Raw genomic sequence first — 221,443 nt, forward strand, 5'->3', positions numbered from 1 at the left:
ATTTGTAAAAGAATAAAATAATAAGCCACTAAATACAGGCAGCCCCTGGGTTGTGAATGTCTGACTTACATACAACTCGTAGTTACGAATCAACCCCCGTAAAGCGTATTATATTAAAAATTTGAGGTATATACAATGGTTTGTAATAACAAATGGGCTCTACTTTGTGACAAACATCAAAACATTATTATTACTGTATTATTATGTTAAAGATGTTTGTGATGGTTAATGTTATGTGTCAACTTGGCTAAGCTACGAGTCCCAGTATTATGTAACTATCCTTTATTTTGCGATCTGATGTAATTATCCTCCATTTTGTGATATGACATAATTAACCTCATTTTGTGTGTTGTAAACTCTAAACCTCTGTATGTTAATGAGGCAGGATTAGTGTCGGGTGTATCTTGTGACCGAAGTCACAACCCTACTCAAGTCACACCCTTACTCTAAATCACATCCTTACTCAAGTCACAGCCTTACTCAAGTAAGGATTTAAGGGCATTTTCTTGAGGCTGTGGGCAACAACCAATATATACTGCTGCTCTGGCAAATCTCCCTCTCACTCTGGATCCTACGTTTGGCTCGTCATCATCTGACCTCTGATTCTTGGGACTTAAGCCAGCAGCCCATTGTCTGACCTGTCAGTTCCGGGATTCTCCAGCTTCCACAGCCCCGTGAGCTAGTAGCCTGCTGTCTGACCTGCTGAGTCTGGGATCACCAACTTCTGCAGCCCTGTGGGCCAGCAGCCTGTCGTCTGACCTGCGGATTTTGGGTTCGTCAGCCCCTACAACCACGTCAGTCAGGAGAAGCCCCAACCTGACACCTGACCCACGAATTTGGGACTTGCCAGCCTTTACAACTGCGTGAGCCATTTCCTTGAGATAAATCTCTCTATCTATACTTAGATATATATATACTTTATTGCTTTTGCTTCTCTAGAGAACCCAGCCTAAGGCAATGTTTTAGTATATCTGAAAGTGTTTCTTTAATGTTTTTTTTATGCTTAGAAAGGTACACTATATACTATATACTGAGACAAACATTTGGCTAACTGATGTTAGGTACAAGCCATAACTAACTGTTCGACTTAAAGACAGACTTAGAAACAGAACTCGTTTGTAATCTGGGGACTGCCTATATTTAAAAATGTTCAACCTCATTAGTAATTTTAAAAAAGGTTAATTAAAACAAGGTTCTATTTTTTCATACAGCAAATTGGAAAACACTTTTTAAAAGGTAACACTGTTGATAGAATTGTAAATTAGCACATCTCCAAAAAGGGATTTGGCAATATCAGTCAAAGAAGAAATTTGTGTATGGCCAATGAAAAGATTCTCAACATAGCTAGTCCTCAGGGAAATAGAAAATAAATACTATTGAGATACCACTTCACTAGTCCACTAGAATAGCTAAAATTTAAAAGACTGCCAATACCATTTGTTGGCAAGAGTTGGACTAATTAGAACTATTATACTTTGATGAGGGGAGAGTGAAATGGTACCACTTCTTTAGAAAACACTTTGGTTGTTTCTTATAAAGTGAAATATACATCTACTCTATGACCTGGTAATTCTACTATCAGGCATTTTGTCCAAGAGCAATAAAAACATATGTCTGCAAAAAGATTTGTAAACAAATGTTCAGAGTAGCTTTATTGATAACAGCCCCAAACTGGAAAACAAACTCAATGGCCATCAATAGGTGGAACTAACTAATTACTGATATATGCAGCAACATGAATGCTCTTAAAAACATTATATTGAGCAAAAGAAGCAAGACACAAAATAGTACCTACGATATGATTTAATTTGTAAGGGAAAATGGTTAAAGTATGCTACTGAAGACAACAGAGCACACAAGGGCCACAGTCAGGTCAACTTCTTAGACATAACCAAACACCTTGTGGGACAAAATTCCTAGGCTCAAAGGCAAAGGACCATAGACTCCAGGAACATCTACATTGATTGGCACAACATAGTTCATAAAGACAATGTCCTGCATCCTACTTTGGTGAGTAGTGCCTGGGCTCTTAAAAGCTTGCAAATGGTCATCGAAGATACAACCATTGGTCTGTTCTGATCTGGAGCAAAGGAGAGTGAAGAAAACCAAAGACTAAGGGAGTAATTAGTCTAAAGGATTAATGGACCACATGAACCACAGCCAACAAGACCCTAAGACTAGAAGAACTAGATGGTATCCAGCTTCCACTACAGACCACTCTGATGGGATTACAACAGAGGGCCCCAGACTAGGCGGGAGGAAAATCGTAAAATAAAAAATCAAATTCCAAAAAAAGACCAGACTCACTGTTCTGACAGATACAAGGAACCCCTCAGACTATGGCCTTCTGAACTGGAACTAAAGCCATTCCTGGAGACCGCCTTTCAGCCAAACCATAGACAGGCCTATAAAATAAACAATAACGCCCAAAAGGAATGTGCTCCTTAGAACAATCAATTACATGAGATCAAAAGGGTGACACTTGGCCAAAAACAAAAATGAGAAGGCAGAAAGGGGTAGAAACTCAGGACAAAAGGAAAGCAGGAAGCTAGAATGGAAATGGGGAGAGTGCTGATGCATTGTGGAGAATAAAACCAATGTCATGGAACACTTTATGTAAAAACTATTGAGCAGAAAACTAATTTGCCCTGTAAACTTTCACCTAATGCACACACACAAAAAAATTTTAAGTATGCTAATGAATGGAACGTTATGCAGTTATGAAAAACCAAGTCATAGTTTACATTGGAAAAATATTTGCTGACATGAGAAGAGCCTCAGGAGATAATGAAAAGTGAAAAGCTAGAGTATAACCAGATACAGCATGGTTTCCATTTTGTTACCAAACAAGCAATCATATACATAAAACAAAAGACTAGAAGGAACTGTTGTTATAGTCATTCATTCGACAAATGTCAATTAGGTGTTTACTGTGTGCCAGGCACTGTGTTAGATGCTAGGTGTACAGTGATGATCCACAGCTAACACAGTTCATACTGAGCATAACCTATTAAGGGAAAAAAAAAAGTTAACAATAGCCATCTCTTGGCAGTGCAATTAAGAGTAAGTTTAAAAAATAATTTTCTATATTTTTCAGATTTTCTATGGTGAGAAAGTATTACTTTATAATTGGGTAAAAAAAAAAAATGTGTTCTTGTCTTTTAAAGGCCCATCATCCAGGCCTATTTCCAGTAGTGCTAAACATTCGTTTTGGGGGACTTCCTGATTAAAGTAAAAACAAAACATCTAGAGCCATTCAATGAAAATATAAATGAGAGAAAATTCTAAGCTCCGTTCCCAAACAAATTTTTCAATTAATAAGACCTAACTTCATCGGCGGCGGTGGTGTTTTAGTCATCACCCTGACAGATGCCAGCAACAGTTGGACAGCTCTGTTTCTTTTGGCTTCTATATTTGTCCACCTGGCCAGAGTCGGTCATGTTTTTTATCTAATTGGTAAATTTGAAATCTCCTTCCTTTTACTTTTTGCATTGGTTAGAATGCACATGAATATTTGAAATTACTAAGATTAATTTAAACTGGCATTTATACTAATTTTTTACTATTTTAATTTCTTCACATCTAGGTTTCCATCTTACAGGGCTCAGGAGACTTGGTAGATTTCCTTGTGAAACTCCCTAAACACTTCGTAAACCTTAATTAACTACTCTGAGAAATAATTATGAATGTTTTTAATCTAACAAAAGCACAGGGAATCCTTGTTTCCACTGTTGTATAAAAGTAACCTGGTTTCCAAAAGCAAAGAAGTTTCCTGAATAAAGTGAATGCTTCGAAGGCCAGCGTAGCAGGGTCAGGGATCTGGGGACCATGGTTTCAGGGGACATCTAAGTCAATTGGCATAATAAAATCTATTAAGAAAATATTCTGCATCCCACTTTGAAGAGTGGCGTCTGGGGTCTTAAACGCTAGCAAGCAGCCATCTGAGATGCATCAATTGGTCCCAACCCACCTGGATCAAAGGAGAATGAAGAATGCCAAGGACACAAGGTAATTACGAGCCCAAGAGACAGAAAGTGCCACATGAACCAGAGGCTACATCATCCTGAGATCAGAAAAACTAGATGGTGCCCGGCTACAACCGATGACAGCCCTGACAGGGAACACAACAGAGAACCCCTGAGGGAGCAGGAGAGCAGTGGGATGCACACCCCAAATTCTCATAAGACCACACTTAATGATCTGAGACTAGAAGGACCCCAGTGGTCATGGCCCCCAGACCTTCTGTTGGCCGAGGATAGGAACCATTCCCGAAGCCAACTCTTCAGACATGGATTGGACTGGACAATGGGTTGGAGAGGGATGCTGGTGAGGAGTGAGCTTCTTGGATCAGGTGGACACTTGAGACTGTGTTGTCATCTGCCTGGAAGGGAGATGAGAGGGTGGAGGGCGTTAGAAGCTGGCGAAATGGACACGAAAAGAGAGCGTGGGGGGAGAGAGCAAGGTGTCTCATTAGGGGGAGAGTAATTGGGAGTGTGTAGCAAGTTAGCAAGGTGTATATGGGTTTTTGTGTGAGAAACTGACTTGATTTGTAAACTTTCACTTAAAGCACAATAAAATTATTTTTAAAAAAAGTAACCTGGTTTCAATTCTTAGTTGTGTAAAGCCTTTCAACATTAAACTTCTCTGTTAAGTGAAGGCAAGAGAATGGTAGAATGCTTTAAAAACTAAATGTAGACTAAAATGATAATTTCTAAATTAGCTATACAAAAGATTTTATAGTGTATAATCTTCAATTTTATATAAAAACACCACATAAATGTTTTATTAATTACACATATTGTATAGACATCATATACTGTATCATATTTTGTACGTGTCCCCTGGTGCTTACAGTTTTGATTAAATTCTCTTGGCATCAACCCTCAGTCTTGAGGTCTAAAAAAATCAGTGAGTACAAGTAAGAATATTTTTTGTAATTAGGAGAACATAGGCCAAAGCAACAGCCAACCAATAATAGGCTGATATTGAATGAAACCCCGCCACATGTCTATCAGTTTGTCGTACTGTGGGGGCTTGCCTGTTGCTGTGATGCTGGAAGCTATGCCACCAATATTCAGATACTAGCAGGGTCACCCATGAAGGACAGGTTTCAGGGGAGCTTCCAGACTAAGACTGGGAAGAAGGACCCAGCAGTCTACTTCTGAAAAGCATTAGCCAGTGAAAACCTTATGAATAGCAGCGGAACATTGTCTGATATAGTGTTGGAAGATGAGCCCCCCAGGTTGGAAGGCACTCTAAAGATGACTGGGGAAGAGCTGCCTCCTCAAAGTAGAGTCAACCTTAATGACGTGGATGGAGTAAAGCTTTCGGGACCTTCATTTGCTGATGTGGCACAACTCAAAATGAGAAGAAACAGCTGCAAATATCCGCTAATAATCGGAACCTGGAATGTACGAAGTATCTAGGAAAATTGGAAATCGTCAAAAATGAAATGGAATGCATAAACATCGATATCCTGGCATTAGTGAGCTGCGATGGACTGGTATTGGCCATTTTGAATAGGACAATCATATAGTCTACTATGCTGGGAATGACAACTTGAAGAGGAATGGTGTTGCATTCATCATCAAAAAGAACGTTTCAAAATCTATCCTGAAGTACAATGCTATCAGTGATAGGATAATATCCACACACGTACAGGGGAGACCAGTTAATATGACTATTATTCAGATTTACGCAACAACCACTAGGGCCAGAGATGAAGAAATAGAAGATTTTTATCAGCTGCTACAGTCTGAAATTGATCGAACATGCAATCAAGATGCATTGATAATTGCTGGCGATTGGAATTTGAAAGTTGAAAACAAAGAAGAAGGATCAGTAGTTGGAAAATATGGCCTTGGTGATAGAAACAATGCCGGAGATCGAATGATAGAATTTTGCAAGACCAACGACTTCTTCATTGCAAATACCTTTTTTCACCAGCATAAACGGCGACTATACACATGGACCTCGCCAGATGGAACACAGAAATCAAATTGACTACATCTGTGGAAAGAGACGATGGAAAAACTCAATATCATCAGTCAGAACAAGGCCAGGGGCCGACTGTGGAACAGACCATCAATTGCTCATATGTAAGTTCAAGCTGAAACTGAAGAAAATCAGAGCAAGTCCACGAGAGCCAAACTATGACTTCGAGTACATCCCACCTGAATTTAGAGACCATCTGAAGAACAGGTCTGACGCATTGAACACTAGTGACTGAAGACCATACAAGTTGTGGAACGACATCAAGGACATCATACGTGAAGAAAGCAAGAGGTCATTGAAAAGACAGGAAAGAAAGAAAAGACCAAGACGGATGTCAGAGGAGAGCTAAAGTAAAAGGAAGAATTGATGAAGTAAAAGAACTGAACAGAAGATTTCAAAGGGCGTCTCGAGAAGACAAAGTAAAGCATTATAATAACATGTGCAAAGAGCTGGAGATGGAAAACCAAAAGAGAAGAAAACACTCGTTGTTTCACAAGCTGAAAGAACTGAAGAAAAAATTCAAGCCTCAAGTTGCAATAGTGAAGGATTCTATGGGGAAAATATTAAACAACACAGGAAGCATCAAAAGAAGATGGAAGGAATACACAGAGTCATTATACCAAAAAGAATTAGTCGATGTTCAACCATTTCAAGAGGTAGCATAGGATCAGGAACCGATGGTACTGAAGGAAGAAGTCCAAGCTGCTGTGAAGGCAGTGGTGAAAAACAAGGCTCCAGGAATTGATGGAATATCAACTGAGATGTTTCAACAAACAGATGCAGCACTGGAGGTGCTCACTCGTCTACGCCAAGAAATATGGGAGACAGCTTCCTGGCCAACTGACTGGAAGCGATCCATATTTATGCCTATTCCCAAGAAAGGTGGTCCAACCGAATGTGGAAATTAGAGAACAATATCATTAATATCACATGCAAGCAAAATTTTGCTGATGATCATTCAAAAACAGCTGCCGCAGTATATTGACAGGGAACTGCCAGAAATTCAGGCTGGTTTCAGAAGAGGACGTGGAACCAGGGATATCATTGCTGATGTCAGATAGATCCTGGCTGAAACAGAGAATACCAGAAGGATGTTTACCTGTGTTCTATTGACTATGAAAAGGCATTCAACTATATGGAACATAACAAATTATGGATAACATTGCAAAGAAAGGGAATTCCAGAACACTTAATTGTGCTCATGAGGACCCTTTACATAGATCAAGAGGCAGTTGTTTGGACAGAACAAGGGGATACTGATTGGTTTAAAGTCAGGAAAGGTGTGTGTCAGGGTTGTATTCTTTCACCGTACCTATTCAGTCTGTATGCTGAACAAATAATACTAGAAGCTGGACTATATGAAGAACGGGGCATCAGGATTGGAGGAAGACTCATTAACAACCTGCATTATGCAGATGACACAACCTTGCTTGCTGAAAGTGAAGAGGACTTGAAACACTTACTAATGAAGACCAAAGACCACACCCTTCAGTATGGATTGCACCTCAACATAAAGAAAACAAAAATCCTCACAACTGGACCAATGAGCAACATCATGATAAGTGGAGAAAAGATTGAAGCTGTCAAGGATTTCATTTTACTTGGACCCACAATCAACAGCCAGGGAAGCAGCAGTCAGGAAATCAAAAGACGCATTGCATTGGGTAAATCTGCTGCAAAGGACCTCTTTAAGGTGTCAAAGAGCAAAGATGTCACTTTGAAGACTAAAGTGCGCCTGACCCAAGCCATGGTATTTTCAATTGCATCATATGCATGTGAAAGCTGGACAATGCATAAGGAAGACCAAAGAAGAGTTGACACCTTTGAATTGTGGTGTTGGCGAAGAATATTGAATATACCATGGACTGCCAAAAGAACGAACAAATCTGTCTTAGAAGAAGTACAGCCATGATGCTCCTTAGAAGCAAGGATGGCGAGACTGCGTCTTACATACTTTGGACATGTTGTCAGGTGGGATCAGTCCCTGGAGAAGGACATCATGCTTGGCAGAGTATAGGGTCAGCGGAAAAGAGGAAGACCCTCAACGAGGTGGATTGACACAGTGGCTTCAACAATAAGCTCAAGCATAACAACGATTGTAAGGATGGCTCAGGACCGGGCAGTGTTTCGTTCTGTTGTGTGTAGGGCCGCTACGAGTCGGAACCGACTCGACAGCACCTAACAACAACATCAAATGAATAATCTCTGTAGACACTGTTATGGGTTGAATTGTGTCCCCCCCAAAAATATATTGAAGTCCTAACCCCTGGTACCTGTGAACCTAACCTTGTTTGTAGGGATTTTGAAGATATCAGTTAGCATGAAGTCATACTGGAGTAAGGATGGGTCCTAATCCAACGTGAGTGGTATCCTTATAAAAAGAGAAGGCACACAGAAGGAAGACAGAGGCAGCGATTGAAGTGATGCCTCTATAAGCCAAGGAATGTCAATAATTCCCAGGAACCATCAGAAACAAGGAAGAGGCTTCCCCTAGAGCCTTCAGAGAGAGCTTGGCACTCCGACACCTTAATTAAAGACTCTAGCCTCCAGAACTATAAGTAAATAAATTTCTATTGTTTTAAGCCACTCAGTTTGTGATACTTCATTACCGCAGGCCTAGGAAACTAATACAGACACCTGTAAGCAAAAAAATGCTAATGAGAGTTCTGCTGAATGGTGAATAAATTTATAGGCAGATATTCAGGCCATCTTTTGGACAATGTACAAACCTCTTAATGATGTGTTTCACTCCCAAGAAAGTCTTCTCAGGAGAACCCAATACTATGAGAACTGTGACAATACATTGCCCACCCAAGTACTGGGGAGTGAGGGTTGGCCCCAAAGCTGCCATCGCTCAATATTACTATTGTTTGCATCATTACAAAGCAAGAGGAAATGGTGGCAGTCCTTATTGGCCTACATAATACCGTACAGTCTAGGAGAATACTTAATACCTCTCTCATACGTGGGCTCCAACAGTCCACAGGTAAGGTGCTATAGGTAAATGGTACTGCCATTCATCTAGTCGCTTGGGGCAAAAATGTCCAGTTGGGCCCCTCTTTCCCTCACAGACTGTATCATGTCAGCTCAATTCCCCCTACAGTCCATTTTTCCATATAGCAGATATTTCTAAACCTAAAGCATAGATCCAATTTATGTCATTCCTCTGGTTAAAACCCTCAAATGGCACCTCCTTTCCCTGATGTGATCTGACTCCAGTCTACTTCTCGGAGTTCATGTCATACCTCTTTCCCACACCAACTGCGGTTCAGACATACCAGCCTGGTTTACAACCCTCAAAACAAGCTTATTTCTCACCCAGATCTCTTGCATTTGCTGTCCTTTTACTTGGAACACTCTTCTCCTAGATGTTCCCCAAAATGCCTCTTTGTTATTAATGGCTCAACTCAAATGTCATCTCCTCAGAGAGGCCTTCCCAGACCACTATAGCTAAAGCCACAACACCCGTCCCCCATTCTCTACCACATTACCTGATGTTCATTTATCTGTGGCACTTGTCAGTACCTGAGATTACCACTTTTACTTAAGTGTTTGTCTCCCTCACTCCTTAGGGGGAAGACCTTTGTCTGCCTGTGTGCAGTGTCACACTTCACCTGGCCCAAAGTTGGAGCTCAGTAATTTGTTCAGTGAATGAATATCAGCTTGTCTAGAGCAGAAGTTCTTAACCCTGAGCCCAGGGGTTTCAAGAGATCATTCCCTTTCCTCCCACTTCCCCTCTACATCCTGTTCCTAACTGGAAATGAAATTGAAGTTTTGAGTGTACGTATATATTTTTTTCTTCTCTCTCTCTTTTTTTTTTTATTGTGCTTTAAGTGAAAGTTTACAATTCAACTCAGTTTCTCATACAAAAACTTATACACACATTGTTATGTGACCCTAGTGGCTCTCCCTACAATGTGACAGCACACTCCTTCTCTCCACCATGTATTAGTGCTTTGGGGTGTTAGTGAGACATGTATGTGTGGAGAAGCATGTATTTTTTCAGAATTGCAGAGGGATCCAAACAACAAATGTAAATTGCTCTTTGTATAGCATTTTAATTTATAAAGCCCTTACTCCTGCATTTAGTTCTCATTAAGCCTATGGAGAGAGGTAATATAGAAGTGGTAATTTCTACTTCATAGATAAGGACATTAAGATTCAGAGAGGTTAAATATATTATCCAAGTTCACACAGCCAGTCAGTAAGGCAATTGACTCAAATCCATTCTTTTGTATTCAAGATCCTGTGCTCTTCTTGTCCCACTGCTAAAGATGAAGATAGAATCCAGAACCCTGGGGAGGGGGCAGGTTACATTGGTTCTTGCTTCTCTTCATTAAGTTCAAAAAGTACCAAACTTAAATACCTTTCCAAGAATGGCCTCACTTAAGCTAGCTTATCAGGGCTGCATTAAGTTTTTCAATGAAAAAAGATTGCGATCAGCTAGATCAAGGCAGTTCTTCCAGGTGGTTAACTGCAATTTTCAGATAAAATTTAAAAGTAAGGTATGAACCAAGCAGTGCAAAACAATTTTCCATTAGGCTGTTGATGTTAGGTGCTGCTGGTTCATTTCCGACTCCTTGGAGCCCTAAGTACAACAGAACGAAACACTGCCTGGTGCTGAGTGATCCTCACAATCGTTGCTATGTTTGAGCCCATTGTTGTAGCCACTGGGTCAATCCATCTCCTTGGGGGTCTTCCTCTTTTTCACTGACCCTCTGCTTTGAGCATGATGTGCTTTTTCCAGGGACTGGTCCCTCCTAATAACATGTCCAAAGTATGTGAGACGAAGCCTCACCATCCTTGCTTCTAAGGAGCATTCTGGCTGTGCTTCTTCCAAGACAGTTTGTTCTGGAAATCCATGGTATATTCAATAATCTTCGTCAACCCCATAATCCAAAGGCATCAATCCTTATTATTTTTATTTATTTTTTATTGTGTTCAAGTGAAAATTTACAGTTCAAGTTAATTTCTCATACAAAAATTTATACATATATTGTTATGTGACCTAGTTGCTCTCCATATAATGTGACAAGCACACTCCTCCTTTCCACTCCTGATTTCCCGTGTCCATTCAACCAGCTTCTGTCCCTTTTTGCCTCCGGACAGGAGTTACCCATTTAGTATCATGTATCTACTTGATCTAAGAAGCATTCTCTTCACAAGTATCATTTTATGTCTTAGAGTCCAGTATAATCTTTGTCTGAAGAGTTGGCCTTGGGAAATGGTTTAAGTTCTGGACTAACAGAGAGCCCAGGGGCCATGTCTTGCGGGGTTGCTCCAGTCTCAGTCAGACCATTAAGTCCGGTCTTTTTACTAGAATTTGAGTTCTGCACCCCACTTTTCTCTTGCTCCGTCAGGGACTCTCTGTTGTGTTCCCTGTCAGGGCTGTCATTTGTGGTAGCCAGGCACCATCTAGTTCTTCTGGTCTCAGGCTGATGGAGTCTCTGGTTTATGTGGCCCTTTCTGTCTCTTGGGCTCATATTTTCCTCGTGTCTTTGGTGTTCTTCATTCTCCTTTGCTCCAGGTGGGTTGGGACCCATTGATATAGCATAGATGGCTGCTCGCTAGCTTTTAAGACCCCAGACGCCACTCACCAAAATGGGATGCAAAACATTTTCTTAATAAACTTTGCTATGGCGGTTGACCTAGATGTCTCCAGATCCCTGCCCATGCTACTTGAAGTGTTTGGTTGTATCCATGAAATTTCTTAGCTTTTGGTTTAGTTCAATTGTGCTGACTTCCCCTGTGTTCTGCGTTGTCCTTCCCTTCACCTAAGATAATTCTTATCTACTTTATCTTTTTTTTTTTTTTTATCTAGTTTGGGTATCTAGCTAGTAAATGCAACAGATACATAGACCAATGGAACAGAATTGAGAATCTAGACATAAATTCATCCATCTATGAGGAGCTGATATTTGACAAAGGCCCAAAGTCCATTAATTGGGGAAAAGACAGTCTCTTTAACAAATGGTGCTGGCATAACTATATATCCATCTGCAAAAAAAAGAAACAAGACCCATACCTCTCTCTCTTTATACACCCTCGTAACCATCAAAGCATATTTTCCTCTGTGTTTAAAACTTTTCTTGAGTTCTTATAGTAGTGGTCTCATACAATATTTGTCCTTTTGCGACTAATTTCACTCAGCATAATGCCTTCCAGATTCATCCATGTTATGACATGTTTCACAGATTCATGGTTCTTTATCATTGCATAGTGCTCCATTGTGTGAACACTCCACAATTTGTTTATCCATTCATCTCTTGATGGGTACCTAGGTTGTTTCCATCTTTCTGCTATTGTGAACATGCACATGGGTGTGCACATATCTATTCGTGTGAGGGCTCTTATTTCTCTAGGATATATTCCAAGGAATGGGATTGCTGGATCATATGGTACTTCTATTTCTAGTTTTTAAAGGAAGTGCCAAATCTATTTCCAAAATAGTTGTACCATTTTATATTCCCACCAGCAGTGCATAAGTGTTGCAGCCTCTCCACAACCTCCCCAACATTTATTATTTTGTTTTTGGATTAGTGCTAGCCTTCTTGTGGTGAAATGGTATCTCATTGTAGTTTCGATTTGTATTTCTCTAATGGCTAATGATAGTGAGCATTTTCTCATGTATCTGGTAGCCACCTGAATGTATTCTTTGGTAAAATGTCCATTCCTTTGTCCGTTTTTAAATTGGGTTGTCTTTTTATTGTCATGGTTTTGCAGTATCTTGTAGATTTTAGAGACTAGAAGCTGATTGGATTTGTCATAGCCAAAAATTTTTTGCCAGTCTGTAGGTTGTCTTCTTACTCTTTTGATGAGCGTAAGTCTTTGATTTTTAGGAGCTCCCAGTTATCTAGTTTTTCTTCTGGTGTTTGTACATTGTTTGTAATGTTTTGTATTCTGTTTATGCCATGTATTAGGGCTCCTAGCGTTGTCCCTATTTTTTCTTCCATGATCTTTATCGTTTTAGATTTTATATTTAGGCCTTTGATCCATTTTGAGATAGTTTTTGTGCATGGTGTGAGGTACCGGTCTTGTTTCACTTTTTTGCAGATGGATGTCCAGTTATGCCAGCACCATTTGTCTTTTCCCCAATTAATGGACTTCGGGCCTTTGTCAAATATCAGCTGTTCATAGATGGATGAAATTTATGTCTGGATTCTCAATTCTGTTCCATTAGTCTATGTATCTGTTGTTGTACCAGTACCAAGCTGTTTTGACTACCGTGGCAGTATAATAGGTTCTAAAATCAGGTAGTGTGAGGCCTTCCACTTTGTTCTTCTTTTTCAGTAATGCTTTACGTATCCAGGGCCTCTTCCTTTTCCATATTAAGTTGGCGATTTTTTTCTCCATCTCACTAAAAAATCCCACTGGAATTTGGACTGGGATTGCATTGTGTCTGTAGATCGCTTTGGGTAAAATAGACATTTTCACAATGTTGAGTCTTCCTATTTATGAGCAAAGTATGTTTTTCCACTTATGTAGATCTCTTTTGGCTTCTTGCAGTAGCATCTTGTAGTTTTCCTTGTATAGGTCTTTTACATCTCTGGTTAGATATATTCCTAAGTATTTTATCTTCTTTGGGGCTATTGTAAATAGTATTGATTTGGTGATTTCCTCTTCGAAGTTCTCTTTTTTGGTATAGAGGAATCCAACTGATTTTTGTATGTTTATCTTGTATCCTGATACTTTGCTGAAATCTTCTATTCATTCCAGTAGTTTTCTTGTGGGTTCTTTGGGGTTTTCTGTGTATAAGATCATATCATCTGCAAATAGAGATACTTTTACTTCTTCCTTACCAATTTGGATCCCCTTTATTTCTTTTTCTAGCCTAATTGCTCTGGCTAGGACCTCCAGCACAATGTTGAATAAGAGTGGTGATAAAGGGCATCCTTGTCTAGTTCCTGTTCTCAAGGGGAATGCTTTCAGACTCTCTCCATTCAGGATGATGTTGGCCGTTGGCTTTGTATAAATTTATTATGTTGAGGAATTTCCCCTCTATTCCTATTTTGCTCAGAGTTTTTATCATGAATGGGTGTTAGACTTTGTCAAATGTCTTTTCTGCATCAGTTGATAAGATGTGGTTTTTGCCTTTCACTTTATTTATATGGTGAATTACATTGTTTTTCTAATGTTGAACCATCTTTGCATACCTGGTATGAATCCTACTTGGTCATGGTGAGTTGTTTTTTTGATATGTTGTTGAATTCTATTGGCTAGAAGTTTGTTGAGGATTTTTGCGTCTATGTTCATGAGGGATATTGGTCTGTAATTTTCTTTTTTTGTGGTGTCTTTATCTAGTTTTGGTATTGGCGTTATGTTGACTTCATAGAATAAGTCTGGGAGTATTCCGTCTTTTTCTATGCTCTGAAATACCTTTGTTAGTAGTAGTGTTAACTCTTCTCTGAAAATCTGGTAGAATTCTCCAGTGAAACCGTCAGGGCTAGGGCTTTTTTTGTTGTTGTTGGGAGTTTTTTAATTACCTCTTCAATCTTTTCAGAAACCCTGGTAGTGTAGTGGTTAAGTGCTACAGCTGCTAACCAAAGGGTCGGCAGTTAGAATCCGCCAGGCGCTCTGGAAACTCTATGGGGCAGTTCTACTCTGTCCTATAGGGTGGCTATGAGTTGGAATTGACTTGACGGCACTGGGTTTGGTTTTTGGGTTCAATCGCTTCTTTTGTTGTAGGTTTATTTAGTTGTTCTACCTCTGTTCATGTTAGTTAAGGTAGGTAGTGTGTTTCAGAAATTTGTCCATTTCCTCAAAGTTTTCAAATTTGTTAGAGTACAGTTTTTCCATAGTATTCTGTTATGATTCTTTTAATTTCAGTTGGGTATGTTGTGATATCGCCCATCTCATTTCTTATTTGGGTTATTTGCTTCCTCTCCCATTTTTCTTTTATCAGTTTGGCCAATAGCTTATGGCTTGTGTTGATCTTCTCAAAGTACCATCTTTTGGTCTTGTTAACTCTTTCAATTTTTTTTCTGTTTCATTAAAAAAAATTTTTTTTTTCTATTTCATTAAAAAAAATTTCATTTAATTCTGCTCTAATTTTTATTATTTGCTTTCTTCTGGTGCCCCAAGGGCTTCTTTTGCTGCTCTGTTTCTGTTTATTTGAGTTGTAGGGTTGATGTTTTGATTTTGGCCCTTTCTTCTTTTTGGATGTGAGCATTTATTCAAAGGCATCAATTCTTCTTTAGTCTTCCTTATTCATTATCCAGCTTTTGCATGCATATGGGGTGATCGAAAATACCTGGCTTGAGTCAGGAGTACTTTAGTCCCCAAAGTGACATCTTTGCTTTTTAACACTTTAAAGAGGTCTTTTGCAGCAGATTTGTCCAGTGCCACACATCATTTGATTTCTTCACTACTGCTTTCATGAGCATTGATTGTGGATTCAAGTGAGATGAAATCCTTGACAACTTTAATCTTTTCTCCATTTATCATGATATTGCTTATTGGTCCAGTTGTGAGGATTTTTGTTTTCTGTATGTTGACATGTAATCCATGCAGAGCGCTGCAGTCTTTGATCTTCATCAGTAAGTGCTTCAAGTCCTCTTCACTTTCAGCAAGCAAGGTTGTGTCATCTGCATACCACAGGTGGTTAATAAGTCTTTCTCCAATCCTGATGCTGCATTCTTCTTCATATAGTCCAGCCTCTCTCATTATTTGCTCAGCATACAGATTGAATAAGTATGGTGAAAGGATACAACCCTGACTTAAACCTTTCTTGACTTTAAGCCACGCAGTATCCCCTTGTTCTGATCGAATGACTGCCTCATGATCTGTGCACAGGTTCCACATAGCACACTTAAGTGTTCTGTAATTCCCATTCCTTGCAATATTATCCATAATTTGTTATGAGCCACACAGTCAAATGCCTTTGCATAGTCAATAAAACACAGGTCAACCTCTTTCTGGTATTCTCTGCTTTCACCCAAGATCCACCTGACATAAGGAATGATACTCCTTGTTCCAAGCCCTCTTCTAAATCTGGCTTAACTTTCTGGCAGTTCTTTGTTGATGTACTGCTGCAACCATTTTTTAATTATCTTCTGCAAAATTTTACTTGCATGTGATATTGATGATATTGTTCGATATTTTCCACATTCTGTTGGATCACCTTTCTTTGGAATGGGCACAGATATGGATTTCCTCCAGCTGGTTGGCCAGGTAGCTGTCTTCCAAATTTCATGTTATAGATGAGTGAGCATTTCCAGCATTGCATCACTTTGTTTATACTTGTCAATCGATATTCCACCAATTCCTGGAGCCTGGTTTTTTGCCAGTCCCTTCAGTGTAGCTGGGACTTCTTCCTTCAGTAAATGCCATTGGTTCTTGATCATATACTACCTCTGAAATGGTCAAACATCGACCAGTTCTTTTTGGTACAGTGACTGTGTATTTCTGCCATCTTCTTTTGATGGAAACTGTGCCGTTGAATATTGCAACTTGAGGCTTGAATTTTTTCTTTAGTTCTTTCAGCTTGAGAAATGCCAGTCGTGTTCTTCCCTTTTGGTTGTCTAACTCCAGGTCTTTGCACATTATAATACTTTACTTTGTCTTCTCCAGCTGCCCTGTAAAATCTTCTGTTCAGCTTTTTTACTTCATCATTTCTTCTGTCTGCTTTAGCTACTCTACATTCAAGAGCAAGTTTCAAGATCTCTTCTGACATCCATTTTGGTCTTTTCTTTCTTTCCAGTCTTTTTAATGACCTTTAGCTGTCTTCACGTATGATGTCCTTGATGTCATCCCCCAGCTCACCTGGTCTTCGATCAATAGTGTTCAATGCGTCAAATTTATTCTTGAGATGGTCTCTAAATTCAGGTGGTATATACTCAAGGTTGTACTTTGGCTCTTGTGGACTTCTTTAAATTTTCTTCAACTTCAACTTGAACTTGCATATGAGCAATTGATGGTCTGTTTATGTAGTTGGCTCCTGGCCTTGTTCTGACTGATGATATTGAGCTTTACTATCATCTTTTTCCACAGATGTAGTCAATTTGATTCTTGTGTATTCCATCTGGTGAGGTCCATGTGTATAGTCACCATTTATGTTGTTGAAAAAGGTATTGCCAATGAATAGGTCATTGGCCTTGCAAAATTCCATCACACAATCTTTGACGTCATTTCTATCACCAAGGCCATATTCCTAACTACTGATCCTTCTTTGTTTCCAACTCTTTAATTCCAATCACTAGTAATTATCAATGCATCTTGCTTATATGTTTGATCAGTTTCAGACTGCAGAAGTTGGTAAAAATCTTCAGTTTCTTCATCTTTCACATTAGTGGTTGGTGCATAAATTTTAATAATAGTTGTATTAACTGGTCTTCCTTGTAGACGTGTGGATATTATCCTATCCCTGACAGCGTTGTACTTCTGGGTAGATCTTGAAATGTTCTTTTTGACAGCAAATGCAACACCGCTCTTCTTCAATTTGTCATTCCCGGCATAGTAGACCATATGATTGCCTGATTCAAAATTGCCAATACCAGTCCATTTCAGCTCATTAATGCCTAGGATATTGATCTTCAAGTGTTCCATTTCATTTTTAATAACTTCCAGTTTTCCTTGATTCATGCTTTGTGCATTCCACATTCCAATTATTAACAGACATTTGTTTCTTCTCATTTTGAGTCGTTCCACATCAGCAAATGAAGGTCCCTAAAGCTTTACTCCATCCATGTTATTAAGGTCGACGCTACTTTAAGTAGGTAGCACTTCCCAGTCACATTTTGAGTGCCTTCATACCTGAGGGGCTCATCTTCTGGCAGTATAGAAGACAATGTTCCACTGCTGTTCATAAGGCTTTCAATGACCAATTTTTTCAGAAGTAGACCGCCAGGTCCTTTGTCCCAGTGAGTCTTAGCCTGGAAGCTGCGCCGAAACCTGTTCACCATGGGTAACCCTGCTGGTATTTGAAATACCGGTGGCATAGCTTCCAGTATCGCAGCAACACACAAGCCACACAAGCTACCACAGTACCACAAACTGACAGGTGAGTGGTGGTCTATTAGGCTAAGTAGAACATAATTAGAAAAATAGATTTGTAGGTAATACATGTAACACACCTTAAAACTACATGAAAATTATGTTGAGATAACTAATGTTTAGATTTTAGCTGTCCTTTTAGTTACGGTGTATAATTATGCTATCTATACTGAAAATGAACTTAATTAAAAAAAAAAAAAAAAAACAGCTTTCCCAGGAAAGGAAAATCTAAATTCCACATCTCTTTTTCCTGCTTACCTCCATTTTAAAAAAAAATCAGTGCCTGTTGCCATCGAGTTAATTCTGACTCATGGCAACACCGTATGTGTCAAAGTAGAACTGTCCTCCGTAGGATTTTCAATGGCTGATATTTTGGCAGTAGATCACCAGGCCTTTCTTCCAAGTTTCCTCTGGTTGAATTTGAACCTCCAGCCTTTTGGTTAACAGATGAATGCATTAGCCATTTGTACCACCCAGGGACTCAATTTTCAAGAAAGAAAGGAGAACAACAACAACAACAAACCCTTTATTATTTGGAGGATTACTACAAAATATTTAAACTGTATAAATGTGGCAACATAAGACATTTCTTCTGAAGGGCCACGTCTATAGAATATAGCCAGAGAACAGCTTCAGAAGATCTTGTTTTATTAACTTCGAGAAGTTATACGGAACATACCACTTGAAAGAATCTTCTATTCTGGGAGGATACACTACATGAAAGAGATTTTTTTTCTTTCTTGCTAGCATCTATAATTGAAGACTTAATCCTTTATTTGAATTAAAAAAAAAAAAGTGTACCATTTATTTAGTTCTTTTCCTTCTCCTTCAAACCCACAAGGTTGATATCATGTTTTTGGAAGGAACTTCCATTTCACTGGCTTGGGTGTCATCTTTTAGATTTAGATGCATTTAAAATGTCAGCCGCATGCAGAAGGATATATATTTGGGTAAGAGACCATTTCACATTTAGAATTAATTTATCAAAAGATTTCTAGTCAGAGACCTCCACTACTACTTTCCTGATGGCTTTGTTATGTATTTGTGAATTATGTGGATTATGCAGTTTATTCTTTTTTTTTTTTTCTTACCAAAACCAAACCAAATCCATTGCCATCAAGTCGATTCCAACTCACAATGACCCCATGCATTAGAGCAGAATTGTTCCACAGGATTTACTTAGCTGTAGTCTTTATAGGAAGCCCTGGTGGTGCAGTGGTTAAAAGCTTGGCTGCTAACTAAAAGGTTGGCAGTTCGACTCCACCAGCTGCTCCTTGGAAACCTATGGGGCAGTTCTATTCTGTTCTTTAGGGTCGCTATGAGTTAGAATCGACTCATCGGCCACGGGGAGTCTTTACAGAAGCAAATCACCAGATCTTTCTTCCATAGCGCCGCTGGGGGGTTAGGACCACCAACCGTTTGGTAAGTAGTCACAAGCAAGCTGTGCCACCCAGAGATCTTTTAGTTTATTCTTAGACAATCTGAATGTTCCAAAGATCTATAAGCAAACCACGTATACAGAAACGCAGAGCCACTTCTTGGCTTATGATTGCCACAGTTAGAACTGGGTTATTCCTTAACTATAACTGATACTACCATCTCAGAATCCTACCCACTTCCAGGGTCAAAGATTGCTCTTATACAGGAAGGACAGTCTCTGTTAACTCCCTTCCTTTGTTATTTTATAAGCTGTGAATAGACAACTGACAAGAAGGGTTGTGATGGTGAAAAGAAAAATTATTTTTGGCTGGCTGCTTTTAACATATTTAGCTTGAAGTATGATAAGAACATTTGGATCTTTTCCAACCACCATTTTTTCTACTTCAAAAAGAAGAAAAAAAAAAACATTATATGAGAGAGCCATCTATCATGAGTGGAATATAATTCAGCTTATTCCAGAAGGATGAAAAGTGATTCACTTCTGCTGGGTTTGAACCTACCATTCTCAAAAGTCTAGGTATTTCGTACTATCTTTAAAATAGACTGACTTTTTTCACAAAACAAAAATCCCACATCTACTTTTGGTGTCTTTATTATGTCTTGGAATGGATTTTGCTTACTTCAGATCTCAGCATCAATAGATGGTAAAAAAAGAGTGTGCAGAAGCAAGAAGATAGGCGAGAGGCACTAACCTAGAACACCTTTGACAATGTGTTTCACCTTCTACCCAAAAAGACTTAAGTGGCTTAGTTGGTTAAGAGTATTACCAAGAGATGACAAATACCAGTTTTAATCTTAGTGACCTGTTTACTTTGCTTCACTCTATTCTAGAGCTCAACTGACCTCTTTCAAACTTACATTTCTAAATACAAGTAGGACCAGGTGACAAGGCATAAACAAAACCATTACCAGGGACAGGAAAAAAACAATAGGAACTGCTACCAATGAAAAAGGAACATTTTCACAAACAGAACTAACAGGCATTTCATCTGGTCTTTTTATTCACTTTCTATTAGTGTGGCAAGTGTTGGAATCACACAAAGGAATGAGATACAGCCTTCACTCAAAGGGAACTCAGTATAAAAAAACAACAAATGCAATGCAAGCTCTGAAACTGAGGTTGGCACAGATAGGCATGAAACTCAGCTTGGGATGGCAGTTGGGAGGGTGAGCAGGGAAGGCTTTTCAGAAGAGGTGGCACAAGCTGAAGGATGGAATGGATGTCGTTTTTAACAATTCCTGAAAATAGTGAACTGATACAGTAGATATGTAATGTAAATTAAAGGACCAATATGAGTAATAATGAATAATAATATGTTATTATTGAGTTAAGCAAGAAATGGAAGGATTGAGCAATACACATTTGGCAACCTTTAACGTACATACTTGACGGCCCCTAACAACGCTGTATGCAGTAATTAGAGCATATCAACCCATATGGTTCATTTCTATCGTCAAAGAAAAACACCAGATCCCTGACCCCGTATCATGACTAAGTTAGATTAAGAACAGGTTTAGAATCTTCCCTTGCAAGGCATTAATAGGAGATGTGGTTTAAATGAATAATGCCAATTCTACAAGCTTGAAATCATAGATTTATAAAGGGAAAACAGGGTGATAGAAAGCTTCTTAGCAAACACCACAATTCTTTTATCATGCAACATCAGTGAAGTCACATATTCTACAAAAGGTAATCATTTTTAAGGTGAGCATGTTGATACTGAAGGTTCCTTCTAAGTCTTTCTTGAGAATGTAGGTTAGATGGTAAAAAAGAACTTTGTACAACAGTGGGACACCATCGCCATCTTGTGCTTAACTGTCTTCACTACATCCACAAGTCAAAGAAACCAAACAAACCCATTACCCTCCAGCAGATTCCAATTCATAGCGACCCGAGAGGACAGAGTAAGAACTGTCCTCTAGGGTTTCCAAGGCTGTAATCTTTACAGAAGCAGACTGCCATGTCTTTCCTTCATGAGCAGCTGGTGGGTTCGAACCGCTGACCTTTTGGTTAGCAGCTGAGCACTTTACTACTATGTCACCAGAGCTCGTTAAGAAGCCAGTGAGGGCTGATTAACTACTGCAAAAGATCACACTTAGGACTCTCAAAAATTACAGAATATAGCTTTATTTATAGAATCTTACAAATAAAACATTTACAGTCCACATAAGTTATTTTCTTTCTAATTTCTTCTCATAACACCTGAGTTACTTAAAAAAATACTGTGATGGAATTGCAGAACTGTAAAGGGATGAACAATAAAGACCTAACAGCTATTTTTGCAAAAATCAAAGAAAACTTTTAAAGCAGATTCCCAGCATACTGCCATCTCTCTGAAAGTGGACTTACTAAAAAATAGACTTCAGGATACCCAAAGAAGCCTTCTTTTTTAACCCAGGGTGAAGGACAAATGAGGGGCAGCATAAGTTGACACTAGACACAAAATACCTCTGGGGGCAAGGACAGAGGGCAACCTGCCTCCCAGAATGAGGGTGGCAAGCAGCAGAGCCCCTCTCCCTGGGTTAGCACTCCTACATATGACTTTTCTTGCAAAAGTTAATAGGAGCTGATCCATCCCGAGAAAAGTGAGGTTGAAGATGTTAACGTCAGGGGTGAAGAATTCCTCAAAATAAAGTTGCTATTCCTTAGACTTCTAATATGGACAAATGCTTAAAACAGCAAATTTAACACTTAAAAGCCAAAAAGAAACTGCCACATCTTCAAATCATGAGGCCAGTCTGTTGCCAATGGCAACACACAGTCAGTCGGGCTATTTGAGTGTCTCCACCCCTCCTAAGCCCCAACTATGACTGGCTTCTGCACCAATGACAGTTGAAAGGATTTCCCTTCGAGGCAGCTGTCTACGAAAAGCTCTGAAGTTGATACAGGTATGCAAGAAAAGGGAAAGCATCCTACTATTTTATATTTTATTTTTTAATTTGTTAAAGATTATTATTTTTGACCTCCTCTCTTAAACTAGAAAGCCACTAACTCGAACTTAGTACCCTACTCCAAGACAAATGTTATTTTTAAGGAATGACAGGATCTATAGGGAATGCTAACATTTTCAATTTAATACATCAATGTGAGTTAAGTAAAGCAACATTTTCCAAAGTCAGAGCTTTGAGCGTTATTTTCTGCTAGCTCCTGAAAGCATTTTGAGAAAAATAAAACAGAAAAGACAATCGTTTTGAAACAGTAACAATAACAATAATATAAAAAATTAGATTCCATCGTTCAAGGAATTGGTTCTTTGGTAAAACTGGATCCTAATCCTATCAGGAGTCAATCCTGACATTTAATCTAGAATCTTGATAAATTTTCCTCCTTCAACTCATTCTCAAATCCATCAGTCAACAAGGAGAAAAAATTTCTAAAATATTGTCAGCAGTTTTCCCTCTCATGTTCTTTTCAAGAAAATTCCTGACTTGAAGGAAGTTCCCCAAGAAGAAAACCAAAATAGATGCTTTTAATTATCATATAGTGGAAAGTTTCTCTGTGTAAGGACAGAAAAACTCGCGGGTGTTGACAATGAACCAGTACCAATGAATCAGTCATGCACGCAGTTTGCTAACACAGCCCCTGGGCTGCAACTGTGGGCACCACTAAGAAAGGCTTCTGGAGAGACTGGTTCCCCAAAGTGGCTAAAGAATCTCACATTATCAATATGATAATAATAAATCAATTCACCTAGTGAACCTAGAGATTAGCTCCCCCTGAAGCCAGAGTTCTGAGGAGAAAGCTCCACAGTGCCTGAGGCTGGCCAACAATTCCACAGACAAGTATTTCCGTCCATTTTCTGAAGAGGGTTATAGCAATTGATATTCAATTTGAAACAGGACTCAACCTATTCTGGTTTGGGGGTGAGGGAGGAAGCAGTAACCTAGACAATGCCATTGAAAACCCATTTGCCACGCAAATTAGTAAGTCTCTGCAGACATCTGCAGTGCCCCAACCCAAGTTTCTGACCTTATAGCTCAGAGTTCCCTCCTACTCATCCTTGTATTTATGTCATTAGAAAATTCTAAATCTTGCCTGCACTGATTCCATTTCTGATTACCCTTGTCTAAAATAGAGCATAAAAGCACTCCAATTCTCAAAGTCAACTTGGCATTCTGCAGCAGTCCTGACCAGGGGAAGTAGGTTTGTGCAGTCTCCACTCTAAAACAAGCATCTTAAATGTGCTCAGAATGTGCTTCTAGGGAGGCGGATAAAAAGTTTCTCAGAGGATGAGAGTGGAGAAGGGAAGTGGAAGTCACAGCAAAGCCAATGGATTTCTTGCAGACCTTTCTCCCTCCACTCTGTCCATGTTAATATGAGAAGAGGAGGTCCAGGCAACTGAATCGACATGCCAGCTCCCCTGAACGGTCAAGAATCACCAGAGGTGCTGCCACAAAACCAATATCCAGCATCCCAGAGGGATAAATGACCGTCACTACAGGACACACCCATCCAGTTCTACTTCCCTTCTCATTCAGGATTATCATTGCCTCTTCTCTTGCTCTACTCATAGGTTCTCAGTTTCCATTCTCTTTGAGGGAAGTGATAGGCAACTGAACAGATTTTGAAAAACGAAAGGGATCTCTGTCTCCTGTACCTTCTCTGTAAAAATAGGTATGCCCATTTCATAATGGGCCATCTCGAGGTCCAGAATGGGATATTTAGATTCATGGGCCCCAAACTATGATTCAGCTCCTGATATTTCTAACCAAGTTATGACCACTAACTATATGTTTGCATGTATGGTAAAGAATTCAAAAGCTCTCAGTGCTGGTTCAAAGAGAAAGAGGCCAGGGTAACCAGAGGAAAAAGTGAGGCTTGTCTTCTAAGCTGCATTCAGGTTCCAGAGTTACTCTGGGAAAAGAGGGAGAGGAAAGGGTGAGAAGCGCTACCTAGAGACTGGTTACCAGGGCAGCTTATTCCTAGGACTGAGCATTTTAAAAAGGGCCGACATCTGAATGCAGGAATACAGTCTGTGTCACAGTTTTTAATAAAACTGCCTCTTCTGTGGTCCTTCATGGATGCTGAGTCCTCAGTCCAGGGATCAGGCAGCCAAGGATCCCACTTCCAAGCCCACTGGCTCTGGGCAGGGCTCTACCCAATCTGGATCTGCCCTGAATACATGGTGAGGAGCAGCATGATGGTGAATCCAGTCAAGAGGCCCAGGTTCTGGATGACAAAGGAGGTCAAGACACTGCCCTTCCTCTCATCCTCTTGGCTGACCTCATTCATCTCAGGGAACTGAGAAAGAACAAAAAAATAAACAGAGCTATAATTCTTTTCGGAACCTTGTAAGTCCAGGGCAAATTCAGTGATTGATGTATTTATAAGTAAAACTAACAGCAATAGCAGTTAAACCTTTCCTCAAGGTGATTATCACCACTTGACCACGATCTAGGCAATGTTGCACATCTGTGTGGCCCTGGATGGGTTTAGATGCTGGCTAAAAATTAACATGCTGTGATAAAAATAAACCTTTTATTGCGGACGTTAAAAACACTTGCAAAAATCTTTTGCTACCAAAACGTTGTCATCTCTTTGGGAAATCAAGCAAGTATGTAAGGGAAGAAAGAATGGAGCTATAACATGGCTGGGATTCAAGGTCTCCTGTTTCTGGGAACAGGGAGCCAGGCCTGTGAGGCAGGTGACAACTATGAGACATTCCTATTCAAGTAATGCAAAATACCCCCTAACCATGGAGAGGGCTCCTCACAGAAGGAGAAAATCTAGAATGTCTCCACGGCGTAAGGCTGCATCGTGATGGGCAACAGTCTCATCAAAGGTATTATTTTCAAAGGACATAAAAAAATAATTCATGCGAACATGCTGCAAAACATGTCAGGCCAACAAAGAAAGAAAAGAAATCAACTGATGAGTTATATAAGAAATGCAACAGATCAGGCTTTACACCAGCATTTTCAAAATGACTGCACTGGATGCACCCCATGTTAGCAGGTACAGTAGAATGTATACTTCCATATACTGCTCATAACGTAAAAAGCAGGATCATCTTTGAAAAAGGTTAAAATGTAAAGAGGTTAAGCTCTTTTAGAAAGCAATTTGGCAACGTGTATTAAAAGCCTAAATCCATGCACCCCTTTTGAGTTGGCAATTCTATTTCTGGGATTAAGGTATATATATCCTCTCACCAAATGATACCGCTGCTGCAAAGCATGTTTTCAAAGACTATGTAACATGGGAAAATGTCTACGATATATTAGGTAAAAAAAGAAACGAGACATAAAATCAAATTTCCAATGTGATTATAGTTATTTCAAAACAGACACGATACACTGAAACAAAAAAAGAAACAAACCAAAGTATTAATCGTTATTGTTGTTTTACAGCAGAATGATTCTGGGTAATTTTCTTTTCTTCCTTCCCTCCACCCTCCATCCTTCTTTTTATTTATCTATCTATCTATCTACACCTATTCAATAATATTTAAGTAAGGATCCTGGAGTTTCATTTAATCATCTTTTTTAATGATATATGCTAATCGGAGTAGAGATATTCTTCCATTGAAACCTAACGTTCTCACACACGCAAAACTATCTCTGCCCAAAAGCCACTGAATTGGACAGTTTAAACAGATGAATTGTACAGTATGTGAATGACATCTCAATAAAGCTGTTATTAAATACAAACAAATAAAAAAGCCTAATGTTCCCATAGCAGTCTCCCATCCAGCAAGTTTCATAGTTCTGCCCACGTGGCACAAGGAAAGACTTACCATATCGGCCAGAGAAATATACAAGAACATTCCTCCAGCCAGCGCAAAGATCCAATTGGCAGAGAAGTGGCTGCCAGCCAGGATCCCAAAGGCCAGGCCCACATAACAGCAGCAGGCAGAGAGGAAGTTGAAGAAGAGAGCTTGCTGGATACTCATCCCAGCATTGAGCAGAATTACGAAGTCTCCTACAGTGGGAGAACAAGAAGGGGAGGGATGCTGAAGGAAGAGTCATGCAAAGTCTTGGGAGACAGAGAATATTGATGGGGGCTGACTGCACAAACTATGAATAAAGTCTGGGTTAAAAATCAAGACAGCCACAGATTTGAGATTGAAGTAACAAGACTAAGTCCCCTTCATCTTAAATTCAGGAGCTGTACTCCATAGGGGATACTGGCCATGTACGTCCAGCCTAGAGGCTGAAAATAATTCATAGGATTTTTAAAATAGATAACCACCTAGCAATGGCCTCAATTCTCTTTTGATGGTGAAATAGAAGGTGCTCTTCTTCTCACAACTACAATGAACAGTTCTTTTTAGTAACAAAATCAAGACTGAAAGAAGTTCAGTAATTTGCCCAAAGTCAAAAGCCAATAAATAGCAAAGCCAGGATTTGACCTTGACTGAAAAGTCTGTACTTTTTACACGCTACTGCTGATAAAATAAGTACCAGACTTCCTACTCCTGGCTCATCCACTTTGTCCACCCTCAAACTTCTAACATACATTTCAACCTTGGGAAGATCAACATGACACAGGAGATAGCCTTTACTGAGCACGTGGAATAGTGTGCGGCATACAGTAAGTCCTTTTCACTATTCATTTCCATTAAATTCTATGAGGTAGGTACTATTATTAACCCCATTTTATAGGTGAGGAAACTGAGCCACAGGATATGGGGCTAGAGGAAAACAAACACTTCTGTAAAAAAAAACTATCATTTAAAAAATCATTTATTTGACTGTTAAGAAATAATGGTTTGATTTCACACAGCTTTTACCAGTTGCCATCAAGTTAATTCTGACTCATGGCGACCCCCATGTGTGTCAGAGTGGAACTGTGCTCCACAGGGCTTTCAATGGCTGATTTTTTGGAAGTAGATCACCAGGCCTTGCTTCCAAGGCATCTCTGGGTGGACTCGAACCTCTAATCCTTCAGTTAGTAGCTGAGTGTGTTAACTGTTTGTTCCACTCAGGGACTCCATCACACAGCTTAGGGACCGTGTTAATTAATTACAACAGGCATTTTGAAGGAGATTAGCAAGGAATAATCTATATGAAGGATGCCCGCACCAAAACCAAGGTGACAAAAGTGGACCAGGGGGATGCATGCTTACCTAGCTCATGTGGAAACTCCTCACAGAGAATGGCCACTGAGGTACTGATGCCTTGGAAAACAGATACAGTGAAGGAGGCGCCAATGGCCAGGCCATCAATGAAATTGTGGAGGCCATCGCTCAGAGTGATCATCCAGGCCAGAGTGCCGATATCAGAGTAGCGGACACCTTTTAGCCAGTAACATGTGCTTTGGGAAGCCTGCAGGTCCTACAAGAAAGCCCATCCCATGTCAAAGGGTAGACTATGTACCTTCAAGGTAGGCCCGAGTCATCAAGGCCATTACTGCTTCAAGGCTCCCACCAAGCAGCTGATGGCCCACTGACCTGGACAGACAGCGAGCCCACAATGACCTTCTCGTCCATCATGGAGGCCTTGCAATCCAACTCGCTGTTCTGGTGCTGAGGAATCATGTGGTCCAGATCCCCATTCTGCAGCTTCTCCATCATACCCTCCTCCTGGTCCTTCTTGGAAGGATGTGTCTCAGAGGCATAATGGCTATGTCCGTGATGATGCTGGAGGGACAAGGGGGTGGGAGGGTTGTCAGCATGCACTCACAAAACCATAAACCTTACTGAGTACCTACTCTTACTCATTCCTACCAAAGAAAATATAATCAGTAACACACAAAAGCATAGTTGTATTATAAAGCTGTACCAAGTGTGAATGTAAGGACTTGGTGTTAAATATATATCAAAGCAGTCATCTTAAAAGGGTAAATAAACACTTAGAAGGGTAAATTCCAGAGAGGCTGCCACTACTCAAAATATTTAGAGTTTCTCCTTTGTAATGACGAATTTCAATCCCTTCAGCAAATGTTTAGAGTATAACTACATACTAGGCACTAAAGATATATTTTGGGGACTACTATAATAATCGGGAGCAGTGGTGGTTCAGTGGTAGAATTCTCACCTTCCATGTGGGAGGCCTGGGTTCAATTCCCAGCCAATGTACCTCATGGACAGCCACCACCCATCTATCGGTGAAGGCCTGCATGCTGCTATGATGCTGAGTAGTTTCAACGGAGCTTCCAGACTAAGACAGACTAGGAAGAAAGGGCTGGTGATCTACTTAGGAAAATCAGCCAACAAAAACACTATGGATCCCAACAGTTGGATCCACAACTGATCATAGGGATGATGCAAAACTGGGCAGCATTTCATTGCCATGAGTCAGGTGCCAACTCACCAGCAAATAACAACACACCTAAAACAATCAGTCTCATTTCTCTGAGGTCATACTTCATCACATAGATGATGGATATACTTATCAAGCCCCTCCCTCATCTTCTAAAGGTATAACAAACCCCAGTGCCGTCGAGTCGATTCCAACTCATAGCAACCCTATAGGACAGAGTAGAACTGAACTGCCCCATAGAGTTTCCAAGGAGCACCATTCTAAAGGTATAAGTGTGTATTAAGGAAATAATCTAGAAAAAAACAAAGGGGATATATTGCTGTTTAGTAAAAAGCATACTGGCCAGATCTCATCTCTGGTCTGGCCTCACTCCCTGCTAATATATTGTGAAGTGAAATGGGATTATATGCTCATGAAATTTGTGGTTTTTAATCCATGGTGGGAGGATACCAGGTAAGCTCACGCTAACAGTGTTGAGGTAACACCACCACCACACCCAACCTACAAATACATAAACATTTTTGGAGATGGTGTCTTCCCCAGACCAATGTCTCACCTCATTTTTCTGTTTAAGAAGAATCTTCAAGACCTTCTCTGTGAAAAAGAAAAGATAAAAGCCTCCAAACACCACTGCAGACTTTGAGACATAATAGTCTTCCAGAGGGTTGAAACCAAAAGCCTGTGGACCCAGGAAAACAGAATGAGTTTAAGACAGTAAACATCTTCACTGGTTCCCTCATCTCTTAGCCACTTCCTTGACTCTAGTAAAGAGACATTCTGCACAAACTCTTCCATGCACCCATGCTCTTTTCAGCAAAATCTAATCCTTGTTTCCCTAATGTGACATCATCAGACCTGTTAAGATTCTCTCTAGCTTATTCTCTGAATCAAAAGACAGGTGGTCTTTAGCGTTTTAATCTTAGGAAGAACAGCCACAGATACTGTTTTCCACTCCTCATAAGGACTCTGTCTTTGCTACGAAGGCATACTTTGTGAGTAAATCCCATTATTTAAGGAGAAGGTCTGTTTGCGTTCAGTGTATCTAGTGTCCCTGGCTGATCTGCCTGCAGACACAAGGAAGATGGTATAATTATACTTTCTAAAATGGGAAATCCACCCCTCAGTTAAAAAGTAAGAGTTGCAGCATCTTCCTGACCACAGACCTTCCAGTGACCACAAAGCCAAGAAAGCAGACTATATTGCTGCATGTTTCTTTTTTTTTTTGGTTTTTGTTCTGGGTTTTTTTCACTTATGAAGGGGGCAAAAATGCATGGAAAGAGAACAAGAGTAGAAATCAGGGGAATCCCATCCTGCATTAAGCTCCTGAGTTATGGTAGGAGCTCAGGAAAGCGTCAGATGACCTGCACCTCAGTCTCCTGACAGAAGAGGGGACTTGAAAAAACTCCAGCCTTCTCATGAACAGGTCAAAGATAAAAGCGATCATAAGTACTAGGCTGCTTAAAAAGTGTTTTTCCTTTCTGTTTTAAAGGGACAAAATATAATTACTACCCCCTACCATAGTTTTCTGGAATCCCTGGGTGGTACAAATGGTTAATGGAAGTTTGAGTCCTTCCAGAGGTGCTTTGGAAGAAAGGCCTGGTGATCTATTTCCAAAAACTCAGCCGTTGAAAACCGTATGGATTTCAGCTCTACTCTGACACGTGTGGGGTCGCCAGGAGCTGGAGTCGATACGACATCCGCTGGTGGTCACTGTAGTTTTCAAAGAGCCGAGTTCTAGAGTAGAAACGCAACACACAGGCCAACTTCGGGAAAAATGACGTGAAAACAGGCAACTAACACCTCTTTACAAAAAGCCGTGCAGGATGGCAGAGTACAAAAGCATGGCTTTAAGTTATAAAACCGGGATTCTAGGCTTCGTGAATCTTGTGCAGGTCAGATTCCTTATCTGTTAAACGGGTAAAAAATTACTTGTTCTATAGATTTCAGAATTGATCAACTAAGGAAACTCGCAATAGCATTCTGGAAAACATAAAGTGCTATGTAAGAAGCACGTGGTATCACCTTTTTGCTTCAGTTACTGCTATGTCCAGGCCTGTCAGACCACCACAATGCCTGAATCTGTTGCTGTTGAGTTGATTCCAATGCACAGCAACCCTAGACAACATCATCTTGAGGCCGGTCCTATTATTTTCCCCATTTTACATAGGAGGAAACAAATGCAGAGAGGTTAAGTGACTTGCCCAAGGTCACAGAATTTGCACATGGTGGAGCTGGGATTTGAACCCAGACTGCCTGATGTATAGAGTTCATGTTCTTCAACCTACATTATGCTGCCTCTCCTAGCTCATACCTACAAGTCCTTACTCTACTTTCCAAAACGGAAGGACCCTGACGTCTCCTCTCTATGCCTTCCATCTAAATGGAGGGTCCTCCCACTGTTCCCCCAGAAGGCAGGCTGTGCTCCTGTGTGACAAAGCCCTGGCTTGTCATACCTCGGGGATGAGCTGGAAGAGGGCGTTGGAGTAGAGGGTTCCAATCGCCAGAGCTATGAAGTAGAGCAGCAGCCTCTTGTAAAAAGTCTTCTTCATGAAGGGCACCACGCTGGCCCCCATGAGGGAGCAGAGGGAGATGATGGTCACACAGAGGAGACCGTATCCCCACACTGCCGCAGGGGAGGGCCAGCCCCACCCAGGACAGGGAGAAGGGTGGACGCCACATTGCACGGTAACCACAGTAACCGCCATTTAGGGAGGGGAAGGTGGAGAGGATGGGAAAGTAACAAGGGAAATGTTGGTGGATATTAACAAAAGGAAACAAAAAAGAAAAATCAGAGAGAAACAAGTAGGGAGGGAGAGAGAAATAGAAAATTTGTTAGTGATTCGAGTCTGATGAAATTTTCTTCAATCAGTTCAGAAGAAGTGAGGAGGAATTCAAGGTGATCTTGGAACCCTGTGACTCCCGCCCCTGTGGCCTTTGGTGGCCCAAGTCACACCTGCCAGCAGGGAAGTGAATGCTGCCAGGGTGGTTGCTGCTTCTGGCACACGCCTGAGGTATGCTCAGGACTATTACAGAGGCTGCCCATGACAGACTTTGGACTCGAGGGCTCTCCTCAATAGCAAACAAGAGCAGCGGAAAGAGATCAATCGTTGGGCTGTGTTTGTTTTGTACATTCGATCTGTATTGCATATGCACATGTGACACGACCTGGATTTGGTTTGGTTTGTGCAAAATACAACAAAGTCAGATGTGCAGGGCAGAGTGTGGAAAACAAGTAAGGGTCAATTCCCACAAAATTTCAGTTTCTTAACTTCTCAGTGTTTTTTGTCTCCATTTGCATTGAGAGCAACTCAAGCATAGAAAACAGAGTTCCATGATCACCAAGTCACAAAAATATTTCCTCTGGCATTTCCCAGTATCACACACTCCAGGCTTTGAGTCCAGGCCCAGATGGGGCAGGACAGAACTGGGCTGAGATGAGAACGTCCTCTGCAAGCCACAGGGGTGGAGTATGTACAATGATTTGATTTCCATTCAAACTGGCAACGAGCCATCACATTTCAAGTCTTCAAACAATTAATAAATTACATTCCTGGAGCTGAAAATATAGCCCAAGATGAGGCCTCCCCTGAGAAGTGCTGAGTTGACTCATGGGGGATTTTGAGAAAGCATCAAGGTGGCGAACCTTAAATCAGATTCCTTTTTTCATTATGAAGGAAGAACAGGGAAGGCACAGGAATCCCCCTGGCACTTTTCTGGGTTTGAATCTTCTGATTGGGACAGGCTGGGAAGCCGCTGGCAGACTCTTTATGAAATGCGGCGCCCACAGTTCTCAGAGGGGTTGAAGATGTGTCTGCGTCCCTATCTGAGCTGAAAAGGCAGGCTGTCAGCTTGGGTCTTATTTTTATAGCTCCTCAGTGACAAAAATTAGAAAACAAAGTTAACAAACATTTCCAAACAGTCAAGTAAGGGTACCAGGAATTCAGTCCTATCAGGACAAAGTCAAGATGCAAGGTATGAAGGATTGGGTGCCCCTTTCATTTATTTCGTATTTTTAAACTTATTTGATTGCATTTTTACATAGTCTTTGTTCTATGTGTGGCCCTCTCTGCTACAAATTAAGGACTGCTTGAAAAAGGGATAGCTTAACTTCAGGATTACTTCATTTCTACTCATCAGGTGGTAACCTGATTCCAGATGAACAATCTCTTGGTGGCCATGCTTAACCACTACTGGGGTTTCTAGTTAGAAGGGAGGGGCTGTGTAATACCAAGGGTATGGAGAACATCCATGAGCTACAGCTTTCCTTCCGAGCCCTACAAATGGGGCTTACGAAAGGTACTGAGGTACGGAGGTCCCCAACGGGGAGGGCAAATGCTAAGAGCCTTGCATCTGACACTACCTGAAGAGGCCAGAGGCAAGCCTGAGTACCCCAAGGAGTGAGAGAAGGCCCCTGAGATCCAAAGGTAGAAGTCAATTGCATCTCTTGATGTGAGGGATCAATTAATTTCTCAGGTGTCAGTTGGGTGCCTTATAACACAGGATGTAGGGAAACATCAGCCAAAGGAAGGCTCAGCTGTGACGCCCAAGGGAAAAAGAACACGTAAGAGGGGTTTTCGTGTTTCTGTTCTACTGCACCTCTGGGATCAGCTGGAAGAGCGCGTTAGAGAACAGCGTTCCAATGGACAGGGCGATGAAGTAAGTGAGCACACGGCTGAAAAACGCTTTCTCGGTGCAGGGCAGGACGAGAACTCCCAGGAGAGAGGCCAGGTTAATCAGTGACACACTGAGGAAACCAAAGCCCCACACTGTGGAGGAACAAGAACAGACGAGGGCCTCTATTATTGAGGGTGGGTAGGAGCATCCCTGCTGCCTGGGTGTGCCCGTCCCAGATCAGGTGTGGAGAGGGCAGCCGGAGGAGATCAACCAACCCATCAGCAAATACTTAATGGTGTCCATCTTCTGCTAGGTGCTGTGGACAAGCCTAAGAAAAATATATCAAAGCTGCTATCCAAAAGATGCTTACCTTTTGGATGGAGAGACAGATGAGAACATGAAAGGTTAAATACCATATGTGTTAAATAACAACAGCAGAAAACAATGCCACATAACCCAAGGCCTCATATGCTAGTGGCGCACACCAGTTACAGGATTTTAGAAGGGTAATCTCATACATTCACAGACCAGGGTTAGTCCAGTGTGGCTGGAGCAGAGCTATGGGAGAAAGAAGTGGGCCAAGGGCAGACTCTGCAGGGTTTTAAATGTTAAACTAAAAAAACAAAACAAAACCCAGCATTTGTCCCTCTGTGGTTTAACGAAAACCAAAAAGAAAAATGGACCAAAGACAGCATCCACAAGGCTGATCAAAAAGTCCCACACTTGGAACATGCACCAGCCACACAGCCCAAGAGTCTGACCATGTGCCAGACCAGGTCTGTGAACGCAGAAAATAAAAGTACAGTCATGAATTCTTCCCTCCTGATGTGGACAACCTGGTCCTGGGGCAAACATTCAGGGAGGCTCACAATCAGGAGACAGGCCCCAGCAATCAGTGTGAGGCCAAGCAGGAAGATCAGGCCCCTCCTTCCTCTCCCAGCTTACCTTCAATGTTGCTTGGCTTCCCCTCTTCTGTCTGCTCACTCTCCTCCTTTTCCTGGTTCTTGGAAGTGCAGGCCTGGATATCCAGCTGCTGGAGAATGGTGGGGCAAAACTCCTGGAACTTAGTCCTCCCAATCCGCGACTCCTCACTGAGATTGTGGGCAGCAAAGAGGTCTCCAGAACTGAAGCACTGAAACAAAGTGGGGGGAGGGTGCAAAAAGGGTGCTAAAAGTCATACCTTGCCCCTTGGCAGCCATCTATTCAGCCTTCTAACAGAAAAAGGAGAAGACAGGCAGATTTCAGGGACTCCGTGGGCTAATTTCCAGAGATGATAGCAAAGTAGTCCCTAAACTTAGAAAAACTGATAAGCAATGTTAGAGAGCAGCACACCCATCTGTAAATGGTTGCTTGGGAAGTTTTGGGAACAATTAAATTCCAATCATTGTGACCATCGTGTGGTTTCTAGAAAGCTTCATTCAGATACCGAATCTAGTTGCCTATCACAATAGCCCAGGGAGCTATTATATTAAAATGCACATTCCAGAAACTTCTCCAGAGTTGAGTACTGGTATCTATAGGGGTGGGGCTCCCTGGAAACTGTGGTACCTCCGAATCAAACCAACATGTGGGGACTATGTTGACAGAGGTTAACTTAGCACATCGAGTTGATTCTGACGCATGGCGACCCCATGTATTACAGAGTAGATCTGTGCTCCACAGGGTTTTCTTGGTTGTAACCTTTGTGGAAGCCAGGCCTTTCTTCCATGGTGCTACTAGGTGGGTATGAACCACCAACCTTTAGGAGTCGAGTGCAAACTGCACCACCCAGGGACCTTAACAGAGGATGGGGAAGGAAAATCTAAAAGATTCAAACTCTGCCAAGGGGCAAGTGCGGGTAGGCCAGTGCACATGAGCACTCCAGTCCCCTTGGAAGGTAGCAGGTAATGGTTCTCATTCCTATGAAATGCTGCAGTGTTACTATCTCTCAGATTCACCCCTCTGGGTGTGCTGACAAAATAAGAGTTTCTGGGCCTATAAGGAAACCTGGTGGCATAATGGTTACGAGCTACGGCTGCTAACCAAAAGGTCGGCAGTTTGACTCTATCAGGTGCTCCTTGGAAACCCTATGGGGCAGTTGTACTCTGTCCTATTAGAGTTGCTATGAGTTGAAAATCGACTTGACGGCAATGGTTTTTTTTTTCTTTTTTTGGTGGGGGAGCCCTATAAAGCTGAGGGCTGGGCTCTGGTGACCTGAAGACACTGCTGCTGTCCTGGGAGGCTCTGAAACCCACCCTGGAAAGCATCTGGAGTCAGGCTGCTGTGCCCTCTGGGGGCACACTCTCAGTATTATTCCAGCTCACACTCATCTCCCTTTCTCATTCCTGAATCCTAGTTACTGTCCAACCCACAAAATTTAACACTTCATTTTAATACCAGCTATCTTTGTTCTCTGTTGATCTCTCCATCTTAACCGTAAACTCATAAGATATGACTCATTTCTCTCTCTTTCTCACAACACTCAGCACTGAGAACAAAGTAGATATATAAAGACATGGCCAGTTGACTTATATTTGGCTGCCACAAATACTTCACACTGAATAGCTAAGAAGATATGAAAGAAAGAACACAGAACGAGGAGCCAAAAGACCTGAGCTCTTAGTCCTGGTTCCGCCAGTAACTCACTGTGTATGGGACCCTCAGTATTCTCCCCTATGAAATTAGGATCATCCCACCCTCATCTGGAGGTACTATGAGGCGCACATGGCATAGTGTTCAAAGTGCTTTGTAAACTGTAAAATCTATTAGAAATGCTAACTGTCCTGGGAGCTGGAGCTTTCCAGAGGTTCCAGGTGATCCAAGCACAGTTCTAAGAAAGAGTCTGGAGGGCTTCGAACCCCTACTTCACTACTGTCCTTTGCTAAGGGCTTCAAAACACTGTTCAAGTGGTCAGGGGGAGGCTTTGTTGATTGAGACGAAGGGTGAAAAAGAATGGGCCTATCTGCTGTGTTATCAAGATTTGTCTGCCTTAAGCTTACCCATAGGAGCCCTGGTGGTGCAATGGTTAAGTGCTCAGCTGCTAACCAAAAAGTTGGTTTTTCCTAACTACCCAGCAGCTCCACGGGAGAAAGACCTGCTCCTGTAAAGATTACAGCCAAGAAAACCCTATGGGGCAGTTCTATTCTGACACATGGGGTTGCTGTGAGTCAAAAAATCAACAAGAACCGTATCCCAAGCGGCTCAGCTACCCTGTGCCCAAGTTGACTGAACTGTGAGACAGCAGGGGCAGTGCTGGGCAGAGCAGCTGGCCGAGATGGGGCCCTTACCCTGGAGAGGTTCCTCTGCTCCTGCTTGGGCTGGGTGACATTATCCTGGCCCACTCCCACAACCAGGTGGTTGAGTAGGGCCTTCAGCTGCTGCAGAGTGAGGCTGTCCCCCTCACCGTAGCGATGCATGAGATTCTGCAAGAAGGAGGCAGCACTGATGGGTGGCGTCCCCGCAGACAAAGCCTGAGCTTCGGGGGCAATTCTCCATAAGCTGAGCAGGGTAAGCAGGAAGCAGCCATGGAAGGGTGGATGGAGCAGCTTCATGGTGTCTAAACAGGCCTGCAAGAGAAACAAGCCAGGTGGAGGTGAGCTTTAAGGAAATCTACCTCTTCTCCCACTCTCTCCGTCAGCCAGTAACAGACTAGACCCGTGGGCCATAGCCCAGGAGGGGGCTTTGATTCATTCCTCTTCTTCAGACTTGGAATTCAGTCAGTATCAAAGTCTGACTCAAAATAAATTCAGTGCTCACTCCTTCTCTAGTTCCTCTGCCTAGCTTTTGAGAAAAATCCTCCTTTTGAAAGGATGGAATAAAAAATAATAAAATAACAAATTCCACAGGCTTGCCTAGATACAATTTAAAAATTAAAACACAATAAAACCATGTGGTTGCCATGAAGTCAACTCTAGCTCATGGTGACCCCATGTGTGTCAGAGTAGAAGTGTGCTCTATAATTCTTCATAAAAAAACACAAAACCAACACCCATTGCTGTCGAGTCGATTCCAACTCATAGCGATGCTATAGGACAGGGTAGAACTGCCCCATAGGGTTTCCAAAGAGCATCTGGTAAATTTGAACTGCTGAACTTTTGGTTAGCAGCTGTAGCTCTTAACCACTACACCACCAGGGTTTCCATAGTTCTTCATATGGGAGTATAAAACCCGAAACTCATTGCTGTCGAGTTGATTCCAACTCACAGTGATCCTATAGGATAGGGCAGAACTGCCCCATAGGGTTTCCAAGGAGTGGCTGGTGGATTCCAACTGCTGACATTTTGGTTAGCAGCCAAATGCTTAACCACTGCACCACCAGAGCCCCATGTGGGAGTGTAGATGAGGCAAAATTGGCCATTTGCTGATAATTGTTGAAACTGAGTGCTGGGTAGATGGGAATTCATTATATAATTCTACCTACTTTTGTACATGTTTGAAATTCTCTGTAACAAAAAGTTATTAAATAATAAATACTATAACTAAAAGAAAAAAAAAACCAGACTGGGTAAAATATACAAACGTTTATGTCTACACTGCACCAAATTAGTGAACAAACAAAAAATACTCAGCCTTTATACTACATTAATACAAATGTAAAAAAAAATGGATGGTGCCATTTTGCTACTTATTAAAGTAGTAAAACAGATTTTCCTAGATACAACACCTAATGTTAGTGAGATTAAACAATGGAATAAAACACTGCTGAGGGTTGTATAAATAATATGATTCTTTTGAAAAGTTATATAATAATAAAAATATTTAAATCCTTGAAATTAGTAATACTAATTATACTTCTAGAATTTATCCTAGTAGATGTAATTCAAAAATAAAAAGGCTATAGACAGAAAGATGTGTTATGGTCAAGTGAATCATAATATACCATATCGATTTCATGGAATATTATGCAACTCTAAAAAATGAGAATCATAATATTAAGTAAATAAAGAAGAACAATTATATAAGAGTTAGGAACCAAGAAGGAGGGGAGGGGTGGTAGATAAGTGGTAACTTTGGTGAAGGGTAACACAGTACACAATACTGGGGAAGTCAACACAACTTGACCACAGCAAGGTCAATGACACATCCAAACTCCCTGAGGGACCAAATTACTGGGGTGAGGGCTGGGGACTATGGTCTCAGGGAATATCTAGCTCAATTGGCATAACAGAGTTTATAAAGAAAATGTTTTACACCCTACTTTGGTGAGTAGTGTCTGCGTCTTAAAAGCTTGTGAGAAGCCATCTCAGGTACCCCACTGGTCCCACCCTGTCTGAAGCAAGGAAGAATGAAGATTAGTCTACAGCACTAATGGGCCACAACTACCATACCCTCTACCAGGCTCAGCCAGCACAACCCAGCTACCACCACCGAATGCTCTGACAGGGATCACAACAGAGGGTCCTGAACAGAGCTAGAGACAAATGTAGAACAAAATTCTAACTCACAAAAAAAAAAAAAAAGACCAGACTTACTGGTCTGATGGAGCCTGGAAGAATCCCAAGAGTATGGCCCCTGGACACCCTTTTCAATAAGTATTGAAGTCCCTCATGAGGTTCACCCTTCAGCCGAAGATTAGACAGGCCCATAAATCAAATAATAATAAACGTAGTTCAACCACATGTATGAGATCACCAGCGCAGGGGCAAGGATGAGAAGGCAGGAGGGGACAGGGAAGCTGGACGAATGGAAATGGGAAACCTAAGGTCGAGAAGGGGAGAGTGTTGACGTGTCACGGGGTTGGCAACCAATGTCACAGAACAATATGTGTATTAATTGTTCAATGAGAAACTGACTTGTTCTGTAAACCTTCATCTAAAGAACAATTAAAAAAAAAAAAGTAATCTTTTCCACAATCAAAAAAGAGAGAGATTAAACAAGTGAGCAGGGGAGACACGGGGTACGATAGATGCCAAGACACTTGGAGTCGCAAAGAGAAAAAAAAAAAAGCCTTCCCCTAAAGCCGGCACTCTGAATTTCGACCTGTAGCCTCCTAAACTGTGAGAAAATAAATTTGTTAAAACCAAAAAAAAAAAAAAAAAGAACCAAGGAGGAACACAGAAAAACGAAAGCTTAACTGTGAACTCCCAGAAGAACAAACAAATCAGTCTTTTAAGAAATGCAACTAGAAAGTTCCTTAGAAGCTAGGATGGTGAGACTTTGACTCACTTACTTTGGACACATCAGGAAAGGCCAAGCACTAGAAAAGAACATCATGGTTGGTAAAGTGGAGGATTGGCAAAGGCAAGGGAGGCCCTAAGTGAGATGGATTGACATAGTGGTCAAAACAAGGGACTCAAACATAGCAACCATGAAGATGGCACAGGACGAGGCAATGTTTCATTCTGTTATACGTAAGGTTGCTATGAGTCTGAGCTAACTCGATGGCAACCAACAACAACACAGCTAATAGGACTGATGATGATTTTTCTTCTGTTAATAATTTCCCTTAAAACCCAGTTAGTATAGTTACAATTTGATTAGTGAAATAAACAAATACCAAGGGGGGAAAATGATCCTCCTTAATCCAGACCCCCGAGTCCAAATCTCCGCAGTCCTTTCCACTCCTCCCCAGGCACCTAGGGCCCTAACACTGGATGTCTGACAGTGAATGTCGGGGTGTCTCCCCCTCTGACCTTTGCTTGTGAGAAGGGCACTAGAGCAGAGCGGTTAAGAGCAGCTTATTTGAATCCTGGCTCTGCTTTTTTTTTTTTCTGCCAATTATCAGCTGTGTGAACTCTGGTTAATTATTTAACCACAGCCAACAGTCTAGAACCACCCAGAGTGGTGATACAGTTTACCATGGCCTTTGGTGTCAGACAAGCCTAGCTTGAAGTCCTCAGTGCTGCTTACCAGATCAATGAACTTAGGCAAGTCACCTAGCCTCTCTCTACCTCAGTTTTCTCATCTATAAAATTGGTACCTACCTCAGTGGATTATTGTGAGGATTTAATGTCATTGGCTTTTGTAGGGCTCTGTGGTAAGGCCCTCACAGACTGCCTGAACTATAGAAAGTCCTCAATAAAATTTAGCTGTAAGACTCAAAATTTGCAGAGTTCCTCCACATTGACTCTCAGCCCAAACATTAAACTGCTAACGGAACTATCAGGAATACACTGGTGGTTAGCTTTACTTTCAGCTAATAATGATCATAATTCTAGGCCTGTAGCACACACATCACACAAGTCCCCAGCCACAAGTATAACCAGGAATATCCCAGGCTTTAAATTCCAAACATGGGGCATGCAAAGAACCTGGGGTTATAAAATGGCACCCTCCAAAATTTTTAATGGAATATACTTTGAGTCACATAAATGGATGGATTAGGCATCAGCAAAAATGGTCATTTAGAAAAGTGTTGCTTTGAGACTAACAATTCTCAAATCTGCAACAAGAAGAACCAAAAGTTAAATTATGGTGAACAAGGTGGATTTTAGACAAAATGACTAGAACCCATTGTACAAAGAAAGCTGCCACTCACCTGATGCTACTGTAATCTGTCTAAGGCTCCTACTGTGTTGTCAAAATAAATGGGAGGAGGTCTGCCTGGATTTGGAAAAAGAGAGACAAAGAGATGATGATGACAGCAGCTACCAGAAACCAAGTATTTAGCAAAACCTTGCTAAGCCCCTGACATTCACTAATTCCTTTAAAAGAAGTTGTTAAACTTACCCTGATCTAATGAATGAGGAAGCTGGGGTTCAGAGATTAGGAAATTTGATCCACAGCCGGCAGGTAGTGAAACCAGGAACTGAGTTTTTTTCATGAGTTAAAATCAAGTCTGAATGACACTAATGTCAGTGCGCTCTTAGCCACTGTCCTCGCTGTGTAGAGACAGAAAAATACAGGTCCTAGATGCCATGGAGAGCCACAAAATCCTGCTTGTCCCCAGCAGGATCTCTACGCCCCAATAAGCACCCCAAATCCAGTTTTAAGATGCCCTGAAGGCCTGTGTGAGTGACACCCCATGTATGCTAAGTGCCTCAGAGGCCAGACTTTATTACATGGTTCCTTCTGTAGAATCACTTGTGGAAAAAAACAACTGTTTTTACTTCAGAAATATTTCTCAAAATATCTGCAAAAACACTCAGAAAACACAAATACATTTCAAGTGTGAGAAACATGAGGCAGGTGCTAGAAGCTTTGCCACATACAGGTAACCACTCTCTCTCTCCCCCAGCACTGCTGCCTTTTCATCTGGGAAACCAGCTGCTTTGGGTTTCACTGATGCCCAGAAGACAGCACCAGGCTCAGGAGTCTACACCAGTTTCCACAGAGCTGAGAGACATGACTCGGCCTGCCTGACCCAATACCTGAAACATGCACCTGCTCCCCAAAGAGTCAAGGGATGGTCTAAAACAACTTGAGGGCAATAAGAAGTCCTGTTCTGGAGACCTTAGAGTTGCTAAAGTCACTTCAGAGCTAAGGGAACCTGGCCTTTTGGCAGACTTGGAAGGGGAGCTTTCCGTTCCAGTGGAGATTTTATTTTTTTCTTAACTACAAGTTATTCTTAGGAAAAAAAAAAAAAGTTTACAAAAGATTCTTTGAAGGAAAAATGAAGAGACGAGAAGAAGGAATCATCTACAGCTCTAGGTGCAGCCGGGATGGTGGGGAAGGGCAGTAGGCCTTCAGCAGGGGTCCCCACCACATGGCCCTGGCCGTAGGAAAAAGCCCTGTTCCATTCAGGCCATGGAAACTGGTGGGCCTCCGGGGGAGCTACTCCAGTCCTCCTAGGCGGCTGAGCCAGCTGCCCTCAAATAAAGAAAGGATACTTCCAGGGGTATTAAGGACAGCGGACAGTACAGGGCATGAAAACAGGCTGGGAAGAGACAAAGGCTCATGTATGCTGTTGACTCTGAGGTCCCAGCTCTTCCTCCTGAAGAGAACCTTGAGTCTCTCTACCCTTTTGTTCACTTGGCTCAAGTTCAAAGAAGTAAATTATTTTAGTGCCTTAGGTCTGTCTCCCAGGTACCACACCCAACCCTCCCCGGGGAGAAAAAGAAAGATATATGAGAAAGTTAGCAAGAGAAGCTTGATCTGGCACTCCATGAAGGCCTTTAGAAGTTTTCTTACCATCCTAAACCAAAACCAAAACTCATTGCCATCAAGTCAATTCTGGCTCATGGCGGCCCTATAGGACAGAGCAGAACTGCCCCCTAGAGTTTCCAAGGAGCACCTGGTGGATTCAAACTGCCAACCTTTTGGTTAACAGTCATAGCACTTCACTATGCCACCAGGGTTTCCACACCACCAGGGTTTCCAACCTGGAGGCTCCTAAGTGGGAATTCCACCTGTCTGCTATCTCTTAGAGGAGCCCTGATGGTACGGTGGTTAAAGCGCTCGGCTGCTAACCAAAGCGTCAGCGGTTTAAATGCACCAGCTGCTCTGTGGCAGAAAGATGTGGTAGTCTGCTTCTGCAAAGATTTACAGCCTCATAAACCCTATGGGGCCGTTCTACTGTGTCCCGTAGGGTCGCTATGAGTTGGAATCAACGGCAATGGGTTTCGTTTGGATTTGGTCATCTCTTAGCTTGATCCGGAAGTATCACCTCCTAGAAGTGGCACTTCTGTTCTGTGGACATACCTTTACTATTGTATTTAAAACAAAACAAAAAAATCAAACCAGTTGCCTTCGAGTCGACTGACTCATGGTGAACCCATGTGTATCAGAGTAGAACCATGCTCCGTAGGGTTTTATTTACAGTGCTGTATTTTTCTATGTCCCCATCCCCTCTCAGAATGCTGGACCTTTATGTGACTAGAACAAGTAACATTTCCTTTCTTGCCCCATCAGCTTGCCAGTTAGCCCACCACTGTCAAATTCCTCTGGGCTGAGGAATGAAACATGGAAGATAAGACCAAATGCTCAAGGGATAAACTTGATGTCTTAGTTATCTAGTGGTGCTCTAACAGAAATACTTTAAGTGGGTGGCTTTAACAAACAGGAGACCCTGGTGGTGTAGTTGTTAAGAGTTTGGCTGCTAACCAAAAGGTCAGCAGTTCAAATCCACCAGGCGTTCCTTGGAAATCCTATGGGGCAGTTCTACTCTGCCCTATAGATTATGAGTCGGAATTGACTCGATGGCAATGGGTATGGGTTTTTTTGTTTGTTTTAACAAACAGAAATTAATTTTCTCACAGTTTAGGAGGCCAGAAGTCTAAATCCAGGGCACTGGCTCTAGGGGCTCTCTCTGTTCCCTCTGGGGGAAAATCCTCGTCTCAGTGTTCTCGGTTCCTTGGAGATCTCCACGTGGCATCTACCTTTCCCCTATTGTACTTTTTTGTCTATGTCTATGCTGCTCAGAAGCTATTAGATTGAGGTCATACCCTACACTAATACGGCCTCATTAACAAAGAAAACCCTATTCCCAAACAGGATTACATCCACAGGTATAAACCAAAAACCCCTGCCATCCATTCTGATCCATAGCAACCCTATGGGACAGAGTAGAACTGCCCCCACAGGGTTTCCAAGGCTGTAATCTTTAAGGAAGCAGACTGCCACATCTTCCCTCCAGAGCGGCTGGTAGATTTGAACTGCTGACCTTTCAGTTGACAGCTGAGTGCTTAATTAACCATTGTGCCACGAGGGCTCCTTCCACAGGTATAGGTGTTTGGGTTCCAACACATATTTTTGGGAAACACAATTCAATCCCTAACACTTGGCCAGAGCACAACTGTTTCCAACGCCAGCTGGTATGTCACAGGAAGTGGGTAAAAGATGTATATTTGTAACCCCACCCACCTATGCCTACCTCTGTGCCCCCTCAAAGTAGGGGCTATATGGGGGATAAGGAACTATGAGGGCAGAACTCTTAAATCGAGTTTTAGTTAGCCGGAGGCTTAAAGACAGCAATCAGTTTGTGGGCCTCCTGAACTGGGTTTACAAAACACTTTATATAAATTGAGAAAAGGTTGATTATGCATACCAAAGAATGATCTCCCCTGGGGAGGTGAACAAGGTGAGGAGGGCAGCTATATTGATAGAAATTATAGTTCCCCAGATATCTTGGTTCTACCACTGACCAGTCTTAGCGATCACCTTAAACTTTCCCTTCAACAGTCTTCTCACCACCTGGAATTCAAAGGAAGTAAAAAATGGTGCCTAGTTCTCTTATATCCTTCACAGGGACAGAGAGGCAGGCAGTTTCTGAGGTACCTGTGGCCACGGTACATCATCCAGGGTTGTGAACTTCAACAACCCTACAAGGCATCTCCTATCCCTCTCTTGGGGACCCTCTCTCAGTAAACAGCTGTTTTCTAAATAAGACCTTAATGCAGACTGGTCTTTCTCCAGTCTCCCATCTCCCTCCCCATTCTAAGGTTGTGACCTCTCAGACTGATAGAAATTTATCTCAAACTTGTTGTTGTTGTTAGGTGCTGTCAGTCAGTTCTGACCCATAGAGACCTTAGTACAGCAGAGCAAAACACTGCCCGGTCCTGCGCAACCCTCAAAATCATTGCTATGTTTGAGCCCATAGTTGTAGCCACTGTGTCAGTCCATCTTGTTGAGGGTCTTCCTCTTCTTCACTGACTCTCTACCAAGCACGGTGTCCTTCTACAGGGACTGGTCCCTCCTGATAACATGTCCAAAGTATGTAAGAGGAAGTCTTCCCATTCTTCCTTCTAAGGAGCATTCTCACTGTACTTCTTCCAAGATAGATTTGTTTGTTCTTCTGGCAGTCCATGGTATATTCAATATTCTTCACCAACACCACAATTCAAAGGCGTCAATTCTTCTTCGGTCTTCCTTATTCATTGTTCAACTTTCACATGCATTTGAGGCAACTGAAAATACCATGGCTTGGGTCAGGTGCACTTTAGACCTCAAGACAACATCTTTGCTTTTTAACACTTTAAAGAGGTCTTTTGCAGCAGATTTGCCCAACACAATACATCATTTGATTTCTTCACTGCTGCTTTCATGGGGATTGATTGTGAATCCAAGTAAAATGAAATCCTTGACAATTCAATCTTTTCTCCATTTATCATGATGTTCCTTATTAGTCCAGTTGCAAGGATTTCTGGTTATTTTAGGTTGAGGTGTAATCCATGGGGAAGGCTGTCGTCTTTGATCTTCATCGATAAGTGCTTCAAGTCCTCTTTACTTTCAGCAAGCAAGGTTGTGTCATCTGCATATCGCAGGTTGTTAATGAGTCTTCCTCCAATCCTGATACCTGTTTTTCTTCATAAAGTCCAGTCTTTCTGATTACTTGCTCAGCAGATTGAAGAAGTATGGTGAAAGGATATAACCCTGACACACACCTTTCCTGATATTAAACCACGCAGTATCCCCTTGTTCTGTTCCAATGACCACCTCTTGGTCTATGTACAGGTTCTGCATGAGCACAACTAAGTGTTCTGGAATTCCCATTCTTCACAATGTTATTCATAATTTGTTATGATCCACACAGTCGAATGCCTTTGCATAGTCAATAAAACACAGGTAAACATCTTTCTGGTTTTCTCTGCTTTCAACCAAGATCCATCTGACATCAGCAATGATATCCCTCATTCCACATCATCTTCTGAATCTAGCTTGAATTTCTGGCAGTTTCCTTGTCAATGTACTGCTTGCTACTTTCATCTCCACCTTATTCACTGCTAAAGTTTAACTGTTACTGAGTAAACAAAGCCAATGGCTCTGGGTGAGTCAAAGGCTCAAGAACATTTCTCCACTACTAAAAAAAAAAAAAAAAAATTTTTTTTTTTTCTAATAAGGAGAAAGAAAAAAACAAATGTATTGCTGTGGAGTCAAGTCCAACTGAGGGCAATGCCATGTGTCACAGAGTAGAACTGCTCCATAGGGTTTTCTTGCTTGTAATCTTTACAGGTTGTCAGGCCCATCTTCTCCCATACCACTGGTTGGGTTTGAACTGCCAAACTTTAGATTAGCAGTCAAGGGCAAACCCTTTGCACTACCCAGGGGCCTTTCCATTAGAAAAGGAGTATAAAAAAGGAAACTTGCAGATAAGCCTACACCTCAGGGTGGAAGGTAAAGGTCTAGAGGAATCCAAAGACCTGGTATTTATCTTTCGTAATCAGGGAAGCACTGACTGGATCTCCATGGTTGAGGCAGTGGAATGATCACTGACCTTGGTGTTAGAAGACCAATTTGCAGTGCAACTCAAGCAGGTCATTGATCCCACTAAGCCAGTTTCTTTAGTTTGAAAAGGGGAATATAAACTCACAGGGTTTTATGACTATTAAAGAAGATGAATTATATTGAAACACATAAAAATAAAATACCAAAGTTAAGATTGTACTTATTCCGATAATTAACAAAATGAGCAAAGAATAGTAAGAAGCAGGCACACACACACACACACACACACACAAATTCCACCAACAGCAACCAAACAAGGAAAGGGCATAATCTAATATAGTAACTTTAAAACCGGAGGCAAGGAAAGAAAGGAATGAGGCACCACACATGGTTCCGCTCCTAACCCTGGCCCAGCCCTGACAAGCCACAGTGACAAGAGAGTAGAACTGGGGGAATTCTCACTAACATCTCCAAATCTGGAGAGAGGCAAGCTGCCAGCACTTCTTTCTTCTCTTCAATGGAGGAGTAACGGGAAATACTGATTGAAAAAAAAAAAAACCCCAAGAAAAACTGAGAGAACAATGGGCTGATTCTCTCTGAGGGAAGTAAGGGCTGAAGGCCACATACTGAATTGAGGAAACTACCCAATTTCAAGGAATATTCCGTCTCTTCCAACAGAAATGGAATACACCTCCCAAGTAACTGGTTGAGCCATGATACAGGACCTCAAACAAAATTCCAGAAGAGAGGACAGATCCATCTCCCCACCTCACCGCCACCTTCACCTTCACCATTCCTTTAGGCTACAGAAAACAAGTCATAAATACCCAGCCCTCAGCACTATTGTAGTTGGTGTGGGGGGACGAATCAGCCGCAATGTGGTGGAAAGAAAGCTACTTTCTCTTTTTAGAGCCAACAGAACATATGAACACAACAGCACAAGCAGGAACAAGATGAAGAGAAATGGCAGGTAAACCATGCAAAAGTCAAAGATGTTAACCTAAAGTAAAACACAACTCCAGGAGGAAGCAATTCCTCACAACTGCTTCACACTGTAGAATAACTTAACCAGGACATTAATACAATAAAAAAAAAAAAAAAAATTTTTTTTTTTTAAGAGCTCAAAATGAGATCACAAAACAAAATGAGTTAAAAGAGGATGCAGACTTACAAAAGAGGACCACAACAGAATCACTGAAGAACTAATAAATAAGTTATAATCAACAAAGAGCAAAATTCTGCCAGTAGATTAAAACAGAAAGACTGACAAAGGAAGGTATCTTAGCTTCCTAGTACTGCAGTAACACAAATACCACCAGCGAGTGGCTTTAAAGAATAGAAACTTATTTTCTCACAGGTTAGGAGGCTAGAAGTCCAAGTTCAGGGCACCGGCTCTAGGGCAAGGCTCTCTCTGTGGCTCTGGGGAAGATCTTGGTTCCTTGGTGATCTTCACCTGGTATCTATTTTCCCCCTCTTGTGCTTGCTTGTCTCTGCATCTATGTTGCTTATAACTCAGCAGTGATTAGGTTTAGTACACACCCTACACTGATATGGCCTCATTAACATAGCAAAGACAACACTACTCTAAACAGGATTACACCCACAGGTATAAGGGTGAGGATTCCAACACATATTTTCAGGGAACACAATTCAATCTCTAAAAGGTTTATAATATCACAGTGAATGTGCCTGGAAAAGACAAATTAAAGCAAACAGTGAGAAGACAAAGATACTCACATTAAGGATAACTGGTGTTCCTGAAGCATAAAGAACCTAAGAATGGAATAGGAGATATGTTGAAAGATAAATAATATAAGATCATCCTGAAAGGAAAGGAAAAACAGAATCTTAAGATTGAAAATTTGAAGCAGAATGCTCAATACTGAGACACTGTCTAGTTAAGCTACCCAATAGAAGACTTTTTCAGTCATCCAGAAGAAAAACTCTTTTTCCCCAAAACATTTTATTCCAAAAATTGTGAAACATACTAAAACTTCTTTTAAGTGGGAGATAATGCAGAACTCATCATCCCCATAGCAACATTCAGCATCAAAAGAAAATGCAAAATGTCTAGATAATTCTGTGACAAAGAACATTATCCCTGAACCAAGAACATTATCCCTCACCAAGGTGTCACATATACTTGATAAAGGCAACAGACAAAAATTCTCAAGCATGAAAGAAGTCAGAGAGTACAGCCCAACCTCTTCCTGGAGAGAGAGGAAAAAAAAAAAAAAATGACAATAAAATACAGTTAATTAATAGAGAAATAAAAATAAAGAGCTCAAGCGGCCATCTAAGATACTCTACTTGTCTCATCCCGTCTGCAGCAAGGGAGAAAGAAGAAAATCAAAGACACAAGGGAAAGATCAGTCCAAAGCACGAATGGACTGCACTATCACAGCTTCCACCAGACTGAGTCCAGTACAACTAGATGGTGCCCGGCTACCACCACTGGCTGCTCTGACAGGGATTGTAATAGAGGGTCCTGGCCAGAGCTGGAGAAAAATGTAGAATGAAATTCTAACTCACACACACATAAAAAAGACCAGACTTACTGGTCTGACAGAGACTGGAGAAACCCTGAGAGTATGGCCCCCGGACACCCTTACAGCTCAGTAATGAAGTCACTCCTGAGGTTCACCCTTCAGCCAAAGATCACAAAAGTCCATAAAACATGAGAGTAAATGGGCACACCAGCCCAGGGGCAAGGACTAGAAGGTAGAAGGAGACAGGAAGGCTGGTAACAGGTAACCCAAGGACGACAAAGGACAGTGTTGACATGTTGTGAGATTCGTAACCATTGTCACAAAACAATATGTGTATTAATTGTTTAATGAGAAGCTTGTTTGCTCTGTAAACCTTCATCTAAAGTACAAAAACAAAAAAAACCCTGCAAGTTAACAGAATGCCACAACAACAAAATAATAAAGAGCTCAACCCAAAAAACAAACCCGTTGCTTTTGAGTTGATTCTGACTCATAGTGACCCTATAGGACACAGTAGAACTGCCCCATAGGGTTTCCAAGGAGTGCCTGGTGGATTTGAACTGCTGATCCTTTAGTCAGCAGCTGTAGCACTTAACCAGTATACCACCAGGGTTTCCAATAAAGAGCTCAGGAATGCAGAAATCATGGTAAGAAAACTAATGGTAAGCATTGTTATTGTTGTGTCATGGAATAGATTCCAACTTGTAGCAACCCTATAGGACAAAGTAGAACTGCCCGATAGTCTTTCCAAGGCTGTAATCTTTACGGAAGCAGACTGCCACATCTTTCTCCCATGGAGTGGCTGGCAGATTTGACCTGCCAACCTTTTGATCAACAGCTGGGCATTTAACCACTGAACCACCAGGGCTCCTTGATGGTGAGCATTAATAACACCCTGTAACTAAGAAACAATAAAAAACAACTATGGGGATGGGATTAGACAATTCAATATTATAATTACTGAAAATCAGGAGATGGTTGGAAAGATGAGAAAAAAATGTGAGAATGCTAACCCATTGCCGTCGAGTTGATTCCAACCGATAGCACCCCACAGGAGGGGTAGAACTGCCCCATAGGGTTTTCAAGGCTGTAATCTTTATAGAAACAGACTGCTACATTTTTCTCTGTGGAGTAGCTGGTGGGTTTGAACAACTGACCTTTCGGTTAGCAGCTGAGCACTTAACTACTGCACCATCAGGGCTCTTATAAGAATGCTAACGTCCTCATTTTCATAGCAAAGAGTCAATAGATACTGTCTAAGATGGAAACAAGTAATTGAAGATATGACTCACAATATATTATCTTTACCTTATTGGGGTCTTTTAGGAAATAATCTCTCTTGTGAAAAACACGTTTATTTAAAGCTCAATAATTCCTTTAATTTTACTGCAGTTTCTTCTTCTGTCACATCCAAGGAAACTTTAACACTTTATTATAAGAGCATTTATATCTACTTCTCTATATTCATTTATCTGTGCGTATGCCGGGAAAAATGTATGCAAAAAGCTCACCTAATATTAATGATGGCTATTTCTGAATAATGGGATTTGGAATTTGTTTTTGTTTTAGTTCATTTCACTGATGTGTCAACAATCTACTGGTAAGGGTTGTGGTTAGCTGCAACACCATGCACAGTGGAAATGCTGCCTGGTCCTTCGCCATCCCTATGATCGGGTGTGAATTGGACTGATATGATCCATAGGATCACCAGGCCTTTCTTCCTAGTCTGTCTTAGTCTGGAAGCTCCGCTAAAGCCTGATCAGCATCCCAGCAACACACAAGCCTCCAATGGCAGACAGGTGGTGGCTGCATGCGACGTGCGTTGGCCAGGAATCGAACCTGGATCTCCCCCACGGAAGGCAAGAAATTCTACCACTGAACCACCAATTCCCTCATATTAATAACAGTATGTCAAGTAAATAGTGAAACACTAGAATAAAATGTAGGTGATTATATTTAAAATCAAGGAGTTAGGAAGGCCTTTCTAAGTATGGCACAAAAACCCACAAAAGAAATTAATACATTTGACCACAAAAACTGCCAAGTGTTCTACAAATACTTAATTAGTATAATCGCAGTATTCATGGTCAAGCTAATAATGACACAGCCGTCTATGTAAGTCCTAGTATACACAATTAAAAAGCAAGTGGTCTCACAGCTTGGTACTCAAGCGAATGCTGCCTTAGAAGCTCTCTGGAGTTCAAAGAGCTTTGGGGGAAACTCCCCAGCCTCCCCCTCCCTGCAGCAGCTCTTACCACCCACCAAATGAACATTGTCTACAAGGTCACTGTCCCCTCACACAAGCTGAAACCCCCACCCAAGTGAAGTGCAAATATTGCAGCATGGATCCCTGACTGATAGCCAACCCTCTGGCCTTGCCCTAAGCTCCCAGGAACTCAAGGGGCCTTTCTTCTCCTGCGTCCTCCTGCCTCCCACCTAAAAGCTCAAAGATATACCCTAAAAGGATGTGTTCTCTTCTTCCAGCTCCCACTCCCAGGACCTTAGCCTCAAGCTTTGGCTCAGCTAAAGGCCACCCAGGGTACAAGATTTCCACAGACAGTGCAGGAGGCCTTTCTAAACCCTCACCACTGCCAGGGGAGGGAGTGGGGGTACCTAGGGGGCCGCCTACTTCATCTCCCCATGAAACCTCGCATTACTGGGAGTGGTAGGATGGGAAGACTTAAAAAAAAAAAAGTGGTGACCCAGAAGCAGGGAACAAAATTAAAATCAGCCAGCCTGCTGCACATTGACCAATATTTACTGAGCCCCCACTGTGTGTCAGTCCGTGCGTAGGAGGTTATAAAGGGCAGAGGCTGGTGGTCAGGGCCCCGGGGCAGACAGCTCTGAGGATCAGGAGACTGAGACAGTTATTTAGCCACATGCTGAGCCCTGAGTATAAAGACAGCCAGGCCCAGAGGGCTGAAACCAGCAGTGGGAGGGAGAGGGTGAACGCCTCTGCCCAGCTGGCTCCCGGCTCCAGCCTGGGCCTGACAAAGCAGAGGACTTCCAAAACTGAGTCAGGCAGTGAGCAGGAAAGGAACCACATGAGCCAGCCAGTGCTGCCCCACCCAGAGCCCCTCTCCCACTAAAGGCAGGCCAAGAGTCACCTCTATTCCCATCATTTGTCCATCAACATTTCCCAGACTTCCCAACACTTCTTGCAACATCGTGACCTGTTGTCCCTATAAGTTCATTCTTGTTTGTCATGCCATGTGGCCAAGCACGAGGCTTAGGAAACCCAGTATTCATATTCACTGTTTACATCACCCACTTCAGTCAAAACTACCCGACTTGTGATTCAGGGTAAAATAAATAAAAAGTATGATCTAGTGGCTACAACATGGGCTCTGGAGTCAGGCAGACTGGGTTCAAATTGAGGGTCTGCAATTAACTCACTAGGCGTCTCCAGCAACCTCACAGGGTCATTCTGATAAGAGCATGGAGTCAGTTTCTTTCTAGTTCCCTATGCTTGGAATTCTCAGGATAATCCCCTCACCTAGACATGAACCCTGCTAATGCTCAAAGGTCAGGTCAACTCCTTCTTCTTCCATGAGTCTTGGACTACTCCTTTAGCACTTTTCTCAAACTACTTTGGACCCTTAATTATGTCTCCTAGGGAGTCTCCCTGAAGTCCCTGGGTGGTGCAAAGGGTGAATGTGCTGTGAAAACCCTGTGGCACACAGCTCTACTCCAACATACTTGGCGTCACCATGAGTCGGCACTGACTCGATGGTAACTGGCTTTAGGGAGTCTCCCCAGTTAGATTTTTGTTTCTTGAAGGCAGAACCCCTGCCTATTTCCCTTCTATATCTTCCCTCCCTCATCCCCACAACAAAGGGCCTGGCACAGTGCTGGGCACACAAGGGGGTAGATGCAGAGAATTTCTGCTGGAAGATGGGAAGCCCAACCTCTCTTCTAACTGACATCTGTCTGCATCGCCTCTATAGCTTGAAGAGCAGGGAGCTCAGCACCTCCTTCTCTAGGTGTTCTATTCCCTCAGGGCCCAGAGACCAGGCTTCACCCAGGTTATCTGAAGTCAGTGTCATGACCATTTATCTTTTCTCCTCTAGACTAACCAACAAACCCACTGCCATCGAGTTGATTCCAACTTACAGGACAGAGCAGAACTGCCCCATAGCCTGTAATCTTTACCGATGCAGATTGTTACATCTTTCTCCCTCTGAGCGACTGGTGGCAATCAATGACCTTTCGTTTAGCAGCCACGCCCTTTAACCACTGGGCCACCAGGGCTCCTTTCTCTAGATGGAACAACTCCCTATTCTTGAATTTCATTTATATTCGCTGAACTAAGAGCTAGCTAAACCCATCCGACTTTTAAAACTCAGTCCAAGAGTTCATTCACTCAACAAATATTTATTGCCTGCCAGTTATACACTGGGAATTATGCTAGGTGTTGGGGAAGCAGAGAATACACCTAGTACCTGCCCTCTTGGAGCAGCGAAAGCAAACAAACAGGTAACTTACAAGAACTATGATACGGATTATGTACTGATCAGGGTTCAGGTGGGCAATTTAACTGAGAGGGATTTTGTACAGGCTGTTAAGTGGCTTAGAGAGTCATCTGAAGAGCTGAAGAAACAGACTCTCAACTGAGCTTCCAAGAACTACTCCTAAAATAACAGGACTGGGGCTGCCAAGGAGTTGCTGCCCTGCCACCACTGGGAAGCAATGACATAAAGAAGCTGCCTGCTCCAGAATTATGCCATCCTGCATCAGCCCACAGGAGTTCTTAGGTGGTGCAAATGGTAACGCTAACTGAAAGGTTGGAGGTTCAAATCCACCCAGATGTGCCTTGGAAGAAAGGCCTCACAATATACTTCTGAAAAATCAGCCACTGAAAACCCTGTGGAGCACACTTCTACTCTGACACGATGTGGAACTGCCATGAGTTGGAGTGAACTCAATGGCAACTGTTTTTCTGCCATGGTCCACACCAGCAAAATAGATGTCTCTTGTCTGAAAAGCTTGTGAGTGGCCATCTAAGGCACTCCACTGATCTCACCCCATCTGGAGCAAGGGAGAATGAAGAAAACTAAAGACACAAGGGAAAGATTAGTCCAAAGGACTAATGGACCACAATTACAACAGCCTCCACCGGAATGAGTCCACACAACGAGATGATGCCTGGCTACCACCACTGACTGCCCTGACAGGATCACAATGGAGGGTCCCAGACAGAGCTGGAGAAAAATATAGAACAAAATCCTAATGCACAAAAATAAAAATAAAAAAAGACCAGACTTCCTGGTCTGACAGAGACTGCAGAAACCCTGAGAATATGGCCCCCAGACACCTTTATAGCTCAGTAATAAGTCACTCCTGAGGTTCACCCTTCAGCCAAAGGTTAGATTGGCCCATAAAACAAAATGAGACTAAATGGGCACAACCAGCCCAGGGGCAAGGACTGGAAGGCAGGAGGAGACAGGAAAGCTGGTAATGGGGAACCCAAAGTCGAGCAGGGGAGAGTGTTGACATGCTGTGTGGTTGGCAACCAACGTCACAAAACAATATGTGCATTAATTGTTTAATGAGAAGCTTGTTTGCCCTGTAAACTTTCATCTAAAGTACCAAAAAAAAAAAACAGATGCCCCTCCTCCAGCTTCTTCCTATGGGGCTGTTACTTGTGTAAGACTTGACTACATCCATCTACTTTGTAGAATCCAAATCTCATGGGAAATTTTAGTGCAAGGATTTCTGGAAAGTTAATTTTTTATTTTCTACTCTCAGGAGGTTGGACCATCATGTATTAGCTAAAGGAGGCGCGATAATAAACATGCTGAAACAACAGGAGCAAATCACATGGTTATCTTTGCGTAAATCCCGGTGAGCAGACCAGTCTACAAGGCCCATCATAGATCATGATGAGGCCAAGTACAGGAAGCTACGGAGAACACAGAATGTCAACCTAATCTAGTTTAAGAGGTCAGGGGAGGCCTTCAAAAAGAAATGTAAAAGTAAGCCAGGTGAAGAGAAAGGGGGTGGAGAGGGAATGTTGCAGGCAGAAAAAGCTGTATTTGGAAAGACTCAGATAAGATAGCACATCTAAGAACTTAAGAGTCCAGTATGGCTAGGGTGGAGCCCTGGTGGCTCAGCGGTTAAAGAGTTCAGCTGCTAACCAAAAGGTCAGCAGTTTGAATCCATCAGCCACTCCTTGGAAACCCTATGGGGCAGTTCTATTCTGTCCTATAAGGTCGCTATGAGTTGGAACTGACTCGATGGCAATGGATATGGCTAGGGCATACCTGAAAGGATGTGGTATGAGAGAAAAAGGAACTACAAAGGTGGGCAGAGGCCAGGTCAGGGACAGCCCTGTAGGCCACATTAAGGTGACTGGACTTTATCCACAGAGTAACGGAGGCCATTTTAAACAGACATGATCAGATCTGTGTTTTTAATGTAACACAAATATAACACTGGCTGCAGGGTGAAGAATGGACTCGGGGTGGGTAATGGGGAAACCAGGAGACCAGGCAGAAGGAGGCTATCACAGCTGTCTAGGTGAGAGAATACAGTGGCTACTATGCTTAAAAAACAAGGCTTATTTCTCCTAGCTTCAGGCTTAATGGCAACCCAGCTTGGGTTGCTTCCCCTCCCCAAGGGTTGCCAACCTTATAGAAAACCTGTTGCTGTCGAGTCAATTCCGACTCAGAGCGACCCTATAGGACAGAGTGGAACTGCCCTACAGAGTTTCCAAGGAGTGGCTGGTGCATGGATTCGACCTCGTGACCTTTTGGTTAGCAGCTGAGCTCTTAACCACTGCACTACCAGGGCTCTACCAGCCTTATAGTTTCCCGTTAAAGAACCAACAGACACCTCTTTAGAGGCTAGGAGCTGTGAAGTAAGCCCTGCCACTGTCCTGACAACCAAAATGTAAGTATCAGTGTGAGTTCAGAAAGACCAGCCCTTACCACACAGTGTTCTAAATCATCCTGTGACTTACCTGCTCAACTTTCTTGCTGTGGCAGGAAAGCTATTTGTAAAGGCAAACTCCAACTTCTGGGCAGCAACACTCTGGGCAAAATTTGCCACCAAGGGCTTGCTCCCTTCCTCCCAAAATGGGTAAGAAGGGTCTGCTGGGCCCTAGGCTCCTTTCGAAGGCAGGTGAGGTAAGCCCTTCCCAGACAGTGAATCTTTGGGTCTACCTAGGGTACTCTACTATCATGGTAAGCAACTGAGCTACAGGGGGCATACGGTTCCCCATGCAGTTAATTTCTACTAGAAGCCAGGCCCAGGGGCGGCCTCCACTGCTCTGCCTGTAGCAAAGACTCACTACCAAATTCTCCAGTCAGGGACTTACCCACTCTCCCTCCTCGCCCTCCTGCAGCACTGCCTTCCCCCTTTATAGCCCTCCCATCCTTTCAGCCAGCTGAAGCCTTCCACTCCTCAAAAGACTCTGACCGCATTAGTCTCCAGAGTGGGGATGCTGAGTTCTGTATAATTTCTCTAGGAAAGTGGTTCTCAATGTGTAGTCCCTAGACCAGCAGCATCACCACCACCCGGGAACCTACTGGAAATGCAAATCCTCAGCCCCACCCAGACCCTAACAAATCAGAAGTTCCGGGGGTGAGGCCCAGTGATCTGTGTTTTAATAAACCCATCAGGGACTGTGAGGTACACTAAAATTTGAGACCCACTGTGCTATGGATCACAATGGTCCGATCTGCAACCGATCAAAGAGATGTCACAGCGCTCTGTTGTGCAGGAGTCATCATGAGTCAGAGGCCAACAACAGCTCTCTGGAGACTTAGATTCCCAGATTCCTTGATCACAGGGGGTTAAGAACCCCTGGAGTCCAGTGACTGCCCCGTCCATAGGCCTTCTGCAGCCCTTTCCCGTCCGGCATTCAACCTTCCTGCATACCTACTAAGGAACCTGGATGGCGCAAGCTGTTTGCAATCAGTTGCTAACCTAAAGGTTAGAGGTTTGAACCTCCCCCCACCCCTCGCCCAGCGGCTCTGTGGAAGAAAGGCCTGGTGAACTGCTTCCGTAAAGGTTACAGCCTAGAAAACCCTATGGAGCAGTTCTACTCTGTCACATGGGGTTGCTATGAGTTGGAATCAACTCGACAGCATGGGATTTGGCTTTGGTTTGGATAGTTACTGATCACGAATGCATGACCAGGGCCCCCAGCAGGAAGGCACGGGCTGCAGCTTGGGCCCTGTCTTTCTCAGTGATATGGATATTTATCAACAGATTAATACAGGAGCCCTGTTTTGACAAGAAAGAAGGTGAATGAAAAGAAAAGCCCAGTATTTTTAAATTCGGGTGAGAAAGAGGTGGCAGCAGGAGATTTAGTAGTCACACAAATCAGAATTCCTCCATTCTTCCTTCCCTCTGTCCAAACCGCCCATGTGGAACATTCTCTGGCTAAGGTCATAGGCAGTCATCATCGGATTATTTCGGTGAAAGGCCTTCCCACATCCTGCTTCCTCACTGTGGGTTCCGCCATGTGACCAACGCATCGCTCGTCCTCAGATTCCACGCTCCTGAAGAGAAACCACTGCAGCACCGGCCATGTGCCCTGGGGTGCTGAGAGCCAGGAGGGCAGAGGCCTGCACACCACCGCCCCAGCCAGGGGCCACTGCCTTATAACCTTCCACCCATCTCAGTGAGAAAGCCAGCAGCACCAGGGTAAGTGGACAAGAGAATGCAGGCTGGAAGAAAAGGGGAAGAAGCAATGTCCCTTGTTAGTTGAAACCATATACAACATATAAAATAAGCCACTATATGACAGTCTGTACTCATGGCTCTATTTCTTCTTAAGGATTAAGGTTCTGCGGAATACTCTGCAGCCCCCAATTAATCCATCCTTTCCAATTCACTTCACCCACTTACGCCTTTCCAATTCACTTATGCCCACTTTGGTCCCTCTCCCTCCGATCCATTCTGCATCTCTTTTATCGTATCACCTCACTGCTCAAATAAACACTTTTCCACCATTTGCCTGTTACGGATTGAATTGTGTCCCCTAAAATTATGTGTTGACATCCTAACCCCTATACCTGTGGATGTATTTCCATTCGGAATAGGTTTTCTTTGCTATGTTAGTGAGGCCATGTCAGTGAAGGGTGTGTCTTAAACCTAATCACTTCTGAGATATAAAAAGAGCAGATTAGAGACAAACAAGCAGACACAGGGTAAAGACAGACACTATCTGAAGACAAAGGGGTCAGGCGAGTCTACAAGCCCAGGAACCCCAAGGGCTGCTGGCTACTAGAAGCTGAAACAGATAAGGAAAGACCTCTCCTGACAGTCAGTGCCCTGAATTCTCTTAGCCTCCTGGACTGTGAGGAAATGAATTTCTGTTCTTTAAAACCACCTGCTTGTGGTTTTTCAGTTACAGCAGCACTAGCTAAGATGTCCCCTTCTATCAAATAACGAAGTTTAATTCTTCTGCTTAGTGGCCAAAAAGGTGCCCTGGTGGCGCAGTGGTTAAGCACTACGTCTGCTAACCAAAAGGTCAACAGTTCAAATCCACCAGCCACTCCTTGGAAAACCTATGGGGCAGTTCTACTCTGTCCCATAGGGTCACTATGAGTCAGAACTGACTCAGAGGTAATGGGGTAGTGGCCAAGGGTCTCTCCCACTAGGCTCCTCCCTACCTTTCCACCCTCACGTGCCATTGTTCTCTTGCCTGGGCTCCATCCAGACTGCCCCTGTCCCCTTGCTCCTGCACCTGCCTGTCCCCACACCTCCCTACAGGACTAGGAGCTCTGATTAACATCTGTAAGAGATGAAGGTAGTCTGGATATGGCCCCAGACCACTCTCCATGCAGTGAAGGCCTTGGGTATAAAAAAAGGATTAAAGTGCCATCACTATTACCCCCCAAACTGTCCCTAGCACAAGTCCCATCCCATTGTACCTTGAATTGTGTCCTCCGAAAAGATAAGCTGAAGTCCTAACCCCCAGTACCTGTACTGTTCCTTGTTTGGAAATAGAATCTTTGAAGATGTTATCAGTTAGGAGGTCATATGGAATAGGGTGGGTCCTGATCCAATATGAATGGGATTCTTATAAAAAGAGGAAAGACAGAAGGGAGAAGGCCATGAAGATGGAGGCAGAGGCAAGAAAGGGGTTATGCTGCCAGGAGCCAAGGATCATCTGGGGCTACCAGAAGCTGGGAGACAAGAAATGATCTTCCCCTAGAACTTTTGGAGAGAGTCTGGCCCTGATGACATCCTGAATTCTGACTTCTAGCCTCCAGAACTGTGAGGCAATAAGTTTCTGTTCTTAGGAGCTACCCAGTTTGTGGTCTTTGTTACTGCAGCCCTGGGAGACTAATAAACACCCCATGCAGGACGTATTCTCACCTTCTGAGTCCTACCATTCTGTTTCAATATTGTACATATCTGAATAACAGTTCTTATATTTTAAATTAACTTTGTAGGTTGTTTTATAACAATCCTATGAGGTTGCTGCATGAATAAACACAAAAACTCATATATGTAAACAGATACAATCTCCTTTTCTAGAGATTACAAAATGGCTGAGATTGATTCCTTCACTGAAAATGCATTATTCAGGCCCAAGGGGTCAAGGGCAGGAGAGTATGACTATCTTCTCGAAGCTCCCTCTCAAAGGTACAAAGGACAGAGAGGCTGTCACGGGCACACATACAGATGAATTCCAGAGCAAAGACAAGCAGGTTTCTGGCTCATACCACATTCAGATATAGAGCAGGGCCAGCAAAAGACTAACACGGGAAAAGTTCCCATCCTTGATTTAAAAAAATGAAGGTCAGAGGAATGGTGGCAATCTCCAGACAATACGATATAAAGGAAGTGGCTGCTTTAACAACATATCAACCTATTCATGCATTTCCACTTGAACTTCCCACTCCCCTACCTCCTACAAACTGTGTGCCTATTAAAAAGGGATCAACATTCTAACCAGACTTAGAAAGGCTTATCCTTTCCTGCCAATACTAACCCCAAGGGGACAATTGTACTTGCCACATGGAAAGGGTTCCTGATTTTAGCTTGCAACTCCAACATGCTCCAGTTTGGGTGACTTTCAACCCCAGAGAGGTAACTAATAAATAAATAAATAAATGATGGCTATAAGAATTCTCCTGGCAGCACTATTCCCATTAACTAACATCTAGAGACAACCCAAAAGCCCATCAGCAAGAGAGTAGATGAATAAACTGGAGCTGATGCTCACAATGGAAAAGCACACAACCAAGTAAATGCACTATAACAACAGTAACACTAAGTGTATGTTGACTAAAAACTGAGTTTTGAATGGACTTATCCTTTAAGACCTCTCCTCTAGGAAGATTTGAAAGGATTTTCTGAATCTGAAGACACCACACTGTACACTCCCTGAGGACTCTTAAGCCCATCCCAGATTTCTTTATAAAGCCCATGGAACACAGGGAATTTGAGTTGAGGAATTGTTAAAATGTTAGTTGGAATAAAATAAAATTTCTTACCTGCCCTAGCTTCCACTCAGCACCTCACCCCATATTGTCCAAGTCCTCTACTATTTTTTTTTAAGTATAACATATACATAAGTACCCAAATCTTAAGTGTACAGTTCAATGAAAGAGTCATGCTTTTAAAGTACAAATCTGATTACAGTGCCTTCTTTGCTTAAAACTCTCCAATGGCTTCCCAGCATAAATAGAACAAAATCTGAACAATTTATCCACATCACTGGCCTCATTCTTGACTTCTCTTCTCCTCACTCACTAGGCTCCAGCCACCCTGGCCTCCCTTCTGTTCCTTAAATACTTCGAGCCCATTCCCACCTCAGGGCCTTTGCATGTGCTGTTACCTCTGCCTAGAATGCTCCTCCGCTAGATCTTCACTATCAGGTCTCAGTTCAAATGTCACCTCCTCAAAGTGGAGGGCCACCTGGCAGAAAAAGCCTATTCCCAGTCCGCTCAGTACTCCAACACTCAGTCTTATTTTTTTACTAAGGATTTTTCACTATCTAAAATAGTCCTGTTTTTATTTACATATTTATTATCCATCTCCCCCTAGTAGACTACAAAGCCCGTGAGGGCAGAGACTCAGGGCCTATCTTATTCATGACTCCCAAAGTCTGGAAGAGTGAGTGCTTGGCACCAAGTCAGCACCCAGCAAACATCTGCTCAACGGATGTGTTCACTTCTCATTGCCCATTCACAGCGCCACACAGTTCAGAATTCTACCGTTCTTTGATCTCTACACCCAGGTGAACTGTATGCAACCTTAGGGCGCAGCATTTCTTGTCTTACACACCCTACAACCTCCCATCCCACTCCCTTACCCCCGTCAATGCAGAGTTCCTGAAGGGTCACCTCAATACAGCTGAAAACCCTAGAGAGCTAGGGAAGTCGACCTAGGGCTAGAATACAAAACATAGGTGGGGGATCCAAAAGAAAGGTGGGGAGCAAGAGGCAGGTAGGGCAGGCAGCTTCCCTTCCGCACATCCCTGGAAACAAACGTGCCAAGGATGAGCAATTATTATGATAATCCGGAAGATATGTGTTAACATTTCCCCCTGGCAGGAGAAGAAAAAGGAAACTCCACAAAGTACAGGCTGTTTCCAGAATTTCTCAGCTGTTCATGGAAACTCTGAATTTCAATCCCATTGCATACAACTTCTCTCAACGTGCCAACTCCACACATCCTGAAATGCTTCAGGGGGAGAAGGGGGGTGCTTGTGAGTGGTTGCCAAGAAGTGGGAGTGGTGTGAGAATAATCAAGGTCACGGTCATAATCTGGCCATCAGAGCTGTGTACACGCCACGGTTTACCCTCGGTCAAGGCCTCTGCCATGGAAGGCCCCTCTACATAGTGCCTGCTGGGTGTCAGAGGGGTGGCAGAGGAAGCAGGGGTGGGGGCAGGAACCCTAGAGTCTCTGTTCCTAAAACTGGCAGGCACTGAGAAACAGCTGATCAGGCTGTTCCAGAGGGCAGTGAGTCTGTGGGAGCGGGTGACTGTACTTTCTGCACCTTTCTGGGAAAGGAGATGGTAACAGCAGTGGCTTGCTGCCCTTGGAAACTGCCCAGGGACTCGGTATCCTGAGAACTTGCCCAGCCCCTCAGACGGGAAGCATCCAACCTTAGGGAAATGACCAGAATTCAAATAAACCAGTCAATGACCGAGGTGTGGGGAACACCCTAGGAGGTATACTGGTCAACATGCACCTGGGACAGCAGAGCTCAGGAATACACCACGAGGTGAGGAGGGAGAGAAGGGTGGAGGCAGGAAAGAATTCCAGGGCTTAAGCCCTGATGGGCTGCTAACCACCTCATCTCCTGTGGGAAAAGTGGACCAGCCTCCTCTTGGGCCAGCATGAATCCACCTCCCCCCAGCCTCACATACCCTGGGGGCTGGACTGGAGCCCTCTGGTTTCCAGGAAAGAACAGGGTGTTCCTACAAGGGCTCAGCCTGTTCTCCATGACTTACAGGGCTCTTCTGACTAGTGGGACCCACACATGCAGCCTTCTTTCTCCCACACACACACCACCTTTCAGACTTCTAGTAAAAGAAGTGAAAAATAACAGCTGGTTCAGGTCTGCCCTTCTTTCCCTCCCTTTGGCAGCCCCGCAATTGCTGGTGAGGGTGAAAGACCTTCCGGGGAGCCACTGTTTCCTCTCAAGCCACCACCAACAAATTGGCAGCAGCAGGGTACTGGGAAAGGCCCTAAGGCGGAAATAGATCTTCCTAGAGGGAACCCGTGATATGGAGAAGCAAATTGGCTGGGGCCAGTCCCTGCCCCCAGAGGGGTCAATCAGTCTACAAATACTAAGAACTTGCTACACAATTTGCTAAACTACCCTCCTGAAGATCTGACCAATTTAATACTCCTACTACTTGCGAGAAGCCCTGGTGGCACAGCAGTTAAGAGCTTGGCTGCTAACCAAAATGTTGGTAGTTCAAAAACACCAGCTGCTCCTTGGAAACTCTATGGGGCAGTTCTACCCTGTCCTATAGGGTCGCTATGATCTGTCCTATATGGTCGCTATGCTCTACCCTGTCCTACAGGGTCTCTAGGAGTCAGAAACGACTCGGTAACAATGGGTTTGTTTTGTCTTGTTTTTGGTTTATTTCCCGTGTGTAAGAGTGCCTGCTTCATAGAATTCATACCAACATTGAGGATATTCCATCTTTGCCAATTTGATCAGTGAAAAATTATTCTTTTAATTATTTTAATTTGCATTTCCTTGATTACTAGTGTGGCTAAACACATTTTTAAGCTTACTAACATTTATGCTTCTTCTTTTATAAACTGCCTGCTAATCTCCTTTTTCCATTTTAGCCGAGATACAATTCACCTATTTTCCTATCAATTTATGTAAGAGTTCATTGCATGGTAAAAAAAATGGTAAGTTTTTGTTACATGTTACAGATATTCTTTCCAATTTGTCATTTGTCTTTTTACTTTTTTAACTGGTATTATTAAGAAACAACATTTTTTAAACAAGTAAAGTCAAATATATCACTTTTCCTTCAAGGCTTCTTCTTTTAGTAGCATGCTCGTAAGGTCCTTTCCCGCCCCGAGATTATATAAATATACATCTATATTTTCTTGCACTGTAAGAATCTAAATCTCTAATCCATCTAGAATTTGGCAAAGAGTGAGAAATAGAATCTAACTGTATTTTTTATAAACAGTTAACCAATTACCCCAATATTGTTTAGTAAATAATCTACCTTCCTTCTAAACCTTCATCATAGGGTCTATAAAGATAAAAAATAAAGGTAAACTCAAATACACCCTGTGCACTAAAGGTGGCCATATGTGACTGTTCTAGCCAATGAGATGTAAGCTCAAGTCTGTGGTAGCCATCTTGTTCCCTTCCTCCTTCCTGCCTGGAGGTATAGGCTTGAAAGTGACAACCTAAGACAAAACCCTACTTGTGAAGGAGGGCAGAGCAGAAAGATACATTTAAAAGAGCCTGGGTTCCTAAAGGCATCATTGGGCAGGTACCCGTCTCAGACTCTAATCCTTGGGCGCTTCCCATCCGCCCTGCCTAAACGAGCACTGGCTGGACACTCTATTATTTGCAAATAAGCACCCATTTAACTCGTACACCATCCCTTCTCTTTACTTTTTTAATGCTAATAAAAATTTATAATGTTTACTGTTGTCTGCCGGCACTGGGCTAAACAATTTGTTTACATTATCTCATTTAATCTTCTCAACAACCGTATTAAAATACATTTGACAACACTTCTCTAAATTATAAAAATCATCAACAACACCTTTTCAGAGTAGGAAAAAAACACTATACTAAATGTACGTCAATTAGATACCGCCCTATTTCAGAAATATTAAAACAAAAAATATGTCTCTTAAAATTGAGGAAATATGGTGTTATCCCTATTTTACAGATGAAGATCCAAAAAACCAAACCCATTACCGCTGAGTCGATTCTGACTGACAGTGACCCTAAAAGACAGAGTAGAACTGCCCCCACAGGGTTTCCAAGGCTGTAATCTTTACGAAAGCAAACTGCCACATCTTTCTCCTGTGGAGCAGCTAGGGGGTTCAAACTGTCCTCCTCTCAATTAGCAGTCAAATGCTTTAACCACTGAGCCACTAGGGCTCCTTATAGATTAGGATACTGAGACTAAAAGCGTATAGAAGTAACTCGCTCAAAAATCAAACTAGATCTGGTAAAAAATACCTTTCTCATTTGCTGAATTCCTATACACACTTTGGTCTGTTTTTGTACACTTCTATTCTGTTCCATTCATTACTTGCTTCTAAATGCAAACACATTGATGTATCAATGTCACACCTTTTTTTTTTTTTAATTGTTCTTGGCTACTCTTGTACATTTTATTCTTTCAGCTATACATTTAAAATCATCTTATCAAGCTCCAGTACTTTATTTTAGGAATTCATTCCATGGAAATTATCTTGAATGCAGGTAAATATTTAGCTTTAAGGGTTTATAGACGCATACGTTCAACAACAAATACTTATCAAGTGCCGACTGTACTATGCATGGGGAACACAGCAACGGAGAAAACAAATATTCCTACCTTCGTGGGATATCCTTGCATGGTTTATACCTGTGAAAAATTGTAACCCATCTAAATGTACAATAAAAGGGAATTGCTAGAAATAAAAAGGTAATCTGTATAGTAAAATATATATTGCAAAACACTGAGATTAAGAGCTTGGCTCTGAGTCAGATATCAGTTTGAATCCTGAATCTGCAATTTACTACTGGCTTTCAAGGTTTTGGGCCAAGTCACAACTTCAATGAGACTCATTTTCCTTATATAGAAAAATGAAGATACCAACAGTCCCTCCCTCATAGTAACTGAGAAAATTAAATGAGATAATGAATGATGAATATACCTACAGTATTTGATACACAGTAACTGCTCCCCAGAAACCCAGAGCTGTCGAGTCGATTCCGACTCATAGCAACCCCATAGGACAGAGTAGAATTGCCTTATAGAGTTTCCAAGGAGCGCCCGGTGGAGTCAAACTGCTGACCCTTTGGTTAGCAGCCGTAGCACTTAACCGCTACGCCACCAGGGTTTCTAGTAAATGCTCAATAAGTGTTATTTGGGAGAAGAATGATCTGGAAAGATGTTCATGATATGTCAAGTGAGGGGAAAAAAAAAAAAATCTGCTTACAAAGCTGTATGTACAGCAACCACTTTTTCTTAAAATGTATATATTCAAAGAAAATGACTAAAAACAACATATGTAAAATCTTATCTCTTCGTGGTAGGTTTCATGGTCATTTGTTATCTTCTTTTTATTTATCCATATTTTTTACAATGAACATGTATTACTTCAAGCAGAAAGTTACTTTAACAGTTTTGTTTTGTTTTTGAACAGAGTCCAATTAGGAAATGGAAAAGGCGACCAAGTGGGGAGACCTTCCCCTTCCTTTTTGAAGACCTTCACTTGGAATTTGGAGGTCTGGATTCCATCCTAATCTGCCCCACACGCACTACTGCCAGCATCTGTACATGTAGTTCTGATGGATCAACATGGCTCCAGTCTGGTGCACCAGTCTGACATTTCAGGACTGCTGGACTAGACACTAAAGTCCCCTCTAGCTACAACATTCTGTGGTTTACTGAAACTCCTTAAACTCAGTTTTTCCTCTCTGCCAAATGGGTACCACCTTCTGCCCTGCCCATCCTGCAGGGATGCTGTAACACCAATGAGATTCCATGAGAACTCTTCGTACAGAGGCAACTTGTTAGTGCTGCATAGAGTCTAGGACATTAATCCATTCTGGATTCCGAAAATGGAGGGCCTCTGAAGCCAGCTTCACACCCACTTAGCTTTTGGATCTCTGTCAAGATGAGGAGAGCAGGCAGCCTGGGACTGGGCTGTGGCCTCGACAGCAGCCAGACCTGCTTTCTGTCTTAGGTCTAAAAAGAAATCTCCCTTTTCTTTTGCAGCTCTATGAAACAGAGTTTACAAAGGACATTTTTCCTCCATCCTGGACAAGCTCTCTGATGCCTAGAATTAGTACCCAAGGCTCTCTATATAATTCTACTTCTCTTAGAATTACGCTATAGCTGCCATAGTTCTAAGAAGAATTATGACCCTCACCCTTGTGTGGTCTCCTGCCCTTGAGTGTGGGTGGAACCTGTGAGTATGAAATAGCACTCCTACAATTATGCTACATTATATGGCAAAAAGATTTTGCAGATATAATTAGACAGATAGACAGCTACCATCAAGTCAACTTTGACTCATGGTGATCTTATGTACAACAGAACAAAATGTTGTCCAGTCCTACATCATCCTGAGGATCACCAGGATTTTTTAGTCCATCATTGTAGCTACTGTGCCAGTTCACCTCACCAAGGCTCTCCCTCACCCTCTCTTGCCCTCTACTTCACTACAGATCTACTAATTAGTTGACCAAATTAGTTAATCTTAAAATAGGAAGATTATCCTGGGTGGGCCAGCTCTAATCAGGTGAGCCCTTAAAAGGTCTCTTCCTGGCAAGAGATTCAAAGCATGAGTAGGAGTCAATGTGAGAGAAATTTCCTGCTGCTGGCTTTGGAGAGGGAGAGGGCCACACAGCATGGAATGTGGGTAGCCTCTAGGAGCTAACAGCCAGGAAGAAAACTGGGATCTCAGCGCTACAGCCGCAGGAACTAAATTCTGCCACAACCACCTGAGCCTGGAAGAAAATCCTAAACTCCATGAGAACACCAGCTGACACCTTGATTTTAGCCTTGTGGGATGCTGAGCAGAGAACCCAGTCATGTTGTACCCAGACTTCCAACCTACAGAACTGTGAGACAATAAATGGTGGCGTTTTAAGCCATTAAGTTTGTGGTACTTTGTTACAACAGCAATGGAAAACTCATTTGCCCTCTCTGATAGATAGACAAACCAACTTGCATCGCATGGAACATTGAACTGACCAATTCTGGTCATGGATGGCAGAGCCAGGCTATTCTAGGTCTCTGTTCCCCTTCCTATTCCAGTTCACTTCCCGTTAACTCCTTGATGACAAACACATTCCTACTAGCAGCAGGTGATAAAGTAGGAATAAGTGGCAGTCGTTTCTGATTTAGGACCAGGCAGCTCTTTTAGCTTTTGGCAACAGGGTCCAGTATGTTCTCACTCCACAAGGAATTCAGAAGCGAGGAACTAGATGAGAACATTAAAACAGATGCACTTGGCAGGAAAGTGGCAGAGAGGACAGTGTAGTCATGTGAGCATAGATCTGAGAGGGGTATTCAGAAGGCACTGTGTTTACTGAACATTCAATATATCCTAGTGCAGCTCTGGGTACAGAATCGCACATTAGTCAGGGACATGCATCTGCCTCAGGATGTTATAAAAGGGGAGTGGAATCAAATAAATCTACAGTCCAGTGTAAATGTGTGCAGATCAATGCCATGATGACAGCAGCAAAACAGCTGAAAAAGAACCAAAAACTCAACATTAATAAAATGGTTGGAAGGGTTTCTCAAAATTAAGGAAAAAATTACAGGTCATCCCCAATTTACAACAGAGTTTCATTTTGATGACTCCATCCTAAGTCAGCTCTGACATAAGTCAAATACTCCCTTTTTTTTTTTTTTTTTTTAGTTTTTATTATTATTGCTTTTTATTACCAGTGTATAAATCCAGTCTTTATTTGTCTCTGGTAGTTGGAAACATCACAACATCTAAAGAATGATGACATCAGCAAATTACATGCTGCAACACTGTATGCAGTACATATTACTAACAATTAGAGGTACAAAACAAAAAACGGATGGTCATAAGTACAGTTCATCGTAACTCAATTATGTTGTAAGTTGAGGAGTACCTGTATAATGGCTAAAATAAAATGAACCTTGTGGTGTCAGACTGAAATCAGAGCTATTGGAATTAAACTCATGGTTTTTAATATAAGGACCCCTGGTGGCACAGTAGTTACATGCTTGGCTGCTAACCACAAGGTCAGTGGATTGAACCCACCAGCTGCTTGGCAGGAGGAAGATGTGGCAGTTTGCTTCTGTAAAAATTTGCAGCCTTGCGTCTGGGGTCTTAAACACTGGCAAGCAGCCATCTAAGATGCATCAATTGGCCTCAACCCACCTGGATCAAAGGAGAATGAAGAACACCAAGGACACAAGGTAATTATGAGCCCAAGAGACAGAAAGGACCACATAAACCAGAGACTACATTAGCCTGAGACCAGAGGAGAGAGATGGTGCCTGGCTACAACCCATGACTGCCCTGACAGGGAACACAACAGAGAACCCCTGAGGGAACAGGAGAGCAGTGGGATGCAGACCCCAAATTCTCGTAAATAGACCAGACTTAATGGTCTGACTGAGACTAGAAGGACCCCGGTGGTCATGGACCCCAGACTTTCTGTTAGCCCAAGACAGGAACCATTCCCAAAACCAACTCTTCAGACAGGGATTGGACTGGACAATGGGTTGGAGAGGGATGCTGGTGAGGAGTGAGCTTCTTGGATCAGGTGGACGCTTGAGACTATGTTGGTACCTCCTGTCTAGAGGGGAAATGAGAGGGTAGAGGGGGTTAGAAGCTGGTGAAATGGACACAAAAAGCGAGAGTGGAGGGAGAGAGTGGGCTGTTTCATTAGGGGGAGAGCAATTGGGAGTACGTAGCAAGGTGTATATAAGTTTTTGTGTGAGAGACTGACTTGATTTGTAAACTTTCACTTAAAGCACAATAAAAATTTAAAAATACACACACACAAAATTTACAGCCTTGGAAACCTTATGGGGCAGTTCTACTCTGTCTTATAGGGTTCACAATGAATTGGAATTGACTCAATGCCAATGGGTTGCAGATACTGAAATATAGCTATATGTGTATGCATGGGTTAGTATACATACATATTTTTTAACTGTGTCCACTGAGAGGGCCTGAAAGCAATGACACTCCAGTAGCAATGAGCATATTTAGCACCCAGATCTTGGCTTCTAAGCACCATTCTCCAATAAAGGGAACTAGGGCTCCTTGGAGAAGTGGTTGAATCTAGAGTTGGGGCAGGGAAAATACAAGATGATCTTAAAACATCTTGTGGTACCAGAAATTAAAGAAATGTTCAAAAAACAGGTAGTGCTTATCAAAAGAACACAAATAAAAACAACTAGAGTTTGATTTAAAAAAAAAAACAAAACAGACAACCTGGAGGAGTTCCTAATGCCTAAAACTGGAAAAATTTGAGCTACAAATAATGATAGTATTGAATTTTAATCAATAGAATAAAATAAATACTTATGTGTCCATAATACATAAATAAAAGAGGAAGAAGGGACAGCTCTTCCTTACAATAGAATTCCAATTAATAAAAGTAGAAGAGAGAAATAAAGAATCACAACTAGGCAAAGACCTAGTTTTCAAGGTACCTCTACCAAACTACAAAAGGAAAGATAGTAATTTTTCCAGTATAGAAATCCAGCAGACAGCAACTTAACCAAGTGATGAAGGCAAACACTCCCAGGAATAAGACACAATGACATCATGAATGCCTTGATATGATGCTTTGAAAAGGATACAACAGAATGAAGAACACCAAGGACACAAGGTAATTATGACTCCAAGAGACAGAAAGGGCCACATAAACCAGAGACTACATCAGCCTGAGACCAGAAGAAATAGATGGTGCCGGGCTACAACCAATGACTGTCCTGGCAGGGAACACAACAGAGAACCCCTGAGGGAGCAGGAGAGCAGTGGGATGCATAACCTAAATTCTCATAAAAAGACCAGACTTAATGGTCTGACTGAGACTAGAAGGATCCCGGTGCTCATGGCCCCCAGACCTTCTGTTAGCCAAAGACAGGAACCATTCCCAAAGCCAACTCTTTAGACAGGGATTGGACTGGACAATGGGATAGAAAATGATACTGGTGAAGAATGAGCTTCTTGGATCAAATAGACATTTGAGACCATGTTGGCATCTCCTAGCTGGAGGGGAGGTGAGAGGGCAGAGGGGGTCAGAAGCTGGTGGAATGGACATGAAAGGAGAGAGTGCAAGGAAAGAGCTGGCTGTCTCATTAGGGGGAGAGCAAAAATTTTTGTATGAGGGATTCACTTGATTTCTAAATTTTCACTTAACGCACAATAAAAATTTTAAAAAAGAAAAGGATACAACATCATTTTTGTGGTATTTTTCCAAAAAATGCATGACCTCACTGCAATAAGGCAAGATCAAGGAACTGTTACAGATTGGAGAAGATAAAGGAGAAATAACAATTAAATGCAATGTGGGATCATGGACAGGATCCTAAAACAGAAAAAGAACATTAGTGAAACCAGTGGTGAAGTTTAAATAAGGCCTGTAGCTAATAATACTGTGCGAATGTTAATATCCTGTTCTTAAAAATAGTTACTATGTATGATGTTAATGTTAGGGATGAGGGACATAAAGGAACTCTTTCTATTTGTAATTTTTCCTGTATATCAAAAATTAGTTCAAAATACCGCCACCCGACTGAGTCTAGTACAACTAGATGGTGCCCGGCTACCACCACTGACTGCTCTGACAGGGATCACAATAGAGGGTCCTGGCCAGAGCTGGAGAAAAATGTAGAACAAAATTCTAACTCAAAAGGAAAGACCAGACTTGCTGGCCTGACAGAGACTGGAGAAACCCTGAGAGTATGGCCTCCAGACACCCTATCAGCACAGTAATGAGGTCACTCCCAAGGTTCACCCTTCAGCCAAAGACTGGACAGGCCCATAAAACAAAACGTGACTAGAGGGGCACACCAGCCCTGGGGCAAGGACTAGAAGGCAGGAGGGGACAGAAAAGCTGGTAACAGGGAACCCAAAGTAGAGAACGGAGAGTGTTGACATGTTGTGGGGTTGTTAACCAATGTCATAAAACAATATGTGCACTAACTGTTTAATGAGAAACTAGTCTGTTCTGTAAACCTTCATCTATAGTAAAAACCCCAGTGTCTATAGTACAAAAAAAAAAAAAGATTAGTTTAAAGTAAAGAGAAATACAATAAATTAAGATATAGCTGTAAACAGACTAAATGCACAGGGAGAAATTTTGATGCCAAGGTCAGCGGGGGAAGGGGGCATGCTGGAGAGGAAGGCAGATACCCAATTGTACATATGCAAAAAACATAAGAATATGCCCATATGTTGATGTGTTAACAGAGGTCATTGTGTTAAAATATATACAACAAAAATATCTGCCATTTTAACCATTTTTAAGTGTACAATTCAGTGACATTAATCACACTCATTATGTTGTGCAACCATCATCACTATCTATTTCCAAAACGTTTTCATCACCCCCAACAGAAACTCAGTACCTCTTAAGCAATAACTCCCCATTCTCCCCTCCCCTCAGCCCCTCGTAGCCACTAATAAACTTCTGTCTCTATGCATCTGCCTATTCTAGGTATTTCATGTAAGTGGGATCATATATTTGTCCTTTTGTATCTGGCTTATTTCACTCAGCATAATGTCTTCAAGGTTCATCCATGTCATAGCATATATTAGAACTGCATTTCTTTTTATGGCTAAATAGAACTCCACTGTACATATACACCACATTTTGTTTATCCATTCATCTTTTGATGGATACTTGAGTTTTTTTTTTTCCACCTTTTGGTCATTGTGAATAATGCTGGAATGAACATGGGTGTACAAGTATCTGTTCTACGCCTAGCTTTCAACTCTTTTGAGTACATACCTATAAGTGGAACTGTTGGGTCCCATGATAATTCTATGTTTAACCGTTTGAGGAATCACCAAACTGTTTTTCATAATGGCTGCACCATTGTACATTCCCACCAACAAAGCAAAAGGGTTCCAATTTCTCTACAGCCTCATTAACCTTTATTATTTTCCATTTTTCTGATAATAGCCATCCCAGTGGGCATGAAGTGGTATCTCATTGTGGTTTTGATTTGCATTTCCCTAAAACAGTAATGATATTAAGCACCTTTTCATGTGCTTATTGGCCATCTTCTTCAGAGAAATACCTATTCAAGTCCTTTGCTCATGTTTTAATTGGGTTGTTTGTCTTTTGTTGTTGAGCTGTAGGAGCTCTTTACAATGAGCATGCATTATTTTCAATAATCAGAAGGAAAAAGCTTACAAAAATATCAAACAATTGTTTGGGGATACTGTAAAATATGATTAATCAACACAGAGTTTCCTGGAAGAGGCTTTTAAGATAGAGAGGACTGTGGTGTGTTAAGTGGACTAGAAGGGAGGGTATTCCATGCTTCTGAGGGTTAAAAGGGAAGACAGGCAGGAGGTTGAAGTAAACAGATTGGCAAAGGGAATATGGACTTTGGGCCATGGAATTGCTCTAGATAAGAGCGGGCTGATTGGCTGGACCTCAAGACTGATGGCTGCTAAAATAGAGCACTACGTCTTTGATACCAAACAGGTAAAAGTCCTTAGAAAATGCTGGTGCCTTAGACTCTAAAAAAAAAAAAAAAAAAAATTTTTTTTTTTTTTTTTTTTTTTTTTTTCTAAAGCCCGTCCAAAATCCTGACTCAACCTAAATTTCTAGCCATGTCGCTTGCTCTTCCCTGTATCAGCTACCATGGTCTTTGTTGATCGCTTTGGCCCCAGGAATACACATCTGTAACATTGTGCTTGCCAGGGTCCTGCTTTGTCTCTCCTTAGATTTCAAAACTAGGAAGTTCCTTCCTTTGGCCTCTTTAAGCCCTTCTTGTCTGTTCCACTCATTTGGTCCTTAACTAATACCACAAGATAGCATATAACGTTCCACAAGTACTTAGTTCATTGTCACAAGTATTTACAAGCGTCTTTGCAATACAGCGCTTTGCCTGTCTTCATGGCGTAAAGCTCTCTTAGCTGGCCTCCACAGGATCAGCCAATTCTCTTCATTCCTTCTGTGCATCTCCTGCAGCAAATAGGCCCCCCACTTGTCCGTGAGGAATCCCTAGGTAGTACAAATGGTTAACATGCTCGGCTACTAACTAAAAGGTTGGAGGTTTGAGTCCACCCAGAATCACCTCAGAAGAAGGGCTTGGCGATCTGCTTCCAAGAAGTAAGTGACGGAAACCCTATGGAGCACAGTTCTATTCTGACACACGTGGGGTCTCCAAAGGTTGGAATCGACTCAACAGGAACTGTTTTTTTTTTTTAAGTTTGCAATGAACCTCTTTTATCACCAGTTGAGTTACCTGCCAAGAGTCAGTTGTGTCTACTCTCAAACCTCTTTATACCAGTTCTATTTGTTTTTTATAATTGGAATTTATTTAACTAACTACTGAAGTATAAATGCAGAAATAAAAAGTTCTGGTTTCTACGAAAATGAAGTGATCTAGAACAGTAATTCAGAAATTGTGGTTTTAAATGACACCTGGGCTCCATGAGATCCTCTCAGGTGGGGTCCATGGGGTAAAAATTGTTTTTATTATAATATTAGGACATTACTTGATTTTTCATTTTCATTTTTCAGAAGCTGCACGAAGTGTGGTGAATGTGTGCCTGCATAGTCTGAGTTCTCTAGAACTTCCTAAGCTAGAAACTTTGGGTACAAATATGTACATTTTCAGGGATTAACAGTTTGTTCCCAAGACTATACCTGAGCTCATACCAGTGACCTTGGATTACACCTGCTATAATCTGTTATCTCATTATCATCCAACAAATTACTTTGAAATCCCAAAGACCTGCAAAAATATAAAAATGATGCCATTCTTTTCATTTTTAATTTTGGAAAATATAATTTTTTTTCATAAAAATATGTTCTTTATATTAACATGTAATGGTCTTACTTTTCTGTTAAATGAGTTAATAACTATTTTAAAATTTCTCAGTTCTAATTTTTAATACAGTAAACACTGCTACAGTCACATAACGAAAATCTCTTTGGGGTCTTTAATAATTTGTAACAATATGAAGAGGTCCTAGGATCAAAAAGTCTGAGAAGTGCTAATCTTGAAACACTTAATACAAATGAAAAGTAAAAAATTGCAATTAAATTGTTGTTGTTGTTAGGTACCATCAAGTCTGTTTGTGCCACCAGGGCTCCTTGCAATTAAAGTAAGTGTGTATAGAAAAAATTTAGAATTCTAAATGCAGATTGGTTTGCAAACATCTTTAAGTTCTTGCTTTATTTAAAAACAAAACCAAAAAATAGACATATTTATCTTTTTACCCAGCAATCCCACTTCTGACAATTTATTCTATAGTTATACTTGCACATGCAGGAAACTCCGTTACTACAACGTTACTCATCGCCGCATCGCATGTGATAAATAGCAAAATACTGGAAACAACCCAACAGTGTCGGGGGGGCGGGGAGCAGTGCATGTTGGTTAAAAAAAATCATGGTACATCCTTATTATTGAATACTATGCAGCTATAATAAAAGAATGATAAAGCATTCTTTGTGCTGATGTGTGACAATCTCTAATATAGTTGCTAGGTGAAAAAAGCACAGTGCTGAGCAATGTGTCTAAAATGCTACCTTGTGTAAAAAGTGGTAGGGGGAGGGATAGGAACATACTGGAGGGATACCCAAGAAATGAACACATGTGGCTGCGTGATATGAATAGGGTGGTTGGGGACAGGAATAAGATATTTTGCTGAATACCTATTTTATTATTTTGATTTTTGAACTCTGTGAATATGTAGCCTGGTGGAAAAAATTAATAAACTAAAAGAACTTGGAAATCACAGGTGAGATATTTAGGTGTAACTTTTATATACAACGATTTGTAAATCCAATTAGAGGGGCCTAGACTCAAAGAAGCAGCCCTGGTGATGCAATGGGTAGGCATTCGGCTGCTAATCAAAAGGTTGGTGGTTCAAACCTACCCAGCGCTCCGCAGGAGAAAGATCAGCGATCTGCTCCTGTAAAGGTTACAGCCTAGGAAACTCTATGGGGCATCTCTGCTGTCACATGGGATTGCTATGAACTGAAATTGACTCAATGGCACACAACAGACTCAAAGAAAGGATCCCTGGTGGCACAATGGTTAAGCGTTCAGCTGCTAACAGAAAAGAGAAAACACCAGGCACTCTGCTCCCATAAAGATTTCAGCCTAAGAAACCCTGTGGGGCAGTTCTACTCTGTTCTGTAGGGTCACTATGAGTCAGAACTGACTCCACGGCACACAACCACAGCTCAAAGAAAAGGTCTTGGGCCTAAACCAAAGTTTTGGTGAATAACAATACATGCACGTTTTTAAGAGAAGATAGTTTAAAAGACGTATTTTTTTATTTCCAACTTTTAATTGACTTTGTTTTTATTAACCAGCTGACTACTCGTACTGAGTACACTGACTAAGAGGACATAGAGGTATTAACGGTAATAAATTCAGGGCCATCACCATCTCATTTCAACAAATCCTGGATTCCCTGGGGCCTAACTCAGAAGGACGAAGGTTAGGAGGCCTGAGAACACGGTCAGACTTTGAGTTACCAAGGCAGCAAATTTGGTTTCCCATTACTAGGCATGCCAGGCTTCCTTGCCAGGCTGATTCTGTGGCTGCCCGGCCTCCTGCCCTTGTACAGGCCCCAGAGGCCACAGCACAGGGCTCTACCTTCTAATCTTAGCTAGGCCCAACAAGATGCTTCCTTGGGAGGCTCGCTGCCCACAGTAGGGGCAAGATGAGACAGTTGGGTTTCGGTGACCTTGTGGTGAGGCTGTTCTGCTGCCCATTTGGGGGGCGGGGGCATGAGGCTCCTGGCTGGCAGCAGTCCTGAGTTAGCAGGCTCTGAACTCTTTATCTCCTGGCATTCTTACATCCCACCAACCTCGAGGTCAGAGAAGTCTCACAGTAGACATCTAGTGAGCCCCAGACTGAGGCCCTAGACTACCCCTCCCCTTCCAATGTCTCCAGGGTGTCTGGAAAGAGAAAGAAGTAGAAGGCTTCTCCAGAAGTACAGACCCCCAAATAAGCGCAGAGACAATGAGCTCCTTCCTCAAGTTTTCAAGAAAAAACTAAGATTATCAACAATTTCATCATCACATTACGAAAACAGAACCCTTCTATTATCTTTTCCATTCAGTCTCTTGGCCACTAACAAGAAATGTGACCTTGGGAACATCAATTAACTTTTCTGGATCCAGTTTCTTTAACTGTAAAATAAAGGGGCTAGACTAGAAGACTGCCAAAGTCACTCCAATTCACCTTTCTATGGTTCCGCAGTAGTGCAAAATGGGTAAGGTTACATTCTTCAGGCATCAAGTGTGAAAAGGACTTTCACCACGGTCATAAGTTGAATTTTCTGGCATAGTGGGGAGACCGAAGTCCTCGTTCCCAGACATACACAATCTATTCACAGCACTACGACTTAGATCCCATGATTTTGAAAACACTGGACATGGATTGAGGTTACTCCTGCGATAGATTATGAACAGAAGACTGGTGAGAAGGGTTAGAAAAGAGAACCAGTCCTGTGATTGATATTGTATCCACAACAACAATAGTCTACTATCAGTTTGGAGATGGGATATTTCCCTTATCTGAAGGAATCAGAGTTGCTCCCAAAACTAAAGGTAGAAAAAAATCACTTTTCCCTACGATTGTCCAGTGAATCAATGGGAGGTTCTTTCTCCCCAATAAGAGTCTGCACTCTAGGGGCAGCAACCAGGCCTTACACATCTTTTTGTACCTTCCACAGTGGCCAGTGCAGTGCTGAGCACAGACCAGACACTATATGTACTGAAGGAATGAATGGCTACTCTGCAAGTTATGATGCTCTGGTACCTCAAGGAGCCCCCAACACTTACGCTCTTTTTCTTGCCTCAATGACAATCCTCCAATCCATTCCTCTAGACTCTCCTCCTCCTCCAATCCATTCCTCTAGACTCTGCACTAACTGGTTATCTGACATGGTTTCTTCCATATCGTGAGATAGGTCCAGTACCTGGCTTTTATCACCCCCTCAGCCCTGCCTTCTGTCTTTCCATATTTGCTCTGTCTAATCAGTGCCATTCATGGTCCCAGAGGCCAGATGGGTAACAAAAGATTGATTAAGCAGGGAAAGGCCTTTTGGTCTGTTTTTTGGGAGGAAAAGACAGTATTCAGGGTCTTTCTTCTTCACTGTTGCATTAATTCTGTCTGGTGCCCTCTAATCAGACCTGCAAACCAATGACAGGAAGAAGACCACTAGTCTATCTCCTGACTACTCTACAATTTATAAAAAAACTCACCTCTCTGGGTTTAAATAACTGAGTTTCCCACAGGAAATGGAACATGTGGTTTTTAATTTCAGCTGCTAAAAGTTATGATTTTGGACATTCCTTCTCTTGCTTCACCAAAGAGGCAAGTTCCTCTAAGGCTTTAGGAATTGTGTTTTAAGAGGTAAGGACTGCAGAATTGTAGATACTGTGGATATAGGGTCGCTATGAGTCAGAATCGACTCAACTGCAGTAGGTTTGGTTTTTTGGTTTGGTGGATAAGAGATAGAGTCCAACCTTAGTACTGAGACCTCCCTAAGGTTACAACAGAAGTTAGAAGCAGAGCGGGGACAGAGACCAACCAAGGTTGTCACTCCCAGGCCAGTTCCTACAACTTCACTACATCACCACTTCCTAGCTGAAGCACACCTCTCAAAATGGCCTGGGGCTCCTAGGGAAGAGTAGGTAAAGTCACAACGTCAGATGCAGGGTTACTCCAGGAAGACGTCAGGTCAAAGTGCTCCTGCCCCCTTCCATTCAGGCCCCAGAAGAGCCCTCAGTGCCTCACCACATCATGCTCAGGGTCCTGTTGGGCACCCAGGCAGTTTAACTACTCTGGAAGCAGCTCTTCTTGGAACCCAGGCCGACACTAGAGATCCTCAAAATTGAACCTACAACCCAGAGCTGAGGAAATTTTCTTGGCTTAATCTGACTTCAGAAGCACATGGTGAAACGGCTTGATGTCTATTTTGTCCCATTTCTCTATCCCACCAAAAGGGGGCAGCCTGACCCAGACCACCTAACTTGGTAGGTATCGACCAAAAATAGCCAAGAAGCCATCCTCAATTAGTCTCTCCTTTGCCATTCTCTAGCTTCTACTACTGATCAGCTGGGAGGTGGTCTGGTCATGGGGGCTGCAAACGCCGACAGTTCCTGGAAAGCAAAGTTAGGACAAGCGCCCTATGGGAGCCACTCCAAGAACTGCCTATCACATTTACCCATCTATTCTGTTTTTCCTCTCCTCCGCGTCCGTGGGTTCCAGGAAACCCCTCAACCTTTTAGTGCGTATCCACATTCTGGACACCCTTCTCTGAGTCACACATCCCGCGTTTTCCAGTCGAAGAGACTGCAGCCCGAGACCTCCCTTCCGTCGCCACCAAGTAACCCCATCATTGCACCGCGGCCAGGTGCCCCCTCCATCCAGCTCTTCGGGCCCTTTTGCGCGTCTTCCGGAGAAGCTCCCAGGTCTAGCCCGAGGCTTCGGAAACCACAGCTCCGCTCCTGGTCCTCGGCACGGCTAGTGCCCCCCACCCCCACTCAGTGACCCCAAGCCCTGGAGGCGCGCCGTTCCTCCGCATAGATGCCCCATCCTTCTGGCACTTCGCGGCCCCCGCCAGCAGCTCTCCGGCCCTCACCTGAAGCTCCAATGGACGCCACCTGTGCCCCGCGCAACGGCAGCAAGGCCCTTCGGTGGACAGCAGCCTTCAGGAGTTCAGTCCGTGCGTCCGGGCAGGCAGCACCGAGCACCCGGCCCCCCTCCCTCCGTCCGTCCACCGCCACCGCGCGCATGCCCGGCTATATACCCTGCACGTCAGCACCAGGGCCCACCCACACTGGCCCCCACGGCCCCGCCCCGCCCCTCGCCCCACCCAGCTCTCCCCAGAGCCTGCCACGTTGTGCCCAGCCGGCGGCAGAGGTACATGGGTGAGGAGCGGGACTGGGGCCAGCGGGGAGGACAGAGGGCAGCGGTTAGCTTGCCGAGGGTTTGGAGGGCGAGCCGAGCGCCTTTCTCCGCCTCGCAGCCGCAGGATCTGGCGCTGAGATCCTAGTTCGATCTTCGGCAAATTGCATTCTTGATTCACTGAGACCTCACAGGCTCCTCCTTCTGGAAACATCCCCTTCAGACATTTTACCCCTTAAATATGAGGCTTTTTTTTTTTTTACAACCTGGCCTTGGCCTCCACCGCACACTCCTAGGAGTAAGACTGCTACTCACCTGATATGTATATATCTTAACACGTTTCATCTAAAAAGCTTCTCTTCCTTACCTCAATTCGGAAATGCACCCTAGAAGGGGACCGACGTCCCCAGTGTATCCTCTGAATATTGCCATCAGCCAAAAGAACGTAATTTCTTATTCAGGTTTCAAATACCATATTATATTCACTTTTAAAACTGGATGTCACATCAATCCCCCAAAATGATCAGGCTCTCTAAGGAGCCATACTAATCCCAAAGCTGGAAGAAATGTTAAAATAACCAAGGATTTTTGTGTAAGTGGTGTTCTAGCAGTCTCTACTGAGGTGGGATAGGGTTATTGAGATTGGTAGCAGGCCGCAGAAATGCAAATTTATTGAAAAAAATAAACCACCTGTCCAATTCCTGTTGCTCTGTTTTACTGGATATCAGGATTACTTCCTCTGCAGCTGGCCAGCTGCCACGTGGATCTAGGTGCCCCGAACGGTCTTCTAGCAGAAGGGAAGCCGGTTAACACCCATGCCCCTTCCCAGTACAACCACTGGTGCACAGCAGGCACTGTCTGCAAGCTGGCTTAGGGAGAGACAACCACATCTCACTCCACGCGAGTCTCGAGGCAAGCAGCCCCAAGGACTGCAGTGCCGAGGGAAGGAAGGCGGGCCAGCCCCGGGGCAGGGGACAAGGATCTGGCGCTCAGCGGCAGCCTGTTCCTAAAGGCTGGACAGAGATGGAAAAGAATACACTGAAGCGAAGCCAGAGCGGGCCAGATGCTCCATGTCGCTCGTGAAGAGACTAGCTGGGCTGTGAGCTTTTCTAACATTCAATTATCCTCACCCTGTAATTACAGTGCTCCACCTGGGTAAGGGGTGGGAGTGGGGCTCCTCTCATTTATTTTCCAAATGATTTCAAAGTAATGGTATCTCTTGTAGAATTTCCCTCAGAGTCCCTTCATCTTTATAATAACCTGTTATATTTGTCTTTCTCGAAGTATTTTTCAGACATTATGTCATCTGTTTGGGACTCCTAATCCCACCCCCAAGAGGCTGTTAGAAACTGTTCATTCCCTACCACTCCTTTCCTTGAAGTATTGGGAAAGTAATGAGAAACTCACACAGAGATTAAGTAAAATAAGCATGCTTTGTAGAGCTCTGAAAATTATAAAACCCATAAATACATATTACAAAGGTTTGTTAATCTCTGCTAAAATGGAGGTCCAAGAGCAACTCCATGTCTTTTCCAGGCAGGTTGTCAATATTACACACAGGGCAATACGGCACCTATCAAAGAGATTGCTCAAAGTGCAGGGGGACAGAGGAGGCAGGACAAGACACCCCACCACGGGGCCTATCACAGCATTCACTTGTTTGCAATCAGACTAAGGTTAGAGTTGCCAAAGTCCACGCGGGCAACCAACGCTGATAAGCTATCAGTCATCCATTAGGGGAATGTTACTAATTATTAACATAGCTCAAAATCAAAAGGTCCTATCTCTTAATAGTACACTGAAAATTCTTCACGTTTACCATAACTAAATCCTATCTTAACACTGGGTACTACTCCGTCTCTCAGGCGCCTAGTTTGGGGCCCTAATTATCTCTCTTTCTCCATTTAAAATGCCCTTTTTTCCACTTATTATCCTTTTTCCACTTGTCAAAATTCTAACTCTTCAAAGCCACCTGCCTTCAGGAGGCTTCCTAATTCTGTAGCATGTTTTATCTACCCTCTCAAATTTTTTTGAATGTAACCCACCTTAAAAATATTTTACACTGCAACCCCAGGATAAATAACAGTAAAATACTTCACAAAATTTCTTTACCATATACAATGTACTGATATTTTGCACTGTTTCTATTATTTTAAAAAGAAGTGGTAGCAAACCCACTAAATTGATTACATGACTGATTATTGTTGGGTTGTGATCCAAAGACTTAAAACATTTTATATGGTTTATTGTACTTAACTATATTTCTCCCTTAAAATTATTTCTTCTCTAACCTTCTTGGACTTTAATCCGTCTTAATTATAAGACACTTTTTTATATACCCTGCATCCCCTAACATAGTATCTTGCATGTAACAGCTCCTCAATAAATATTTGTTCAATGAAAGAATAAGCTAGCTCACTAACACCCTGATGTTGGGCAATATTTAAAGGAGCTAAGCACAAAAATCTGGTTATTTTTGTTGCTTAACTATTTCCCTTCTGACAAGATACCACAAAACCAAACCTGTTGCCATCGAGTCAATTCCAACTCATAGCAACCCTACAGGACACAGCAGAACTGCCCCATAGGGTTTCTAAGGAATGGCTGGTGGAATCCAACTGCTAACCTTTTGGTTAGCAGCCGAACTCTTAACCAGTATACTACCAGGGTTTCCAAGATGATATAGCTACCTGCCAAAACACATGTAGAAAGATCTTCCATAGTTGAGGTGAGTCGAACCTAGATCCAGGTGGCAGCTGGCTAGCTGTAGAGGAAATAATCCTGATGTCCAGTAGAACAGAACAAAGAGTGTTTAATGGCTGGTTTATTTTTTCAAGAAATTTGCATTTCTAAGGCCTGATATCCATCTCAAAAGCCCTAGTCACCTTGGAAAGAAGCCAGAGAAATGAAAAAGCTGCCAGGATTCTGGATCTGGGGACTCATATGGGTCGGGACTTGGAACTCAGAAAATTGAAGCCCCCTCCATGGTTTGTGTTGACAAGGTAAGCAACCTGGTGCAAAGATCCCTTTTCCACTCCTCAAATATTAAGCCAGCTCAAAGCAATGCTGGGTTTGCTGAAGAGAGACTATAGCTTTTCTTATAGCCTATCAAGAGATCAAAGGAGCCCTGGTAGCACAATGGTTAAGCACTTGGCTGCTAACCAAAAGGTCAACAGTTCAAAGCCACCAGCCGCTCAGTGGGAGAAAAGACCTGGTGACCTGCTTCCATAAAGATTTCAGCCTAGGGAGCCCTATAGGGCAGTTCTGCTCTGTCCAATAGGGTTGCTATGAGTCAGAATCGACTTGATGACAACGGGGTTGGTTGAATTTGGATCAGGAAAATCAATAACAAAGTTTCTATCATACTTTCAAGGGGAACAGTAAGTTTTCTAAGTTTTGACAAGACTTAACTAGTTTAAGAGGATCAGAGGGAATGTGGATTTCTCTTCTACCCAAAATCATGTCAGAGAGCTCGTGGACTAGCACCCAACACTATCAGCCAAGGATTAAAGAACCTCTGTTGCTGTTGTTCGCTGCCCTCAAGTTAGCCCGATTCATGGCAACCCCATGTACAAGGCAACAAAATACTTCCCAGGCCTGAGCCTGACAATCAGTTGCAGTGCAGTTTGTCGTAATCCATAGTGTTTTCATTGGCTGATTTTCAGAAGTAGATCACTAGGCTTTTCTTCCTAGTCTGTCTTACTCTGGAAGCTCCACTGAAACCTGTTCAACATCATAGCAACACCCAAGACTTCTCTGACAGATGGGCAGTGGATGCGCACGAGGCATCTTGGTCAGGAATCAAACCCAGGTCTCCTGCATGGAAAGAGAGAATTCTACCACTGAACCACCAGTGCCCTAGAAAACCTCTTTAAAAAAACCCATTATCATCGAGTCAATTCTGACTCCTAGTGACCCAATAGGACAGGGGAGAACTGCCCCATAGGGTTCCAAGGTTGTAAATCTTTACAGAAGCAGACTGCCACATCTTTCTCCCGTGGAGCAGGTGGTAGGTGCGAATCGCTAACCTTTTGGTTAGCTGAGTGCTTAACCACTGTGCCACCAGGGCTCCTCTCAGAAAATATTTAGAAGCCTCAAATTGTGAATCACTGTGTTATCATCTGATGCTTTTTCAGCAGACAAAAAGAACAACGAGGAAAAATAAAGAATGCAACAGCAAGTGATCTACAGCAGGGGCAGGAATCCAAGCCTTAGTTATTCCACTTTGAGATCTTTGCTTTGCCTTTTTTTAAACCACCATCTTTTTTCACCACTCCTCAACCCCCGCCCCCATACCACAAATCTTTTGACTTCTACCCTGCTTGCCTCTAGACATGCCTTCCTTCAACACTGCTGATGGCATTTCTGGTTGAAAAAAACTGCCAGCCCTGGCTGTATTCAGCTGTAGGCCCAGAAAGGCCATTATTTCTCTTTGTCCTCTTTCCAGAGGGATCCAACAGACCAAATTCATCCCTTTAAAAATGGCTCCCCCCCCCAAAAAAAAATCTATACAAAAAGAAAACAAAGTACTTCCTCTCATTTATATTTACCGACAGGTTTACCACTTTCCTTCTTCCTGAAAAGTACATCCTTTGTTTTTCTTTAAGCAGTTCGTCTTTAAATCTTCGTGTATCAAAAAAAATCACTATTTTTGTCCATTGTTCTATTGATATGGTCCATCACATTGATCTGATTTTTACCTGGGAAACTAACCTTGCATTCCTGGGATAAGTCCCACTTAGTCACGGTGTACAATACTTTCGTTATGCTGCTGGATTCAGTTTGCTGATATTTTGTTGAGGATTTCTGCATCTATATTCCTGAGAGATATTGGTCTGTATTTTTCTTTTCTTGTGATATCATTGTCTGATTTTGGTATCTGGGCAATAGTGGCCTCACAGAATGAGTTGGAAGTGTTCCTCTTCTATTTTTTAGAGAGTTTGTGAAGAATTGGTATTAGTTCTTCTTTAAATGTTTGGTAGAATTCACCAGTGAAGCCCTCTGGGCTTGGCCTTTTCTTTGTGGATAGTTTTTTGATTACTAAGTCAATCTCTTTACTTGCATAGGTCTATTTAATTTTTCTCTTCTTGAGTCAGTTTCAGTAGTTTGTGGCCTTCTAGGAATTTGTCCATCCCATCTAAATTATCCAATTTGTAGGCATATCATTGTTCATAGTTCATAGTATTCCTTTATAATTCCTTTTTATTTCTGTAATGTGATGTCTCCTTTCATTCCTGATTTTACCAATTTGTCTTTTTTCTCTTGATCAGTCTAGCTCAAGTTTTGCCCATTTTATTAAGCTTTTCAAAGGAACCAACTTTTGTTTTTGTTGATTTTCTCTAGTTTTTTATTTCTGCTCTAATCTTATTAGAAAATATCATTTTTATCTTCACGTCTGAACAAAAATTTAGCTTGGAACAGAATTCCAAGTTGACAGTTATATTCCACTGGCATTTTGAAGTTATTTCTTTGTCCATTTCATCCATTATGGCAAATGTTTTATGGGTATTTACTTTTAATATCCTCTTGTTGTCATCAGTTGCTGTCGATTGACTGAGACTCATGGTGACCCGTGTGTCAGAGTAGAACTGTTCTATAGGGTTTTCAAAGCTGTGATCTTTCAGAATCAGATCTCCAGGCCTGTGTTCCAAGGTGCCTCTGGATGAGTGTGAACTGTCAAACTTTTGGCTAGTGGCCAAGTACTTAACTGTTTATGCCACCCAGGGACTCCTACTCCTTTGTCCTATGGCATCTATTGTGGTTGATGACAAGTCTGCAGCTAGTTTGATGGTCTTTCTTTGTAAGCAATCTTTTTTTTTTTTCTTTAAGATTTTCTGTCTTTGGTACTCTATACCTTTAAAACAGTATATCTAGAAGTAGATTCTCTTTTCTTAATGAGTTTCTTCATTTAGAGGATTCATATCTGTATTTAATTCTGGAAAATTCTCAGTCTTTGTATCTTCCATTATTGTCTTTCATCCATTCTTTCTAGTTTAACCTACTGGAACTTCTACTGGGCAAATGCTGGACCTCACCCAAGGTCAAAAAGGGGAGAGTGTTGACACATCGTGGGGTTGACAACCAATATCGCAACACAGTATGTATATTAACTATTTAATGAGAAACTAATTTGCTCTGTAAACCTTCATCTAAAGCGCGTTAAAAAAAATGTTGGACCTTCTCATTCTCCCTTATCTCTATTCATCCATAGTTTCCATTTTGACCTCTCTGTGCTGCAATCCAATTGACTTTGTATTTGTTTCTTCAGGGGTCTGGGACTTTCAGCAGCAGTCTTGGCCAATCTTTGTTAATTTTTCTACTTGTGGCCCTTTAGTATACTGGTAATATAAAATTCAGACTCCTGGATATCTCATGGGTATCTTTTTACCTCTTATCAGTACTCCTGGTCAAGCAATAAGCTTCATTGCTGCTGCCTTAGGATGGCTTGCATGGATTTTCTAGTCACCTTCCGGGTTCCAGCTCCCTTTATCCAGGAGATTTAACTCCAGCAACGCTGAACTTCAGAGGTTGGAGACCACATCTCCTATCCTTACTTGGAATGAAAAACCTCAGTGCCGCTACCCCTGTATTGTGTCCATAACCTTGGGAGCTGGCTTTGAGTTCCCTTTCTTTCTTGTGCCTGGATATTTCCCTCCTTTCTTCCCTCCCTCCCTTCCATCTTTTTCTCCCAGTACAGCTGCATAATAAAAAAATTTTTTTTTCTGTTTTGGCCAACTCTTTCAGTGTGGTTAACTCAGTCTGCCATATTACCAGAAGTCTCCCTATTTTCTTCATTTTTTAAAAAAAAGAAAATAAGTTCAGATAGGAAAAGTTACTCAGAAGCTTAAATAACGCAAGTTATAGAGCCAGAACTAGAAAATAAGGTCTTCTCCAATAATCCTAAATCACTGAGAAATTAATTTCAGGCCCAAATTTTAAGGTTTTCAACATAAAGAGCCAGTCATTTATAAATCTCCTTCCTTTTTCACACTATAGGTAGTCCCCAACTTACAACGGGGTTGCATTCTGACAACTCCATTGTAATCTGGTTCTGTCATAAGTCAAATACCTCATTTTAAAAAAATTTTCATTATTACTGCCTTTTATTATCAGTATCTTTATAAATCCAATCTTTATTTGTCTTTGGGGTTGGAGATATTACATTTAAACATCTGCAAGTGAACATCTGAGAATAGTAACATCAGCAAATTACACACTGCAACAATGTATGTAGTACACATTACTAATGATAAGATGTACAAAAAAGCAAATGGACGGTCGTAAGTGTGGTTCGTTCTAACTCAAATACATCATAAGTCAAAGACTACCTGTATTTCAACAGAACACTGCCCAAGTAAAAACGGTCCTGTAGCACTGTACAGAAAATAGGTTCTTTCCTAGAATGAGTTCTAGAGGCACTGTATCATCTAAGGATGAGGCTTCTAAATACACAGAAAAAGCTGTAGTGGTTCTAAAGGAATATACTGGTGAAACCAACAGCCAGGGTGCTTTGGGAAGGCATTTTAAGGGTTACAGACACATTATAAAGTATATGTAGAGACAGTCAACCATTTTTTTTAAAAAAGAAAAGTATATAAGGCTACTCTTGGGGGCTGGCTCTCACTTTAGCTAACAGATGTGGTTGTCTGATGGAAAAAGAGACTTTAAAAAAAAAAAAAAAATGCAAACACACAAAATGAGTGCCTCATCTGTCCCAGAAGAGAGACGGCTAGTCTCTTTTCCAAGAAGTTTCATTACCTGGTTACTGACAATGCAGCTGCACCTTGCATGCAGAAGAAGAAAAATAATTCCAACGAGTGTTGTGGCTCTCAGAAGGAAAAGAACTATAATCAATATAATGAATAATGATACTATTTCAAACACAACTAAACATTTATACAAATTTGTTTTTATTTTCCACCCCATTACTCAATCATTTGGGATTAAAACTGCAAAACAAGGCTAAAAAAAAAAAAACCCACCCAAGAATAAAAAGTGAAAAAAAAATTTTTTTATATTCAAATATTTGCCTTTCTGATTATATAAGAGAAAAAGAGTACTAGGAAATCCAACTTTAAAAGAGAAATTAAAAATGCTTCCAAAAAATCAGAAAACTGATCTGTTAAATTAGAGACCAGTGATTCAATTTGTTTGATTCAGTGCTTTTCAAATTCAGGGTCTTAGCCTTACCTTATGTCCTGCATTCCAAATAAAAACAAGTACACTTGAACAATAATGCTCATACTGCCTCAGCCTCTGCTAGGCTCTGGAACAAATCCAAAACTCAAAAACTTTCCTGGTTTTCTTTTTCTAAGGAATTTTAAGTTACTCTTCTCACACACTGTCGTTTAAAATGGGAAGTTCGGCTTCAGAGCCTCCCTGTGGTCACACCAAAAATATAAATAATTGAAAAGGTTAAATAAAACTGACTTTTAAAACCCAACAAAGCAAGATGAGATGCAATCAAACCTGAAGGAAATGGAAGGACATTTAAAGGAGGGCCAAAAAACAAAGCAAAACAAACACACACACACAAAACAAGGCTTCCCCAAACCTAGAGGCATGGTGATAACTTTCTGAACTGTGATGTCTGGACTTTGGTAGGAGTGTCACATTTTCCAAAGCCAATTTCTGGGATTCTTGACCTGGATTCAGAAAAGTTCCTAGCAAAGGGAGCCAACATCCAGGAAGAGGTTATTGTGCAAGGAAAATGAGAATTTCAACTTACAAACATACATCAATAGGAATGAAGGCCACATACCTGGGAGAAACGTTCAATAAAAACTCACAGTCTTGAACCTTCCTAGCTGTTGAATTGTTTCTACGTGTTATGGTTCTTACTAAAAAAAACCTGAAACTTACTTAGTAAAGATCAGTAACAAAGAGCAAAGGTATATGTATGTGTCTATATACTTGGGGGAGGGGGAGGAATTCAATATAGTATACTATAAAGCGACTGAAATATATAGAAAAAACTTCATCTGGGATCTTTCAAGAGGCCTTGGAACAGCTAAAACCCTTTTTTCAAATCTAGATCAAGTCACAGGTGTCATAAACGTAATCCTTAGGGAAGATTAAGTTAGCAAGGCCTGACTATGCCATAAGCTAATATACAACATGCCTTTCAAACCTGCCAGCAATACCAGTATCTGGTTGAAAGACTGCTTCACAGACCTTTTTATTACCATTCCCAATAGCCCAAATAAAGTAACTCTACTTTAAGAAACTTGCAATGACTTCATTTGTTATCACCTCTGGCGCCAGAAATGGGAATGGCTTAGTAAGCACAGCTTACAGGTGTAATTACTGCTCCTGCAGGTTTCTACAGCTCACGTTGGCTGTTCAGACTCTTAAGTCTCCTGTATTCACCCACTCCATCTACACAGTAGCAACCCTACCTCCATTTGCTCTACAAAGGCAACAAAGCAATTTCCAGCTGATAATTTAGAATGGGACTTGCTTCTTGGTTATACAAGGTTTAAAAGAGCAAAAAAACCCAAAACAAAACAAATTATTCAACCGAGTTGGGGAAAGGGAAAACACCAACACAAAACCCCCACTTCCATCTCTGCTGACCCTGCAAGAATCCCAGCTGAGTCTGGCAATCCCACTTCTCCTAAGGAGCCTACATCCAAATCTGTCCAGTCACAGGAAGAACAGGTTCTCGCACAGCTGGATGGCTGGTTCATGATGCAAGATTTGTCCGGACAGAAAAGCTAGCTTGTGGGCATACTTGCAAGGAGCTGGAACTCTTATGGTACCAGGCCAATTCCAGTACATGTGGCACAGTTTGAAAGTCAACCTGTGGGCCAAGAAGAAAATACGATCCTTATCACCCTCCACCTTCAATATAGGGTATGATTATAAAAAAAAAATTTTTTTTTTTTTAAATTTTGTGTATTTAACAGGTATATGACACACAGTATACTTCCCAGCAAACTGGGGAACTGTGGAAAACATGATGTAGCTTTTGAAATCGTAACTTATAAGTAGAATTGTTTCTATACCAACTATCTGTAAGTCAGAGGGCATGGGGAAATCCTTTCACTTTAGGTGCCCCCCATTTTTACATCAAAACAAGGTAAACAACACAAGGAGGAAATTTTTTTGCCTCAAGAAAAGGCTGCAGAGTACTCACGTGATCTAAATTCAAGGGCACTGGGTCTCAAATCTGGCTGTATGTCATATTCATCTGGAGCAGTTTTTTAAAAACACTAATGCCCTGGTGGCACCGTGGTTAAGAGCTCGGCTGCTAAGCAGCAGTTCGAATCCACCAGCTGCTCCTTGGAAACCCTATGGGGCAAGCTCTACTGTGTCCTACAGGGTCACTGTAAGTTGGAATTGACTTGACGGCAATGGGTTTAATGCCTGGGCTCCACTCAAGCCGGAATATAAAGCAGAATTCTCAGGTGTTGAAGCCTGTGCTTTTAAAAGCTCTTCAAGTAATTTTAATGTATGATCACTGCTCAAAAGGATACCATGAAGAAACGCAAGGGGTAACTATTCCTGGGGTAGACAGTGACTCTACCTTAACTAGTGGACCAGAATTACTTAGGAGTGAGAAAGAGCAAGTTACTGATTGGCTCACCTCTGCATATGATCAGGGCTCAGGTTTGCAGTGTTGAGAACACATACATAATGTGTAGGAATGCCACAGCCCTGACGTACATGATGGGCAAGAAGGTAGAAATCCACCCTAGTACGGAAAAAGTACAAATCAGTGATACAGGCTGACTTGGCCAGGTTAAGCTGGGAAGGATCTTAGAGATCATTCTAGTTCCTTTACCTAAGACTCAGAGAGTTAAGTAACTGGATCAAGGACACACAGTGGCCAAACCAAGATTAGAATCCAGGTATCCAAACTCAATGGGTTATTTAAGAATGGGCTAGACACTACACTATCTGTGTGTAGAGGGTTAAGCACACACTATCTTGGGAAAAGAATGTATGTTCAATATTTTATACTTTAAAGTTTTACTGTTTTTTTAAACAGTTTTTTTAAAGCTTTGTTTTTTTAACAGAATCTCTAAGGATTCCATACTACACCTCTCCAGGCAACCTCCCCATTCCAATACCCAGGGAAGAGATAACTTCTCCAACCCATTCTTCCTCATGTTTTTTGCCCACTTACCATTCACAACTTGTTATTGTATGGTCCACCACAGTCCCAGGGGAGGGAGTCACAAAGTGCTCAGTAGCAGCCAGGTACAGATTGGTGCTGATTTTCTTCTGAACTACAAATACCACCATCTTGGGCTGATAATTGTCAAAAGCTTCAAAACACTTCTGTAGCTGAGGAATCTCATAGTTGGCAACTGTCTTTAGTTGGCCATCAGACACTCCATCACGGTACACCACTATCTTCTCTGGTAGACAGTGGTTCACCTGAAACAACACCCTGGATGAGGTAAATCATGTGGTTCCTGGGCTACACGCCACAGTAAGAGGCTCACTCAAATTGCACATGGCAGTAGATCCTGCTGCAGTTCAGCCCACAGCTACTGTAAAAACGGTGAGGGGGGTGTCTGACCTCTTCTAACTTCACGAAGGGGAAGGAGAATCAGTATCAACAGCCCAAGGTGGTTCATATGAGGTGGAGGTCACACAGACCTCCTCTCTCTGACCTTTTTACCAATTCTGACACCAGCCATCCCTCCCACAGTACTCTCCTGCAATGGCCACACAGAAGTCGCGGACCACACTCACAGTTATGGGGTTTATTAAGGAAGTAACATACTACAGTTCAGGATCAGACACGACCCAGGAAATAATCCTTCAATCAGGACAGCTTGTTCTTAGGCATGCCTGCAGGCCAGGCCTCTCTCTGGCCCTTGCCTCTTGGCACCTCAGGCCTCTTGGGCCAGCCTGGCCTCTGCCCTGCTCAGGCCAAGTGTTAGAAAGCTCTTAGGTCCACCAATAAGTGCCTAGAGACAGCTCACTCCACCAGTAAGCCTCCTGCCTAAAGGTGCTCAGCTCTCTTGCTCTGTGGGTCAGTAAGCCTAACGCCGCCAAGTATCCAGAGGCACCTTACTATGCCAGCAAGCCTCCTACCAGAAAGTGCTCAGCTTTCTTGCTCTGTAGGCCAGGAAGCCCACAACGCCATATCCTGCCAGTCTCCTGGTTTTGCTGCTGCCAGTTCTCTGCCACCATACTGAGCCATCTCCGGCATACAGCTCTCTGTCTCCTGGGTCTAGGAGGCTCTCAGCACAGGGGTCCCTGGTCCAAACGACTTGCTCCACTTCTAGCTGTTGTTTCTTTGTGGTAGTGAGGTCCCCCCTTTCCTTGTCTGGGATGGTTCATTTTAAGCCTAGCATGATGGCAAAACTGGCTAGTCCCCTTATTAGGGTTCCATACACTTTATTTGCATGGTCCCACTCCCACAAGAGTGCCATGCACCTTATCTGCATTAGCAGCAAGCTGTCTAATCTCTATGGTGGGCCACAAGCACCTCATTTGCATAGTCCCACCCAGTTGTTTGGCAGGAGTTACAAGACCATGGCAAAAAAGGCCATATAAAAGCAAGCCACCACCTGGCTATTCCAGCCATGGTTTTTTCATACTTAGGGGATAATTCCCCCCTCCCAATCAGTTTACCAGTCCAAAACAATCATTAACAATTATTCCTTCAGTAGTGCAGAGGTTCCTTAGGGTGAGCTTACTCAGGTACCAGCCATTCTGGTCAGGTTCTCCAAAAGTCATCCCAGGTTCACCCTTTCTGTTGTCTGATGAAATCTGAGAGAAGATTATTCCTTTGCTCTGAGCCTCACAAGGTATCAGCATAGCAAAACCTTTAAGGGACTTTCAGCTTGGCCACCGTACTCCATTCCAGCAGTGCCTACCCCTTAGTTCACTTTTTCAGTTACTGCTTCTACAATTATAGTTTTTATAATCACAATTAACCCTGTTAACAATCAACACAACTGAATCATATAATCCTATCAACATCTCACCCCACCCTCTCTTCCCTAGAGCCATTAGGAAAAAGGGAAACTATTCAGTGGGGATCCTCCCTTGTCCCCCCATATTTTGAGTGTAAGCACATCCATGAAAGTGTTTAAGCCAGCCACTTCATGCCTTTATCTCTCCCTGTTTTAGACAGCCAATGCTTAAATTGTCCATCCCTACCAAACCAGTGCTCTGAGGAGACAAGCTTGTTCCTTGGTCTAAAGAACCTTCTCTTCAGGTTGTAAAATACAGTCCACAGAAAGCCATCAAATTGCAGCAATCTATACCAGCTCACAGTGCCAAACATCTCTCTCTCTGTTCATTCAGTTGGTTCTGGTCAGCTCATCCCTAGCCCCTGTAGGCTAGGTGAATGGGTATCAGCTGCAGACTCAGGAGTCCACAAACCTACATGCACTTCAGACCAGCCAGCCCCTTCTCTTTCTCTCTCATCACTAGCCCCCCTGGGCTAGGTCAAAGAGTGCCATTGTAACATACCCAAATTCAGCCCACCCCTTTATTGCTTCACCTCCCCTACTTCCACTCATTGAGCATACCACGCTATTTGTCGACTCCCTTTAACTTCCACGGGGTTCTGGAGGGCACCGGCTTTTCCTGCCTTGATGCAACCAAAGGCAAACCTCTTGCTCGAAATTCAAAAGTAAAAAAGTCATTTTTTTCCTATGCTGTGTGTCCCTTCAAACGCAAATTTTCTGACTGGAAAGATTCTGGGTGGGGCTCAACTTTTCCAACTAAACCCCCAATACACTATACACAGGACTACTGGACTGAAATGAGCAGCCTGTGTGTCTTTCTGGCAACTCCTAGTTCCCTTTTTAACATATCCAATCAAATACTGGCTGAAGGTGGAGTCACGTAATCTCTGTAATCTATAATACCCAATATTGATTTCCACCACTCAGGTTTTACAACATGAGGTAGGAGAAACATTCCATATCCATAAAGTATATTCAAATAAAAATATAACCTTTATAAACATTCCCGTTTCATCTTCTCCACCCCTTCACCATCTCCCATTTATATGGCCTGGGGCCTCCGGCTGGGTGGAACCAGAAAACCCTAGTCCCCTATAAATCATCTTGCTTAAATGGCCTGACTTCTGCCCTAAGCCGCTCCGTATGCAGCTTTTCTCTACTCAACTGCAGCATAACATCTCTTAGTTTCCTTTCAGCCACTACAGACAACAACCAAAGTAACCATTGAAGAATCAAGTTTCACCTCTAATGCCCCTTCATTCTTTCTCTCACAAAGCCTGGAGCCATTCCAATAAGTCCTGCTCCTGAAACTAACTGTAAAAATGGCACAGTGGGGGCATCTGACCTCCTCTAACGTCACAAACCCCGTGCATCTGTCAGTTTGTCGTACTGTGGTGGCCTGCGTGTTGCTGTGATGCTGGAAGCTATGTCACCAGTATTTCAAATACCAGCAGGGTCACCCTTGGTAGACAGATTTCAGCTGAGTTTTCACACAAAGACAGACTAGGAAGAAGGATCTGGTAGTCTACTTCTGAAAAAATCAGCCAGTGAATACTTTATGAATAGCAGGAGAACACTGCCAGATATAGTGCCAGAAGATGAGCCCCTCAGGTTGCAAGGCAATCAAAATACGACTAGGGAAGAACTGCCTCCTCAAAGTAGAGTCGACCTTAATTTATGACGAGGTTGGAGTCAAGCTTTCAGGACCTTCGTCTGCTGATATGACACAACTCAAAATGAAAAGAAACAGCTAAAAATGTCCATTAATAATTAGAACATGGAATGTACAAACTATGAATCAAGGAAAACTGGGTATCATCAAAAATGAAATGGAACACATAAATGTCAATATCCTAGACGTTACTGAGCTGAAATGGCCATTGTGAATCAGACAATCATATGGTCTACTATGCCAGGAATGACAAATTGAAGAGGAATGGCATTGCATTCACTGTCAAAAAGAACATTTCACGATCTACCGTGAAGTATAACACTGCCAGTAACAGGATACTATGCATACGCATACAAGGATAACAAGTTAATACGACTATTATTCAAATTAATGTACCAACCACTAAGGTCAAAGATGAAGAAAGTAAAGATTTTTATCAACTTCTGAGTCTGAAATTGATTGAACATGCAATCAGGATACACTGATAATTGCTGGTAACTGGAATGCAAAAGTTGCAAAAAAAGAAGAAGGATCAGTAGGTGGAAAATATGGCCTTGGTGACAGAAACTACCTGAAATCTCAGGATAGAATTTTTCAAGAGCAACGACTTCTTCATTGCAAATACCTTTTTTCAACAACAAAAATGGCAACCGTACACATGGACCTTGCCAGATGGAATACACAGGAATCAAATCTACTACGTATATGGGAAGAGATGAAGGAGAAGCTCAACATCCATCAGTCAGAACACGGCCAGGGGTCTACTGCCAAATGGACCATCAATTGCTCATATGCAAGTACAAGCAGAAGCTGAAGAACATCAGAACAAATCCACGAGATCCAAAGTACGACACTGAGTATATTCCACACAAATTCAGAGACCATCTCAAGGACAGATTTGACTCACTGACCACTAGTAACCAAAGACGAGATAGGTTGTGGGATGACATCAAGGACATCATACGTGAAAAAAAGCAAAGGTCATTAAAAAGAAAGAAAACACCAAAATGGATGTTAGAAGAGGCTCTGAAACTTGCTCTTGAATGAAGGGTAGCTAAAGCAAATGGAAGAAATGATGAAACAAAAGAGCTGAACAGAAGATTTCAAAGGGAGGCTCAAGGAGACAAAGTATTATAATGACATGTGCAAAGACCTGAAGTTAGAAAACCAAAAGGGAAGAACATGCTTGACATTTCTCAAGCTGGAAGAACTGAACCTGGCATTGCAATATTGAAGGATTCTTCCAGAAAATATTAAACGATGCAGGAAGCATCGATGGAAGGAATACACAGAGTCACTGTACCAAAAAAAACTAGTCAACGTTCAACTATTTCAGGAGGCAGTAAATGATCAAAAACTGGTGATACTGAAGGAAGAAGTCCAAGCTGCACTGAAAGCACTGAAAAAATACAAGGCTCAGGAATTGACAGAAGACCAATTGAGATGTTTCAACACACAGATACAGTGCTGGAGGTCTTCAATTATCTATGCCAAGAAATTTGGAAGACAGCTACCTGGTTGACCGACTGGAAGAGATCCATTATCTGTGCCCATTCCAAAGAAAGGTGATCCAACAGAATGCAGAAACTACCAAACAATATCACTAATATCACACGCAAGTAAAATTCTGCTGAAGATCATTCAAAAGCTGTTGCAGCAGCACACTGACAGGGACCTGCCAGAAATTCAAGCCAGATTCAGAAGAGGACATGGAACAAGGGATATCACTGCTGATGTTAGACGATCTTGGCCGAAAGCAGAGAATAGCAGAAAGATGTTTACACCTATGTTTTACGCAAAGCCATTCAACTGTGTGGATCATAACAAATTATGGATAATATTGTGAAGAATGGGAATTTCAGAACACTTAAGTGCGCTCATGTGAAATCTGCACACAGACCAAGAGGCAGTTGTTCGAACAGAAAAAAGGGACACTGTGTGGTTTAAATTCAAGAAAGGTATACATCAGGGTTGTATCCTTTCACCATACACTTATTCAATCAGTATGCTGAGCAAGTAATTAGAGAGGCTGGACTATATGAGGAAACCCTGGTGGTGTAATGGTTAAGAGTTATAGCTGCTAACCAAAAGGTCAGCAGCTCCTTGGGACTCTATGGGGCTCTTCTATTCTGTCTTATAGGATCACTGTAAGTCAGAACAAACTTGACGGCAACAGGTTTGTTTGTTTTCAGATTATATGAAGAAGAATGGGGCATTATGTTTGGAGCAAGACTCATTAACAATCTGCAACATACAGATGACACAACCCTGCTTGCTTAATGTGAAAAGAACTTGAAGCACTTAGTGATGAAGATCGAAGGCTACAGTCTTCAGTATGGATGAGATTGCAACACAAAAAAAACTTAAATCCTCATCACTAGACTAATATTTAACGAAGGATTTCATTTTTCTTGGATCCACAATCAACGCCCATGGAAGTAGCAGTCAAGAAATCAAACGACGCATTGCACTGGGCAAATTGGCTGCAAAAGACCTCTTTAAAGTGTTGAAGAGCAAAGATGTCACTTTAAGGTCTAAAGTGTGCCTGACCCAAGCCATGGTTTTTTAGTCACCTCATATGCATGAGAAAGCTGGACAACGAGCAAGGAAGACTGAAGTAGAACTGATACCTTTGAATTACGATGCTGGTGAAGAATACTGAATATACTGTGGATTGCCAAAAGAACGAACAAAATCTGTCTAGGAAGAAGTACAACCAGAATGCCCCTTAGAAGCAAGGATGGCAAGACTACATCTCACATACTTTGGACGTGTTATCAGGGGCAATCAGTACCTGAAGAAGGACATCACGCTTGGTAAAATCGAGGGTCAGCAAAAGAGAAGAAGACCCTCAAAATGAGACAGACTGACACAGCAGCTGCAAGAATGGGCTCGAACATTCTAACAATTGTGCGGATGGCGCAGGACAAGGCAGTGTTTTGTTCTGTTGTGCGTAGGATCACTATGAGTTGGAACCAACTCGATGGCACCTAACAGCAACAACAAGGAAGTAACAGGTTACAATACAGGATCAGGCACGACTCAGGACACAGTTCTTAGATCAGGACAGACTCTTCTCAGCCATGCCTGTAGGCAGATCTCTTTCTGGCTCTTGGATCCTTGGGCTGGCCCAGCCTCTGCCCTGCTTGGGCAAGTGTTACAAAGCTCTTCAGCTCCACCAATAAGTGCCCAGAGGTACCCCACTCCACCAGTAACCCTGCTACCTGAAGGCATTCAGCTCCACTGCTCCACTGGCTGGGAAACCCACTGCACCATCTCCTGCTAGTCTCTTGATTCTGCTGCTGCTGGTTCTCTGCCATGCTTGCCACTGCTTCTCACCCTCTTTGCTGTCTCTGGCATTACAGCTCGTCTTTCTTGGTGGTAGTGAGGTCCCCCTTTTCGCCTCTGGGATGGCTTGTTTTGAGCGTAGCGGATAGCAAACCCGACCAATCCCCTCATTAGGGTTTCATATACCTTACTACTTGCATGGTCCCATCTCCACAAGTGTTCCACGCACCTTATTTGCATTAGCAGCTAGTTGTCTAATTCCACTGGTGGGACACAAGCACCTCATTTGCGTAGTCCTACCCAGTCATTTGATGGATGTTACAAGGCCATGGTGAGAAAGGCCACACAAAAGCAATCCATCACACTACAGCTACTATGTGTAAAGGACAGGGTGTTATGAATTGAATTGTATCCCCCCAAAATGTGTGTCAATTTGGCTAGGCCATGATTCCCAGTGCTGTTTGACTGTCTACCATTTTGTCATCTGATGTGATTTTCCTATGTGTTGTAAATTCTGCCTCTATGATGTTAATGAGGCAGGATTAGAGGCAGTTATGTTAACGAAGCAGGACTCAATCTACAAGATCAGGTTGTATCTTGAGTCAATCTCTTTCGAAATATAAAAGACAGCAGTGAACAGAAAGACAGGAGGACCTCATACCACCAAGACAGAGCACGTCCTTTGGACCTGGGGTTCCTGCGTGGAGAAGCTCCTATACCAGGGGAAGACTGCTGATAAGGATGTTCCCCCAGAGTCAACAGAACAAGAAAGCCTTTTCCTGGAGCTGGTGCCCTGAATTTGGACTGCTAGCCTCCTAGACTGTGAGAGAATAAACTTCTGTTTGTTAAAGCCATCCACTTGTGGTATTTCTGTTATAGCAGCACTAGAGAACCGAGACGGGGGAGAAGCTAATCATTTCTAGGCTTCCTCGGAGTAGTAAGAGGCCTGGTACAACAAAGGCGTTGTATCGAAGAAAAATAAGCAAGCTATGAGTCATGTGCACGTGGCTTATCCTCAGTGTTCAAGTTAAACGGAATGTAGGTGAGATTGGGTAATTAGCAGAACACAAGTGCTGAAAGTACACTACATTGTGCAACAGGTCATTTCAAAGTGATTTTCTCTAGGAATTGTCCTCAGAGGAAGAAAATGTCAGAGTTTCTTGAGTCTGGAATTACGTAACAAAACTTTAATCAGAGAAAAAAAAAGGGAATGTAGGAACATTATGGACTTGAATCAATCTTCCTTTTACTTGAATTTAACACTAATTACTGTCTAGGGAAAGAACAAGGTTAACTAGAATATACAGAAATCTAAAAAAACAAAATAAAAAACCAAACCCACTGCTATCAAGTCAATTTTGACTCACAGCAACCCTACAGTGTTTCCAACGCTATAAGTCTTTACGGAAGCAGACTGCCACATCTTTCTCCCTCAGAGCAGCTAGTGGGTTCTAACCGATGGCCTTCTGGTTAGCAGCCAGCTGCTTTAACAACTGCGTCAAATTATAACACGACTGCACAGGCTGCAGATAAAAATCTCCAGGTTTTTACATACAATATCAAAAGGTGCTGTCGAGTAAAAGAAGCCTTTACTAATATCATCCTACAACCTAATATTATCCTACAGCTGGGTAATTCTTTGCTGCCGACGGCTATCCCGGGCACTGCAGGATATTTAGCAGCATCCCTGGCCTCTGCCCACTGTATGCCAGCAGCAATCTGCCCAGTTACCATAGAACAAAAACGTCTCTAGACTTTGCCTACTGGGAGGACAAAACTGCCCCGTTTTGTGTGTAACATTTTTACTGTAACGAAAAAATTAGCAAACAGCCATGATAAATTGTCCAAGAATCCAAATAAAATTAAATGTTGGCTTGAATCAGTTTGAAGAATACTTTTTCTCTACTTAGAGAAGATAATTACATTCTGTTCCACAGTTCAAGAAAATAAGCTCAGTTCCATTTTAAACTAGAGCTTCCTTTAAAAGTGTACTGGTTCAGTTCATAGTTATTAAAAAGTGGGAGCTTTGGCTATAGTTGAGCGCCGTCCATTCTAGTGCAGCTCATCAAAAAAAAAAAACCCAAACCCGTTGCCGTCGAGTCAATTCGACTCAGAGAGACCCCACGGGACAGAGCAGAACTGCCCCACAGGGTTTTCGAGGAGCGGCTGGTGGTTTTCAAATTGCCAACCTTTTGGTTAGCAGCTGAGCTCTTAACCATAATTTCCCTTAAAAAGCCAAAATTATCACTGAGTTAAGTAGGTACACATTATACATCCTTTACAGGCTACTCTACATAAAAATTTAAGTTCCAAAGAACTCTTTTTTAAAGTAAATAATCACCTACAACCTCTTTGGAGTGAGATTCAGAATTTCAGATATTTTATAAATGCCCCTTTTTTTCCTGAGACACTTCAAGTGCATTTACAAGCACTGAATTCATCTTCACATCCAATTATTGTCCCAGTTTTATACACATACATATACACACACACATAAACATATGGTCTAGCATCCATTCCGTCTTTTTGGTAATGGCACTCTAGTTTCCTCCCTCCCCCAACGGGATACAGTCTGACGCGACTATTCCCAATCTTCCCCTAACCCAGTATTTCTGAATCTCAGCAGTTCTGATATTCAGGGCTGGATAATTCTTTGTCGTTGGAGACTATCCTGTGCACTGTAGAATGTTTAGCAGCATCCCTGGCCTTTACCCACTAGATGCCGGTAGCAATCTGCCCAGTTGTCATAAACAAAATTGTCTCTAGACACTGCCCACCGGGAGGACAAAACTGCCCCCAGTTGAGAACCAGTGCTGTGAACAAATGACATATAGATGACTGAAGCCAATCCAAAAGAATGCCTGTCCTTTGCTCTGAATCTTGAGCAGAGACTGAAGAAAAGTTGGAGTCTGGTCCCTCAGTGGTGATGCCTCTTGAAGTCCCTCCTTCTGAAACTCCAGAAGCTACCCTGCCTCCTGTCCATTTCCCAGCTTGGATCTCCAACCTCATCTATAGTCTGAGGCTCTCCATGATCTTGCCAATTAAGTCCCGTGTTGTTTAAGTCAGGCTGCACATTTCTATAACTTCCCAAAGACTCCCAACTGATAGTGTGTTAAAAGATAAGTAAATACAGAAGCTTAAATCTGGAAACTCACAGTTCATTACCAAGGAGCTTAAAAAAAAAAAAAATCTAATGTTAAATCAGGAATGTTAAATTTTCGAGGTTGTCTTGACCATCCTCATTTCATAAATGATAAAACTATGGTCTGGGTAGGAGTCAGGATAAGAGTGGTTTTACGTTTAGCCAGTATGTTGTTTTTTTTTTTTTAATGTTTAAATATTGTGATTTGTCTCCTGTCCTAAAACCTACCTGACCCTTTCCGTTGTAGTCGATGCTAGGGATATCAAGATGAATAAGCACACTCCTTGCTTTCACGGAACTGTACTTATTCGTCTTGATATCCCTAGCACTGAGAACAATGGCAAGGGTCAAGTAGGCAATAAATATTTGTTGAATGCTTGAGATGTCCTTTTATGAATGGCTGCATTCATTCTTAAGACAAACAGTGCCCACTAGACATGAGTCACTGTGCTAGTCTCAGAAAGGTAAAAAATTGTTATGGTACCATTCAAATTCTCATAAATCTCTAACTAGAACTGGAGAGGCAGACACATAAAGCAAATACTTGCAACATGTTATAAACAACACAATAAAAGTAAAACGCTAAAAGAACAGGTAGTTAAGTTATAAGGGATTTGTTCTTTAGAGGGAGAAGTGATTTCAGAAAAAGGCTCGATGCAAGAACTAGCAGAGGATCCAGCCGCGAAGATGGGTAAGAGAACTGCAGGCAGAGCGTGAGCACAAGGCCCAGGTGGTGGCTAAACACGAGGTAAGTAAAGGAACGGGCTGGGAATCAGATGGAGAAACAGGCAGGTGGCAACCTGGGAAGTGTGAAAGGCCCACTGAGAGTTTGGACTTTATTTACAGAAGCAGTCAGATCACTTCACAGTCACTTCTTATTTATATAAGAAATATTGAGGAGTTTGAAAGAAGAAAAAAAGAATTTACTAGAGAACTAAGACAGTTACTAGAGGTAGGTAACATACTAGAATACAAAACAGACCATTACTTGGGTAAAATGCAGGATAAGACATATCCACATAATTGAACACTTTCTCTGGTGAAGATAAAAATGAATAAAGCTCATTTTCGCAGGCTCCTAGGAAGGGGCAGCCACTGACAACAGTAATATTACATGGTAAGGACTATGAAAACATTCTTCCAAAAACAACTACTCTGTCTAGTTGAGGAGTAACAGTGTTGGAATGAGAAAGACATGAAATGTTCCAGGGAAGAAATACTATTTGAACTACAAGTTAACATCTAATTAAGATTGAATCAGGCAGTCAAGGGAGAAAAAGAATCCCAGACAGCAGGTTTTGGTCAAGGGTCAAGCTGAAAAAAAAAAAAAAACTAAAACCAAATTAAAGAGTATATTTATTTGGTAGGTCATCATTTCCTTAAAAACATTCTGTAGAATCCAAATCTCATGAGATGCTCAGAAAAAAGTGGTCAATCAGTTTGGGAAATGCTTGCATTCTCTGTCTATATATCTCTCTCAGAGATTCACAATGAATACTAGCATTTAAGGGATCTAATGAATTCTGCAGTTAGGAAAAAAAAGTACTTCATTTATTCTAGTGTTTCTCAAACTTACTGGACTCAGGGAAATTCTTTTAACTTAGTATCGATTAGCAATGATGGAACACAACTGAGGAAAGAGTGCTGAAATTAACTGGGAGCCATTAGGAGCCTTTAAGCACGGAGGTAACATGATCACATTAGTGTTTTAAAAAAGAAAAACTGGCAAGAGTGTGGAGGATGGACTGGAAAACAATTAAAAGCAAAGGGATGCTACAGAGGCTGAAGATTCAGAATACAATTGGATATGTGGTATAAGAGAAAAACAAACAAAAAACATTGCTATCCAGCAGATTCTGACTCATGGCAACCCCACGTGTTACCAAGGAAGGCTGGCAGTTCAAACCCACGCAGCAGCTCCAAGGGACAGAGCCCTGGCAATCTTCTTCTGTAAAGATTCCAGGTAAGAAAACCCTGTGGAGCAGTTCTACCCTGTTGCAGGAGGTCACTGTGGGTCAATATCAACTACAAGGCGCCTAACAACAACAATAACAGTATGAGACCAGGCTAGTGAGACAGGCAGGGGCCAAATCTTTCATGCAACATAAAAATTTTCCAGATTTTAGGCTAGGACCCATATTATCAGCCCCTTTTAAAAGATTATCCTGATAACAATAGACAGAACAGACTGAAGAACAAGAATAGATATCAGAAGATCACTCGCAGTTTACGACGCGAGAAGACAGAGAAAACGTTTGCTGCCATGGTAACACCAGAAAAATAAAAATAATATAAAAATTGCATGCGTTTATGAAACTATCGAAGACCAGATGCAAGAAAGGTTTTTTTTTTTTTTAATAATTTATTTTCGTTGCTGTTATCGAGTATAAACAGCAGAATATACACCAATTCAACAGTTTCTACATGTACAAATCTGTGATATTGACTGCATTCTTTAAGTTGTGCAATCATTCTCACCCCCCTTTTCGGAGTCGTTCCTCTCCTAACATAAATTCACTGCCCCCCAAGGTTCTTATCTAAACTCTCAAGTTGCTGCTGTCAATTTGATCCCATATAATTCTTAAACAAGCATACTGCACAAGGCAGACCTTTTTTCCTACATAAGCTAAGTAACCTATTGTTCAGTTTTAAGATGACATCAGGGGATATTTTTGGTTTCAGGCTGAAAGATTATCTCAGGGCAATAGTTTCAGGGGCTCATCTACCATCCATGGCTCCAGAAAATCTAGAGTCCATGAGAATCTGAAATTCTGTTCTATATTTCCCCACTTTTGATCAGGATTCTTCTTGTAGAATCTTTGATCAGAATGTTCACTAATGGTACCTGGGCACCATCCAGTTCTTCTGGTCTCATGGCAAAGGATGCAGCTGTTTATGCAGGCGATTAGCGACACATTCCTTCTCCTCCCCTATTCCTGACTCTCCTTCTTCCTCTGTGATGCAAGGAATTTTTGATGTAGTGGTTTCCGGTGAGCAGTAAGCCTCAGAAGCTTTCAAAGGGCAATGGGCAATGCCAGGAGTGTATGTGGGTAGGAGGAAGAGGAAGCCTGAGCCCTGAGAATTTTATCAGGTCAAGGAAGACACCAGAGAAGCTACTGACAATTGGTGGGTGCAGGAAAGGCAGACTGGAGTCCGGAAGATCCCCCTCAAGACAATAATCATTGCTTAAGATAGCAACTCTCCACCCCAACCTTCCCCCAATTTTTCTGAGAAAAGTGAAGGTAGAACTGAAAAACAGAAAGAACATACTCAGTCTCACACATTCTAGAGGTGCCTGAAACTTCTGATTTCAAAGGTGATACCTTGGCCTCCTCCCCCTTGCTCTAGGTCAAACACTACTCAAAACTAGTCTAGACTTTAGCCAGCCACAGGCCTCAACAGCAGCAAAAGGGGCTGACCTAATTAGAAGTGAGCTCAATCTGTTTAAAGATCAGCCCAGATAACGGACCACCTGAAATTTGGTGATTAATCTTTCATGAGAAGTAACGCAGAGACAGGTGTCAAGAATGTATCTGATTTTTAACCTTCACATCTGAGTGGAAGGAAACACAGGAGCTCAGATTTACATATTAGCTTTTAGTGGCTTGTAAGACATTCAGAAGTATTTGGGTGATACAAACTGGTAACAAGCTCAGCCGCTAAACAAAGGTTGGAGGTTCAAGTCCACCCAGAGGTGCCCCGGAAGAAAAGCTTGGTGATCTACTTCTGAAAAAATCAGTCACTGAAAAGCCTATGGAACATAGTTCTACTCTGACACACATGAAGTCACCATGAGTCAACACTGACGCAACAGCAACTGATGTGGCGTATAAGACATCCAACTGGACGGGTCAAGCAGGCAGCTGGATATGTGGTCTAGGCACTCAGATGAAAGGTAAGGGCTAAAGCAGTCACTCTCAGTGTGTGTTCTGGGACACACACACACCCCTCCAGGAGTTCCTGGGACACTTTCAGGGAGTACACAAAGGAAAATCTATTTTTATAACACTACCACATTATTTCCCTTTTTCTCATTCTCTCATAAATTAATCACAGAATTTTCTAGGCAGCAAATGACGTGCAATATTTTAATAGACTGAATGCACAAGCAGAATTTATTTACCTTTTATTAACCCAAACATTAAAGTTCAATTACAAAAGTGTAAAACAATGACACTTTCTCACTGCGATTTTTGGAAGTACTTACCTTTAATTAAAATAATTTATGTCAGTAAGTACTGAGTTTATAGTCACTTATTAAGCAAATCAACATTTTAAGAATTCTCACTTTTAACTTCCAATACAGCAATTACTGACAGATGCCCACATAAACCCACATAAACAAAAGCTCTTTGGGGCCCTAAATAATGTTTAAGAACATAAAAGGACCCTTAGATCAAACATTTTGAGAAGTGCTGGACTAGAAATATAAACCTAAATTAAGACATTAAGTAAAACCATGGATATCCTTAAGATTGCCTGGTGAGGATTCAGAGAAGCCCTACAACTAAGGAAAATTGGAAAGCTGGAAAAAACATCCTATGTGAAGACCTTAGAGAACTAAAAAGATAGGAAGTTCACAGCAAGGATCAGAGAAAGCATGGAGGCTGTTAAGAATTGTGTCCCCCCCAAATTTGTATTAACTTGGCTAGGCTATAATTCCTAGTACTGTGTGGCTATCCTCCATTTTGTGATTTGATGTAATTTTCCTATGTGTAGTAAATCCTAACCTCTATGATGTTAATGAGATAGGATTAGAGGCAGTTACGTTAACGTTAATGAGGTGGGACATAATCTACAAGATTAGGTTGTATCTTACTTAGTCAATCTCTTTTGAGATATAAAAGACAGAAGTGAGCAGAGAAGAGAGGGGCCTCATTATCACCAAGCAAAAAGAGCCAGGAGCAAAGTATGTCCTTTGGACCCAGGATCCCTGCACTAAGAAACTTCTAGACCAGGAGAAGATTGATGACAAGGACCTTCCCTCAGAGCAGACAGGCAGAAAAAGCCTCCCCCTAGAGCTAGAGCCCTGAATTCAGACTTCTAGCCTCCTAAACTGTGAGAGAATAAATTTCTGTTTGTTAAAACCATGCACTTGTGGTATTTCTGTTACAGTAGCACTAGATAACTAAGACAGAGGCCCCCTGGAATAAGTCAGGCATTTGAAGCTATTCTTCTCTTAGTAGTGTTTGATGATTACACCGGGGGTAACTAAAAGGCTGTGAGGTTGAGCAATGTTTTTTTAAACAAATCAACCCCAGCTTTATTGAGATGTAATTCACCATACTATAAAATTCACCCTTTTGAAGTGTACGATGGTTTTTACATTTACGGAGTTGTGCAATCACATCTAATTTTAGAAAGTTTTTATCACCCCAAAAGGAAACTCCATACACATTAGCAGTCACTCACCATGCCCAGCCCCCCAACAACCACTAACGTACTTTCTGTCTCTATGGATTTGTCCATTCTGGACAAAGAGAATCACCCTATACATGACTAAATAATTTCACCTTGCACAGTATTTTCACAATTCATTCATGTTAAAGCATCTATCAGTACTTCTTTCCTTTTTATAACCAAATAATTTTGCATTATATGGATACATTACATTTTGTTTATCATCAATTCATGGACACTTGCGGGTTGTTTCCACTTTTTGGTGTTTATGAAGAATGCTGTTATGAACATTGTGTCTAAGTTTTATGTGGACATATGTTTTCCCTTCTCTAGGGTATAGATTAGGAGAAGAATTTCTGGGTCCTTCAGAGAACTGTTACATTTTGAGGAACCGCCAAACTGTTTTCCAAAGTAGCCACACCATTTTACGTTCCCTTCAGCAGCAATATAGGACAGTTCTAATTTCTCTACATCCTCACCAACACTTATCTTTTTTATTTTAGCCATCCTAGTGGGTGTGAAGTGGAATCTCATTTTTTTTTAATAGACTTTTTTTAGAGTGGTTTTAGGAAACCCTGGTGGCAGAGTGGTTAAGTGCTACACCTGCTAACCAAAGGGTTGGCAGTTCGAATCCATCAGGCGCTCCTTGAAAACTCATATGCGTCAGTTCTACTCTGTTCTATAGGGTCGCTATGAGTCAGAATTGACTTGATGGCACTAGGTTTGGTTTTGGTTTCCCCTCCTCCCCTCCCAGCCCACAGTTTTTCCAACTATTACTATCTTGCATTAGAGTGGTACATTTCTCACAATTATTGAACCAGTGCTAACTAAAGTTCATAGTTAATCTTAGGGTTCACTGTGTTGTCCAGTTCACTCATTCTGTGGTATAGAACAGTGATGCCCTAAAAATTCCCTGTGCTCCACCTATTCATCCCTCCATCCCTCTCCCCAAACCCATGGCAACCGCTGCTCTTTTCAGTGTCTCCATAGTTGTATCTTTTCTAGAAAAGTCATATCGTTGGAATCATAGTCATCTTTTCAGACTGGCTTCTTTCACTTAGCAATATATATTCAAGGTTCCTCCATGTGTTTTCAAAGCTTGATAGCTCATTTCTTTTTATTGCTAAGTAACACTCCATTGTATGTTTATCCATTCACCTACTGAAAGGTTATCTTGGTTACTGCTAGTTACTGGCAATTGAGAATAAAGCTAAAAAAATTTACGTGCTAGTTTTTGTGTGGACAGAAGTTTTCAACTTATTCGTGTAAACACCTACGAGTACAGTTGCTGGATCTTAGGTAAGACTATGTTTGGCTTTGTAAGAAACTGCTGAGCTGCCTTCCAAAAGCGGCTATACCATTATACATCCCCACCAGCAACAAAGGAGAGCTCCTGCTGCTCCACCTGCTCACCAGCCTTTGGTATTGTCAGTTGTTCAGGATTTTAGCAATTCTAATAAGTGTGTAGCAGTGTCTTGTTTTAATTTTCAACCCCTAGTACCATGATGTTGAGCATCTTTTCATAGGTTTATTTTCTGTCTACGTATCTTCTTTGTGAAGCGTCTGTTCAGACGTTTTGCCCAATTTTAAGTGGGCTATTTTGTTATTGTTGACTTTCAAGAGTTTTTTGTATCTTTTGGATAAAGTCCCTTATCAGATATGTGTTTTGCAAATGTTTTCTCTCAGTTTGTGGCATGTCCTTCATTCTCAAGTGTTTTTCACAGAACAAGAAGTTTTAAATTTCAATAAAGTCCATCTTATCAATTCTTTCTTTAGTGGATCGTGCTTTTGGTACCGTATCTAAAAAGTCACCGACCAACCCAGCGTCACCTGGGTTTTCTCCTATGGTATCTTCTAGAAGTTTTACACATTTGCATTTTAGATTTCGGTCTATAATCCATTTTGAGTTAATTTTTGTGAAAAGTTTTAAGGTCTGTGTCTAGATTCATTTTGTTTGCACGTCAATGCCCAGTTGTTCCAACATCATTTGTTGAAAAGATTATCCTTTCTCCATTGAACTACCTTTGCTCCTTTGTCAAACATCAGTTGACTAGATTTGTGTGGGTCTGTTTCTGGATTCTCTATTCTGTTCCAGTAATCTACTCGTATATTCTTTTGTGAATACCACACTGCCTCGATTACCCTAGCTCAACTTAAGTCTTGAGGTAGGGTAGTGTCGGGTCGTCTGAGTTTCTACATGATCAGACCATCTGCAAAGACAGTTTTATTTCTTCCTTTCTAATCTGTATAATTTTACTTGTTTCTGGTCTTACTACATTAGCTAAGACTTCTAGTAGGATGCGAAGTAGGAGTAGTAAGAAAGGATGGCCTTTGTTTCTGATCTTAGATGGAACGCATCTAGTTTTTCACCATTAAGCCCGAGTCAGCTGTAGGTTTTCTGCAGATGTTCTTTATCAACTCGAGGACGCTCTGCCCTTTCCATAGTTTGCTAGGAGTTTTTCTTCTCATGGGTGGGTGTTAGATTTCGTCAAATGCTTTTCACCCATCTATTGATATGCATACATGCTCCTGCTTTAGCTGCTGCTGTGATTAATTGGTTATCAAGTGCTGAAAGAGCCTTATGTTACTTCAAGAAATTCCACTTGGCTGTGGTGTACAATTCTTTTTATACATAGATTTCCTTCGCTAATATTTTGTTGAGAATTTTTTACAACTATGTTCATGATAAGTGCTGGTTTGTAGTTTTCCTTTCTTGTAATGTCTTCATCTGGTTTTGGTGTAAAGGGATAGCTCATTGTTGTTTTTGATTTGCGCTTCCCTAACAACTAATGGAAACCCTGGTGGTGTACTGGTTAAGTGCTACAGCGCTAACCAAAAGGTCGGCTGTTCGAAACCACCAGGTGCTCCCTGGAAACTCTATGGTGCAGTTCTGCTCTGTCCTATAGGGTCCCTATGAGTGGGAATTGACTCGATGACAATGGATCTGGTTTGGTTAATGACTAATGATATTGAGTTGCTTTTCATGCGCTTACTGGCTATTTATATGCTATCTTACTTCGCTAGTGCTGCCATAATGAAAAATATACCACAAGAGGGTGGCTTTAAAGAACAGAAATTTCTTTTCTAACAGTTCAGGAGGCTAGAAGTTTGAATTTAGAGTTTTCAGCTCCAGTGAAAGATCCTTGTCTCTTTCAGCTCCCAGTTGTTGCCAGCAATCCTTGATGTTTCTGGCTTGTAGATCCATCTGTTTCCATTATCACATGGTGTCTGTCTTCACCTTGTATGACATGGGTCTATTCTGCTCTTTTTAAGACACCATTCAGAAGGATTTAAGAGCCAACCTACTGTGATATGTCCACGTTAACATTACGAAAGAACACACCTATTTTTCCAGAGTCATGGTTACTGGTACACATAGCTTTCTTAGGGACACAATTCAATCTGTAACTTGTACCTTCTTTGGAGAAATGTTTATTTAAATCTGTGCCCATTTTTAAATAGGAATGTCTTTCATTATTGACTTGTAAAGAGTTCTTCATATATTCTGGATACTAGACTCTTAACAGATACAGGCAGTCCTGGGATTATGAGCAAGTTCCATTCCTAAATCTGTCTTTAAGTTGAATTTGTATGATAAGTCTGAACAGGTACAGTTTGTATGTAACATCCGTCAGTCAAATGTTTGTCTTAGTATACAGTACATAGTGCACCCCTCTATGCATGAAAAACATTAAATAGCTCCAGATACACTGTAACATCTTTAACACAATAATGCAGTAATAGTAACAATAATGTTTTGATGGCATGTTGCAAAGTAGAACTCATTATTACAAACCACTGTATGTACCTTCTCCACAGTTGAAGAGATAGCTACAGGGCAAACGTTACCCAAAATACTCAGAAGATTCTATTCTGTAAAGTCTTTGAGACTCATCACTTTATTGCAGACTCTGAACTAACTAAATCTACATTGTATCACTGGGCTGCATTTCTGCTGGGTTCTGCGGCAGGGAAGGTTTGGGGTGTGGGTAAGGTGGTGCTGGGGCCAGATGGATTATTCCATCACCTCCTCACCAGACCTGCCAACCCCACGCACCAAATATGATTGCCCTGCCTTGGGGCACAAGGGAGAAACTGCAGCTCAGGATATGCTAAGAGAGAGTTGGGGCCCAAGGGTTGGGAAGAGGACGCTTAAGGAAACCCAAGTTCGATACTTCTCCATGGACCACCCCCTCCTCCTGAAACCATATGGACATACAGAGGTCAGGAATCTTAAGACTGCCCCCAGATTCTAGCCACCAAAAAGCCAAGAACCACTGTAATAGTGAGATCTCCCATGTGTAGGGTAGGGAAAACAGAAGCCCAGATAAGTGACGGCCCCATGCTGCACAGCACGAACGGCCTGGCGGGATGAGGCGGGGCACAGCTGGGTAAGCAGACACCATAGAGGCCCAGCTGTGTATCCTGCAAGATGTACTGACCAGTTGTACTTGGAGAACACACAGAACACAGTGCCTGCACCCTGGCTGCCAGCCACCACCACCTGCAGGCCTGTCAAGCAGAGCGGAGCTGTGGTGCTTCCAAGCCCCTAGGGAGGCAGGTGCATGTGGGCTCTCTGCTTGCTGCTGTGGGCTGAGGCTGTGTGCACCATGTTGCAGGGCCCTGCCTTCCACCAGCAGCCATCCAAGGACCCGCTGCAGCATCTGCATACACGGGAGAAATGTGGTCCATCATGGGAGACCAGTGCCTGAACAATGAGTCAGTTTTTTCCTGACAGGCTTTACGGGGGTTGGTTCATACGTTAGTCGGACGTTCGTAACCTGGGGACTGCCTATATATGATTTGCAAATAATTTTATTCCATTCTATGGGTTGCCTTTTCACTCTCCTGATAGCGTTCTTTCGAGCACAAGTTTTTATTTTGATGAAGTCTAATTTATCTAATTTTTTTTTGGTTACTTATGCTTTTGGTATCATATCTAAACTGTTGCTTCATACACAGTCACAAAGATTTACACCTAAGTTATTTTCTAGATTTTTATAGTTTCAGCACCTACATTTAGGTCTTTGATCCACTGGGAGTTAATTTTTACATACAGTGTGAGTTAGGGATCAAATTACATTCTCTTTCATGTCAATATCCAGTTGTCTCAGCTCCATTTGTTGAAAAGATTATTCTTTCTGGACTCTCTATTCCACTGATCTATGTATCTATTTTGATATTCCACAGACTGTCTTAATTACTGTAGGTTAAGTTTTGAAGCTGAGCAATGTGAATCCTCCTACTTTGTTCTTCTTTTTCAAGATTCTTTTAGGTATTCTGGGTCCCTTGCATGTCCATATGAATTTTAAATCAGTTTGTACATTTCTATTAAAAAAAAATTATACACTTCTGACAGAAATTTCACTGACTCTGTAGATCAGTATGAAGAGTACTGCCATCTTAATATTAAGTCTTCCAACGCATGGACTCAGGTTTGTCTTTCACTTACGTCTTCAATTTCTTCAACGATGTCTTGCAGTTTTCAGTGTACACGTCTTTCATTTCTATTAAATTTTTTCCTGAATATTTTATTTTTTGACGTATTATAAATGGAATTGTTTTATTTCATTTTCAGATTGATCATGGCCAGTGTACAGATATACAGCTGATTTTTTTTATATTGATCTTGTACCCTAAACTTTCCTGAACTTGATTATTTGCATTAATAGTTTTTTGGTAATCTATAGAGTTTTCTATATACATAAAAGCATGTCATCTGCAAACAAAGATAGTTTTACTTCTTACTATACAGACTGGATGCCTTTTCTAGTTTTCTTCTGATGTCCTTGTCTGCCTTTGGTATCAGGGTAATGTAGGCCACATAATATGAGTTAGGAAGTATACCTGTCACTCTTATTTTTTTGGAAGAGTTTGTAGAGAATTGGTGTTCATTCTTCTTGAAATGTTGGTAGAATTCAACAATGAAGTCATCAGATCTACAAAACATCTCACAACATGGATGAATCTGGAGGGCATTATGCTGAGGGAAACAAGTCAATCACAAAAGGATAAATACTGTATGAGACCAGTATTATAAAAACTCATGAAAAAATTTACACATAGAAAGGAACAATCTTTGATGGCTATGAGGGAGGAGAGGGGCAGGGAGGGAAAAACCAGTAACTATAGACAAGTAGTAACTCTGGTGAAGGGTAAGACAGAACACAATACTGGGCCAGTCACCACAACCTGACCAAGGTCTATCCAAACTCAGTGAGGGACCAAGTTACTAGGCTGAGGGCTGAGAACCATGGTCTCGGGGGACATCTAGGTCAGCTGGCATAACAGACTTCATAAACAAAATGTTCTACATTCTACTTTGGTGAATAGCATCTGGGGTCTTAAAAGCTTGTGAGCAGCCATCTAAGATACATCCAGTAGTCCCACCCCACTGAAGCAAAGGAGAATGAAGAAAACCAAAGATACGCAGGAAAGATTAATCCAAAGGATTAATGGACCACAACTACCACAGCCTCTACCAGACTGAATCTAGAACAAGTAGATGATGCCTGGCTACCATCACCTACCACTCTGACAGGAATCACAGTAGAGGGTTTGGGACAGAGCTGGAGAAACATGTAGAACAAAATTCTAACTCACAAAAAAAAGACCAGACTTACAGGTATGACAGAGAATGGAGAAACCCCGAAAGTAGGGCCCAGAAACATCTTTTTAAAACTTTTTATTTTTATTGTGCTTTAAGTGAAAGTTCACAAATCAAGTCAGTCTCGCAAACAAAAATTTATATATACCTTGCTATATACTCCTAGTTGCTCTCCCCTTAATGAGACAGCACACTCCTTCTCTCCACCCTGTATTCCCATGTCTATTCAGCCAGCTTCTGTTTCCCTCTGCCTTCTCATCTCCCCTCCAGACAGGAGCTGCCCACACAGTCTCATGTGTCTACTTAAGCCGAGAAGCTCACTCCTCACCAGTATCATCTTCTATCTTATAGCCAGGTACACTTTTGACTCAGTACTGAAGTCACTCCTAAGCTCACCCCTCAGCCAAAGATTAGACAGGCCTATAAAACAATAAAACAATAACACACATAGTTCAACCATGTATAAGAGACTAAATGGGCACACCAGCCCAAAAGCAAAGACAAGAAGGCAGGAAGGGACAGGAAGACTGAATGCACGAGAGTGTTGCCATATTGTGGGGTTGGCAACCAGTGTCACAAAAACAATTTGTGCATTGTTTAATGAGAAACTAATTTGCTCTGTAAGCTTTCACCTAAAGTTCAATAAAAATAAGTAAATAAGCCAGACAAGAAGGAGGAGGAAGTAATTAAAAAAAAAAAAAAAAATCATCAGGCCTGGTTTTTTTTATGGGATATTTTTTGGTTACTAACTCAATTCCTTTACTTGTTATGGAGCCCTGGTGGCGCTGTAGTTAAGAGCTGCGGCTGCAAACCAAAAGGTCGGCAGTTTGAATCCACCAGCCACTCCTTGGAAACCCTATGTGGCAGTTCTCTCTCATAGGGTCACTATGTGTCAGAATCTACACGAAGGCAATGGGTTTGGTCTGGGTTTTTACTTGTTACAGGTCCATCTATTCAGATTTTCTATGTCTTCTTGAGTCAGTTTCAGTAGTTTATGCCTTTCTAGAAATTTGTCCATTTCAAGTAGGTCATCTAATTTGCTGGCATAGAGTGTTCACAGTACTCTCTTATAATCTTTTTTTTTTTTCCTGTAAGGCCAGTAATGATGTCCCCTCTTTCATTTCTAATTTTAGTAATCTGAATTTCCTATTTTTTGTGGGTAGTTCTAGCTAACAGTTTGTCGGTTTTGTTTATCTTTCAAAAAAACCAACTTTTAGTTTCACTGATTTTGCCTCTCGGCCTTCTACACCCTTACTTTATCTCTGACCTTCATTACTTCCTTCTTTCTCCTTTGAGTTTAGCTTGCTCTTCTTTTTCTGGTTTCTTAAGGTGGAGTAATTTAGGTTACTGATTTGAGACCTTTTTTAATGCAGGCCTTTACAGTTAGAAATTTTCTTCTAAGCATTGCTTTAGCTGAATCCGTAGGTTTTGGTATGTTGTGTCATCATTTTCATTCCTTTCAAAGTATTTTCTGATTTCCATTTTTGTTTCTCCTTTGACCTATTGGTTACTTAGGACTCTATTGTCTCATTTCCACGTACTTGTGAATTCCCAAGTTTTCCTTCCGTTATCAACTTCATTTTATCATGGTTTGAGAACACTGTATTACATTTATCTTTCTAAATTTATTGAGGCTTATTTTATGGCCCAACATATGGTCTCTCTTGGAGAATGTTCCATGTGCATTGAGAAGGTTTGTAATATTATTCCTATCTTCTATTTCTTTGTGGACCTTGTGCCTAGTTTTTCTTTCAATTATTTAAAATGGAGTTCGGAAGTCTCCAGCTATTATTGTTGAATTGTCTACTTCTCCCTTCAATCCTGTAAATTTGTGTTTTGGGACTCTGTTGTTAGGGGAATAAATGTTTGTTAACTGTTACATCCTCTTGATAGATTGACTGTTTTCTCATTATAAAAAGTATCATTCTTGGTCTTTAGTAGCAATTGTTGTCTTAAAGTCTATTCTGTTTGATACTAATATAGCCACTCTAGCTCCCTTTGTATTACTGTTTGTGTGGTATGTCTTTTTCTAGCCTTATACTTTCATGCACTTGTAAATTTGAATCTAAGGTGCATCTCTTGTAAATAGCACACCTACGTGCTTTTAAAAAATTAAATTCTGCCAATCTCTACTTTTTCATTGGAGTTTTTATAGTCCATTTACATTTAGTGTTATCAATAATGCTGTATTTCTGTCTGCCAGTTTGCTATTGGTTTTCTATACGTCTTACGTATTTTTTATTCCTCTATTTCTCCATTACTGCCTTATTTTGTGTTAAATTTTTCTAGTTACCATGTTAATACTATTGTTGTTTCTTTTATTATATTGTTTGGAGTTTTTTTCTTAGAGGTTGCCTTGGAGATTACAATTAACATCAACGTAAAATTAAATTCTATACTATACAAAAACGTTACTCTTATATAACTCTACTCCCCTACCCCCTTTATGGTTAATGTCACACAGATTACACCTTTATACATTATATGCACGTTTATATAGATTTATAATTATTATTTATAATTATCTTTTAAGTCAGGAAAAGAAAGTTATAAAAAATATATATTTTAATATCTTTTACATTTGTCTATGTAGTTACCTTTCCTTGTGCTACAAATTATTTCATGTGGATTCACGTTACTGTCTAGTGTCATTTCATTTCAGCCTGAAAGACTTTTAGAACAGGTCTGCTAGTAATGAACTCTGTTTTTGTCTATCTGGCACTATCTTATTTCTCTTTCATTTTTTAAAAATTGTGATACAATTCACATAAAATTTGCTATTTTAAAGTGCACAATTCAGTGCACCTATCAACACTATCTAATTCCAGAATATCTACATACTCCCAAAAGAATCCTGTACACAATAGCAGTTATTCTCCATTCCTACCTGTCTCCCCAGTCCCTGGAAAACAGTCATCTCCCTTCTGTCTCTATGGATTTGCCAGTTCTGAACACTTCATAGAAATGGACTCATATAATGTGAGACTTCTGGCATGTCTCCTTTTTACACAGCAAAACATTGTCAAGGTTTCTCCTTTGGTTCTGAATGGTACTGTTGCTATGCATAAATTCTTCCTTAACAATCCCTTCTTTCAGCACTTCACATATGTCATTTGAATATGGCCTCCGTGGTATCTCATGAACTCATCTGTTAATCTTGTTGAAGATTGCTTTGAGTGTGATGATTTTTATCTAGCTGCTTTCAAGATGCCCTGTCTTTGGCTTTTGACAGTTTTACTATGATGTGTATAGGTGCAGATGTCTCTGAGTTTGTCCTACTTGGTGTTTGTTGGGCTTCTTGGATGGGCTGGTTAATCTTTTCATCAACTATGGGAATTCTCTGACCATTATTCCTTCAAATATTTTTTCTGTTCCTTTCCTACCCTCCTGGGAATTCCATTATGCCACTGTTAATAGGCTTAAGGATGTCTCACAGGTCTCCGGCTCTGTTCATTCCTCTTTGTTCTTTTTTCTTTCTCTTTCTCATAATAATCTCAATTGCCCTACCCTTCTAGTTTACTGCTTTAGGTAACCACAGTGTCAAGTATTAAAACTAGCTGTACTCGGCAAATAGCCATGATGTATGTCTTTTCTCTCTGAGCAAGCTCTGAGTCAAGCCAAATAAAGACCAACCTGTGAATGAGGCTTTTTCAGGGAGCTAACAAGCAGCTTCGAGAATGACAAATCTCTGGAAATGGGGCCTTGTTGGGAGACCCAAATCTGTTCTGCTCCTTTCAGTGACTCATAGGCTGTTTTCACAGTTACCATGGTTGTGGGGCTGTTGGTGTCATGGCTACTGAATAGATGGGGTTCACAAGGCTGGCTGTCCTTACCAAGATTCAATCATTTTTCTTGAATAAAAGCACTTTTGACTGCTGGCATTAGAGAACCCCATCATTTAGTTACAGGCCTTAAAGGGCTGTATCCTAGGAATAAGGGTAAATCAGAGGTATACAGGCCTTTAGGAGTGACTGCATCTCAGCTTTGAATTATTTCACCTAAAATTAGATATGATGATCCAAAGTGTGAATGTTCCCAAGTTTCTCAGAGAGCTGATACACCTGGAAGAAATAAACCTAAGTATTCTCTCTGGGAAAAACATCATTCCTGGCCGCACACTACTTCTGTGAATGGTACTGCAAATACCATGTTTATCACCTAATTTTTAAAAAAAGGTATATATTACGGTTCAATTGATTACTTTTGTGCAGCCTTTCTAGCCATGGTCTTGTAACTCCCACCCAGGTGACTAGACAGGACTGTGTGATAGGTAATTGTGGCCCACCAAGGGGACTGGTCAGTTTTGCCATCCCGCTGGGCTTGAAATGAGTGGCCCCAGAGGAGGGAAAGAAAAAAGCCCAACACTACCAAGGAAGAAGGGATCAGTAACAGAGACCCAGCAGCAGGAGACGGCAGTGGGCGTCCCAGCCCAACAGAAAGAGAACACTGAGTGCCTCTGGGCAGAGACTGTGGGCCAGGGAGAGGTGTTCCTGTAAGCACGGCTGGGAAGAGGCTGTCCTGATGGAAGAACTGTGTCCTGAGTGTTCCCGAGCCTGAATTTTAACCTGTTACTTCCCTAATAAGCCCTACAATTTTGAGTATGGTCTGTGAGTTCTGTGTGGCCATTGCAACGAATTACCAAACCCAGGAAAGAGTGCTGTAGGAGGGACGGTTGGCATCAGACTTAGTAAAGATCATGGCAAGAGAAGGCATGTCTGACCTCTGCCTCATAGGAATCAGCCTCGGGCTGTTGATCTTGGCTCTCCTTCCCCCTTGTGAACTTAGAGATCAAAAACTGCCCCCAATTCCTTAGAATGGCTCCAGATTCATGAAAGCATGGGCCTTTGTAAGAGAAAAAACAAAGGGGCTTGGGAAGTGAAACTTTTGATTCTTACATGGTTACTTTTGTTGTTGTTACCTATAATGGCTGAAAAGCTGCAGCTGAAGTGGCCTGAGGCCAAAGCCAGGCCAGATAAGCTGGACGACTGACAGGGTTCTGGTTCCATCCAGCCAGAGGCCCAAGGCCATATGCATATGAATGGAAAGACAGTTCAAGTGTGGAGAAGAGAAGATTCAACTGGAATATTTTGATAGGGGTTATGAGTTTAAGATTACCTGTTTCATTGAGTGTACTATGGATATTGAATGCTTCTCCTACTTAGTGTTCTAAAGCAGACCTGAATATATGATAAAAATGAATACTTGGTACTACAGATTATAGAGTGCATGTAACTCCCCCTTCAGCCAATACTTGATTGGATATGCTAAAAGCGGAACTAAGATTTGCCTGAGGAAAACATAGGCTGTTTCAATGCAGTAGCCCCATGTATAGAATGGGGGCTTATGTGGAAAATCTGAGCCCCACCCAGATTTTACATTTGAAAGGACATGCAGGCCTACCCAGAACCGCTGAGAGAACAGGAGATTTACATTTGAAGGAAAAAAAAGTAACTGTTTTCCTTTTTGAATTTCAAGCAAACTGTCTGCTACTGGATGCACAGAGAGGCAGGAAAGTTAATGTCCATCAGAAGGAACTCCCTTCCAGGACTGGATGTTAAAGGGAGCCAGTGAGACGACAGCTTGGTATCCTTGCTTGTGGTGACCACTAGGGTCCACTCAATGAGTGGAAGTGGGGCAAGTGCAGCAATGAAGAGATGGGCTGAATCTGGACACATTCTACTGGCACCCACTGACCTAGCCCATGGGATGAGAGAGAAAGAAAAGACTGGTTCATCAGGAGTAAAGGGCTAGGGGTGAGAGAATGTAAAGGGGCTGTCTGAAGTGCTGGGTGTGTTGTGTGTGAGCTCCCGAGCCTGAGGCTGCTACCCACTGTGACCTAGTTCGGGTGGCTAGGGGTGAGCCTACCAGAACTCAACCAAATGAAGGGAAAGATGTCTGACACCGTGAGCTGGTGTAGACTGCTACAATTGGTGGCCTGCTCTGGGCTGGACTTTGCTTATTGGATGCATATGCTTCAAGTTCCAACTACAACAGAAGATTCTTCAAGACCAAGGAATATGCTTGTCTCCTCAGTATACTGGTTTGATACAGACAGGCAATTTAAACATTGGCTACCTAAAACCGAGGGAAATAAAGGCATGAAGCAATTGGCTTACACGCTTTCATGAGTGTGCTTACATTAAATAAGGGCAACAAGGGAGAATCCCCACTGAAGAGATTCCTCTTTTCCTGATGTGAAGAGAGGGAGGGGGAAGATGCTGATAGGATTATATGATTCAGCTGTGAGTGTTGATTGTTAACAGTTGTGATGGTAAAAACTGTAACTGTAGAAGCTTTAAGTGTGAAAAAGTGGACTAACGGGGAGGCGCTGCTAGACTGGAGTACAGTGGCCAAAGCGAAAGTCTCTTAAAGGTTTTGCTATGCTGATACCTTGTGAGCCTCAAAGCAAGAGGATAATCTTCTCTCAGTTAAATTTTATCAGACACCAGAGAGGATGAAGACCAGATAAACTGCTGGAGAGCCCAACCACATCAGATGAATACCTGCAGCAGACCTGAATGGCTGGTACCTCAGTAACCTCACCCTTGGTACCTTTTGTCCCTACTGAAGGATTGTTGATAACTGCTTTGGACTGGTAAAATGATTGGGAGGGGGAAGTTAACCTCCAGATATGAAAGAACCATGGCCAGAAAAGCCACGAGGTGGCCTTTGGTGTGATTACTTTTGTGTGGCCTTTCTAGCCATAGTCTTGTAACTCCTACCCAAGTGATTGAGCAGGACTGTGTGATAGGGTAATTGTGGCCTGCCAAAGGGACTGGTCAGTTTTCCCATTCTGCTAGGCTTAAAATGAGCTACTCCAGAGGGAGGAAAGAGAAGAGCCCACCACTACCAAGGAAGGAGAGATCAGCAGCAGAAACCTGGCAGCAGGAGACAGTGCAATGGGCTTCCCAGCCCACTGAGAGAGAACACTGAGTGCCTCTGGGCAGAGACTGAGGGCCAGGAAGAGGCATGCCTGTGAACACAACCGGGAAGAGGCTGTCCTGATGGAAGAATTGTACCCTGAATGTTCCTAAACCTGAATTGTAACTTGTTACTTCCCTAATAAACCTCATAATTGTGAGTGCGGTTTCTGAGTCCTGTGTGGCCACTGCAATGAATTATCAGACCCAGTAGAGAGTGCTGCGGGAGGGACAGTTGGTGTCAGCGTTGGTAAAGATGGCGGAGAGATAAAGCAGTCTGACCTCCACCTCATAGGCATCAGCCTGGTTGTTAATCTTGATTCTCCTCCCCCTTGGGAAGTTAGAGGAGGTCAGACACTGTCCCCACATTGTTTTTACATATACATGCGTGTGTGTATATATATACACACACGTTTTTTAAAAGGAACACATACATACGTATAAAGTTGAGATCTAGTCGATTCCACTCATAGCAACCCTACAGAACAGGGTAGAACTGCCCCATAAGGTTTCCAAGGCTGTAATCTTTACGGTCCCCATGCGTCTGTCAGTTTGTTACACTGTCGGGGCTTGTGTGTTGCTGTGATGCTGGAAGTTATGCCAATGGTATGCAAATACCAGCAAGGTTACCCAAAGTGGACAAGCAAAGATGTTACCTTGAAAACTAAGGTGCACCTGACCCAACCCATGGTGTTTTCAATCACCTCATATGCATGAAAAAGCTGGACAATGAATAAGGAAAACCAAAGAAGAATTGACACCTTTGAATTGTGGTGTTGGGGAAGAATACTGAATATACCATGTACTGCCAGAAGCACAAACAAATCTGTCTTGGAAGAAGTGCAACCAGAATGCTCCTTAGAAGCAAGGATGGGAAGTCCACGTCTCACGTATCTTGAACGTGTTATCAGGAGGGATCAGTCCCTGGAGACAGACATAATGCTTGGTAAAGCAGAGGGTCAGTGAAAAAGAAGACGACCCTCAACCAGATAAACTGATGCAGTGGCTACAACAATGGGCTTAAGCATAACAACGGCTGTAAGGATGCAGTAGGATGGGGCAGTGTTCATTCTGTTATACACAGGCTCCCTATGAGTCACAATCACCTTGAGGGCACCTAACAACAACAACAACCCTTACGGTAGCAGACCACAGGTCTTTTCTCCTGAGCAGCCACTGGTGGGTTCAAACCACCGTTTTGGTTAGAAGCCAAGCACGCAACCCAGTGATTGATTTTAATGGAAGAGCTAATGAAGCAAAGAAGAATATGTAAGCCAAGACAACAAATGACAGAAACCCAGACAGCTGAGCTCTGATTTGGGTTACTTTTCCCCTAGAGACATATGCTAATTCAGGAACAGGCAGCTGAGAGACTGAAAAGTTACGCAGCACTTTTCAAAGTCCCTAGAGGTAAAAAACCAGTAGTACCAGGCATACATCCTAGTCTAAGGACTGTGAATCCAAAAGGGTTACGTAGCAAGAAAAAAGATGAACAGGAACCAACTCTCAATTATTTCAATTTCTGAATGTGGTCTAAAGTGAGCCCTGACAGCTATTTTCACTGCTACTTGTCAGAAGCAATGGAAAATCCTATAGAGAAAAGTAACATATTCTAGATATCAAATTATTTCTATAATCTCTGACAGTAAATAAAAAGTAACCAGGAACACAAGGGGAGAAAATAAAGAGGCTCAACACCAGGAAAAACAACAGATAACAGCTCCAGACCCATAGAAGACTCAGATAACCCATTAATCAGACACATTTTAAAACAACTATGCTTAATATGTTCAAGGAAAATCAATCAACATAATACACTACATTAATTGAACAAATGCAGGTGGCGAAGTGGTAAAGTGCTACAGCTGCTAACCAAAGGGTCGGCAGTTTGAATCCGCCAGGTGCTCCTTGGAAACTCTATGGGGCAGTTCTACTCTGTCCTCTAGGGTCGCTATGAGTCGGAATCAACTCAGCGGCACTGGGTTTGGGTTTAACTGAACAAAGGAAAAGAACCACATGATCATCTCAATTGAAACAAAAAGACACGTGACAAAATACAACAGTCTTTCATAATCGAAACACTCAATAAACTAGGAATTGAAGGCAAATTCCTCAATGTGATAAAGGGCATTTCTGAAGAACCCACAGCTAACACCTTAAAAAAAAAAAAAAAAACTTTTTTTTTTTTTTTTTACTGGTAAAAGAATAAGTCTTTTCTTTAAAATCAGGAACAAGACAAGGGTGCTTGCTCTCACGACTAGAATTCCTAGCCAGAACAATTAGCCAAGAAAAAGATATAAAAGGAATCTAAATCAGGAGTAAAGACATAAAACTTTCCCTATTCACAGATGACATGATCCTCTACATATTTAAAAAAAAAAAAAAATCACAAAGAATTCATAAAAAAGCAACTATATCTAATAAATGAATTCACCACAAGGGTAGGGTACAAGGTCAACACACAAAAGTCAACTGGGTTTTTGTACAGCAGCAATGAGCAATCTGAAAAAGAAATCAAGAAAACAATTCCATTTACAGCAGAATCTAGAAGAATAAAATGCTTAGGAATAAATTCAACCAAAGAGATAAACGACTTATACACTAAAAACTATAAAACATTGCTGAAAGAAACTGAAGGAAAAAAAAAACCTAAATAAATGGAAATACATCCCACGTTTGTGGAACAGAAGACTTAAGATTGTTAAAATGTTAATACCACCTAAAGTGATCTATAAATTCAATGAAATCCCTATCAAAATTTCAACAGCCTTTTTTACAGAAATGGAAAAGCCAATCCTCAAATTTATATGGAACTGCAAGGGGCCCCGAATAATCAAAGCAATCTTGAAAAAGAACAAAGTTAGAGGACTCATACTTCTAAATTTTATAACGTACTACACAAAGGTATAATAACCAAAACAGCCTGTACTGGTACAATGATAGACATAAAGACTAATGGAACAGAAAGTCCAGAAATAAACCCATATATCTACGGCCAAATGATTTTCAACAAGGGTGCTAAGTCCATCCAATGGGAAAAGAAGACTCTATTCAGTCACTGGTGCTGGGACAACTGGATCGCCACATGCCAAAGAATGAAACTGAACCCATATCTTATACCATATACAAAAATTAACCCAAGAATGGATCAGGGTCCTAAATATAAGAACTAAAACCATAAAACTCTTACAACAAACCATAGGAGTAATATTTTGGGACCTAGTTTTCAACAATGGATTCTTATATATGACACCAAAAGCACTAACAACAAAAGATAAAACAGATAAAGTAGTCCTCATCAAAATTAAAATCTTCTGTGTATCAAAGGACTTTATGAATAAAGAGACGACCTAGAATGGGAGAAAATATTTAGGAATAACATAGCTGTAAGATTTAACACTCATATTATATAAAGAACTCCTGTAACTCAACAACAGATAGCCCAATTCTAAAAAAAAAAAAAAGGCGGCACAGGACTTGAATAAACATTTCACCAAAGATATACAAACAGCCAATAAGCACATGAAAAGATGCTCCAAGTCATTAGTCATTAGGGAAATGCAAATCAAAATCAGACAATGACATATCACTTCACACCCACTAGGATGGCTATTATCAAACAATACCAAGTGCTGGAGTAACTGAAACTCTCATCCATTGCTGGTGGGACTGTAATATGGTACAGCTACTGTAGAAAACAGGTTGGTGATTCCTCAAAAAGCTAAAGCATAGGATTACAATTCTATTCCTAGGTATATTTCCCCCAAAACACCAGAGACTTAAACAGATATTTGTACACCAATGTTCAGTGCAGCATTATTCACAATAGCCAAAAGGTGGAAACAACCCAAATGCCCATTAACAGATGACTGGATAAGTAAAATGTGGTATATACATACAACAGAGTATTAGTCAACCATAAAGAGAAATGAAGTTCTGATACATGCTACGACATGGATAAACCTTGAACACACTATGCTGAGTGAAAAAAGTCAATCACAAAAGGACTAATATCATATGATCCCACTTATATGAAATATCTAGAACAGGCAGATGTACAGAAACCAAAGTTGTTTAGTAGTTACCAGGGCAGGGCTGGAAGGGGACATGGAGGTATTATTTAAGTGGTAGTGAGTTTCAGTTGAGGGTAATGAAAAAATGTGGAAACACTGCTGATGCCTGCACAACACAGTGAATATAATTAATGTCACTGAATTGCATACATAAAAATGGTTGAAATGGCAAATGTTTTGTTATATACATTTCTCCACGATAAAATTTTTTAAAAAGAGGAAGAAGCCAACTATCCAAGGAAAACAGTAAGCAAAAATTTTATCATTGGAAATGAGTCTGGAAGACAAATGAAAAATTTAGAATGGAGAAGATGGGCCCCAGAATAACAAACATTGATTTGAATGGGAATGAAAATGTACAAGAAGATAATCTTTTGCAGGTCCTGGAACTTTTGGTAGCTACTGTCGTTCTTAAGGGCAGATAAAATTTGGGAGTCTGGAGAGAGTCAGAAACTTAAGATTAAATTTGCTTTGGGGCCACTAAGGAATTAGGATAAGGGGAAAGGCATGATCAAATAGTTTAAACAGAAGAGATTCCTTCTGCTATGTGCAGAACAGCTAGAGAAACAGAAAAAGCTGGCACAGGACTAAAATAATAGTAAGCCCTTGAGTTAAATGAAACCTCTTGATTCAGACAGTATGTGAAAATTTTTGTTTTATTCTAGATTTAGAAATGCGTAGATCAATTTTGTCTATGACCTGGTTCAATAGGACTTAACAAACAGTACTTAAGTCCATAGTTCAGGTAAAGAAACAAAAACCAAAACAGTGTTATTTGACTTAGAACAGAGCCAAGCACTAGAAATTCAATGTAACTCAAGAAGAAGAGAGCCAACTAGTACAAGGCACTATAAGGAATACAAAAGTAGTCAAGACAGTGCTTGAAGACTACAGCCTTGCAAACCCTATGGGGCAGTTCTACTTTGTTCCATAGGGTCACTATGAGTTGGGATGGAGTCAATGGTAATCAGTTTTTTGCATTTTGTGAATCTGGGCAAGACTTTGTGGTTCTGTCAACAACAAAAAATGCAGTGAAAGTGATACTCTGTGACTTCCAAGGGTATGGCATGAAACGCAATGTAACTTCCATCTGGCTTTCTCATTCTCTTGAAATGTTTACCCTTCGAACATAGCCACCATGTTGTGAAGAAAACTCAAACTAGTCATATGAAAAGACCATATGAAGAAGGCTACATGGAAAAGAACTGAAGCTCTACTATCCCCTGTCCAAATTCCTGTCTATGAACATTATAAATGGTTGTTTTACTCATTAAGTTTTAAGAAAATTTGTTACAAAGCCGTCAATAACCAAACACTACTCAACTAATTTACAACCCAATGGAAGACGTAAAGATACAAATAACTAGTCTAATGCAGAATATGGTAACTACTACATAGAACTATAAACAAAAGGCCATGGGAATGGAGGATAAAGAAACCATTCTGGAGTGGAAAGGGAATAATGGGAAAGGCTTCATGGAAGTTATTTTTGAGCTAAGGCCCAAATGATAGCTGCAACTCTGAAGGAAAAGAACAGCAAGAAAAAAGAAGGTCTAGTAGAACTTGGTGACAAAGCAGCATACTATACGGACCTCTTAGGGACAAAAAATTAACTTTTTTAAACATACTCTCTAATACCTGAGCAATATCAAACCATCTTCAGGAAACATTATTATGAAAAGAAACACGATGGATTTCTAGAGGCTGACTTTAATCATAGAAAATTATTAAATTTCTTGCTGTTTAACCTCTAAGTAAAGGGCTAGCCCAGCCTAAGAGACACAAGCCACTTATTAAGGTTTCCTTTGATGTACTGGCCAAGGCAAAAATCAGTACCTTGCTTAGTCATTGTTCCAGACCTGATATCAGCTTAATGACAGCAATGTGCTAATTCTCCATGGCTAGCATTCTTTGGGGTCCTAGGGTTAATAAACAAGGAGGTATTTGTCTTGAACCAAAATTAAAAGAGTCAGCTCCTAGTAACAGACATAAAAAGCTGAGTAAATTCATAAGCTACTTTAATTGTTGAAATTTACCCTCAACTACCTTGATAAGGGCATGAAGATTATGTCCACAGGCATCACGCGGACAACCTGGGAAGTAATACCATTTGCCAAACCAAATCAAGTTGAGTTGATCTACACAAGGAGGAGCCTGAAAGGAGTAACTCTGAGCTGCTTGTTCAACAATGATTAACTATTAAGTCTATTTAAGAGACTCACCTTTGATTTGGGATCCGTCTTGTTAAATCGGACTTCCTGTTAAAGCCAAGGTGGTCAGGTAAGTAAACTCTGAAACTACAGAATTTCTGCTCTCCTCACCTCATAAAACTTTTTTAAGGAGCCCACTAGGCACAGCTTCAGGCTATCCACAATCTCCTGATGAGGCATCTGGAATACCACTCGGGAATACCATTTCGTGAGGGTGCTGGGGCAGGGAGAGGGTAAAGAGAGAGAGATGAACAAGCACACACAGAAGACCTATCTGAATATCACCTCACACAGGCTTCTTTATGTACCCAATTTGTTGTTGGCAACAAGTATCTACTAATGCATTTATGATACATTTAACAAATTGTGATAACATGGGCAAAAAACACATTTAAGCCATACAACAGAACCAAAAATGTATGTATAATTATGAATATTTGTCACAAAAATGCTTCTAATACAAAAAAATTTAACTACCTACCTACAAAGAACTAGTTAAATAGTGATATACAACAAATTCTGTGCAGCAATTAACAAGAATTAGTTGAGATTTATTTATACTGATACAGGAAAAGGTTGAAAATAGATTTTTTAAGTGCATAAAACAAGATGAGAAAAAGTATAATAGTACTAACCCACTTGTGTAAATGCAAGTATATGTCATATATATACACATATACGTATGTGTATATATATACACACATACACACCACCTTTAAAGGTCAGTAAGGGGCCCTGGTGGTGCAATGGTTAGGCACTCATCTGCTAACTGACAGGTCAGCAGTTCAAACTCACCAGCGGCCCTATGGGGGAAAGAACCTGCTGATCTGTTCCCAGAAAGATTACAGCCTAGGAAACCCTATAGGGCAGTTCTACTCTGTCCTATAGGGTCACTATGAGTCAAAATCGACTCTACAGCACAAAACGACAACAACGTATGTGTTAATATATGTATAAAAGAAAATCTGAGTTTGATAGCAGTTGCTGATAAAAGATGAACCTTGAGTAAGTTTCATTTTCTAAATTTCTACAGATAGTTGCAGTAAGCATGCCTTACTTTTACAATCAGAAAAAACAAAGAAAATCCCATTTCGGGGGAAATGTCAACAAGACAGCCCCTATCCCGCAGCAGCTTATATTCTAGTAAGGGACCAAACTTACACACGTGACAAGTATGCTAAACAGGGTACATAAACACGTACCACAGGAAGACAGAAGAGGAATGAGTTCAGCACTCTTTATACTATAATACGTAATACTCAAAAAGATATTTGCTGGATCTATAGTAGGATTAGGCATCAAAATTCGGTAACAAAAGAAAATGAAACTATCAGTAGTACTTACAGATTGATGCTCGCAACAAAGCCAACCACGGAGCGCATGCCTCTGCTAGGGTCGTGGTAAACATCCATCCCAATCACCATTAATTGTTTCTAGGTTAGAAAAACACAACAACAAAAAACAAGCAATACAGCCCTCCATTTTTAATTATTACCTGAACCCCAAAACAACCTTCGATTTACTTTTTATATAAAAAAACAGGTTCTGGGAAAGAAAAATACTACAATCATCTTGACATTTTTTAAATATTATGAACAAAGTCAGAGATTTAGAACAGTAAACGACCAAAGTGTAAATACGTTAGGTTTTATGGGCCTACTCTTTGTCAGGACTGCTCAGTTCTACCATTACAGTGAGAAAGCAGCCAGACAGTACGTAAATGAACACACGTAACTGTGTTCCAACATATTTAAGGACACCGCAAACTGAATCTCACGTAATCTTCACGCTCGTTGAAAAAAATTGTTTTCAACCATTTAAAAATGTAAAAAACATCCTTAGATCATAGACTGTACAAAAACAGGCAGCGAGTCATTTAGATTAATGAGTGAACACTGAAAATAAGAAGGATAACTAGCTTAGGAAACCAGCTCTAGGCAGGATTTTCCAGATAGCTGAATTCAATAAAGACATATCTCAACATCACTCACCAGGGGAATATCCACTCCCCAGAGCTCACCACCCAATTTACAGTTAATTTGAAGTAAAATTTTCTGGGCCACACTCCGAAGCCTGGTGGGCTGCCCAATGGTTCGGACATTGATGACCTATAATCAAAGTACCAACAGCAGGACATTATCAACCTCTTAGAAAATGTAAACATTAATTCTAAAGCAAGTATTATACCAAGTATGTAAGAAACCTGAGTTAGCAGATAATACCCTTTGCATTAATAGTTCTAATTCTAGGGTTTCTAGGTGCACACACATGCGTGCACATGCACACACATGCGTGCACATACACACAGAAAAACACAAAAAGCAACCAACAGAAAGTTTCAAAAGGATCCTATGCAGAGTGAGTTTTTTTTTTTTTTAAAACCTCGACAGCAAAAACAGCTTTCCCCTTTCAAAGCGAAGCCTATAGTCTGAGAACCCAGTCAAGTGAAAGCAACAGGAGGCTCAACCTCTGAACAAGCGAAACTACTCATTTGGGAAAATAAAGGGACCATTTATGAAGAGCTACCTGCCATTCACCAGTTTAATAAGAGAAACTTTAAACTAGAAGAGTCCACACATATTGGCTTCTAATAATTAGTGTTATTTAAAAATGTGATCTTGCTTTTCCAAGACTCAAGGAAGGCTACAATTTTGACCTATGCCTCATGCCCCAACTCTACTCACCTGCGAGGGCACTGGAGACTGCACACAACACAGCTTTTTGATGGCCCCATAGAGATCATCACGTGTGCCCATGATGATGCAAACAACCATCTGTATCTTCCCCTTCAAGAGATAAGGTACATAGGTCAGGCTTTGGAACTCTCTGGGGACTTTTATGAAACTCTGTTATTGTTGTTATTCGGTCCCATGAATCGATTTTGATGCACAGTAAACCCCATGGATCAGAGCAGAACTGCCCCACAGGGTTTCCTTAGCTGGAATCTTTACTGAAGCAGATTATCAGGTCATTCTTCCATGGAGCCACTGGGTGGTTCTGAACCGCCAACTTTCAGTTAGCAGTCAAGTGGGACGCTATTTGGGGACAATTTGCAAAGCCACAAGAGCTTTATGGTAGACAGAGAACTGAAAGTAACAGGGTGGACATTCCAACCCTGAAAAAGTTTCTCAAATCTAAATGAGGATTTGCTCAGCTCACGACTTCTCAGCACACACCAGGCTGTGTCCAGCACAACGAGATGGTGCCCAGCTACCACCACTGACTGCTCTGACAGGGATCACAACAGACGGTCCCAGACAGAGATGGAGAAAAACATAGAAGAAAATTCTAACTCACAAAAAAATAAAAATAAAAAAAGACCAGGCTTCCTGGTCTGACAGGAGAAACCCTGAGAATATGGCCCCCTTCATAGCTCAGTAATAAGTCACTCCTGAGGTTCACCCTTCAGCCAAAGATTAGACTGGCCCATAAAACAAATGAGACTAAAGGGCACACCAGCCCAGGGGCAAGAATGAGAAGGCAGGCGGAGACAGGAAAGCTGGTAATAGGAAACCCAAGGTCAAGTAGGGAGAGTGCTGACACGTCGTGGGGTTGGCAACCAATGTCACAAAACAATATGTGTATTAATTGCTTAACGAGAAACTAGTCTGCTCTGTGAAGTAAAATAAAAAATTAAAAAAAAAAACAAAACTTTGTTGCTTTCACCTAAGTCTTGGAGCCCTGGTGGCACAGTGGTTAGGAGTATGGCTGCTAACCAAAAAGCCAGCAGTTCGAATCCACCAGCCGCCCCTTGGAAACCCTACGGGGGAAGTTCTACTCTGTTCTATTGGGTCGCTATGCGTAGGAATTGACTCGACCTCAACGGGCTCAATGGGGTCTTGGCCCAGGTCATAAGAGTGTTTATTATGAGCAGAGCTTAATGTAGGTGTTGAGAGGGAATGAACTCTCTTCCAGTGGGCCTCGGCAATCCAGACCAAAACGAACATCTAGTGGGTTACATGTTCTTCAGGCATATTCTTAGATATCTTTAGAGTATGTCTCAGAAACAGGAAAATCCCAGAAGGGATATGTTCTCTGATATTCTAGGGGTCATAAATTACCTAGAGCTGATCCTGATTACCTGTTTTACTTGTAAGAAGACTTGAGAAGATAAGTGGGAAAGGACCAGGCTTGGAAATATGCAAGGGTTAATTACTGCTGCTGCTTTCAATTCCTATTTGCTTGCTTTTTTGTTTGTTTACCATTCTCTTAAGTTAACTAAGTAACTTAATCCACTCATACCACAGAGCTTTAACTGAGGAGATGTGGAATGAAATACTGTTTTTATGCAAATAACTAGGACCTTCTATATGTTTCCCAATCATTCTCTATTTCCCCATGTCCCCCCCACCTCCACACCCTACCCCTTCGAGGTATTTTCGTAAACATTATGCTAATTTTTTTTACAACAACATGCTAGAAACTGCAATCAATGGTAAACCAATAGTATGTTGTTGTCTTTAGGTGCCGTTCAAAACGACCCTAATGTACAACAGAATGAAACACTGCCCAGTTCTGCACCTTCCTCACAATCATTGCTATGTTTGAACCCACTGTTGCAGCCACTGTGTAGTTGTCCTCTTTTTCACTGACTCTCTTATCTTACCAAGTATGATGTCCTTCTGTAGGAACTGGTCCCCTTGATAACATGTCCAAGGTATGTGAAATGATGTCCCACCATTCTTGCTTCTAATGAGCATTCTGGCTTTACTTCTTCCAAGACAGACTTGAAAGTCCATGGTATAGTCAATATTCTTCACCAACACCATAATAAAAGGCATCAATTCTTTGGTCTTCCTTATTCATTGTCTAGCTTTCGCATGCATATGAGGTGGTTGACAACATCATGTTTTGGGTCAGGTGCACCTCAGTCCTCAAAGTGGTATCTTTGCTTTTCAACACTTTAAAGAGATCTTTTGCAGCAGATATGTCCAGTGCAGTATGTTGTTTGATTTCCTTATTGATGCTCACCTGGGTGTTGATTGTGGATCCAAGTAAAATGAAATCCTTAAAAAATTCAAGATTTTCTCCGTTTATAATGATGTTGCTTATTGGTCCAGCTGTTGGGGTGTAATCCATACAGAAGACTGCAGTCTTTGATCTTCATCAGTAAGTGCTTCAAGTCCTCTTCACTTTCAGCAAGCAAGGTTGTGTCACGTGCATATCACAGGTTGTTAATGAGTCTTCCTCCAATCCTGATGTCACCTTCTTCATATAGTCCAGGTTCTCGAATTATCTGCTCAGCATACCGACTGAATAAGTATGGTGAAAGGATACAACCCTGATGCACACCTTTCCTAACTTTAAACCAATCAGTATCCCCTTGCTCTGTCCGAACAACTGCCTCTTGATCTATGCACAGGTTCCTCATGAGCACGATTAAGTGTTCCGGAATTCCCATTCTTCGAGATGTTATCCACAATTTGTTATGACCCACAGTCGAATGTCTTCTCATAGTCAATAAAACACAGATAAACATCTTTCTGGCATTTTCTGCTTTCAGCCAAGACCCGTCTGACATCAGCAATGATATCTCTCATTCCACATCCTATCCTGAATCCGGCTTGAATTTCTGGCAGTTCTCTCTGCTGACGTACTGCTTCAATTGTTTTTGAATGATCTTCAGCAAAATTTTACTTGCGTGTGATATTAATGCTATTGTTTGATAACTTTCGCATTCTGTTGTGTCACCTTTCTTTGGAATGAGCACAAATATCAATCTCTTCCAGTCAGCTGGCCAGGTAGCTGTCTTCCAAATTTCTCAGCATAGATGAGTAAGCACCTCCAGAGCCGCATTTGTCCGCTGAAAAGTCTCAACTGGTATTCCATCAATTCCTGGAGCCTTGTTTTTTGCCAGGAAACCCAGGTGGTGTAGTAGTTAAGAGCTACAGCCCCTAACCAAAAGGTTGGCAGTTCAAATCCACCAGGAGCTTCCTGGAAATCCTATGGGGAAGTTCTACTCTGTCCTATAGGGTTGCTGTGAGTCGGAACTGACTTGACAGCAAATGGGTTTGTTTTTTTGTTGTTTTTGCCAATGCCTTCAGTGCAGTTTGGATTTTTTCCTTCAGTACCACCAGTTCTTGATCGTATGCTACCTCCTGAAATGTTTGAACATCCACCAACTCTTTTTGGTACAGTGACTCTATGTGTTCCTTCCATCTTCTTTTGGTCCTTCCTGTGTCGTTTCGTATTTTGTCCAAAGAATCCTTCAGTATTGCAACTAGAGCCTTGCATCTTTTTTTTCCAGTTTTTTTCAGCTTTAGAAATATCAGTAAGTGTTCTTCCCTTTTGGTTTTCTAACTGGAGGTCCTTGCACATTTCATTATAGTACTTCACTCTGTCTTCCTGAACTACCGTTTGAAATCTTCTGCTCAGCTCTTTTACTTCATCTTTTCTTCCATTCACTTTAGCTACTAAGTTGAAAAGCAAGCTGGAGTCTCTTCTGACATCCATTTTGGTGTTTTCTTTCTTTCCTGTCTTTTTAAAGACTCTTTGCTTCCTTCCCTGATGTCATCCCACCAACAATTCATCTGGTCTTACTTCAGTCATTAGTGTTCAATGTGTCAAATCTATTCTTGAGATGGTCTTCAAATATAAATGGGATATACTCAAGGTTACATTTTGGTTCTCACGGGCTTGTTTTAATTTTCTCCAGCTTCAACTTGAACTTGCATATGACCAATTGATGGCCTGTTCTCCGGTTGGCCCCTGGCCTTGTTCTGACTGATACTGAGCTTCTCCATCATCTCTTTCCACAGATGTAGTCGATTTGATTCCTGTGTTTTCCATCTGGTGAGGTCCACCTGTCTAGTCACCATTTACATTGCTGAAAAAAGATAGCTGCAATGACGAAGTGTTGGTCTTACAAAATTCTACCATGTGATCTCCAGCATTGTTTCTATCACCCAAACCATTTTTCCAACTACCAATCTTCCTTCTTCTTTTCCAATTTTCACATTCCAATCACCAGTAAATACTGATGCATCTTGATGTCAAGTTTGATCAATTTCAGACTGCAGAAGTTGGTAAAAATTTTCTGTTTCTTCCTCTTTGGCCTTAGTGGTTGGTGCATAAATTTGAAAAACAGTCATATTAAAAGGTCTTCCTTGTAAGCATATGAATATTAACCTATCACTGACAGTATTGTACTTCGGGATAGATCTTGAAATGAATGCAACGCCATTCCTCTTTGTCATTCCCGGCATAGTAGACCACATGCTTGTCTGATTCAAAATGGCCAATACCAGTCCCTTTCAGCTCACTAATGCCAAGGATATCGATCTTTACATGTTCCATTTCAATTTGACAACTTCCAATTTTCCTAATTTCACACTTTGTACTTTCCACATTCCAATTATTAATTCATGTTTTCAGCTGTTTCTTCTCATTTTCAGTCATGCCACATCAGCAAATGAAGGAAGGTCCTGCAAGCTTGACTGCATCCACATCATTAAGGTCAACTCTACTTTGAGGAGACAGCTCTTCCCCAGCCATATTCTGAGTGCCTTCCAACCTAAAGGGCTCATCTCCTGGCACTGTATCAGACAATGTTTCGCTGCTATTCATAAGGTTTTCACTGGCCCATTTTTTTTCAGAAGTAGACTGCCAGGTCGTTCTTTCTAATTTGTCTGAGTCTAGAAGCTCCGCTGAAATCTGTCCATCATGGGTGATCCTGCTGGTATTTGAAATATCAGTGGTATAGTTTCTAGCATCACAGCAACATGCAAGCCACCACAGTATGACAAACTGACAAGACATGTGACATAATCAATTGTATACTATTCCACATCATGGTTAGTGTTATGTTAAGACTTCTCAGAGGATACATGCTCCAATGACCACAACAAAGAATTTCCAAAGTTATGTAAAACATAGGTTGCATACCGGGAGTCCATGGGCTGGATATAGCAAACACATGTGCTTTATTTAGGGTCCTGGGTAGTATAAATGGTTTCTGCACAGCAGCTAATCGGAAGTTTGATGATTCAAACCCACCCAGTAGCATCATGGAAAAACGGCCTGGCAATTTGCTTCAAGTAAAGATTTCACACAAGAAAACCTTATCAAACAGTTCTACTGTGTAACACACAGGGTCACCATGAGTTAGAATTGACTTGATGGTACCTGGTTTGTTTTTCTTGGTGTTTTGTTTAGGCCTCACAATAATTTGTAAGTTTTTTTTTTTTTCCAACATTTAAAAATAGGAAAGCACACATACCTAATCCATATTTTTTGCTTTTATTGAAAAACAAATTAAAAATCAATTTAGCAATACTGGTCTTGTATTCCCACATAGTAAAAGTCATAGGGATTACCCCTTTGCTTCATTATAGTCCCTTCATAGCCCACTTCATTCATTACTTCTCTGGCCCATGTAAACATCCGAGTTTGTGGCCCTTGACAAAAGCAATAATAAAATGTCCTAAGGATGACAAAGATAACAAGACCAATATGAGATAAGCATGGTAAAAATCACGAATGAAACTCATGTCTATGGCACACAAAAACTGTTGGCTGTTTGTTCTGAGAGAGAGAAGATGAGAAGTTGTAAAATGGGAGAGTTGACATACTAAACTGGGTTATTCTTTTGAAAGCAGAGCAGAGTTTATCAGTGATGAGGCCCAGGGGGAAGTCCTGGTAGAGTATGACAGGCACAGGCAGTCAGGAGATAAATTAAAAAGAATGTGAGAAAGAGAGAACATGACTGTGCTGCTACTACAAATGACTTATCAAGAGCAGCAATTCAAAAACAGAAAGCAATGATGCCAAGATAATCTAATTCTATTACTGATCTCGCTAGAACCAACTCTTCAATTCAAGGACTAATTTAATTACTTCCAAAATCTTTACCTCTTCTTTCATTCCCTCCATAATCTTCTTCCTTTATCTAACTTACAAAAGGAACTGAAAGGCCTGAACTACTGGGTTTTGAGTGCTACGAACCGCTCAGCTCCAGTGTTCCTGATCGATGATCATGACCAAGTTGATGGGCCATCTGCCAAGTTTATCACCACAGCAATTTGAACCTTGAGACAAACCAGACTGTGATAGCTCAGTACTGAACCATACAAGATGACACCTGGGCCAAGTAGCTGCCTTCCTGAGCACAACATGTCCTACAGATAATGAGCTAAATTTAAGGCAGCTATTCTCTCAGCCAGTACTTGAGGAAAAGACGACTAGGGTGAGTGAGAATGCCAACATAAAATGACAGAAAACTAACCAAAGTGCATAAGAGACTACGTTTTTAGTTCAATATTTCATACATGCAATAGACATCAGCAGCAGCAGACTGACAGACTAAACATCCAAGTGTTCAAGTATTATAGAGCAGACTGTCTATAAATTTAATCAATTTATTACCTCAACTCCCAGCATGGATTGAATGGTCCTGATATAGGTCTCTATCCGGTCATCCTTTAGTTCAACCCAGGCTGGTGGGCTCATTCGCATGCCAATGGGGCCAGCTATCTTCTCTAACATGTTAACCAGCTCTCGGGCCTGATCCATTGCTCTCTTTGGGTAAAACAGTGCCCAGAAATGCATGGGGACCTAGAAACAACCACAAGCTATTTTAGTACTTCCTACAACTTGAACATTCCAAATTTACACTCAGGAGTTTTCATTCTTGAGAATAAATCACTGTTCACGCCCTCTGCTTGAGACCTGACTTATCCAATTCCTATTACTAACACAAATGTGTGTGATAAATAAATTATGGCACTTTCTCACAATGGAATACTATACAAAAACAAGAATGGAAGATCTACAACCACACCTAACAATATACATGAAACTCACCAACATACGGTTGAAAGAATCCAGACAAAAAAAGGATATATACTCTAAGATTCTATTCATATATAAAGTACAAAAGCAGCTGAAACTAATCTGTGCTGTCATATGAAGTCAGAACAGTGGTTATCCTTGGTATGTGTGGGGGTGAGGGCTAGGTAGTGACTAAGAGTATGGAGGGGGGTTTCTGGGGTACTGGTAAAGTTCTATTTTTTAATCCTCAATGTTGATTACACAGGTCTGTTTAATTTGTGAAAATTCATTAAGCTATACATATAAAATACACTTTTCTTCATACATATTGATTGTATTTCAATAAAAACTTTTAAAAACAGGGATGTGTATTTTATGTATGGCCATAAAGACCAGACTGACCAAAAATATTTAGAAAGAATTACATACCATTTTGTTCTTTCATGAAAATAGCTAATACATTAGTTGACCTGGTGAGATACTGTTTTAATCTAACATCGCTGGTGGATAAAAACACCCTCCAGGAACCCGCAGGGGGGAAAAAAAATGGGAAAAAAGAGGGCGGGAAGAAGGAAGGGAGAAAGAAGAGGGGCTGATAAGTCACCAGAGGACTTACTACCTTTTCGTAAGTCTGTCATCAGGCAAAGGGCTTAACTCTAGCAACTCATCACCTTGCTCTATCTGCAGAACCCCTGTCCTGTTTTGTAGATAATCGAAGACGGAAATTCAGTTGTTACTTTCTCTCAAAAAGAGGACACTATACATTCCTGCTTCCCTAATTTCCACACTTTTGAGAATACTGGTCCTATATTTACCCTTAAAAAATCACTTACAGTCAAAATGGAAAGGTCTCTGGTTACTTCCTTAATCCAGTTGAGTTCCTGAGATGTGGTAAATGAAGTATTTCTTAAATTAATTCTTTCCACTGGCAGAACTCGTCCTTCAATCTAAACAGAAAAAAAAGTATCTATGACATGAGTCACCTATAAACAGTATTTAGAAAAACACTGACGGTGTCTTCTCTGAGGCCTGGTCAGCTCCACCATATAGGTTTTCCCTGTTATAATTTTTAAGAATGGCAGAAAAATGAAACTGCTGACAGTGAGAGTTCACATCAATGAGAACCTGACATATACAGGTAAGATTTCAAAAGCACTACTCTTTTCATTACTGAAGCTTCCAACGTGGTATCCCAGGGTAAGGATCAGAAAGCATCGCTTCTTTACAGACAGTGAATGGGTGTAAAATGACTATAATTTCAAAGTCAACAGAAAAATAATCTTTGAAAAATATTTTAAGGAAAAAATTGAAATAAGAAAAGGCAAATTTTTTTAGTAAGACTGAACATAGACTACTATTATATTTTCTACGAAGAAAAATGCTGAAGGGAAAAAGGCATAAATATAATGAAAGAATAAATTAACAATAAATAGATTTCATCTAAATATCCGGTGAGGTAACTAAGTTGATGATGTATTGATAAGATGGACTATTTTGCTATTGTTAAAATCATTTTCTACTAAAGCACAATAAAAATTTTTAAAAACCATTTTCTAACTACATTCAACATGATCCTATCTTTGCAAAATCAAATAGTAAAGTATAAATCATAGAAACTCGATGAGCCCAAGTTTAGTAGTGATTATCTCTGAAGGAGGTGTAATTATGATTTTATTTTTATGATCTCTACTGTTTGCTTTTTTTTCTAAGTAACACTTAGCTATAAATGAAGAAAATTAAATGGTTTTCATACAATCATAAGGAATAACAATATCCATATTAGTGAAGATGTAAGGAATCAGGCTATCTCATCTTCTCCTCATGAAAGCAAAAATGTTGAATCTCTCTAGAGGGAAATGTGGCAATATATAATAAAAGCATTAAAAATCATGAATACCCCGATTTAATAATTTCACTTCCATAAGTCTAAGTAAATAAATAACATGGGCTAAGATTTAGTTATAGAGATGTTCACTGCATCATTAATTATAACAGAAAAATGCTAAATTGAATTTAAAGATGTCAGAATAGCACATTGTTAATAAAATATCTTGCAGCCATTAAAATATTTTTTTAATTTTTCAATGATACAGGAAAACATTCAAAACACAATGAGAAAAAAAAATAAAAAGGAAACCAAATGAATGCGTACACTGGCGGTGTGTGCGTGTGCACGTACAGAAAAAAAGACTGGAAGGATAAATACCAAAATGCTAACCGTGGCTATTCTGATATAGCAAGATTATAGGTAGGCATTCTTCTTCTTTGGCTTATGTTTTCTACACATTCAAATAATATTTAATAACATGAAAACATGTTTTTGATATAAATTAAGTAGAAAAAAAGATGCAAACCCATAACACAGCATAATTGAAATTTTGTAAGAAAAAGGTTTATTCTCGCAGAAAAACATTTTAAGGAAAAAAAATACTGAAAATATTATCTTTTATGTGTGTCTGAAATAAATCACTGAGATATTATCTTTGGATAATGCAACTATTATTTTTATTTCCTCCTTTATATTTTCTAAAGTTTTCTAAATTCTCCTTATTGACAAAATATTAATAATCAAAATAAAATTAACAGTTTGAACAAGGAGTCAATTCAGAATGCAAGAGAACTAGAGAAAGATTAGAATTCATTGTTTTGGTATAATCTCAAAAGAAAGGCACAAAGTAATAATAGTTAATACTTATTAAGCACTTGCTATATGCCAAATATTATATGCTAAAGACTTTCTCATTTAATTCTTTTAACTCAATCATTATCCTCATTTTAAAGATAAGGAAACTGAGGCTCAGAGAGGCTAAACAAGCTGCTCAAAGTAACCAAGATGACAAATGGTAAAGCTAGGATGCAAAACCAGGTAAGCTGACACCAAAGCTCAAGGATTTAACAACTTCCCTATACTGTCTCTCCTCTATGAATCATGGCTGCACAAAATAAAACACAGTTGACTCAGGCAAACTCCAGGCTGAAAGGGCCACCAGAAAATTGGATTGTAGAAGTCTGAGACTCTCTTATGCCAATGGGAAGAATGACAACAGTATATTCAAGGAAACACTAATTATTGGGAAAGAAAAAGAAATAAAATTCTGAAATAAAAGGAAGGAAAAAGACGTAGAAAATTAAGAATAATTCAGGTTGGAAAACTAAAAATAAGGTGAAAATAAATAAATCGATACTTGTTTTGCTATCTGACTGGAAAGTAATAGCTTATATTCCTAGAAAATAAAGGGAAAAATCCTATAAGAAATACTAATAAATTAAGTCAAGGAAATTCAAATACCATATCTGGGGCCAAAAAAAAAAAAAGAGTATTAAGAATAAAGCAAAACCTCCAAAATAAAGATAAGATAGAAAGTTATCACTTAGCCTCAAAATGCTTTAGAATCCTTCATCGTTTCCTCTCCCCATCAACACCTTCAGGTTTACCTTATGTACATCATTTTGAAGACAGAGACCCCAACGTGTCATTTCATTACTGGCTGCCTCATTCTTTGAAATTCTCTGTAGCAAACATTCCAAAGCATTATGGTGCTGTTTAGGGCTCAGATTGATCTGTTGAGTCAAATCCTAAATAAAATTAAAATGGAAATAAGTTATAAGTATTACTTTAACAAATATGAGGTTAAATCAGCTGCAGCGTTTAAAAAATGTCTCTGTAAGAGACCTCCTTCTCATTGAAACCAACAGAAATTTTCAAATATCTCCAAAGACTTTAATAAAGCAATGTGAATGAGGTATAAAGTTAACAATTTAGTAACAAAAGTAAGAATTTTAAAATGTTACTGGCTCTTTCTCTCTTATGACATCCGACTCTTATATAACTCTTTCTCAAAATATGGTCTGAATTTAAAATTCCTAGAAGATAAATGTGGAAATTATAGGACAATATCATTAATATCACACACAAGCAAAATTCTGCTGAACATCATTCAAAAACGGCTGCAGCAGTGTATCGACAGGGAACTGCCAGAAATTCAGGCCGGTTTCAGAAGAGGGCGTGGAACCAGGGATATCATTGCTGATGTCAGATGGATCCTGGCTGAAAGCAGAGAATACCAGAAGGATGTTTACCTGTGTTTTATTGATTATGCAAAGGCATTTGACTGTGTGGATCATAACAAACTATGGATAACACTGTGAAGAATGGGAATTCCAAAACACTTAATTGTACCCATGAGGAACCTTTACATAGATCAAGAGGCAGTTGTTCGGACAGAATAAGGGGATACTGATTGGTTTAAAGTCAGGAAAGGTGTGCGGCAGGGTCGTATTCTTTCACCATACCTATTTAATCTGTATGCTGAACAAATAATCCGAGAAGCTGGACTATACGAAGAAGAATGGGGCATTAACAGCCTGTGTTATGCAGATGACACAACCATGCTTGCTGAACGTGAAGAGGACTTGAAGCACTTACTAATGAAGACCAAAGACCACACCCTTCAGTATGGATTACACCTCAACGTAAAGAAAACAAAAATCCTCACAACTGGACCAATGAGCAACATCATGATAAACGGAGAAAAGACTGAAGTTGTCAAGGATTTCATTTTACTTGGATCCACAATCAACAGCCATGGATGCAGCAGTCAAGAAATCAAAAGACACATTCCATTGGGCAAATCTGCTGCAGAGGACCTCTTCAAAGTGTTGAAGAGCAAAGACGTCACCCTGCAGACTAAGGTGCGCCTGACCCAAGCCATGGTATTTTCAATTGCATCATATGTATGTGAAAGCTGGACAATGAATAAGGAAGACCGAAGAAGAGTTGACGCCTTTGAATTGTGGTGTTGGCGAAGAATATTGAATATACCACAGACTTCCAAAAGAACGAACAAATCTGTCTTAGAAGAAGTACAACCAGAATGCTCCTCAGAAGCAAGGATGGCGAGACTGCATCTTACATACTTTGGACGTGTTGTCAGGAGAGATCAGTCCCTGAAAAAGGGCATCATGCTTGGCAGAGTACAGGGTCAGCGGAAAAGAGGAAGACCCTCAGTGAGGTGGATTGACACAGTGGCTGCAACAACAAGCTCAAGCATAACAACGATTGTAAGGATGGCGCAGGACCGGGCAGTGTTTCACTCTGTTGTGCACAGGGTCGCTATGAGTCAGAACCGACCTGACGGCACCTAACAACAACACAAGATGAACCAGACAGGAGCAAAGGAAGCTTGACTACACCTACTTAATATCTGGGGAAAAAGCAGAAAAAAAGAAAGCAATGTCATGGCTCAGGCATCCAGTCGAACATCAATGAGAGGAAAACCACCTCCAGTTTTATGCTTTATGTCATACTATATTAGCCATTTAATGCCATCTTATGACCATCGTATGACACTTTTTGGTCCAGAGCTTGCCACAGTATTAGGCCCATAATAGGTGACTGCTGAATCTTTATTGTGAAACAATGTCTAACAAAAGTATGTACGAAGATTCTGTATCACATAAGTGAATTCTTTACTTATTCTTCTGGGACTAATGAATTGTACAGCTGTTGTTCCCTGTAAGGCAGTCATTAGGGTAAACCTATTAATAATAATAAAAAAAAAACCCATTGCTGTTGAGTCAATTTCGACTCATAGTGACCCCATAGGACAGAGCAGAACTGCCCCATAGGGTTTCCAAGGAGCGGCTCGTGGATTTGAACTGCCGACCTTTTAGTCAGCAGCCAAGCTCTTAAACACTGTGTCACCAGGGCTCCAGTAAGCCTATGGGGGCTATATAAATAGCTCTGTGGTCATAAAGTCATTAGGCAACTGGGAGTTGTAAGGAAGGTGCCTTGGACCTACATATTAAAAGCAGAAGTACCAGAAGGTAAGCATGAAAGAAGTCTCTTACAGGAATTTCACCTCAGGCTCTTTATGCTACTAAAAATAACATGGCACCTGAGACAAGCATGAATCCAAGGATAAGACAGACAAGGATGGAGAACGTGAGGCAGGAGAAAGTAGCTCACAGTTGTGGAAAGCCTCAGGAATCAGGGTGCGGAGCTTAAGCACTCACGTTCCGGACTCCACTGGGTGGAGGCTGCTGTACACATTTCAGCTTCTCAACTATTTCCTATGGGACTGAGCCCAACACACTCAGTAAACTCAGAGCCCCACAGAATAAACTTCCACCCTTTTGTCTCATGCTCTGACTTGTTGACTTTTGCTACATTATCTCCCTCCACACCTTCAAATGAACAGAAGGCTTATGGAAATGCCAGAATAATTTAGTGCTCTCAAAGAACCTCATTTCTGGTCACATGACAGTTTACAGTCATGGGATTGCAGAGGGTGGACAGTTATTTCTTCTACCTTATAATCATTCCCTCTACTGTTCTAGCAACCTTCAAAAGGAAGGTCAAACAGGCTTTTTCACGTTGTGTGTGGGAAGGGGCATGGAACATATTTTACAGAAGGGAACGTGGAGCCCGGCTGCCCATGTTACAATGCAAGCCACTATCAGAGCCAGAATCTGGGCCTGGTTCTAGATCAAACTGCTGTCCAAAAGACCTCCTGCTAAAACCAGGTATTTCCTACTAAAAATGGCAAGACTCCAACCTTCATGGCTCTGAAGTCCTTCTTCATTTTCTCTGGGATTCCAGTCATGAAGGAAAGCTCAGGCAGCAGCAGTATTTCGCCTTTTAGCAACTTTAAAGAAAGAACAGAGGGGGAAAACAAGGCAATCAAAGAGGATACTGTTCCCCTGACCTGTACAAGACATACCACGGCCCTGGGCTGATCCTGTAGTGATACAGCTTACACAATAAGGAATATAAAATCCCGGGTAAGAAGGCAGTAAAACAGTAGAAGTATTTCACTCCTTTTTCACCTCAGTTACAACATACATAGCGTATTACAATAGATAAAGTGGAAAATATTAAACTGTCAACAAAGAGATGAAAAACTAAAAAATAGAAAAAAATTATTTCCCTCTTGGGTCCCAAGACAGTTCAAAGACCAAATTCAAAAACCAAACTCATTGCCATCAAGTCATACTGATCCTATAACAACAGAGTAGAACTATCCCATAGGATTTCCAAGGCTGTAGTCTTTATGGAAGCAGATTACCGCATCTTTCTCCCATGGAGCTGCTGGCTGGTTAGGACCTCTTGGTTAGCAGCTGAATGATTAACCACTGTACCACAAGGTTCCTAATTCTAAGACAATACATCCTATTATGCGGTGTGCTTCAATCTTTTTTTTTTTTTTTGATCTTCAGTCTTCACATTTAAGACAGAGAAGTCAGGTGTCAAGGCACTTTCCCCTGACCCTTACCCCAGTTAAAATGAGTGTCTGTAACTTCCCTAATAGACCCAACTTTTAAATCTTCATTAGCAGAAAATTCTTTCTATTCCTTTAACCTAAATCACTCGTGTAGATATTTAGCTCCTCCTTGTGGAGACTTCAAAAGCATATCCTGCCAGTGTGAAGTAGCACACCTTTTCCCAGTCCCACTGTAATCACTGATTCATGGCTGCCGGAGAGCCTCGAAGAAGACTAAAAACAGACGACAGAATGTGGAGTTTAAGCTGACAGTGTAAGCCTGACACCCCCCACTCACCATCCCTTGGTTATTCTGTCTCTCACTGGGCCTGTGGATCAGCAGTGGCTGGTCCTCTTCCTTAACTGTGATCCCGTAGTTTTTGCTAGAGCAGGGTAGAGGCAGGAAAAAATTTCAGAAGCATCATCACTGCTCTTATAGCAACACAGTCTGAGTCTCTTAACCAGGACTGGGTATATAATTTGCATAATGTCCTTGTCAGAGATCCACCAGAAATGGATCATAATCTACTTATAACGGGAAAAAGTAGGCTCAAGTTATGCTGCAAATTAAATAAGGCAAACAGTATAGGAGACTTTGTTAAACACTGCATCAGGCTAAAAGGCTTAGGCAACCAGAAGATAAAATGATAGTGAAATGACTAATGACTCGAATTTAATCTCTGCAACCAGTTTTCTATAATCAAACCAGGAAAAGAAATACAATTCAAAGCCCTGAGATTGATTTACAAAGTAACCTCTGCAAGTACTAAAAGAGACTAAGCTGTAAAGGTAGCATACTCAAGTCAAATCCCACAAACAAGTTCATTCAATCTTAGGCACATTACCAATCCAATTATTCTAAAACTATCAAGTTGTATGCTATCATGGAGCTCAATATCCTGTTAGAGAATGGCAGAACACATCCTACCCTTATACCTAGGCCCAAACCCAGTCTCTTCTACCTGTAGTATTCCAAGAATGTGATCTCCTTCCCATCAGACATTGTGAAGCGATCTTTTGGAGTCTTATTCCAGTCCACATCATCAATACGATAAGTGCGGTTGTTGTATCTGGTTATAACAATATTGCCAACCAGAAGCTTAGTGCATTCATCCTGGAAGTTTTCTTTGTTCTGCTGATACACAGCATGCCTTTGCAAAGAGAGACAAGACTTTTGATCACATTTGTATACACAGAGCACTATAAAAGGGACGGAGGGAGCAAACAATTTCCGGGTATAATCCCAGCTGAGAAAACGAGAAGGCTTCAGTTGTCTCTTTTAGGAGATGTTGCTCTCACCTCTTTCACAAAAAAAAAAAAAAAAAAGATTAAAACACCAACTATAAATAAATAAAATTCATGGTACTCCTTAAAATAAAGGTACTTTTGTCACCAAAATATTTTATATCCACATTATTAACGTATAATCTACAGAGGCAGACTAAAAAATTCTTTAAACTATATTTGCCCTTTCCTAGCTAAAGGAAGAAATGACAAATACCTATCAGAAAACAGGCACTGGTTGAAATGCTTAAGATGTAGAGAAAGACCTGCGATGAACAAATATGCTCTTGCGGTAACCTCTATAATGCTATAATCCAGGCAACACAGGAAACTTGCAGACAGCATGTGTAAATATGCCCAGAGATGTCAAGGAAAGCTTACAGAGGAGATACGCTTGAGTTGGTAGTTGAAGGAGAAATCTGTTAGGCAGAAATGGATGGCTCAGAGGAATGAGCAACACTCCTGGCAAAGGAACTGGTACTTAGAGGACAATCAAGTATCTGGTATTGGGGATAGGGAGGAGGTGAAAGAGGCAGAAATTAGTAAGCAATAAGGCTGAAGACAGGTGGGGACCAGAGATAAACTCCTGTGTAAGTCAAGGATCAGAGTTTGGACATTTTTTCTAGAGACCAGTGTCACCCAAGGTGTTACTTCTTAGGAACGCTAGTCCCTTGAGAGGCAGTGAGGGGGCGGAAAGGTTTCATGATCAAATTTCAGCCATTCTGCAGATCATAACCCCTTCCTGCAGAGCCACAACATACATTACACATCAGGCTCTGGGAAGTACTAAAGTAGAGAAATCTGTTTAGCTTTGTTTACCTCCAATTTAATTAACCACGGACTTTTCTCCCTGTCTTCTTTTAATTTTTAGTACCCATTTGGCTCCTATGACCATTCTGGGTAATTGGTATTCTGCAAAACTTGCTCACCAAAAAATCAAGACAGGCCAGGGGTACTGAAGCTAAAAAAGAGAAGAATTCCACTCCCACCCCAACAGCTGACACAGAAATACCTTTTCCCTAGAGTTGACTGCCATTTGTGGTATTTCTGTTATAGCAGCACTAGACAACTAAGACACTACTCTTTCATATTCATATGCCTCCCACCTTCCCCACTAATTTGTTCCCTAACAAAATGATATATGATGAAACCATAAAGTATGTAACCTTTTGAGGTTGACATTCTTCACTCTGCATAATCCCGCTGAGATCCAACAAGGTTACTGCAACTATCAATAGTTCCTTCCTTTTTATTGCAAGTAGTATTCCACATGGGATTACCAGGATTCGGAAATGACTCAGTGGCAATTAACTAACAACATTCTGCTGCAGAGCCTCAGGCTGCAGAGGAGCTGGGAACCTCAACAGGTGCCTGCAGGTTCCGTACTGCCTGTGAGTCTGCCTGGAGGCCGGCCATGGAGAAGTGCAACTTCCCTGCCTGCAAGAGGCTTCATGGGACACCCTCCCAGAGGAAGGGATGCTCTACAGCCCTTTCTGCCATGCCTGCCCCCTCATTAATGCACAAAATAGTGGGATATTAGATTTTTTTACTATTGTCATAAATGCAAAATGTCAGATAAAGACACAGTCGATAGATAAGTGAGGAATAAGTATATCGTAAACCCTAACTTCTATGCCTGCGATTATAACACCCTTTGGGAATGGGCTGTCTTTGTTAATGATACGGGATTAGCGTATGGTATGTCTTGAGTCAATCTCTTTTGAGATATAAAACAGATTAGAACAAGCAGGTGAGAGAAACAGAGATGGGAAAGACACATGCCAAATCACACGGAGATCACCCAGGAGCAGAAGCTCAGAGAGACAAGGATCTTCCAGAGCCAAGAGAGAGAGAAAGCACTCCCCTAGAGCCGGCACCCTGCGTTCGGACTTCTGTCCTCCTAAACGGTGAGAAAAGAAATGTCTGTTCAAGCCCCCCTCGTGGTCTTTCTGGTAGAGCAGCATAACTAAGGCACTGGTAACTGAGAAATTGGTGCCGGAAGAGCAGGGTGCTGCTCTAGCAGATACCGAAATGTGGAAGCGGTTCTGGCATTGGGTGATGGGTAGTGGCTGGAAGAGTTTTAAGGTGCCTAATAGTTAAAAATATATAAATATAGGGTCGCTATGAGTCGGAATCGACTCGACAGCACTGGGTCTGGGTAATAGTTAAAGCCTGGATTGCCTTGAAGAGACTGCTGGTAGAATAACGGACAGCAAAGGCAACTCTGATGAGGGCTCAGAACAAAGTGAGGAGAGTTATAAAGCCTCCATCGTCTTAGATACGTACGGTGCCAGCAACAGAATGCGGCTAGAAACGTGGACGGTAGATGTGCTTCTGGTGAGGCTTTAAAAAAAAAAAAATGAACATGTGACTGGACAATGAAGGAAGGGCGATGCTTTTCATGCAGTGGCAAAGACCTTGTCTGAATTATGTTCAAATGTTTCGTGGAAGGTAGAACTTGTGATGAATTTGGTTATTTGGCTGATAAAATTTCTAAGCAAGATCTTAAAAAGGCCATATGATTTCTCTTTGCCGCTTATGTAAGTAAAATCCAAGAGGAACAAGGTGGACTTAAAAATGAACTGCGTGAAGTGAAAACAGAACTTAAAAGATCTGGGAAATTCTGTTGTACAAACTAAGGACACGTGTCCTAGAATGTTCACCAAGGACATGGCTACACATGTTTTGTTAAAGAGGGTAAGCCTGTGCCTGATGGATCCAACCAACTACCACAACAGAAAACTCAACAGCTTAGATCGAAGGGGACTGAGAAAAAAATGGAAGGAAAGAACACTTTCTGCCTCTTTAAATTCTACCAGCGGGGAACAGACCAAAGGAGCTAGACCTGTTGCCCTCCAATAAAATAAAAGGGCCATGCCTGGAATAGCTCAGAGATCAGCAGAGCTACTGACAGGAGCACAGGAAGCAGGGCCTTCTCGGTTTCAAAGGGTGTGTCCATGGTCTCCTGGATCTGAATGGGTGGGGCCACAGCCCCCTAGGTTTCAAAGACTAGGACTTTGCCAACTTGGTTCCGGAGTGTGGGGCTGCCATTAAGTGTGCCGGGGGGCTGGACTGCTGCCCAAAGCTGAGCGGGCAGGGCTTCCATGCCCAAGGAGCAGAAGAATGGGCCCTGCTGGGACCAAGGAGGTGGGGTCACCACTCGGATGGACTAACAGTATGGGCCACCTAAAGCTGAGGGGGCAGAGTTGCTGTCACAGAGGCACAGAGGGCCTTGAAGAGGGTGTTAAAGCCCAGAGCCTATACGCCTCCACCCAGGTTCCAGAGGGCATGGCCAACACCCAGAGTCTGGAGGGCAGGGCTAGTGCCCAGATGAGGTCTCAGAGAAAAAAGGATCATTTTCAAAACTTTAGAGCTACTATAAATTGTTCTGCTGGGTTTTGAACTTGCTTGGTGCCCATTATCCCTTCTTTCCCTCCAATTTCTCCCATTTGTGATAGAAATGTCGACTTTGTGCCTGTTCACCATTGTATTTTAGAAATAAATAACACGTACTGTAGATTTCACAGCTCACAGATGAAGAGGAATTTTGCCCCAGGATGGAATACACCTCAAGTCTCACCCATATTTGATTTAGATGATTCAGAAGATAAGATTTTGGGCTTGGGGTTAAAACCTTTGGGAATGTGTTGTCTTTGTTATGTTAATGAGACAGGGTTAGCATACGGTGTGTTTTGAGTTAATCTCTTTTGAGATATAAAGCGAGATAGGGAAGACACACGCCAAGCCACATGAAGACTGCCTGGGAGCAGAGGCTCAAGGAAACAGCTGACGAGAGAGAAAGCCTTCCTCTAGAGCTGGCACCCTGAATTTGCACTTCTAGTCTTCTAAGCTGTGAGAAAATAAATTTGTTTGTTAAAGTCATCCACTTGTGATATTTCTGTTACGCAAGCACGAGATAACTAAAACACCACCTGAAGCTGTTGCGTCTGCCAAGCATTCCCTTCTCCCATATTCATGCAGCTAACTCCCTCACTTCTTTCAAGTGTTTGCTAAAATGAGCTTGGCCGCTCTATTTAAAATGCAGCTCTTCCCTTCTCCACCCCTACTACTGAGCCCCCATGCTCAGTTTTCTACTTGATTCCTTCCATAGCTCTTATCATTCTGAATGCACTATACAATTTACTTACTACATTACTTATTGGTTATCTCACCTGACTACATTTAAGCTCCATGAGGGGAGGGAGTTTCGTTTTGTTAATTGATATTTCTCAAGACTCCAGTATATAACTGGAGTTCAGTAAGTGTATGTTGAACAAATGAATGCATTTATGAGATAAGCAAAGATTTATAAGCTTGATAATACTCAAGGGTTAGACACAGGAAATAAACTGAATAAAACTTTTAGAGGGTAATTTGTCAATATATATTTAAATACCAGTTATATTAAATACATATTAAAAGCCTTAAAAAATGTTCATACCTTTTATTAAGCAATTTCACTTTTAAGTATAAAAAACCAAAGCCAGTGCCGTCGAGTCAATTCCGACTCATAGTGACCCTATAGGACAGAGTAGAACTGCCCATACAGTTTCCAAGGAGCGCCTGGCAGATTCAAACTGCCGACCCTTGGGTTAGCAGCCGAAGCACTTAACCACTATGCCACCAGGGTTTCCGTTCTAAGTATATATCCTAAAAAATAATCAGAAATGCACACAGATTTATGTATAAGATAGGATTTCATGCAGCCACTACAAGATTATACACATCCATATTTACTGTATTAATAATATATATGTTACATAGTATTAAACAAAAACTCAGACGTGTGCACACTAAATCTTCTTAATCAGACTTAAATATACTGAAGATCTCCATTCAGATGTCCACTCAGTATTCTTGCTCTAGTTACAATTAGAAGCCCAGACCTAACCATTTCCAATCTTGCCAGCTATTACTGAACTTTCCAGAAGACTGTCAGCAGGTTAAAGGTAGCCCCCCATTCACTCACATGACATCCAGCACAGAATCATTCCGAATGACCTTATGGGAGACATCAGCCAGCAGGAAAAGGCCTCCATCTGTCCTCCGGATGCTAGCTGCATAGCCTGGCCAGATCTGCAATCTTAAGGGATAAGCGGTCTTTACCCCAGGGTGCTAGAAGAGACCGTATTTCCATCCCTAATTTGAAACAATACTTTGCACAGATATGGCTCTTTCCTAACAATGAGAAAGCACCAGGAACAAATTAAATCAAATCAACATCATTGCAAACTTACTAAAGAAGCTAAGTAAGAGACTTAACTGACAAATTGTATTTACTATTACATACTACTACTGAGATTTTTGCCCTAAACACAATGGTCATGATGAAAATTTTCCTCCCTGAAAATTCAAAAGTGAGAAAGGGAAAAAAAAACACCAACCTGTGTTGTTGTAGTACCATAGCACTTGTAGGGTCATAGAAGTTTCTCCCCACAAGCTTCATATCTAAAAGTTTCATTACCCTGAAATAAAAATTAAGAGTGGATTTTCTAATAGAAGAATAAAAAAATTAACCTCTACTACTCTGTTTTGGAGCCCTGGTGGCACAGTGGTTAACAGCTATGGCTGCTAACCAAAAGGTTGGCAGTTAGGATCCACCAGCTGCTCCCTGGAAACCCAATGGGTCATTTCTACTGTCCTACAGGGTCGCTATGAGTAAGAATCTACTCGATGACAATGGGTCGGTTAGTTGACTGTTTTATTCTGGAAGTCTAAAGGGTCAGAAATGTTGCTCTCTGAACAATATAGCTTTTATGTTGAGAAAAATCTTGCTAAATGAAAATGACCAAAGCATCTTGGGGTATACTCACTGATTGCAGCCTCTTATTAGCCAACCAAACATCTGTAATTTATTTCCCAGGCTCGATTCACATTATTTTTCACCATTAAAAAAGAACCAAGAGAGCCATTTCCTATAAAATTGTGACCATCAGTCTGGCAAAGGGAGCTATGTGCATTCCTGGTAGAAATTAGGTTCTGTTTTAAAGTCCCTGAATGAATCCAAAGGAATCCCATTCCCGTAACCAGCTATCTCCGATCCTGCTTTAACGTATCTAAATCTGGCCTATCACTTGTGAGATAACTTTTGAGAAAGTCAGTTTCAATAAACCAAAAAAACCAAACCCGTTGCCATGGAGTCCACTCCAACTCACAGCGACCCTATAGGACAGAGGAGAACTGCCCCATACAGTTTCCAAGGAGCACCTGGTGGATTCGAACTGCTGACCCTTTGGTTAGCAGCCGTAGTACTTAGCCACTACACCCGCAGGGTTTCCAACAGTTCCAATAGCAACTATTTATTTATTAAATGCTTCCACATCTATCTAGACACTGTAGTGTCATGCCATTCAAGATTCTTGAAGAGCATTATTACAGATATAAGGCTGCAGTTAAAGGGAAAGGATCCTGGGAAAATAAAACCAGCTCCTTCTCACCTACGGAAAACAACATTGTAGAAGGGGATGCATAAGTCAGAACAGGGCTCCAGGATCTTCGTCAACTGAATTTTAATGCAGATATCAGCACCATCAGTTTTCCTCTGACTTTTTAACTCAAGAGTCTAACAAATAAACACATACAAGTAAAAAGAAATGACAAAATTACCAGGTCTTAATCTAGTCCCACTGTGTTCCAGAGGAACATTAAACTATCTTAAACAATTTTTCTGCTTTTTTCCTCACTTTGCCGCCCGCATTGGACAAAATCACAACAGCAACTAGGATTTAAGAAATTTTTTGGTAATAGAAACCCAATAAAGAACTACAATAGAATTCCTTTGAATTTGGGATTTTAAAATATCTTTATTACTGAGGTCAAAGGTTTCCAACCACTCCTCCCAGGAGAGAAGGTACTCCTTGAGAACTCAAATGAAAAAGTTTCCCAGTTATGATACACAGAAATCGGTCTGCCCTCTCAGAATAGGAAAGTACAAGTCAAATGTTCAGGGAGCCTATGATTTCCCATTACTCAGAGTACAAGTGTATTTCCTATTTGGTCTCACTTGTTGCAGTTTAACAGGCAGATAGAGAATGGATCCATCAAAAGCAGTAACATTTCCGGTGACAGCTTGATGGTCCTTCAACATCCCAAACCTCATGCTTTTGCACTCCACGTTGGGGCTAGAAAATAACAGAGAGGATTTTACTTCAATTTGAACGGAACAGCAATCTTTACTATAGCTGTGCCTTACATATATTACAGAAGTACGAGTTTGTAACTCCTGCCCCATCTAGTTGGGCAGCCCCATCTAGTGGTCATGTTAAAAAATTCAAATAAATCTGAAAACAAAGAGAAGCCTGAACCATGGATACCTGCTCACTGAAGGAACATCAGAAAACACAAGTAACTGGGGGGGGGGGGGGGGTGGAGAAAAAAACCATAATTCTATCACCTGAGGATAAGTACCTTAACATTTCAATGTATATTCATCCAAACCTTGACCAGGGGTCAGCAAACTTTTTCTGCAAAAATCCAGACAGTGAATACTGTAGGCTTTGCAGACAGTACGATCTCAGTCACAACTTGGCCTTGCCTGTCATAGCAAGAAAGCAGTCACAGACAACACGTAAACAAATGAGCATACTCACATCCCGATAAAACAGGCAGTAGGCCAGATCTGGCCTGTGAGTTGGCCATAGTTTGCCAACCCCTACTTTAAAATCTGCATAAACACATTTTAAAAACATTTAAAAAAAATAGGATTTTAATTTAACCCTTTTTCACTCATGGAAATTTCAACTTTTTATTGACCCATTGTCACAAAGCTCACAGCCTGGAAAAACTCAACTACTTTATACAACGATTGTCCTATTATATCACAACAACACACAACCTTGCTCTACAATTGTGAAGTTTAACCACATACGAGGCTAGAAAGGGTCAAGTATGTTCAAGTATAAGAAAAACTTAAAAAAAAAAAAAAGTCAAGTGCTAATCCAACATAATTGTCCCTAAAAGTAGGCACTCACATGCCAACACCACATTTCAAAACACTTCTTCAACAAAATTCTTATAGAGGATGCCCTAAACACAGAACTTAAATTTGCCCTCATGTACTACGAGAAAGCTACAGGGTGACCACTTCATTTTAATACATCTTCTCAGTATTCTCTCAATGACCCAGCATTACCTTCACATTGGGGCTTCAAAGGTTCACAAACACACTCTCGAAACCTGTAAATCCATCTCTTCTCCACCTCCCGTTCATGCAAAGAGATCTGAGAGAACTCTCGTACAGCCTTTCTACTTCATAAACATCTGTCGACCAGTTTTCAGAAAAAGGACTCTTCCCTCTCTTTAGTGCTCATCTCATGTTCCTACTACCTCCCCCTCTCGGGGTTCAATTTACCCCCTTCTCTGGATCCTTCCCTTTACCTGTCATAGGTGCTCAACTTTGCTTTCTTACCTTGTTGAAATCTCCAGCACAATCCTGCTACCCCCTTTAATTATCACTCCGTTTCTCATTCCTCTTACAAGCTTTTCTCCTGAATGGTAAATTCCCTACCTGTTTCTCATAACCTATGCCCTCCTTTGTTTTTTTACTCTAGGTTATGTACTAGGAAATCACCAAGAATGCCCTGGAAAGCAAATCCAGTAACATTTTTCCTGTGGCCAAAGTCAACCAACTACTACTCCATATTCCAATGGACCCTTCTTTTGATTTTTATAGCCTGTGCTCAAGGGTTTCCCCCCAACTGTTCCTTTCCTCGCTCCTTCACTCCACTTCTTCCTCTCGTACCACCAATTAATAAATGTCCTTCAAAATAGCTTCCATCTTCTCATTTTCTCCACAGGTATTTTAAAATATTCATTTTTATAATTTCGGCTAATAGCCTCTAGCTAGTGACTACCCTAAGATCTTAAAAGAGAACACAAACAATATAAATCCTTAATCTAAAAAAAGTAAGATAAATCTTGTATTTATTGATACAAAATTATTTTCCCTGATTTTCTCACCCTTGAATTTAACCCTAGATTCCCTCTGTGGAGACATCAAATGTTGGTTTGATGACTCACGCAGGTGAGGGTCCTGGTTTTGTGGGGTGTGGATCTTATACAACTTGGGGGGCTCGCCTTAAGAAAAGTAATACAAAGTTACTTATACAAATTTAGTTAAAGTGGTGTATGTAAGTAAAGGGCCCTGAACTTAAGCTTCACTGCTATTGATACCTGCCTCTGAGTTGCCCCCAAATCACGGTGACCCCATGCACAACTGAATGAAATGCTGCGTGGCCCTACGTCATTCCCATGACTGGCTGCAGAATGGACCATTGTGTGCCATAGGGTTTTTATTGGCTGATTTTCAGAAGTAGATCACCAGGCCTTTCTTCCTAGTCTGTCTTAAGTCTATAAGCTCCATGGATAACCTGTTCAGCATCACAGCAGCATGCAGATGTCCACCGACAAATGGGGGGTGGCTGCACATGAGGCACAACAGGAGGCGAGAATTCTACCACTGAACCCCCACCACTGCCTCCCTAAGCTTCATTAACCTCACAGAAAACACAGTTCTGGCCTCAGGAATAAACTTCTGAACTGGTAATATAAGTAAGTATGTTTTTAAAGTTAAACTTATTTCAAAGATATGAGTACATGCATTATTAGGGGGAGGGGATAATCAGGAATTATCCAGAACAATATTCAGTTATTCCAGGAAAATTACGTCATTACTGTTCTCTAAGCAGTAAGCAATATAGAGAGAAGATGCTATGAATACCTGAAAGCCACATGATATTGATAAACTGCTTCATTATAACACTGTATTTTGATGAGGTTCAGTCCCAAAGATTGAGGTTTTCCTTTTGATCCTTGCTTCACAAAAAGCTCTCTGGAAAACAAAAATTAAAAACAAAAGCACCCACACATGACAAGAACAAAAAAACAAAACGAAAACAAAAAAACACGCACATACAAAATAAAGCCTGGGGAAAACAATAACACTTCACACTTGGCTTAAAGCTACACAAACGAAAAATTAAGACAAGCAAAAGCAAGCTCTGGAGGCTAGAAGAGAAATTCTTAGCAATGTCTAATTGGAGAAGCAAAGTCACCTTACTTGTCCTAGTACTATCCCTGCAATAAGCTAGGTCAGCTAACTCACAAGACACAATTCTATAAAGAAAGATGAGCTGCACAATATTTTTTCTAAACAATTTCCTTATCTTGTACATGACAAAGAACTGCCTATGTCTGCACTGGAAAGGAAATGAAAAGCAATGACCCTACTCTCTGGTATACATTATATATACTGTTAACCCCATTTCACTTAGTCAGCAATTGTCCCTCCTGCTTGACAATCTCCCCACTGAGGGAAAAAACCCTGCAGTACCTAGCACCTAAGGAGGACTTAAGAGACAAGAGAAACACTGTTTACAGCACTACACACGAGCCAAAACACAGAGGCTACCCAGGACAGCAATGATTAACCAGAGATAGCAGTGCTCCTGACTTACTTCTCCTTGTGTTCGACAGCCACAGCTGGAGGGCGATCTGGAGAGTGTAGTGAGGACTGGGGCAGAGGTGGCGATGAAGACAACTCTGGTGGGTCCCGGGAAGTCAGGCTGAGTGCACTGGGAGGTCTGTATACTCCCCGGCCTAGCCCCCCAGCTGCTCTTCCCAATGGTAATAAAGAAATATCTGAACTTCCTCTTCCAAGCATTCTGAAATGTTGCAAATAGAGGCAAAGATCAGTCTTCCTTTTTTTAAATTGTGCTTTAGGTGAAGTTTACAAATCAAGTCAGTCTTTCATACAAAAACTTATATACACGTTGCTATATGCTCCCAGTTTCTCTCCCCTTAACGAGACAGCACATTCTTTCCCTCCACCCTGTATTCCCCACATCCATTCAGCCAGCTTTTGTCCCCCTCTGCCTTCTCATCTCCCCTCCAGACAGCAGCTGCCCATATAGTCTGTGTCTACTTGAGCCATGAAGCTCACTCCCCACCAGTATCTTTTTCTACCTTATAAACCCATAGTCCAGTCCAATTCCTGTCTGATGAGTTGGCTTTGGGAATGGTCCCACTCTTGGGCCAACAGAAGGTCCAGACACTATGACTTCTAGGATCCCTCTAGTCTCAGTCAGACCATTAAGTCTAGTCTTTTTATAAGAATTTGAGGACTGCATCCCATTGCTCTCCTGTTCCCTCAGGGATTCTCTCTTGTGTTCCCTGTCGGGGCAGTCATCAGTTGTAGCCAGGCACCATCTAGTTCTTCTGGTCTCAGGCTGATGTAGTCTCTGATTCTGTGAACCTTTCTATCTCTTGGGCTCATAATTACCTTGCGTCTTGGAAAATGTCCATTCTTTAACATAAAAACATGCAACCCTTCTCAGAGTTTCTCCTTTGACTTACACAGATATACCATCTGAATATGGTGGTTACCTGAGAAGGTAACTTTACCCACCTATTCCAACCAATGGTGGCCTCTGCCAACGTGCTATCCCCACCTGCCAACACTGATGGATCTGGAGAAGTGGGATGAGGTTCTTCTTTGTCCTTGCGCACCATATTAGCAGACAAGCCTCGGCCAAAAATGCCTCTACCTGGATGGAAGAGCCAAACGTCAGCTATAATTATAAGATGAACATGTTCCAAAGTAATTTTCTGAAGATACACATTATGAATTTAAGAATAAAGCAATCATACATACCACCATATTTCTCAGGTTAGTTTTTCACTTACCTAAAGGAGGCATTTCTCGTAACAGAGGGGTATGGGACACAGTTTCCAGGCCTAGTCCCCGGAACATGGAGACTAAACCCACAGATTCCTGTGGAAAGTCAAAGAACAAAATTATTCTAAGATATAATTTAAAACCCCAGGAACACTGGTGGCTTTCTTAAAGTCCTGGTAAACAATAAAAATCATCTTCGAACCCTATAAATGTTATGAGGGTTAAAAATAGCTTATAAAATACTTATAGCCATGTCATTACGTGTTTAAACATAGATACCAAACCATACCTGTTGACATCAAGTCAATTCTGACTCATAGTGACCCTACAGGACAGAGTAGAACTGCCCCACAGGGATTCCAAGGCTGTAATCTTTACAGAAGCAGACTGCCACATCTTTCTACCACAGAGCAGCTGCTGGGTTTGAACTGCTGACCCTTCAATCAGCAGCCAAGCGCTTAGCCACTGTGCCACCAGGGCTGCTAAGCATAAATAGCTATGGTTAAAAGTCCGTGATTTGATGTACATTATAAAAGAATGTAACAGAACAAAATTAACTTTTCTATTTTTCTAGTTTATTTCTTGTACCCCCAAAGTAAGAGGGAGCAAGTGTACTGGTCAATAAATTTTCAAAAACACTGGTCATTTAAGGATACCAGAGGATTTAGGTTTTTTTTTTTTTTTTAAACGACCTCCAACAAGACCTGCTACTGCTTCCTGGTAGCAGTCTTGAAAGCACACTGCTACCATACCACTTAGAGCTGTCACATGAATAAGACAAAAGCCACAAATACTAAGCAATTCATCTGAGTAAAAATACAAGATCACTGTCATAGATTTTTCTTTTTACAAAACGTTACATTTCGAGGAGCCAAGATGGCGGCATAGACAGATACGTCTGGCGAGCCCTCTTTACAACAAAGACCCAAAAAAAACAAGGGAAACGAGTATATTTGTAACAATCTGGGAGCCCTTAGTATGAAAGGCAAGCTTAGACAAGGAACTGAGGGGCGTAGGGAGGAAGAGGCCGTTCAGAAGTGGAGAGGAGTTACCGGACCTGAATTGCGGGGAGCCCTCAGGCACCCTTCCCAGATCGGCGGTAGCAGTGGTGGCGGCAGCGGGCTGGTACTAGGGCTCGGCTATAGTTTCCTCAGGGAGAAGCAGCCAGCCACGCAGCCCACTCACACCTCCAGAACCTGAGGAGAACGTGCTCTTGGCAAAAGCTAAGTACTTGTGTATACTTTACCGCGCCCCCCCACCCCCAAGCCGGCTTCAGCGGCTGAATCCTTGGGCCTGAGACAGGCCCTGTTGAGCACCTGGAGCCGTCCTCCCAGCTTTGGGGAAGGAAAAAATTTGCAACTGGGGGGAAAAGATAATTTGCTGGCTCCATTAACCGGGGGAGCTCAGGACAGAAGCGGCTCCTGTCCAGACATAAACCGTCTGTGGACCTTGAGCACCTTTCCCTTCTGCATGGACCTGTGTGGGCCTCTTTTGGGGAGAACAGGCACTTGTTGGCAAACTCCAACCATTTCAGCTGTGCAGTGGAGAGGTGGGTGTTTGACGTTCAACATTGCTTTGCCTATTAAACAAGGTCCTCGCCTACCCACATCAGGGACCTAAGGACTGGCAGCTCCACTCAGGTCACCCAGCTCGTGAAAGGGATCCAAAGACAACTGGTACCTCCCAGTCCTTACAACCAAAAACTCTGGGTGCCCATGGTTCATCTGCAGAACCCACCCACCAGCACGCTCTAGGGAAGAGGAACACGTTTTCCTCAGAGACACTCGGGGGTCGGTTCTCAGCCCCCCGCCTTGTTCAGAGTGTGACCCCCTGCTGCAATCAGATACCAGTATATACGCCAATCACCCCTGCCCCTCTAAGACTGTAGGACAGACCTGTACCACACACTTGATATCAGCTACCTGGAAACCTGAGCTGAATTCATACAAGAAAACTGAATGGACTCCTAAACTGATATACCTGATAACAGCTCTAGCCAGCTGGGGACAGGACACCAGAGCTCCAAAGGCAAAAATAATCAAGCTAGCTCACTCAAGCAACCCATAGGGGTATACCAAAACAAAACAAAGCAAGCAGCTACAACACAGTAAGCAAGCATAAACTAATACAATAACTTATAGATGGCCCAGAGACAACACTCAATACCAAGTCACATAAAGAAACAGACCATGATCACTTCAACAGGCTCTCAAAACAAGAATCCAGGGATCTTCTAGGTGAAAGTGCATTCCTGGAATTACCGGAGCCAGAATACAAAAGTTTAACATACAGAACCCCTCAAGACATCGGCAAGGAAATGAGGCAATACACAGAACAAGCCAAAAACACACAGATAAAGCAACTGAAGAAATTAGAAAGATTATTCAGGAACATAATGAAAAGTTTAATAACCTGGAAAAATCCACAGACAGACAGCAATAAGAAATTCAGAAGATTAACAATAAAATTACAGAATTAGACAACTCAACAGAAAGTCAGAGAAGCAGAATTGAGGAAGTAGAAGCTAGGATTTCTGAACTCAAAGACAATCACTTGTTGTTGTTGTTGTCAGGTGCCGTCGAGTCAGTTCCGACTCATAGCGACCCCATGCACAACAGGACGAAACACTGCCTGGTCCTGCACCATCCTTAAAATCGTTGCTATGCTTGAGCCCATTGTTGCAGCCACTGTGTCAGTCCACTTAGTTGAGGGTCTTCCTCTTTTCCACTGACCCTGTACTCTGCCAAGCATGATGTCCTTCTCCAGGGACTGATCCCTCCTGACAACATGTCCAAAGTATGTAAGACGCAGTCTCACCATCCTTGCCTCTAAGGAGCATTCTGGACACACTTCTTCCAAGACAGATTTGTTCGTTCTTTTGGCAGTCCATGATATATTTAATATTCTTCGCCAACACCACAATTTAAAGGCGACAACTCTTCTTTGGTCTTCCTTATTCACTGTCCAGCTTTTATATGCATATGATGAGCCTGAAAATACCATAGCTTGGGTCAAGCGCATCTTAGTCTTCAGGGTAACATCTTCGCTCTTCAATGCTTTGAAGAGGTCCTTTGCAGCAGATTTGCCCAATGCAATGCATCTTTTCACTTCTTGACTGCTGCTTCCATGGCTGTTGATTGTGGATCCAAGTAAAATGAAATCCTTGACAACTTCAATCTTTTCTCCATTTATCATGATGTTGCTCATTGGTCCACTTGTGAGGATTTCTGTTTTCTTTATGTTGAAGTATAATCCATACTGAAGGCTGTGATCTTCACTTTCAGCAAGCAAGGTTGTGTCATCTGCATAATGCAGGTTGTTAACGAGTCTTCCTTCAATCCTGATGCCTCGTTCTTCTTCATATGGTCCAGCTTCTCGGATTATTTGTTCAACATACAGATTAAATAGATACGGTGAACGGATACAACCCTGACGCACGCCTTTCCTAACTTTAAACCAATCAGTATCCCCTTGTTCTGTCCAAACAACTGCCTCTTGATCTATGTAAAGGTTCCTCAGGAGCACAGTTAAGTGTTCTGGAATTCCCTTTCTTCACAATGTTATCCATAATTTGTTATGATCCATACAGTTGAATGCCTTTGCATAGTCAATAAAACACAGGTTAACATCCTTCTGGTATTCTCTGCTTTCAGCCAGGATCCATCTGACATCAGCGATGATATCCCTGGTTCCACATCCTCTTCTGAAACTGGCCTGAATTTCTGACAGTTCCCTGTCAATATACTGCTGCAGCCGTTTTTGAATGATCTTCAGCAAAATTTTGCTTGCATGTGATATTAATGATGTTGTTCTATAATTTCCACATTCAGTTGGATCACCTTTCTTAGGAATAAGAATAAATATGGATCTCTTCCAGTCAGTTGGATAGGAAGCTATCTTCCATATTCCTTGGCATAGACAAGTGAGCACCTCCAGCACTACATCTGTTTGTTGAAACACCTCAATTGATATTCCATTAATTCCTGGAGCCTTGTTTTTTACCAATGCCTTCAGAGCAGCTTGGACTTCTTCCTTCAGTACCATCGGTTCCTGATCATATGCCACCTGTTGAAATGGTTGAATATCAACTAATTCTTTTTGGTATAATGACTCTGGGTACTCCTTCCATCTTCTTTTGATGCTTCCTGCGTCATTTAATATTTTCCACATGGAATCCTTCACTATTGCAACTCGAGGCTTGAATTTTCTCTTCAGTTCTTTCAGCTTGAGAAACACCGAGCCTGTTCTTCCCTTTTGGTTTTCCACCTCCAGCTCTTTGCACATGTCATAATACTTTGTCTTCTCGAAAAGCCCTTTGAAATCTTCTGTTCAGTTCTTTTACTTCATCAATTCTTCCTTTTGCTTTAGCTGCTTGACGCTCAAGAGCAAGGTTCAGAGTCTACTCTGACATCCACCTTGGTCTTTTCTTTCCTGTCTTTTCGGTGACCTCTTGCTGTCTTCATGGATGATGTTCTTGATGTCATTCCACAACTCGTCTGGTCTTCGGTCACTAGTGTTCAATGCGTTAAATCTATTCTTGAGATGGTCTCTAAATTCAGGTGGGATGTACTCAAGGTCATATTTTGGCTCTCGTGGACTTGCTCTGATTTTCTTCCTTTTCAGCTTGAACTTGCATATGAGCAATTGATGGTCTGTTCCACAGTCGGCCCCTGGCCTTGTTCTGACTGATGATATTGAGTTTTTCCATCATCTCTTTCCACAGATGTAGTCAATTTGATTTCTGTGTGTTCCATCTGGCGAGGTCCATGTGCACAGTCGCCGTTTATGTTGGTGAAAGAAGGTATTTGCAATGAAGAAGTCGTTGGTCTTGCAAAATTCTATCATTCGATCTCCGGCATTGTTTCTATCACCAAGACCATATTTTCCAACTGCTGATCCTTCTTCTTTGTTTCCAACTTTTGCATTCCAATCGCCAGTAAGTATCAATGCATCTTGATTGCATGTTCGATCAATTTCAGATTGTGGCAGCTGATAAAAAACTTCTATTTCTTCATCTTTGGCCCTAGTGGTTGGTGCATAAATTTGAATTATAGTCGTATTAACTGGTCTTCCTTGTAGGCATATGGATATTATCCTATCACTGATAGCGTTGTACTTCAGGATAGATCTTGAAACGTTCTTTTTGGCGACAAATGCAACACCATTCCTCTTTGAGTTGTCATTCCCAGCATAGTAGACTATATCATTGTCTGATTCAAAATGGCCAATACCAGTCCATTTCAGCTCACTGATGCCTAGGATATTGAGGTTTATGTGTTCCATTTCATTTTTGACAATTTCCAATTTTCCTAGATTCATACTTCATACATTCCAGGTTCCGATTATTAATGGATGTTTGCAGCTGTTTCTTCTCATTTTGAGTCGCGCCACATCAGCGAATGAAGGTCCCGAAAGCTTTACTCCATCCACGTCATTAAGGTCGACTCTACTTTGAGGAGGCAGCTCTTCCCCAGTCATCTTTTGAGTGCCTTCCAAACTGGGGGGCTCATCTTCCAGCACTATATCAGACAATGTTCCGCTGCTATTCATAAGGTTTTCACTGGCTAATGCTTTTCAGAAGTAGACTGCCGGGTCCTTCTTCCTAGTCAGTCTTAGTCTGTAAGCTCAGCTGAAACCTGTCCTCCATGGGTGACCCCCCTGCTGGTATCTGAATACTGGCGGCATAGCTTCCAGCATCACAGCAACACACAAGCCCCCACAGTATGACAAACTGACAGACACGTGAGGGATAAATCACTTGGCACTAATATATCTGAAGAAAAATCAGATAAAAGAATTTTTTAAAAATTAGGAAACCTTAAGAATCATGTGGGACTCTATCAAGAGAAATAACCTACAAGTGCCTGGAGTACCAGAACAGGGAGGGATAACAGAAAAAACAGAGAAAATTGTTCAAGATTTGTTGGCAGAAAACTTCCCTGATATTGTGAAAGGTGAGAAGGTATCTATCCAAGATGCTCATTGAACTCCACACAAGGTGATCTGAAAACAGTCACCAAAACATATTATAATCAAACTTGCCAAAACCAAAGATAAAGAATTGTAAGAGCACTGAGGGATAAACGAAAAGTCATCTACAAAGCAAAGCCAATAAGGACAAGCTCGGACTACTCGGCAGAAACCATGCAGGCAAGAAGGCAATGGGATGACATATTTAAAAAACTGAAGGAAAAAAATTGCCTGCCAAGAATCATATATCCAGCAAAACTGTCTCTTAAATAGGAAAGTGAAATTAAGACATTTCCAGATAAACACAAGTTAAGGGAATTCGTAAAAACCAAACCAAAACTACAATACTAAAGGGAGTTCTTTGGTTAGAAAATCAATAACATCGGATATCAACCCAAGACTAGAAAATTGGGCAGAGCAACCAAAAGTCAACCCAGACAAGAAAATCCAAAAAAACAAAGATTATAAAAATTTAAGAAAAAGCCTAAAACAGGGTAACAGCAATGTTATTATATAAAAGAAGACAACATTAAAATAATAAAGAGGGACTAAGAAATGTAATCATACATCTTCCGTATGGAGAGAAAGATACGGCAAAATAAAGAAATAGAAGTTAGATTTAAATTTAGAAAAATAGGGGTAAATAATAAGGTAACCACAAAGAAGACAAACTGTCCTACTCATCAAAATAAAATACAAGGGAAAAACAGAGACTCAGCAGAAACAAAATCAACAACAAATATGAGGAAACCACCATGTATAAGAAAAAATCTACTCAGCACATAAAATTAAGTGGGAAAAAGAAACTATCAACAACACACATCAAAATGATAGCACTAAATTCATACCTATCCATAACTACCCTGAATGTAAATGGACTAAATGCACCAATAAAGAGACAGAGAGTGGCAGAATGGATTAAAAAACAAGATCCGTCTATATGCCGCCTATAAGAGACACACCTTAGACTTAGAGGCACAAACTAAAACTCAATGGATGGAAAAAAATGTATCAAGCAAACAACAATCAAAAACGAGCAGGAGTGGCAATATTAATTTCTGACAAAATAGACTTTAAAGTTAAATCCATCAGAAAGGATAAGGAAGGACACTATGTAATGATTAAAGGGACAATACACCAAGAAGATATAACCATATTAAATATTCATGCACCCAATGACAGGAAAGCAAGATACATAAAACAAACTCTTTCAGCATTGAAAAGTGAGATAGACAGCTCCACAATAATAGTAGGAGACTTCAACACACCACTTTCGGTGAAGGACAGAACATCCAGAAAGAAGCTCGATAAAGACACAGAAGATCTAAATGCCACAATCAACCAACTTGACCTCGTAGACATATACAGAACACTCCACCCAACAGCAACCAACTATACTTTCTTTTCTAGTGCATATGGAACATTCTCTAGAATAGACCACGTATTAGGACATAAAGCAAGCCTTAGCAGGATCCAAAACATTGAAATATTACAAAGCATCTTCTCTGACCATAACGCCATAGAAGTGGAAATTAATAACGGGAGAAGAAGTCAGACACTTGGAAAATGAACAATACCCTGCTCAAAAAAGACTGGATTATAGAAGACATTAAGGATGGAATAAAGAAATTCAGAGAATCCAGTGAGAATGAAAACACTTCCTATCAGAACCTTTGGGACACAGCAAAAGCGGTGCTCAGCGGCCAATTTATATCAATAAATGCACACATCCAAGAAGAAGAAAGGGCCAAAATCAAAGAATTATCCCAACAACTTGAACAAATAGAAAGAAAGCAACAAAAGAAACCCACAGGCACCAGAAGAAAATAATAAAAATTAGAGCTGAACTAAATGAAATAGAAAACAGAAAAACAATTCGAAGAATTAACAAGACCAAAAGCTGGTTTTTTGAAAAAAATCAACAAAATTGCTAAACCACTGGCCAAACTGACAAAAAAAAAAAAAACCAGGAGAGGAAGCAAACAACCCAAATAAGAAATGAGATGGGCGCTATTACAACAGACCCAAAAGAAATTAAAAGAATCATACCAGATTACTATGAAAAACTGTACTCAAACAAATTTGAAAACCTAGAAGAAATAGATGAATTCCTAGAAACACACTACCTACCCAAACTAACACAAACAGAGGTAGAACAACTAACTAGACCCATAACAAAAGAAGAGATTGAAAACATAATCAAAAAACTCCCAACAAAAAAAGCACTGGTCCGGACGGCTTCACTGCAGAGATCTACCAAACTTTCAGAGAAGAGTTAACACCACTACTACTAAAGGTATTTCAAAGCATAGAAAAGGATGGAATACTACCTAACTCATTCTATGAAGCCACCATATCCCTGATACCAAAACCAGTTAAAGACGCCACAAGAAAATTATAGACCTATATCCCTCATGAACGTAGATGCAAAAATCCTCAACAAAATTCTAGCCAATAGAATTCAACAACATATCAAAAAAATAATTCACCATGACCAAGTGGGATTCATACCAGGTATGCAGGGATGGTTCAACATTAGAAAAACAATAATGTAATCCATCACATAAATAAAACAAAAGACAAGAATCACATGATTTTATCAATTGATGCAAAAAAGGCATTTGACAAAGTTCAACACCCATTCATCATAAAGACTCTCAGCAAAATAGGAATAGAAGGAAAATTCCTCAACATAATATAGGGCATTTATAAAAAGCGAACAGCCAACATCACCCTAAATGGAGAGAGCCTGTAAGCATTCCCACTGAAATCGAGAACCAGACAAGGATGACCTTTATCACCGTTCTTATTCAACATTGTGTTGGAGGTCCTAGCCAGAGCAATTAGGCTAGACAAAGAAATAAAGGGCATCCAGATTGGCAAAGAAGAAGTAAAAGTATCTCTATTTGCAGATGACATGATCTTATACACAGAAAACCCTAAGGGATCCTCCAGAAAGCTACTGAAACTTAACAGAAGAGTTCAGCACAGCTCTGGGATACAAGATAAACATACAAAAATCAGTTGGATTCCTCTACACCAACAAAAAGAACATCGGTGAGGAAATCACCAAATCAATGCCATTTACAGTAGCCCCCAAGAAGATAAAATACTTCGAATAAATCTTACCAGAGATGTAAAAGACTTATACAAAGAAAACTACAGTACACTTCTGCAAGAAACCAAAAGAGACTTACGTAAGTGGAAAAACATACCTTGCTCATGGATAGGAAGACTTAACATTATAAAAATGTCTATTCTACCAAAAGCGATCTATACATTTAATGCAATTCCAATCCAAATCCCAACGACATTCTTTAATGAGATAGAGAAACAAATCACCAACTTCATATGGAAGGGAAAGAAACCCCGAATAAATAAGGCATTACTGAAAAAGAAGAACAAAGTGGGAGGACTTACTTTACCTGATTTTAGAACCTATTATACTGCCACAGTAATCAAAACAGCCTGGTACTGGTACAAAAACAGATACATGGACCAATGGAACAGAATTGAGAATCCAGACACAAATCCATCCACATATGAGCAGTTGATATTTGACAAAGGCCCCAAAACAGTTAAATGGGGAAAAGACAGTCCTTTAACAAATGGTGCTGGCATAACTGGATATCCATCTGCAAAAAAAAGGAAACAAGACCCATACCTCACTCCACGCACAAAAACTAACTCAAAATGGGTCAAAGACCTAAATATAAAATCTAAAACAATAAACTTCATGGAAGAAAAAATAGGGACAACGTTAGGAGCCCTAATACATGGCATAAACAGTATACAAAACATTATTAAGAATGCAGAAGGAAAACTAGATAACTGGGAGCTCCTAAAAATCAAACACTTATGCTCATCCAAAGACTTCACCAAAAGACTAAAAAGACTACCTACAGACTGGGAAAAACTTTTTAGCTATGACGTTTCTGTTCAGCACCTGATCTCTAAAATCTACATGATACTGTAAAAACTCAACTACAAAATACAAATAACCCAATTTAAAAATGGGCAAAAGATATGAATAGACACTTCACTAAAGAAGGCATTCGGGTAGCTAACAGATATATGAGGAAATGTTCACGATCATTAGCCATTAGAGAAATGCAGATCAAAACTTCAATGATATTTCATCTCATTCCAAGGCTGGCATTAATCCAAAAAACACAAAATAATAAATGTTGGAGAGCCTGTGGAGAGATTGCAACACTTATACACTGGCGGTGGGAATGTCAAATGGTACAACCACTTTGGAAATTGATTTGGAGCTTCCTTAAAACGCTAGAAATAGAATTACCATCCAATCCAGCAATCCCACTCCTTGGAATATATCCTAGAGAAGTAAGAGCCTTTACACAAACAGATATATGCACACCCACGTTTACTGAAGCACTGTTTACAATAGCAAAAACATGGAAGCAACCAAGGTGCCCATCAACGGATGAATGGATAAATAAATTATGGTATATTCATACAATGGAATACTACGCATTGATGAAGAACAGTGAGGAATCTGTGAAACATTTCATAACATGCAGGAACCTGGAAGACATTATGCTGAGTGAAATTTGTCAGCTGCAAAAGGACAAATATTGTATAAGGCCACTATTATAAGAACTTGAGAAACAGTTTAAACTGAGAAGAAAACATTCCTTTGTGGTTACAAGAGTGGGGAGAGAGGGAGGGTAGGAGAGGCACATCCACTAATTAGATAGTTGATAAGAACTACTTTAGGTGAAGGGAAAGACAGCACACAATACAGGGGAGGTCAGCACAACTGGACTAAAACCAAAAGCAAATAAGTTTCATGAATAAGCTGAATGCTTCGAAGGCCAGCATAGCAGGTGCAGGGGTTGGGGACCATGGTTTCAGGGGACATCTAAGTCAATTGGCATAATAATATCTATTAACAAAACATTCTGCATCCCACTTTGAAGAGTGGCATCTGGGGTCTTAAACGCTAGCAAGCAGCCATCTAAGATGCATCAACTGGTCTCAACCCACCTGGATCAAAGAACGAAGAACACCAAGGACACAAGGCGATTACAAGCCCAAGAGACAGAAAGGGCCACATGAACCAGAGACTACATCATCCTGAGACCAGAAGAGCTAGATGGTGCCTGGCTACAACTGATGGCTGCCCTAACAGGGAACACAACAGAGAACCCCTGAGGGAGCAGGAGAGCAGTGGGATGCACATCCCAAATTCTCATAAGACCACACTTAATGGTCTGACTGAGACTAGAAGGCCCCGGTGGTCATGGCCCCCTGACCTTCTGTTGGCCCAGGACAGGAACCACTCCCGAAGCCAACTCTTCAGACATGGATTGGACTGGACAATGGGTTGGAGAGGGATGCTGGTGAGGAATGAGCTTCTTGATCAGGTGGACACTTGAGACTATGCTGGCATTTCCTGCCTGGAGGAGAGATGAGAGGGTGGAGGGGGTTAGAAGCTGAAGAAATGGACATGAAATTAGGCAGTGGAGGGAGAGAGTGGGCTGTCTCATTAGGGGGAGAGTAATTAGGAGTGTGTAGCAAGGTGTATATGGGTTTTTGTGTGAGAGACTGACTTGATTTGTAAACTTTCACTTAAAGCACAAATAAAATTATATTAAAAAATACATATTACATTCTCAGCTCTACTTAAAATGTCCATAACTGCATTATTAAGTAGTTTCTGTATTTTCCGAATCTTTTTTAAGGTTTATTCATAATAGACAAACACTGTTCTTAAAATTCCTACATAATTAGGAGATTAAGATCGTGGACACATGCAAGTGTGCACACAGCAGCAGCAACAGCTGAAGATTCTCTTTTTCTTTAAAATTTGGGCCTTTCCAAAGGAACCAGTCTAACAATTATTGCATCAGAGGCAGGAACCGCTTCTAACCAAATCTAAAATCTAAACACTCAGAAGAGAGCGAGAGACTGTATCTTTAAATCCATCTAGCATATACGTATGTATTAAAGCTAGAAAAGGATTCAGTCCAACTAACATTCTTTTTTAAGGCACTTTTTCCAGACTGTCAGCCTTAGGGTTTGAAATACTTCATGTCCAGAAGATGCCGCTACTTGTTAGAAGGGGGAAAAAACCCTCAACCCTTGTTTTTGTATAGGGCTTCACAGTTTTCTAAGCACATTCAAATCCACCACTGCATTATCGAGCAGGTAAGATGTATGCTGCTACTACACATCCAGAAGTGTTTTTACCTTTTGTGCTGAACCATTCTGTGGGCTTGGTTCCTCTGGTTTTCCAAATACACTGCCTCTGCCTGCAGGTCCTGCCCTGCCCAGAGCTGAGTCCAAGTGTTTAGGAGCTTGTGCCCAGGAGCCTGGCATCCGTACATACTGAGATGGGTGGATAGGAGAAAGGCCCCTGAATGGCGGTCGAACAGGATCCATTGAAAGGCTGCAGAGGACGCTGGCGTCGATCCTGTTCTGGTTAATTACCTGCCAGCATTTTATGAAAGATTAAAGATTCCCAGTTGTTCTTCTTTAACGTCAAGGCAGACTCACAAAGCACAAACAAAAAAGTTACTTTGGGAGAGGCCTATCTAGGGTGGGTCTCCCCGCCAAGGTCGGACTCATGCCCTGGGCACCACTTGAGGTGGGGAGCCAACGAGCAGTTTCTGTTGCCCAGGACAGTTTCCATGCCAGTTGTGAGAGATCATTCAACAATTTAACACTAATCGCCCTAGGCACTATTATCCATAGATAGGCCCCCATTTGGAGTCAGACCAGTGATCTGACCCACTATTTCTGTCCAAATAACACTCACAGCCACTAAGACCCCCTCCTGAGTCCTGCCCTCAACTGACCACAGCCTTCCCACCTTTTAGAAGTCCTGTGTTCCTCCCACACACCCAGCCTGAAATAACTGACTTCCTGCCAGCCCTGCCCCACCCAATCAGCCTCCTCTAACACATTCACTTCTATTTGCCCCTTAAGTATCCTAAGCACCCTTCTTTAGCAATCCATTAGAGGGCCAAACCCTTCTTAAATTTAGTTCGTTTATCTTCCACCCTAACAGCTTCTCACAGAGAACCAAGTCCTGTAAGGTAAGTATTTATTGCAGGAGGCCCTCTTTATGTGTGTAAATAATCCTTTGGTTTGTAAACAAGTTTACAGTTAACATATGTATATGATAAATACACGCTCACGATAAATATTTAGTTATCATCCACTAGGTGGGTGTTTTGTTTTTTGCCTCTCTCTTCTATACCACTCGACGGTACTGGGTACTGGGTTGGGTTCTTCTGTACCAGGGAGCCCTGGTGGCGCAGTGGTTAAGTGCTATAGCTGCTAACCAAAAGGTTGGCATTTCCAATCTACCAGGCTCTCCCTGGAAACCCTATGACACAGTTCTACTCTGTCCTATGAGGTCGCTGTGAGTTGCAATCGACTCAATGGCAGTGAGTTTTATACCAGAGTTCTAATTCTTTTTTCCAGCCCATGTGCTCCTTGGAAACTCTATGGGGCAGTTCTACTCTGTCCTATAGGGTCGCCATGAGTCAGAATTGACTCGATGGCAGTGGGTATTACATTAAAGTATTCCATCCCCTTGATCTCTTCAGTTGGTTCTCTAAGTCTATTCAATTTCTTTCCAGAAAACCTTCTTTCAAACTCCACGAGAACTACAGTCTCCAGGTACAGACCTTTTCTGCTCTGAGTCTACAAGGCCTGCTGTGTCTCCCAGGTTACACTTCACATCGTGCTCTTCCCAGGTAACCAGGGATGATGCTCTCCCTGCCCTGCCTCCCCATCCCAGGCCCACCAAGCTTCTTCAGTATCAACTGATAACCTACAGATTTCAGAACTCCCTCTTTAAGGGGCTCCCCTAACTGAAAAATCTCTTGTTATCGTTTGAAAACGTAAGTATTAACTACAGAAAAGTCAGGCTATGTATACTAAAAATTTAAAAAAAAGATTTACATACATTTCATAAGTCAACAATATAGGCGGTGATAGTTCAGGAAAATTGGCAAAATTTTTTGAACTAAATTATCCTCTTTTACACTATAATGGCAGGATATGCCCCCCTTTCTCAAAGGCTACAACGGTTTTCTCCCTTAATCGCTAAAGTTCCTTTTCAGTTAGCCTGGACTCTGCTCACACCTCCCCAACCTCATCCGATGAATCCATACACCCAGCTACCTAACTAGTGCACCTAGAGGTGCTGCATCGACTAACGATTACAGGGTTTTGAATTCTCTTTCTCCGCCCCTTTCTCACCCCCATCACCACTTTTACAGCTCCATGCCCCTCCTCCAGAAACTCCTCCTTTTCTATGGACTTTCTCTGCGGCTTTTGAGCAGACACGTGGCTGACTGCAAGATCCTACAAGAAAGGTTCCCCGACCCGGACAGGCCTTCCTTCTCCCCCTCTCGAGGTGAACCCGGGCTGGGGCAATACAACAGAGGCCCTAACCAGAAAGGAGGCCCGGTGGGCAAATCCCACCCCTCCGTCACTGGAGAGAAAAGTACCTCTCTCAAAACCCACAGCTCTGCGGAGGGCCCTGCCCACTCCTTCCGTCCACTGAAACCTCTCCAGGGTGCCTCCCTCAACCGACCACAGCCTTCCCACCTTTCCGGGGCCCGCGGCCCTGCACACAGCCGGCCTCAAATAACGACTTCCCCGCCTCCCCTCGCCCCTGCCTCCCCAGGGCCCACGTGACCTCCCTCAGCGGGAGGGGCTAGTCGCCACGTGCCGAGCTGAAGCCCACCCCAGGCCACGCTCAAGTGACTGCGGCCTGCCAGGCCTGCCATGCCAGAGTCCCATCCACTCACCCCCACTCGGTCCTCGCTGACCCCGCCAGGCCAGAGGCGAAAACTGCGTACTGCCCACCCGCCACGCAGAATAACCCACCTGCTCCGGACCCCAATTTCCGGTCCCCTCGTGGGCGGGCCACGGGCTGAACCCATTGGTCGAAGGTGCGCTGCTCACAATATCCAGCCATCTCATTGGGTTATCCGCAAAAAGCGAACTAGTTTTAGCAGCCTTATTCTACGGAGGAGTCCACGCTAAAGGAGTATTCAAAATGGACTCTACAAGTTGTAAGTGAGCATTGGGGATTAAAATGTGTTAAGTTTTCGAGCTCCTGACTCCCTGTGGATAACTCCCTATGGACAGCTCCTGTAAATGGATTTAGCGTACATGCTCATGCTGAAATTGATTTGCCCCATCCCCCCCCCCACTCCCTTAGGGGATATAGGAATATGGGTGGTCAATAGTACAAAGTAAGCTTGAGTTGATGTTCAAACTATGTAACCTCAGTTTTCTTACATATAACATAGGGATAAAAGTACCCATTCAGAAAGACAACACACAATATATGGGAAGGCAGCACAACTGGACCAAGGAAAGTCACAGAAGCTTGCTAGACACACCCAAACACATTGAGGGACCCAGTTACTGGGGCTGAGGGCTGGAACCATGGTCTTGGGGAACATCTAGATTGGCTGCCATAACATAGTTCATAAAGAATATATTCTACATCCTACTTTGGTGACTAGTGTCTGGGGTCCTAAAAACTTGGGAGTGGCTATCTAAAATACATCTTCAGAGCAAAGGAGAATGAAGAAAACCAAAGATGCAAGGAAAACCTTAGTCCAAAGGACTAAGGGACCACATAACCAGAGCCTCCACAAACCTGTGCCCAGAAGAATTAGACGGTGCCCAGCTACCACCACCATATAGGTCTGGCAGGGATCACAATAGAGGGTCCCAGAGAGAGCAGGACAAAAATCTAGAACAAAATTCAAATTCATAAAAAGCACCAGACTTACTGGTCTGACAGAGACTGGAGAAATTCCTGAGACTATGGCCCCCTGGACACCCTGCTAACTCAGAACTGAAGCCTTTCTTATACCTTTCAGCCAAAGATTAGCCTATAAAACAAACAATAACACAAGTGAGGGACATGCTTCTCAGTTCAATCAAGTATATGAGACCAAATGGGCAACACCTGCCCAAAAGCAAAGACATGAAGGCAGGAAAGGACAGGAAAGCTGGACGAATGGACACAGAGAACTCAGGGTGGAAAGGGGAAGGGGAGGAGTACTGACAGTTGCAGGGATTGCAACCAATGTCATAAAAAAAAATTGTGTATAAATTTGTAAGAGAAAAACTAATTTACTCTGTAAACTTTCACCTAAAATACTATAAAAAATTTTTTTACGAAAGTACCTATTCATAGAGTTTTATGGAAATTAAATGAGATATTTCGCACAAGGAGAGTAAGATGAACCACAGTAAATGTTGCCTGTTGTTACTGTCCTGGTGACCTAGTGGTTAAGAACTACAGCTGCTGACCAAAAGGTCGGCAGTTCAAACCCACCAGGCACTCCTTGGAAACCCTATGGGGGCAGTTCTACTCTGTCCTATAGGGTGACTATGAATCAGAATTGACTCAATGGCAATGGGTTTTTTGTTGTTGTTTGTTTTTGTTGTTACTGTTATTATTTATTAATGCCTAAATCTGTGAGCCAAAAAAGAGCAGTTAATACTGCAATTACAGAATACTTTCCCCCAAGAAATAAAGATTCTCCCCCCCCCAACCTTTTTGGCAGATAACGGCTCCCCCTTGCCTCCTCTCACCAAGGTTTTAGGAGGTGGTTGAGGTCTAGTTTTGGGGGGCCTTCACTCTCAGATGAAAGAGGAGTGGATCTGAGATCAGTGCTATAGAGACATCCAAATGCTCTGCATGGAACTAGGGCTGAAGAAGGGTTGACCTTACCTTTCCCAAGCCTCAACTATCCCATGCCTTGCTTTAATCCATACACTCAAGGACCCTCCTTCTCTCCTTCCCAAATCAGAACACAGTCTGAAAATTATTGGAGCAGCAGGATGACCTTCAAGGCAGGAATCTAATTGGCAGCATGCCCCTGCCCTGTTTGTAAAGGTTGTTTAACATAACACTGTAGCATTGTGAAGTCTTCTACCCCACAGTCTTTCTACTGTGCAATATTACAATGCTAAGTTATAATAAAAAACAATTGTTAGAATTCTGCCACACAGGAAAACATTTAGTAGTAGCAAGTACATTTAATAACAGTCATTTAAACTGTTCCGTAACTTTGATGACATCCCAACTACCTGTTCTTTTAGATGCTCTGCCCAAACCTTTTATGAAAGATTCATTCAGTAGAGATTAAAAAATATTTTAGGGGCAAGATTCCACAAACCTTCTAGTCAGAGTAAAGCAAAACATTCTCAGATAATGTTCTGAACACGGGTCTCTTTTGGAATCTAAACTAAGAGCACCACTCCAAAGAGTATACTATATCCATATACTATTCTTTATCCAAAGAGTTTCCTATAACCTGTTCATGCAAGAATAGGTGACCTCTCGTAGTTCTAGCCAATGCATACATCACGAATACCACTTATTTAACCAAAGGATAACCCATATATTCTTGGTGTTGACTGAAGATAACAATGGTTGGAGCTTTTGAATTATGGGCATCTGCTTAGAATCTTTCAAAAGCTAATCAACCTCTCCTGGAGTTTATATTCCCTAGTAGGATACTTCTACCACCTGTCTGTCAATTTATCTTGCTAAGGTGGCTTGTGTGTTGTTGTGATGTTGGAAGCTATGCCACAGGTATTTCAAATACCAGCTGGGTCACCCATGGTCTACAGGTTTCAGCAGAGCTTCCAGACTAAGAGAGACTAGGAAGAAAGGCCTGGCAATCTACCTCTAAAAATTAGCCAAAAAAACTGTGTGGATCACACCAGAATACAGTCTGATACAGTATCCTGGAAGTATGCTGGAAGATGAACACAGCAGGTTGGAAGGCACTCAAAATACACAGTGACTGCAACAATGGGCTCAAGCATACTAGCGATCATAGGAATGATGCAGAACGAGGCATTCTGTTGTATATGGGGTTGCCATGTGTCGGGGCTGACTCCATGGCAACTAACAAGAACAACAGTAAGCCGAAAAAACCAAACCCAGTGCCGTTGAGTCAGTTCCGTCTCATAGTGACCCTATAGGACAGAGTAGAACTGTCCCATAGTTTCCAAGGAGCACCTGATGGATTCAAACTGCCAACCCTTTGGTTGGCAGCCGTAGCACTTAACCACTACCCCACCAGGGTTTCCAAGAACAACATTAGGCTACTTCAATTGTTAGTTAGCCCTAGAGAACCGATTAAAATTAGCGCACACGTATCATGCTGTCTAAACTGAAGTATGTTAAAGTAAACTACAGATTTTTTTAATTCGAAAAAGTCACACCACCAAATTCTGTCCACTTGGCCATGAAGATAGACCCATCATGATACAATCTGAATTTTTCCCAGGCAGTCATGACTTCAAATACTCTGGCTATTTGTCCCCATAAGTACTTCCATTCTGACCTTACATCCTGATTTATTTGTTCAGAAGATAAGGTCACCAGAGTCACAGCAAGATAAAACCAAAAAACCCGTTACTGTCGAATCAATTCTGACTCATAGCAACCCCATATAAAAGGCAGAAAATCACACTACTGGCTTAGCCTAGAAATGACAGGGAGGATTTCATTTAAAGTGGACCTATGTTTAGAAAGTCAGCAGTTCAAATCCACCAACCACTCCTGGGAAACCCTATGGGGCAGTTCTACTCTGTCCCATACGGTCACTATGAGTCGGAATAGCCTTGCTGGCAATGGGTTTAGGGTTTTTTTGTTTGTTTTGGTTTTGGTTTATGTCTCTAGTACCTCTGGATTCCCAGCAGTTGTTGTTAGGTGCTGTCAAGTCTGTTCCAACTCATAGCTAGCATGTACAACAGAAAGAAACACTGTCTGGCCTCAGAATAGGTCAATACAAATCCTCCCAGGAGAAATGCCCTCAACCAGGCCCCAAAAACTCACACATAAAAGTGCCAGTAAATATGAGCTCACAAAAACAAACAAACAATCACAAAACATATTAGGTTGAACAATAAGAGGACAAACAACCCAGTCAAAAATCAGCAAAAAATATGAACAGATATTTCACCAAAGAAGAGGTATGAATAGCTAGCAAGCACATGAAAAGATACTCTACACCATCAGTCATTAAACCCACCGCCATCGAGTCGATTCCGACTCATAGTGACCCTGTAGGACAGAGTAGAACTGCCCCCGTAGAGTTCCCCAGGAGCTCCTGGTGGATTCAAACTGCCGACCTCTTGGTTAGCAGCCATAGCACTTAACCACTACACCACCAGGTTTTCCCAATCAGTCATTAGGAAAATCCAAATTAAATCTACAGTGAGATATCATTTCGCACCCACTAGAATGACTATAATAAATAAGAGACAATAACATATGTTGGTGAGAATGTGGAAAAACAGGGACTCTCATACATTGCTGATGGGAATGTAAAATGGTACAGCCTCTTAGGAACACAATTGGGTAGTTAACCTAAAAGTTAAACATAAAATTATTGTTGTTCTTGTTGGGTGCTGACAAGTCAGTTCCGACTCACAATGACCCTATTAACAACAGAACGAAACACTGCCTGGTCCTGCACCATCCTCGCAATTGCATTGTTGCAGTCACTGTGTCTATCCATCTCGTTGAGGGTCTTCCTCTTTTTCTCTGACCCTCTACTTTACCAAGCATGATGTCCTTCTCCAGGGACTGGTCTCTCCTGACAACATGTCCAAAGTACGTGAGATGAAGTCTTGCCATCCTTGCTTCCAAGAAGCACTCTAGCTGTATTTTTTCCAAGACAGACCTGTTCGTTCATCTAGCAGCCAGTGGTATATTCAATATTCTTCATCAACATCATAGTTCAAAGGCATCAATTCTTCTTTGGCCTTCCTTATTCACTGTCCAGCTTTTGCATGCATATAAGGCGACTGAAAACACCATGGCTTTGGTCAGGCACACTTTAGTCCATTAAGGGACATCTTTGCTTTTCAACACTCTAAAGAGGTCTTTTGCAGCAGATTTACCCAATGCAATACGTTGTTTGATTTCCTGACTGTTGTTTTCATGGGTGTTTGTTCTGCATCCAAGTAAAATGAAACTCTTGACAATTTCATAATTTTCTCCATTTATCACAATGTTGCTTATTGGTCCAATTGTAAGAATTTTTGTTTTCTTTATGTTGAGCTGCAATCCATACTGAAGCCTATAGTCTTTGATCTTCATCAGTAAGTGTTTCAAGTCCTCTTCACTTTTCAGCAAGCAAGGTTGTGTCACCTGCATATCACAGGTTGTTAATGAGTCTTCCACCAATCCTGATGCCATATTCTTATTCATATAGTCCACCTTTTTTTATTTTTAGAACATGCAGTATGCCCTTGCTCTGTTCAAACAACTACCTCTTGATCTATGTACAGGTTCCACATGAACACAAGTGTTCTGGAATTCCCATTCTTCCCAATGTTATTCATAATTTGTTATGATCCACACAGTCGAATGCCTATGCATAGTCAATAAAACACAGGTAAACATCTTTCTGGTATTCTCTGCTTTCAGCCAGGATCCATCTGACATCAGCAATGATGTCTGAATCCAGCTTGAATTTCTGGCAGTTCTCTGTTGATATACTTCTGCAACTGCTTTTGAATTATCTTAAGCAAAATTTTACTTGTGTGATGTTAATGATATCGTTTGATAACCTCCACATTCTGTTGGATCACCTTTCTTTGGAATGAGCACAAATATGGATCTCTTCCAGTTGGTTGGCCAGGTCGCTATCTTCCAAGTTTCTTGGCACAGACCAGTAAGCACCTCCAGCACTGTATTCATTTGTTGAAATATCTCAGATGGTATTTTGTTAATTCCTGGAGCCTCATGTTTTGCCAATCTCTTCAATGAAGCTTGGACATCTTTCAGTACCATTGGTTCTTGATTATATGCTGTCTCCTGAAATGGCTGAACATCAACCAATTCTTTTTGGCACAGTGGCTTTATACATTCCTTTCATCTGCTTTTGATACTTCCTGCATCATTCAATATTTTGCCCATAGAATCCTTCAAAATTGCAACTCCAGGCTTAAATTTTTTCAGTGTTTTCAGCTTCAGAAATGCCAAGTGTGTTCTTCCCTTTTGGTTTTCTAACTCCAGGTCTTTGCGCGTTTCATTATGTTTTACTTTGTCTTCTTGAGCCGCCCTTTGAAATCTTCTGTTCAGCTATTTATTTCATCATTTCTTCCATTCACTGTAGCTACTCTACGTTCAAGAGCAAGTTTCAGAGTCTCTTCCGACATCCATTTTCGTCTTTTCTTTCTTTCCTGTCTTTTTAATGACCTTTTGCTTTCTTTAGGTATGATGTCCTTAATGTCTTCCCACAGGGTCTTTGGTTGTTAGTGTTCAATGCATCAAATCTATTCTTGAGATGGTCTCCAAATCCAGGTGGGATATATTCAAGGTTGTATTTTGGCTCTTGTGGACTTGTTTTACTCTTCTTAAGCTTCAACTTGAACTTGCATAGGAGCAAATGATGGTGTTTTCGGCCTTGTTCTGACTGATGACACCGAGCTTCTCCATCATCTGTTTCCACAGATGTAGTCAATTTGATTCCTGTGTTTTCCATCTGGTGAGGTTCACATGTATAGTAGCTGTCAATGTTGTTGAAAAGAGTATTTGCAATGAAGAAGTCGTTGGTGCTGCAAAATTCTATCATGCAATCTCTGACATCATTTCTATCACCAAAGCTATATTTTCCAACTACCTGTTCTTCTTCTTAATTTCCAACTTTTCCATTCCAATCACCAGTAATTATCACTGCATCATGATTGCATGTTTGATCAATTTCAGACCGCAGAAGTTGGTAAAAATCTTCAGTTTCCTCATCTTTGGCATTAGTGGTTAGTGCGTAAATTTGAATTATAGTCGTATTAACTAGTCTTCCTTGTAGGTGTATGGGTATTATCCCATCACCAAAAGCGTTTTACTTCAGTAGAGATCTTAAATTTATTCTTTTTGATGATAGATGTGACACCATTCCTTTTTAATTTGGCATTTCCAGCATAGCAGACCATATGATTGTCTAATTCAAAATGGCCAGTACTAGTCCACTTCAGCTCAGGAATGCCCAGAATATCAATGTTTATCCATTCCACCTCATTTTTTACAACCTCCAATTTTCCTAGATTCATACTTCATACATTCCATTTTCCAATTATTATTGGATCTTTTCAGCTGTTTCTTCTCATTTTGAGTCATGCCATATCAGCAAATGAAAGTCCTGAAAATTTGACTCCAACCACATCATTAAGGTCGACTCCACTTTGAGGAGGCAGCTTTTCCCCATTTGTATTTTCAGTGCCTTCCAACCTCAAGGGCTCATCTTCTGGCACTGTATCAATGTTCCACTGCTGCTCATGAGGTTTTCTCTGGTCAATTTTTTTCAGAAGGAGACCGCCAGGTTCTTCTTCCTAGTCTATCTTAGCCTGGTAGCTCTGCTGAAACCTGTCCACCAAGGGTGACCCTGCTGGTATTTGAAATACCGGTGGCAAAGCTTCCAATGTCACAGCAACAGGCAAGTCACCACAGTATGACAAACTGACAGATACGTAAGATTGCTGTAGGACCTGGAAATTACATTCCCAGGTAACTACTAAAGAGAAATAAAAACATATATCTACACAAAATTTGGACCTGAATGTTCATAGCATTATTGATAATAGCCCAAAACTGGAAACAACTTAAATGTCCATCAGCTGGTGAATGGAGAGACAGAATGTGGTATATCCATACAATGGATGCATTCAGCAGTAAAAAGGAATGAACTACTGACACATGACGTGACATAGATGAACTTCAAAAAAACGTTATGATAAGTGAAAGGAATTCAGACGCAAGGGACTACCTATTGCATGATTCCATTTATACAAAATAGCCGGGACAGGAAAATCTATAGAGATAGAAAGTAGACTAGTAGTTGAGTACACGACTGAGGATTTTTCAGAATTGATGAAAGATAAAAATCTTTGCGTTCAAGAAGTTCAGCGAACCTCAAGCAGCAAAAAGTAAAAAGAAATTGCACTTAGCACATCGTAGTTATACTATAAAATGCCAAAGCCAAAGAAATCTAAAAAATCAGCCACAGAGAAAAAAACCAAATTACCTACAAATTAATGAAAATTGGACTCAACAGCAGGAACATAATTAGCCTGGAAGACAGTGATATGATATATCCACAGCTGTGAGAGGTTAAGAGAAAATAGGTAATAACTAACCTGTCAACTTAGAAATTGTATATCCAGTGAGGTTATCTTTCAGAGACAAGGGTTAAAGAAAACATTTTCAGATAAACGGAAACTGAGAGATTTGCCTCCAACAAACCCTCTCTAAAGGAATTTCTAAACAATATATTGAAGAAAAATAACCCCAGAAGGACAGTCTGAGATAAAAAAAAAAAGGAACAATAGATAAAGTGGTTGACTGAATAAAACAATGATAATGTCTAACACGTTGGTGACTTAGTCTAGTTCCCCAGAAGGCAGATCCTGAGACAAAGGTTTTTATGCGAGAATTTTATTGGAGAATGAAATCCCAGTGAACAGGAGTGAGAGGCAGAGGAATGATGCAGGGAAGGAGAGAGGTCCCATTCCAGGATACCTTGAGTTGACCACTGCTACTGGGACCTGGTTGTCCCATCCTTCAGGACCATGTGAGAAGCCATGTGAAGTGCATGTCATGACACCTTATCCTGGAGGAGCAGGGGAGAAGCATGTATCCATGGACTCTCTCCTCTCCCTTAGTCAAGGCTCACCTCAAGGAGTGTTAACCCCCTATACTTACTAGCTGCACCACGGTGTTCTGTCCCCATGACCCTATGCTCAGCTGATCTAAATGTCTTAGTTCCAATAGGGAAGAATTCTCCTGCCAGGAAACACAACACTGATTCCATTGAACTGGGAGTTAAGGATGCCACCTGGCCGCTTTGAGTTCCTCATGCTTCTGAATCAACACAAAGAAGGGAGTTACCATACTGGCTGGTGTGATTAATCCTGACTACCAAAGAAATACCAGATTGGTGTTGCATAATGGAGATAAAGAAGAGTGTGTCTGGAATATGGGAGATTCCTTAGGGCATCTCTTAGTACTACCATGCCCTGTGATTAAAGACAACAAAAACTACAACAACCCAATTCAGACAGGACTACTAATGGCCCAGACCCTTCAGGAATGAAGGTTTGGGTTACTTCACCAGGCAAAGAACCATGACCAGCTGAAATGCTTGCTGAGGGCTTAGGGAATATGGAATAGGTATTGAAAGAAGATTGTTTTAAATACCAGCTACAACCACATGACCAGCTGCAGAAATGAGGACTGTAATTGTTATGAGTATTTCTTCCTTGTTTTGTTATGTTTGTGTGTGTGTATATCTATATATAAATATAGATATAAAACCAAACCCACTGCCGTTGAGTTGATGTATAAAGAGACAGATGAGGCTGAGACGATCTGTAATGGAGCATAAGAGGTGTTCACTAAAGTAAAAGAAAAGAATGATAGAGCTAAAAGTTTAAGAAAAATAATGTGTAAGTCAGGAGAGAGGTTGTTAAGGATTGAGTTGTGTCCCCCCAAAAGTGTGTGTCAACTTTGCTAGGCCATGATTCCCAGTATTGTTTGATTGTCCAAAATTTGTCATCCATTATGATTTTCATATGTGTTGTAAATCCTGCCTCTATGATGTTAACGAGGCAGGATTAGAGGCAGTTATGTTAACGAGGCATGACTCAAGCTACAAGATTAGGTTGTATCTTGAGTCAATCTCTTTTGAGATATAAAAAACAGCAGTGAACAGAAAGACAGGAGGACCTCATAGCACCAGGAAAGTAGTGCCAGGAGCACAGCATATCCTTTGGACCCGGGGTCCCTGCACTGAGAAGCTCCTAAACCAGGGGAAGATTGATGACAAGGACCTTCCTCTAGAAGTGACAGAAAGAGAAGGCCTTCCCCTGGAGCTGGTGCCCTGAATTCAGACTTTTAGCCCACTAGATTACAAGAGAACAAATTTCTGTTCGTTAAAGCCATCCACTTGTTGTGTTTCTATTATAGCAGCACTGGATAACTAAGGCAAAATTTGGTACCAGGAGTCGGGGTGCTGCTCTAACAGATACCTAAAACATGACAGCAGTTTTGAAATTGTGAATGGCTAGAGGCTGGAAGAGTTTTAAAGTGCCTAATAGTAAAAGCCAAGATTACTTTGAAAATACTGTTGGTGGAATTATGGACGTCAAAGACAATTCTTGTGAGGACTCAGAAGGAAATGAGGAGAGCTGTTACACTGGATACTGAGCAGATGGCGAGAAGCAGCATCAGAGAAAGCAGAAGAACCAGGAGACCAGCATGAGACAGTGCTGGAGCCAACCCGCAGAGCAAAAGAGTTGAGTGCCTTTGTGCAGGAGGGTTCCTGGTGGAGTGGGATGCCGCTAGGCACTTACTGGCAGAGCTACAGAGCTTTGGAACACTTGCCCCAGTGGAGCAGTCATAGGCGGTGAGGTCCAAGGGGCCAAGAGACCAGAGAACCAGGAAGCAGGAGCTGAAGAGACAAGGCGCACAGGAAGCATAGCTTCCTCAGTCTCAAAGGGTAGGGCCACGACCTCTGGGGTCTCAAGGATGGAATACAAGTTATCTTATTGTAACCCCTGCCCATGGTCTCTGGGGTTTCAAAGAGTCAGATCTCCACCAAATCAGTTCCAGAGTGTAGGGCTACCATTCACAAGTGCCAGCAGAATGGGGCCAGATCCACTGCCCAAAGCCGAGGGGGTGGGACTGCCATGGGGAAGAAGAACGGTGCCTTCCAGGGCCGAGGGAGTAGAGCAGCCACTCAGATGGACTAGGAGAATGGAGCTGCTTAAATCCAAGGAAGCAGACTTGCCATTCCAGTGAGCCTGCAAGGCAGAGCTGAAGCCCAGGGCCAAAGGGCCTCCGCCCAGCATCTGGAGAGTGTGGCCAACACTCAGAGTCTAGAGGGCAGGGCCGTGGTCTCAGAGAAGAGAAGATTATTTTCAAGGCTTGAGAGCTAATATAATGTGTTCTGTTGACTTGTTTGGTGCCTCTTATCCCTTCTTTCCCTCTAATTTCTCCCATCTGTAATGGAAAGGTCTGGCTTGTGCCTGTTCCACCATTGTACTTTGGAAGAAGATAACTTGTATTCTAGATTTCACAGATGAAATTTTTGGATTTTGAACTTGGAGTTGATTTAAGACTTTTGCTATGATAAGATAGGGTGATTGTATTTTCATGTGGCAAGAACATGAATTTTGGGAGACCAAAGGCTGGAATGTCATGGATTGAATCATGTCCTCCAAAAATGTGTATCAACTTGGCTAGGCCATGATTCCAAGTATTGTGTTGTGGTCCACCACTTTGTGATTTGAACTGATTTTTCTGTGTGTTGTAAATCCTACTTCCATGATGTTAATAAGGCAGTTATGTTAATGAGGCAGGACTCAGTCTAGGTTGTGTCTTCAGTCAATCTCTTTTGAGATATAAAGGAGAGAAGCGAGTAGAGAGATGGGTGGGCCTCATACCACCAAGAAACAGGAGCCAGGAGAAGAGTGTGTCCTTTGGATCCAGGGTACCTGCATTGAGAAGCTCCTAGACCAGGGAAGACTGAATAAAATGACCTTTCCCCAGAGCCAACAGTGAGAGAGGGAAAGCCATCTCATGGAGCTGGCATCCTGAATCTGAATTTCTAGCCTCCTAGACCGTGAAAGAATAAATTTCTCATTGTTAAAGCCACTCACTTGTGGTATTTCTGTTATAGCAGCGCTACATGACTAAGACCAAACAGTCTTAGTCATGTAGTCAGGGTCTCAAAAAGCTTGCACAGGGGTATCCAAGGTACAATTGGTCTCTATTTGTCAACAGAGGAAGAAGGAGAGTCGGGAATAGGAGGGGAATATAGAATGTTTGGCTAATTGCCTCCTTTGCCATGAGGCCAGAACTGGATGGTGCTCAGCTACCATTACTGAACATTTTGATCCAAGATTCCACAGAAGAATCCTGATCAAAATGGGGGAAATGTAGAACAGAATTTCAAATTCTTATGGACTCCAGACTTCCCAGAGCCACAGGGGCTGGATGAACCCCTGAAACTATTGCCCTGAAATAATCTTTAAACCTTAAACAAAAAATATCCCCTGAAGTCTTCTTAAAGCCAAATAATAGCTTAGCTTAACTAGTAAAAAATGTCTGCCTTGAGCATTATGCTCTTTTAAGATCTATATGGGATCAAATTGGTAGCAGCAACTCAAATGATTGGATAGGAACCTTAGGGAGGGAGTGAATTTATGTTGGAGAGGTTATGGAGAGACTGGAACACTTATACACTGCTGGTGGGAATGTAAAATGGTACAACCGCTTTGGAAACTGATTTAGCACTTAAAAAGGTAGAAGTAGAACTACCATAGACCCAGCAATTCCAATCCTTGGAATATTCCTAGAGAAGGGGAGAGTTTTCACAGGTTATGGGGATCCCAACCAATGTCACAAAACAATGTGTATTGATTATCTAATAAGAAACTAATTTTCTCTGTAAACATCTAAAGTACAACAAAAAGAAAAAAATAGCAAAAAGACAGTATTGAAGTGGTGTATGTTTTGCTAGGAATTGATGGAATATCGAGATGTTTCAATGAACAGATGCAGCACTGGAGGTGCTCACTCGTCTATGCCAAAAAATACAGAAGACAGCTTCCTGGACAACTAACTGGAAGAGATCCATATTTATGCCTATTCCCAAGAAAGGCGATCCAACCGAATGTGGAAATTAGAGAACTATATCATTAATATCACACGCAAGCAAAATTTTGCTGATGATCATTCAAAAACGGCTGCAGCAGTATATCAACAGGGAACTGCCAGAAATTCAGGCCAGTTTCAGAAGAGGGCGTGGAACCAGGGATATCATCGCTGATGTCAGATGGATCCTGGCTGAAAGCAGAGAATACCAGAAGGATGTTTACCTGTGTTTTATTGACTATGCAAAAGCATTCGACTGTATGGACCATAACAAATTATGGATAACATTGTGAAGAATGGGAATTCCAGAACACTTAATTGTGCTCCTGAGGAACCTTGACATAGATCAAGAGGCAGTTGTTTGGACAGAACAAGGGGATACTGATTGGTTTAAAGTCAGGAAAGGTGTGCATTAGGGTTATATTCTTTCACCATACCTATTCAGTCCATATGCTGAGCAAATAATACTAGAAGCTGGACTATATGAAGAAGAATGGGGCCTCAGGATTGGAGGAAGACTCGTTAACAACCTGCATTATGCAGATGACACAACCTTGCTTGCTGAAAGTGAAGAGGACTTGAAGTACTTACTAACGAAGATCAAAGACCACACCCTTCAGTATGGATTGCACCTCAACGTAAAGAAAACAAAAATCCTCACAACTGGACCAAGGAGCAACATCATGATAAATGGAGAAAAGATTGAAGTTGTCAAGGATTGCATTTTACTTGGATCCACAATCAACAGCCGTGGAAGCAGCAGTCAAGAAATGAAAAGACGCGTTGCATTGGGTAAATCTGCTGCAAAAGACCTCTTTGAGGTGTTGAAGAGCAAAGATGTCACCTTGAAGACTAAAGTGCGCCTGACCTAAGCCATGGTATTTTCAAATGCATCATATGCATGGGAAAGCTGGACGATGAATAAGGAAGGCTGAAGAAGAATTGATGCCTTCGAATTGTGGTGTTGGCAAAGAATATTGAATATACCATGGACTGCCAAAAGAACGAACAAATCTGTCTTGGAAGAAGTATAGCCGGAGTGCTCCTTAGAAGCAAGGATGGTGAGACTGTGTCTTACATACTTTGGACATGTTGTCAGGAGGGATCAGTCCCTGGAGAAGGACATCAAGCTTGGCAGAGTACAGGGTCAGCGGAAAAGAGGAAGCCCCTCAACGAGGTGGATTGACACAGTGGCTGCAGCAATGAGCTCAAGGATAACAACGATTATAAGGATGGCTCAGGACCGGGCAGTGTTTCATTCCATTGTGCATGGGGTCGCTATGAGTCAGAACCGACTTGACGGCACCTAACAACAACAACATTCTCAACAATAACGAAATAAATAAAATTGAAAAAAAAATAAGACCCTATTTTCCCCAAAGAAGGTCACTTTCATAGGTAAAGGGGCTAAGACTTCAACATATCTTTTGGGGGAGGACACAATTCAATCTGTAACAGCCATGAAGGAGAAGTCTAGGTAAAATTTACCTCCATATCAAACCAGGCAGTGTTTTGACACCTACCTGAATGCCTTCTAGAGCCAAGGTGGTGTCATTGATCACTTCAGCTAAATTCATGGACAAATTTCATACCATTTTTTCTAATTGGATGACTCTCATCATAAGGATAACTTCCGAAGGTGTGCCCATAAATATCAAGTCAATTATCCCTGTGTATTTAAGGGTAGCCTCATTTCAAAGGGATCACTGTGGTTTTCTAAGGCCTACATGATCCTTAAGGGGATATTTCCTTAAAGTCTCTTAGTATTCACTCTAGGATGGAAGTCACCATGTTTTTGAGAGGGAGGCAAGTTAATGCCTGGCATCCACACCAGAAGTACAACCCCAAGGGTGGATATGGTGCTCCTGGGAAAAAAAACAAACAAAAAAAGATGTTATTTACAATGGTTGGTCATCTCCCAAGTGGGACCTAAATCAGTAGGGGGCTCTGGTTGACAATGTCTCTCATGAGGCCTCTCGACAGGATTATAAATCTTAGAGTTTCTAGTTCAGTTCAAATAATTGAGTCCAGTCCCTAGTTTTTTGGGCAGGCAGCTCAACCTGCTCTATCTACCTGCAGCAAAGGGGCATTCATCCAGCCAATGGAATGACAGAGTAATGGTAGGGGAGGGGACTGAGGGAGACATCTGGAGGTGCTGATGGGTGTTCTGTGTGGAAGGCGCAGGAGCTAGCGTCCACCTTCTGCTGTTTCTAGTGGACTTCTAGCTAAGATTAAGGAGAGTAGTGAGCAAATCAAGGTCAGAGCTGTTAGGCAGCGGATGGTATACTCGGTAGTCAGTTAAATTTAACGGGTTTGAGACAGCTTGAGAGAGAACCAGGGTGTTATCCTTTGTGAGAGGGCTTCAGAGGCAGTTCTAATGGACACAGATCATTTATGTTCCTCCCTCTCCTATATCTCCCAGGGACTGAAGTGTTCCTTCCCTGATGCCAGAGGTGATACTCTCCCTCCACTGCCACAAAATTGATGGGTCCCATTTCAGTAGCTATAAATTCATCTTTTGTCACATCCAGAACTTTTGTCCAGAAGGGTCAGGTACAAGAGGGACAAGGGCACTTTAATAAAACTTCATCACCTGTTTTCTTAGTGTCTTAGTAATTTTTCATAGCAACTCAGTCCAAAAGAAATACCTACAATTCCATTTATGAAGTTGTTAGGTACAAATATCTTAATATTTATTTCTGTATTCACAAATGAGTAGCCTTTAAAAAAAAATCCCTATAAACTGAAAGAAAAAAATATTTTCACTTCAGTTTTAAATAATCACAATTATTAATGGGATTTATGCACCTGTTGGGTGCTGCACAACTTCCCGAACCTTTGAATCAGATTGGACATTGCCATGCTCACTTCCAGTCCCACACAAATATTCACGTAGTATTTGCTTTTCATCGCAGCAACTGCAGAAAACCCAGCTTCGCAAAGCTATGATGTTATCAAAAGGATAATAATCTACTGTTGAAACCAATATCTACCTTATACTAGTCGTTTGCATGGTTTCTAATAGATGTCTTGTATCACCATGTTTCCCTTGAAATTTTAAAATATTTTATGTTGTCTCATAGGCTTGCTGCTAGGGTGCCTCAGGGAACAGTGTGGGAACCACCGATCTAACGCAGAAATGCTATTCAGTTTTGGGGATAAAATTTTGGGGGGAAAAAGTAAAAACAAAATTGTTATACTTGATATTACTTAATAATTATTGGGAATGTTAACAAATTATATTGTTGTTGTTAGGTGCCACTTAGTCGATTTCGACTCGTGGTGACCCCATGTGACAGAGTAGAATCGCCCAATAGGCTGTAATCTTTATGGGAGAAAATTGTTGAGTCTTTTCCTCTCAGAGCCCCTGGGTGAGTTGAAACAGCCAGTCTTTTAGTTAGCAACCAAGCACTTAACTGTTGAGCCATCAGGGCTCCTAAGAAATTATGCCCAGTCTTGCACCAGCCTCACAATCATTATATGTGAGCCCATTGTTGTAGCCACTGTGTCAATCCATCTTGTTGAAGTCTTCCTCTTTTTCCGGGACCCTCTACCTTACCAAGCATGATGTCCTTCTCCAGGGACTGCCTCCTGGTAACATATCCAAAGCATGTAAGATGAACTCTCACCATCCTTGATTCTAATGAGCATCCTGGCTGTACTTCTTCCAAGACAGAGATATATGTTCTTTTGGCAGTCCATGGTATATTCAATGTTCTTTGCCAACACCATAATTCAAAGGAATCAATTCTTCTTCGATCCTCCTTATTCACTGTGCAGCTTCCTCATGCATATGAGGCAATTGAAAACACCATAGCTTGGGCCAGGTGCACATAAGTCCTAAAAGTGGCATCTTTGCTTTTTAACAGTTTAGGGAGGTCTTCTGCAGCAGATTTTCCCAATGCAACGCGTCTTTTCATTTCTTGACTGCTGCTTCCATAGCTGTTGATTGTGGATCCAAGTAAAATGCAATCCTTGACAACTTCAATCTTTTCTCCATTTATCATGATGTTGCTCCTTGGTCCAGTTGTGAGGATTTTTGTTTTCTGTATGTTGAGGTGTAATCCACACTGAAGGGTGTGGTCTTTGATCTTCATCAGTAAGCGTTTCAAGTCCTCTTCACTTTCAGCAAAGTTGTGTCATCTGCATATCGCAGGTTGTTAAAGAGTCTTCCTCCAAACTTCCTCAGTTTATTTGCTCAGCATACAGATTGAATAGGTATGGTGGAAGGACATAACCCTGATGCACACCTTTCCTGACTTTAAACAAGGCAGTACTCCCTTGTTCTGTTCCAAAAACTGCCTCTTGGTCTAAGTACAGGCTCCTTATGAGCACAGTTAGGTGTTCTGGAATTCTCATTCTTCACAAGGTTATGGATAATATGTTATGATCCACACAGTCGAATGCCTTTGCACAGTTAATAAAACACAGGTAAACATCTTTCTGGTAGTCTCTGTTTTCAGCCAAGATCCATCTGACATCAGCAATGATATCCCTCGTTCCATGTCCTCTTCTGAATCCAGCTTGAGTTTCTCAGAATTCCCCGTCAATGTACTGCTGCAACCGCTTTTGAATGGTCTTCAACAAAATTTTACTTGTGTGTGATATTAATGATACTGTTTGATAATTTCTGCATCCTGGTGGATCACCTTTCTTTGGAATGGATACAAATATGGATCTCTTGCAGTCAGCTGGCCGGGTAGCTGTTTTCCAAATTTCTTGGCATAGACAAGTGAGAATTTCCAGCATTGCATCCGTTTGTTGAAACACCTCAATTGATATTTTGTCAACTCCTGGACTTTCACTTTTCATCAATGCCCTCAGCGCAGCTTGGGCCTCTTCCTTCAGTAACATAGATTCTTGGTCATATGTTACCTCCTGAAATGTCTGAATGTTGGCCAATTCTTTTTGGTACAGTAACTCAGTATATTTCTTTCATCTTCTTTTGATGCTTCCTATGTGGTTCAATATTTTCCTTGTGGAATCTGTCAGTATTGCAACTGGAGGCTTGAATTTTTTCTTCAGTTCTTTCAGCTTGAGAGATGCTAAGCATGTTCTTCCCTTTTGGTTTTCCATCTCCAGATCTTTGCATATGTCATTATAACACTTTGTCTTCTTGAGCTGCCCTTTGAATCTTCTGTTCAGCTCTTATACTTTGTCATTTCTTCCATTCAATTTAGCTACTCTACATTAAAAAGCAAATTTCAAAGTCTCTTCTGACATCCACTTTGGTCTTTTCTTTCTTCCCTGTCTTTTTAATGGCCTCTTGCTTTCTTCATGGATAATGTCCTTGATATCATTCTGTTATTCATCTGTTCTTCAGTCATTAGTGTTCAATGTGTGAAATCTATTCTTCAGAGGGTCTCTAAGCTGAGGTGGGATATTCTCAAGGTCATACTTTGGCTTTCGTGGACTTGTTCTAATTTTCTTCAACTTCAACTTGCATATGAGCAGTTGGTGGTCTGTTCCACAGTCAGCCCCTGGCCTTATTCTGACTGATAATATTGAGCTTTTCCATCATCTTTTCCCACAGATATAGTTGATTTGATTCCTGTGTATTCCATCTGGTGATGTCCATGTGTATAGTTGCTGTTTATGTTGCTGAGAAAAGGTATTTGCAATGAAGAAGTCGTTGGTCTTGCAAAATTCTGTCATGTGACCCCTGCTGTTATTTCTGTCACCAAGGCCATATTTTTCAACTACCAATCCTTCTTTGTTTCCAACTTTTGCATTCTGATTGCCAGTAATTATCAATGCATCTTGATTGCATGTTTGATCAATTTCAGACTGCAGAAGTTGGTAAAATTCTTCAATTTCTTCATTTTGGCATTAGTGGTTGGTGGGTAAATTTGAATAATAGTCATATTAACTGCGCCCCATCTTCCTTGTAGGGGTATGGATATTATCCTATCACTGACAGCGTTGTACTTCAGGATAAATCTTGAAATGTTCTTTTAACAATGAATGTGATGCCATTCCTTTTCATTTTGTCATTCCTGGCATAGTAGACCATATGATTTTCTGATTCAAAATGGCCAATACCAGTCCATTTCAGCTCAGTAATGCCCAGGATATCAATCTTTATGTGTTCTATTTCATTTTTGAGGACTTGTATTTTCCTAGATTCATACTGTGTACATTCCATGTTCCAAGCAGCTGTTTCTTCTTATTTTGAGTCATACCACATCAGCAGATGAAGGTCCTGAAAGCTTGACTCCATCCACGTCATTAATGGTGACTCTACTTTGAGGAGGCAGCTCTTCCCCAGTCGCATTTTGAGTGCCTTCCAACTTGAGGGGCTCATCTGCCGGCACTATATCAGACAATGTTCTGCTGCTATTTAATAAGGTTTTCATTGGCCAATTTTTTCAGAAGTAAACCACTAGGTCCTTCTTTCTAGTTTGTCTTAGTCTGGAAGCTCCGCTGAAATCTGTCCACTAAGTTGTGACTCTGCTAGTATTTGAAATACCGGTGGCAAAGCTTCCAGTATCACAGCAACACGTAAGCCACCACAGTAAGACAAACTGACAGACATATGGTGGAAGAAATTATGTAAGGAGTTGTTTTTAAAAAACTTAATCAGAATTAAGTTTAAGTCTCCTAGGCCCCCTTTTGTTTGAGCAGCCACTAGTTGGGGAAACCAACCAGGCTGGTGGGGCTGTCATTAGGAAAAAGAAAGAAGCAACATGCCTAGGAATGGTCAGAAAGGAACCTAGAATTTTCAAAACACAACAACATCCCACCTTTTCATCTTGCTTATTACCCAGGGAGGGGCCAAGAGGGTTGGTCCTTTCCTGAGAACAGTCACATTCAGTGACCAAACTGCCTTACTAATGCATATGGACCAGGAGGAAGTGAAGGAGGTAGAGTCAGAAATCATTTTGAGCTGATTTTTGAGGAGTGTCTTAGTTATCTAGTGCTGCTATAACAGAAATACCACAAGTGGGTGGCTTTAACAAACAACGTATTTTCTCACAATTTAGGAGGCTAGAAGTCCAAATTTAGAAAAATGGCTAGAAGGGAAGCCTTTCTCTTTCTGTGGGCTCTGGAGGAAGGTCCTTGTCTCTTCAGCTTCTGCTGCCTGGTTCCTTGGAGCTCTTCATGTGTCTTGGTATCTATCTTACCCCACCTCTTTCTGCTTACTTGTTTAACCTCTTTTATATCCCAAAAGAGATTGAAGCAGGGTACACCCTACACTAATCCTGCCTTATTAACTTAACAAAGATAACCCATTCCCAAATGGGCATACCAAAAAAAAAAAAAAGCCATTGCTGTCGAGTCGATTCCAACTCATAGCAATTCTATGGGTCAGATTAAAACTGTTCTATAGGGTTTCTAAGGAGCAGCTGGTAGGTTTGAACTGCCTACCTTTTTGTTAGTAGCCTGAGCTCTTAACCACTGTACCACCAGGGCCCCAGCACAGCCGTAGAGGTTAGGACTTACAACACATAATTTTGGGAACATAATTCAATCCATACAAGAAGGTCATTCCAATGCTGTACAATACCAGATGATGGTTCATCGATTAGTAGTTAAGGAAGGTTCATCAAATACCTTGAATGACTTGAGAGCCCATCAACGAATGGCTTTTATAATAAAAGGCGCACCATTGTCAGACTGCAAATGTCTGGAAAGCTGAAAATATGACCCATATTAGTTTCCAGGGCCACAGTGATGTGGCCAGTCAGCTGATTGGATTTGAACAGCAACACTGTAACCTGAAAAAAGCGTCAACAATGGTAAGGCACTACCAAGAGTCCCAAGAGGTCCAGTGTTTGATGGAGTCACCTGCCATGCCCTGTTCAACATGGCCTCGATCACTGAGAGACAAACAGATCAACTTTTATTGGGAGTCACAAGTCTAGCATGCAATGATAGCTTCTGCCTCTGAAACATTCAGTTCTTTACTTTGTGCCCAGTCTATGGTAATGGATGTTGCCATGTTTGGTACAATCTGGCCAGTGCAAGCTCAATCCACAGCTTGATTCCAGCTGAGCTCATCAGAGAATGGGCATCTACATGAGTGACTCAGGTGGTTCAATCAGCAATCACGATTTTTTCCCATAGTTCACAGCCCCAAGAGGGATGACTTTAATCCGCCAGTCGGTAGTTTTCCAAGTAGCAGACCAAACAGTTGGGCCATTATCAACAGCCAAAAGTTAGTAAAAATACAAGGTTCATCAAGCAGTATTGGCCAGAAGTGTGAGATTGGCTTTGAGTTCTGCTTACAAAGCAGAACAACCACATCAGTTTTCCATTCCACCTTGCTGGCCCGGATGCTGAACAGCCACAGCAGCGTGGTAGACACCATCGGGTTTCACCTTAGCTGAACCATCAGTGAAACAGGCCCAGGCATTTAGGGGAACCTCTGGGAAGTGAGAACTCTCTTGAGTTAGTGGCTTTGCTTCCGGCTGTAGAATGGAGAATAAATGTTCCCCAAAGGAATAGTTGCCATTTTTTTTTTTTTTTAATGTAAAATCAAAACACCACTGGGGCCAGGCCAGTTGAATATTTGAATTTATCATTTCCATCTGACAAGTAAGACTTGTTGGGTCTTTCTCACATTGTTAGTTGTCGAATCTGAGTTAACTCACCTCAAAGTGGGATCATCAGTCATAAGGACTGTATGGGTCAGTTGCTCAGTTTTGACAAGAACCCAACACCAAGATAAGACCTTCTTTTCAGAAGGGGTGTTCTTCTTAGCCATGTCAGGGAGGCAACAAGTTCAAAACCCTAAATGGCACCTCCAGGTGGAGGCTGCCTCCCTTTACCAAAGGCTCCAATCAGCAAAATGATCAGTCAGAGAGACTTTTAGCTTAAAGGGGTCATTTAGGTTGTGGAGCCCCAAGATACTAACACTTTTGTATATACAGCAATATCCCAATTGGTATAAACCCTTCTGGTATTTATGAGCATTCACAGTATACACTCAGCAGCGGAAGTCACAACGGTACATTGAATTGGTCCAAAATCTTACCCACAAGGTCTGCCAGATTCCTTCTTCTTCCTGGAAAAGTGAGGGATAGTTTTCCTCTGTGAGAAAAGTTAGACTTTTCAGCCACATCAGTTTTCTTTTTGTATTTGCTCAGAAATGGGGTTATTAGTTCTTTTGCACATACTTATCTTTATACAATAACCGTCCCTTCATTCTTTCAACAAACACTTATTTAGTGTCTATTGTTGGTGGTGGTTGCCATCGAATCAATTCCAACTCATGACGGCCCTATATGTGCAGAGTAGAAGTGGTCCATAGAATTTTCAAGGCTGTGACCTTTCAGAAGCTGATCGCTAGGCCTGTCTTCAAAGGTGCCTCTGGTAGGTTCAAGTCACCAACCTTCTGGTTGGTAGTCAAGTGCTTAAGTTTGCGTCACCCAGGCAACCATAGTGTCTACTACCCCAACCCAGTGCCGTCGAGTCGATTCTGACTCATAGCGACCCTATAGGACAGAGTAGAACTGCCCCATAGAGTTTCCGAGGAGCGCCTGGCAGATTCGAACTGCTGACCCTTTGGTTAGCAGCCATAGCACTTAAACACTACGCCACCAGGGTTTATAGTGTCTACTACATTCAAGGAATTATTTTAAGTCTTAGGAATACAGTAATGAACACATCAGTCTCTACTCTCACATAGCTTATGTTCTAGTGGGAATATCGGATTAAAAAAAAAGGAAACATGTCAGGTGGTGATAAATGCTATGGGGAAAAGTAAAGGAGGGTAAGGGGCACGAGTGTCAGGGATAGAAATTTATTAATTTATTTACAGTTGTCAGGGACAATCTCATAGACCTAAAGGAATTTGAGCAAATAAGACATGTAACTATGTGGGGAAAGTGGGAAAAAGTGCAAAAGCCCTAAAGCTGGAGCATGCTTATGGTGTTACAAAAGTAGCAAGGAGGCCAGTGTGGCTGGAGTGGAACGATCCAGGAGGAGTGTAGGACATAAGGTCAGAGAGGTAATGGAAGGATCCCATGGGGTCTTGTGTGGGGTTCAAAGAGCTTCTTGGATAGATATCTTCTCATCTTTCACAATACCAGGGAAGTTTTCTGCCAACAAATCTTCACAATTCTCTCTGTATTTTCTGTTCTCTCTCCCTGTTCTGGTACTCTAGTCACTCGTAGTCTGTTCCTCTTGATAGAGTCCCACATAATTCTTAGGGTTTCTTCTTTTTTTTTTAATTCTTTTATCTGATTTTTCCTCAAATAATTTGGTGTCAAGTGCTTTATCTTCAATCTCACTAATTCTGACTTCCGTTGCCTCAATTCTGCTCCTATGACTTTCTGTTAAGTTGTCTAATTCTGAAATTCTATTGTTAATCTTTTGGATTTCTGTTCGCTGTCTCTCTATGGATTCTTGCAGCCTGTTAAATTTGTCATTATGCTCTTGTATAACCTTCTTAAGTTCCTCTATTGCTTTGCCTGCGTGTTCCTTGACTTGTTTTGCGTTTTGCCTGGTCTCCTTCCTGATCTCTTGAAGAGCTCTGTATATTAATCTTTTGAATTCTACCTCCAGTAATTCCAAGACCTTATCTTCCTCCAGACAGTTTCTTGATTCTTTTTTTAGGGTGCTTGCTGAAGCCATCATGGTCTGCCTCTTTATGTGATTTGATATTAGCTGTTGTCTCAAAGCCATCAATAAGTTATTATATTTATTTTATGTTTGCTGTGTTTTAGCTTCTTGATTTGTTTTGTTTTGATATGCTCAGATAGGCTGGTTGTGTGATTATTTGTGCCTTCAAAGCTCTTACATCCTGTCACCAGGAAGTTAGAGCTGTTATTAGGTATGTGAGCCCATGAATCCGTTTACTTTTCTTGTATAGATGCAGCTCAGGTGTCCAGGTAGTCGATCACCAAGTGTGTGGCGCAGGCTCTCACCTACAGTCCTAGCTATGCAGGGGTGATTGGAGTAGGCACAGGTATCTGGCTGCAATAGGGGGTCATGTGCTGAGCAGGGCAGGGGGCTGACGGCTGCCCTTTAGTGTCTGGGAGGGAAAGCATTTCACTGTTCCCTGGAGTGCGTAGGTGGGTGGATTTTGCAGCTGGACTATGGGCATCCAGTGCTCTTGGCTGTAAGTATTGGGAGGCACTGCTTATTCTTGGACCCTTGTCAAGGGTGGCTAGGTGGTGTGGGTGGAGCCACCGGTCCTCAGGTCCCTGATGTGGACAGATGAGGACCCTGCTTAATGGGCTGGGCAGTGTCGAGTGTTACGAATCTGCCACTCCCCCTTATAAGCTGATACAGTTGAAAATAGGCTTCAGGTATATACCCTGTTGCACTGTGCTAATGATGGCCTACGCCATTGAAATGGGCCCACACAGGTCTATACATGGGCGAAAGGCATTCAAGTTCATGGACCGTGCCTAGGCAAAGTGGCTGTGCCTGCCCTGAATTCTTGGTTTAGAGGAGCTGGCAGATTATTTTTTCCTGTTCTTTAATTTGTTCCCTCTCCAAAGCCAGGAGAATGGCTCAGGACATGAGACAGGTCCTACTTCCAGCCCAGGGGGCACAGCAATTGCTGAAGCCGGCCTGGAACCTGGTACAGAGTGGGGGGGGGGGGTGGTATATGGGAGAGAGGTTCTTCCCAAAGGGGGTGTTTTTTTGATCCACATGGTAGGTTAGATGCATGTACTTATCTTTTGTGGATTAACCGTCACTTCTCGATGGTTCTGGAAGCTTGAGCAGACTCTGCAGTTCAATCTCTCCCGACATATAAAATGCATCCCGAATGCCACTGCTTACCTCACCATGCGTGCCAGCCGATCCAGCCTGCTGGGTGCCGGTACCTGCCAGTTCAGGTCTGGCAACCCCACACTGCTTCTGAGCTCTCTCTCCCTTCCCCTGCTGCTCAGTCCAATTCCTCAACTTTGCCTTTGATGTTCAGGCCTCCTAGATTGTCATATATAATCAATTCACTTTTTTGGGGGGTCTTTTTGTTGTAAGAGGGACCACAGGAAGTGTCTGACTACTCTGCCATCTTGGCTCTGCCTCCCCATGGCATCTTAATAGATTGAACAAATTGGCTTTTACTCTGCATGAGATGGGAAACAGCAAGATATGGCACATTTTAACAGGATCTTTCTGATTGTGGTGTTGAAAACAGGCTGCAGCTGGTGGCGGTGGTGGTGGTGGAGCCACCAGCGCAGAGATCTGTGTTTTGCTGTATCCTAAGTTCCTGGTGGAGCTTACCACCAAAGGTAACTAACCAAAAAGTTGGCAGTTCTAGTCCACCAAATGCTCCTTGGGAATCCTATGGGGCAGTTCTACTCTGTTGCTGAGTCGGAATCAACTAGACTGCAAGAGTGTTATATTATTATACTATAAGCTCCTGGTGGTGCAGTGGTTAAGAGCTTGGTTGCTAACCAAAAGGTTGGCAGTTGAATCCACCAGCCACTCTTGAAAACCCTGTGGGGCAGTTCTACTCTGTTCTATAGTGATGAGTAAAAATTCACTGGATGGCAGTGGGTTTGGTTTTTTTGTTTTGTTTTGTTTTGTTTTGTTTTAAGCTCCTAGAACTGTGCCTAGCACACAGTAGATGTTCAGTATATGGATTTTCTCTTCAGTTGTTCCAGGGCCCAATCTTCAGCTCTGTGGTCTTCCAAAAGCAGTTGAGACTGTAGGGATTTCCTGATTCTTGGTTTGCAGCTACAACAATGTATTCTTGAACTTAATAGCTCCCAATTCTCCACTTTCCTGATTATGGTAGAGGATATGGGTCCCCTGGTGGATCAATTCTCTGGTGTTCTGATAATCATTCCTGGAGGCTCAATCTATAGTTCACTCCTCCAGCCTTCCAATGAGTCTATAAACTCTTATTTCCTTGTATTAAATCTTTTTTTTTTAATCGTGCTTTAGATGAATTACAGAGCAAATTAGTTTCCCATTCTATAGTTTGTACATAAAGTGTTTCATGACTTTGGTTTCATTCCCTACAATGTGTCAGCACTCTCCCCATTTCTGCCCTGGTTTCCCCACTTTCTTTCATCCGGATTTTCTACCCCTTCCTACCTTCTCATCTTTGCTTTTGGGCAGATAATACCCTTTTGAGATCGAGTAATTGATTGTTCTAAGGAGTAAGTTTCTCTTGGATGTTATTGTTTATCTTATGTGCTTGTCTATTGTTTGGCTGGGAGGTGATCTCCAGGAAGTTAATTTTCAGATCAGAAGGGTGTCTTAGAGCCATCGTCTCATTGGTTCCTCCAGTCTCTGTCAAACCAGCAAACCTGGTCTTTTTTGTGAATTTGATTTTTTGTTTGACAATTTTCTCCTGCTCTGTCTGGGACCCTCTGTTGTGATCCCAGTCACAGCAGTAGGTAGTGGTGGCCACGTACCATCTAGTTCTTCTGTTCTCTGGGTTGTGTAGGCTGTGGTTCCTATGGTCCATTAGTTCTTTGGACTAATTGCTCCCTTGAGTCTTTGGTCTCCTTCATTCTCCCTCCCTCTGGATGGAAAGAGAGCAATAGTTATATCTTAGATGGCTGCTTGCAAGTTTTTAAGACCTTAGACACTACTCACCAAAGTAGGATGCAGAACACTGTCTTTTTTATGTGTTATGTTGTGGCAATTGACATATATGTCCCCTAAGTCTATGGCCCTTTGTTTTCTAGCCTAGGAACTTCATCCCATTAGGTGTGGTTATGTCTAAGAGGCTACCCAGGTGTGCTCTATATGAGCTGCACCTACAGTCATGTATGTAGAAATATCCACCACAAACCTATATTTACCAGTAGGCGTGTTCCCTTACATCCTCCCACATCTTTTGGAGGATCTACCTACTCATCCATTTGTAAATTATTGTTTTTTTTTAATACAATTACTGCAGGATCGTCTAAGCTATAGTAGTTACCGTAGTTGCTCTTTATTCTTGCGTTCCTCTCAGTGTCCGTTCTTGCTTGGTCATGTTGTACCAAATACCCCCCTATTATGTATTGCATTTCCCTATGTCACTGGTAATTTTCCCTCTCTCCCTGTCCTGTCCCTGGTAACCATCAAGGAATATTTTTTCTTTTTTTCCTGTGTGTAAACTTTTTTTTTTTTTAAACTTTATAGTAGTGGTTTCATACAATATTTGTCCTTTTGTGATTGACTTATTTCACTCAGCATAATGTCCTCCAAATTCATCTATGTTGTGAGATGTTTTGCAGATTTGTCATTATTCTTTATCATTGCATAGTACCCCATTGTGTATATGTACCAGAGTTTGTTAATCCATTCATCTGTTGATGGCCTTGTATTAAATCTTTCTGCTTAGAATACTAGAATGGTTTCTGTTTTTCACTGAACCCTGAAAAATACGCAAGATAAAGTTGTTGGGCCAATGATGATCAAGAATGCATTTTTTCTAACTAGGTATCTTAAGCGCAAATGAGTCAAATAAAAGAATGTCCAACTTCTAAGTCAGCTTTTGGGAGATGAACCAGTGATTTCTCCAATAAAATGAAGTGAAAAAAAAATTATTTAGAAAGTTAGAAGTTGGCCACAGAGGGATTACCAAAGCTGGCCTTCTATCTCCATTTTTTTTAGAAACCCCTGAGACCCAAGCTATTCCGGCTCCCATGTCCACAAAATAGAACCTTGGTAGGGACCTCTGCAGCTGAACTACAGCCCAGGAGGAGCTATTCGTACCACATCATTAGCCACAGCCCCAATTCTGGAAATATCCTGCCCTAGATCAGTGATTGGAGCACAGGATGAACAAACGGTGCATGCCACTTTCTACAGTGTGCACTGAGTCTAAGAAATAAGCCTCTTTTCTTCTAAAGAACCTAGTGTTAATCTCATTTGGTCCACGTAGGTAGGTCTGAAAGAATTAAAACCTATCTTTAATTCCTTTATCTAGCTCTTAGGTACCTGCAACACAAGACACTTATTAACATGGAAGAATTGTATATATTTTTGAGATAAAGCATATAATAAAACAGCACAGTTTTTGTTTTTCATTTATTTATTGTGCTTTAAGTGAAAGTTTACAGATCAGGTCTCTCATACAAACATTTATACACACCTTGCTATGTAACCCTAGCTGCTCTCCCCCTAATATGACAGCACACTCCTCCTCTCCACCCTGTATTCCCCGTGTCCATTCAGCCAGCTCCTGTCCCACTCTGCCTTCTCATTTCGCCTCCATACGGGAGCTGCCCACATAGTCTCATGTGTCTACTTGAGCCAACAACCCCACTCCTCATCAGTATCATTTTGTCTTACAATCCCTGTGTGAAGAGTTGGCTTCAGGAATGATGCCAGTCTTGGGCTAACAGAGGGTCTGGGGGCATGACTTCTGGGGTCTCAGTCTCAGACCATTAACTCTGGTCTTTTTATGAGAATTTGAGGTCTGAATCCCACTTTTCTCCAGCTCCATCAGGGATTCTCTGCTGGGTTCCCTGTCAGGGCAGTCATCGGTGGTAGCTAGGCACCATCTAGTTCTTCCGGTCTCAGGCTGATGGAGTCTCCAGTTTACGCGGCCCTTCCTGTCTCTTGGGCTCATATTTACCCTGTGTCTTTAGTATTCTTCACTCTCCTTTGCTCCAGTTGGGTTAAGACCAATTGAAGCATCTTAGATGGCCGCTTGCTAGCATTTAAGACCCCAGACGCCACTCACCAAAATGGACTGCAAAACATTTTAATTCATTTTATTATGCCAATTGACCTAGAGGTCCCCTGAAACCATGGTCCCCAGACTCCCGTCCCTGCTACTCTGGCCTTCGAAGCATTTAGTTGTATTCACGAAACTTCTTTGCTTTTAGTTTAGTACAGTTGTGCTGACCCCCCTATATTGTGTGTGGTCTTTCCCTTCACCTAAAGTAGTTCTTGTCTACTACCCAACTAGTGAATACCCCTCTCCCTCCAACCCTCTCCACTCTCATAACCATCAAAGAATATTTTCTTCTGTGTTTAAACTTTGAGTTCCTGTAATAGTGGTCTCATACAATATTTGTCTTTTTGCAACTAATTTCACTCAGCATAATGCCTTCCAGGTTCCTCCATGTTATGAGATGTTTCACAGATTCATCATTGTTCTTAATCATTGAGTAGTATTCCATTACGTGAATATACCATAATTTATCTATCCATTCATCCAGTGATGGGCACTTCGGTTGCTTCCACCTTTTTGCTATTGTAAACCATGCTGCAATGAATATGTGTGTGCTTATCTGTGCAAGGGCTCTTCTTTCCCTAGGGTATATTTCAAGGGGTGGGATTGCTGGATCATATGGTAGTTCTATTTCTAGCTTTTTAAGGATGCGCCAAATCGATTTTCAAAGTGGTTGTACCATTTTACATCCCCACCAGCAGTATGTAAGTATTCCAGTCCCTCCACAAACTCTCCAACGTTTATTATTCTGTTTTTTAGATTAATGCCAGTCTTGTTGGGGTGAGATGGAATCACACTGTAGTTTTGATTTGCATTTCCCTAATGGCTAATGATCGTTGAGCATTTCCTCATGCATGTTAGCCACCAGAATGTCTTCTTCAGTGAAGTGCCTGTTCATATCCTTTGCCCATTTTTTTAACTGGGTTGTCTTTTTGTTCTTCAGTTTTTGCAGTATCATGTAGATTTTAGAGATCAGATGCTGATTGGATTTGTCATAGCCAAAAACTCTTCCCCAGTCTGTAGGCTCTCTTTTAACTCTTTTGGTGAAGTCTTTGTGTGGGCATAAATGTTTGATTTTTAGGAGCTCCCAGTTATCTAGTTTCTCTTCTGGTGTTTGTGCATTGTTAGTAATGTTTTGTATATTGTTTATGCCATGTATTAGGGCTCCTAGCATTGCACAGTTTATATAATTACAAATAACATACAAAATTTTGCAAAAAGAATATGTACTAAGATGTTAAAACTGGCTTACTTAAGAGCATGAAAGGTGATAGAACATTTTAAAAATACTACTTAAATGTACTTTATGATTTTACTACAATAGATATTTTTTGAACATGGTGGCAGCTATTATGGATTGTCTACCTAGCTGTCATTCGTTTCCTCCCTACTAATAGAACCCCATCTTACCAGCAACAATATTCCCAGTGCCAAGTGATGAACTGGTCTACCTATTTCCCTTTGCCAGTGACTGGTCGAAAGATGGGTATGTGGCCTAGCTCTGTCAGAGACTCAGGGGCAAGTCTAAAGATGCAATACTGAGGATGGCAGAACAGGTGGATCCATAATTTTGATAGCATTTTTAGCTGCCACCCAACTCTGGAACTGTCTACGTCCAGGGTTCTGGTTACATGAGATAATTAAACATCTTTATTGCTTAAGCCAAGATCATTCTGGTTTTCTGTTATTTGTGATGATCACATCCTAGTATGAGCATTTATCTGACAATGAAAAAATGCTTTATGTTCACTCTAATTTAAAAGCAACCCAATTAAAAAGTTACTATTATCTCATTTTTTATAGAAAATAAAAAAGTAAAACCAATCTTAGAAAGGATGAGTGTTTTTCCCAAAGTTACTGGTGGAGTTCAATTCCACCCTGACTCTAAAGCCCACAAACTGTTACTCGTGTACGTATAAACAACATCATCAAGATGAACAAGCCTATAGTTCTCTTCTTGTATTTTAACAAAATACATATACACAGATGCAGGTAGTGATAAATTTGCAGCCGTTGGCACTCACACAGAAATTCAGCTTTGAGCTTTTTTCTGTTATTTTCATGTATCTGTTGGTAGGAATGTATGCTTCAGAGGCTCAGCCAAGAAAGCAGACGTGCCTTGTCTTTTCTTCCACTATTTTACTGATGATGTCTACAAACCTGAACATCAGGGATACAGAGACAGGTCATGAGAACTTTGATATAGTTAGAAGGTTCAATCCCCAAGATACTTTGAGGTAAAAAGGTCAATATGAAAGTGGTACATGCTCTTCCTCAAGCATTCTAGGACGAGTCAAAGAACTAAAGTCCAAACGCCTAATGAGGCCAAGCCTTTGACTTAGTCCAAGAAAGCAGAATATCTTTGAACCATAGAAACAGAAAAGAAATATAACAGAAATCCACTGGCAGTGCATTAGTTATTTAAAGGAGAAAGCACTGGGGTCCAGAGAACAAAAAGCAGTTGGATAATCAAAAGCTTAGTCTTACACCAAACAGGACTTCTGTGAGTATATGCTTCCAAAGAACACTTTCCTCTTCAGTCCTCTATAGTCAGAAAACAGACCAGACAATACTGTCTAGCAAAGCAAATGTGAGCTTTTAGCTATAGGCAAAGAAGAGGCCATGTAATGACCAAAGAGTTGATCCCCCTTGTTATGGGTTAACTTGTGTCCCCCAAAAAGATAGGCACAAGTCCTAACTCCTGGTACCTGTGAGTGTGACCTTACTTGAAAATGGCATTTTTGCAGATGTAATTAGTTAACAGGAGGTTATTCTATATTAGGGTGGGCCTTATAGAAATGACTGCTATCCTTGTAAGAGGAGACACAGCGACTAAGACACAAAGAGAGTAACACCATGTGACGACAGGGCCAGAGATTGGAATGATCCATCTACAAGCCCAGGAACTCCAAGGACTGCTGACAACCACCAGCAGCTAGAACAGAGGTGTGGAACACAGCCTTCCAGAGGAATCAAATCTGCCAACAACTCGATTTGGGACTCCTAGCCTCCGGAACTGTGAGAATAAATTACCGTTATTTTAAGCCACTCAGTTTGTGGTACTTTATTATGGCAGCCCTAGGAAACTGATATACCCCTCAGAACTGCTGGCTGGGCGGTTTGAAGGGCTCAGCATAGGGAAAGCCTCAATCATTAGCAGGGCCGAGGAACAGAAAGAAGGAAAGTGAGACTAAAGGAAGACATAGCCAAAACCTCTGGGGCCACCCAAAAGTCGGGAGGAGGCAGCTCTTATTGGGCCTCTGTGACTTCATCCCTGTTCAAGAGGCAGAGTGGTAAGATCACAGTAAAGGGTGGCTAAGACATCAGCTTCTAACAGCCAAAGAATGCTGTTGCATGAGGCTTTTCCTTAACCCCCAAAATGTCTCCCCCAGCTGAACCAGGGAAAAATCCACGCTGACAAGGAAAGGGGCAAGAGAAGCTGTTCTCCATGGACTACACATCAGAAGGGCAAAGAGTGTGAAGACGTGGTGAAGGCAACAAGATCATGGACCCAGAAACTAAAAGGTGAGTGTTACCAGCTGGGACTGGGATCCACGCTGAGTTGGTGGACCTAGTAATGCCTCTCAAATTCAAAGTTTTTGAAGTGGTGGGTCATTGTCGAGTGTCAAAGAGGCTATTAATAAATCCCTAATTTTTTTTTAAGAGTTGTTTTTAGCAGTATTTGACTTAGTGTGGTGACAATTCTTTGTGAGTGGTCAGGGTTTTCTCTTTGAGAAATATTTAAACAGAAGCTAGAAGAGTACTGGGTACTTACTGTGGGGGTAATGAATCCTGGGAACTACCACGTCACTCAAAGGCATTTGGAGGGTGCTAGGCACCATTTTTTTTTTTAGGCATCATCTGTACCCTTCACTTCTAATCAAATCTACGGCTAGTGCCTCACACTTGGCTGAGAGTGGCAGGATAAAGCCTCAACTTGTATCTTCAGAGCATCAGGCCCAGGGTGGGAACAGGGCACATGGTAAGAACGGAGGGACACAAGTGGGTAACTGAGCAGCTCTATTCAATTCCAAGAAATTCTTGGAATCTCTATTTTGTTTGAAAATAGACTCAGGCAAAGAAAAGGCAACGTAATATTTATTGAGTGCCTACTGTGTATATGTCTGGCCTTGTGCAAGGAGTTTTCATCTATACTATTCCATTTAATCCTCACACCAACCCTGTGAGGTAGGTATTATCCCCATTTTTGTCAGATGAGGAATACGAGGCTCAAAAAGGTTAGGTGGTTTGTACAAGGTCACACAAGTAGTAACTGATGGAGCTGGGACTGAGTACTAAGTCTCAGACTCAAAACTTCCCTGCTCTCTCTACTGCACTGCCCCTCAGGAGGAAACAGGGAGCAAAAGCAGAAGGAACGGTTCTTACACTTCCTACCCTGATAACCAAGAGGGTCACCAAGAGAAAGAGCCCGTACTTTCCCACAGACCCTCCTCTCTCTACCTTGGGAGGATGTCGTCAGTTTAGGAGGTAAGACATAAATATAAAAATAAATAACATGGACAAGTCCCCCATAAGTGTGGGTAGATTACTGTGCCATCCACAGCTGCTGTGGGAGGAAGCTGCTTGACATTTGGGACCCATGGGGATAACTGGGACAATGACTGCCAAAGGCTGGAGTGGGTGGGCTAAACAGGCCTCTTCTGGGTCTCAGAGATTCGAGAACAAAACGTCCGGAGCAGGCAGCAGCCGTGGGCAGTCGCCATCATCCTCCATCTGCTTATTTTATCGGTGTTTGTGATCCAAGAGGGATTCAAAATCGGGGGAACACACAAGTTTGTGTTTCACATGTCCCAGGACTGTCATATCACCTGTCCTACTCTCTCCAAGGCCCACGGACACCAGCTCCTGCCAATGGACAGAGACAGCAATGAGAACCAAGCCATATTCTCCCCCTTCCTCAGTTCTATGAATTGTCATGTATTTTAATTTTAATAATCCCAAGAATCCTACTCCCTTATTTAGAACTGACTCCTCAACTTCTTGAAGAGCCTCTACCCTTACCCTAAGGGCACCCACCTGCAGGAAAGAGCAGGAAGTTCCCATCGTTACATCCAGAGTCACCTTGCCCAGGAGGAGCTGCACCTTTCCTGACTTGCGGATGAGCAGTTTGCCAACCTGGCCCTCTGTCAGGTCACCCAGGGTACAAGTATTCTCTGCCAGCCTGGCTTCCTATAAAGAAAATAAGAGGGAAGAAGCTCAGTGAACCTTATTTTATCTCCCAAAGGAAGGCTTCAGCCAGCAAAGATCAGGCTGAGCTCCCCAAAGTGGGCCTTTTTCTAGGGCTGACTGCCATTCATTTAAAAAATAAAACCTAAAGTAAACAACAACAACAAAAAAAACAGCAAATGCATAAAACATCAATAGCTGCTGAAGCTGGGTGATGGTACCTAGGGGTTTATGTTCTCTCATCTGTATTCAAAAATTTTTCATTATAAAAAAATGCACACAAAACTAGGGTTGGATATACAAAGCCCAAGCCCCTTTCAGGTACAAGGAACACATGCCTGTAATTCTTTCATTTCAGCTTAGGTGACATACCTTTGCTTCCCCCTACAGGTCAGTTTCCCTCCCTGGTCCCGCACATTTTCACAGAACTCATTCCTGATCATACCCGATCTTTCTCCTGCTTTATAACCACCATCTGTCCATCCTCGCCCTGTACTTCTGTCTTGATAGGCTTGATGTCCTGAGTAGGTGGCTGGCCAGGGAGGGTGTCCGGCAGCTGGAGGAACAGCAGTTCTTCCTCCTTGGTGAGGCTCAACTCCCTGAGCAGCTCTGCCACAGATACGTCCTTCGGGAGGCCCGGGGTCTTCCGGGCTGCTCTGGGGGGAGCCTTCACCTTGGCCTCCTCCTCCTCATCTTGTGGCTCCTCTTTCACTGCTCGGGATAATACGAACGGAAGGGCTATCATGTCTCCACCCTCTATATCATCTCACTGCACCCATCCCTTCGCCCTGTCTGCTCTATTGTCACTCGGCCAGGAAGTGGAGGGAGATACTGGTTATAGGGCGGGACAACAGACAGCACATTACACAGCATGTGATTTATCTAAAAAGGAATATCTGATGCTAGGCCCACTGACCCACGTCAGCACATGAACTTTCTGAGAGTAAGAATCTAGCACTTTTTTTCAGGTCACATGTTTTACAGCTGTAAGGGGAGAGGACCTGTTTGTTAGTGGTAGTTTGGGAAGTTCTGTATGAGGGATTCAGGGGGTGGGGGACAGCCACAGAAATGGAGAGAAAATGCTAACTGACACAGAATACCTTTCACTACAGGCACATCCACCTCCATGTCCTCTTCCTTGGGGCCAGCCAGCCGAGGTTTAACATCTGGTTCTTCATTCTCTTCCTTGAACAGCCAACCAGAGTGAGCCAGCGGCAGCTGCACAGGCATGTTTCGTGTGTCATTCCTCAGCCCAGGGTCATCGATGAACTGCCAAAGAGTTGGAAGGGTCACATGGTCTGGCCAGCACAAGGACCTGTATTGGAGTCTACCTGAGTCCCTTTCTAACCAAAGATTCCTGCTTCTCACCAAGATTCTGGGAGACTAGAGAACTCTTCCTCCCCTAATGTTAGCTCCCCAAAAGCCCTTTCCCACAGCCACACCATAGCCCCTCCTCCCCAGACCTTGGTACCCACATCATCCTTCTCCAGCATGCGCAGGATCTGTTTTGTTTCTTCATCCGTCTCCCTCTTCTCTTTTTTGATGTTGATGATATGAGAGGGCCCCATGTCTGATATATCCACTGTCTTATCCCAGTTCCCTATGGAAAATCACCCAAGTCACTACGGATAAGGAAGAGACCGACACCAAAAGTAAACCGAGAGCAGGGAAATTTCTCTCAGGTAGTCTAAACCAAAATCCACTGCTATTCCTCTCAGAGCCCCAGCAGCCTTGTACCTTTTTTCTTCATCATTTCAGCTGGGCCCTGCTCAAAGATGGAGTGGGACTGGATAACTTCTGGGCGACCCCGGCCACGTCCATGTCCTTCTCGCTGTCGATCTCTATCCCTTTCACGCTTCTCCTTCTTGACAGTTACTTCTTCCTTAGGCCTGGAAAAGAGAATGGACTAAGGGAAATCACTCATTCACCTTGCCTCAGAGAACTTATCTTACTCTCCCACGCCACTCTATTCCAACTAAGCAGAGTTTATAAGCCAGCAGTTACATCATGAGGAGAAGCAGAAGTTATCCCTAGGTCTAGCATCTTTTTCACTTCCTTAATGGGGCAGGGTAATTTCAATTTGCTTTACTTTACCTTTTTAAGAGTATATGTCAGAACTATAACTCAAATGCTGAACTACAGAAACTCCCCAAATATGTATTTTTTTTTTTTTTTTTTTTTTTTTGAGCTGACTGAAAACAAGGTGGCTGTAATACATATGAACGTTAAGGGAAAACACTACGTCTCTGTGTAAACTAGCAGCTCTCAACTCTGGCCGTGTAAGAGAAACATTCCATTTCACTGAGAAAGCTAAATTACAATTCTAGGGATTGGGTACCAGGCATCAATATTTTTTTAAAGCTTGCATACCTGAATCACCTGGAAGCTAAGCTTGAAAGTCACTAATGAAAATAACTAAATACACAAGTTTAATTTTCTGAGCCACCTACTTTTGTGTGTCCCAAACATACAAAGTAAAGCTCCAAATTCAGAGCATGTAAATGAGGGGCAGGTATTCAGAGGCCCAGCTACTTACTCTTCCTTGATCTTCCGACTGATGATGTTTGGGGTAAAGGTTTTCTGAAAGTAAAATACAGGAGTCACTGATTGGTTAAGTTCTAACCCCAAAATACAGAGGAAAATGAAAACTCGCAAAGGGCATCTTCTAAGGACCAAGCTCATCCTAGCTCTCTTCCACACATCTGACACTGTTGTCAGAGATTAGAGGTAGACATGGACCCAAAGAGCAACATCATACCGCGGTAGCAGTGAGTTATACAAAGCAGATCGGGACAGCAAAAACCATTTTAACTAGCAGCCTCAGCTTCTGCCCTCTGAAAAGTTCTAAAAGCTAAAGAATGTATCTCATCTCATCTCTTGTCTTCGAACTACTCTAGAAACCAGTCAACATCAGAGGAAAGCTGCTCTAACAGCAAGGCTCAATAGGAGATCTGCTCACACTCAGAGGATACAGTTAAGACTGTCACCCGAATTTCCCAAGACAAAAAGTTCTAAAAAACTGGCTGCTTTATGTTTCTTTTTTTTTCCCCTCCTCTTCAGGGCTACCCTTTACATCTATAGGCATAAATATAACATGAGGGAACTCAGAGCCTCTAATGCTATGCCTTGATTCATTACAGGACAGATCAGAAGTTGCATACCCAGATACATGGAGAATTCCTAACCCCCTAAAATTGCAGACACACATTTATGCCTGCCTGGCTTTCTTGGGTTTCTCAAAGGTGTTTCAAACACAAAGTAAAGAAACACTGCTCAAATTGCTTTTGAGTCTTGGACTCATTAGGATTCTCTGTGAGGTGCCCTGGTGGTGCAGTGGTTAAGTACTCGGCTGCTAACCAAAAGTAGAAAGGTGGGTGGTTTGAACCTACTAGCTGCTCCATGGGAGAAAGATGTGGCAGTCTGCTTCCATAAAGATTTACAGTCTTGGAGACCCTATGGGGCAGTACTCTGTCCTACAGAGTGGGCTATGAGTCGGAATGGATTCCATAGCAATGCGATTGGTTTTGTTTTGGTCCTTCAGTCACCTCTGGGAACCATCCCAACATCTCGTACCCAACACTAGACGTGAAAGTTCAACAAGATCCCCAGAATTTAGAGAGGCGTAGGCAGAAGTCTCAGCACAAGATTCATGGGGGGCTAGACACCACGCCTGGCACAGTGTAGGCCCCACATCAGTATTAGCTGCATCCCAACCCACTGCCGTCGGGTGAATTCCGACTCATGGACACTCTATAAGACAGTTTAGAACTGCCCCACACCAGGGTTTCCAGCTGAATCCCAGGAACCTGGAATTCAAGGTACTTGGGTCTCTTTAGCAAGGCTACCTTCTTCACTCCCCCGAGGGTGAGGTCCCTGGAGCGGACAGAGGGAAGGCGGCCCGCGGTGACAGAGGGCGCTGGCCGCCTCCCGATAAGCCCCCGGGGTCCAGAGAGAAGGGGTCGGGGCCCTCCGGGGATACTGGGCTCGCCCGCAGCATTTCCTTCCGACATACTGCCTGGGAGAGAATGAGAAAAAGGGCAACAAAGTCACCCGAGGGTGCGGACACGCGAACTCTAGGCGTAACCCAACCACGTGGCCTGCCGCCCCCCAGACAGTGTGTCCTTCCTCGTGAGTCTCAGCTCCTCCCCCTCTCACGTGGCAAGACTCCCTGGACCACCCGGTTTGAGGTTTTACTCGCGACCCCGGTCCGCTGCCCTTCGCCCTCTCCCCAAGCTCTCCAGCCAAGCACGAGGCAGGGACGCACTCCAGAGCACCCGGAGCACCCGGGCTGCGGCTCTACACCACGCGCGTCACGACTTCACCTCCGACACGAGCCGCGGCTGGCACTCAGTCTCCGCGCTAGGCGGAAGTCTGCGTGGCAGGGCCCGGGCGCCGCCATTTTGCCGCGGGGCGGAAGTGAGGTCCGGTGGGCGGGGCCGGGGCACAGTATTTATCAAGCGGCACCTCGCTCCCCTCCGCCTTCTCTTCCCGGTTCTTCCCGGAGTCGGGAAAAGCTGGGTTGAGAGGGCGAAAAAGGATGAGAGGACGGGTCTGGGTTACAGTAAGATGTTGTGCTCAGGGGTCTGGCCCGGGACCGGACGTGGGGACGCCGAGTTCAGGGTCTGGGGTCCTTGGCAGCCGCCACGCCACAACGTGAGGATTCGCCTCGGCGGAGCCTGTGGAACCAATGGGGTCGCAGCTCGGATGGGGCGCGGGGCAGAGAGCGAGACCCGGATTCACATTCGGGAAGCCCTGGGGCAGGGCCGAGCCGTGGCCGCGGCGGTTGCCGCTGTGGACTCCAGATGGTGACCTTGGAGTGGTCACTGTACCTCCAGGCAGTGGCTTCGCTCGCGTTTGCTGTCGCTCGGAGGCCCCTTTTTTGAACTGGTGGGGTCCTGGTGTGGGGCTGTCGGGGCAGCGCTGGAGCAGCTGCAGCGGACGAACCTGCTGGGCTCACGACTGTGCAGGTTCTTGTGTGCGCTCTTGGTTAAAGCCTGGAAGGTACCTGAAAAATGAAAAATTTTGCAGGAGAGGCGAAGTGAAATAACTTTTTTATTGTGACTTTGACGCTTGTAGTTTGACATAAAAAATGTCCTTTAATGTTACACTTTCCTCACTGTACAGCATATAAAACCATGTAACAACATTACGGAAAGTTTGGGGAAGGGAAAGTATTTGTTAGAATTCCACCATAACCAAAAAAAAAAAAAAAAAATTCTCTGCTGTGGAGTCGATTCCGGCTCAGCGACCCCACCATAGAGTGCTACTGTTAAAGTTTTGGTAATACAGTCCTGTATCCTTACCAGAACCTCTTGTACCACAATTTTGTATGCTTTTTCAAAGAACATTTCTTTTGCTGCATCCAAATGAGTAATTCTCTGTCGTGTGCTGTTATGGATTGAATTGTGTCTCCCCGAAATATATGTTGGAATCCTAATCGCTGTACCTGTGGATGTAATTCTGTCTGGAAATTAAGGTTTTCTTTGTTATGTTAATAAGACCATATCAATGTAGGGTGTGTCCTAAACCCAATCACTTCTGAGTTATAAAAAAGCAGAAGAGACACAGAAGCAAAGCAATGGATACCTCTAGATCACTGAGCAAGCAGGACTTGAAACTGAGACAGGAATTTACCACCACCACCACCCCCCCACCAGACTGGACAAAGAGCAGTGAATTTGGACTCCTAGCCTCCTACATTGTGACAAAAACAAATTTCTGTTCTTTAAATCCACCTACTTGTGGTATATGTTACAGCAGCACTAGGAAACAGACAGGTACATCGTGATTTATTTCCCTGTTGTTTGGACACTTAGATTTTTTTTTTTTTTTTTTTTTTTTCCCTCGGTTGTAAATAACTCTGCGGTGAACATCTGGTTCGTTTAATGTTTTTTTCTTCTTTTGGGTTATTCCCTTGGTCAGATGTCCAGAGCTGGAGTAACTGACCTAAAGAACATGTGCAGTTTTTTAAAGTGAACTTTATATTTTGAGATAATTATAGATATACTCACCGTTGTTAAAAAAAAAAATAGTGCAGAGTGATCCCAAGTACGGTTTACTGGAATTCCCCCAATAGTAATGTCTTACAAAATTATGGTACAATCTCACAACCAGAATAGTAACATTGATACCGTCAAGATATGCCCGTTTAATAGCCATGCCTACCTCTGTCCCTATCCTCACCCTCCCCTGACAAACACTGATTTGTTCTCCATTTCTATAATTTTGTTATCTTAAGAATGTTATATAAGTGAACTCGTACAGTATGTGACTCCTTGGGATAGCTTTTTTCACTCACCCTAATTCCCTAGAGATTTTCCAAGTTGTTGCATGTATCAATAATTCATTCTTTTTTATTGTTCCCTACCCATAGTATGTATGTACCACAGCTTAACCAGTCACCTTTTGAAGAATATCGGAGTTGTTTCCAGTTGTTCACTGTTATGTGTAAAGTTACTATGAACATTTGCGTATAGGTTTTGAGTAAGCATAGATTTTCATTTCTCTGGGATAAATGCTGCTGTTGAGTTGCCCCCAACTCATGATGACCCCATCCATAACAAAATGAAATGCCACCCAGTCCTGCACCATCCCCATGATCCGTTGCGGGTCAGAACTTGAGATCCATAGGGTTTTCATTGGCTGATTTTCAGAAGTAGATGACCATGCCTTTCTAGCCCCACTGAAATCTGTTCCGCATTGTAGTGACACACAAGCTTCCACTGACAGCATGGTGGCTGCACACGAGGCACATTGGCTGAGCAAGAATTCAACCACAGAACCACTAATGCCTCAGTCATATGACTTGTATGCTTAGTTTTATAACAAACTGCCAAACTTTTCCACAGTGGCGGTACATTTGATGGTTCCATGTTGCTAAATTGCTTTAAAAAAGGATTGTGCTGATAATGCATCACTACTAAATATATGCATACAAGAATATCTATATAACATATTTTTTAAAAAAACCATCGAGTTGATTCTTCTCCTAGCGACCCTAAAGAACAGAGTAGAGCTGCCCCATATGATTTCCAAGGAGCACCTGGTGGATTCTAACTGCTGACATTTTAGTTAGCAGTGTAGCACTTAACCACTACACCACCAGCGTTTCCGTATAATATATAAGAGTGCATATAACATAACTCGCCTGCCCCCTAGAGACCTGCTTTGCTTTCTCCAGAGAATACATTTGCAGGTTTTTGCCTTGGTAGGAGAGAAGCGTTTGCCTAACTTCATAGAGCTGGGAAGGGAATCTGGGGATCTGACTGCTTTTTAAGCAGACTTGCAACCCATCCTCCTCCGGCTAGTTCCCCTTTTCCTCACCTCCACTTCAAAAGGAACCTGGAGCTAACTGGTTATGAGCGCCTCAGTGAGTACTGGTTTGGCTCTTGGTGCCCTCATTACTGCCTTAGGAGTCAGTTTTCTTGGTCTCCTAAGTCTTTTACCACTCTTCCATCTGTTTTCAGTCTTCTCAAATTCTGTTGCCATTGTCATTTTATGAAATGCTATGATTTATATAAAAAATATTGTATTTTTGGTGAACATACACACTGCAAAATAGGTTCCCATTCAACAATTTCCACACATACTGTTCATTGACATTGGTTAGATTTTTTGCATTGTGTCAACATTATTATTTCCATTCTAGTTGTTCCATTCCCATGAACCTTCTCTCACAGCCCCTAAACCTTCTCATCCATATTTTAACCATTGTCCATTGACAGGAGCCATGGTGGTGCAGCGGTTAAGCGCTTGACTGCTAACCTAAAGGTCAGCAATTCAAACCCACAAGCTGCTCTGCAGGAGAAAGATGTGGCAGTCTGCTTCTGTAAAGATTTATAACCTTGGAAAGCCTACAGGACAGTTCTACTGTGTCCTGTAGGGTCACTATGAGTTAGAATCAACTCTGTGGCAATGGGTTTAGTTTTGCTTGCTTTGGTTGTCCATTTGGGCACATATAGTTAATTTTTTAAAAGAGCTCAGTACTCGATTGACATTTTTTGTTTTGAGTTAACCTGCTATTTAGTTAAAAGGTAACTTCAGGATATACTTTCTGTTCAGAGTTTAAAGAGTATCTCAGGACAATGGTCCCTTGGATTCCTCCAGTCTCATAAGTATGCGTTCCTGGGGAATTTGAAGTTTTGTTCCACATTTTTCTCCCTTTCTATTAGGATTCATCTACTGTGTTGCTAATCGGGACTTCAGTATCCAAGAGCCATCTAGCTCTTCCGGTGTCAAAGTAGAGGAGACTGTGGTTTATGGAGAAAATTAGTCCTGTAGACCAGTTCCTTCTCTGATTCTTGGGTTTCCTTCTTTCTCTTTTGCTCCAAATGAATAGAGACCAATAGGTGTATTGTAGATGGCTGCTCACAAGCTTTTGAGACCCCAGAGGCTACTTGCCAAACTGATGTATTGGATTTTACTTTAACTTAACATGGGGGTGGAAAAGTGGGAGAGAAGATGGATAAAGAGTCAGTAATTATAAAGTATGAGTTAGTAAATATATGGTTGTTTTTAATAGTACTGTTTCTATCTTTTTACATGTCTGAAAATTTTCATAATAAAAATATTTTTAAAAAAGAGTACCTATAATGTTTGTCCATATCCTTTTCAGTATTGGCTCTTAAAATTTTAGACATGTTTTTGCCAATTTAATACTATATTAGTATTGTATTCTGTTGGTGCCTAACCAGATTTTTTTCAACTTGTCTTCTCCATATCGGTTTCATGATAACCAAATAAAATCCCTACACACAGAATTCCTTAGCTTCTGACTGAAGCGCTAGATGAAATTTATTTGATTTGATTCTCTGGGCTTTAATGTCCACCAACCTTTTACCAAAAAACAAACAAACCCGTTGTTGTAGAGTCAATTCTGACTCATAGCGACCCTGCAGGACAGAGTAGAACTGCTCCATAGGGTTTCCAAGGAGCGGCTGGGGGATTCAAACTGCTGACCTTTTGGTTAGCAGCTGAGCTGTTAACGGCTGCACCACCAGGGCTCCACCAGCCTTTTGGCAGCTCCTAATTTTTTTGTTTTGTGTTAAAAGATATTTGTTCGTTGTAGAAAATTTAGAAGATTTTAAAAAGCACTCAGAAGGAAATGAAAATCATCTATTATTATCACATCAATTTTTATATGTATTTGATGTTGGTTTTTCTATGCATATAGGTTTTTAAAATTAAGGTATTTTTACATATGGTGCTATATCCTGCTTTTTCTCTCTTAACAAAGATTTTTCTGAGTTATTAAATATTCTAAGTTGTTTTAGTCATCTAGTGCTGCTATAACAGAAATACAACAAGTGGACGGCTTTAACAAAGAGTAATTTATTTCTTCACAGTAAAGTAGGCTCAGAGTCCAGATTCAGGATGTCAGCTCCAGGGGATGGCTTTCCCTCTTTGTCGGCTCTGGAGGAAGGTCCTTGTCCTCAATCTTCTTCTGGTCCAGGAGCTTCTCAGGCGCAGGGACCCCAGGTCCAAAGGACGCGCTCTGCTCCTGGTGCTGCTTTCTTTGTGATATGAGGTCTCCCTGTCTCTCTGCTTGCTTCTGTCTTTTATATCTCAAGAGATTGCCTCAAAACACAATCCAATCCTCACTGACACAACTGCCGCTCATCCTCCCTCATTAATATCATAGAGGCAGGATTTACAACATACAGGAAGATCACACCATACCAGGAATCATGGTCCAGCCAAATTGATAGACACATTTTGGGGGGGGTTGTAATTCAATCATGACATAAGTTATTTCTTTTAATGGCTAAATAGTACTCCACATAAATTATTTAACCAATACCTTTCTGCACTATTTGTTGGATTTCCACAACATCTTTTACCCCAAAAGGACAAAGGAGAAGACTTACCAGTAAATCAGACCTTCTACCTTTGGCATTTTGGGGGTTACTTTCTAAAACTGGTTATTAGGATTTCCCTTTAGGAACATTCCCCAACTTCCCTCTAATTAGGCTAATATACTTTCAGCACCATTTTTCTTTCTTTTTTGCTCTCCCCAAGAGCGTTCATTGTTTTATCTAGCCTCGAAATAAACACGTAAATTAACTAGCTAAACCCACGAAACTTATGTAATTGTAGCAGCTCTTAATCGACATTAATAATATTTTACCACATTTATTTCCACATATTTTATAGTAAAGACAATATTCTCATTCTTTTCTGATAAATAGTTCAACCAATGCTCGAATTCTTAAGAACAATATACACTTTTCTGGGTCTAAATACAGGTTTCAGAAGGTATAGTCATATTTTGTCAAAGTCCTATTCCTGTGAATTCTTGATGGGCATTGAAAATGCTAAATGAATAAGGAACTGCTTTGAATATGTTTGAGTAGAATAAAAGTGGAATGTGTGGTATGAGAATGCTGTCCAAGAGAATGCTATCCAAATTCAAGTGCTTACATGTGCTCTACATGTAATTTATCCTAGTTTATTTGTTTCATTTTGCAGGACATTGCTTCTCAGTCTCCTTTGCTGGTTCCTCCTCTCCTTGACTTCTAAACATTGCAGAGCTCTAGAATTCAGTACTTGAAACTCTTCTCTTTTTTCCTCAATACTTACTCCCTTGACAATGGTCTGGTTTCGTGACTTCAGTGTACTGTGTGCTGATGACTCCTAACTGCGTATCTCCAGTCTGGACCTCTCTGAACTCCAGACGTGTATTTCTGCCTATTTCACATCTCCACTTGGATGTCTGCTAGGCATCTCAAATCCAAACTTCCTTTTCAACCTACTCCTCCAAAGTTCCCCCCATCTCAGTAAACATCAACTCCATTCTTCTAGTTGTTCAGGTCACGTATCTTGCGGTTATTCTCTCTATCATGTGCTACATCTATTATGTCAGCTGTATCTTCCAAACAGATCCAGGATCTTACCACTTTTCATCACTACCCTGGGCTAGGCCACCATCATCTTTTGCTGGAGATACTGCAATAGCCCCCTAACCAGCCTCCCTGCTCCCACCTGGATCCCCTCAGTCTAGTCGCAAATAGCATAATTAACATATTTCACATTAGGTCAGGTCTCTGCTCTAAACTTCCCAATGGCTTCCCATTTTAGGGCAAAAACCAGAGGCTTCATAATGGCCTACGAGGTCCTGCATGTCCCTCCACCCACCATCTCTCTGGCTTCAACTCCTACCACACTCCACTCACTCATTCTGCTCCAGCCACACTGGCCTCTTTGCTGTTGCTAGAACACAGACCCGCTTCTGCATCAGGGCCTTGGCGCCTGCTACACGGAATGCTCTTCCCCAGGTATTTGTTTATTTATTTTAAAACAATACTTTATTGTGCTTTGGTGAAAGTTTACACAGCAAATTAGGTTCCCATTTAGCAGTTTCGGTGACATTGGTTACATTTTTTACAATGTGTCAACATTTTCATTTCTATTCTAATTGTTCTGTTTCCAGTCATTTAGTATCCCTGTCTCCTTTACCTTCTCATCTTTGTTTTAGCCCCCAGGTGTTTCTACATGGCTTCTCCCTCCCTTTGTCCCTCCCTTCGTTGAGATCTTTTATTCCAAAGTCACCTTTTCAGAGAGGCCTTCCCTGACCTCCTGTGACATTCTCTACCACTATTTTCTAACTTATTTTTCTCTAGAGTATTTATCACTACTTTATATATGTTCATTCATTCATTCATTCATTGTCTTCCCCCCACTAGAATGTAAGCTCCATAAGGGCAGGACTTTTTGTCTTCCTCCCCCTTCCTCCCACAACTGTATCCTCATTGCTCAAAATGGTGCCTGATATATAGTAAGCACCCAATATATGCTGAATGAATGAATGAGTTCTAGTTTGTGGTGAGACCAAGTGGCAAATCTGGATATGCATTAGAAAAATAAGGGTGGATTGTTTCCAACCGGTAGTTTAATTGTGGCACATTGATGTAAAAGCCATCATTGAGTTATATTTTCATATATCTTCTCTATAGGTTCTTCTGTAAGCAGCTCTCTTAATAGAATACAGTAGCAAATATTGGATGAGTCAGGAGAAGCCTTTCCATCATAGCAGTATGTTCAATATGTCTAACTCTTTCTCTCGATATCTTGCCATACAGTGCTCGGTGGTATACCATATTCTCTACATTATGTTCTTTCATTTCAAGTAAAACATTGATTATTCCAATATTATATTTCTATTAGATTAGTCCCTCCACTTCTCATTTCAGTTCCAGTTCTCTTTCTCCGTTGTTCTCTGCCTTCTTCCCTTGAATTTTCTTTTGCCCCTCCAATATTTCATTGGTGTCTCTTCTATAGTTTTTTAGAGTTCTTAAATATAATTCAGCTATTTTTCCGTGTCTTGAAATTGTTAAATATTTAAGTTTAATAAAAGCTAAAAGACTTATTTTCTTTTAGCTTTTATTTTATTTTCTTTGAGTAATGCTCAGACATGTGTCCAATTTTTAGAATCGCTTTAATGCCCTTTATTAAGTTAAAAAAAAAGGGGGGGGAGCAGTGAGGATTGTAGGATGTCTAAACATAATTTCAAAAAAGGTAAGATAAATAAGCACTCAGAAATCCATACAATTCTTATAACTAGTCCTTCCCCACTCCTGTCGTCGTCACTGTGTATAAATGAACAAGGTGATTTTCATGGAATCTCTGATGCATGCACGTTCATTAGCTACAGAGATCTCCACACTTGGTTTAACCATGGGGAAATGCATGTAAACATTTTGATTATATAAAATACATAAGCAATATTAAGAGGGTAGTTTTTTTTTAATAGCTCGTTAAAATCAGTATTCAAATAAAGTCCATACTCTTTAATATTTCATTGGAAATACAATTAAGGTATGGGAAGAGATTTTACTGTAAGACTGTTCACTTCAGTGTTGTTTAGAGTAGTGAAAAAGAAAAAATAATTTAATCATAAACAAATCATGAAAAAGCCAGTCTTTTGGATTGGCTCCAAAAGACGAGTGCATGACCTGACAATTAAACACTACACAGCAATTTAAAACGATACTGCAGAAAGACTATGTAATGAACAGGAAAATTAAGGGGGAAAAGCAGGCTATAAAACAGTATTTATACTCTCATTCTATTTTCATTAATAAATTACATATATGTATCTATTATTCATATTCCTGGACGGTAGGGAAACAAACCATTTTAATTCTCATAAATTTAAAAATGAAATGTTCCTGTCTTTCTCCAATGATCTTGTATTACTTGTATAATAAAATATTATTAAAAATAAAAATGTAGCAGAAATGCCTCTTGGTGGTGGTTTAGTTGGTTTCATGCAGAATGAGTTATACTTAGCACATTGTGTTTTGTTCTTACCATGTGTTTTCGCCTGTGATCTGTATAGAAGTCCTGTGAGGCAAGAAGCAGCAGAAGCTCTGAAAGGGTCTGTGCCTTCACCTGACGCTAGCACAAAGCTCCACAAAAAGGTATTCAGAGGGTTATTGTGCACTCCTCAGTACACTTGATCTCACGTAGTATCCACATGTAACCCTGAGAAGGTGAGAGGCAGAGGTGACGTTCGCACTAGGCTGCCTGTTACAGAAGGGGAAACCAAGTCACAGAGAATCTGACTTCCTCACACCACCCACAAGGTCCTCACACTACCCCAGGTTGGTCTTAGGGGCCGGGTTTTAGTCCAGATGTCTGTTGCTTTGCCATAACCAAGGGATTATGTTTTGATTCTCTTCTGAGTTTCATCATCTCAGTGTAGGTGTGTGAGGGGAGGGCTCTAGTTATGTTTGGCCAAGGGAGTGCTTGATCCTGCCCCAGTGTAACACACCACGCCACATTCTGTGGTTGAGAACCTGACACAACTTGCTCAGGTTGTCCACACCCATTTAAGGTAGGATTGGCTTCTGCTTGTCTTTGCATCCTATGAACAACTCTCTGTCTACTGTCACCTCCTAACCTTTGCCACCAACATCTGCAGCCCCGTGGCTCCCTCTCGGTGAGTGTCCCTTACTCTCGGCTCATGCCTTCTACAGCTCTCTGAGGCCCTCACCCCAGCACTAAGCCCATCCGACTCCCCCCACACTTATGCGTTCAGTCTCCTCTTGACTGTGCCCCACCTGCATTCTAGAGCTGGTCATGACTCCTCTTTCTCTGAGTTCTTATCTCTACCTTGCAATTTAGTTGGGTACTCCTTGTTCTGTAGTTGTGTCATTGGAATGTCCACTTTTCTTCCCCTGAAAGACCATGGGCTCTTGTAGGAAGAGACTATTAGTAATGATGGGACTGATAGCAGCTCTGATATTGACTGTGTGCGTATTATGTGCCAGGCCCAAAGCTAAATGACTTACATAATTATCTCATTTAGTGATCACAATAACCCTGTATTATCCCATTTGACAGATTAAAAAAACTGAGGCTCAGAGAGGTTGAGTAACTTGTCTAAGGCCACTAGCTAGAAAGTGATAGAGCAAGAATTTTAACCATACCTCTCCTATTGCAAAGCCCACGCTTTTCAATACCACACATGCCTAACAGGGGTGTTCTTGTCATTTTTGTTGTTTGATTCAACTTGCTTTGAGTGCTCTTCGTGGTGGAATCCACGGTGTCCTCGCTTCTTGGTGAGTAGGAAAACCTCCTGCCGATAAGAAAGCAGATACTACCCTCTCTAGCCGACATATTCAGCTTGGCTTTCTCTGACCTCAGATGGTGGGCTGGGATGAGAACACTCAAAGCTCTGTATGTTCCTCCCCACCTCTTTTCTTACACCTACACACCCTTCATTGCTCCACAGCTTCTCTCTGCTGTCCATTTCCCTGGGGATGCCTAAGCAGCCAGAAGGTTCTCATTAGAGAATCAGGGGTCCCTTGGGCTGCAGGTCTGCTCTCTCGATACAGTTGATAGGAAAATGGAGCCACAGATCAGCAAACGGCGCCAAGGAGAGAATCCAGGCAGAAGACAGAACCCCCATGGCTCACATACCCCATCCGGACCCCTTTACAGCTTGCCTCCCCTTCCCCCAATCAGAATCCTTGTTTTGGGGCTCTCAAGCCCTTGAGCTTAGCCCCACCCCCTCCCAGCATCCTAAAGTTTAAGGGCCTCATTCAAGTCAGAGATTTTCAGGTAGGGGTGTGTTGGATGGACTTCTTCTGAGGGCAACTTGCCCTGAAAGAATGGGGGAAGGTGGCAGCAGCCACCGCTGTCACTGAGGACGTCTGTGTAGCTCCCTGGGAGACCCTCTGCCCTTTCCCCCTCCCACCAGCCGAGCCTAGCAGGGACCAAGCTTGCTTATTATCACCTGACGCTGTGCAGCCACTGATCCCATTGGTGGAGCCAGATTCGGTCTGTCTCTCCCGTTCCTTCTCGCCTTCTCTGCCTCTCTCTCCTCCACGCTGCTTTTATTTCTCTCTTGCCTCTCTCCTTGCACTCGGCTGGGGAATATTGTCTCACGGGGGGCAGCAGCAGTGTGCTGCAGAGCCAGACAGGAGCTGCCTGCGGGGCATGGAAGAAGCCTCCTGGGCAGCCAGGAGAGGAGCAAGCCAGTGCTGCTGCCTGTGACCCAGAGTCTGGCCACTGCTCCTGTGCCTGGGGAGCTCATCCACACAGAGGTCTCCTTCCCTCCCTTCCCTTCCCTCCCAGGTCTTCCTCTGCAGAGCCCGGTGGAGCCAGGTGAGTGCCCTTCCTCCCCAGAGCATCCTGCTGTCTATCGGGAGAGGAAATCCAGTGGCCAGGGTCTGGGAGCTGGGACACCAGGGTGCTGCCAGTGCCTAGGGTGCCCTTCTGGAATGCCAGGCCCGATGACCTTGTCCCCTTTCCCCTAGGCCCTTGTCAAAGGGGTTAACAGCTGGATCCAGCCTCTGGGGCCCCACAGTTAGTCACCCCGTGACCATTCTGCTGCAGTCAGCAATGCCAACAGGGACAGCAGGTTAGGGGAAAGCTTTCCCTCTGGCATCTGGGTAGCTCTTCTGAATGCGTATGGGTGAGGGGTATCAGTGTGTACAACGCGTGTGCATGTTTGCGAGGAGTCTGAGGTTTGCATGCGTAGGTAGGTCTGTCTGTGTGCGGTTTGCTCATGTGTGTGACTTGACTGGTGTGTGACATGTCTATGAACACATGCTTCTGGTACACGTGAGTAACATATGTGTGTGGGAGGAGTTATCCGAGTAGCCTGTGGGTATATGTGCGTGGGGGCACTGTGAGCCAGTATATTTAGGGGGTGGACATATCACTTGTCATGTGTGTGGGAGTGTATGCAACCAGAGGGTTTCTATGTGGGGAGGTGCAACTCCAGAGCAAAAGGTGCTGGGGAGGTGGAAAGAGTGGGCAGAAGCCATCGTCTGTGGGCAGACCTGTTGGCATGTGATGGGCTCCGGTTGGTAGCCTGTGATCAGAGGCAAACATATTTTCAAAGCCTGTGTCTTTGAGCCTTGAGAGAGAATACGAGAATATGGGTAGGGACTGAAGTGTGTCCAAGTGGACATGTGTGCACAAACAGGCATATCGTTTGAGTGCCTTCTTGTAGAGGTGGCACGCATGCATGTTGGTGCCTGCAGCTTCCTCTTTTACCCCAATATGGCTTGTGCAAAAGTGCATGCAAGTGTGTGCGCGTGCCCCTGTGGACATGAACGCCTGTAGGTCTGTCTGGATGTGGCAGCTTGTGGGAGGAAAGCGGTACAATACTGTGAGAATGTGGAAGGTGGAGGAAGGTGTCCAAGTGTGTAAGTGAGTGTGTGGGAGTGAAGGTACATGAGGAGGTGTGTGCAGCCTGTGTGTGACGCGATGTGGGTGGGCATACTTATGTGCATGTGTGTATGTGTGCAGGACGTGTGTACGTGCCTGCCTATGAGTGGGTGTGTAAATGCTTGTCTCTGGGCGGATTCACATGGGAGTGTGGGTGTTTCTATGGTGTTGCCTCAACCTGTCCCTCACACCCTGCCCTTCCCCAATCATCTGGGCGTAGGGAGGGGGAGTAATCTCAGCTTTCCTAGAATTGTGAGAGGAAGGGACATGTAGACACCCAGGTCCTGGAGACCACAATCACCAAACGCAGCTACCCCTGTCTCTGGGAGAGCTCTGAGGAGGCACTCTCTGGGGTGGAAGTGTGTCTGTGTTCATGTACGTGGGTGGGTGTATGTGTGTATGCGCAGGCGGGCACATGTGTCTCCCTGGAAAGCTTCTCACTGGGAGCCTGGGGAGATGGTAACTCCCCACTGCTCCCACCTGTCCCTATGGATTCAAAACTAGGTTATTACTGTGAGGTTGTTTCCAGACACCCAATCCAGTTCTGTTTTATTTGGGGTTGGACCTGGGTAGCAGCACCATGCTTATTTACCTTAGGATTTCTTGTATACAAAGCCACAGGCAAATGGCTGAACTTCATAAAAAGCAAGCACAAGCTTTAGGGTGGAAAGCTAAGATGAAACAAGGACTCAGGTGATACCCTGGGGCAGGTAAGAGCCATCACCCACATACCTCACCTTGTGCCTGCCATCCAGGCAGCCCACAGATTAATTTAGAGGTGCCAGGCTCTGGAGCAGACTTACCTGACAGGAAAGTGTGGGCTGTAAATTCTGGAAGCTATAAATAAAATACCTGCTTTTGCAGGCACAAGGTACCCTCACCTCTAGTTCCTGACCAAGGAGAGGAGACGGGGAGAGAAGAGAGGAGAAGGGGAGATGACACTCCAGAAAAATGAGGCGTGCCGTGCCGGGAGCTGGGCTTGAGGAGGGAACTAGGAAAGCTTGCGACCCACTGGCTACTAAGCAAATGCCCTGGGAGAAAGCCCAACCCACATTAATGTTCTGGTCCCAGAGAAGCCTCTGCGCCATGCCCCAGAGCTCAGG

The 221,443-nt window shown here is 41.8% G+C and overlaps 4 protein-coding genes and 1 non-coding gene across 15 annotated transcripts in view; 2 read left to right on the plus strand and 3 right to left on the minus strand.

Annotated features, from left to right (window-relative positions):
- Positions 1 to 21,509: 21,509 nt before the first annotated feature.
- Positions 21,510 to 78,858, minus strand: SLC39A14 (solute carrier family 39 member 14). Of its 6 annotated transcripts, none has more exons than XM_049865951.1 (11): positions 78,726 to 78,858; positions 40,888 to 41,039; positions 40,697 to 40,761; positions 36,507 to 36,785; positions 34,186 to 34,372; positions 31,080 to 31,249; positions 29,183 to 29,305; positions 27,816 to 28,004; positions 27,492 to 27,699; positions 26,160 to 26,344; positions 21,512 to 24,667 (listed from the first exon to the last, which is right to left on the minus strand). In XM_049865951.1, exons 4-11 carry the CDS (start codon positions 36,768 to 36,770, stop codon positions 24,521 to 24,523), a joined length of 1,473 nt encoding a protein of 490 aa, XP_049721908.1. In that variant the 5' UTR covers positions 36,771 to 36,785; positions 40,697 to 40,761; positions 40,888 to 41,039; positions 78,726 to 78,858; the 3' UTR covers positions 21,512 to 24,520. The 6 variants fall into 6 exon arrangements, with proteins under 6 accessions (XP_049721906.1, XP_049721908.1, XP_049721910.1 ...); XM_049865953.1 differs by lacking the exon at positions 40,888 to 41,039 and adding an exon at positions 47,998 to 48,033; XM_049865952.1 differs by lacking the exon at positions 78,726 to 78,858 and adding an exon at positions 76,319 to 78,679.
- Positions 28,372 to 28,442, plus strand: TRNAG-UCC (transfer RNA glycine (anticodon UCC)). The gene has a single exon. It is a non-coding gene; the product is annotated as a tRNA-Gly (tRNA).
- Positions 78,859 to 88,636: 9,778 nt separating the features above from the next.
- PIWIL2 (piwi like RNA-mediated gene silencing 2) lies at positions 88,637 to 167,607 on the minus strand. 2 transcript variants are annotated; one of them, XM_049865967.1, is made up of 22 exons: positions 167,416 to 167,607; positions 155,238 to 155,325; positions 154,960 to 155,098; positions 154,010 to 154,216; positions 153,274 to 153,384; positions 150,559 to 150,676; positions 149,993 to 150,117; positions 148,940 to 149,020; positions 148,525 to 148,638; positions 143,234 to 143,422; positions 142,570 to 142,654; positions 141,567 to 141,656; positions 138,445 to 138,585; positions 135,843 to 135,956; positions 134,605 to 134,793; positions 127,926 to 128,027; positions 127,233 to 127,349; positions 126,586 to 126,674; positions 125,353 to 125,458; positions 90,123 to 90,376; positions 89,580 to 89,687; positions 88,637 to 88,793 (listed from the first exon to the last, which is right to left on the minus strand). In XM_049865967.1, the coding sequence occupies exons 1-22, from the start codon at positions 167,605 to 167,607 to the stop codon at positions 88,637 to 88,639; spliced, it is 2,916 nt and encodes a 971-aa protein (XP_049721924.1). The 2 variants fall into 2 exon arrangements, with proteins under 2 accessions (XP_049721924.1, XP_049721925.1); XM_049865968.1 differs by lacking the exon at positions 89,580 to 89,687.
- Positions 167,608 to 202,412: 34,805 nt separating this feature from the next.
- POLR3D (RNA polymerase III subunit D) lies at positions 202,413 to 208,063 on the minus strand. 4 transcript variants are annotated; one of them, XM_049866565.1, is made up of 9 exons: positions 207,855 to 208,063; positions 207,506 to 207,675; positions 206,197 to 206,240; positions 205,398 to 205,549; positions 205,136 to 205,260; positions 204,761 to 204,929; positions 204,106 to 204,371; positions 203,511 to 203,663; positions 202,413 to 203,339 (listed from the first exon to the last, which is right to left on the minus strand). In XM_049866565.1, exons 2-9 carry the CDS (start codon positions 207,668 to 207,670, stop codon positions 203,217 to 203,219), a joined length of 1,197 nt encoding a protein of 398 aa, XP_049722522.1. In that variant the 5' UTR covers positions 207,671 to 207,675; positions 207,855 to 208,063; the 3' UTR covers positions 202,413 to 203,216. The 4 variants fall into 4 exon arrangements, with proteins under 4 accessions (XP_049722522.1, XP_049722521.1, XP_049722523.1 ...); XM_049866564.1 differs by having other exon boundaries at positions 207,816 to 208,063; XM_049866566.1 differs by having other exon boundaries at positions 207,983 to 208,031.
- A 10,989-nt stretch (positions 208,064 to 219,052) lies between these two features.
- The window catches only part of PHYHIP (phytanoyl-CoA 2-hydroxylase interacting protein), a 10,613-nt gene continuing 8,222 nt past the window's right edge, over positions 219,053 to 221,443 (plus strand). Inside the window, exon 1 of one of the 2 annotated variants that reach the window (XM_049865940.1) lies at positions 219,053 to 219,269. The gene's annotated coding sequence lies outside the window, so the exon portion shown is untranslated. Of the gene's footprint in view, positions 219,270 to 221,430; position 221,443 lie in introns of those variants that run through there. The other variant, XM_049865941.1, reaches the window with a different exon arrangement.

This window comes from Elephas maximus, chromosome 22 (genome assembly GCF_024166365.1).
Source record: "Elephas maximus indicus isolate mEleMax1 chromosome 22, mEleMax1 primary haplotype, whole genome shotgun sequence".
Lineage (NCBI taxonomy): Eukaryota > Metazoa > Chordata > Mammalia > Proboscidea > Elephantidae > Elephas > Elephas maximus.

Excerpts from the sequence above, each read along its gene's own strand:
- SLC39A14 (XM_049865949.1), bottom strand. The coding sequence starts at position 36,770 with ATGAAGCTGCTCCATCCACCCTTCCATGGCTGCTTCCTGCTTACCCTG. Across the intron at positions 28,005-29,182 it reads TTCTTAAACAGAAAAATGAG|CATCATCACGGACATAGCCA; the intron begins GTGAGACATTGG and ends TTGTCCCTCCAG. Across the intron at positions 27,700-27,815 it reads TGGGCTCGCTGTCTGTCCAG|GACCTGCAGGCTTCCCAAAG; the intron begins GTCAGTGGGCCA and ends GCTTTCTTGTAG.
- PIWIL2 (XM_049865967.1), bottom strand. The coding sequence starts at position 167,607 with ATGGATCCTGTTCGACCGCCATTCAGGGGCCTTTCTCCTATCCACCCA. Across the intron at positions 155,326-167,415 it reads AGAATGGTTCAGCACAAAAG|GAATCTGTGGGTTTAGTCTC; the intron begins GTAAAAACACTT and ends GACTTTCCACAG. Across the intron at positions 141,657-142,569 it reads GACAGAATAACCAAGGGATG|TTGCTAAAAGGCGAAATACT; the intron begins GTGAGTGGGGGG and ends CTTTCTTTAAAG.
- POLR3D (XM_049866565.1), bottom strand. The coding sequence starts at position 207,670 with ATGTCGGAAGGAAATGCTGCGGGCGAGCCCAGTATCCCCGGAGGGCCC. Across the intron at positions 205,261-205,397 it reads TGAAATGATGAAGAAAAAAG|GGAACTGGGATAAGACAGTG; the intron begins GTACAAGGCTGC and ends GATTTTCCATAG. Across the intron at positions 203,664-204,105 it reads TAAAGCAGGAGAAAGATCGG|GAAGCCAGGCTGGCAGAGAA; the intron begins GTATGATCAGGA and ends TTTTCTTTATAG.